At 43.2% G+C, this 231,783-nt stretch overlaps 9 protein-coding genes and 2 long non-coding RNA genes across 19 annotated transcripts; 5 read left to right on the plus strand and 6 right to left on the minus strand.

Annotated features, from left to right (window-relative positions):
• Positions 1–52,058: 52,058 nt before the first annotated feature.
• rapgef1b (Rap guanine nucleotide exchange factor (GEF) 1b) lies at positions 52,059–96,129 on the plus strand. The gene is made up of 27 exons (XM_088281144.1): positions 52,059–52,417; positions 68,582–68,727; positions 69,478–69,656; positions 71,274–71,430; positions 71,507–71,595; positions 71,836–71,982; positions 72,534–72,584; positions 73,332–73,446; positions 73,962–74,148; positions 74,648–75,154; positions 76,374–76,576; positions 78,836–78,997; positions 87,624–87,764; positions 88,722–88,814; positions 89,622–89,707; positions 90,294–90,399; positions 90,815–90,890; positions 90,969–91,053; positions 91,704–91,796; positions 92,320–92,505; positions 92,608–92,692; positions 92,894–92,988; positions 93,063–93,141; positions 93,227–93,328; positions 93,537–93,634; positions 93,720–93,848; positions 94,194–96,129. The coding sequence occupies exons 1-27, from the start codon at positions 52,390–52,392 to the stop codon at positions 94,342–94,344; spliced, it is 3,576 nt and encodes a 1,191-aa protein (XP_088137270.1). The 5' UTR covers positions 52,059–52,389; the 3' UTR covers positions 94,345–96,129.
• On the plus strand, positions 81,516–83,589 carry LOC148319360 (uncharacterized). 2 transcript variants are annotated; one of them, XR_015839804.1, is made up of 4 exons: positions 81,516–82,575; positions 82,879–82,941; positions 83,017–83,167; positions 83,349–83,589. It is a non-coding gene; the product is annotated as an uncharacterized LOC148319360 (long non-coding RNA). The 2 variants fall into 2 exon arrangements; XR_015839803.1 differs by having other exon boundaries at positions 83,053–83,167.
• Positions 96,130–96,149: 20 nt separating the features above from the next.
• uck1 (uridine-cytidine kinase 1) lies at positions 96,150–99,788 on the minus strand. The gene is made up of 7 exons (XM_088281143.1): positions 99,587–99,788; positions 98,872–99,031; positions 98,402–98,498; positions 97,760–97,902; positions 97,601–97,695; positions 97,477–97,525; positions 96,150–97,115 (listed from the first exon to the last, which is right to left on the minus strand). The coding sequence occupies exons 1-7, from the start codon at positions 99,677–99,679 to the stop codon at positions 96,919–96,921; spliced, it is 834 nt and encodes a 277-aa protein (XP_088137269.1). The 5' UTR covers positions 99,680–99,788; the 3' UTR covers positions 96,150–96,918.
• Positions 99,789–100,125: 337 nt separating this feature from the next.
• dnlz (DNL-type zinc finger) lies at positions 100,126–102,085 on the minus strand. The gene is made up of 3 exons (XM_088280994.1): positions 101,772–102,085; positions 101,547–101,686; positions 100,126–100,769 (listed from the first exon to the last, which is right to left on the minus strand). The coding sequence occupies exons 1-3, from the start codon at positions 102,048–102,050 to the stop codon at positions 100,619–100,621; spliced, it is 570 nt and encodes a 189-aa protein (XP_088137120.1). The 5' UTR covers positions 102,051–102,085; the 3' UTR covers positions 100,126–100,618.
• A 334-nt stretch (positions 102,086–102,419) lies between these two features.
• Positions 102,420–107,968, plus strand: lrrc8aa (leucine rich repeat containing 8 VRAC subunit Aa). Its single transcript, XM_088280991.1, has 4 exons — positions 102,420–102,450; positions 102,544–102,712; positions 103,316–105,452; positions 105,776–107,968. Exons 3-4 carry the CDS (start codon positions 103,326–103,328, stop codon positions 106,049–106,051), a joined length of 2,403 nt encoding a protein of 800 aa, XP_088137117.1. The 5' UTR covers positions 102,420–102,450; positions 102,544–102,712; positions 103,316–103,325; the 3' UTR covers positions 106,052–107,968.
• Positions 107,969–108,104: 136 nt separating this feature from the next.
• phyhd1 (phytanoyl-CoA dioxygenase domain containing 1) lies at positions 108,105–113,929 on the plus strand. The gene is made up of 10 exons (XM_088280993.1): positions 108,105–108,758; positions 109,701–109,859; positions 110,363–110,438; positions 110,515–110,618; positions 111,139–111,201; positions 111,751–111,772; positions 111,882–112,010; positions 112,153–112,269; positions 112,651–112,777; positions 113,680–113,929. Exons 1-10 carry the CDS (start codon positions 108,726–108,728, stop codon positions 113,726–113,728), a joined length of 879 nt encoding a protein of 292 aa, XP_088137119.1. The 5' UTR covers positions 108,105–108,725; the 3' UTR covers positions 113,729–113,929.
• dolk (dolichol kinase) lies at positions 113,782–118,227 on the minus strand. Its single transcript, XM_088280992.1, has 3 exons — positions 118,115–118,227; positions 117,972–118,043; positions 113,782–117,319 (listed from the first exon to the last, which is right to left on the minus strand). Exon 3 carries the CDS (start codon positions 117,240–117,242, stop codon positions 115,662–115,664), a length of 1,581 nt encoding a protein of 526 aa, XP_088137118.1. The 5' UTR covers positions 117,243–117,319; positions 117,972–118,043; positions 118,115–118,227; the 3' UTR covers positions 113,782–115,661.
• A 311-nt stretch (positions 118,228–118,538) lies between these two features.
• On the plus strand, positions 118,539–132,614 carry nup188 (nucleoporin 188). The gene is made up of 43 exons (XM_088280520.1): positions 118,539–118,638; positions 119,447–119,501; positions 120,090–120,163; positions 120,250–120,334; positions 120,415–120,495; positions 120,579–120,623; positions 120,697–120,789; positions 120,879–120,998; positions 121,083–121,294; positions 121,459–121,573; positions 121,652–121,852; positions 121,931–122,011; positions 122,374–122,466; positions 122,540–122,659; positions 123,175–123,301; positions 123,390–123,548; positions 123,619–123,745; positions 124,226–124,313; positions 124,387–124,463; positions 124,538–124,652; positions 124,723–124,843; positions 124,938–125,004; positions 125,653–125,778; positions 125,866–126,106; positions 126,679–126,885; positions 127,130–127,299; positions 127,375–127,444; positions 127,522–127,589; positions 127,871–128,069; positions 128,180–128,257; positions 128,332–128,417; positions 128,524–128,660; positions 128,948–129,126; positions 129,199–129,399; positions 129,592–129,684; positions 129,748–129,900; positions 129,968–130,105; positions 131,056–131,130; positions 131,237–131,473; positions 131,676–131,807; positions 131,872–131,945; positions 132,033–132,162; positions 132,248–132,614. Exons 1-43 carry the CDS (start codon positions 118,613–118,615, stop codon positions 132,440–132,442), a joined length of 5,271 nt encoding a protein of 1,756 aa, XP_088136646.1. The 5' UTR covers positions 118,539–118,612; the 3' UTR covers positions 132,443–132,614.
• On the minus strand, positions 125,402–163,131 carry cdk5rap2 (CDK5 regulatory subunit associated protein 2). Of its 8 annotated transcripts, XM_088280519.1 has the most exons (51): positions 162,922–163,127; positions 161,822–161,853; positions 160,170–160,228; positions 159,110–159,171; positions 157,896–158,006; positions 157,302–157,378; positions 157,096–157,219; positions 156,832–156,983; positions 156,639–156,762; positions 156,523–156,576; positions 154,100–154,216; positions 153,369–153,488; positions 153,180–153,272; positions 152,875–153,093; positions 152,389–152,559; positions 152,187–152,297; positions 151,643–151,780; positions 151,158–151,337; positions 150,875–151,069; positions 150,354–150,545; positions 150,043–150,151; positions 149,804–149,943; positions 149,613–149,729; positions 149,062–149,202; positions 148,844–148,956; positions 148,325–148,464; positions 146,865–147,005; positions 146,687–146,784; positions 146,453–146,596; positions 145,399–145,497; positions 144,797–144,927; positions 144,443–144,707; positions 142,833–144,168; positions 142,108–142,209; positions 141,198–141,346; positions 140,759–141,120; positions 140,306–140,538; positions 140,021–140,072; positions 138,292–138,425; positions 137,496–137,750; positions 136,801–136,926; positions 136,594–136,710; positions 136,337–136,526; positions 135,598–135,716; positions 135,118–135,330; positions 134,511–134,782; positions 134,015–134,161; positions 133,797–133,932; positions 133,487–133,533; positions 133,327–133,375; positions 132,214–132,886 (listed from the first exon to the last, which is right to left on the minus strand). In XM_088280519.1, the coding sequence occupies exons 3-51, from the start codon at positions 160,174–160,176 to the stop codon at positions 132,828–132,830; spliced, it is 7,983 nt and encodes a 2,660-aa protein (XP_088136645.1). In that variant the 5' UTR covers positions 160,177–160,228; positions 161,822–161,853; positions 162,922–163,127; the 3' UTR covers positions 132,214–132,827. The 8 variants fall into 8 exon arrangements, 5 of the variants coding, with proteins under 5 accessions (XP_088136645.1, XP_088136644.1, XP_088136641.1 ...); XM_088280518.1 differs by lacking the exon at positions 161,822–161,853 and having other exon boundaries at positions 162,922–163,131; XR_015839670.1 differs by lacking the exons at positions 156,523–156,576; positions 156,639–156,762; positions 156,832–156,983; ... (5 more) ...; positions 161,822–161,853; positions 162,922–163,127 and adding exons at positions 125,402–127,458; positions 131,092–131,154; positions 131,232–131,428; positions 154,333–155,913 and having other exon boundaries at positions 132,753–132,886.
• A 2,238-nt stretch (positions 163,132–165,369) lies between these two features.
• LOC148319368 (uncharacterized) lies at positions 165,370–220,885 on the minus strand. The gene is made up of 61 exons (XM_088281717.1): positions 220,442–220,885; positions 217,299–217,369; positions 213,156–214,651; positions 211,658–211,711; positions 206,739–206,792; positions 204,957–205,010; positions 204,808–204,861; positions 198,053–198,097; positions 195,463–195,516; positions 195,161–195,205; positions 193,321–193,374; positions 191,833–191,877; positions 187,769–187,822; positions 186,812–186,856; positions 185,534–185,587; positions 185,339–185,383; positions 184,126–184,179; positions 183,926–183,979; positions 183,357–183,410; positions 183,221–183,274; positions 183,001–183,054; positions 182,881–182,925; positions 180,868–180,921; positions 180,736–180,780; positions 180,094–180,147; positions 179,943–179,996; positions 178,628–178,681; positions 177,862–177,915; positions 175,269–175,322; positions 175,130–175,174; positions 174,506–174,550; positions 174,374–174,427; positions 173,257–173,310; positions 172,815–172,868; positions 172,659–172,712; positions 172,268–172,321; positions 172,085–172,192; positions 171,951–172,004; positions 171,605–171,712; positions 171,456–171,509; positions 171,082–171,135; positions 170,934–170,990; positions 170,785–170,838; positions 170,619–170,672; positions 170,497–170,550; positions 169,893–169,946; positions 169,695–169,802; positions 169,337–169,444; positions 169,161–169,268; positions 169,016–169,069; positions 168,869–168,931; positions 168,739–168,792; positions 168,076–168,111; positions 167,957–167,974; positions 167,834–167,869; positions 167,728–167,754; positions 167,597–167,647; positions 167,141–167,309; positions 166,738–166,847; positions 166,432–166,653; positions 165,370–166,054 (listed from the first exon to the last, which is right to left on the minus strand). Exons 1-61 carry the CDS (start codon positions 220,492–220,494, stop codon positions 165,908–165,910), a joined length of 5,283 nt encoding a protein of 1,760 aa, XP_088137843.1. The 5' UTR covers positions 220,495–220,885; the 3' UTR covers positions 165,370–165,907.
• A 5,353-nt stretch (positions 220,886–226,238) lies between these two features.
• LOC148319369 (uncharacterized) lies at positions 226,239–228,518 on the minus strand. Its single transcript, XR_015839783.1, has 3 exons — positions 228,459–228,518; positions 228,269–228,340; positions 226,239–226,333 (listed from the first exon to the last, which is right to left on the minus strand). It is a non-coding gene; the product is annotated as an uncharacterized LOC148319369 (long non-coding RNA).
• Between the last annotated feature and the right edge of the window lie 3,265 nt (positions 228,519–231,783).

The raw sequence follows: 231,783 nt of genomic DNA on the forward strand, positions 1-231,783 counted from the left end.
CAACCCTCGCACACACACATTTGATAATCCGTTAGTTGTCAATCACTTCATCGTTGCACCTGCCATTGCAATTATAAGAAATATTCTTGAAGTTTTTAAATGTGTTTATTCAATTGAGAGCGTCCAAGGTTCACATTTTGAAGTGAACTCTTGAACTCAACAGTTTTCCACCTTCTTTTCAATGTCTGTTTTCCTTTGCTGTTGTTGTGCGTACTCGCCAGGTCGTCTTGTTTGTTGATTTTGGCTTGTTTCAGACTGCTGTGAACAACAACAAAAAAACTTCTTGATCGCGGTCTTCTGTGTTTAGACGCTATGACACCTCGCCTCCCCTTAAAGTTGATATTAACTTTCTGGTTCTTTGGTTCGCCTGTGATTGGCCGGCGACCAGTCCGTGCAGTGGCGGTGTACCTAATCAAGTGTCCCTCCCTGTATATTTCAATCGAGTCATATTCCATGCCTTTTGTTCCCCATATTGGCCAGATATGAATCAGACTGCGCGCCACCTGTCGTAACGTGTGCTTCAAACAGGAAACAACCAGCACAAACGCGTCGCACATACTCACACACACACACACACAGACAGCAAACGCATTTTGTGGTTTCCTAGCAACTCCTAGTTAGAAGTTTCACCTTGGAAGCCGTGCTCTTTTCACCTTCATCAGGTGCAGTCGCCGCCCAGGGAAGCCAAAAATAACCCCCAGTGACCCTAAAACGCACACACACACCTCATCCCCACGAGCCAGATCTGTTGAGGAGGTCGGCAGTGACGCTACCCATCTTGTTTTTCCTTCCCACGAGTTTCATTCTTGTGTTTGATATCTATGATATAGTATTGATATTTGATATATATATATATATATAGAGAGAGAGAAAGACAGAGACAGAGACAGAGATTTCTTATCTAAAAGAAATCTGTGAATGGGTGGTAAATGAGTCCATGTGTGCCAAACAGCAAATATGCAGATCCACTGCGTATATGATATACTGCCCCCTAGTGCCTAAGACGCTGACGAAGCATGAAGTCACAATGCAAGTAAAATACTCCAGTGTGCCATTTTTCGTACTAAAAAACACATTACAAGATTTTTTTGCTGCAAATTTATGGCGCTGGAATAAGGATGTTACTGTACCCTTCGGAGGTGGTGTGCGCGCGCATGTGCGTGTGAAAGGCGCCTTCACAAGGTTTGCATCGATCACCGATCGTGCGAGGACACCGACGTGGAGGCGCAGTCACCGGCCAACTGCTCCACACAGGAGACTTGACACATACACACACGCACACACATACAGAGAGGAGTTCAGCGTGTTGAAGTTGCAGGCATCGGGTGTGGCGGGGTACCGAGCAGTCTTCTTTTTTCTTTTTTCATTCTCCTGTACAAGCAAAGATTTGGATCTGACGAAATTTATGTCAAAGTCAATTAATGAGTGATGTCGTTCATTTTTTCAGCACTGTACAGCGGTCGCCAACGCTTCTAGTGGCTTTTGCAACACCAATGCCATAGCCTGCCAGAAAATGAACTGAAAATCAATGAATTCATTGTTCAAATATTTCTGCTGGCTTGTAGCATCCATTTATTGCTTTTTCCCCTCATGGTTGTCTTTCATGTGACATCGACACAGAATGAGGGGGTTCACAGTGCTCACTTTCGTCTGTCTATTTTCATCAATCGGTGCATGTGTGCTTGGCGTAAAAACAGCCGCATCTTCATTTTTGTGCCAAGGCAAGTGTAATTCATCGTGCTTGGGAATTTGACAGATTGCGGTGCACATTTCTGTCCTTTCCAGTAGATTTTCTACAACGCACCCCGCACACCTACACCTGACAATTTGGTGACAGAAATAGGCTCGACTTCAGACCAGGTAAAGCTGGTCTTAGTTGTGGCGCAGCTGGTGTATCGCAATTTTGGTGGATTTTCAAGGCGCAGGTTGACAGATTCTGCTCTGCTCTGACACCTGTGGTGGATGTCATCGTATTTCATTCATAAATACGACAACAGCGTGCATCAAACCCTCTGAATCCTTTTAGATCGGACAAATTTATCCGTCCATCCATTACGCGAGCTGCGTATACTCACGAGGGTCGTGGGCGTGCTGGAGTGTATCCCAGCCGTCTTTGTGCAGTAGGCGTGGTACACACGGAATTGAACAACATTGAATACAACAATAAAAGGAATGAGAGAACCTGCTTTGATTGGCGTGGAATCAAGTTGGCTGTGTTCTCTCCCACAACGGCGCAAACTCCCCTTTCTTACTCGACCTTCCTACAAAATCCTACTAAATAGGATAAAATACTAAAATACTCTTAGCACTAGACTTTAGGGGCGTCCTGCCTTCATTGGAAGAGTGCTTGTCTCCCAACTCAGAGGTTGGGGGTTTGATCCCTGGTCAGTGTGACCATGTCGAACTTGCTTCTGTTGCTGCGTCATCAGTAGGTAGATGAAGTAACAGTATAAAGCGCATTGAATCCCAAAGGTAGAAAAGCCCGAGCCATAACAAACGACGTGGTATTCATCTGTCTTTAGCCCCTTTCACACAACCTATTAAAAGCTCTTTTCCATCTCCAGCTGTAGTACGACTTTAAATCACTTCAAATGTGATTGAGTAAATTGGTTCAGTGAACTGGTGAACGTGTGACTCCATTGACGGTGACGCCGGTGTCAGATTTACAGCCTGCCGTCCAGCTGCAAAGTGTCATGCGACCCCCTCCATCCCGCGCCCAAGGAGGACGGGAGATTTACCGTCCTCGCGGCCGCCATGCTAACAGCGCTTCAGCCATTATGTCCTTCATTAAACGAGCTGCCGAGGAGAGAGAGTGAGATTTATTCCGCTGCTCTCGTGTCAACCGGGATACACTTTCTCCCGTCGACCACGCCGGCTTTGTGTTGACTTTGAGGGCTTGCGAGGTGGGGGTGGATTGAGATTGCGGGGGCAGGATAAATCCAGCTGGATCGATAGCAGCGTTTGGTTGCATTGATCTGCTCACCCAGCCCCAAAAAGTTCTGACCCTGCTGCCGCGTCACCTGTGGATGTTACGCATTCATAAAACGCCCATCCAGTTGACTGGAACTGACTGTGTGCGTCTCCAAGAAAGGTCAGGTGATGTCATCGTTTAGGACAGGAAGTGACTCTTTTTCCTCTTTCATCCTGCCTGTAAAAAACACTGCATGTCACTGTTCTGATTAAATAGTACATTTTCCAAAGTAGTAACAAGAGTCGTAAGACAGAGTTCTTCCACTTTTTTTCCTGTTATCACTGTTCTTTGTAAATGCACCGAAATTCAATTGGAAAATGAAGTCAAGCCCCATTTTTGCGCTTTTGGATGTAAGATTAGAGCTGTAACAGAGAACCCAGGACTTCACCACCTTGAATCCTTTTCACACATTTGTATAATGCGCCAACACAGAATGGGGCGACGTTGGCAATGTGTCAATTTTCCACCTGTGGCGGTAGTATCTGAGCTGGAATCGAAGAATTAACTTAATTTAACGGCTTTTAGCGCTTTTACACTGCCGGCGTTTCCTTTTTTAATCGCTGTTTTGTATGCGTCATCACAGAACGGGGGGATAAATACCAACCCATCAATATTCCGTCTTTGAAGGTATTATCAGAACCATATTGAAAAAACTTAAATCTATCTACCTTTTACCCCTTTCAAGCAACCTGTAAAATCCATTTTATTAAATTCTTTTAAAACATTTTTTTCTTGTTTTGTATAAATTTTCCATCTCAGAGCGGGGGAATCAGTTTTCTGCCTTTGGTGATATAATAGAAGGCGTACCATTTACCTGCTTTTAGCCCCTTTCATGCTGCCTGTACAAGCTAGCCTTCAATGCACCTCTCCTTTTGCTGCGGTTTATTTAAAAAAAAAAAAGAAAGAAAAAAAAAGAAAAAAACATGCATTTGCATTTGTCTGCCTTAAATCCCCTTTCACACAGCGTGTAAAATCAAAATGCTTTGCTGATTTATTGGATTAGCATAATGGCGTCACCATTTTTTTTTAACTGTAGTGGTTTTGTGTTTCACGGTGGCCTTGTGTTTATTTCCATCCGTCCTGGTGGAGTGTGGGGTAAATGTGAGAGAGCAGAGGATTGTAGCTAATGAGGCTTCTGTCTTTGGGATCCCATGCAGCAGAGTCACGGGTCAAGCTCAGCGATATGTTGGGGAAATGGATATGACGGGTAGCGATGGTATCACGTGATATTTTTAGGCGGTTATATTGGTTTACAAACACATTGACACCAGGGAGCAGTGCCATTTGAAAGTGGACCCCAAGCAAATCAATTCAATGAGAGCTGTAAGAGAAGAGCCAACATTTATCTGCTTTGCGCCCCCTTTCACACTGACGCTATTCCACCTTTTCCTTTTCCCAAGTTATCATTATTGCCTTATTACTGTTCAGTTGTGTGCTGTCTGCCCGATGTTGACGTTTTTGTAGTTGCTCACTGGCCTTTGGGCCGCACGCGGCTAAATACAAACGCGCTAAATCGTAATTGGCCACCAGTTAACATGTTCACTTTCTGCAGCGAATCCAGCCTAAACGCTTCAATCGCCCACTGCATCCCATCGAGCACTAACAAGCCACAGACGAACGAACAACACAACTGCAGAGTGTTTGAACCAACATTTTTTTTTTGGATATACACATGAACATCTGCTGATTATCCGCAGCAGTGCTGTTCCACGGGGCCTTCATGTATGAAAATATTTCTGTTGGAAACCTGGTGTGGTTTAATAATTGCTTAACTACTCTACATTCAAAAGCAGATCTCTGTACTTTCTACTTTCTTCAATTGGCTTGACAATAGCCATTCGTTTTTACTTTTGCACTTAATTATATTGACCGCGCAAGGTGGGAACTAAAGCAGGCAGCGTGGGCGGAGGTGCGTCCGGAGATTAGCCCCTGAGCTGCAAGATGATCGTCAGACTGCAGCACAGGCAGGGAGGCAGGCGGGCGGGCAGGCAGGGTCAGCCTCTCCTCTGCTACGCCGCCCGTGTAGCCGTTAATGTAAACACGATCGATACGTTTGTTGGGAGCGCCGCGCAGCTAAAAGGAAAGACGTGAAACTGCTGGGCCGTGAGCTTGAAATCTTGCACACTCATCCTTGCATGTCGGCACTATTAAACTGAAGCATTACAACTCAAAGGATGTGCGCAAATGCCATGTGATGGAAAGTCAAAGCTAACGAGCAACGTGCCGACGACTTTTCACACTTCTCTTTCTCATCGTGTTAAATTAGCCGTTTACAGCCTTTGACGTGCTCGATTTGCATACTCTTTTGCAAGTGTATAAAAAAAAATCTGTGCACCCTGTTTGACTTCGGAACTTGACATTTGTCTATCGTGAGTAGACCCACCATTAAAGTCTCTAGAACAGATGTCTGAAAAGGGACAGGAAGTCAGCCATTTTGATGACTCACTATAACATGAAACTCTTATGATAATCCATTTTAAACAATTAAACCAATGACATTTTGTACACATTCCTGTCAAAAGCGACAAAAAAAAAAGTCTCTAGAAGCCGTGTCCCAAACGACACAGTAAACCTCTCCTTTTGGTTTGTATCCACGGGTCCTTCAAAGACAAACCTGTCCCACAGACCTTTGACAACCAGAAGTATACAAGTTGCACTGAACTGCATCAAATTTGAGTTTTTGTCATTGGCGACAAAGTAACACTGAGGCAGGATGGCTTTACAGTGAAGCGACAGTACTTCTAATATGTTTGTAATTTTAGCACAAGACACAAAAACCTGACCCTGCAACAAAGCTGGCATGGAAGTCAAACACACCCACATTTGTTTGCTCTTCCTGCTGTCTGCCACTGCCCCTTTGTGCACTTTGTTAGCAACGAGTGACTGGAGGAACAAACCAATAAGAGCTAATAAACAAGGCGGATGTGTTGAAATTGTGGTTTGCACACCTGCTCATTGAATAGATATCGGAGCAATTATAAACCTTCAAAAAATGCTCCTTCAACACGCATGGAGCAGCAACACATACAAACAGAACGTAAAACAATACTCACAGGCATGTGCATTCTTTGACATCGTCTGCATTCAAGTATAACGCGGCGTTAACCACTCGCTGTTCACATGCTAGCACAGGGGTGGGCAAACTTATTGATTGGCGGGCCATAATGGGTCCTAAAATTTGACAGAGGGGCCGGACTAGGAGCAGATGGATGGAGTGTTTGGGTAACCTCACCTCATCGGAGAAAAAAAATACATTTAATTTTAAATGAAAGTGAACAAAAGCATTACAACAATGAATACGTCTTTGAAAAAACACAGTATTTAGAAAATAAAACACTAACAAGGTTTATTCATTTAATTTTTTTTCAAGTTCGGCCGGCCGGATTAAAACATTTAATGGGCCGCATGTGGCCCCCGGGCCGTAGTTTGCCCACGCCTGTGCTAGCATGCGTCTCTCAAGTAGCAAAGTGAAATCCTTTCCTCTTTCCTTTTGCTTAGCTTCTCGATTTGAAGATGTTAATTGACACGAGGCCGGGGTGTCGAGTCAGCGTTGTGGTTTGAAGCGATCCGAGGCATTAGCGCACCACTCAGCGGCTGCGATAAAAGCCGTAAAAGAATTATGGGAAGGGAGAGTGGCCCAAAACGGCGGTGACAGCCGGCATACAGCGCCGCGTATCAGCTAGTGACTTGCCGATAGCGTTAAGTAATTTGAACTTCATTTATCTCCCTGATATCGCAGGCCGCACGCACACACACAATCACACACACACAGTGTTCCTCTCCAGAGTCACTAGATCACTGTCGTATTAGCCCCCAATTTCCCTGCAGGCACTTGTGGTGCCCCTTGTGAGTGCGCGTGTGGGCAAGTGGTGACTTGCGCCGCTAATGTAGTCACAGGAAAGTACCGGGAAGTGACACACAGGGAAGGTGTCAAGATATCTCGCACAATTTGCTTTATTGAATTCAGTGAGTCCGCTTGTGTGCCGTATTCTGACAAATGTTGCGACATTTGCGACAGTGCCATCCATGATGAGTAGCACATGTTTGTTGTCCGCATATTATTGGACATAAAAATCTGGATGCAAGGTTCACTATGCATCGCTTCCCTTGCCCGTCTGCGGTACCGTCGCCTCTTTTGCTTATGACCTTTTCGGGCGCATTTGTTTCTTGCATCATTGTCATTCCACCACGTCGTTCCCTGATAAAAAGTCTTTTGGTCCAAATTCAAAAATGCTTTCTTGGGCTATTTTCTGCCGCCAAGAATGTTTGTTGACTTAACGCCTGATGGTGGGTAGTGGCCCACAACAGGGGACTGGTCTCGGGCCACGTGAATGTCAAACTCTGGCCAACAGTATGTTGGGTTTAGTAGACTTAAATGCAAAGTTGTTGCTCTTCTTCTCCTTTTCCTCTTCTTGTTCTTCTTCTTGGAAGCAATCGACAAGTGTTAGATTGTGAGGCTTCTTCAATCTTTGGCTGAATCTTTCCAGCCTGGCATGTGTGTTTGTGTCAAAACAAATCAAGCTGAGACAATCTCGCAGATATCCGGCAAAGCATGTCTCTTTCCAAGGAGAAAACGATGGGAGTTGTTTTCGCTATTTGCGGGGGATGACAAATGTATCGTGCTTTGTACTCGCAGCTTGTGATAATGCCCCTTTCACACTGCATGGAAAATCTTTTTTTTCTTTTACACCTTTTTATTAACATCTTGCTCTTCTGTTTGCACGGCACAGAATGGGGAAAAAGTGACACATCAATTTCCAGCCAGCTAATTATCTGATGCTGTGTTTTTCTGTGAAAGTGCACAGCGAGCCCAGGGCGGTTAGGGGGGGCATTCCAGACCCCAAAAGTTGAAAATCTGCGATATCGAGAGCATACGGGGAAAACGAGGGTATTTTTCATAATCGTTTTACCCCTCCAACTGGTATTAAATGTACATATAAAGGAATTCCTCAGCAGCTATTCTCACTCTGTCGCTGTCATGAAATAAAAAAAGAAAATAAAAAATCAAATATAATGAAAAGAAGACTCACAGTTCTAAAAACTTGTTTGTCACTCCCAGTTTAAGTTTACTATAAAATTAACCCTTTTAATCATTGGGCATTTCTTTAAGCAAATTTGCAGTGAACAAAAGTATGCTAGATCACTGCTAACATATGATGCGAAATACCATAGAATAATATAAATATATATATATATAAAAAGAATTTTAAAAAGTGATAAAAAAAAAAAATATATATATATATATATAGATAGATAGATAGATATATGCTGTGTTCATTTTAAACTGAAAAACAACTGCTACTTTAACTTACATCTAAGAGCATCACACAACACAATAATTTATGTGTTCAGCTGAAATAGACTTGTGTGTCGTGTTTGTCTTCACCAAAAAAGTGAAACTGAGCCGTCTTGCACTTGTGACTACTAAAGATCGGAAAAACTTTGAAACAAACTTTTAATGGTGAAAGAAGAGAGTGCGAACGGAGAGTTTATGAAAAAGTTAAATGTTGACATTTCTGCTTGAATGTGAGAGTTTTCAATTTGATTACCCTCAACCCCGCGCCATTATGCTCAGGGGAAATGAAATATTAACAAAATGCACCTGAAATGATCCACCCTTTGCAAGCTCTTTGATCAACTGGCGTCTCGGGAAGGCTTCCCATCCGTTGATCAGTTGTTGTACGATCAGCAGTAACATGACGCTCAAAAACACAGCTTAAAATTCACCTCGCCTCGCCCCCCTCGTCAATCAACGCTCACGACATCAGAGGCGAGTTTTGTGTGCGCTCCGACTGAGGCTGCCGGAGATCAGTGGTGCCAGAAAATTCCCCAGGCCCGCCTCCACACCCGGAAGGTCACTTTGCCGCCGGCGCTCTTTTCCTTTATGTCGGCTGGGAGGGGAAGAAAGGTTGCGTGGGAGCGGCCGGCCGGCGCTCCTGACTAATGAATGGCGGGAAAACGAGGTGAAAAAGCGGCAGCTGGATTAGCCTCGCTGTTTTTCAAAGCTTGATTTTACGGGCGCTACATCATTAGCCAGCTTTCTTGCCGCCGAATATCTTTGCCCGCTTTCTTGCCGCCCTGCATTTTTCTGATTAAAAGCCACATTTGTGTGCCATGTTTGCACGGTTGGAGGAAAAAACGTTACCGGTGACCCACCCACGTTGGCTGTCATGTCCTTTTCCACAGCCATTGTGCGCCTCTTTTCTGCTCCTCAACTAATGACCCCGCGAGGCAACGCAGAGAAACTCTGACATGAACAGAGTTGTTAATAAGCAGCTGGCTCATGCGGAGGAACTAGTGTGTATCGCTTGAAGAAATCAATGGGAACATATCCAAGCGTGAGCTGCAACAAGCCGATGAAGATCACTTAGCTCGGCTGGGGTCTTTTTATTTATTTATTTATTTTTATTTTTTTAAACAACAACAAATACAAGCTAAGATAAGAAAAGTGTGGGGATAAAACAAGATACAGTTTACAGAAACGTACTGTGGCCACAAAAGAGAAAACAAAAGTTCAGGACCACGTAACATAGATTTGCTCTGCAGAATTACATGATGAACTTCAAGTTTTCAGATCTCGTTAAAACAAATTTCGAGTTCTGCATTCAGCAAAACTAAATGAAGCAATTCATTCCGGTTCAGAGCACCATTTAGGTGTGCGTGTTTTCTTTTCAAATCCTACACCTGGCCTTATTCTTTTTTTTTTCACTATTATAGAAGAGCAGCATAGTTACTTAGCTTATTCACTTCAATTTATGAGACAAAAACGGACTGAAAAGTGAAGACTAATCACCTTTAAAGTGGAAATTGTCACATTAAAACGAGAAATTCATCACATTATAACGAAATATTTCTTTTTTTCTGGTGTGCCAGCAGGCAACACACTTCCGCAACAGTTATAAGAAATATTACGATAAAAAGTGTCAACATAAACAACAGAAAAGAAACAGTGCTAGAACCTGATCAGGATGGTACAACAAAAAAGGGGAAAAATCGGAATACATTGGTAGCAATTAGGGATGTATCAATTTTTTGTCCAAGAATAAAAAAAATAAAAAATTCTGTACTCCACGCCAATACCACAGACTGCAAATGATGCTACCTCCGCTTTCCGTCACAGTTTCATTTCCTATGTAAGCGGGCTACATTTGAAGTCCCTGTAAAGTAGAAATAAATGTTTTATAAATCTGACAATTCCAAGCACAACTGTTTTGAGATTCAGAACTGTTTCCTTGTGTCCTGAAACTCCACTTTCCTTCCGCTCACAGACAACTAGTTTCTGCCTGGGACTTCTTCGCCCAACTTTGTGACATTGCCTTGAAAGAGGTTTACTAAAAGTGTGACACAGAGATATTGAATCCTGGAAGACAGAGTGAGGGGGATAATGGACAATGGGGTGACGGGGGACGTGTCAAAGACGTGAAAGTCATAATTACGCTTGAAATCTAGCACAAGACGGTGGGGGTCTTTTGATGCCGCTCTTCCTGGCGTTGGCTCGGCTTCTCTTAAATGGCGACGCAGGCCCGCAGAGAGCGTGGGCTGCCACGCCACGCTGCCCTCCCGTGGATGTGGACCCTTACGCAGAGGCTTTCATCAGTGTGACTTGTAGCCGTGCCACAAGTTTAACTTTCAATTCGGCAGGGGGGGCACTAACTCAGGGGTTCCCAAATGGTGGTGTGCGCACCCCTGGGTGTGGTGAGTGATCATGTTTCGCCTTTGTAGTAAACGTTCGTTTACTACTTGGGATACAAGTGGACTCATTTGCAAAAAGAGAACATTTGTGATGAAGTGGAACCATTTTAAAAAATATTTATAGTTAATAGATAAACTGACTAAACCCCAATTTTTTTCAAGCCTGTTATTACACACATGAGGTCTAGTTACTGTGATTTGTGGAGTTAGCATGCTTAGCTAGCTAAGCTAATGAGTCTATCAATTTAGCCTGTCACCTAAAATCCTACGTCACTTAGTATATACTTTTTACTGAGCGAGCAAGATTGGTCAGAATTTGTTACGTTACGCTGCTAACATGACGTTTGGTAGCTAGCAATCAGTGGCACTAGCAACTAAGCTAACAAAGGTAGCTATTTTGCTTGTTACCCAATATGCTATGCAACACACTAAATACTTTTTACGGAGTTAGCGAGCTTGGCAGAGAATTGTAACGTCGCGCTACAACGTGAGGCTAAGTAACTATCTGTGGCACTAGCAAGTTTAACTAGGTCAGCTAATGACAGTACATAATGCAGTGGAACGCCATTTATCGTGGGGATACTTTCCAGACTCACCCACAACAGTTGAAAATCCAAGTTTTCCAATGTTTGAAAATGTTTTCGAATAGTATAAAAATAGCGGTGGCACAAATGACAAACCGCGAGGAACCCATAAGGTTCAAAGACGAGGCTGCACTCTCGCGCTCTTGTTGCTGCGGCAAACACGACCAGCGCGCTGTTACTCAGCCCAGATTGACTTGAGCTCATTTGTCAACTCTGCGCAGTCTGGCTTTCAATAAAGTCACAGGGTGGAGGGTGCGCGAGAATTAGGAGGTTGTTGGCCGCAGGCGGCCGTTGCGCTTGTGGAGTTACTAATACCAGCTCGGCCAGTCGCCGCTTTGCTGTCACACGCGCGCGTCAACTTGCTCAATCACGTCGGTGACACAAAGACGGCGGCGTTTAAATCCCAAATGAGTTTCTGGCCGTGGACTCACTCACTCACGTCCAAATGTCTGATGAAAGTCTGATTTATGGCCAAGCGGGAAAATACCACGTGAGTGTTTCTCATTGCCGTATTAGACCGGACCTGTTCTTTCTCCCTTATACACCACGCACGTCATACATCATAGTGTATGGATCTATTGCTGGATTTACACTGCAGGTCCAAGTGCCCAATTCCGATTTAATGCTTATATCCGTTTTTTTTCCCATACTTCGATGCACACTACTGTTGAAAACTTTGGGCTCACTTAGAAAAGTCTTGATTAAAAGAAACACACCCAAGTATATACAGAAAAGTATTCACAAAAAAGTTGAAAAAAGAATATATATATATATATATATATATATATATATATAATGTATATGTATATATATAATCTATATGTATATGTGTGTGTGTGTGTGTTTTACTCAAAGCCCATCACGTCATGCGTCATTGGTCATGTGACACTGAGACGGGAAGGCTGGCTTTCCGGCAGTAGTGCAAATTTAGACTCAACTTTTTGAGATGTTTCAGGAAATCCAAACTCAGTGCAGATATCCTTCCGTAAAGATTCTCTTTGGGCCCGCGCTGCTCTCTCCCATTACAGTTCTCTCATTTCCCCCCCGCGCACCATCTCATTAAGGGTCCTGACTTTTCTGTAAATCCGCCAAGGTTTGATCATTAGGACGCGCGGGAGGAATCAATCCTGTCAGTGGATTCACATCACATGCACGCACGCACCTGCAGCGCTCATCAAATGACCTTGATGACTGCCGCTCGCTTATAGATGAGAGGTCGCCAAGATGTGCCACCAACAGATGAAGAAAACTTTGACACATTAGCGTGTGGGGTCAGCGTGGCGCATCTTAACGAACGCCTCGCAGAAGCTCCTCGTTTAAGGTCGGACGACTAACGAGTAGCGGCCAAGGCGGCGCCAAATTAGTTCGATTGTTGGCACGACGCAATCGAGTGGGAAGTGTACACTCGTGGTTTCCAGTTCATATAGTTTGCTAAAATGCTCAAATACAAATTTATATAATACAACAGTCACCCCCACTAATCTGACATCTGACCAAAGTGAGCAAAACTGTGGCTACGGCTAATGCCAATGCTAATGCTGGTTCCACTACAAGAGGACATAGCTAGTTCAACTAAGAACGCTAAAGATGCAGACCCCATCAAGGTCATTTAGGTCATTAGCAGTCTGAAAGCATTTTGCCTACCCGGTTGAGGGCTGAAATGGGAATTGCGTCATCAATAAAACAGAATATTTTATGGAACTGCTGCATAAAATATCCTCAATTTTTAAGCAATTTTGAAATTTATTTTAGCGGTGGTGGCCGTTTTTTTGCCTGCTTGTTTTTAAGAACAATTTGGAAGTCAACCAGCGTTCCACTTTGGATTTTCTGCAGTCAATTTTGATTTGAAAGTAAGATTTCTTCGTCCCAAGTTTTTGTTAATTTCTCGCGTACGCTTATTCCTTTTTGTGTCTAGTGTACAACGCGCGGATGGTGAGTTTGTCGTGGCCGATCGACAGCAACATGTCAGCTCCATTCCAAGCAGCCTAATTAAGCTCCAGAAGGCGGTACGAGTTAATTAAAAATAATTCCCGACTACGGCTACGGCGGCTCGGGCAGGCCAAGTGACACCAGGGGACTTCTACGCAGCAGCGTTCCCCGGGCCGCGGCTCACACCTAATTAGTGGCGGAGTCCGAATATTTCAGGACCAATTAACATGCCGCTTGTTCGGTACGGCCGCTAATTGACGAGCCTCGTCCGAGGGCGCGGCGGCGCAACGGCTGCGTGCGTGGAATGTTTAACTCTTCAGTAATTAGCTGGAATCAAAAACATAAAAACAGCTTGTTTTATGCCAGACTTAAGTGGATATCCATAGGCCACTCCGCCATGTCATCCCGTGACCTGTTGTTGCACGTAAGCAGGTGGGAACGTTGAAAGGTGCATGGAGGGCGAGCGCGGTAAATATCCCATAATCCATCATGACTCAAAGAACCCGCTTAATGAAAGCGTCCAGACCAGACGTAATAATCCAGATGAATATTGAGGAGGGATCGGCCAAAGTCAGTGTTAAGTAATATCAAAGCCCCCAGAGAGGAAAATAAAATACGCATTTAAGTTATGAAACCCTGAAGTATTCCTCAGCGTGTGTGGGAAATACATCTATAAGAATATTCATATTTGATTGGTTGTTGTTGACAACTTGTGTGGTAAAGGATGTGAATGTGAGCTGCCATTTATGCATTTATCAAATCAAATATCCACATTTCCACAGAAGCCGGCAAAAGTGGGCGTTTGCTACAACAGTACAATTTCACACAGCAATACAGTCCAGGGGATAGAATACGTTCGATAACCTGCGGAAATAATAAATCTCACTGGCTCTTCGATAATGGGCTTTTTCTGCTTCTATTCTTGCTGTTAAAAAAATATGTAAAGCAAAAAACTTTGAAAACATTGAAAAGTATTGTTAGCAAGCCTGCCGAATTTGAATGAATAAAAAATGGGCAAGTATATAAAATAAGGCCCCAAAGTCATGAAAAATAGAGCCTGACTTCCAACTGTAGAAAAGTGCGGAGAGGGCATTCAAAACAAACCCTGTTCAACCTTCACCTGTAAATCAAGTTGGTTTGTTCATACATTATACCCCCGAGTGTCTGAAAATGTGTAGGCTCGTGCTGTGTTTAATAAACAGTTGACATTCCCGAAATTGAATACCGGCAATTGCCGTGAAAAGCATTTTCGTAGTTAGGGTGTTGCTATGGGTCTAACTATGAATGGAGGAGTTTGCGTAAAAAAACAAACAAACAAAAAAACTAACGTGAGTATTCTGAAAATAGATTTATTACTCAAAATACGGTGGGTCAAGCTTACCTCAATCTTGCACTTTAAATTCGCTGGGCTTCTTACATCAGACCTCAGTGCTGCCCTCGGTATGTTGTGGTCAAACACGGTACTACGCTGAATGCTCGCAACTCTAAAGTTGGACTCGCCTGCACAAAAGAGAACAAAGCCGTCTTTTTCTTAGTTTTACAACTGGGCTTGTATGTGTCACCCAGATGATCTGACACATACGAGTGAAAGAAATGCCATTGTGTCCCTGTTGTGATAATAAAAGCACAAGTGTGAAAGCACACACACATTCACAGACGATAAGGGAGCCCCCCTTTCCTGACACATGAAAGCCGACACAGAGTGGAGCAGCCTCTGTGGACCTCGGGGAGCTCTAATGGCCTTGTAGAGTGCAGTCAGGGAGAGTGAGGGTGAAGAGCAGAGCAAGGTGAACACGCACACACGCATGCACTTTGTACACAGCGCTGTGAAAGCCCATAGAAAATGCCACAACTAACAGAAAAAAAAACAAAGAATTGACACACCCATCGCGCTGCAGTGCAACAACGAAGCACGGAGTCCTGATGAAGCTGCTCTTTCTAAAAGGAGCTCCGCATGAATTATGCAGGTTCCTCCTCCTTACATGAGGGGGCTTCTTCCTCTTCCTCTTCCTCAGCAGCATTCCTGCTGCACCAAAGCAGCTGTTTTCTCCTCATCCTCACAGCGCCTCGCAACTTTAAATGTAGCGGCGGGCCGTGCGTTTGGAAGTTGGGCCTTCAGTGGGGACTCACCCGCCTTAATGCCTACCATCACACTGCAGAGAGAGAAAGCATCTGCACAATGAAAGAGCTAAGGTAGAGTACACCCCAGGGGGGCCCGCCCCATTATTTGAGAAGCACTGGCCTAAAGTATTGAGGCCGGTATTGACAGCCTCCACAGGTACCCTATACCTTAACTCATTCACTGCCATTGACGGCTGAAGACGTCAAAGATCCTTTTTTTTTTTTTTTTTTACTTGGCTGGTAGTGAATGAGTTAAAATAAGACTGTTATCTTGGAAGTGAGATTTCTTAATGAAACTGTCCCACGTTGTTGAATTTCACGTAGGTTAGCACTACTGATTCTGCGGGCCCCAGGAAGATTACATTGACTTGGCAACACATAGAGGCCAAAATCTGATTGGACAAAAAAAAAGTCAAGGGAAAGGCTAATAAATGAAGAGAATGGACTGTTGGGAATAATTGCAGTCAATTTCGAGGAGCAACTTTTAGAATTTATGTTCTAAATGTCAGTTAGCGATTAGGCCTGCAGAGAAGATCCCGACCGCCCTCTACAATTGAAATCACCTCTGCCCAAAAGACATACGCATCACCAGCATCCCCGACCCACCTGACCGACACCTGATCTCCATCACTTGAGTTTCATGTTGCTCACACACATACACATACACACACGCACACACCCCCACGCACGCCCCCCCCCCCCCCCCCACACACACACACACTCACACGCGCACACACAGTTTGGCCCCCACCGCTCGGGTGCTATCGGATTCTCATAAGCGGGTGAAAGAAGAGAAGCGGAAGTTTTATGTTATGTCGTCCACGGCCTCTGAAGCTCGGCTTTCAGCGGCAAAAACGTCCGCAGGGACGGGCAACCTTCAAATTGTTTTTGTTGGTGTGTCAAAGTCCAAGAAGAAGAAATTTTCCTTGTTAAGGGATTGCAGTGTGTAATGTGTGTTTTTGTTTTTTGATTTGGACAGTGGTGAGCAGTAACAAAGCGTGCTTTTTGTGAAGTCGACTTTTCAGGTATCTGTACTTGAGAATTATTTTATTCCCTCAAAATGTTTTGCTTTAACTTAAACACTTGAAAACGGATATAGTGGTGCCCTAACCCATTTTTTTTAATTGAACGTATATAAAATATGGAGATGTTCGGCTTTTGCATTAGTCTTTCAAGCGTCGCAATGCAAAACACACCAAAGGGTTTGATATTAAAAAAAAATAAATAAATCCTACTTATTTTTCCTCTCTACTTTTCACGCAAGTACCTATTCTGTATGTTCGCTGCAACGTGTGAGCACTGTTGCCAGCTTCTTTCCCTATTCGAGGCTCAGCCGACATGACGTCCACTTCCATTTCCAAGAGCGTGTCTGTCAGCTTGCCTGGTCGACTCCCGAGATACCCGCAAGGTCACGTCCCTCCTGACTGGTTGGGTGGGAAGTCATGGGCGGGCCATTATCATGTCGCCTCTCGAAGTGGCGAAGGAAAAGCTCGGCCCCGGCGGGATGGATGCGAAGTGGCGCTGACGCGTCCGTGTCAGTCGGGAGTTCAGCACTACTTAACGGCAGCCAATTACACGTTCCCCCGACCTTCTCTCACTACCCTCCCTCCTCCTCACGAATACCTGTGGATGTGACGAGCTATTTGACGGCTTTGTGTGAAGCGCAATCGCAGCCTCCCTCTTGAAGCTTAAATCAGTTGGAGTTAACTTTAAAACTGGAACAAATTACAAGGGAATGAACCATTGTGTCTGAACAGCAAAATTTCATCTAACGAAAGCTGAATGCTAACATATAATGGGAAACGCTTTGGACAGACTCCATGAAGTCCTTCCACGGCGTTACTTCCCTTATCGTATGGAGAAAAAAAAATTAAATATCAATTCAAAATGTTTTTATTATTATTATTATTGCTTTGCAGGGATGACACTGACTGTTGTTTTTTTGTCAAAAATTCCACATACGCAAAAAAAAAAAAAATTCATCCTGACCAAAAAATGAATTTATCGTTGTAATTAATAAATTGCGATTATCAATCTATTGCCCTGCCGAAGTTGCAACCATTTTTTTTCGTGTACCCTTTTTCAACAGACATCTTTTTTTTGCGTAAATCATGGCGATTGGTGGGATTAAACAGGAGATTACATACGCTGTGATTACGCTGACCCCGATTTTAGGAGGCCTCAGAGACAGGGATGGGGGCAAGAGATGAAAATGTTTGCCGGGTAAAGACGGGAGGAAGGCTGATGATGTAATGATGATGGGAACACAATGGTTAGCAGAAGCATCTGTTGCCTTGCGAAAAAGAAAAAAAACATGCAGCTGTTTAGAATGAAAGTCACCAAATTTGAATGGGGAGCAGATTGATCAGGAAATATAGCTTCAAAGGTTGAATCGGATCTGTGAGTAAAAAGACAAAGAGTTGTCCGGCATGTTGTGGAATCCTCGTGCCTCCAAAATCAGCACTTTTTTTAGTTTGCATGGTGTCTCCAAATAGAACAAGCCATTTTCAATATTTTAGACTGGTCAGTATAAATATTTTGAAAAAAACCATTACATTTACTAAAGTAACGTGACACAAATTAAAATTGTGCAATATAAATGATGTAAACAATTAACCTCAATTTCGCCATCTCAACTTTTTTTTTCGTACGCCCCACTTGCTCGTTTTCCACTGTTACCAGGAATGCTGAGACAGAGTTTTCCTCCAGCGCTTAGCGTTAAGTGCAACGAACCAGGCGGGACGTCTTTTATCGTGAAACGACCACAGGAAATGCACGGCTCTCGTCAGCAGGATTAGCGCTGACCGTCATCATTCATGACAAACATGCTTCCACCCAACTAAACAGACACATTATTTATTTATTTTTATTTTTTTTTAAACGTACCACCATCAGCGGATTAGTTGTGAATATTGAAGCGGGACATATGGGAGCCTGGGCCAATAATGAGCAGAGATGAGAAGAAGTGCAAGCCCACAGCCAGCTAACAGTTGTGTGCGGCTGCATTGAAAGTAGGATGGTAATTATCGTCTCTGGGAAGATGGACATCAAGCAGAAAAATAAAGACAACGTATGTCGGTGGGAGCCCAACAGAAAAAGGAAGCGTATTTGCTAACTTTGATATGTAAATATCCAGTTTTCTTACATACACACCATTATCCAACATCAATGGTGACATGCACGGTTGCCGTTTCAGTGACGAGGAACCTTCACGGAAAACCATGCTTGGTGGTAATTGGGATTTAAATTTTAGTTAGACATATCTCGGGCTGGGCGGTTTGTTTTATAACTTGCTAACTCTAGCTTTTTTTTTTTTTTCCCCGTACAACAAGTATTGTGGCATCTGCCTGGAACAATGTTACCTCTGATTTGATTCTGAAAAAAATGTTCAAACAAGTTTTTTGTTAAAGAGCAACTCAGCCCTTCTGTTCCAGACGCTCCCCCCAATCCACTCGTCCCACGCTCTGATTGGCTCATCCAGTCACAAATCACACTCAGACACCTTCACAGGCTCACAGTCTGTCAGAACTTTGAGAACTCTAAACAGCAATCCTATTAAAACAACTGTAGAGTTATGACTGTTGGACTTTATTAGTTAATTTAATTAAAGTTAAGTCAAAAAGGTTCTTGGCACAAATATGTTCTATCCTCCACTACTAGTCTAAACACGGAAATGTGATCGATATTGTTTTGGTGGAGTAAGAATTAAGCAGATTAAGCCACTTGTTCTCATCCATCCACAGAAATTCACGTCAAAATGCCCTCAGGCTCGCGTTGTGAACGTCAAGGCTCGCCGGTTTTTTGCGTTTGGCCATTTGATGTTTGCAAAGATTTCTGCTGTTTGAACAAGTTTGACATTTGTCAAGAACAAATCCTGTTTCAAGAAACTTGCCTACTGGTTGGTGTACTACAATAAAATACAATGCAACTTTTTTTATATAGTTACTTCTGGGACACCTTGTATTAAAAATGTGCCTTTGAAATACATGTCACTTCCTGTGAAATGGATTAGGCTACTGTAATTTATTCTTCAGATTGTTGCTCAACCGTATTGTTCGTGGCCTCAATCTGCTGGAAACAGATTGACTTGTTATAATGATGCACGTGAAGGCCTTGAGCGTGCGGCGTCATTCAATCACAGCTAGCGTGTCACACTTAGCGCGTGCTGATGCGGTGTCTTCTCCGTAAAAACTTCGGCTGGGTCAACTTGAAATGTGCTAGCTCACGCCGGGAGCATCTCTCAGCAAACTCACGGCCTCATGCATATTCAAGCGAGCAGCAGCCAGCACGGTCCGGATCCAGCGGATCACCTTATTGACGCCGCCGCCGCAATGCACACCGATGGACATTTTTTTCCCCCCTCCCCCTCCGCCCTCGTTTGCATTGGCCACAATATCTCGGTGTCACCCATCCATTGTCAGCAGTTAGTGCGCTTTGTCCTGATTAGCATACAATTAGGATTGACCCGCCACCCCTGGGATGGCATGGAGGGTGGTGTGTGTGCGTGTGTTTTGATGGAGGGGTTTTTACAGCCTGACACGGTGGCATGCGTTTCTGCTGACGCGGGCAGCGAGACGTCGGCAATGTCTTTGCGGGGCGCGGCGGGCCAAAGTGCGCCAAACCAATATTGACACTGCCGGGAGAGAGTTGTCTCTTGAGCCAGGATGACTTAATGAAGGAAAAGTTGGAGAAATGAGATGGAAAACAATTACGCTGGCTGGTACCTTGACTTTGACGAGTTTTATTCAATTGCTGACCAAGATTGTAACTCCGTTTACTCTTTTATTATTTTCACCATTGGAATGAAGTGAAATGCCATTCATCCATCCCGGCTTCCCGCTCCATTTTTTTTTTAAATACATATTTTTAGTCGAGAAACTGTATTGCATAAAAACAAAAATAAACTAATCAGAATTTGTAAAGAATTTGTGGGCCTCGATTGAGAACCCCTTGTAAAAAAACAGGGTCACAATGAATCACAATCATAGAAAGATTGAAGGTTTCTTGAAACGGAGCCGCGCATAAGCCACACGCTGCTTCACTACAATATTGTTCTCTCTATTATTATGATGACCCATTCCAATGCTTTTCCATTGATACTGACACTTTTCAAAGAGCGCGTATTGCGCTTCATTGAAGCCTCCTAATGCATGTACTTTAATCGAGATTTATCAATTCAAAGATGTGACCTTTCCATTACCTCTGACATAATCCACCCCCCCCCCCCCCCGCACCCCTCTATTTCTTCTTCATCCTCATTCTCTCCTCGCCGTGTCCAAGACCCCGGCGCCCGGCCGAGGCGTGCTTAATCAGAGGTGCGTATCGATAGTATCGAAGTCAGAAATCCCCTCGCGTCCCACCCTCCGACGCCGTTGCTTTTGATGCATTGATGCGCTATTGACGGAAGCAGGATGGCCCAGCCGGTGACAAATTAAAATGTCAGGCGTGGCAAAGGTGAGGCTGCGATCCCCGGCGGCATTCTTAAGGCGCGTTGACAGGCCATCGGGCTCAACGATCGCTGAAAAAAAATAAATAAATAAATAAAAAAACGCTGACGCCTCACGCAAACAAGGACGCTGGGACGCCAGCCGAGAGGAAAAGTTGGGGAATTGACTGTGACAAAGGAAATAAAAGCGTTCCAATCAAGGGATTTGTCATGATGCCGATGCCTGATTTGCATTTTAAACTTAAAGTGCACTCGGCTATTTGCTGTTTCATGCGCTGATGTCTAAATCACGGCCTTCGGGTCAGATCCAACCCACGACATCTTCTTATGTGGCCCACTGCAACAAATAATGTACATCTTCTCGTTGATTGTTTTTCTCTTAACTGATTTGTTCTTTTCATTTTGGTTGACAATATGTAACCATTTGTAATCGAATAATAAGGCACTGTAATTTTATGTAGTTTGCAAAGCTGGGCACTTGACCCTTTTTTGCTGGTCAGTCCCCCACCCTCGAGCCGCTATCTCGGTACGGTTCTGCCCTCGACCCTCGACCGAACCTTATTTTGACCATTAGTCATCTGAAAGCCTTTTCTCTATTCATGTCTGCACTTAACAATGGACAAATTGGATTTAGCCCACTCTAGTTCTCATTCTCAATTCGGAGGGGAAGGTGTGGATGCTTAATGTTCATCCTTTAAGATGAAGCGCCATTGTGTGATTTACAGTACGTGCCGCTCATCGTGATGTGTAACCGAGAAGTCCGAGCTGCTGCTTGGCTCTTTTGAGTAATGGGACGCGTTATCTTTCTTTTATTCATGCTCTCTGTTGCAGTATTAAGCTCCTATCGAGTTGTCCTACACTGACCCGTCTTTGCGGCCTCATTTATGCACCGCCTTGCATTGTACACACATTGACCATTACCTTAGCATCCGTCAGCGCGATGAATGGGCCCGCCCGCAATTTGGGTGTCCAAAAATGGAGCAATGTGACAATTTCTGCAAATGCCAATGAGATTGCGCGAGAGGGGGTGCTGGGACGGGCTAAGCAACGATGGCGGTAATGACTTGGTCTCCCATCAGTCACATAAATCAGTCACACGAATTGCTTGTAAACAAATGTGATTGCATATTACTGTAAGTAAACCTGAAAATGGATTTCTGCATACACACACACATGAAAAAAAAAAATCATCATCACTTTGTTGTGGTTGGAAGTAAAAAAGTACAATATGTTGTCACTGTACTCGAGTATATTTATCAGTTATCTCTACTTCACTTGATTATTTGTTGGACATTTCTTTTTTTTTGCTTTTACTCCATACATTGCAAAACCGCTTTTTGTTCTTTTCAACCGCTGTCGATGATGTACTCGATGAAAAAAGATAAACAAAAAAACAAACACAAATAAAAACATGACCAAGTATTTTTTGTTCAGCGTCTGGTCTCTACTGGGTCTCCAACCTGCGGCTTTATCCTGCAGTTACTGTAGTGAAAAGAAGACCACCTTAGAATAACAACGCTGTAATGTCAGTGAATCATACAAAAGAGCCGTGTGTGTGTGGGGGGGGGGGGGTGTGTGTGTGTGTGTGTGTGTGTGTGTGTTAATGTGGTTACTGTTTGATACATGTCCACACCTCGGGGTGTTATGCTATAGAGGCACTTGGCGAGGATTAGTGCTAAATAATGGAGGCGTAAATGGCAAGCTACAGACTTAAACTCGCAAACAGTGACGCTAAATTATTTGCACACAACCTCACTAATACTAATCCTAACCGGAAAGCCTACCAACTCTCATAAACTCCACCCAACTAACATTAACTCTAAATTAACTCGAAAACATTAACTTTATATCAAATTCGACTTAACCCCTAACTATATACAGCTAAGCTTTACCCTTCAAATTCCAATCATAAATCTTATAATTACTAATCCGATCCATCCCTTACCCTTAGTCAAAATCCTACATGCAATAAATTATCTGTTCACTCATAAATTGTGTGTGCTGTAGGCGACAGCTGTCAAAGTATGGACGCTAAAACGGCCGCGATGTTGATTAAAGTAGTTTAATCACATGGCATGACTCCTTCTTGTGACTACTAAAGATGTCATTGCATAGTCCAAAAATTGCATTGCAGAATAGACCACACGTCAAAATCATTTTTGTTTCGACATTTCCCACGTGTTTACTTGAATTCTCAACATTTCCTCTCATTTTGTCTGCGGCTTTGTTTGCTGCACCTGCATTTCGATGCCCTGTTAAAACACGCAGAATCAGCTTGTGCAATCAGTGTCATCTGTGATAAATCACATAGCCAAAATAATCTATTTGCGTAAACTGTATTCCTCCCACAACACGCAAAATGAATGAACTGTGTGGCAATTTAGCACAGTTGGTGGCCTCAATCCTCCTTGTGCCTGTTAGCTTCCACATCTGTTTGCTTGTCCAATCATGTAAATAGACCCAATGTGATAAAAAAAAAAAATATACATATATCACCGTGGTTTCTCTTGAATCATCGTCTCACTTTTCTCCCTACCTCTTGAAAGAGTCCCTTAACTTCCTTGCTATGTTTCTGCCAGGGGCCCAGACCTTGTGCTTTGGCTGAGAATACGCCACCCCAACCCCTCAACCCCCCCCTCAATCCAACTTCTGGAGCAACTAACGCGGTCCTGCCTCAAACCTCAGGGGCTCCGGGCGGGAACACGATGAGAGGCAAAGGACAGGCGAGGGAGCGGGAGATTTGCTTAACAGCCCAACCTGTCACTTCCCGCATCTTTGTCCTCAAACAGTCTGAGGCTTGTTTTTCTACCACATCCCCACCCGAAAATGGCCCTCTCAGAATGAGGCTTTGGTGTCACTCACACTGATGAAACCAAAGTTGAGATGCAAGCAGGGAAAAGGTAGCAACTTGTACCGCACAGCGTCTGATTGGTCCTCTAAAGCCGCCTACATTTCAGTTTGGCTCACTTACATAAAGGATGGCTTGCAGTGCGGGGATTGCGTCTAATTCCGTTCTTAAAAAAAAACCAACAAATTTCTCAGCACCTGTAAACAAGGAGGAGAATTTTCATTCCAATACGACTTTAGGGTCAAATAATTCATCGAAACACTGAACAATTACTGGACTCAAGATTGTAAATGTAGGTTAACGTTTAGGCCTGCAAAGAACACAATGACGACCCAAACGGGCCACCTCAGGTCTCCCTCCCGTCCCGCAGCCTGAACTTGTGGTATTTGCCGGCTGCGTTAAGACAGCAGCTAGTGCAGGCTTGGCACAAGCATGCCGGGAAGGAGGAGCAGCGAGTCGGGCAGTGTTAATTGGGACAGAAGATCGGGGTCGGGAAGAATAGACGGGGATGCCTCCGGGCCCTCCAGTGGCTCGCTCGACTTAATGATGCGTCTCCCTTGTAATTAGCAGACGGTAATTAATGCTGGCATCACCTGGGTCTCTGCGGGTCACGTTCTTTCTCTGCTTTTTGGACCACGCTTGGCTGCGAGGGGAGTTACGTTCCCGTGGCCTCGCTCTGATGACCCCCAGCCACCACACCACGCCTCCAACCCGGCAACCCCCCAGTCCCGCGCCATCGATTCGGGTAATAAAAGCCGTGCCACCATAGGGGGTGGGTGGGCACACATTGTTCGCATTTATGTATTGCTGTCTGGGAAGCACACGACATGCCTTTTGTTGCGTTCTAATTCGTTTGATTGTGGGTAACTGGTTTTTAATTAACCCTCCTGGGCAGCATTCTGATGCGCGACGGGACACTGGCTGAAAGAGGAGATTAGAGCAAAAAGACCAAGAATTTTGCATCACACATTTATTTTGATCATTGTGTATAATTTGTCAGAGTTTAAATGTGCCAGCTATTTGAAAACGGATGGAAGCTAGATAGATGGATGGATAGATCATTTGTATGTGTTGCTGCTCTATGTGTGCTAAAGTTTTAGTTTGAAGGTTTTTACTTCATGTAACGTCTCTGCTAATTTCCATTAGCCTGTCTATGGCATTTTGCATTTATGTTAGCATTAAGCTGGCAGACTTTGGTACAATGAAATGACGTGTTTAAATAGTAGAATTAAATATACAATGTTTAATTGCCTTATGTTTTGTGTCCGTTTTACAGGAGACGTCAACCAGGAGGGACAAATAAAAGGCTTGAGGCAAGTGCACGTTTTCGTTGTCTGTCTATATGATAGATTTTCTCCTATTACGGGTGGATCTGTAAAGACCTGCCCCGCAATAAGAGGGGATTCACTGCATAACCATATTCCTTTGATGCAGGGCTGATCAGGTGACGCTGCGGGTGCATCGCTTTATTATTAATCCAATTCCAGTGCGACCTTGCGGCGGCCGTATCGATCCACATGCCATGGAACAACGTCGCCTACTCAAGGTGAGAGAGAGAGCGAGAGAGGGAGAGGGAGGAGGGTGGGGTGTGGGGAGAGAGAATGGCCAGGTGTGCTGAGTTGCGCATTAAAGACGACGAATATGAGCAAGGTAGTGGAAGTGAGGAGGATTGTCAGGTGAGAGCCGGCAGAAAAAGGCAGAGGCGCAAACTCATCCTCCGACCTCGTTTTTGTCCCCTTACTTGCGCCCCTCCCTTCTAGTAGCTCCCTCTTGTGGTGAAAAGTGGTGTGGTGCAACACACGTCCAGAGAGAGAGATGGAATTATTTTATCATTCAAATCCATCCATCGATAATCGGTCCAAACGGATTGCTCGATGGAAGTTGCTGGCGGGACATCTGCCGTGTGACGTCTGGTGCATCTCCCGTCATCCGTCACCCCCGTGGTCACTGACGGCACGACTAATGTGTACGCGCAAGGGTTAATAGCCATCGATCGGCCGCCGTTAATCACCGCGCATTGCGATTACCTGGCGGGCTGGTATCGACGCGCTATCGATCGTCGCTGCCGCCGCTTGTGAGCTCACTGTCGTTTAGCGCTTAGCCGCCGCAATCTTGTCACCACGACACCCCCGAGGTGTCAGCGCGGCCCCCGGGTGGCAAATAAGCGGCGAGTTACAGCAGCCAGCTTTTGATAGAGGCGCAATTAAGGGAAATAAATAGATAGCACGGATGAAACATTGTGTACATAATTGAGGGGGGCATGTTGAATATTAATATCCTCTGTTTCTCACTCGCTCATCCACAATGGCAAAGAGGTAATAACGCGGTCCATTACAGGACGCTGGTCCAACCGATAACTTGTTTCCACCACAAAACCGGTTCTGGTCTGTTCTATCGAATTTTTGTAAGTAAAATTTTTCACAATTTAGCGTCCCACTTCAATCTGTTTAAAGTCATTCAAATTTGGTAGCTATTGGACACAATCTCAATTTTTTTTTTTTTTTATGATTCTTGTCATACAAGTGTCCAGGCTTATTTTTTTATGCTATGATCTCTCAAAGCCATTTTTTAAATCAAGAATTCCATCCGTATTTTCCAAACTGAGGTGGGAGTGCACCAGTGTCGCTTTGATGCAAAATCTCTAAATCAGGAACTTCTTTTTCCTCTTGTGTGACTACCATGTTGAAAAGTGCCACACAATTGACGTTCAAGCAACGTGTGTCGTTCAATGAATGAATGCTGTCCCTGTGACACCAACTCATGAATATTCAACGCGCGCCGCTCGATTGTGCAGTCCGTGGTGCAGCTCTGCTCTCCACTTATTTGATGTCCGTGCGCTTGCGCCAGTCAGATCTATAGTGGTTCTAGTGAATTTTCTTTCTGAAGTCGTCGCTTGACGTTTGACTGCTCTCGTCTGAAAGCGCCGACAAGTTCTGCAAAGGCGGCCGGAGACTCGCCATCGACTTGGGGGCTGTGAGGAACATCGGCGTCAAACTTGCTTTGGTAGCAATACTTGCCTTCAGGGGCCTGTCGGAATGGGGAAACCAAATAAATGTCATGATCTGCGTTTTTCTGGACAAGCCAAGGTCCCTGTTCCTGTTCCGACGCCGCTCCGGGTCAAGGCCTTCTGTACCAGCTCGGCCGTAACATTTGACAACCCACACAGGGCAACGAGCAGTCCATAAAAACACAGATTATGACAATAAATCTGTCATCGCTACCGGTGTAACCGTAGACATTAAACCTAGTCCCGACCATGATTTTAAATTGGGTCCAGCAAGTGAACATAATGACAAGTTTAAGCGCTAAAGCCGACAAGTGCCATTTCGAGAGCCACGCCTACTCGCAGACGGCCAATCACAGCATCATTCCATGTTGCTTTTTCTAACTGAGCTGAACTGCCCTCCGTTTGTTTCTCGATTTGTCGTTAGCTCGAGCGCTAACTTCACAGCCTCAACTGAATCCAAAAATCACTTTGGTGAGCCAGAAGTGAGTTTGACATGTGTTGCTAGGACTATTGCACACTCTTCTGAGATGAAGTACAATTTGACGAGATCGCAGGACTGTGTATCGTGTACGTGTGTGTGTGTGTGTGTGTGTGTGTGCACGGCAGATATCAAGAAGATGCACGACAAGTCATTCATATTTCATACGCCCGAGCTCAACACGCGAAACACACACGCACCTCCTTTAATGTCGACTGATTAAAATGCCAAGTGCCCTGTTCACACACGCACGGACGCACACACACTCACTCACTCTCCTCTCATTTAAGCTTCAGACTGTGAGTGCATCGATGCCCCTCCACGTTCGTGCATTTGTTACAGTTTGGCAATTCCTAACTTAATCCTTTGTTGATGAATGTCAAGGACATTACATGAATGTTGATGATGTAAAAATAAAAAAAAAATCCCGGTGATTCCTTGGAGTGCACCAGAATTTGTGAATCCCTCAATTAATCCTTGATATCTACAGTTGGTCCTGAGAGAACAAAAATGCAATAAAAGCCGCAAAACTGCTCCTGAACCCCCAACCATCTTCTCTGAGTGGCTGCTTGCAAATGCTAATCGCTAAGCTAACGGGGGGGCGGTGTAAGCAAGCGATGTTCTGCTTTGTGCACGCAGCACAATTTAGGAATCCCCAAACTAATCGTTGATATAGAAAACTTCGTCTTTGATGGCGCATGTTTAAGTTTAGAATTGCAGCAGAAAGATCACCCGCGCATCCCTCCAAGGTGCGCACACTCCAATCACAAAAGTCTCTCACCTAAGCCTTCAATGTGTGGACATATTTGCACACTAAAATTGTGAACATTATGTTGGCCCAGCTCCAGTATCCGATTAACGTCTCAGACCACAACAAAAGACGAAGGCGCACCATTAAGCACTTTTCTCCGCCAGGGTGAAGAAAAAGGCAAACAAGGTCAGCGCACCATTAACTCGCCTTTTGTTTCGCCGCCTTCATCGCGCCACTTGTAACGTGTATTAATAATTCCACCCCCTCAACCGTAAGATGAGAGAGAGCCTTGCGGTCCCAGAAGAGAGCTCCTCCAACCCCCCCCCCCCACCGCCCTTTATATGGCGAAGGGTGATGAAACACTCAAGAAAGTTGGATCACAAGAGTGGATCCCGTTTCTCTCGCCGCACATCATTGCCCCCACTCCTACTAACCCCCTAACCCTCCGGAGGCTGCCGTTCGCCGCAGTGTTCGGTTTAACCCGTCCACCCGTCTTCTTCAACCCTCATTATTCACACACACACGCGCACACGCACGCCCTTTCTACCATCGGCTGCATGCTCAATACCCTTAAAACGCGGGAAAAAAACATAATGGCTCTCATTAGCAGTCTCACGCTGATAATGTGGAGATTAAAAAGACACCGCGCCCTTTTGTGTGTGTGCGTGCACACAAACTTTGGCAAATACTTGAGGGCATTGTTAAAACCTTCCTTGTGGCAACGACGTCTCACTTTCTCACGTCAACGTGTGACTTTACCTCAAAAAGGGACCGAGTTACTTTACTGATTACTTGACTTCAAAAGTTACTTCATCAGTTACATTCAAAAGATGCCGACAACACCGCTTAACATCAAATTGACAACCGGTTTGGAAGTGCATTTTTTATTTCAAAACAAAAAATAAAAAAGACCAAAGCTGGGCACTTGACCCTTTTTTGCCAGTCAGTCAGTGATTTATGTTTGGGCGGCACTGTGGACGACTGGTTAGCACGTCTCCCTCCCAGTTTAGAGGTGCAGGGTGTGATTCCGGCAACGGCCTTCCTGTGTGGAGTTTCGTGTTCTCCCCGTGCCTGCATTGTCTTTATCCAGGTATGTATGTGTGTGTGTGCGTGTGTGTATATTACAGTCTATAATTTTTTTTCTAAATTATTTAAAAAAAACAGCTAGATTCATGCAACAATTATATATATATATTTTTTGCCGTCTGTATATTTCTAGTATGTTTTGCCAATGCCCCGGTCACCTTGGCATGAGCGGTCGCCGCACGTCTCATTCATGACGAGGCTTCAAAATAGAAGCAACTGTCAAGCTGTCAAAGCGCTTAAATGAATATAAAAATCCGTCTTTAATGAAGCGCTAGCTATTTAAGATGCGTGCAAGCGTCGTAAGCAGCCACTGACAGTCACGCTTGTGTGTGCGCGCGCGTGTCATTACGCCCAAATTCAAATGACTTGCATCATCTCAGAGGAAAATGATCCCAACTCTCGGGTGGTTTGGACAAGAGGAGTCCGTTGACGATCATTAGCTGGCCCTCAGATCTCGCCCATGACAGGAGAAAAGAAAAGAAAAGAAAACTCAAGGGGAATTTGACACTTTCCAAAAAGTCCAAATATTCAAATTTACCTGAAGGGATTCCATCTTTTGTGCCTTTAAAAATAAATAAATAAATAAATAAAAACCATACACATAGCTAGCCTTGCTGGCTACAGATAGTAACTAGTAGCAGCATACTGTTAGCATTTTTGCTCACAATTGTTAGGTTAGCTGGTTAAGCTTGCAAGCAACGCAAAGACTAAATGGGCATCATAATAGGAGCCTAATGTTGACATTTAATATGCTAAGTTACTAGCTTCAAAAGCTTTGCTAGCTATTAGTTTGCATTGTAAAAATGCTTCACACAAGTAGCATAATATTAACATTTCATTAAGAGCCTCAAGCTAGAAGCATAATTTTATCATATTGCCTTACTAAGCTTACTAGCGACTCTGATAGTAACCGGGCCACTTTACATTTTTGGAAAACAAACTCAATAGCTAGCCCCTTGAACTCGACTGCCTGGAGGCCCATGGATTCTAACTTGTCGTCAAAGTAGTAGCTTCGTGTTAGCATTTATGTTAGCATGTTGGACAACAAATTTAGTTGACCTGTAGTAACTCGGCTTTAGCATTTTGGTTAAAGAGCTAAGTTTACGCTTGGTAGCTGTTTTGCCATCAAGCTGAGAAGCTATTCTTATTAGTCATGATCTTTGCTCCCTGACAAAACATAAAATAACTGGGCGAGATGTTAGTAGGATAGCATTAGCATTTTGGTCAACAAACTAAATTACCCTAAATACAATAGTGACTGGGAATCAGGTTAGAAGCATAGCGGTAACATTTTGGGTTAGTGTGCCAAGCCTAATTAGCATAGCTCGGTAAGCTAACAAGCACCACAAGCGAAACTTTGTGTAATCAGTGTGGTATTAGCATTTGGCTATCTGTGCTCCTGATTGTAACTGGGCATCAGGTTATTCGGTTGCATAGTATGAGCATTTGGCAGCTCCGGCAGTGGTAGCATCATGCTAACATTTGTGGTTAACAATCTACATTGTATTATGTTAGCATTTTCCCTGGTTAGCTCTGTTGCTAGCCGCTAACTGGCCTGGCTTCTGCGACGGATTGTAACTGGTCCTCAAGTTAGCAGCAAATGGTATTCAGAATGGTTCCTTCTACGCTTGTCGCCGCTCAGCTGAGAAATGCTAGCGCATGCGAGTAGTCCTGCCGTTGCATAGGTAAAGTGCTACACGGCAAAAAAAAAAAAAGTATCGAATGCGAAGAGATGGCGGTGCTAGGCGCGCTTGCAAACAACGTTATCAAAGGAGCGCTTCAAAGCCGCGCATCCTCGTCTCCCGGGTAATTTGCCATCCCGCATTCTTCCCACTTCAAAGCGCCGCTGTGTGTTGGAATGCTGCAAGTGGGAGTAGTGTTGGAAAGGGGGGGGAGGAGGGGGAGGAAAGTGGAGTAGCGTTGGTGAGGGGTTCGAATGTGATTTCTGTAATAAATGCTGACACCAGGCCTGTTTGATATGAGATTCAGGGAAGAGTTTGATTTGTTATCACTTTTGAGCGTCTTTGCCGTGTCCTTCAGAGAGGCCAGTCTACCTATTGAACTAGCTAACCGCCGCTCCTGGCGGGAGTGCGATTTCACTACTATGCTTTAAGATGACGATTCACAATCTTTGGCTGTTACATAATTTAAAAAAAAAACAAAAAAAAACCTGTTGAACACAGAGCATTCCCAAAACACATACAACAACACGCCTTTAAATTTGTTACAGGACAATAAATGTGTATACAGTAGTACAGTGACTTGACATGCTAGCATCAATAGTTGTAAATTTAGACCCCTTAAAGCAACGCATATTTAAAAAAAAAAAAACAGTGCAGCAACACATGGCAACAGGTAATCTAACAATACACACAGAGATATATTCTTTATCCTCTGCATGACAGCATTTTAGTCACAGTAGCTGTAAAAGTAGAATTCTTCGTTTTTGTCTGCATGACTGTGCAGTGTTATACTGCCTCCCGGTGGCCAAGAAGGAGCAGGACACTGAAATAAATTGCAGCAATAAATCATGATGTACAATACGTTTCTTCATTTACATTCTAGTTAATTATTTTTATTCATTTTTATCATGTGTAATATTACAGAGATGTATTTATCCTTAATTAAAACAGCAAAAAAAAATCTTTTTTTTTTTTGCATGGGGTAAAGTTTGGAATGGATTAATGACATTGCCATTAATTTCATCATTTCAATGGCACCAATGTATACATAGACTCACACTTACACACTTGTGCACACGCACACATACGCACATCCCTCCCATTACAAACTTCTCCCTGCTGCCCCAGTGCAACTCAGCAAATGTGGTGGACGAGGTTTAATGTTCTGCCCCCCAGCACCCACAATCCCCCCCACCCTCCAACACTCTTTGCACCACCACCAACCGCGCCACCGCCCCTGCTCATGCATTTTTCATCAGCGCCACGGCATTCCCGCCCGGGCCGCCACCGCGCACTGCCGCGGACCGCTATTGATTGGCGATTAAGCCATCAGAGCGCCATAAAAAGGTTAATATTTTAAACCTGCTGCAGTTTATAAGAGTTTTTCTCGCTAGGTATTATGAATGTTTGATGTCATACCTTTTTTTTTCTCCAAGTGTCGTTGCGTTCGCTGACTACGCCAAAGGTCGAGAGTCGGATGGGGCGGGGAGGGAGGTTGCGCATGGCTTTAGTGGGGGCTCAGCCTTAATTGTGGACCAACAATGTGCAAGCTCATCTCATTCTGGCTGACTGATGGTCGTCTTGACACAACAGAGAGCACCTGTGATTTCACAGCTTCACTTTTGGTTCACAATCACAGTCTGGCATAGAAAATGGCTTCAATATGGTTGTCGTTATTCCCACAAAGCAGAGAGGAAAATATGCCTGTGAGTATTGTTTATGCTCGTATTTGTATGTGTTGCTGCTCCGTGCGTGTTAAAGGAGTAGTTGGAAGAATTTTACGTATGTCTAGATGTGTTCTAAAACTACTATGTAGAGATTTTCTTTTATTGATATGGCCTCTGTGTATGGTGTATTTTTACCTATTGCAGGTGGGCCTGTCCCCCGTTATAAACGGGGGTACACTATAAATGGTATGTGAGTCGAGTGTTTTGCCAATTAATTGCACAAGGGGTGCATGTGTGAAGATCAATGGTAGGAGCGCATGCTTTTCAGATTTTCATATTCACACACACACACACGCACATCAGTCGAAGACAAAACACTCACACATCCTGCTTTAATGCTTATCTCATAACCGGGTAAAAGGGGTGTGCGTGTGTGTGTGTGTGGCATCGGTTTCAGGAACAAACACTCAGCAGAACTGGCAAACGTGGGCGATGATGGCGGAGAATACCTTTGTTTTTGTTTTTTTTAAATCAAAGATCAAAGTTCAGATTTAGCAATGTTATGCGCTATTGATCATCTCGCCAGTATGCTATGCTCCATACGTAGCGACTATCGCACATGGTTGTAACATCCTTAATTGCTGAACAAGTTAACTATTGTAAAACCAAATCAAAGTGGAACACTTGCCAGATCGCAATAAGTCCAATTAAGTCCAAAATGATAATCATGAAATTTCCATCATTAATCACAATTTTTTGTCATGATAGGCTAAACATCTGCATTTTTATTGCACTGCACAGTATTTAATTTTTTAAAATGAACTCATAAATATATAATATAAATAATAAATCTACTTTTTAATAAATGGATTATAATTTTAGAAAAAAAGGATTTAAAACTAATTCCAACGATTTAATAATTTACCAAGAGCTAGCTGGGAGTAAAAGCTATTATCTTAGCTCCCACATTTTAAATGCAAATACCGCCAACGATCAGGTTAATTTAATCGTGGCAACTGAAATCGTGATCACAATTAAAATTCTATTGATTGGGCAGCCCAAAGTAAAAAAAAAAAAATCTCTCTCTCACTCTCTTTCTCTCTCTCTCACTCTCTCTCTCTCTCTCTCTTTACCTCTTGCTATATATGTATATATGTACAATTTATTTTCTATATGCTCCCTCGATATTGTGGACTTTCACCCATTGCAGATGCAACTAAATCACATCCCCTGCAATAAACGGGGCTTACGGAATGTTTGCTACTATTCTAAACACAAGTCCACATCACCATTAGTGTTTATGTTGACACCCCCCCACCCCCCCGCCCCCCCCCCCCCTGCTGCCTGTCAATAAGACAACAGCAACACACCACGCGCATGCGCACCATCATGATTTTGTCACTTTAATTGGTACTGACGGCGCCTTTAATCTTTCATGACCCGCGGGGGAGGCGAAGGCCTTCCAGTCCCAGTAAGAGAAGGCCACTAAAAATAGAAGGGTCACCGCTACCGTTTGCCAGCAAGAGTCTGGCTTGTGTTGTTATAGTTAGTTTGTAGAAAAAAAACGGAACATCAGGAGCAGAATTATTGCATGTCTACACTTCTGACCTTGTGGACTTGAGTCTTGTGTTTTATGGCAAGTCATCACACAAAACAAAAATTTGACTTAGTTTTCTTTCCTCCTATCTGTCTAATAGAATTTTCTTAATTTGATTGGGCGAATATGGAATTGGTCCAAATTAGTTTTGAGCCTCTCGTTCACAAATAAACCATTTTGGAAATTTTTTTAGTTATGTTTTACGGCAAGTTCTTATTAATTTTTTTTAACATCGTACATTTAAAAACAAAATAAAGCAGTCATTTAGTTTATATAGTATATAATTTTTCATTTTTTCACTCAGCTAGCTAGTTAGTTTGCGTGTTTGTGCATCCAAAATGATAACGATGAAATGATACTTCCTTGACAAACTGATAGAATTTGGTGACATTTTAGAGGGTTTCAGAAAGTGCCTCAGAGGGGAAAAAATGAAACTTGGCAAATTCATGAATAGTGACCCTCGATTGTGTGTGGGTTGTTGTACCGTTTAAGAATTTTGAGCTTGACTCGCTGTTCTGAACACACTGCTGTTATTTCAAACACAACATAGAAGGCACTAACGAGCCTGCGATGGCTCCCGCTCATTAAGCGCGACAACCCGCTGTGGTTTGCGCTCGTGTCATAAATGGACGTCGTTATCTTTTTATTGAAACAATATGATGGCCTTTTAAAGATGGACTCAACGGGACCATCTGGTGTTGTTTCCGTGCAACGCTGAAGCCTTCCTGATCTTGTCCGCGCCCCCTCTGATCACCAGTCAGCGCGATAAAGGTGTCAGAAGTACCCATACTCTCAGTACTTAGGCAGATGTACAGATACTTGTCTTTTTATCTTTACATTTCCTCATTTAAATTCACGGAAATGCCACTAATGCACTCCAGCCTTCATAAAAAAATTTTTTTAAAAATTAGCATTGTTTTTGAATGAATAATGATCATTTTAATATTAAACACTCAAGTACAGATACCTGAAAGAGTACAGTAACACGTATTTGGTACTTCCCACCACTGCCTGTCGGATTGTATTTGGGAGCATGTGAGCTGAGGCGGCATCTACCTGCCGTGGCGGCCGCTGCCTCCTGCTTTCACGCTCCAGTTGGCGGCCTCCTGCAGGGACACCATTCCCGGGAAAAAGAAAACAGACACACAGCAAACTAGCGAGCCTTTGCCGTCAGACATCAAGCAAGAAGCAATGCTATCCTGACAGTGATGTAATACTTGTCGCCAGTGATATGTTGCCGAATTGCCGGCAGATAAACGATAGTCGATCATTGCCAGACGGAGTGGCCTTGAATGCACCGCCGTTCTGTTCCATCTTCCTGCCTGAAGTTAAGATAATAAAAATAAATAAATAAATACTCGTCATTGATTGAGATGCATGCTGGCAAAGCGGCGTTCATAACCAAAATAGCGTCGACATTGATCTAACAAAGGACCACGAATCAATCTTTATTACCTCCGGGCGAAGGACAACGGCACCTGACGTGAGAGAACAGAATTGCACCCTAGCTCCAGTTCCTGTTTCGTATTTACTTTGTGTAGAGTGAAGAATAAAATCTTCAAAGTAAAATGTTCCCATTCTATTGGCAGATCATTTTTCTTTAAATTAAATACTATATTCCCTATTCCATTCTTTTGTAAAGCCCAATTTTTGCCGTGCATTTTGCGTGGGCTGTAAAATTGAGCTTGACTTGGGGTAGCAAAAAAAATTTGGGTAAACAAAAACAGTGGGAAAAATGGAAAGGCTCTGGGGGGAAGCGGTAGTAAAACAGGCCAAAATTCTGAAGTCATTTTTTAATGTTTTCCTACTAAAATCATATTTGCGTTGGCTGGAAACAAACAATCTCCTTGAAGATCAATGAGACCAAGAAGAATTTAAAGATGTAAAAAAAAACAAAAAACAATAAAATATGCAGAGGACGCAATTCCTGTGAGACCAATTTATGAATATAGTAATGCAAGGGAGCGGCTAGTTTAGCATGCTAATAGGGTCTTCAATCGAGGAGCCCAAAGGGAGCCGATGTCATTGTTTGCCTGTCACTTAATGAATGGCGAGTAAACCGCATCACTAAATAGCGACTCGTTAGCCTTCACGTTCTGCAGTTTTCTTCAGTTTCGTGTAAACCGAATCTCTCGTTTGAGGTCTGAAGCTTTGTTCCCTCGTCTTCCTTCTCTTCCTCCGCTTCATATCAACTCCCCCCCTGCTGCGCTCGCCTCCAAACCGTCTCCCGCCCACCTCTGCCAACACTAACCCCTCCCTACCCCCACCACCACCAACCCCCGCCACATGCCCGCACCAGTTTGTCCCTCATTATCGGTCCTTACGACACCCAAAGCGACCTTCCCACCCAGCATGGTGTCATGGCGGCAGCCTCATTATCTCCGCATACGAGGCAAGGCATTGTGGGACTTCAGACGTTCCCCCTCAGTTAGGCGACTGGGGGCTGGAGTTAAATCAGCCAAAGATGGAATCGTAATTATTGTGTTGTGTGAGGTGTGGAAAAGTACATATACAGTAACACCCCGTTTATTGCAGGGGGCGACATTCCAGAAACATTTAAACTTGTTTAAAGACACTTAAACGTATTCCTCACTCTCTCCTTATTGGTTAGCACATGTGCCTCACAGTGCAGAGGTGCAGGGTTCGATTCTGACTCCAGCCTTCCTGTGTGTTCTCCCCCGCCGTGTGGGATTCCTCCGGGTACACCGGTTTCCTCCCACATTCCAAAAACATCATTTGTAGGTTAATGGGACACCCTAAATTGGCCCGAGGTGTGAGTGTGATTTTGAGTGTTTGTTGGTCTTTGCGTGCCCTGCGATTGTCTGGCAACTAGTTCACGGTGACGGGCATCATCTATTTATAACGTCACTTTTCAGGCTCGCTGGCGATGGCTCACACACTTGTCCAAATAAGTCCCTCCCAGTTGAAGCTAACTGTTCAACTGACAAAAAACTAAATGGGAATAATCAGACTGAACCACCAAGATGTTCATTAAATCATTTTATTGCCAAAGTCTGTTAGCTTAATGCTAACGTACGTAGCTGTGAACACGGATGTAGACAGTGGCCCCCGTTATTCGTGGGGGATAAGCACCTGGCCTGCCGGCTGAAAGTGGAGCGAAAGTCCTTGGATAATTGACGGCCATTAGAAATGTACTGAAAAAAAAAGCCCTATGAGGCCCTTTTTGTTAAAATTTTTGTTTGGTGTTGTGCCGACACGGTTATCTCAAATCAAATCTAACACAGATATAGCTTATTCACTCCAACTGGTGCCACATATCGCAAACTAAGAAAACATTTTCCCATCAGTTTCTCAGTGTACCAGGATTGCAAAACAAATCGACTGCCCACCAATCCAAGATATCTCGCTCGCATCGCCTCCATCTTGGCAGGTCCCGCGTTGTGCTCCCCTCCCCCATCACCCACGTGAATCATCCCGCCAATATTCCCGCTGTCCTCCTCCTCTTTTGTGCCACCGTAGGGCCACATTTCTTTTCGTCGAGGAGGCGGAGTAGCGGGTGAAATCGTCAGTCCCGGGAGACAGATGGCGCGGGGGGCTGGTCCACCATGGGCTGCCGGGGCTGGACGGGCTCCATGTGCTGTAGCGGGTAACCGGCGGCCCAGGGTGGGACGTGGGCGGCGCTCGGATCCTAAACGCCGCAGTTATTCCTCAGGCACAGGAGTCCGCGTCCCCCGCCCATCTGTTCCCTCAGTCTCTGCCACACACACGCACACACACACGTATACGTCACGTAACATACACTTTCGGGTTGGCTCGCAATTGCGCCAGCGCCTCCTGAACAAAATTAGCCCGCTCGCCAGGTTGGCCGGCACCAGATGACGTGTTTTTTTTTTGTTTTTTTTTCGGTTGCTCAACAGTTTGTCTCATTTCCACGCAATGTCGCGCGCACACATGCTGTACCCGCTAATGGCCGCCACATACAAGTCATCGCCGCATCTGACGCCGCCACCTGTTGAGGTCGAGCAGGTAGACAGCATGCGGCATAAGGTCTGAGAGGCGTGTTTTTTGCCACACGCGGCCAACGACAACACCTCTCCTGTAAATTGTCACTGGTTTCGTCATGCGTGCCCCCATATGGCCGATTTTTAATGGATCGATTGGTTTTACATACATCTGTTTGTATGTGTTGCTGCGCCGTGTGTGTTTCGTAGCAGCTGTCAGGGGGGTTTACAATTAATCATAACTGAGCCCCTGTACAGTGTTCTAAATACCGCCGTGGAAAAAAATGTAGAAGCCACTGCCAAATGATCAGTTTCTCAACATCAGTAGGTGGCGCTAATTTGCCGCTAAGATGATTTGCTAATGAGAGCTCTTGGCAGAAGAAAAAAAAAAATCATGAAAGGCAAACCATTCGTTTTGTATTTTGTCACTGCATTTTCTGATTTTGCAGGTAATGTGGAGCACGTTATTACTTCCTTTTTATACGCGACTATGTTATTGAGTGAAATTTTTCAAGTGTTTTTTTTTTCCCCCGGAGTAATTCAGTTGAATATTTTGGTCTTCATATTTTACGGCTCAGCTTTGCAGTAAACTTGAACTGAAATTGACAAATTAATTACTTATAAGCATTGGAACTGTGCGCATCTTCTTTTCCTCTCCTCAAAGTGATGTCATTTGAAATTCTCCTATTTGTTGACAGGAAGAGAGTGTCAAGAGACATTGAGGATTACTTAAAAAAATGGTCTTGTAATTGTGTTAAATTGTTTTTTTAATGTTTAAATGTGCTGAAAGCGTGTGGGAGAGGTAAACAACTGAGCAAAATTTTTATTTTATTTATTTTTTTATACCGTCCATTCGATGTTTTTAAAACATTAAACACATACTGTTAGCGTAGGGTGAGATGTAAAATATTGATGTCCTAATATGCCGTTGTTGGCGTCCTGGAACGCCGGGTTATTTGTCACACTCCACAAGGCTTGCGATAACATGCGCGTTAAGAAGGGAAAAAAAAAAAAAACAAGAAAAGAAGACCACTATGAGTAGGATCATTTTCTTGCTTTTTTTTTTTCCTTCTGGTAGCACGTCGGCCTATGTCTGTCTCACAATGTGAGAAGTGCTCAGAAATCAAAATCATGAAATATGTTTATATGCTATTACATGCTTATGTGTGTATCTTTATGTATTGTGTGTATGCTCGTATGTCTGTGTGCAGGGGTGTGTGTGTGTTTGTGTGTGTGTCATTGTGCTCTAAAGTGTATCAAAACCAGTGCGTTATTACATTGTTGTATCGTGGTCTGTTTTTTTTTTTTTTTTTTAAACACTTGTCATCTTTTTGCAAGCACTAAATCCACCGAATCTCTGGCGAAATGCGGCTCCAGTTTCTGTCCCAAACAAAGCGTGTAGAGAGTTGCACAAAAAAAAAGAAAATCTTACAAAATGTGTTTTACTGGCCGCTCTTTCGTTTTTTTTCTCTCTCTCTGTGTGAATCTTCCAGCAACAGATGGCTGATGGCGAAATCAGCAACACGTTTATTTTCTTCTGCCGCTTATTTTAACAAAAATGTGTCGCAATTGGACATCCACGCACGCACACGCATTTGAGTGTCTTCCAGATGGTTTTTTTGTCATCTTACATCATCCCTTGAGCAACAACTAGTCAAAGCGGCCTCTGTGTGAGGTCACCTCCAATGAGGCCCATTGAATGCTCGGGTTGTGCGTGTGTGTGCGCGTTTGTGTGTGTGTGCGTGCGCGCGTTGGTGTGTGTGTGTGTGGGTGTGTGGGTGTGTTTGTATATGCGATGTACACAAGCCGGCCGTCATCATGCTTATGCCTTAGTCAGCACAACAATACAGGTCGGGTCGTTTTTTTTTTTTTTTTTTTTTTGATTATACAAGCATTTCGATTTTAGCTCAGGTGCAGCATAATTAAACAAAGGTCGGTAGAATAGCCACACATTTTACGCAAATTGAAAGTGCTGTTATTTTACAAGAATACAACTTAAATGAAAGTGAAAGCTAAGTCCTCCAAAAAATGACCCCTGAAGATGAACTAGTCAATGAAAGGAAATACTCAAATACTGAGGAACGGCATAGCAGAGGTAGGTGGAGTAGACTAAAATTGTACTCAGGTGAAAGTATTGTTAATGTCCACTGTCACTCAAGTAGAAGTAATATATTCCTCCAAAAAGTATATTTGTTTTCTTCACGAAGCACCTCAACTCACTTCAACGTAGTTTCCTCACGACAAGATAGTCCCAAAAGCAATTTTTTTTTTACCAACAAGATCAACACACGCTATTTAGCTGTAGCACCCAAACAACGTTACACACGGACCGTGTTAATTGCTTTATTTTCACACATTGTTTAAACCTACACTTGCTCTATATTTATTGTCAGAAACGCTACTTCTCCCATTCGTATTTGGGGAAATTTTCAATGGTCAACGAGCGTTTAGGAAGGGGAAAGAGTGCGTGCTGGTCAATGATGTGGAGCCTATTGATTTCCAGTTTCCTGACAAGTGTTCAGTGATTTTCTGTCCTGGGCAGAAATATTGTGCTTGTTAATCCATCGGCGCTTCACTGCCTGCAGTCTGTGTGTGTGCGTGGGGGGGGGATGTGCGTGCGTGTGCGTGTGCGGGGGTGGGGGTGTGTGTGTGTGTGTGTATACATGCATGGTCAACGCAAGCAGGATGCTAATGAGCCTGCGCTAATCAATGCGTGCTTAATCAGCTATTCAACTCCGAGTGGACAGGAGAGCAAGCGAGAGAGAGAGAAAGAGAGGGAGAGAGAGAGAGAGTGAGAAAGTGAATGAGCGAGCGAGTTCATGAGAAAGTGCAGCTCTTTGTGGACATCTCGCTCCTCCTTCCTCCTCCTCTTCCTCGCTGAATGCACATTCACGTTTCCTCCATGAGGCCAAAAAGGAAGAAGAATCCTTTAATTGACCCTCAAGGGAGAATTTCTGTTTTATTAATTTGATTAAATTTGCATACATGTAAACACTCACACACACACACACTTACACACACAGGGATATACAGTACAGCGCATGCACCAAGAAGCAGTTTTTGGTCATGTAAACTTATCTCGCTGTTTTGGCGCCGGGGTGGACTCTTCCTCTGTCACACTGTCACTATTGTTAATACTTTTATTATTTATTATTATAAATTTAGCTAAAATGAAAATGTTTTTCCTCCTCGTGTATGCTATTTTTTGGGCATGCAACAAAAACATTTGGAATCCGCAAAAAAATAAGTACACTGGGCTGCATGGGGCAACTCCTGTTCGCGTGACCCTAGCTACAAAATCTGCAAATTACATTCGTCAAGTGGTGTTAAAATGGCCTAATTAAAAGTGAGGCTTGATCTCCAAATTGTAAATGAACATTTTGATGCATTGCTTCACTTTGCCACATTCACTATGGCTGCGATGGCACCGTATGAGTCAGCAAAGAAGGGTCTATGTAGATGTACGGTACATTTTGGCAGGGTACGAACTTGCCGCAAATTAAACGTTTTTTTTTATCAACGGTCCTCCATAATCTTCAAATTGGCGCGGTGGGTGCGGGCGAGTCATGGTCAGAGTTCAGCACATGGGCTTCGGTTACGGGGTTGGGGTTGGGTCAGGGTAGGATCAGTGTTAACATTCGGTAAGCTTTCTTTATTTGCCCTGTTAGACAAGCTCATTTTTTTTTCAGCCTTTCGTCAGCCTTCTTTTCTGCTCTTAAGCCACTCGGTAACAGGCTGCGACTCAATCAGTCTTTTGCAGCCTTTAAAGAATGACTCCGTACCCTGAGTTGACAGGCCAACGAGGGGAAGAGAGGAAGTAATCCTGCCCACAAATGTAGCATGATTAAAAAAAAAAATAAAATAAAATACATTTTAAAAAGCGGGCTTCAGGGGTTGAGCTCTGTGGGGAATTGCTTATAAGCAAGTTGCTTTTTACAAAAATAAAAAAAATTCTAGATGTCAAAAAGTAGGATAAATGTTTTGTTTCTTTACAGAGGGTTTCCAAAATGTTAAGAATTGCCAAAAATATGGACTTGAAAGCATTTTGTCATAATGTTCAAATAGCGCACTGATTAAATTTCCATTGAAATTGGAAGGAAGGAAAGTTCTGAGGTTTTCATCTCAATTGTCAAAAGTTGATTTCCTCTTTTCATCCAGATGGCGATAAAGCAGGCTCATGCTACGTTCACAAAAAATCCATTTGCCCGTTCTGTTTTGCTTAATTCGCAGGCGTTTCGCCGTGGAGGTGTTCACAACGCTGCCGCTCATTCCCGCAGCGTTCCCAGAAGCAAACAAAGCTAGCGTCACAGGTTTGTTTTCCTAACAAAATCATTTATACTTTATCTGTGAAAATTGTGATAAAGGTGACATATGATATTTTCCTCAATATTGTTAAGTATTCCATCGTTTCAACTTAATTGACTTACAAGGTGAAAGTGAACTTAAGTGTCTTCCTCGAAACAATCCACATGGACTTGCAAGGTTTTCATCACATTTGTCCTTAAATGAACGTACGCAGTTTTCATTCAAAGTTTTTCTTGAAAAAAAAAAAAAAATGAAGTGGACTTATGTGTCAAAGCAGGTTTAATAAACCTCCCCCCCCCCAAGTTATTTGAGTGACCTTTGCAGATTTTTCTTTCTTTTTTTTCTCAACAAGTTTGCCTGGAGGCGTGTGCCTGGGTTTGGCTAGATGAGCGGCGGCGCTCATTTGAGGCACGAAAGCCGAGCTGCTGTCGTTAGAAAATGTGCAGTTCTAATGATGGGGGAAAAAAAATAGTGCCGTTTGAAGAATTTGATTTCCAAGTATGTCTTCAGGTGGAGATTCTGATGCCAAGTGGATGAAAAAGATGACGATGATGATGATCATGGTGGTGGGATATCTTTGGTGTGCGCGAGTTTTATTTAGATTTTCATGAGAAATGGGCTTTTAACATGCAAGTCAGCCCATGCGGGTACGTCTGTCAGGCGCGCTTTGATGTCGCACCGCCGCTCGCCTATCATTAAGCACTCACACGTCCAAAGATGACTGACACTTCTGTTTTTTTTTTTTCATCATCAGGAGAAGCCAGGGGAACTTCACTTGTCTTTTATTTGTCCATAAATAGCCAGGGAGTAATAGCTATATATTCAGATAATTTTTTTTTTTTGCTTTTGGAACACCACCGCTCGAGTGACGTGAACATAAAATGGACAGTGAACGCCTCAAAAGTCGCACTTAACACTACTTTTGTCTAAAAGAAGCTCATCAACTTACTTTAACATGGTTTATGGCTGATACTGGAGTAACAAATTGTGAAATTTGTCAATGGTGAACCACAAATCGGCAGCGGTTTGTGCGTAGAGTAATTTTACTTTGTAAATCAATTTACGTTATTACATTCTTTTATCGTGTTTTATTTTGCATTTTTACAATGCTCTGCTTTTTCTTTAAAAGGAAAACTCATTCACTGGGAGCCATTTTAGAGCCTTTTGTCATATTTCAGACAAACGTTATATTGTGTTTGATGATTCAACGTAGACCAAATCTACTAAATGTATGATTAGACTCTCGTTTCGTCGGGGGAAAAAAATATTCTGCTTTTTTAAATTTTTTTATAATCAGCAGTAGAACAAAGGAAGGTTCCACAAAATGCAGCCCCTTTTCTCCCAGTGGACTCACAAACTGCTGATCTCAAATGGGGCATCCATGTCATCTACTGGTGTTTGAGAATCAGTAAAGAATTTCTTCTTTTGCTGTTTTTGAGAGCAACCTGGGCAAAATGGCGCAATCATGTTTTTATTTATTTATTTATTTATTTTTATGTACCCCTCTCGGTGGAAGTCATGATTATATGGTTGTAACATGTGGTAGACTTATCGCTTGCTCACTGGATGTATGGGATGCGACCTGACTTGACTGTGATTGGTTATCTGCAGAATCCAATCATGAACCAGAAGTGCTGAAATCATGTGCGTGTCATTCTGTGTTTCGTTTTTTTTTTTTTTTTTTTTTTTTTTTTTGGGGGGGTTTAGACACACAACTATGTCATGTGCACTGCCATAGTCTATGTGTCCGAAGGGGCTCATGTTGAAATTGACTCCATCCATCCCCGTTGAAAAAAGTAGTTGATGAGTAAACTTGTCACTGGCAGTGACAAGTTTTTTTTGTGGGCTGTAACAGATTATTGTTGATTCATTTTAGTGGTGCAAAACAAAAAAAATCCTTGTGGGTTGGTTTTCATTGCATTTTGTTGACAAGAAGTGGACTTTGGAAGTTTTTCTCCAAATTGTGTTTTTTTAAGCAAAAACTTCCCATGAAGTAGACAGAAGCTTCTGATTAAAACAAAATGTTGTGATTTTCATCATATTTGTCATGAAATGATCTGCAGGATTTTTAATTCACATGGTCATTCTGTGGACTCACAAGTTATTCATCAAAATTGCCATGAAATAGACATTAGCAATTTTTGGCAAATTTCTCTTAAAGTGGACCCAGAAGATAAATAGATTTGATAAATTGTTCATTCAGTGGACTTTTGATTAAAATTGACTTCAAGTGGATTTAAAAGGTTTTTCTTCAAAATACACTAATAGAGTGGATGCGTTTGTGGTGAAAAACATCTTTAAATGGATTTACGGTGTTTCTTTTCGTTATGTTGCTGAAAAATGACAGCCCGTGTGCGCCTTTAATGAAGCCTGCGTGTCGACTAATGTATGGAATGTAGCTAACGTAATGTAGTCCTGTCACCAAGCAGCAAAAGGAAGCCCGCTGAATGCGAACGAGACATTAAATATTCTTTTTGATTCCATGCTGCAGATTCGTATTCTCGCCTGGGGGATTTTTCTTTTTCGCTTTTAAGCCAATATGCTGTACACAAGTGCACAGTTTAACAAATAGTCCTCCCCTGGAACGGCGGTGGCCCCACCGGTGCTTTTTTTGCCGCTTATAGTCCTTCTCGTCAAATCCCAAGCAGCGCATCCACCCGTAGGCTGGGCGGGGCTACAAAGGGAATTATTGGCATTATTAATCTGTTTACAGTGTAGCATGCGATTGGGGGGGGGTTCCTTCTGTGTCGCATTAGAAACTGTCGACGGGCTCGTCATGATGAAAGTGACCTTGCGGATGGTGGGCCGGCCGGCCGGCCAGCTTTCACTAATGCAGATGGGAAGACTTTAGGGAATACTAATGTTGGTCAGGGCAACATCTTAGGCCTGCTTCCAGCTCTTCTTCTTCTATTTTTATTTTTTTTTATTGCCCCAGAATGAAGGTTGCGTTTGAAAGCGTCCGTCCTCTCATCTCGGGTTCTCGTCTGAAAAGCTCATTAGGAGGCTGCAGATCAAAGAGCGGGCCGCTTGGCCTGTGAACTGGACTGGACTGACAGGCGAGCTACTTCTGTAGCTCTTTGGTGCCAGAAACGCTATTTCGGCCCTCGCAGCGCAACGTTCGTCTGTGAGCAACTGGTGGGAAAATTTCACGAAGCCTCACATTGTGCTTACGCAGACAAAGTTTTCATCAAAAGTGTCTTGAAGTGGTCTTCGAAATTTTTCTTTCAAATCACCAAAAGTTATTTGTCAGACTTGTCATGAGGTGCATTCGAATTGCACTATGAGAATGAATGGATTTTTCTGAATCTGAAGACTGATTAAAAAAAAGAATTGTAAAAAAAAAAGGAAAAAAAGTTGAATAAAACAAGTTACTTGTCAAACTAGTCATTAAGTGGACCTATCTGGGTTTGGGTCTTGACATGGGGTCTGAGAAAAGAATTTACAAAAAATCAAATATTAGAGGAGCAACACAGATTTCTGACGAGGCCATCGCACGCCCTGTAGCGCCATCCCTTGTTCTGAGGATTTGCCCGTCATTTGTGATAATGATCTTAAAGTGTCTTGAGAAGGTTTTTCTTAAAATCCCTCTTCTTTTTACATTTAACCTAACTTCCTTTTCAAAAGTCACACTGATGCTCTTTTCACAGGCGACTGTGTGTGAAAGTAAGAAATTAACACGAATCTGCCTGATTCTCTCCCGTTCCTTTGCGTGCGTGTGTCCGCGTGTGTGTGTGAATGTATGCGCGCATGTGTTTCATTGCCCGATTTGTCTGGTGGCCAATTAAGCAAAGCTATACACGACTGCGCCTGGCAAGCGTGGCTGCTCTCTTTGCAACGAATGGCGCTAACTAGGTTACTGTGTCTACATGAAAACGTCCATCAGTGTGCAGCACAGGCGGCTCAACACGTTGCGTCCTAGTGCAGCTGCCGCCGCCGCCGCTGCTGCCTTTTTCCTCTTCTTTTATCTTCTCTTCTTTTGCGGGTTTGCCGGATGACTGTGGTGAGATAATGAGCGGAGTTTTTTTTTTTGTTTTTTTTTCCCCCCACCACGCCACCGTCCATGTCCTCCTTTTGCACCAGAGCGCAAATTCATCTTTGGGATGCTTTACAAGGGAATCAGCATAATTCCTTGTCATTTCGTGTCTAATTTTGGTGCTTTTCACCTGCGCGCAGTACATCAGTCGTACTCGGTGCTGTGAAAATATACCTTTATAGTCAGCCATCTGCTCGAAACAGTCATTATCTAAGCTTGTTTGGCCGTCTTCAGCATCATAAAGTGGATTTGCTGTTTTTTTTTGGTCCAAATTCTGATGAAATGGATTTGCGAGTTTTCATCAAAATGGCAACGAAGTCAGTCGACTTACAAGTTTTTGTTTTTTTTGTAACTTTCTATTCCTTTTATGAAATTTTGGGAAACAAAACTGAGTTTCAACGTCTTGGTCAAAATGGTCACAAAGTGAACAGAGAACCAAAGTGCAACCAAAGAGTTTTATTAAAATTTTTACTTGGTGGATTTACAAGATTTACATCAAAATCAACTTGTAATTTATGAGTTTTTGATGTTTTTTATGAAATTGTAAAAAAGTGGACAGAGTTGCAATATTTTGGTAAATATTGTCACAAAGTGGACATCGAAGGTTTTCATCCAGAGTCTCATGAAGTGATTTAAGTCAGTTTTGTCAAAATTGTTACAAGGGAGACCTTCCGAGGTTTTTGCCAAAATCACCATAAAATTATTATTATTATTATTATTATTATTATTATTAAATTCAGAAAGTAGTAGTTTCAATGTTTTGAAATCCAAATTGTCACAAAATTGTCTCTGGAAGGGTTTCATCAAAATTGTTGTCAAGGTTTTTGTTGAGATTGTTGCAAAGTGAATTTAGGAGACTTTACGCCTTACCAGTTCTTCATCGACATCACAATGCAGTCAACTTGAAAGGTTTTTCTAATAACATTATGCGAAAGGAGAATGAGATAAAAAGTTGTGGTCGTCACCGTTTTCATTGCAGGTGTCATCAAGCGACGTTTTTGCAGCCAATTGCAGTAACTTGTGACCATCCTTAGGTGAGTAAAAGAAACGCCCGCGGAAAGTAGTGATGGAGGCTGCAGGTTAAAGGCCAGCTCCCATGACCCGTTGACCTTACCTCCAGGGGGGATTGATGCTGCTGAGCTGGTTCCTCCTCCTCCACGCTTCCGGGCCGCTCATCGAACACAATCAGGCGGATTAGAGATGCTAAATTTCCCAGAGGAGTGCCTCTTTAGATTATGTTTCTCTGTCAAACTGTCTTCACTCACAGGCTTTTCCTGCCTTCTGCAGCACTTTGCGTTATTGTGATATAAGACTTATGAGTGAGCTTCATACACTCTGTCGCTAAACCGCTAGTTCACGTTGGTTTCTACATATTTGTGCTATTTTACCTAATGATTTGATTTTACCATGCTTTGTAAGAATGTTGCCTTTCAAGATTTTAGAAAAATAATAACGTTGAAAAAACGGGCTAGACTTCCCCAAAATTAAATAAATAAATACATGAATAAGTAAATGAATAAATAAATAAATAAAAATCAGCAGAACTATATCTTTAAAAATGTGCACTGCTGGGGTTCACTATATTAGCTTTTTTTTTTTTTTTAAACTTTGACAACAGTTAAAAATCCAGAGGAGTGCAAAGGTAGTTAAAGATTTTTACAACAGCAACAGTTTGACCCTGTAACAAATCCTTTCTGTGCGCATCATTTCCTGAGGTCAAAGTGATTTGCCCAAACAGTAATGACGTTCATTTAATCGATGAAAATAAAAGAAAAACGTGAGCTCATCATGACCCCGCCCGCAAACTACTGTCACAGCCTTGCGCGTGAACCCCAATTCCATGACTCACAGCCGTCCTGTTCGGTGTTCCTTGTCGGCTGAATAGCGGGCAGGAAAACCTTGCCGCGCCATTGCTCCGCGCGGGCTGGTCAGTGTGTCGCTCCCACGGACCAGATGGTCTCCAGTTGCCTCGTTGAAAATAACCAATGCACTCCCGGTGTGACGAGACGGGGATGGATGGCTTACCGGGACCAGTGACCAATATTGCTGGAGGAGAGCGCGCTCTCCTCACCAATTAAAGTTGGCTGATGGGATTTAAAATGTTGGGCAAAGATCTGAAATAAAAGAAATATGAACTTCTAAGAACCTGTGTTGCAAAGTTGTACGTCCTTGATTTTATTTCCTTTTACAGTTCATACAAGCGAGCCACCGTCTTCAGTGGACCGCGATTGTGCCACAACATGGCGAGCAGCACTGCGTCTACTTGGAAACAATCAGGACGCCCATTTTTTTAGGGCGGGAGGGTGCGTGGGAGTGACAATTAAAAAAAAAAAAGGGGCTCCATTAATCAAAGCCGCTCATCAAACGTGGATTTTAGTCCATCGCTCGTGCGTGTGGATGTGCTTGCAAGGCGGCCAAAAGTTTGTCTCAACCTATACTCAGTAAAATGGGGAAATGACAAAAATTGTCTCCGAACGCGTCAAAAGCGCCACGACCAACTGTGCGTTCTTACTTGCATTTACTGGGACCAAATATAGTCTTTTTAGAGTAAAAAAAAAAATTCTGTGCAGACACTCAGCCATGAGGCAAAAGGCCACCTCAGATGTGCCCCCCCCCAAACCCTTATTCTCCCCCAGAGATGCAAAGGACCAATGTAGGCTGAGGTGTGAAAAAGTAGGAGTGTTTTGCGCCTGGAGGTCGGTCTGCTTTGCAGCTCTTTGGCCCGCTTCAGTTAAATGTCACTCAGGGGCGCGTCTTGGCTGAAAGGAGACGGCGGCCCGTTAAAAGGCGGCGTTTCCAAAGAGCAGCCCAACAATGCTTGCTTCAGCACATAAATAATTCCTGTGAAGCCCAGCACGTGTGCACGTCCGTCGTCAAGCCTCTTCCTCCGACCTACTGGTGAAAACATTTCAAGTTGGCTTGGCTTGGTTTGGTTTCTGTGTGTGCGCGCGTGTGCATGTTTCTTTCCCCTTTTGCGCACCTCCTTGTCTTCCGCGCGACCTTGTCAACACGCAGCGCGTTAGCTTTTGGCAGTGACAGAGTGTTCCATTCTCATGCAGTATTGAGCAGGTTATGACCCAGACATCTTGTCCTGTTCATCCAGCAGCTCTCCATCTTCACTCACACACATACAGCGAGAGCCATTCATCTTAATTCCACGATGGAAAAGGCCAAAAATACACCACCCCGGTGTGTGTGTTTTTTTCTCGGTTAAGTGTATCCAGTTTAAGTCTGGTTGATCCCCCCACTACACTCTGGCCGCCGGGTCGAGAGGGCGTAACCCCAGTCCAAGGTTAAGGGAGCTTTAAATTGCGGCTCGTCTTGCCCGTGGAAAAAAAAATGCCCGCCACAGAAATCAAACGCCATCCTCACTGTCTCCTGTCTTCGAGTGTTCAGGCAAGCCCCGCCTTTTTTTAGTTGGATATTCACAAATTGTTAAAAAGTACAGTGAACCTGTTTTTAGAAAGCTACTTTTTCCCCTCAGTGGATCACGATTTTAAAAGAAATTACAAAAGTTCCCCACACAGATGGAGCAGGGTAAACTTGCACAACAGTGCTGAATATATTCAGTGCTCTCTTCCTCGCAACACATTTGTATCAATTAATCATCATCATACGAACAAACAGCGAAGTCAACATTTACAGCGCCCTTACGTTGGGAGACCCCCACCTTATTTCACATCTCATTAGCAGCATCTCTGTTCTAGCTACTACAGAGCGCCAGCAAGTCACTCTTATAATTAGGATTTGGGCACCACCTTGTGGCCAAACGCATGATGGCAGAATTGTGCATTTACAGTTAAGTGACTTGTTACATGAGTTAAATGACTATTACAGGCCACAATATTATATTGGGTACAACTTTGACACTTTCAGAAACGTAGTAATGTAATTACAGTATAATGGATCCTATTGAAAGCTGTACATGTGGACCTAAAGTGTTTAGCCTGGAAATCCACATTCATCGTGTACCAGCGCTTGGTTTCTTAGTGGGTGTGGTTTGCCAGACGATAAAGTTGTAGCCATGAGTGCAGATGGCCACCAGGTGGCAGCAGAGTCACGTTGCATCGCCTAGAATGGTCGACTGTGGTCAAAATGAGGAGGCAAAGGCAGAAACGTAAAAACTGAGGGAGTCGGTTTTGTCATACCCTCACGATGTCTTAAACGTCATCTTTGGCGTCTCATACTTTTTGTTGCACCGGCGGGGTCGGAGCGTTGGTTTGGGGTTTTGCTGACTTTCCTGTTTATTAACGTTATTCGATTTTTTAAAAATTAGAATTAGAAATCCCTTTATTGTCATTGTACTCAAGTGTGCAACGAGATTATTGCCCTCAATTTCGTTTCAATTGGTTTTAAACATACGCGGAATTTTGCTATTTGCAGGCCCGTTGCGTATCCCCACTCCACTGTTAATTGCAAACATAATTTTGCCCCACAAATTAGCCTGTGGAGAAAATTCAGGAAAGCAAGCGAGCGTTGAGATCGCAACACGCTCCTGCCCAGACAAGTCAAAGGAGACTATTGTCTTGCCTGTGTGCGACTTTATCGTAGCCTCCGGCAAGGTATTCCGCTTTGCTCGGGCGCGGCCTCCTGCCGTGTGAGGGGCGGGGTAAAGGCGGCAGGCGGTGTATTGATCGAATATGGGCCAAATAGCAACTGGGTTGACGCTAATTCAACTCACGTGACGTAAATGCGTGCGTGTCAGCGCTTGAACGCACGCTCGCAGCTTTCACGATCTGACCTAGATCACTTCAAGCAATAATAAGAGTTGCGTTAATAATTTACAAAAGAGAAAGAAAGATAAAAACAAGACGGATAACACTCGGGACATCTCCAGGGGCCTTTTTCACAGCAGCTGGTTTGACGGGAAACTCGTGGATATTTTCGGATTATGTTCGTTGCATCTTCATGCATTTAATGAACAATATTAAGGCAAATGGGGTTACGTCAATAGGCTGGGTTATTTTACATACTGATCGTACACCCACCCAATGCATCGAGCAAGGGGACTTTACTCCCAAAACGTCTTCCAATTACCCGCCCCAACCTTCACCCCCCACCACCAGATCTTCGCACCTGGATGTGTGTGTGTTTCAAAACCGATACCTCCCAGTGTAAATTTGGAGAAAAAAAGGGTTTTAAACATCCCCATTTTTCCGGTCAAATGTTTCAATGCCCACGTTTTTTCAGGTGAAAGGTTTCCACCCCCAAATTGTTCCTTGTGAAAGGTTTCAACATTTGTTGTTGCACCTGCAGGGGAATGTGGGTGTTTCAACATTCGACACCCACACTTTTCAGGGTAAAAGTTTTATAAACTGCTCATTTGAAAAGCCACACTTTCCCCTGTGAAACGTTTCAACACTCACACTTTTTTAGTGAAATATTTCAACATTGACTGTTTATCAGTGGAATGTTTCAGCTCCCATGTTTTTCCAGGCAATGACTAGAAACACATCAAAAGTTTTAATCCCCCCACTGGTTTTCAGGTGAAAGCTATAAACATCCACACTTTTTGTGGCACCTGCAGGGGAATTTTGAAGATTCAACGTTCGACACCCACATTGTTCCCGGTGAAACACCCACTTTAGCCCACTGCTACTTATTACGCCGGCAGCAAGAGTGGAACAGTCCATCAGTGGTCCGGGTCCTACTTGTTTCCCGGTTGCGGACAACTCCATCACCACCCTCGCAAACCGCCATACCCGCCCGGTGTAAACTTGCCTTCCTCCCGCGGGCCCGGCGATCCTCACACACTCACACACACACACACACACACACCCACACGCACCCCCACGCACCCACGCGCACACACACACGCCCACCCTTGTTGACAGATTGCCGTTGCGCATTCCTGCCACGGCGGGTCGCTGACGCGCCGTCTGGGCTCCCGCTCGACAGTCACTGGCTGGCTTGCTTGTTTCCCACTAGCGAGTTCACGGGCTCCGCCACCAGACGTCAACGCGTGCGCGTGTAGCGTAGACCCAGCGGAAGCTCACCAGCGACGGACCGACTTGACCAAGGAGCGGCCTCTTCCCCCCTAACCGCTTGGACCCGCACCATGTGTGTGGAAGACGGATACATCATTTTGAGCCTACTGGACCCGTCTGACGGACACTACGGTGTGCGGAAAAGGAGGGAATAGTCGTCGGTGGCGACCACGACGAAGCAGCTGCGAGGCGCCAGCGTTTTTTTGTCGGAAACGCCGAGTGCGGGCCACCGAGAGGAAGAAAATGTCGGGAAAAATCGAGAGTAAGCAAGGTGAGAGTCCGCCGTGTAACGGTTTCCGAGGCTGGAGACGCTCGCTATGCTATCGTGGTAACATTTCATTGTGTTCGCTTCTCCAATCGGGCCTCGTACGTTGTGGTTGTAGCTTAGCGCTTTAGCTGCATTTTTTCCCCTTTTTTTTTTTTTTTTAAAAGTGGGGTTAAGGGGTACTTCACCGGCATCCTTCCTTGCATGTAAACCCATAGCGAAAATGCGAGATTTGGAGGCGTCTTCACAGCTGGACTTCATACTTTCGCTTTTCGCCCAACACGAAGCAAGCGGTCGGGGTCGCTTTCACCCGGCCAGCCGAACGCGGGGCGTCAGGCGGCGTTTGTTACGGGCGCTAGCCGCACGGCTAACGGTTTAGCTTTGGGCTTGGCTGGCTGCTTCGGGTCGTTGACGTGTATGCTCCCAAACTTGAGCACGCCGCTCCACTTTTGTTCGTTAGTCAGGCCGCACGTGCTTAAAATGTCTAATTTTGCAGTCTTCAGTCTCAAGAATGATTAGAATCAAGTCAGGTTATGACCAGTCAAATGCTGCTTTAAGTCAAGTCATCTTGTTAATGTGGTCCTACTTGAAATATCTGGTCTGGGAAAAAAGTCATAAAGTCAATAAATTATTTTAGATAGAAGTTAATTTATCCAGCTCAGTGGTCAGCAACACTGGTCCTGGGTTCACCGGGTTGCCTCGGTTTGATGTGATTTTGTGGTTTCACAGGAATGTTGGAGAAATGATAATTTGAAAATATAAACATTTACACAGATTCATAGAACTCACATGTTGCATATTTATATTAATCAAAGAGGATGGATGCTTTCAACTTTGCTACATTGTAACTTATTTTTTCAAGTAAGCGATGCAACAACAAAAAAATGAAATCATATAATAGCCACGTCATTAACCTAGTAGCATAATTCCTTTTCGGAAAATAATTCAACAAGCAAGTCGAGGCCAGTTGCCTGGAGTCAACCTTTACTCAGATTACATGGCTGGGATGATTGACAATCTACACAGACGTTAAGGACGAAGCAACATCTTTAGAAAAAGCATTATGATATTCACTCGTTTAAAAATGATGCAGGCACTTGTGTTGTTAGGCTAACAATATGCATAATGGCCACATAAAAAATATTTATTTTAAAATGAAAAACAATCAAGTCTGGTAAGTTATCTGATCTCAAGTCAGTCTTGGACTCCTAAACCCAAGTTGTGTCTCAAATTTTTACATATTTGCCAAGTATCAAGGCATTGAAACAGTGACTCCAGTCAATTGCAGTCCAATTTGTAGTGACAAGTCGACTCTTATGAACTTTACAGTGACTTCAGTCCAAGTCGCAGCGTCTCAAATCGACTCAAGTCTGAGTCACAGTGACGAGAGTCGACTGGAGTTTAAGTCGCCGTGGCTATTTCATTTGAGTTGCTTCCTCTGTTTTAGTATGAAGCGCAATTATGTGAAGTACAACTCAGAAAAATACGTACGCTAGTCCCGTGAGTTTGCTTTGGATGATGAAACGTTAGACCCAGCGGCTACTTTTGCATCCCCACTTGAAGCAGCTGTCTTCACACACGCACACAAACACACGCACGCACGCACCCCTGCACGCGCACACACACGCACGCACGCACGCACGCACATACTCAAAGCAAAGTGATGCATGGTGGACAGGCATAGACAAGGGAGGAGAGTGTCACATCCTAACCACAGGGCGTCAAAATGTGCCAATGCCTCGCACACAGATGACTTGCGTATCATAAAAAATACAAAACAAAAAGCCCCAAGAGTCAAGTCATCAGCACTTATCTGCTCCCCAGGCATCCTACCGTTGCCCCATCGGCATCTCCAACATGTTAGCAACCAGCCATCACAGAAGAGGATTAGGTCACTCCTTCCCTCTGAGGGAGGAGGGTGATTGAAGGAAGTACAAATTTAGTTCTTACCAGTGTAGTTCCACAACATTATATTAATTTATTCTGTTGCACTTCTCTTGGCTGCACTGCTTCCATTATATGTACGTGGATGTATTAATTTTTTTTTGGTCCATGTCAATCTTACCTGCCCGGGACCTTCACAATCAGGATCGATGGTTGACTTAAACCTGGAGTGCTCTTTGGCGATCAATAGATTTCGTTTTGCGTGGGAGTCAAGTTGTACTTGGTATTCGTTATGCATTTCATTGTGTCGGCACACCAGCATTGGGATAACTAAAAGTGTTTTTCGGGGTTCCATTGTCATGAAGCGCTGCCAAAAATGCACCGTACCAAATGGTTGCCATAGTGTGCAGACTAAGAAGGCCAATCAATGTGTAGCCAAATTAAGACGTACAGCCCATTGTCCCATGACACTCGTTTGTCCTATTTTGGACAATCGGCACACAGTGATGTATGTGGAGAGGGGGGAAGCGAAGGATGTTTCCCTTAGTGCCTCTTTTCACTCTCATTGCTGTTAATAATTGTTATATACCATCACTTTGAGGAAAAGAAGACTCCCTTGCACAGTTCGTCTAATTAGCTGCAAAGTGTGCTCGCTACACGCTGTTGAAACCTGCAACAGGAAAACCATTCAGTTTTCCAATGTCACATTGTTGAATGTTTTAAATGTGAATTTATTAAGGATTTTGTGTTTGCATGTTTGGTCAAACTGGGCAGAATGCTGTAGTCTGTGACAATGCAAGATAATAGAAAGTCTTCTTTTAAAAGAAAAAAAAAAGTTTATTACATAGTTAAGTTCTTTATTCATTAGCAGTAGAACATGGGTTGATTTCATCCCTCAAAAAAACTGTGGTTTCTGACAAAAAAAGCGGAAAATCAGTCAAGCAGAACAGTGAGTTTTATGGCAAAAATCTCGGCTGTTTTAACACCTTCAAGTTTGCAACACTGCAGGGACCACACTGGGAATTGTCTTCTTGTATCTTGGAATCAACAGACTCAAACGAATTTTTTTATTTTTTTTTTGCATGACTGACCTAATGTTATTTTGCTGTCACCGTGTCGGAAAAAGTGATGCCCCCCTACAAAGTTGGACAGTGTGACACAGCAGCTTTGGCATGTGAGCGTTGCGAGAAGTTATGTTTTATAATTAGCCTCTGTGTCTTTTTGTCAGCAGTCAATGGAAGTAGACATCCATGTCCTATTTTTGGTCTCGCCAGCCTCCTCACCTACGTGGCACGTGTTTGCCGTTTCAAGCTGTGACGTTTACTCAGAGTTAGCGCAGATGTGTCAGTCATTTCCGAGCACACTGCAATGAACTCTTTATTGCGGCGCTCTTGTGTAATTCTGTGGTACAGAGAGGCCAAATCTTAAAAAAATAAAATAATTATAATGATTATTATTATTGTATTGATTTACCCATTTAACATGCGTTGAATACACTTAAACTTATAAAAAAACATACTTACAAAAGTATTTGTTACACATGGCAGTGATTTTTCAGTAACATAAAAGCAGGTTGGCTGCAGACCCAATTATTGTTCGTGCATGTTGAGGGTTACTTTAGATATGAAATTACATATATTTAAAGGCTCTGTAAAGTGAATGTCGAATTTCTAAATGACTGGAAATTCGTTGGGGCCGGTCTCTGCCTCTTGTCTTCTTTACGCTGCATCTCTTCTTGTAGACCTCACTTGGAGGAGTATTTAAAAAAATCCAACACAGATATCTTTGAATGGGCGAAAGTGAATTTTAGTCGTATGAAAAAATTGGTGCTATAGTGGGGGGTGTAAAGGAAGAACCTCAGTCAGGCGGGCAAACACTTTTCCGAAATCGCAAACAATCCAGGGGGTGCACCCATAACATGGCCCCCCTGCATTTCTGGGCTGCTTTGTGATACGTTGCAATTTTGAGGTTTGACGGCTGCAGTGCACTTCACCCACTCAATGAGAGACTATATAACCCCCCCCCACCCCCCGCGTAGATTTAGCTGCGCCGTAATTATTGTGATTAGTATGTGAAAACTAGCAGAAGGAGGCAGTAGATCCGTCAGGAAGTGGTGCGAATCTTTCCACGCCAGAAGGAGAATCGTTCAGAGCAGCGAACTGGTCGCTCGTTGGCTTCTGCTTAGACACCGCTATCGATCAGCCCCGCAAGGCGCGGCGACGAGAGCCAGAGATGTCAAGGTTGTTTTGGGAAAACGCCGACTATAACGCAACACTGGTACTTTTTGCCGTTTGTCTATGAAGATGAGTCATTTGTTGCTCTCACTGTGTGCTGCTCAGCAAGCCACCGGCGGGCGGGTGTCCTTTTCCCTTCTCCGCCACACTTCAGTGCGTCCCCACGCCAAGCTAACTGGGTGGCACCTGTGGTGGCACCGCCAGCCTTCTGCGCTGTTAAACCACTACTTTTAAGTACTTCATGACCTCCGAAAGCCCCCACGCCTCCCCCCCTTCCGCCTCTGCTGCTATTTGTGGATCTTCCCTAGAAGAGTGGGTCAAGTGAGCATGATCACGATGAGCTAGTTTGTGACTAATTCTCAGCTGGGCCGTGAAAAAATGCCAGTCCCAACAGCAGACAGCCGTTAGTTAAGACTGGAGACAAAAAAACTGGTCAGTGTTGCGCTCAGTCGGGTTCTCCCACGGGGCCTCTCGCATGGGCAACTCCAGCTGGAGGAGCCAAGCCTCCTCCGAGGACACGGACTCCTCAATATCTGGGGACATCGATGATGACTACTCAGGTAAAATCTGTCCTGATGAACTGCACTGTAGTAGTGACTGTAAAATCTGTAGGAGACGAATATTGTTAATTTCAGCACACATCCTTCAGTTTTTTTTCAGATGACACCACTAGTAGACGAACCGTTTGCTGTCATTTTCCTAAGGCAGCACGATTGACAGTAAACATTTGAATGATGCAGACCATTTTGTTTTGTAAAATTACCGAACACCATTAATCCTCCTCACCCACAATTTCTGATGGATTAATTTTGATTCTTTTTTTTTTCTGAAGAAATAGAGGTTTTTGTTAGTGCAGTTCAGGTTTGTGATCAAGTCGGTCGCCATACCCTTGCACCTATTCTTTACACACATGAAATGATATCCTATAGTGACCATTTTGTCTGGAGTATCTTAATTTATTTTTTGTTGATACTCGCAGTCTCCCAACTTTGAATACAAAATGGCCTCTGTGGCACAATGAAATGCAGCAGGGGACATTCCTCTCTGGGCTTTCTGTGTCATGTGGCTTTACACAAAGTGCTCATTTGCTGCGCTAAAATCCTGGGCGGACCCAGCGCGGGGAGCCCGCTTTGCCGGGCCACATCCTTCCGTTGCGGGGCCATGGGGGGCATTGCCGCTCCAATATGAATGCATTTGCATGTGCAGGTTTAGTGTTTCAAATGACTCATTGCTGCTCCTCAAGCCCGTTGCGCATCCGAACAGACCAATTGAACAACGATGAACAGAATGAAACAAACAGGCAACGGAATTCGATATGATCCCACATTTTAGAGCCGTCTCCACAGAAACAAATGCATTTCTTATTTTAATTGACCTTGAACCACAAATAATAATGAAAAAAATGGAGGCTTGGTATTTGAACTCTTCTTATCCGTGTATGGTTTTCCACTCCTAATTTCTTAACTTTACTTCTGACAATGGAAATTAGCTACAAAGCTGTCATCTGTTACGCTCTACTCTCAAATGTAACATTTTCTATCACCAATGCCCGACAACCAACCAAACAAACAAACATACGCGATCCTGCCTCAAGGCTGTGTTCGCGCTGTGGTCTTAATCCAGGTCAGCAGTACCAAATTGTTGTGTTGTGTGCCGTGGCGTTGGGCTGTAATCTCGCCATTCTGGTGCCAAGCCATCCTGGCGTGCACATGCTGATGTTGTTGTTCTGCAAAGGTTTATTGTGGAGGAACACATCCACCCCGGCGTGCCCGCCGGCAACACATCATCGCGTCCCCGTAATTAGGCTAGTTGAGCGTATCATCGTGTAATCACAGCATTCCGTGGTGCCGTAATGCCTTGTTTGGAAAACACGACGTTGGCGCTGGCTAAATCGGCGCGTTGAGCCCCCAGCGGGGATGTTGTCACTTAGCCCTGACCTTGCCGCTTTGAATGAGGTGTGGACGTGTACAGCATTGATGCAGCATTTTACTGGAGCGAATGTGACACTGTGGTCGCGTAGAGGAGAGCAGGGGTGTCCAACTTGTTTTCCTCACGAGTGACATCATCATTGCTGTTTGTCCTCAATGCACTCTTGTGAGATTGTAAATGGACACACCCCAGACTCTAATTTCGTATAAGAACTTATCGGTTCCTATAAGGGATGCTTACCTTTGCTCAGAGTCTTCTATTATCGAACTCTGTATATATTAGGACTGCTCAATTTATGTGAGCACAGGAAAATGAAGCGAATGCGAAGGCAACAATTAGTACAATGTTACTTAATACATTATATTGCATTAGAACACATGCTAAATAAAATATTTAAAAAAACGGCTAAAGATAGTAGCAGCAATCAAGATTCTTATACCTCACTAACTTTTATATAATAATGTTCGGTGAGTTTTATTTGTTGCAAACAGTTACCGTCACAATTTGGGACAAATTGAAGCACATCTGGGGGGGGGGTGCCCCACAGTCACTGCCCCACAGTCATTGCCCCACAGTCACTGCCAGTTTCTGATGGCTTGGTCTAAATCAGGAAGAAGTGGGCGTGCCGACTCGCTTGAAAATAAGTCATCCTATCCCGCTTGTATATGAATGAGTGCATCCACAGTTTTGATTTACTTATTTATTTTTAACATTATATTTTGGGCCACTGTCAATACTGGCGTCATGGGATGATGGGTCATCTCATCCAATAAATGGCTGCAACTGCTACCCTGTGGTGCACTCACCGTCGTTCTTCATGCAACCAGTAGTAAATCCTGCATATTCACGCTTTGGCATTCAAATTTGTATTCTGAACCCACAGCTTCTGTTTTGTTTTGTTTTTCGCTGAAAAACCTGGCTAGCCACTGTTTTTGTCCTCAGGCCAAAGCAATAAATGTTTTACTTTAGTACCGTCTGCCTGAATCTTGGTGTTATTAGGGTTGATTCAGCGATAGCCATTTTGCCTTTGCATTTGTGTTGAGATATCCTCTTTCGAAAGCCGTCCTTGAATGCCTCTCATAAGCTTTTAAAAGTAAAAATATGTTTCCGTTTCTCACTTGATGCAGCTCCTAATAGCCCTTGTGGTCCACTTTGCAGTTACAGATTGCCTGTGCAGTATGTCCTTGCGTTTATTATTGTGTAGATACCAAAATGTGAGTTTGTTTTATGTGCCAGCGCTCATCTTTGCCCATGTGTGATGTCGTCGTGTCTGTATTGGCGTGTTAGTTAGCTTAGCGTGCTAGCTAAGACTGCTGATGAGCCTCCTGTGAAGGTGGTTTGTTGCATTCATGTAACATGGGCTCATGATTGTGTACATGGTAGGTGTTGGGTTTATGACACTCTTCATTTGAAGTGAGTTTCTTCCATCTATGTTATGAAATTGTAAACGTTTGGGGGGGGAGTTGTCTCTAGGTAATAATATAATGAGGTTATTATGCATTTATATCATTCTTACGGTAGTCACGACCCACTGACGGAAAACTTAACTATCATGTGACATACCAAATGAATTTTGAAGTTTTTAATGGAGTGGGGTGTGAATTATCCTGGACTTTTGCAATTTGTGGTGACTGGGCCGTGGGCCGGAACCCCCTTTTGGGTTCACTGTAGTTGCAAATCTTCAATGGCATACTGCATGCATATGTTGATTATGGAAGGGCATTGAAAAAGACAATAAGTACGTGTCTCTTTACAAAGTTACGACGCCAGCTAAGGGCCTGGCGTGCTTATGACGTAATTTGATTCTCTGAAAGCGAAGCGACTGCTGGTCATAAATGTGAATTGGTGTCTGCAACTTGCAGCGTAAACATAGGCGGCTTAGCTCCCCACAATAGTGCAGTGCTGTGGTGACCTCCGACGAACCTTTTGCGTGCCTTTTGCCGCGGACACGTTCGCATCTGGAGTACAGTGCCTCAATAACACATCGTCATTGGAATTCCATTTGGGCCCGAAGATATTTATTTGTTCTACTCCAATTGTTATCTATAATGCAGTGGCAAAATATCAATGAATACCTATGATGAGAATTATATTAATTCCTGTGGAAATAAATGTAAAAATATTCGGCATAGTCATAAATTGTTTTTATTTATTTATTTTTCCTTCTTATTTATCGTTGATAATATATGAGCGGCCCGACTAATCGGTTGGACTCTTGTATTGTAACTAATTGACAATAAAAATTATTTTTTTTTACTTTTCTTGAAATGAAAAATAAAGGACTTGTAACATGTCCTTTTACTTTTTTAATTATCTGTACTTCTGCTTAAGTACAGCGCGTGAGTACTTATGCCACCACTTGCTGCTTAATGCTTCTCTCACACTCAACACCGAATCTGTTGTTTTATTGGGCCTCTCACACCGAGCAGCTGCTGTCTGTCGAAGCCTCTGAACTCAGAACGGCAGATCGCTTTGTTTTCAGACTTGACGCTAGCGCGGCTGACATGCTGGGTATTTATAGCACCTGGCGGTTCTCTTTTGTCTGTTGGTTTTCACCCAAGGTGAACGCACTGTCTGCCTGTCAGTTTGTTGAGACGCGCGCTTCAGATCTTAAAATGGAACGCGCCAGAAAATACCCGAAGTAGCCACGACGTCGCTGGAATGTTCAGACTGCTTTGAACCGAGCCTTACATACACACGCCACAAAATAACCTCATCAGAGACTGAACGTAATAAAGGCTACGTTTACATATACGTCTTTACCCCCGACACACACACACAGATCATTAGATTTGTGGGGGATGTCCACAGCAGCTTCCGCTTTGACATCTACAATATTTGTCGGACAGCAAAAGTTGCTTTCATAAACACACTGGTGCTCTTCTCTGTGAGTCAGGTTTTTACACGGTCCGGCCTGCTGTGGACTGTGTCGTCATGTCCACAAAAGAGGGAGCGGTTCTCGCTGTGGGACAGGAACTGCAGCCAGCGGGCTCGGCGTCACGGGGAAGAAACAAGGAGGGGTAAATAGGCATACAGCCAATTGACCTGCGCATGCATCTGTATGTTGCCATTCGTACAACAGAATAATTACTTGGTTTTAACATGCCCACATTTATAATTAAATGTAAATTGGGGAGTGAATTGATACAAAATTTTGGTATTTCTTTTGTAACATCTTCATTTGGTTTTGTGCTGTGACTATTTTTTGGGTGATGTCAAATATGTGCCTTGGCGAAATAAAGCTCGGGAAGCACTGTCAAAGTTAATTTTGATAAATTTTCCATCATCCCAGCAACACGGAAGCATGCGTGTAATCTATGTTAAACCCAACGACTGACTTGTTGCCCAGTTGGGGATAATCTCACACCGTGGCTCGTTTTTGCCATGTTTTGGCAAATTTGTTAATACTTTCACGATCACTTCCTATACTGATTTCGGTCTGTTCCACTCTAGGTCTTCTGCTTGGAAATACGCCCTTTGACATCCCCTTATTGTGCGAAATGCATAAAAGGATCGCTTAGTGGATGCTTGTGCTTTGTGTTTGTGCGTGTAGCGTTTTGGCCAATTGAATGACCTTCACTTTGTGGCTCAAGCCTTCATATAATCGGTTCAACTCCACTGAAGTCAACCTATATTGCAAATATGCACAAAGTGTAGCCGCTTCTAATGAATCCTGATTTATTCCAGTTTATTTTTAATTTAGGTTTTTGAAGGATGAGCTTTTCCAAATTAAGCCGTCCGGCCTCAGTTTCTCCCCACTTCTTTAAATGGCTGATTGCGTAATCTAATTCTTTGTACTTTCGTATTTTCAGTAGTTCTATGATGGCGCTTTTAGAGATGGAAAGCTTTAACTTTTTAAAGAATTGAAAGCGCTTATACCCAATCTGTGTTGGGCCGCCCATTATGTTAAGGAGGTTCTCCCGAGTATTAGTGAATCGGTTTTGCCTCCATTCTAAACATGCTCTTAAGAAACCAGGCCTTGATCAAGGCCCGCGGTTGAGACCCATTTCCAGGCTGCCTTTTATTTCTAAAATTCTGGAAAATTCCGCAGTTAAAATATTTCTTCAATGGACATTATGTCATGGAGGTTTTCCAGTCGGATTTCCACGTGACCACGTGTCAGCAAACAAGCCATGAATGACTACATAGATGGAAGAAAGTATGTCACAGGGCTTTTGAAGGAGCTTTGTTGACGTTGAGCTGAAACAGAGGAACTATTGAAGGCAAGGGCCTATAAAAGCTTTATGCCGTCTATATACTTCGACACACACACACACGCACACACACACCCCCACACAGGTACGACGAACCTTCTTCACACAACATGGTCGGCCCACATCTGACCTCGTGACTAGACCGTTTTGTCAAAGTCTTGGGTGAATTTGCACCGATCGAATCAGTAATGAAGTGCTCCTTTCTCAAAGTCGCTTATTGAGGGAATCTCCTGTGGTCCGTGATGCGATATGATTTCACGTAAACCACTGAAAAGACACTTTTGTATGACTTATGAATGCAGCTGCGGCACTGCGTCAGGCTCCCGCGTGTGTTCCGCTATTGAATAACTCATTTATGGGCCACTCAGAGACCTGCAGCTCAACGTGACTCGCCCCATTGACACTTTTAAAAAAAAAAAAAAACCTTTAACACAGTAAAATCATCATTGCGTGTGTTGTCTTTCTGCCTCAATGGGATTCTTCTTTTATAGATACTGTATCTTTATTAATACGAATGGTCCAAGCTGGTCTAGATATTGGACCAATCACATCGCCCCCTAAAAAAACAAAACGGTATCGTATTTTCACAAATAGTAGATTAACACTTTAGCTGTTCACAATGGGTATTCTTGCACGCATCTGGAACATATTTTTCAGACTAGAATCGATTGGCTTAGAATTTCCCACGCTCTTTCTGCGGATGTGACGTTCTCATCGTCGTCTCACTGAGTCGCGATCCGAAGCTATTATTTCACCATAATGGATTGTACATCTGCTCGGCTCTAGCACGCCCCAGACACCCAGTCTCACAGAGGAAGGCAAAAAAAGGAAAACCATGACATGTGCACACGACGAAAGGACGGTGCAATCTCATTATTCGGCCGTAGGTGGCGATAGTGATTAAAAACTCGAAATCCTGTGAAGTGCATCTTTAAATCAATAATTCTGTGAGTGATTTATTAATTGAAGCATTAATATTAAATACAGTAATCCCTTCATTCTCACGCAAAATGTGAAAAACTGTAACGGTGGACTTTTTTTATTTTAAATAATTTTTTTAATTTACTTGTCTTCCACTTACTAACACCCGTCTCTTTTGATCATGCACAAGCGATGAAGAATCTTGTAGCTCATTTCGCCAACGACCCAGGCTAAACTTAGCTCCTCCCTTACACAAAGTTTGTCGCTCAGTCGCAATGTATTGTATCACTTCAACTTACTTCCTTTACACCAGTATACCACTTTTTTTATTTGGGATTTTGGCACCATTTTGTGGATTGAGAGCACAAAAGTATGTTAAATAGGTGAACTGGCAATTGTCACAACAAATCTTTGAACATAAGCTAAGTCCACAGCGGCCGCACAGCTGCTTGGGGGTCCGCAAGCTGATGAGGCCAAGACAGCTGATTGGTGCCCCGGTGGATTCGCAGCGGCGTGATTGGGTGTGCCTCTGAGCGGTCGCCAGAGTTCATGTGTCGCAGCTGTGCTTGCCTGGATGGCGTGGAAAGAGTGAGAACTGGTGCCGGTTGAGAAAATGCACCGGAGCAACATCGGATGCTCGAAAGGCGTCGTCGTTACATCATCCAGCCATAACAACACTTTAAAGATAAAGATAAAGATGTCCTTTATTAGTCCCACAATGGGGAAATTTGTGAACAGTGACACAACAGCAAAAAAATAGATGACGACACTCTGGTTGTCCTTTTATGCTTTTGTGCAATCTCATAACTGGTGTTGATTGTGAGTTATCAAGACCCTAAGCACATGCTTTCACAACCACTCAAGTGACTCAGTAACTGCAGTAATATTGTTTTTCGTAGAGGAAGAACAATCTACTGTATACTGTACCTGTAACTGTTATATTTATTGCCTGGTTTTAAAAAGCTTGAAGCCTCTTTTTTGAAAGAATTCCTCACTAGCCGCAAGTTGTCAAGTGAGTCACGAAATCAGGAAATTTCATGTTGGCTTTTCCAATAATGGCGTCATAGCAGCCAGTTACGGATCGAACTTTTTGGTCGGATACTATGGATCGTTCTAATGGATCGCCATGCTTTGCCAGGCACTCTTCCTTCCACGCCACAGTGCAGCAACCTCATTGATATTTGCTCCTGGCCACTGATGTGGAGCCGTTGTGCTTTTCACGGACTACCAAGGGGTGCTTTATGTAAATTGTCCAGCAAGTGTTTCTCCTTTTTTTGTCATTTCCTCTCTTTGTCTCGTCAACTCTATTCTTCTATTACTGCATTTCAATGAACCACTAACAAGGACGACATTCCAAACAGGGGCTTGCTCACCCGGCCATCTCGCAACTAGCGCTGCAGTGGCCCTTTAATTAAAGATAAACCAAGAACATAATTGAGGCAGGAAGTTCACTGCTGCTACTACAATGGGGCGAATAAATAATTCACTTTGCACTCGACTGTTTCCTGTCGAATTTTCCTCCCTCTGTTTGCATTTTCCCTCCTTTTGATCATATTCTCTCACATTCCGGTCTTGCTCCAAATCCCGTCCTGGCACCGCGTCCCTCCGATTAGTTCAGACATGAAGCAGGCCTTCCACCCGACATTGAAAACCTTTATCGACAAATAACATATTGTTGAACGCAGGGTTGTCGCTGACTTTGCACAAGCTGAAGATACTCCTATGATGCAAGTTATTCCGTAGTAACAGACAACGTGTGCTTGCAAGCGGATGTCTTTTTTACTTTTTTTTCTTTACATTCTTTCTTTACATTTTTTTTAATGTTTTCTGTTAATGTGTTTAAATGTCGTCAATGTACATTTGAGTCATTTTTGTAAGCTACTTAAGTTTTCTCTGCTTTGCTTTGGAATATTGTTAACAGTTGCATACTTGTAGGTGTTTTACAGAGAAGTGGCAGTAAAACAGGCCAAAACTCAAATATCAGGGCAAGAGGAAATTTGCCTGTTGAATGGCAATGATTCAAATTCACTGGCCCATCGGCATTTTGACGAGGTCCCATTCGGACAATATACGAGGAAATTTGTTTTGACATTTTGTTTGGTGAAGTGCTATTTCATTTTTTATTTGAACAAATGTTCATTGTTTCTATTGTGAAACATGTGCCTTGGGAAACACTGCTCTATATTGTCCTTAAATATATCTCCAAAGGGCACGTGTGCTTCATCTTGTGTTTATTAGCGCCATTCCTGTGGAAGACGTCTTCTTGCTGTTCTTGTGACCGAGGAGAGAAGAGGGCAATCTTGTGGTGTGTCTTGTGTGACGCAATTTGGGTCAAAGCAAGAAGGTCAGCGGACCAAGCTGTCATGATGAAGGCGTATTGGTTCTTTTTCCGATAAAAAAGTTTGATGATGCTTCTGTGTGGTATTCACCGAAGGTGTAATAGCAGAAGTGATAACTCGCCGCAGTGAGAATCAGGAACCCGGTTGAGCTCTTTATAAGTGATGAGGTGCGGAGCAATCTGTCTTATTCCGGTTGGTTGACTACTTAACTCCCTTTTGTACAAAAGAGTGTGGTTTTCAGTCTTTGTCTACTTTGTCAAAGTGGTGGGGGAAAAAAAGGTCCAAATATCACTATGACAACAGTGACTACAAAGATTCGAGCTGTGAATCTGAGACAGCTCTGTAGAATATAAATAAAATTCTGGAAGAAAAAAAAAACATGTTTTGACACTGTGGTTTCTTCTGCCTGCTGCGCTCGCTGCGCGACGCCTTAAATTCAGCGTGAGGCAAATTCTAGTGGATTACCTCACCGCCCCTGTACAGCAGCAACTAGCGAGAGAGGCAGCTTGACGTGTGGATGCTAAAGACGTACAGAGCATGTACACTCCAAGTGTGTAGTCATTTGTTGACGGTGAGATGAGGTGAGGTGTTGCATGCACCCTTGAGTGTCAAGCAGAAGAAGCGTGGAAAATGCCGATGCGCGACGGCCGGCTGTATTGATTGTGGTGGTGACTCAGCGCGCTGATGTCACTCACTGCACCTCATGCCTGGGCTGCCTTCCAGCTGCAAAACTTGGTCCTTTGGGGCCTCTTGAAACTTTGAGCGAACAAAAGAGTCCAGTGTGAAGGGAGCGAGATACCGCTAATGTCAAAAGGTTTCCACCAAGCAACAGGAATCAGTGCTGTTCACAAGTTGCCTCAAAGGGCACGTTCTATGAAAAATGGACTTTCCAAATCATTCCCTCCCTGCCAGGCGGTTTCAAAGCGCATGAGTCCCCATATTGCAAGATTTTTGACAGCCTTTTGACGAAGCATTCAAGGCCACTGAATGTGTTCTGTCTACATAAACACTTATAGTACCAAAAAATGTTTTTTTAAAAAAATTTTTTTTTTAATCATTAGTCAGTCGTAAGGCGTAGGTGGTTTACACCAAAAAGTGATAGAAAATTAGCTTTTTCTGAAAAGACATATGTCAAGCAGAGTAGCGACTTTTGATGCTAGAATTTCTTTTGCTTTGGTGACTTTTGATGGGGGAAAAAATAATTTCTTAACAGATGTACAGCCTGTTTGTCATTCACTCCATGAGCTGGAGTGTTTTTGGAGTTGTTTTCGTCTACTACAGTTACAAAAACTAGACTAAAACTTTTTTTGCCTTTTCGTTGACTAAAACTATCACGAATAGGACTGACTAAATGTGACTAAAACTAATAAGCATTTCCGTCCAGAAGACTAAGACTAAATCTAAAATAATGTGATTGTTTTTAAGACAAATCAAATTCTTTGCAACACTATAATTATGTAAGTTTCTTTTGGATTTATTGCTTATGAAATTAGTCATTTTCAAGTAAAAAAGGTGAAACTATAAATTTGAGTATCTATTCCTTGTATAAAGAAACTGTGCATTGGCATTTACTTCCTCTATACTTATATATTGCCATAAAACTGTTGTAACATTTAAAAAAAACTATTTCAATTGAACGCTCAAATTTTGAAGTTAACTATAGTATTAATCATTGTAAAATGAGTACTATTTCAATAATGATATGTCACAACCTTAGATCACCATCCGAATCTTTATCTTCTATTCCAAAGCAGTGCTGATTTTAAATCCCAAGTGATGCTATACTGCCATCTACAGGGATGTGTTAGTCATGGCACTGGGTTTATACCTGCATTTCAAAGATAAACTTGCCAAGACACACCTCCAAGCCTGATGATAAAAATGTGATATGCTGACTCTTGATCCATGCGATATTTTGATGAATTTGCGTGACAGCCATGTGTCTTGGCAACTGTTTAAAATTGTGGGAAGGATCCAATAACGATAATGATCCGGTAACCAAAGACTGTTCTGATTAGTAGGGTTGAATTAGCTCTGATGTTACTCAACTAACGCAAAACCAAGATTTGCCGTTCCAAACTGTAGCTGCAGTGCTTGTTGGAAATGTGGCTTTCACAGATTTAATTTGAAATCAAAAGCATCTGGTGCACGCTAGGCACTGCCAAAACGTGGAGGCAAGCAGACTTGCGCTCAACCAAATCCTCTCACGATACGGGCCAGACCAATGTGACTCTCTATTTAGATACGCGCGAGCGTGTGATGTATTGACCCAGACAGAAGCCCAGGGTCGTTGTTTTGCTGTGACTTTGATGTTCTCAGACTCAATCCCACCCACCAAGATGAGCTCGCTCCTTAGTTAAGCGAGGCTTCTCTGGGATGCTGGAAGGAAAGCAAACCTCTCCACTTTGTTACGTCTTCGCTTGAAAATAAAATAGAAAAACTGAGCTGTTTTGTAAATTCTGACTGCATTTTTGGGCAGTAGGCACAACTTGCTCACTAACTAACTGCACAATTATGCTTGATAAGTATTGATGCAAATTCAGGTGTTCAAGTTCTTGTCGAGGTGGATGGTGGACCTTAAGCTCAACACCAGCATGACATGAGTTTTTCTTCCCCCCCTTGTCTCCCACTTCTCCTCTCCATCCGTAGACTCGCAGCGGTCCCATCTGTCCTCATTTACCATGAAGCTGATGGACAAGTTCCATTCTCCCAAGATCAAGAGGACGCCATCCAAGAAAGGCAAGCAACTGCAGCCCGAGCCTGCGGCCAAGACCACCGAAAAGCCCGCTAACAAGGTAAGTGCACATGTATTGGGGGGGGGGGGGGGGGGTACACCCATGTAGCCTGCTCAATGTGCTTGTTTGTGACTTTTCCCCCTGCTTTCCTGTTTTATGTTTTGTCTCCCCATTTTCTATTGTGTGTGTTGTTACTTCGCTGGTTCCCACAGCGTCCCGGGCACCAGGTGCCGAACCCACTTCAGAGATGAATAGAAGCGGTTTTGCTTCTTATAATGGACTTATCCGCTCATTCTTTAGTCTTTTGGGGTTCTATTAGAGCATGATGTTTCCCTTCTATGTATTTATTCACGTCAATTACTGTTCATTTTTGTGGAAATTTCACAACTTTTCCCCAAATTTTGCTACCCATGTTTAAAAAAAAACAAAAAAAAAAACAGCTTTAAAATACTTTAAGCACATTTAAACTCATTAATAGACACTTATGATTATAAATAGTAATAATAATAATAAAAAAGGTTTGTCTTAAACTAATATTAAATCGTCAAACAACAACCCCTTTAACACACCACACAGAGCAGCAACACATACAAATAGAGCATACAATTATACGCAAAGACATATATTCTGACTACTCAGTGGCAACAACACACATTCAAATCACAAAATGTATACATTGAAGAGCGATTGCTTCCAAATCTGCCATTGAACATCGTGAAACAACCATGAAACGCGATATCGTGTAGGAACACTGCATAAAATATCATTCCGGCAATTCTCAAGGCGTCTTCTTTTGTTTTTCTTATCCAGAAGGTGAGTCGACTGGAGGAGCACGAGAAAGAGGTGGTTAGTGCACTTCGCTACTTCAAGACCATCGTGGACAAGATGGTGGTGGAGAAGAAGGTGCTGGAGATGCTCCCCGGCTCGGCCAGCAAGGTGCTCGAGGCCATCCTGCCTCTGGTTCAGGGAGAGGCCCGCATACAGCACAGGTAACTTTCAGTTTGTTTGTTTTTTTTGACTCGCCACTTGCCCTTGCAGGATGGCAAGAATGCACAGCAGACACGTTAGGACTCGTTGCATGTAGGCTAATGATGTCGATTTGAATCTCTTGGAAGTGTGTGGACTGCTGTGACACAGTCAGTCTGGCTCTGGCTTTCAAACATATAGGTGCTGTTTTTCCTAGAGTTTTATTATTATTTTTTTAAGATTGTTTTTCTTAAAAGGGATCATATCATATTTGTTTTGTCATTATTATTATTACCAGCTTTTATAACTAGAGTTGAGACAACTCACAGAGTTTAATCTATTGGGCCATCGGATGAAAATTCAGGCTGAACCTAAAATGCTCTATAATAACCTTTTCAGGAGAACCTGCGTTGACTTAGAAAGTTTGAATGCACGTGTTAGTACTTCTACCGCAACGGTCTGTTCTCTAAAAGGAGTTAAAAGGCAAAGTTCACAACAGGTGTGTGAGCCCTGACTACTTCTTGACCTTTCTGCGACTCTTCTGGTCTTTGCATGCCTTGGAGAAGCTTAAATTGAGTTCAACTATTTGGGAGCCGAATATCTCTGATTTTGGTCTTTCACAGCCAGAACGAATTGTCAATGAAACGTGCTTGTGCCTTCGGATGAGCTCACACTGCACTGCACACAGCAAGCCAATAACGTCAAGGCTGCTGCTTAATCCCACGACAAATAAGCCCAAATAGCTCCGTATATTACAGATGTATCTGCGTGATATATATCTCGACCCAAGTCTGCTGCATGTTTACACTTTATATTTGTGGTCTTTTCAAACCTGACATGACTGACTTGTGCCCGACACTTAGTGGCTGTGAACCAGCTGCAGCGTGTCGTGACAGGTCTTCGCCACACCTTATGCGAAAAGCATCAGTCATTACGTTCAAAACAGCAACAGTCATCCCGCGTTCTGCGCGGAAATTTAATTCTCGAGCCAGCTGTGATAGAGATATATAGAGAGATCGTATATATGTTTTTAACAAAATGGTTTCACCCCTTCCACATGCTTTATAAAGCTATGAAAGCACACGAAAAACTTGAACAAATAATACAAAATAATTCAATTAAACATTGTATATTCAAACACAGTGTCACAATGGCCGACTGGTTAGCGCGATGGCCTCACAGTTCAGAGGTCTTGTGATCGATTCCAGCCTTCCTGTGTGGTGTTTGCCTGTTCTCCCTGTACCCGCTTGGGTATTCTCCGGGTCATTCGGTTTCCTCCCACATTCCAAAAACATGCATGGTAGGTTGATTGGACACTTGAAATTGCCCCGAGGTGTGTTTGTGAGTGCGGATGCTTGTTTGTCTCCGTGTGCCCTGCGATTGGCTGGCAACCAGTCCAGGGTGTGCTCCGCCTACTGCTATGACGGCTGGGATAGGCTCCAGCACCCCTGCGACCCTTGTGAGGAGAGGCGGCTTGTACAATGGATGGATGGATAAACACTAAAATGTTCAACTGAGCCGTAAAATTTCATCCAACGACTGTCCATTAGCTTAATGTTAACATGTACAGTGAACTCTGCTTTTTTTTTTTCTCTCCCGATTTTAAACATGTCCAACCTTATTCTTCTCGCTGCCTACAGTTCAGCGTTGTCTTCCTGCCACAACCGCGTGTACCAGAGTCTCGCCAATCTCATTCGCTGGGCCGACCAGGTGATGCTGGATGGCATCGACCTGGACGACAAGGACAACGTGACGTTGGTCACCAACGTCATCAAAGCGGTGCTGGATGGCGTGAAGGTAGGGCGTTTCGCTCCAGATGCATTGAAAAATGTGTGACGTTGACGTTTCAAACGGATGTCGTTCTTCCAAACAGGAGCTGGTGAAGCTGACCATCGAGAAACAAGAGCAGCCTTCGCCCACCAGCCCGAACAAACCGGCGCCGCCCGTCACCACGGCGGAGAGGTGAGCACATTTTCGGGATGCTGGTATGTTTTTCTGAGCCCCAATTGAGGTGCAGGTGGTTTACTAAAATAGATCCTAACTAAATTAGCGCACTTCAACACATTTCGGTTCAACATTAGATGCAGTTATTTCAGCCTCCTATTTTTGTTCCAAAATTGATGGCTGATTTTTGCATACATTTCTGAACATTGGATACATCATTATCTCTTACACTTGTTCTTATCTTTCCCCGGTTTGTAGCAGCAGCGTTCCTTCAGAGGCGCCCTCGATAGAGCGGGAGTCGGAAGTGGTAAAGACGGCTCCTGCCGAGGCCCCCTCGGACATCCCCGACGAGGACATAGCCCCTCCGAAACCTCCGCTTCCCGAAGCCAAGATGGCAGAGCTCAGGTATACCTTTAAGTCTGTTGAATCCACGAGTGGACTCAAACGTGACTTTAACCTGTATTTCCCAACAAGGCACATCTGCTACTCACAAAACGTTGAAGATAAAACAGCTGCTTTTGCCATTCAGCTCCTTATTAGAGAACCGCAAGATGCTTGGAAAGTAGTGAAACAATGAAAAGTTTGACCGGGATGCGTCCATGCAGGTCCTTCGGTTATATGTGGAAATTCTACAATTGCTTCCTCCAAAATACGTGACCAGTTTTAAGTTCCCACTAGATGGTAGACAGCACACATTACTCGTTGAAATACGTTACGGGCCTAGCTTAGCCAATAAGCCATTATTTGCAGTCGATAAATGAGTATCCTCGGCCCAATGGATTGAAATTGGACTGTTGATCTTGAACGGCGCAGTGGTAGTGAATCACGGAAAGATCCATGTCTATCAGGGGGGTGCGGTCACTCGCTTTGTTTTTGCTGTCCTACTGTCTGTGCTCTCTCAACCTGTTTCATCCTCTCCTTTGTCTTCCTTCCTCCCTTTTGGGTTTTGGGCACAGAGCACAGTTGAGTTGTGATGCTGGCCAAAGGAAACCCACTCACAAGGAGAAGTATGTTAGCCCAATGGCTCACGTGTGACCATTTTAACATCTTACCCGAGAACCACTCCCCCAAAGCCCAACCAACCCCTCATCAAGCTTCTGGATTGGATGGACCTGCATGGTTTCATTCTCTCCGCCATTTGTTTTGTGGCGTTGGGCAGTCCTCAAAAGAAAGAAGGAATGCATGAATGTGTGCGGCTGACCCAATGCAGTGTCCTTTCATTGGCCTCCATTGCACATTGCTTTCTGCCCGTTGCCCCGTATCGACCTAACTCACGCAAGAATGTCTCTGTGAAGAACAGAACCTGCGAGCCGCTAACGCGAAGTTTCCTCTCGGGTGGGGATGATGTACAGTGGAACCTCAGTTTCCAAACTTGATTTGTTTCAAGTTTGCAAAACGTTTTCGAACAGAAGCAGCGTTTTCCATTCAATTGGGCGGGAATGGACCGAATCCATTCCAGCCCCAGAATGAAGTTGTTTACCTTGCTTTCATCATTGGTTTATTGTGGTTCATATATTCCAGACCCCCTCCCAATAGATGAAAATGTGATACACTTCTTAACCAAGGGAACATGCTGTATGATTGGAATTTTGGTTCATAAACAATTTGGTTTATTATGTGGTGCAGTGCAATGGTGAATTGAGGTTCCACCGTCTTGTATTAGTGTGTGCGTGCTCTTGATAGATATGCTTTTAGTGTTTGTTCAATGTCCCCCTTATTCATATTTTCCGCCTGCATCTGTTTCTGGACGACAGCCCTCCGCCGGCCCTCCCGCCGAAGAAGCGGCAATCTGCCCCGTCACCAACGCGTGTGGCAGTGGTGGCCCCCATGAGCCGGGGATCCAGCTTGCCCTGCAGTGTCCACAGACAGGTCAGTTAAGACAAATACATTGAGAACAAGAAAATGCAATTTATTTATAAATCAATCATATTGAAATTAGAATATTTTGAATCTGTTAATAATTGAGGAATTTGAGCTAAATGTGTTACATAATTTTTGGTTTTATTTCAGTTGTTCCAATTAGAATCATTGGAACCGGTTGAGAAAATGTGAAAATTGTCAAGTAAAAGTAGTATTTTATTTAAATTTTGATTATTTTTTTTTTCCATTTATTTATTTCCCATTATTCTTTTTTTGTGGAATTATGGGAAAAGTTGGAATTTGTGGAATGCAAATGCAATGTTCAGATTGAGCAAAACATTTTGATGCCGTTATGGTTTAAATTGTGAAATGTGGACCTTTTGGAACATCCAAGTGAATGCGGAAAATAATCATGTATAATAATTTTGCAATGCCTTATGCAGAAAAACTTGATTTTCAGCATTCACATGGTAATCCATCATGAAAGCATGTTTGTGAGATAAACGAAGCGCCTTGTGTTGCAGCAGCATGACTACGAGCAGGAGTTTCTCCAGCGGCGCTTCTCGGGGGGCAGCCAGTCGTACGGGGGCGACTCCCCGCGCCTGTCTCCTTGCAGTAGCATGGGCAAACTCAGCAAGTCGGACGAGCAGCTCTCCTCCATGGAGCAGGACAGCGGTCAGTGTTCCCGAAACACCAGCTGCGAGACGCTGGGTAAGAACCTGGACAGACTATATATATGTACGGTATGTGTTGTCGTGGGTCGTAGAAATTGTGTGTCCTGATCGGGATAAAGGTGACGCCGTGTAAGAAAACCCGTAGCGTTCAGCTCAACTTTCATTGTTTTCTATCTGTGAGTAAATTATTGTTTATAGTTTGAGGTGTCACAATGCAAAAACAAGCCTTTTGGTCAGAAACTGGTGTTTTTAACGGAAACCAACCAATGTTCTACTGTTTGTTGCTGAAGGACTGAAAAGTAGAAAAAAACTAATTTGATCAAATGAGAGGGTTTAGTCTTTTTTGTCACAGAACACAAAATGCCATGTTTATCTTCAAAGATAATAAAAATTCAACAAAAGCGGCCGGCAATGAATGAGTTATTTGACGTGGCATGGCTGAGAACCGCGTAGCGTGAAACAAAATCTGCTCATATGTAAATTTGTGGATCGGGAATGGGATCTATAACAGATGGTGTTTTTATGTCCCTTTTCAGACAACACAGAAAACTACGACCCCGACTACGACTTCCTCCACCAGGACCTTTCAGTCGGCGATAGCCTGCCCCCAATCCTGGTGGGCGGTTGCCTCAGTCCGCTGCCCGAGTCGCACAGCGAGTCGTCCTCGCCCATCCCCGGGCAGCATCCCACGCACCCCCGCTTCAGCGCGCCTCCCCACCAACAGCTGCCCGAGTACTGGACGCCGCAGCCCGGCCACCCTAACCCGTTGTCACGCATCAGCGCGCCGCCCGCACTACCCCAAAAGAAGCGGCGCAGCACGCAGACGCCCCCCTTTCCTGACGGCAGCTCCAAGTTGTACGAGCGTTACCCTTCCCAGTACGACAACCTGTCTGAGGAGGAGCCGCCACCCTTTCCGCTTTTCACGCCCATCTCGCCCATGCCGCAGACAAATGGCGGCGTCTTCGTCGCGCAGTACATTTGCAGCGAGACCGCCGACGTGCCGGCAAGCCCGCCGCCACTGCCTGAAAAGAAAAGCAAACACAGTGAGTACCACGGGGAAATGCGGATTTGGGCGGAAGTGGTGGAAATCTCAAATTGGGGGACCATCTTATACACAAGTACAGAAAAAGATTTTTTGCTTTTGTAGGGGGATTTTGGGGGACTAACCACTGGTAAGCTAAATATGTTACCATGTTGACTGCTACACCCACCCACTTAAATACGTCATCCTGTGAACCATCTTTCAGTTAGGTAGTTTTAATTAGAGCCAAAAATTTTATCTTTGAAAGTCAGCCAAGTTTTTGTTTTTGAATTGAAGAGGAAAACAATTAAGAGCATCAATGGAAGCAAAACTGTAGGAGTGGTGGATTTGGGAAGTGGCGACTGGCGGCGTTTTGTCACCGCATCACTGAAGCATAGATAAGATAAGGTAGATAAGAAAAGGAAATATCCAACAGGAAGAGAGTACCAGGATGTGCTACAATGGTTCGAGCTGCAGGGGCAACGCGGGTCAAGGGTTGGTCATTTCCTGACACGCCTTCTACGTCACTTCCTGCACATTGATGTCATTCCATGCATTCTTCTCATTGTATGGCTCAGCTTGTATAGCTCCATGTCGTTTGGAACGTTTGGCTCATCTGCCCTTTTTGTGCATTTTTGGGGGAATGACATGCTCTGAGTTAAGGGGCAGCATTTGAAATTCTGGAAATTTGAAGGGGAAAAAAGGGAAGCTGGCAAGGTGTTGGTTCAAAAAAGATGATATTTTTAAAAAGAATTATGTTAAAACGATTGAAATTGGTTGAGAAATGTTGATGATGGATTGAATTTGTTGACTTTTTCTATTTTGGTAATTTTGTGTCAAAATGCAGGATTTACTCAAAAACTAATATTTTTAGGATGTATTTAAAGTTTTAATCAGTTGATTTCTTAGGTAAATGTCCAAATTTTGTCCATAATTTGTGAATTTTCTTAAATTGTAAATTCTTTATAAGGTTGGATTTTTGGCAAATTGTTGTGCATTTTGAAGTTTAAATTATTTTAATTGGTTGAAAATGCAGACATTTTTCAAACGTTGAACATATTGAAGGTAGATTGCTTTTAATCGGTTAAGAATGGAGATTTTTTTTTCTTAAGGTGACCTGTCACTAAAATGTTGAGCCTTTTGAAATTAGAATGGTAGGAACCGGTTTTATAACAATATATAAATAATTCCGAAATGGACTTCATGGGGCGGTTGGTAACTGGTGCGTCTCCTCTGGCCAGTCCTGCAGTACATGCAGTTTGTGGAGGACTACTCGGAGCCGCAGCCGTCCGTCTTCTACCAGATGCCGCAGAGCGAGAGCATCTACGAGCAGCGCAACAAGCGCTTCCAGGAGGTCTACGGCTTCAACGACTCGTTCAGCAGCACCGACTCGGTACACGAGCCGCTCCTGCCGCCCGCCCTGCCGCCCAAGCAACGCCAACTGGTAAGCAGCCCACAGGCTTTTTCTATGTCTGTGCCTTCCGGTCAAAAACATTTTCTGCATTCTTGACTTCAATAAAAGTGGATCGCCACTCGGCAAAGGAAGGCAATTCCTGGTCTCAGGTTGACAGCAGTTGAGAAGCTCGTGTCTAAAGTACGTTTCCGGTGGAAATCCTCGTCCGCTTTTCTCTGAAGATGCTCCTCTTCTGTTTGGCTTCTCCTGTCTGGTTATCTCCTCCAACAGTTTGCGGCCTTATCGGCGCGTCACCGCTTCTGCAACTGAAAGCTGACATCTGTGGATGGTGTCATTTGGAGATAAGACTTTATCATGCACTCCAGTCCATCTATCTTTAGCAGAATTAGAAAAGAGAAAATCGGAACCTTTTTTTTCCCCCCCTCCCTTTTCTGATCCAGTAGCTCAACACACCCAGCATCGGTGGTTTCTATTTAAAGCTGTCGTGATTTTAAAAAAATTAAAGCAGTCTTCTTAGACATGATTCTGTGAAAAGGAATGTTGTTCGCTAACAAGGAGCCAACAAAATTCATAATACGACAATATTCGACTAATACAACAGATACTGAGAGACTGGAAGATGCACAGAAAGGCATCCCAGTAGTTGTCAATTTTTTGCGCTCTTGCCACCGAGCCTAATCTGGCCTCGTGTTTTGGACTCATCGTAATAATCCTGTTTGCCCCTTCCGTAAGCCTTTGCTCCAACCTTACATGCTTTAGCGACTTTGCGCAGCTTTGGCGAGAAACAAACGGGGGGGGGCGGCTGTTAACGCATAATTCCTACTGCCGTGCGTGCGTGCAAATTATAGAAGGAGAAGAGATGGAGAAAAAACAGATCCGATCATATTGGCCGCTTTTGGAAAGTGCTTAAGTTGGCCTCAATTCCGAAAGGCTCTTAAAGCCGTGAGCATTAAAGGACGGTTCAGTGGAGTGTCACCATAGACGGGAAATTGAGTGGCCCGCATTTTAGTCACGTGACTGCAAGGCATTGGTGCTTTCAAGGGAAGATGAACTCAATGACACAAGGACTGTTTGGAATTATTAACTCATTCCCTAATCACTATATATGGATTTTTATATATAGTTGACTAGGAAGTCCCCTACAAATCACTGTATAATAAGTGGGGTGTAGGGAATGATAAATGATTAACTGGGTTCGGAATCATTCATCATTCACAACTCCCTAATTACTGTATAGGCACTTTTATCTTGTGGACTATATATTTCACTCATTAGTCAATTGTATAATTGATTCGGAACATAATTCGTGTTGCCGTTAAATTCTTAAATGTTGTCATGTAATAACAACCTACCGAATCAGTGTCAATCAATGTCGTAATGAATGCCAAACACAAATACAATTTGATAAAATTTAGGGTATCAATGCCAGTATAGGTGCTGATACTACAACACACAATTCTCGATGATCCAGTATGGAGTTTATAAAAGTGTGTAATCAAAAAGAATAATGACGGAAAATGCATATCCAGCTTCAACAAAATAGCAGTGCGAACAATGCAAAGTTAGCGTTGCAAACAAGCTGCTGTTAGTCGTGGTTGGTTAGCATGACTTTATTCTTTATGAGGTGTTACTGTAACACCAAATGTGAACGGTTTCAAGTTTATTTTTTGGGGGCGTGATCTGCAATCAATTAAAATTGCCTGTAGAGCTGCAATGTTGTTAATTCCACATCCTGTCTGAATCCTCTCAGATGACAGACGTCTGTAGTAATTCCACACTTGTTTGCAAAAAAAGGCAGGGGTGGGATGTCAGATTTCCAGAAGTTCACCAAACATAATCACATTCGCATGACATGACGACTGACAAGTGTATATTTATATCAGGGTCATGCAGGATAGAGAACTGCTTTCTGCTTCTGTACCTGAAGGATCATGGGAAATCTAGTCCTATTAGCTAAACTAATGTACATCCACAATGTATGATGTCACATCTGTCTATAAATGACTACACACTAGAAAGAAATTTGCAACCCAAGCCAAATTAGAGGACGACTAACAGTCACCCACTACACATTCGAACTGCACAACAACAGAAAAACTGCTCACAACACAGCCTTTGACACTCTGCTTACTTACGATGCTCCCCCCCCCCTTACTTAATTCCTACTACTAAACGCTGATTAAGTCTGGCTTAACTCGTTTAATCAACTTTTTCCTTCCTTTTCCCGTCATCTCTTACTCCCTTGTGCTTCCCCCCTTTCCTTGGTTTTTCTCAACTTTCTTCCTCTAGGCCTCCCATTCTTCCTCCCCCTCTTCCTCCTCTTCTTCCTTGCTCTCTTGCCACCTCCAGCCGTCTGTGGCGGCCATGGAGGATGCGGGCTCAGGGCTGGGCCTCAGTATGTCCATCTCTAACTCCTACCTGATTGGCCAAGCCGCCTTGACCACGCCCACGGTGAGTGTCCATACGTGACACGGTGTGCACTTTGAATGATTGAGGCTCGCCTTTTTCCATCTGCTCCCCTACTCATTGTTGTGCTCAATTGTCAATCGTGCTTTGTTGTGGCCGAGTGGCTTGTGTTTGTCGCATACAAGCATTTGTCGTGTCAGTACAAGTGCACATGAAGCATTTTTATTCCGATCAGGCTTTTCACCCAAATAATAGTGTCTCTGTAAACGTAACCACTGTGTCTCAAGGCGACCTTAAAAATCTACTTAAATGCAGTAACTGTTTGTTTTTCCCTTGGTTACATCCCACCTCTGATTGTGACCAGTTGTAGCCCACTCTCTACTTCTTTATTGACCCCACGGCGTCCGAGTTCTCCCTTGGGTGGGGTGGTGGGCGTGTGTCTCTCCCACGGAATGCCACACCAGATGGACCTGATGGAAAACACATTCCTCTTGCTCCTGCTCATCTTTCCACGTTGACTTTTCTTCTCCTACTTCCTATTGCTTCTCTCCATCTCTGTCTCCTGTCTCCCCCTGTCACGCCCCGACCCCCTCCCTTGTGGTGTCTCCCCCTTTCTTCGTGTGTTTGTGTGGAATGTTTCGATTCCTCACGTCCCGGGGGCATGATGAGGGTCGCAGGGACACGACAACGAAAGGTGCTCCGTGTGAGTCAGTTCTTTGGTTTATTCCTGCAGTAGCTGTGTCTCATGACATCATTTAAAGTCAACCCCCACTTTATTGCAAATTAATTTTGTGAGACAGAATATATGCCCGTGACCCAGTATGTTTGTATGTGTTTGTTGAAGTAGCAGTTATTTGAGGAATTATAATTACAGTAATATATTTGTCAATTTGTGTTACTCCATCTCTGGTGTTCTGCGTAGTAGGTTAACATTAATCCAGTGGATATTGTCAGTTTTTAATTAAGCAGTGTTTAATTGACTTGTTTTATGTGTCTGTCTTATATCTAACTTTTGCTCCTCTTTTGGATATCTACCAGTCAGAGTCGTCTTTTCATTTTATTAAAGTGATGTAACATGAGAGCCTTTCAATTCTTGACATCTAGAGAGTGAGAACAGGTGCCAAGGAATAGTTGAGATGTGCTTAACGTGTGTGGAAGGGGTTAGAAGTAGATATATTTCCAATTATGCGGTCTCTAGTTTGCATGTTTTCACTTATTGTGTGTCAGTCTGGAATGTACTCCCTGCAATAAACGAAGGTTCACGATACACCTTGATATTGTCCAAAGAGCAGAGCAGCCTTCTCCTTCGAATTACTCTACACGCCTATGTGTGTGCGCGCGTGCGTCTTTGTATTTACGTGTTTGTCTGCATGCATTTGTCTGTGTGTGTGTCTGTGCTGAAACGCAGCTGGTATGTGCAACGTGTTCTCACAAGTTCATGCTTAGCTCCCTGCAGGTAGACTGACAGCATTTGATTTGGCAATGCACGCACACATACGCGCTCATTCTTAAATGAACAGCATCACCTTTTGTTAAAGAGGTAAGACACACCTTAATAAAAGCACAAAATTTCATTTAATCATTCGGATTGTCAAATTTCATTTGAAATTTTCCAACCCGCGGCACTCTTACTTTGACGAACACACAGCACCCCCTGCCGACAAGAGGGGTAAATTGCAAGTTGGAATTTCATGCTGAGCTTTTATGAAGCCAACCTAAGATGCAATGATAATAACGACCTGCGTGAAGTTGGCCCCCCATTTGTTGCAAAAATAGGTGGAAATAGTTTGTTTCGTTTGTGCTGCGTTTGTGCCCGTTTGTGCTGTTAAAATTTTCGTTTGTGCTGCTTCGGTTCGAAAGATATTACACTTTGTTTTATTTCGAGTGTGACGTCACCCAGCCCCCCATTTTCATCCGATTGACTTGGGAATGGTGCCATTCGTTTGTGCTACGTTTGTGCCCGTTTGTGCTGTTAAAATTTTCGTTTGTGCTGCTCCGGTTCGAAAGATATTACACGTTTTAATTTCGAGTGGTGACGTCACCCAGCCCCCCATTTTCATCCGATTGACTTGGGAATGGTGCCGTTCGTTTGTGCTACGTTTGTGCCCGTTTGTGCTGTTAAAATTTTCGTTTGTGCTGCTCCGGTTCGAAAGATATTACACGTTTTAATTTCGAGTGGTGACGTCACCCAGCCCCCCATTTTCATCCGATTGACTTGGGAATGGTGCCGTTCGTTTGTGCTACGTTTGTGCCCGTTTGTGCTGTTAAAATTTTCGTTTGTGCTGCTCCGGTTCGAAAGATATTACACGTTTTAATTTCGAGTGGTGACGTCACCCAGCCCCCCATTTTCATCCGATTGACTTGGGAATGGTGCCGTTCGTTTGTGCTACGTTTGTGCCCGTTTGTGCTGTTAAAATTTTCGTTTGTGCTGCTCCGGTTCGAAAGATATTACACGTTTTAATTTCGAGTGGTGACGTCACCCAGCCCCCCATTTTCATCCGATTGACTTGGGAATGGTGCCGTTCGTTTGTGCTACGTTTGTGCCCGTTTGTGCTGTTAAAATTTTCGTTTGTGCTGCTCCGGTTCGAAAGATATTACACGTTTTAATTTCGAGTGGTGACGTCACCCAGCCCCCCATTTTCATCCGATTGACTTGGGAATGGTGCCGTTCGTTTGTGCTACGTTTGTGCCCGTTTGTGCTGTTAAAATTTTCGTTTGTGCTGCTCCGGTTCGAAAGATATTACACGTTTTAATTCACGCGGTGACGTCACAAACAGGAACGCGCCAGCGTCAGTTTGTTTTGTTTTGCTGTCGAACAAGGAGCTCGGTATCGCGCTACCGCGTTCAGTCAATCACTTGAATCACTCGTATTTGTTATTAATTCCAGGTTATAAACTAGTTCCTGGAATGAACCGATGTTTTGTATGTTTTTGCGCATTTTACATTCTTCATGATCCTGGAAAGCAACTGTTGCCGGACGGACTTCAGGTAAACATGTCACACTCACTGTTGTAGCTTTTTTGCTAGCATACAGTAATCTTAAAACCTTCCTGTTTTCACTGCTGTAAATTACTTTAAATTCGGTCTTATTTCTTTTAATAGTGTTGTTCTACTGCTCATTCATTTATTTCATCAGTAGTCATTAAAGCTATGTGATTATTTCTTAAAATTATAGTAGACGTGAGGCTGAAACATATCCGTTGAACTTTTTGAAATAAAAACAACTTAAAGACACCCCTCGATGAAGCATTCCCTCATTTGAGAACAACTGAATTAATATAAAAACAGTCCGTGTGTAATTGATGAGAGCCTGCAGAGAAACCTTGGGTGAAACGATAGCTTTATGTGTAAAGAAAACAGCAACAAACAAAACCCCAAACTATTTACATTTCAACAATTAAGCAATCACTGCTTTGTGAAGCTCTTTGTCTTTTCTGATGCTGCTTTCACTCTACTTTCCAGGTCATTGTGCATCTCCCAGTCAAAAGCAGCCCTCCTGCAATATGCCACATAATGTCCTAGAGAATCCTCTTCGAGATGATATGACTGCTCTAAAAGTAAACTGTCAGCATCAGACTTCTGGGAATTTCCAGCAGGGCAACTTCTGTTCAACTCATACCTAGGTCGGTGTCAATCCACTAAGCCTCTCCATTTCTCAACTTCAGTAGTATGAATACTGTAGCAACATCAGACTCATCACAGAGGTCAACATAATTTTTTAATATATTTTTTCCTCAGTATGAGAAGTAGTAGAGGCATCGTCAGGTCTTAAGACATGACCTACATCAGCTTTTTTGTTTTGCAGCAGAAATCCACGTTTCCCTCAATGAAGGCATGATGATGAGCAACGAAACGGTCAACACGATTGAGAAGGCTTTCATGCTTGAAAAGCCCATTTTTTATGTTTTTGAACTCTGCTTCAACAGCTGCCGAACTTGCAGTGATGCTGGTACTCCGGAAGAGAGGGACCATTACTCCTGTCCAGAGTGGTAAGTAACTTCCCAGTCTGATGATGTGGGGAATAATCTCAGGGAGGAAGTGGATGTTATCCCTGTCTCCCTCAGCCATGGCAAGTGACCTGATCTCTTCGCATAATTCAGTCACCCACTGTCGAGCATTAGTGTGGATCTGTTGATGCTCCTCAACGGGTTCCTGTGCCTGAACCTCTTCATCGAGCATGCTGATACAGTCTTCTTGTGCTATTTGTGTTTTCAGGTATTTCTTGCACTTTTCTGATGGGAGAGGGGTTCCAGAACTGTCATTACCTTCAGATTCATTAAGTGCCACAATAGTGATGGCACATAGAAGTTATTTTGCATGTTCCACACATTGTGACTTAAGTAGTTGTGCTAAATCTCAGAAAAAATCTTTTTACACAATGTCTTTTATTTTTCAGGCAATCCCACTGGCAGATCATTTTGATGCAGTGTGCAACATCTACCCTGACAAAGCATGGCGGCAGGTTTGCATGCTGACTCCCAAGCAAGACTTTAAAGCACTCATTAATGTAGCTCTTCAAATCGGGATGTTTTCCTGCTGACAGGTGCAGAAGTCCAGTGAAAGTTACCAAAATTTGTCCTGATTGCCAGCATGTTTTGCAACAAAATATAGTATTAAAATAAGGAAGGGCACCATCATCTTTGTCGACGCCTGTTTCATGAGTTGGTTTTCTTCTTTCTGTTGAACCGCATACAATTAAAAAGCAAAGCCTGATTTTTTTTTTTTTTCAATTAAAATTACTTCGACAGACATGACCACTAGTGATGAGTCTATAAAGACAGGAATGCGAATAACAATTCAGTTTTATTGATAATGCCTGTTTCAATTTCCAGTGGCATAAGCCAGCAAGTCCCCACAACTTTTCTAACTTTAATTTTTGCTGTAAAAACATCCGCTTTTTGGTTGAACTAGTCTGTCGATTGTGCTGTTTTGGGCCTTAAGAACTTGTATTGTGTTGCTACTGTTTTTCAATAAGAAATTATTTTAGGTCATTTAGAATTCATCCAGCCGCTTGTCCAAATGGACACAATCGTCGACCTTGCGCGTGTAAGGTTGCTGAAATGTGCATCACTGCAGAGAAAGATGTAAGTTTGCGTCACAAATGAGGACATCTATGTATTTATGTACAGTGCACCTCGCAGTGGTAGCATTAAAGACATTGGACTGGACACATTTTTCTGTCACTACTGGAGTCAAACAACTATGTGTACAAGACATTGGTACAGATGTCAGAAAAGCATGGCGTATGTGCTATCACACAGTGGCTGAAAAAAATTGATTCATGCAGGTGCCCCGTCCGTCCCCAATAGAAGCAGTGAGTGCTTTTTCTCTTGCCATTCTTGGATCTCTGGCCAAAGCTTTTACCGCTCACCCCGATTTGAAGACCTACATCAATGAGTGCTTTAAGCATGAAAACCTGCCATGTTTTGTCAGGGTAGACGTTGCACACTGCAACAATATGATCTCCCAGTGGGACCGCCTGAAAAATAAAAGACATTGTGTAAAAAGATTTTTTCTGAGATTTAGCACAACTACTTAAGTCACAATGTGTGGAACATGCAAAATAACTTCTATGTGCCATCACTATTGTGGCACTTAATGAATCTGAAGGTAATGACAGTTCTGGAACCCCTCTCCCATCAGAAAAGTGCAAGAAATACCTGAAAACACAAATAGCACAAGAAGACTGTATCAGCATGCTCGATGAAGAGGTTCAGGCACAGGAACCCGTTGAGGAGCATCAACAGATCCACACTAATGCTCGACAGTGGGTGACTGAATTATGCGAAGAGATCAGGTCACTTGCCATGGCTGAGGGAGACAGGGATAACATCCACTTCCTCCCTGAGATTATTCCCCACATCATCAGACTGGGAAGTTACTTACCACTCTGGACAGGAGTAATGGTCCCTCTCTTCCGGAGTACCAGCATCACTGCAAGTTCGGCAGCTGTTGAAGCAGAGTTCAAAAACATAAAAAATGGGCTTTTCAAGCATGAAAGCCTTCTCAATCGTGTTGACCGTTTCGTTGCTCATCATCATGCCTTCATTGAGGGAAACGTGGATTTCTGCTGCAAAACAAAAAAGCTGATGTAGGTCATGTCTTAAGACCTGACGATGCCTCTACTACTTCTCATACTGAGGAAAAAATATATTAAAAAATTATGTTGACCTCTGTGATGAGTCTGATGTTGCTACAGTATTCATACTACTGAAGTTGAGAAATGGAGAGGCTTAGTGGATTGACACCGACCTAGGTATGAGTTGAACAGAAGTTGCCCTGCTGGAAATTCCCAGAAGTCTGATGCTGACAGTTTACTTTTAGAGCAGTCATATCATCTCGAAGAGGATTCTCTAGGACATTATGTGGCATATTGCAGGAGGGCTGCTTTTGACTGGGAGATGCACAATGACCTGGAAAGTAGAGTGAAAGCAGCATCAGAAAAGACAAAGAGCTTCACAAAGCAGTGATTGCTTAATTGTTGAAATGTAAATAGTTTGGGGTTTTGTTTGTTGCTGTTTTCTTTACACATAAAGCTATCGTTTCACCCAAGGTTTCTCTGCAGGCTCTCATCAATTACACACGGACTGTTTTTATATTAATTCAGTTGTTCTCAAATGAGGGAATGCTTCATCGAGGGGTGTCTTTAAGTTGTTTTTATTTCAAAAAGTTCAACGGATATGTTTCAGCCTCACGTCTACTATAATTTTAAGAAATAATCACATAGCTTTAATGACTACTGATGAAATAAATGAATGAGCAGTAGAACAACACTATTAAAAGAAATAAGACCGAATTTAAAGTAATTTACAGCAGTGAAAACAGGAAGGTTTTAAGATTACTGTATGCTAGCAAAAAAGCTACAACAGTGAGTGTGACATGTTTACCTGAAGTCCGTCCGGCAACAGTTGCTTTCCAGGATCATGAAGAATGTAAAATGCGCAAAAACATACAAAACATCGGTTCATTCCAGGAACTAGTTTATAACCTGGAATTAATAACAAATACGAGTGATTCAAGTGATTGACTGAACGCGGTAGCGCGATACCGAGCTCCTTGTTCGACAGCAAAACAAAACAAACTGACGCTGGCGCGTTCCTGTTTGTGACGTCACCGCGTGAATTAAAACGTGTAATATCTTTCGAACCGGAGCAGCACAAACGAAAATTTTAACAGCACAAACGGGCACAAACGTAGCACAAACGAACGGCACCATTCCCAAGTCAATCGGATGAAAATGGGGGGCTGGGTGACGTCACCACTCGAAATTAAAACGTGTAATATCTTTCGAACCGGAGCAGCACAAACGAAAATTTTAACAGCACAAACGGGCACAAACGTAGCACAAACGAACGGCACCATTCCCAAGTCAATCGGATGAAAATGGGGGGCTGGGTGACGTCACCACTCGAAATTAAAACGTGTAATATCTTTCGAACCGGAGCAGCACAAACGAAAATTTTAACAGCACAAACGGGCACAAACGTAGCACAAACGAACGGCACCATTCCCAAGTCAATCGGATGAAAATGGGGGGCTGGGTGACGTCACCACTCGAAATTAAAACGTGTAATATCTTTCGAACCGGAGCAGCACAAACGAAAATTTTAACAGCACAAACGGGCACAAACGTAGCACAAACGAACGGCACCATTCCCAAGTCAATCGGATGAAAATGGGGGGCTGGGTGACGTCACCACTCGAAATTAAAACGTGTAATATCTTTCGAACCGGAGCAGCACAAACGAAAATTTTAACAGCACAAACGGGCACAAACGTAGCACAAACGAACGGCACCATTCCCAAGTCAATCGGATGAAAATGGGGGGCTGGGTGACGTCACCACTCGAAATTAAAACGTGTAATATCTTTCGAACCGGAGCAGCACAAACGAAAATTTTAACAGCACAAACGGGCACAAACGTAGCACAAACGAATGGCACCATTCCCAAGTCAATCGGATGAAAATGGGGGGCTGGGTGACGTCACACTCGAAATAAAACAAAGTGTAATATCTTTCGAACCGAAGCAGCACAAACGAAAATTTTAACAGCACAAACGGGCACAAACGCAGCACAAACGAAACAAACTATTTCCACCTATTTTTGCAACAAATGGGGGGCCAACTTCACGCAGGTATAATAACGTTATATATATAATTTAAAAAAAAATATATATACAGATTTTACTAGCATTTTTTTCTCAACATAATTCTTCACAAAAAATGAGTGGTCCTTGTTTCTATATTTGGTTGTCATTATTTTCCATGACCTCTGATTTCAAATTCAATTTGTTGATTCGAATATATGTAAAAGCAATGAAATGCAAGGGCGATGTGTTTACGTAGTATGACAATGTAATAAAAGATTCATAGGAGGAAAACGTAACGATAACGTGGCCCGCCGTGAAAATTAGTTTGAGACCTCTGATGGAATTGCTGCCATCATGTCTGCTTTGTACTTCCTCATTGCTGTGCGATGTGTTAACACCCACTCCTTGTCCTCATCTGGGCAGCCGAAGCATCACCTCCGCCTCTCACTCTCGCCTGTTTCCGCTATCTTGTTTCCTAAAGCCATCTGATCTTTTGGCTCTTTGTTTTCTTCTTCCTTCTTCTCCTCCTTCTCTTTTCTTGCTTCCGCGCTCCCCGGCAAACACCCCGCCCTCAACGCAGAGCACGGACCAAGCCGCCTTGACCGCCGTTCCCGACGGCAGCGGGGGAGGACCCGGTCCCGGGGGCTCCCCATACGGCTCGGCTGCCTCCGTGGCGGCCTGTCCTCCCTCCGAGTCGTCTCATGGTGACTCTCTCCACGTGGTGAGGACGGATGTCAAACGCGTTGTGGACATCGAGCGGGCGTTCCATTCCTATGTAGAAGAAGAAGAAATGAAAAGCGATTGGCGATGATGATTTGACCTCCTGAACCTTGCTTGTGATCATTTTGACTGTGTTCGGAATCATTCTCAACTCCCCAATCACGGGATCAACATGAAGGCACCGCGATGTGTGACAATCTAGACTTTAGAGGCCATGTAAAAATTATTTTTCATGTAGTTTTCCCTATCCTACACACTTTAAACACGTTTTAACCATTTGTTTTTGTTTCCTTCTAGAGGTCAAGAAATTAAATGCAAGCATTAGATTTGACTGTTTTACTGTACTTTATCATTTACACTTTACAACAAAGAGCAAAATTGGCAAAAATCGCTCGATTTATCGTTATGTGTTAATGTGGGGGTCTTATAATTTATTTATTTCTGATTTGAAAAAAAATATAAAGATATATTATGGTTCTCCTTCCATAATAAGTAGACACAAATAAATCTATTCCAGTAACATCATACTGTTTGTAAATTAATTTGTCAAATTACAAATATGCAGGGGTCATCTGTATTATGTTTATATTACAAAATTAATACAAACTCATTTATCTTGTGCTGCAAATCAATGTCCCCGGAGACCAAAAATCATTTCCCCGTATCGGCACAATGCAGTAATTGGTTATACTATTTTCCCTCATGACATCGGTTGTTCAATACTTTTCAAGATACATTGTTAGGAAACAGAATCGTGACTGGGGAGTGATTCCAAACACAGCCTCTCACTCATTGTCCATTAAGAATCCCAGTGGAGCATGTCTTCCGCCTCTGCATGCACTCTAGTGACACCTGGTGGTTGTGATGATGCTGAGCAAGGACCCAAAAAATAACCCCACTTGACTTCACACCCCTTTCACGCTGCCTCACGTCTCGGTTTTTTTCCCCCCTCCCGTAGAGCGAGAGTGCAAATGACGAGGCTGGGGAGGGCGAGTACGTCAACTTGTACTCGTCCAGCCAGGCCAATGGCGAGCTGCCTCTCTCCCTCAGAGTAAGTAGTAGCAAGGTCGGAAGAAGATGTGCGGTCACTTCAGGGCGCAAAGCGAAAGGGCTTTCCATTCAACTCTGGAAGTGGCGGCGTAGCGATGTCATTGTGGCGAGCATGGCTTTCTCACGTCGGGGCTGGCTTGTGCGCTTTCCTCCGATGCTGCTCGTCTTTGCGTTGATGCTACCCACCGAGCTAACACCTCACTTGTTGCTGCTTTATAAACAAACGAGATATTTACTCGCAGTTTGCGGTTTTTCTGTGAAATCCCCCGCCCCATTTTTGTGAAATAGTTGTGCATGTGCGACAGTGAGTGTACTGTAAGTGGTTGTTGCTTTTCCCTTTGGTGTTTGGGCACAATCTGCGTATCATTTGTTCTTTGCAGCTTTTTTTTTAGCCAGTAAAATCTGTAATTTTCTCATTTTTGTGTCTGCACAAATAACAAAATTAATCACTTTTTTTGTTTGGTTTTCAATTTTTACATTTGAATATGCAAAGAGAGATTGGTCCACAGATTGTGAGTATACATACTGCTTGTGATGGTCGAGGATTGCTTTGGTGTTTGGGTGAGGGTGTGTCGTGTAGCATGTAGTGCTGCATTGTGCGTGAGCTAGACGCACACATGGGTGTTTGTAATCTTTAAAAAGTCGGGCGTACCGTGGTGGTGTTATTCATCGTTGGTGTGTGTTTGTTATGGTTGCATCAACTCAGCCCAAACCAAATTGTGGCGTAAGTGCTGTTTCCCAAAAGATGGGCCTTTTTTCGAGGGTCCATGACACTGGTGTTTTGATGTCTTGTTTGCTTTTCAATCAGGAAACCATCACAGCCGACGACGTACTCCAAGACTCCGCCGTTGCGACACCATCTACCAATAGCAAAGATGCTATGGAAGTGGAACGGTAAGGAGATGTTTCGGCTTCGAAAATACCTTTTCAGTTGAATTGCAGTGTTAGTAAGTCATTGAAATTCATTTAGTCAAAATTAAGAAACAAAATTTATTTAAAAGAAGCCCACATAGAAAATGAAAAATAAATAAAATGTTTGGAAAATATGTTGGTGTTCCATTCATTCCATTATTGTGAATACTTGTGCAACAAAATACTTGAATGGGAATTAAGTTGAAATGTTTTAAAAGAAGGAAATCTCAACGGTGCGAGAAGAATGACGAGTTTTAATGTGGGGGGGAAGGGTTAAAATAAAATGAAATGAAAGTCATTAAGTCACAAGAAGGAAAAAAAAATTTTTATATTTTTTTAAATGTATCAGTAATTTCACGGGGAGAAAAAAAAAGTGTGAATTTTACCTGAAGAATAAGTATATTCGTTCTGTATTCCCAAAAAATAAAAGTAAGCTTTTTTCCCCCTCATAAAAATGTCATTATTCTCTTAACTATATGATACTTCTTTAAAATGTTGGGGCATTTTTGTTATTTTTTTCCCCCTTTGCCTCCCCTACGATGCTAACTGTTAAATTTGTGTTTTTCAGGAGGCAAAAGTCAGCAGAGTTGGCGGAGGAGAGCGAGGAGAATGTGGACGAGCTGTCTCTCATCGATCACAAGGAGATCATGAGCAGGATAACACTAAAACAGGAAGTAAGACAAACGAGACTTTTTTTCTTCCTTTTTCTGTTTTTAGCAACAGCGGAAGCACCACACACAGTGAGTTACTGGTAAACAAACAAAAGAAGGAAAACTATAATTGCAAAAAAATATATTCAACTTGTATAAAAATAAGAATGAAAGCTTTAGATGGTGGCAAATCACTACTTTTTGTACAAATAAAACTCACTTCACTTCATAGTACCTTGTGACTAAGATGCCACTAGGTGGCGGCATAGCCCTAATTTTGTGAAAGCGCATCTTTACCGCCACATAGTTCCTTACCACCAAGATCATGTTAAAGCGCTGCTTTTGTCTTAATGTAGCTCCTCTCCATTGACTTCAACATACTGTACAGTGCACTGCCACTATTGCAAATAATTGAAAAAAAATTGACATTCCTCCCCAGAATGATGATGGGCCGGATGTGCGCGCCGGCTCGGGAGACATTTTATTAGTCCACGCCACAGAGACGGACCGTAAAGGTAAAGATGAATTGTCCTGTGTCTCTGTCTGTCTCTTTCTGTGCGTCTCACTCTCTCTGCTTGATCTCCGCCCCGCAGATCTCGTTTTGTACTGTGAAGCCTTCTTGACTACATATAGGACGTTTATAACCCCTGAGGACCTCATTAAGAAGCTACACTACAGATATCCTCTGTTTGCTACCTTTTGACATCTGTGCCGCGATTTAATTTTTTAAATTTTTTTTGCAAATGGTTTATGACTCTTGCCACTACAAAGAACCACTGTTTCTGTGCTATACATTTCAAGCACAGCCACACTTGAGCAATATCGAGATCCCATAGAAAAACGTTTAGTTTTACACTTTTTAAACTATTTTTGGTGCCTATTCAGACTCTCAGAATGTCAGAAAAATGGGAGGCTTGCATATAACATAATTTCCAGGTCACTGCCAGTTGTAGTCCACTGTAAAACTGACACAAAACAAAAGAATTGTACTTTTTATTAATTGATGTCTGCTAGCTTCATGCTAAAATGTAATGCAAAACATCTTACGGAAATTAGCATGAGCAGCAACACATGCAAATAGAACATACAATACTCATAGGTGTATATTTTCGTCACCTCTTCTTACTTGAATATGTTCCATCTCTTTCTGTAGAGCTTAGTGCTGCCCTGCATTTTGTAGGACAACACAATACTACAGATGTTAAAAATGTGGATACAATATAATGCAACTTTATTTGTGTAACGCATTTTATAACAGCCACAATATAACGGCGATTCAATATACCGTAGTTGTTTGAAAGTTTTTCTGTTCCTTGACCACAAAGTACATACACAAGCTTTTGCCACAGTCCAGACACGTTCAAGAAGCGAGTCAGCAAGAACACCTTCTTTGTGTTGGTGCGCGTAGTGGACGAGCTCTGGTGAGTAATTGCACCCATTGCTGCAAAAATGCTGATAATAATGTATGCTACTCAAAAGAAGTTTTGCATATTGTGCTTTATGGTGAGAGACGAAGCACGGTTAAAAAAAAATCCCCTTATGACGAGTTCAATATGACAAGCCCCCGGTGGCCAGGCCTGGACCTATGCGGCCTTGCCGGGCTCAGTTCAAAAAGGGCCATGGGTTCACCATCTGTGGTCGGGACAAAGGGATTGGGTGCTCTGTGAGCTCGGCGGCGAAAAAAGGCACGCAGGGCCCTTGGCGGTCCGATCCTCGGCTTCAGAAACTCTCAGAAAATCTTTTAGGACATGAACTGTCACCTCTCTGGCAGGGAAGCACCTTGAGCTGGTGTGCGAGCAGTGAAGTTCGGACTAGATATAGTCGGGCTCACCTCCATACACAGCTTGGGCTCTGGCGCCACTGAGCTTCTTGTGTCACCGAGCTTTGTGACAAAGAGTTGGAGGTCTCGTTTCAATATGTCTGACAATGGCTCTGTTCTCCCAGCCTGGTGGAGCTGACGGAGGACATCCTGAAGCAGCTGATGGACTTGGTCTTCACGCTGGTCTGCAACGGGGAGCTCAGCCTAGCCCGCGTCCTCCGCAAGAACATCTTGGACAAGGTGGAGCAAAAGAAGCTGCTGCGTTACACCAACTCACTCAAGCCGCTTGCGGCTCGCGGCGTCTCGGCCAGGTACGCCCGTGACCGACACCCACAAAGACCCCAGCCCTCCTTGCCCACCAGTGGACATTGAAAACGCTGATATAAATGAGTGTGTTGGTGTCGTCCCGCCAGGCCCGGAACGCTGCACGATTTCCGAAGTCACGAGATTGCAGACCAGCTGACGCTTCTTGACGCCGAGCTCTTCTACAAAATTGAGGTAGGGCAGCAACCCGTACTCTCTGCAGTCAAATGTACTCCCTTAAGTTAACTAAAATATTTGATACTTTAAATACAATACAATACAATACAACTTTATAAATAAGGGTGCCTGGTCCTCAGTAGTTAATATAAGCGCCTGCTACGCTGCAGCTGGCGAAATGAATTAATGATGCTTGTGTGTTAATTTTGTCTGTGTCAGATTCCTGAGGTGTTGCTTTGGGCCAAAGAGCAAAACGAAGAAAAGAGTCCCAACCTGACGCAGTTCACAGAGCACTTTAACAACATGAGCTACTGGTGAGGAGCAAAAAAAAAAGGCGACAGGAAGCTCCCTTCGCCCATTTTCTGTTTTAACCGTCTGCGTCCTCCAGGGTGCGCTCATTAATCATTCAGCAAGAAAAAGCCCAGGACCGAGAGAAGCTGCTGCTCAAGTTCATCAAGATCATGAAGGTGTGTTTTCACACACCCACAGAAAATGTCAGTTGTGAGAATTTCTGATGATTATTTTTTTAAGTCACTCCACTTCTTTCGACAGCACTTACGAAAGTTGAACAACTTCAACTCGTACCTGGCCATCCTGTCTGCCCTGGACTCCGCGCCCATCCGAAGATTGGAGTGGCAGAAACAGACATCGGAGGTGAGTACATAAAGTCGGGTGGCTCGTCGCATCTCAAGGCAACAGCGTAGTAGCAAACGATCACTGAAAATCTCGGTGGCATGGCAGTGACGCCAATGATGCAAATAGCAATGCCATCCAAAAAACAGTTGTCATATCTCCACCTCCAGATTTGCTGTGCAGGGACAAAACCCTGTTGTGATTTTTTCTTATTTTTTAAACCCATCAGGGATTGGAGGAATATTGCACGTTGATTGACAGCTCATCATCCTTCCGGGCGTACCGGGCCGCTCTGGCCGAAGTGGAGCCTCCTTGCATCCCGTACTTGTTAGTGCAATGCTTGGCTTTTATCACACATACGTATGTACATAAAAAATAATTTGCCCGCCCACTTCTCGTTTTTCCCCCACAGGGGTCTCATCTTACAGGACCTGACCTTCGTCCACCTGGGCAACCCCGACCTCATCGACGGCAAAGTCAACTTCTCCAAGCGATGGCAGCAGTTCAACATCTTGGACAGCATGCGTCGCTTCCAGCAAGTGTGCGTAACCACATGTCCCATCTGTATACAGAAACTCATTTGCTACCCAAAACAGCAACACGTATCCAAGCACAGTCTCCCAGATAAGAAACTGATGAAAAGACCACAACCAAAAGTCGCCATATTGAGACCATGTGAAAAGTTCGATCCACACACTTGAAACACATACACATGAAAACACTCCTTTTTAAGTATTTCTTAGCTCCTCTTACGAGATTAAATATTTTGGAAACGAAATTTGAACTTCACGAGGAAACAAAGCAAATTTTAAGAGCAAATGTAATGAACCCTAACCTGGTAAAAACACAAATGCGGAGAAAAACGTTTTGTTGTTTTTGTTTCCAGGCACTATGAGCTGAAACGCAATGACGACATTGTCTCCTTCTTCAACGACTTCAGCGACCACTTGGCCGAGGAGGCGCTGTGGGAGCTGTCGCTCAAGATCAAGCCACGAAACATCGCCCGCCGCAAGACGGAGCGGGATGAGAAGACTTAAAGGGCCGCTGCCCCCCAACACCGCAAAAAAACAAAAGACATGACCTCCAACTGTGCTTCAATGACACTAACTCCACTTTAACAGACCCGCTGAATGGACGCTCTTGAGTTTTTGGCGGGAGCTAACGGGAGATTCGTTGCAGGAGAACGATTATTGGAAGCTCGAGTGAGGTTTACAAGGGGCCGTACCAGGCCGGGGGACTTCTTATTACAGGGAGGGAGCAGACTCACAAAGACGGAAATAACCAAAGTCTGCTCTCTTGTAAAGTGGAGCCGGTCGGCTGAGTGTGTGACAATGAGGTGAGAAGGTCCATTACACTTTCAAGTTTTTAAACATTTTTGTATTATTATATTATTGCTGTTGGGCGGAATCCTGGCATTTCTAAAATCACTACTTTAAAACATCTTGCTTGAGTTACTTGGAGGGGAACTCTTTTCAGCAGAGATGGAAGTCTCCTGAGATGGGTAAAAATAGATGCGTTAATCGTCTTCATTCTTACTCATTCCATGGACGCAATGTTAATCACAGTACCATTTATAGGCCAGTGGAGGCACTCAGAACATACTGCAAAGAAGTTTTGTTTTGTTTTTTAACCTTGAGTAACCCTTTAAACGCTGCATTTTTCAAGTTCTATCCTACATTGCTATCATATACTGTTGCGCCCCAACATCAACACACCACCACCCCAAAATCATGTACGACCGCTAATTTATTGTGTGTGATGTATGTATGTATATATACACACACACACACAGTACGCTCCGTCCATCACCAAGTCTGGACTTATGCCAACATTTTCTTTTTACTTCACAAAAGCAAACGACGATAACAATATTAATCGTGCCAAACTCTTTTTTCAGAGATTCAGAGACATGAAATGATGAGCAGCGTAATAGGCAGACATGATTCTGTACACATGCATAACCTTTGTGGATAACTCGCTTCCTTCTGGACTTCAGCAAGCCTTTTGTTTTTTTTTTTTTTTATGAGAACACGCTTAGTCAGATGTCTAACTTGACTATTTTCATTCTTGAGGCAACATAATGCTGCACATCTCCTGCGGAGTGACAATTTAAGTGTCAAGAGATTTCTACGCGAGCTTTATTGGGTAACAATGTCTAAAATAACAGTCGTGGTGAAAGACCAATAGTGTCAAGGAGTGAAAAAGTGAAATTGACCATATTTGGAGATAAATAGGGTTTCCGCCCCACAGCGATGATATACATGCACTACTTGCAAAAAGTTTGAAATATTGCATTCAAAGCCTAGTATCCCTTACTTTATGTGAGTAGTGTGTGTGTATATATATATTTATATAGGTATACAGTATATATCACGTGCCATTGAATTGGTCACCTCAACTCAAGCGTGCCACTCCCCTCAAAACAGCAGCGCCAGCTACTGTGAAGTCCTGCGTTGAAGGGGAAGGTTTGTTTGTTAGCTTGTGTAAGAATCATGTGTGGTTACGAAATGTATCATATACACACGCCGCTCCTTTTGTTCTTGGAAAGGACGTTTGTGTTTACCAGAAGAACTTGACCGTCTCTCCTGCAAGTGCTGTACGCAAGCAAAAACAAGGAGAAAGGCAAAAAAGACGGTAAGAGAAATGACTCAAGACGCTGTGGTCGTGTGTAAAAAAAATACAAACACAAAAAAAGGAGAAAAAAAACAATCATGTCGTGTTTGGGAGAGGAGGGGGGGTGAAGTCGTTTGTCATTCCAAAATGTAAATGATTTCCTTTTGTCTTTGGGAGACCAGTCGGAAGCAACGCGTCACACTGTGCCCTCAATAAAAACAAACAGCTGTTTCTATATATGAACTCACTTTAATAGTTTTTCATCATCATTATATATTATTCACAAACAAAACAATGCTTTTACATAGGAAGTGATTAAGGCATTCAATAATCTTCAGTGCGGGGAAAAACACGCATCTCCCTGTGGGTTACAACTTGAAATATATTCACACTCGGAACAAAATCCAAAAAAAAAATGTAGTGATAAATAGACAACAGTACCATGCGTGTATGCGTGCCGAATTTTCAAAGTTGGAAACTTTCCATGGGTAATTTATGGGATAAAGTAGAATTGGAAACTTATCAAGCATTTTAGCAATTTTGATGAAAAAATGGCACATTTCATGCAAGTACAGAGGTACCTTGAACTGTGTTGCCATTTGTCTTGTGTTATACTGCTGCCAATTGGCCGAGACGCGCACAACAAGGTGGAAAACGTCCATTGAATTGAAGCAAAAAAAGTTTCATTTCTTTACACTCTTTGTCATACGTGTATATTTTTAAAAAGTACAGTACAATAGAGTGCCATTTTTCGTATTAAAAAAAAAAGCATAATACAAAAACGAAAAAATTATTGGCATTGACCTTTCTATTAAATTCCCTACAAATTCTCATTGAAAGTCTCCAATTTGGACCATTTTCCAAAGTTCCCGGATGATGGTTACCCGATACTTCCCAGCCCTAGCAACTTTATATGTGTAACAGCAAGTTCCAAAACCAAATAAAGGTCTTTGGGAATAGAGGCGGAAGCTCCCGAATGGTGCCGGCCAGTTTGGCCGCTAGTGTGGCCGAGTGCTGGGCTCCAGCAGGGCCCGCTTTCCGGCTGGGTTGGCGCTGGCAGCGTTCTGCAGGTGGCACTCACCCGCCATGGCCCGCTTCAAACTGCGGCCCTGCCCGTTGACGGCCCCCCGCTGCCACTTGCAGATGTCGCCGTTGAGGATGTCCTGAATGTGCTGCACGATCAGGTTGATAGCCACTGGCGGCACACAAACATGTTAGGAAAATCAGCGGTAATAGATGCCACGCCTTAATCATTAGGTGTGTACCGAGGTTGTTACAGTTAACAACATATAAACGAGAATGCTTTGGGAAAAAAAATTGAAAGCTATAATTAGAACCAAAATGTCATATTTTCATCTTTGTTAAATAATGCCTTCCATTCTAGTAGATGGCATGCCTCACTCTAAGGTGTGTTTTTCAATTTAGCAACCACAAACTCATTTTGTGTGGAAATCATACTGTAGTAGACTTGACAGGGTTCTGTTTTAACAGCTTAGGGGGGAAAAAAATCACATTTTGTTCAGATCATTTCTCTTGTCATGAGAAATAAGCCTCACCCATGTTGTCAACGCCCCTGGGAATGATGACATCCACGTACTTCTTGGTCTAAAACCAGGAGGGAAAAAAAGTGAGGGCGGCGCACTTGCTCAATAAAAGTGGGGTGCAGGAGCTCACGCTTACGGGCAAACAGAACTCTTCAAAGGCGGGCTTGACGAAGGTGGTGTACTGTGACAGGATTTGCTCCAGGTCCCGACCTCGGGTCATGTCCCGCAGCACTGACGAACCAAAACGTTCAGCTCAGCAACAATCCGGGAAAGAAATCCGAACCGTACCCCGTACCTCTCCGAGACAGCCGCACATCGGAGTCAGTGTCCACGAAGAGCTTCATGTGGAACATGTCTCGCACTGTCTGCGGGTAGAAGACCAGGATGCCCTCCAAGAGGACCACGTCGGCCGGGTAAACGGTGATCCTCTCGTCCAACCTGAAGGCAAAGACGGCACACGGTGGGGGAAAAAAAACACCGCATTACCGCCTCCTTTCCGCACCAGTCGGCTAGGAATCTCAAAGTGAATTTCCTCGAGGCCATGCTGTGACTGATCATTTACCAATTTATTTTACTGTAATGATTAGAATGCCGTGTTTAGAATAGTGGGAGCACATAGAACATATTGTCAAGAAAATGTTTGGGTTGACTTCACCTTTAAACAGTCCAGTGACCAAAGAAAGTAATTTGACCTAGAATTCACAGTACTGAATTTCCTCAAATAATGGCCTCCACCACCCTAGCTCTTTTTTTCAGCCAGCATCAAAGTAGAAGAACATGTGACCAGAAGACACAACAGAAGTCTTGGGACACTTTTGGTAGGTTCCTACTTCCGTTTTTTGTTCCCATGTGTATAAATGTCTTAAATATGTTTTAATGTTGATTCATTTTGCTGACTTTTTTTCATGTGAAAGAAGGCCGACATTTCACATCTCACCTGGAATGGGTGACAAAATCGTACGTGGGGACTTGAACCACTTTGCCCTCTACGATGTCCTTTAGCGTTTTGTACATCAGCTCGTTGTCGAAGGCTTCTGCAAGATCAAAAAAAGCAAGTTCATCACTGTTAAAAAAGTGCTGCATCTCCTGAGATAATAGCCTCCATTTTTAAGGGGTTGTGCACATCAGACGATAAATGCTTCCTTTGGACCAGCGAATTATCTTGTGTGGAAGTTACAGAGAGCCACATTTCCTCAATGAAGGTATGTGCCTCAATTGATCATTAGTTGTGTCATCCACTTAAATGAGTCAATACCAAAGGAAGTCATGTGACGTGGAAATCACAAAGAGTCCCATTTCCTCAAATAATGACCTCCACTCGAGGAGATACTGCACCTCAATTAATATCCTATCCCTCCTCTGCCCCCCCACGTTTAATGATTCCCCAAGCACGCGTGTTTGGGCTACCTGGGTGATCAAAGTTGTACTGGCCCTTGATAGCTTTGGCCTTCTGCTCAGCGGTGAGCACGCGGTAGAAGCAGTCCTGGCTGATGATGGCCACCTTCCTCTGGTGGTGGTCCACCTTGTTCTGGCCCAGCAGCTCCATGATCTTGGCGCACACCGTCGACTGGAATAACGCAACCAGAAATAAACATTTCAACAGAAACGCACCATTACACAGCGAGGAGAGACACTTAAGGACATACATTGCATTCACAACCTCACTCACATCTGTGGACAATTCAGTTTTAGATGATGCTAATGCATGCAAACTCCAGAAAGGCCACTGCCAGAATTCAAACTCTGATTCAGAAAACAGTGATTCAACATAATACATAAATGTTATGTATAAGAAACGCGACCCTTGTGAGGAGAACCAGACCGGATAATGGATGGATGCTTTTGCACTTGAGGCGGTTCAGAGACGGTGCGCAGGTGTACCTAATGCTCTGTCCAGCGGGTCATCTGATCGCATAAAATTTAATTACAGAGGGAAGTGAGCGACATTTTTAAAACACCATCACGTTTACGTAAGCTATGAAAATAACGCACGCGTGTATGATAAATGACAAACACGTATTTTAATCGTTGTAATAAATAAGTGGGCGGGCCAACCGTCAGGACAGGCGGCGACGCTATCCTGGCTAATGCTAACGTCCACCGGAGCTTGGTTCGGACAAACCTTTCCGCTGGCGGTCCCCCCGCTGACGCCAATAAGGAACGGCCGGTGGTGCGGCCTCTCCCCGGCCTCCTGTCCGGCTGCGAGGGCCTCCATCGCAGTCCTAACACGAGAAGGGGGCAAAACGAAAGAGGCGATATGCTAACCTGCAGCGAAAAGAGGCTACACTTTAGCAAACAAGCAGGTTGCGTTCTCGCGAGAAGTGATCGGATCATGTGATTGATGTCGTCACACATTGCAGAAAACACCAGAAGTTGCACTCTACCATGAATTCATATCTATTTTGTGCTTCGTCGTACATTACGACGGACGTTTCAATGGAACATATGTTCGTTTAATATAAAATCATGTAAAATGATAATATAAATATTCCAAAGTAGAAATACTGGGCTCACCAGGAAAGGAAGGCTCACGCAACTAGCGTTAGCAAGCGTCACGTTTTGTATTAGTTTTGTAGTTCTACCCTACTTTTTTTTTGGCGCATTAAATAACTGGTTAAATGTACTGTAAAATACAATGCAAAATATTTGTAAAATAAAACATACATTAAACATTGATTTTATTCACAATTAAAAGTTTCCCAAACCCTGCTTCCACCAAGACAATAATGCTCCTTTTTGTTTTACACTGCTGATATAACTTTAGGTTCAAGTTTGAATTGGTAACTGTATTTATTTCTACATTATTTATATTTGGGAACATGAGTGTTTAAAAGAAAAATTGACACATCAAAACTTAAACTATCCATCAGGGTAAAATCTAAGACATGCACTTAAGTATTTTATTCCTGAGCAGCATGGTGAATTAGTGTTGAGCCCATCTGCCTCAATGTTTTGGCGTTCTGGATCCAAATCTTGAGTTGACATGTTTTACCATGTGCTTGTGCGGGTTTTCCCTGACTTCCTTCTTCACAAAAACATCCATGTTGGCTTCAAATAAGACGCTAAATGTCCATGAGTGTGAATGGACTAGAATAGACTCCAGGCCATCCGCCATCCAAATGATGAAAACCACTGGAGAAAATAAACATCAGACTCAAGTATCTTTATCCAAGTCCTTCTTTTTTGGTGTTTCCTGGGGAGGATGTTTCTCCTCGCTGGACTTGGTCAGGACAACTTGAAGGGCGTCACTTCCTCCTAGCCTCTTCACTGTTTCTCCTTTGGCCGCTAGGATCTCCTCGATATTCCTGTAACGTTCAGAGAGTATGTAAAGCGAAACTCACTCAATATGGAAAATTATCACCGTGTCACTTTTTGCAGTTGACTCACTAAACGGTGCACCCATTTTGTGAGGAACTTTTTAAATTCAGCTTTTAGGACGGTACATCGGGAAGTGATAACAACTAAAATTTCACAACTAAAGCAAGCCGCTGTGTGTCTGTTCTCACATAAATCAAAACATAATTTCAACTAATGAAAATCTATCTTAATGCAAATATAATAAATGCCATAGATGAGCTATCACAGTTAAACGTGTTATGGTAATTCTAAACCTTCGGAAAAATGTTACTTTAGCTGCAGCACCACATACAAACAAAGCATATAATGTTTTGGTCAACAAATATGACTGGAATTTAGTAGCTCTGCCTCTTCTTATTGCTGTTAATTACACTGCATGTCCTCTAGTTGATACAAAGGTAGATGCTGGGATGATGCACAACGGATCAGTTCACGGGATAAATCCACTTGTGCTCTCATTGGTCAATCTCCCGCCTTGTATAAATGCCCATGGGTGTGTAAAAAGCCTCTAAAGTCAACTGATATGTCAGAAACAACGCGTCTTTCCGCAATATTGCTGCTGATATTGCTGTATTTTATTCATTTTTATGAAGATTTTGGAAAAATCCAGGAAACACTGAAGCTGCAAAAATTAAGTGCGAAGAGGCGGGGGATTATTGTACTGTGATTTCATAACTATTTATTACTACATTATTTTATTTATTATTTTTAAGAGAGCCACCAACCTCTTCCCTTTCAGATCGGAGAACCAGCCCAGGTTGTCAGCGATAATGTGGTGATTCTTGCATCCCGGACACGTCACGATCACGACACCGTTCTGATACGCTTGCTTGGAGATCTTCTGCGTGGATCTGGTGGTACACACCTGGAAAGAGGTTCGATTTGCAGTAAGTCTATCATTTAGCTTGCCTAACGCTTTGTATTGCACGAACGCGGAGAAACAAAAGCACCTTGCATGTGTACACCAGTTGGTAATGGGTTGACTGGATTTTTCCAACAGCCTCACTCGAGAAGCTTCTCCAAGTGGTTTGGACTCTTTCCGAGTGTGCCCGAAGACGAATATTACACCGATCCAAATTAGAAAGACCAGTTATCGATACTACCTCTGGGTGACAGCGGGGATTAAGTCCACAAACTGACGAATGCCACCACGAACACGGAGCGAAAGTCATCATCGTTCTCGACATTTGTGGCGTGCGTAAGCGAGCGACACAGCCGGTGAGCGCCATGACAGGTGTTGTTTACGTTTGGAGCTGCAGGGTCGTCGCGTGTTTATGACGTCACGTTCATGTTACCGTTCACTTGGGCCACACATTGTGCTTTGTTTTTTTTTTTACTGTAAAGAATTGGATTAATTCGTATTATTCGTTTTATGGACGGCAGAAAATATCATTGTTTGTAGGTTGTGGTCGGTTAGTGTTCATTTGTTTAAACTATTGTGCGTGAGACAAGGAAATGTACTACTTCCTTAAAATCCATCTCAACTGGATGACTGGTAGCGAACGCAAAAGTGTTCGAGCCAAAGTAACCAACGTTGTCAAATTAGAACGTTAGAGCTTACTAGTTTACAACTCTGTGTGTCTTAGAGGGGGTGTTTGCGTTTTCGAGACGGCACGGTGTCTTTTTTAAGTAAGGCCAAGTTCTGGTCGACCTACACACATATAACACGTTGCTTTTACTTTGGAAAAGAACATCGACAAGGAAATGTACGACTTCCGGCAGGCTCGCACTGGCGGACCAACTCTTCCGGAATCCGCAGCCTTCCGTCTTCGGAGCTACTGTCCAACTGGGTCCCCACCCACCGAACCCGTGTTGTACGGGCGGTCTCGGGGTTGAGAAATGTATCCCTGGCGTGTGGAGGAGCTGAGAGACATCAACGTCCATAAAAGCGGTGAGTTTTTCCCCTTCCCGGAAGTAAAGTGTTCGGGAGGCGTGGGCAGTTTACACGAGATCTTTAATATCTCCTATGAACGTTTTTTGTCCGAGTATAAGTTCTACTTTTGGTGTACTAGTACGCTGACAAATTGTTAGATGTAATGCACTGACACCACTTGCTTCATAAATGTATATTTGCAATTATGTAATACATTAATTATGTGATAGTATTTCCATTTTAAGAAGGAACCCCTAGCTTTGAATGGCATCACATGGGATTGTGACATCACCAGCTTGTAAAGAACCAGTTTGACCTAGTTAAAAAAAAACTGAGCATTGCATTAGGCATTTACTTTAAGCTTAAGATATGAAGAATGCAAAAATGTATGAGGTTCTTCATAAAAGGGAAGTAGCCGAGTGCGGTTTGTCACCAATGAACTAGACAGAAATTTTTACAGAGGTCTTTTCCACCATAACAGTGGGACAAAGTTCAGCCAGCAATTGTCTGCCTCGGGAGGTAGTATCACAGCCACATGAGCGTCAGGATGACACTGTTTCGGTGTAAAAGGCAAATCTGGTTCTTCTGTGGCTAACCCGCTGCTTTTCTGCCTTCCTGTAGGAAAGCCATCATGATTCCCATCACGGAGCTCCGGTACTTTGCCGACACCCAACCGGCGTACCGTATCCTGAAGCCGTGGTGGGACGTCTTCAACGACTACATCTTGGTGGTTATGTTGATGATTGCTGTGTTTGGCGGCACGCTGCAGATCACGCAGGACAAGATGATCTGCCTGCCCTGTAAGTGGGTCGCCAATGACTCGTGTGAGGCGGCGCCCCCGCGCAGCCACTCAGCCCCACGACCGGGAGAGCCCCGGGGCATTCAGAATGACCTGGACCGCCACCAGTACAGCTACATCGATGCCGTGTGCTATGAGAGCAAGCTGCACTGGTTCGCCAAGTACTTCCCGTATTTGGTGCTGCTCCACACGCTAATTTTCCTGGCCTGCAGCAATTTCTGGTTCAAGTTCCCACGCACCAGCTCTAAACTGGAGCACTTTGTCTCCATCCTGCGAAAGTGCTTTGACTCGCCGTGGACCACCAGGGCGCTATCGGAGACCGTGGTGGAGGAGAGGGACTCCAAGCCTTTAGGGAAGACGAATGGCTCGACTGACAAAAAGACCCTGTACCAGCCCTTGCCTGCCAGCAAGGACGTGGAGGCCAGCATGCCCATGCTCCAGAGAACAAAGACCAAAATTGAGCAAGGGATCGTGGATCGATCGGAAACGGGGGTTCTGGACAAGAAGGAAGGAGAGCAGGCCAAGGCTCTTTTCGAAAAGGTGAAGAAGTTCAGGATCCATGTGGAAGAAGGTGATGTCATCCACCGTCTTTACGTCCGTCAGACCATCATCAAGGTCATCATGTTCTTGGTGATCATTAGCTACGCCAGCTACTACGTTTGCTACATTCGCTTCAGCGTCATGTGCACGGTGGAGACGGAAAAGCTGACTGGCTTCAGCACCTTCTACTGCGCCCACCCGCTAGCGACACTCTTCAAAATCTTGGCGTCGTTCTACATCAGCCTGGTGTTGGTGTACGGCCTAATCGCCATGTACACACTGTGTTGGATGCTGCGGCGCACCCTCAAGCGCTATTCCTTTGAGGCCATCCGTGAGGAGAGCAGCTACAGCGACATCCCCGACCTGAAAAATGACTTTGCCTTCATGCTGCACATGCTTGACCAGTACGACCCGCTCTACTCCAAGCGCTTCGCCGTCTTCTTGTCGGAGGTGAGTGAGAACAAGCTGCGGCAGCTCAACCTCAACAATGAGTGGACATTGGAGAAGCTCCGGCAGCACATCTCCAAGAACTCCCAGGAGAAGTTGGAGCTGCACCTATGCATGCTGAGCGGCATCCCCGAGACGGTTTTTGACCTGTTGGAGCTGGAGGGCCTAAAACTGGAGTTCATCCCCGATGTCACCATTCCGCCCATTGTAGCCAAGCTGTCCAACTTGCGCGAGCTGCGGCTCTACCACACGCCAGCAAAAATCGAGTCGGCCGCCCTGACGTTCCTCCGGGAGAAGCTCAAATCCCTGCACATTAAGTTCACCGACATCAAGGAGATTCCACTGTGGATCTACAGCCTCAAGAACCTCAGCGAGCTGCACCTGACTGGCAACCTGAGCGCAGACAACAACCGCTACATCGTCCTAGACGGGCTGCGCGAGCTCAAGAAGCTCAAGGTTCTCCGTCTGAAGAGCAACCTTTACAAGCTGCCGCAGGTGGTGACCGACCTGAGCGCACACCTCCAGAAGCTTTCCATCAACAATGAGGGCACCAAACTCATGGTGCTCAACAACATGAACAAGATGGTCAACCTCAGCGAACTGGAGCTGGTGCACTGCGACTTGGAGCGCATTCCACACTCCATCTTCAGCCTGCATAACTTGCAGGAGATCAACCTGAAGGACAACAACCTGAAAACCATCGAGGAGATCATCAGCTTCCAGCACCTGCGCCGCTTGGTCTGCCTGAAGCTCTGGTACAACCAGATCGCCTACATACCCATTCAGATCGGTACTCTCAACAACCTGGAGAAGCTGTATCTCAATAGGAACAAGATCGTGAAGCTGCCCAGCCAGCTCTTCTTCTGCCACAAGTTGCGCTTCTTGGACTTGAGTCACAACAACTTGACCATCATCCCGCCCGACGTGGGCTTGCTCCAGAACCTGCAGCACTTTGCTGTCACAGAAAACCGAGTAAGACGCGCTCATTAGATCTTTTTAGAGTCAATCATCCCAGTCAGAGTTTTCCGCAAAGGTTGAATGGAGGCAACTGGACTGTTATTGTGGAAGTCATTTCACTTTGGGCTCTTCCTGTGCATGATTGAGGTTTCATTAGACAAACCGAAAATAAATATCTTTAATAAACAAGAAATGAGTCCAGTTGTCTTGATACAACCTAGGGTTAGGGACCAAGACTCTTGACAAAAAATAAATTGGACCAAAATCAAAGCAATTTTCCCATTAAAAAAAATAATGCAGATCCTATTAATCCGTTCCGTACGCCTTCTTCCCTCCAGATTGAGACGCTGCCGACAGAATTGTTCCGGTGCAAGAAGTTGCGTGTTCTGCAGCTGGGCAACAACTGCCTGGAGACACTGCCGGCATCCGTGGGCGAGCTGGCTGGCCTGACCCAGCTGGAGCTGCGAGGCAACAACCTGGAGGGCCTGCCGCCCGAGCTGGGCGAGTGTCGGCTGCTGCTGCGCAGTGGCCTGATGGTGGAGGAGAAGCTGTTCAACACACTGCCACCTGAGGTCAAGCAGCAGCTGCTGGGCGTAGAAAAGGACAAAGTGTGACGGATTTTCTATTTTTTAATTGCCTTGGGAAGGTAAGTGGAGGCCGTGCACCTTTTCCTTGTGACATGAGAGTCACAAGTGTACCTTAAGAAGCCTTGAATGTTCATCACACATGCTCCAGTGCATCTTCTGTGTGGTCTTAACACTTTTGGCCTTAAAGAATCGCTTAGCGTACGCCACCCGGGGTCTGTGCCAAATTGTTCCCCTTTTTTAATGAGCATGTTTGAGTCTTTTTCTTCCTTTTTGCATGTACTATTGAGTTCTTATGTGCCAATGGACCAGAATATGCATCGTTAAGGAACTGTTGACTTGGGATGAGTCACGGGCTGTGTTCGTAATCATTCACTCCTTCCCAACTCTTTAAGCACTGTATGGGGCATTTTATGTAGTGAACTACTACTACATAGTTTTGTCAAAGAAAAAGTAGTTTTCGAAAGCTGCTCATTCCTTGCTGTGGACGTTTATATTTGTCAACTGGAATCTACCTATTTACTACTAAATGCGTATATACGTTTTTCAACCGGTACGTACTGAAGGTCTTGCTCAGCAAATTAATATAAAGTGCGGAACAGCTTTTTCTGTACTGGCGCAAAGCTATATGGCTGTTCTTGTGACCACTATGTCAAGGTATAATCTATACTCACTAAAACAGTCCAATGGCACTACAAAATGGCCATCTCACTATTTTAGGCACGAGTGATATCCAACACAGCCACGGTTAGTCATGTTTACACTACAGGCTACTTGTTTTTAGCTTTCGTAAGACTACTGGACATTTTTAGCTGCCTTACAGGAATAAACAGTGTTAATGATTCACTACGTCCACCGCGGCCTTGAAATGAATTGCTCCACGTGGCTTTGCATGTTGCTAACACGGCCTTAGCTTACATGTTTTGGAATGTATTTATTTTTGTAATTTACGCTGTACCAGTTTTCTCCACTCAACATTTCTCCAGCCACATTATGCTATCTTACTGTCACTGTATTTTGATTTCACTTTTAAATAATTGACAAGTTATGGTTTAACACGGAGTTTTGTGCAATAGTTGACAGCAGAAAAGAACAAAAAAACAACTTAATAAAACAGTAGATGTACTCTGGTATCTGTTAACATCCCTGCAGCATTCCATATTTGGGAAAATGCATTTTTGGGATGGCATAATTCGCTAACTACATAATAACTGGCCCCAGCCTGAGTTTGTCCGCTCATGACATGATCAGCTAAGCTTGGGGAAGATCCAAAGCCACTTTCAAGATACCAACCTGTGCTGCGTGGAAACACATAAAATGCAAGGTTACTATTATACAGAAACACCCACATCCACTACTCCCGCCTATCATGTCAAAACCAATAGGTAAGCAGAACTACATTGAGTTTTGTTGGATACATTGATTAAGAATTAGGTTCAGCTTCCGATGAGCGTGTACTTGATAAAGCTGTCACCATAAGTGAAAGTATTTTATTTTTTTCATTTTTGTAATTATGGAAGCGCTCATTTTCCCCCTGACACTCAGTTTCAAAAAGTTGGTGCCATGGTAATGACAGTCAGACTTGGTCATTGGCACAGCAGAGTTTGGGGTGTTACATAAAGTCGCTCACTTGTATGAGACAGGACTGCCTCACCCAAACATGCTGACAATAGATCAACCACCAGGACAGTAAATCGGATGTAAAACGTGCTGTTATTCCAGATTCTTGGAGTATTTTGACAGCACTATTAAAACATGTGGGAACAGTTTCAAATGATGGGAAGCAAATATTGTCTAAATTTTGCAAGTTCAGCAAAGCCATACTCCAAGTGCGAAGTGAATGTTTTTGCAACACAAAATTAAATGTAATTGAGAACAAAAATCACACCATGTTTGATTGTTGCACTTTTTGTACTATGGTAACACAATAAACTGTCTCGACATTTACTGCTCTTATAGAGTTATTTGTTAAAGAAGGGTTTGAACGCCAGTTGACATGCCTTTGTTTATAATCATTGCCGATTTAAACACGAAAACGTTCAAACAAACTGTCACAAATCTGCTATCTTAATGCTAAGATATAATAGGAAACATCATAGACGAGCGAACGCATATTCGCATTTATGTTATCACAATTCTAAACCCAAACTGCTACGTAACACACATGGAGCATGGTATTTATTCTCTGCTGGAGGCATAAATTCCATTACTGTACTATTGGGTACCTTCTCTGTCGCTTCATGCTGCCAATTACGTTGTATTGCTCTGTCTTTTTTGTGTGTGCAAAATATGGACATGAAATTATTACTGAAAATGTGTCCCTCTAATGTTTTACTTTTATCAGACCACTGTGTTTTAATGTGGGCTATGTTAGTGGTACTTGGAGAGGTTAATATATTTTTTCAGGTGGTACTTGGTATAAAAAGGATTCGTAACCTACTGTATGGAAGTGAATTGGAAACTCAACGAAATAGCCACTAGAGGGCGCAGGAAACTGAAAGATACTTGCTTTCAATGTTGCTGTGGGACAAATCCGACTTGGATGAGTCGGGATCAAGGGGGCGTGATGACGTAACATGTGGCACGTTCCCGGAAGTCAACCACTCGCTCATCCCGCCAGCCAATCGGTAAACCGCTTGTTGGCTCTTCCTCTTACTCCAAGGCTGCAAAACCTTTTGGGGTTTTCTGAGCCGTGAAGACAAACATGGACTTCATAAGCGACCAACATGTGCAAAAGGTGAGCAATGCAATCAGCAGCAACATTCGGAAAAGGTTTGCCGGGTTTTTCGTTTGTTGAATTTGGTTATATAAACTGTTGGCAGGCGCAGCCAATCAGAGCGTCGCAAATGCAAGCGGCGACTGGTGCGAACACTTGAATGCTGGAAATAATTGATGCCGCGTTGTGAACTTTAATACAAAGGAGCAAAAGTCTGAGCTGCTGATCTGCGTGCAATGAACAGAAGCAAGCCCACAAATACAAGAGGAAAATGTACTTGCACAACTGTATTTTATAAAATCATAATTTAAAAAAAGCATGACTTAAAAAAGATAAGTAAAAATTATAATCTATTGTATATTGATGAACGACTCAGTTAATTAGGAAATAAAATATATAATTAACACATTTTTAGAAATGAAACAGTGTATTATACACCAAAAAGGATATTAAATTGTTTTTTAGGTAAAGTATACCGAAAAATTAAAAGCACTCTAAAAGCCTAACATACCCCAACATGAAATTGATTTTGATTTTAAAAATAATATAAATACTCAGGAAAAAATGATGGGAAAATTGTCATTTGTATATTGTAAATTGAAGTAATTTATAATACGCTAAAAGTCACATAAATCAATAAAATGAATAAACGGTCTGTTGCACAAAATAAACAAACAGATAATTAACGTATAAATATTTAAGTACTACTAAAATGCATTACCATAAAGAAACTTAAATGGAAAACTTAAGTAAAATAAAAACACGATTTCTTGGTTTTGTTTTCCTTTTGCGCCAGTTCAGTGTGATGATAACCATAAAACAGGAAATTAATCAATTAATCCTTTTGAGCATTTCTCTTGAAAACTAGGATGAGAACTTCAAAGCGACTCAAATTTAGAACGTGAACAACGAAATGAAATGTAAGTAAAACTTGGTGCGGTGTCCTGTGTGTGTGTTTGGTAGTACTTAGAGGACGGCTACGTGGTGCTGGATGAGCTTCTGACACCTGGTGAGTGTGATGAGCTGCGTCAGCGGATGTCGGAAATTGTGGAAGTGATGGACGTGCCGGCGCACTGCCGCACCACTTTCTCTACGTACCAGCACGAGCAGCTCAAAAAGCAGGTCAGTAGTGGTTTCAGTGGTCGCAAGTAATCAAGTACAAATACTTGTGTTTAAGTAGATTTCTTAAGTTATTGTGTGTAAGTAGATTTCTTAGCTGTACTATTTCTTTTTAATCTTACGCACCGGGTTTTTATTGTATGCCTTCCTCGACACCTCACTTTGCAAATGCAGAGCGCTTATTTTAGGTCTGTCACTTGTTGCTAGGCAGAATTAGTAAAGACAGAGAAAGTTGGCAATATTTTTTTTTTTATTAGCACGCCTTCTAACTGGATGTGTTTGGCACTCTCCTTATTTTCCCGTTGGGAAATAAATACGCTTTTTGTAAAATGTATGACACCAGTATGTAGAAGAATTTCTTTGCGCCATCTACTGGATGTAGTAAAAAAAAATCATCTTGTCTTTGTTATATAAACAACTGATTCATTGATCCTAGTGGGTTGATAGATGAGTTTTTTTTACTATATTCTTGGAAGTACGTCTATTGTTGTGCTTTTGACTGGCAGGGAAACGCCGACTATTTCATCACCAGTGGAGATAAGATCCGCTTTTTCTTCGAGAAGGGAGTTTTTGACGACAAAGGTCAGTCGACATATTCAATGTATTCTTTGGCTCCTCAACCACTTTGGTGAAGTTTTTTTTTTTTTTGCACCCGCAGGAGAATTTGCGGTACCTAAGCATCTATCTCTCAATAAAGTGGGACACGCGCTTCATGCCTATGAACCTTTGTACACTAAAGTGACACATTCAGCCAAAGTTCAGGTGAGAAAGTAACCAGGCCAGAGTGTTCACGATTAGCTTATGATACACAACTGAAATGCTCTCATACTCACAAGTAAAGTTTATTTCACTCGTCTACATAAATGAAATAATGAAAGAACTAGAACACCTTTTTTTTCTGACCTTTTTTGGGGGGGATGGCCTCAACTAAAATTCCATATATTTAAGAATAAAACTAATCCTAAAACGAATAAAAACTCAACTAAAATGAAGGATTAAAAATATCTAATCTAACTTCCTCTAAAAATTAATAAAGAAAAAAAAAACATTGAAAAAAATTAATCCCAAACTACTATTATAATCCCAATACACAGAAGTGATTTTTTATATTCTCAAGTGAAAATATTTCAGTAGGTTGTTTGAGAGCAAAAAAAAATTGCTTACATTTTTGAGAGTATTTCACAAGCGGTTTTAAAAGTGTTCGTTCCACGTGTAAATGTCATGAGAGCATTTGAGTAGTGTGTGTGAGAGGTTACTCACGGGGTTGTCGTTGTCCTCTCAGGGTATCGCCAGGAAGCTTGGGCTAGTTCATCCAGTTGTCCTGCAGAGCATGTACATCTTCAAGGTCAACTAACACAACAGGCACTTTACATTCAAGACAACAAAACTTGATTTTCATGGAAACCGTATTTTGGAATAGATTTGTCATATTTTGCACCCAAAAAAATCTGTGATTTATTATTTGTATTTTTGGGTGTAAATATTTTATAATGTTTTTTTATGTACAGTATCTTATGCTTCTCTTTTCACATTTCAATATTTACGCGGTTGTCCCCAACCACCCCCCGCCCCAAAAATGGGCGTCCGGCTGGACCGTTCCCCCCCCAGACGAACTGCTCTGCCCCCGATTTAGATTTGGATACTAAAATCTAACGATTTTATGTGCAATACTAAATTTTTACCATGTTTGTTACATTATTTTAATTTCCATGCTTTATTTAAAAAAAAAACATTTCCATACAATGTATTCACATTTTTTAAATATTACAGTATTTTTCATCATATACATTTTTGTTCATCATTAAATAGATTTTCTTTTGTGTTGTTACCGAATGTTAGCAGTATTTTTTTTCTCATTTTGATTCTTAGATTATTTATTTTCCTCCCCTTGCAGCAACCTGGGATTGGCGGAGAAGGTCAGAACAAAGTCAAATTGTTTAATGAATATACAAGGCAAAATACCATCTTTGAATATATACTTGAGCTAACATTTGTTGCTTGATTCCCCCACCCCACCCTCCTTAGTGACACCACACCAGGATGCCACCTTCTTGTACACGGAGCCCCTGGGGAGGGTGATCGGCCTGTGGGTAGCCCTGGAGGATGCCACCGTCAACAACGGCTGCCTGTGGTTCCTGCCGGGCTCGCATAACAGTAGGTGGTCACTTTATTAGGCACACACAGGCAATCTTAACTCATTCACTGCCAATGACGGCTATAGATGTCAAAAATCTTTTATTTTTTTTAATTTGGCTGGCAGTGAATGAGTTAATTCCTTTTCCTCCCCCCCGTGCAGGCGGCGTGACTAGACGGATGGTGAGGACGCCGCCGGGCACCTTCCCCCTGACGGACTTCATTGGCACAGAGCAGGACTACAACAGCGACAAGTTTGTCCCAGTAGAAGTTAAAAAAGGTACGTTCAAATTTATTTTAAGGAGCTACATTATGCGGAATGTCCTAGCCTACACGTTTCAAGCAAAAAACAATGGCAAAAGTCAAATGAAATAGTTCCCAACAAAATGGAGGGAATTATGAACATTCAATTATGGTGGTTATCATGTGTGTGAATCTGATCACTTAAATCTGAACACAGCCACACCCTCAGATAAGAGGGTGTGCAGTCTTGTGCAAACGCATCATCTGAGTTGTTCAGTTTTTACTTCCTGTCTCATAAAGCTATAAAAATGATTGAGTAGTATACAAATCATTTATCTTGGTCTAATTTCTCTTTATCACCAAACCTGGCATTTGAACAGGGGTACGTGTGTCAACACTGTATCAATCTAATGTGTAGGTGGTGTGGTGCTGATCCACGGGCAGGTGGTGCACCGTAGCGCTGAGAACGTGTCGGAGGACTCGCGCCATGTGTATACTTTCCATCTCATGGAGGCCCACCACACCCGCTGGAGTCCAGATAACTGGTCAGACATTCAAACACAAAGACTTTGATTTCCTATAAAGCAGGGACGGGCAACTTCAACTATGGAGGGTCCTCCACAATTTTTTAATCAGTGCTACTGGGAGGGCCACATGAGACCTCGCACCTCCTAAACAGATTGGGACAAAAATGTCATGTGGCTAAAATACTATAAAAGGTCCAGCCTTTAACAACAAAGGGTTTGTACAATTGAAAAAAAATAGGCAAGCAAGGCTGGAAGCTTTATTTATTTAGAGCATTTTCTACACAAGATAACTCAATCTGCTTCACGTAGTTATAAAATAACAACAAATTATTTGAAGACATTTAAAAAAAAAAACTGAAGAATTTATCACATTTGAAAGCAAAGTACAGAAATAAAAAGTAGTTTGCTAAAATTACTAAAAGAACAGGAGCCAGAAATGACCACATATTGAGATTTTTTTCCCATGGGAAAGGGTTCTTGTGTATAAAAAAAAATTACCATTCAAGGATGGCACTGAACTGTTGAGCAACAAACCAACATTCCGTGCAAGATTTTTTAGTTTTTGTAAACCCCTCAAATTCTTCAGAAATCACTGATGAGCCTAATGTCTGATTTTTTTCTACTGAAAACAATTGTTGGCTAACCGAACCACCCTCATCAATATAAATAAAATAAAATGTAAATAATATAAAGTGTAAAAAAATAAAAGGTTTATCATCTTAATTGGTGAATCTGTGTGAATACATGGGCTCCTGTAGTGGAGGAAACATGTTCAGAATTGTCATTACTCAAGGGGCCACTCAGCGTGTAGGTGAGGGTCACGTGGAGTAGCCCATCCCTGATGTCCATCATTACCAACCAACGGAAAAAAAGTGATTACTATACGATTGGTTCAGATTCTTCACATTTATTCCTTTCAGGCTGCAGCCCACAGAAGAACTTCCTTTCCCGGCTCTTTACACCAAATGAGGAACTGGATGATGGTGTGTTCCCAGCTAGGAATTAATGATGAACACAACTGATTTTGTGCATGTACTTTAATTGTCAAGATTATTGTCAAAACAGGACATTCGTACGAATGATAATTTATTTTCCAATGTACACAAATCACACATTGTGACACGCTCCTCATGCAACGTGACATGAATAAAAAAAAAAAAATAAAAAGCAGGGACATGCTCATACAGTATGTTCGAAGAAAACATTCAATCAGAATTGTTGGGAGAAGAAAAAAGGCCCAAAAAAGAATTGAAGTAGAAAATGAATCATCACAAATATTTGAAAAGGTCCCATCAAATATGCCAAAAACAAAAAATTCTATTTTGCTTTCGCATGACATGATTAATGATGTGAAAATTGAGGAGTTCAGGAAACATGATTGTTAGAGAGGGAAAACAACTGAAAACGGCACAAGAAAATAAATCGTTGAAAAGGAACCATGAAACCTGCAAAAAAAAGTGACATGATTAGAAATGCTGGGACATGTTCATGTTACAATTGAGGATTAGAAGGAAATATTAAATTATGAGAAAAAAACATTTTTCTCGAATAAATAATTGACAAGGTTGTATGAAACCTGCAAAAAATAAAGTCTGCTTTTCATTCATAGGCAAGATTAAAAGAAGGCAGCACTCGATCATCATGATCGATTGGAATAGAAGCTTTTTAAATAAATACTGAAAGTGGTCCCACCATAGCTGCAAAAAAAATAAATAAATAAATAAATGTTCCCGTCTAAGACTGGGAGCGGCCTTTTGCCGTCATGCTCTCTCATCTACAACCAACTCTGGCTGCCTGATGTCAAGGCATGAACACGACTTAAGGCTTCAATGATGAATGCGAACGAGATGCAGAATCAGAATCACACTGAACACTACTCACACGGTTTGGGAAATTGGCTCAAGTTTCACAATGAGGCGAAAATGCGCCGTGACTTTCACAGGTGACCTGAATTGGACCTTCTGTCGACTTTGAAACTTCCAAGCTGTTCAATGTCTTCACTATTGAACTATTTTAATTATTTTTTTTTATCTAACACCTGTTTCCGACCGTTTATTTGCCTCGTGCTATGACGCCATGTATCTAGTACCGTAATGACACGTCACACTGGTTAAGTTTGTTGTCTTGTATTTGTTTTGTTTTAGTCTGCTTGCTTTGTCGGCGTTGCACATGAAAACCTGTTGTCAGTTGGTAAATAATTGGCCAATTTGCTTTAATGTACATTTTTGTGTGGGGGGGAACCTATCCCACGTAATTTGCTGATTGAACCTTATTCACCTACTTAGTGCATAAGCCAGCGCATCGTCAAAAGTAGTGCTTTGCCGCCAGCTTGTCTCTTGGGCGGCCGTGGATTATTCACAGATTTTTGCTATCGCTACATAAGTGTACGACGTACACTGTACGTATTCATCTATTTTTGGGGTTTTTAATTTCATGTGCTAGGATAAAGGAGTGTATGAAAGAGGTTGGTACTTAAAACCAAAAAAATGTATCAAGTCATCTGGAACACATTAATGGGATTTCAATTTGATTGTCACAAAATTTTCAGAAAAAAAGAGGATAGCTTCTGCCCCGCCCCCCCCCCCAAAAAATCCACAAATTACGAATACGCGCGGAACGCTGTCGTGCACTGATGATCAGTGTGTTGCTATGAGGGTGCCCTCTTGTGGTACAAAAAAGAATCGCTGCCAAAGTGAAGTGCATTTTAGTTTCATTCTGAAATTTCAACCCAATGTATCATATCCCTAACTTTGAGTGGTTCATGTCAAATGTTCTAAAATGTGATTTGTAGCCATGACAACTTCCGCCTCACTTGCGCTTTTTCCATACGTTGCCACGACTGAGTTTTGCCAAGTTTTGTCGTCTTTTGTGCCGTTCACTGTCAGCTACTCTCGTCACCCTGTCAGAGCGTGAAGAGGATAAGCAGGTAGAGCGGCAGCAGCAGGTTGTCAATCTGCGACGTGTACGCCTCCAGCATGGCCACCAGCGCCACCGAGCCCAGTATCCATGAGTAGGCGCCGTTGACGTTGACGCCCATGTCGAAAATGAGCAGCACGGCCACGCCGATGATCTGAGCCAGGACCGACGTGGCCGTGCCCTCCATGGTCTTCTTGGTGCCGGGCCATCGGATCTCGCCCAGCGTGCTTCCGAACACTGATGCCGCCGTGTCGCCGATGCCCACCGCCAGCACTCCAGCATAGGGCACCAATCCGCCCGCCCCGGGGAGTGTCCCCTTGGGCGCACACGCCCCCGGGAAGAGCCAGATGGGCAGCGCCATGCCCAGCAGGAGGTAGACATGGGTGAGGATGAGCGGTCCCGAGTCACGTTCATCCAAGAACAAGGTGAGCAGCTGGCGAAGAGGCTGGCCGAGAGGTTTGATCCGGAAGTAACGCACGTACTCCAGGAAGAGGAAGACGGCCAGGCAGCCCGCCGATGCCACGTGCAGCAGCTGGCGGTCGTACAGGAGCCCCGGGACGAAGGTGGCCACCACGATCACGTGGAAGTACTTGCGCACCACCGTGGAGGCCTGGTGCTTCTTGCAGCCGGCGCGGCGCTGGTAGTTCTGATGCAGTACCACGCAGGTGGCAGCCAAGCACAGCGCCACCCAGTACGCCACGAGTTCCATGCGGCGCCGGTTAAAGGTGACAAAGTCCCACAGCCACATGATGGGATGGCGCCCGATAAAGAGCGCGAGCCACGGCATGAGGATGCCGAGGCCCAGCACGGCCGTCATGGTGTGGAAGAAGAGCGACGACACCCACGTCTCTGACTCCATGAAGCAGAAGAGCAGCGCAAAGACCACGCCCAGCAGGAGCGAGCCCACCACCAGCACAGGCAGCAGGTAGTGGACCGGGTCGCCCCCCTTGGCCTCGCCCCAGCTCAGCGAGCGCTTGATGAGTTGGTTGACCACCAGGCTGATGCCGCCTACAACCAGGAGCGCCTCGCCCGGAGTGAAGCAGCGCGGCAGCAGGTAGAGCACGATGAGGCTGAGGTACACAAAGATCAGCAACACCTCCAGGACCTCGATCACCTCCGACACCGTCAGAGTCTGCTTGGCGGTGTACAAAATGGCGCTGGCCGAGAGGCCGGCCACAATGCAGGTGTTGGTGGGCACAGGTCTCGTAATGCCCAGCGCAATCAGCGACAGGAAGAGCGCCAGGACCATGCCGCTAACCGTCACCACCATTGTGAAGCGCTCCAGATGGACGCTGCCTGCCGAGGCGCACTTGGCCCGCAGCACCAGACCCAGCAACGGCATCACCATGGAGGCCGGGACGATGCCGCTGTTGGCACCAGGGCGGAATTGGAAGACGGCGCCGCCCGACTTGAGCAGGCGGTCCCACTTGTGCTGCACGTAGAAGGCTTGGATGAGCAACGCCACGGCGCACCATGAGTGCTGGTTCCACAGCGCCGTGTGGACGCACACAACCACCGCCGACACCACGGCGGACTCCACCAAGACCGGGTTGACGTGTGCAGTCATCGCTGAGGACGGGCAAGCGGGCTTGCGATCAACAAACGCTGCCGTCTGTCACTTCTTCATTTGGGCCACACTTCACTCTGAAACAATTCAGTTGAAAGTGGAAACACAGGTGTCAAACTCAAGGCGAGGGTGCCAGATCTGACCCGGCGCATCACTACATGTGGCCCATAAAAGAAAGTAAAACGTGCCTAATCGGCTGCAGCTATTGAATAGTTTTACAACTGAATAGTCTTCCAATAAATTGAGTGATGAGATAATGAGATGAGAGATGAGATTTTGAGTGTGCAAGGATTCAAAAGGCAGGCCTTGACAAATTTGAAATTACTGTGGAAAAAACTGTCCCATTTTATAGTTTAAATTACATCGCAACAACACAAATGGAATCTGATGAGACAAAAACAAATCAGCATCCCATACACATTCTGGAGTGACTTAAATTACTCTGATTTCATTGAACAACTGTTAGAATATAGGATGTAAATGTAGGCCAGCAGAGAAGGCCTTGTGACTGCTCACCACTGTATAAATCACTGATATCTGGGTGAACCTGACACGCTCACATTTACACACACACACACACACCCACCCCCGCACACGTTCGTTGCACAATAACCTTTAGTTTCAGTGGGGGGTTGCAAATTGTGTTTTACCCCCAATGGCTGAGGAGGTATTAGTTATGTAATATTTATGGCAAAAAAAAGCTTAATGTTCTAAATATTTATTACGTACCTGTCAGATTTGCAGAGACGCTGCAGGCTACCAACAGAACACTGCAGACTCTGCGCTATCCTCAAAGCTCCACTGCGAAGAATAAACATCGAAACAATCATCATAAACAGCGAGGCTGCACAGACCGTCAGAATAATACGTACCCCGTTGTCATATGGACAAAGCAAGTGAAGGGCGTCTTATTTTCTCCGCTTTGTCAGCGATCGGTCGTCTCCCAGCCAGTAGGAGGCCGCCATGTTTTGCCAGCCGGGTCACGTGTTACACGGCTTTCCATTGCTTCATTTCATTTATTTATTAAATTAATGATTACTAAATGATAGTAACCCAGTAATACACCTAAAAGTAAATCTAGTAAGAAAATTATGATGAAAATAATTTTATTCTATCATACACAAGATAGCGGCAGTACAACTCCCCGAGGACGACATTGTTTGACAGCCCCGAACTTCAAGCTCTAAATGATGATATATATTTTTAGAGATAATCTATGTCTACCGGGTAATATTACAATATAAGTCCCGGTGTGACGTTATTGCAATGCGTCCACAAGATGGCGGTCAAGTAGTACGAAATTATGGCGAAGAAGTCTAGCGTCTACGTGACGACAAAGCGCACCAGCCAATCATAGCGTAGCGTCGAAGATGGCGGAATCAGCGATGAGTTTCAGGTATGCAATGAGACGCAAACTTAAGCTAACTTTCCTCGTTTGGTTAATATGGTTTTTGAAAATTGTATAAAAAATAAAAATAACAAAGTGAAATTTTTGCATCAGTTCTTAGTTCACCAGGCCGCTTTTTCTTGGCTTATTTCCCCGTTCAGTCGCGGCTTTGCCAGCTTTTTACCGCTCTTAGCGTCACGCTAACATAGCTTAGCAACAGTGCTAACAGTTGAAACGTTTGAAATGGCTTGGCGGCGTGGAGTCAAACAAGCAGTTCTGAGTGTCGGTACTTCCACTACATTGTGTCAGCACCGAGTGGAAAATTCGAGATTGAGGGACTTAATTCTCGTTCAAAAGCGCTCGCTAAAATACCCCCCCTCGGAGATTTTATTGGGTTTTTTTGTTCCACGTGTCAGATAAATTGGACGTTAAAGCCCGTCGGAATAATTTCTCAGGAAACCGAAGGGCTGTTCAAAATCATTCACTCATTTAATATTTTATGGTAACGTTATAAAAATTTTATATTGTGGACTTTAAAGTTTCACGCATCCGTTAAATAAAACAAAATATTGGAGCATTACCTGGGCGCACTCTTAATTACGTCACATATTGCTGTCGCATTATTCAGGCTGTTGAACTCCTTACTATTGAAGCATAGATGCATTAGACTATTTCTTAAGATTGCGTGTATTTTACGAACCCCCGTTTGTGCGAAAGTCAAAGATAAGTTAATTTGTTTTGTGTTTTTTCCCCCTTAACCCAATGTGTAATGGAATGGGGTGGTTTTATGGTCACATTGTCCCTGTTCTTCCCGTAGGAGTTGTCGAGAGTTATGGACCATTCTGCTGGGGCGTTCTGCGCTGAGAGAGCCAGTATGATTTTTATTTTGTTTTTCATAAGCCCTAGCCTAGGTGGCAATTTCCAATTGAATTTGGCTGTATATTGATATAGCTGATATGACTGTTGTGTACACATAAAATGTACTGCATGAATCAAACGTACTGTATATTTAAACACTAAAATGTTCAACCATGCTGTGTAATTTCGCGAGCTGAAAGTTTGCATGTCTAATGTGAAACACTTTTAATGGGCTAAGTGAACTTAACTTAGATTTTATGCTAATTTTAAACCCTCAAATTGTCGTTCAGCAAATGGAGCTGAACTCTGTTTGCTTTCATGCATACTGAGCATATCGCAACACTCACAGGCATATATTCCTCTTATGTTTATCAGTTTTTAATCAACATTTGGATGGGACCTAATTACGATCTGAATTTATCAGATTGTTTATCCATTTTTCCTTTATACACTTCCATGACATATATCCCAATTGTGGCACTTAAGAGCAAAAAAAGAAGAGAGAATTGTGTCATTTGAGCCATGAAGTGTAAACCCAGTTGGATTCTTGACATAATGGATATGCATCACAAAAAGATGTAAAAACCTGATGTTTTCCAAAGACCCAGATAGAATTGGAGCTGGAAACACACTGGGAGCGACTGCATCAAGGCCTAAGTTACTACAAGCCACCCAGGTATGCTTGGTCAAATTTTTTTTTTTTTTTTTAATGATCTCAGACAGGGAAGGAAAGGAAATAACTTTGCCATTGTACCCAACTAGCTCCTCCTCGGCCAATAAAGTGAAGGAAAAGAAAGATGTTGCGCAGCCACTCAAGGACTTTGGTCTTAGGCTCAGTAAGCTCCTGGTAAGATTTGTTAAAAAGCACTTGATGCGCTTTTTGTTTGTCAGTTTTTGGGGAATTATGACGACAAGTTGTGATCACAGGGCTTGGATGAGCTTCAGAGTGTGCAGCTGCTGCAGTGCTACCTACAGGAGGACTACAGAGGAACCCGGGATTCTTTAAAGGTAAGGTCCTTGCTGTAGGTCGTTCTTAAATGGAAAAGCACGGAGATTCAAGTAATGCTTACATTATTTGTGTGTGTGCGCAGATTGTGCTAAAGGATGAGCGGCAAAGTCAAGCATTGCTGCTCAAGGTTGGTAAATATCTGCTATTCCTTTGATTAAAACAAAACAAACTTCATATCAAGGGTGTGTGTGCATCCACAGGTAGCAGACTATTACTATGAAGAGCGCATGTGTCTTCTCCGTTGCGTGCTCCTGTTGCTCACATACTTCCAAGATGAGCGACACCCGTACAGGGTTAGAAACCCAACGATCACCACCCCAAAGCATGCGGCGCTCTAGTCCTTGTTTGGTTTTGTAACATTGCTTTTGTCCTCCTTGGCAAGGCTGAGTATTCCAATTGCGTCAACAAGCTGGAGAAGGACCTGGTGAACGGCTACCAGGCTCAGTTCCAAAGCCTCTTCAAAGCCGAGGCGCCCACGTGGGAAACCCATGGCAACCTCATGGTGACGCTCCGCCGCACGGTTAACGGGGATCGGGACGCGGTGTTGAAAAGACGCCGCGCTAAACCTTTTTTCACTGACCCTCAGACGGAGCGGCAGGTGTCCCGCTGGTTCCTGCAGTGCCTGCGCGAGCAGTCGCTGCTGCTGGAGATCATCTTCCTGTACTACGCCTACTTCGAGATGAGCCCGACCGACTTACTGGCCTTCACCAAAATGTTCAAGGTGCAGGGGTTCGGTATACGGCAGACCAACAGGCACCTGGTGGACAAGAGCATGGACGCACTGGTCGATCGCATCGGGTCAGAACACTTAGATTTGTTTATTTCAAATTTGATTTGATAGAGAAATAAAATATTTAAGAGAAAATGCCACACTACTGACAATGTGATGGTTAACTGTGTTATTACCTGTGTACAAAGTGAGCTCATGTTGATGTCCTGATTTCTTCCCTGGTGCAATGCAGCTACTTAGGCGCTCTTATCCTGGTGGAGGGCATGGATGTAGACTTTCTTCACAAGTGTGCACTGGAGGATTGCACGGAGCAACACCAGTTCTCCAGTGTTCCCGACATTGTCAAGGTTTGACTAAGTACTTGTACATCTCGTTTATTGGATTTCATTAAATGTCTGTTTCTGTCTCATTGCCCTCCCTCTCAGGAGATGGACCAGCTTTTGTTGACCTTCGGGGATATTCCACACCACGGGCCGGTGCTGCTGGCCTGGGTCCTGCTGCGGCATACGCTCAGACCAGACGAATCCAACCCTGTGGTCCGGAGGATTGGCAGCACCGCCTTGCAGCTGGAGGTCTTCAAGTACCTTGCCGCCATGCTGAAAGGCCTGGGAGTTTCCGGGAACAATGTAAAGCAATATGAACTTGGGAGTCATCTGAGTGCTATTTGGATAAAATCATTATTATTTTTTTAATCTCCGTCACAGTGCACGGCAAGCACTGCCAAAATGTGCGTCTACGGCCTCTTGTCGTTTGTCATCACATCTTTTGAAGAAGAAAGCCTTCAGGTATGCCAGCTAGCGGGACACAGCATTACCGCCCATATTGCTTCTCACATTTTTCATGCCATAAATTAGCATACTCTCAGAGATAGGCTGAGCGATTGGGGAGTAATCTATCTTCTCCCCCTCCCAAATGATGATGTTTCAACTGGAAATACCTGATGTTTATTCATTTCAGGACGGATTTGGACACAATCACTGGTCCACTGTGACGTGTTGGGTTATTTCATTGACACAAATGGATAAAATCTAGTGGCTTCTGTAAAAATCTATGAATAAATTGCATCACATTAAAAGTCACGGAGAAAAAAAGTAGCGCTTGTAGTCCTGAAATATGGTACTTGCCTATATTTTTGGACCCCTTGCAGACTGACAGTGCTGGCTCGCAGAGCCCCCATCTGATTGATGCGGCTTGCGAGGTCCTCTCTGCGCCCAGCCTGGCCGAAGTTTTCTGGGAAATGGTGAGTGCCGCCACCGCCGCAGACCTGTCTCGCGGGAATAATTGCCTAATTCTTGTTTGTACTCCTGTCACAGAAGCCCAACATGGGTTTGGGAATGATACTGGACAGCGCTGTCGGGATGTTCCCTCACAAGATCGCACCGCTTTTGCAGCTCCTCACTGCGCTGCTGTCTAACAAGTTCACTGTTAAGAAGGTAAAATGCGCACTCCAGAATTTTGTCATTGAATGGTGATAATTGTAGAGTTTCACAAAAAAATAAAATTGAATATAGAAATAAAGTGAATACTATGCACCTGATATTTGTATTTTTAGAATAGAATAAAGAGTTTCATACATTTTAAAAATAATGTGATAATTTGGCATAAAAAAATCAAAGATTCAGTTTGCAGTTTACAGACCATATAATTTTTAGGACTTTTTAAAAATTTAACTCTTCTTTGAATACAGCTCATATGTAAAAAAAAAAAAAATGCAGAAAAAGTACAAGGTATTTACTATTGCACATGCAACATTTCCATTTTGTTTTTAATACATCGGCAAAAATACTGAAATGTTTTACTTTGTCAATATGAGAAATGAAGTATTCAATTAAGGATGGAATAATTTCATCCATTCTGGAATATTTCTGGACAAAGCAAAATGGTAAAGGTGAATACTTCTGCAACAAGCTTGCACCAATATGCTGTGTTGTCACTTCCCGTGTGGCAGGTGTACAACTTTTTGGATAAGATGTCCTTCTACACGCTAGCGTACAAACATAAACCAAATGACATCATCGCTAAAGAGGACGAGACTCTGTGGAGGAGACAGACTCCCAAACTTCTCTACCCGCTCGGTTCGTTCATTTGAATTCTCTCTGAAGCATATTTTTTTCCCCCCCCGGAAAGTGCAACACTATAACATGATTTGGTCTTCACATCCAGGCACAGGCCAGACTAACCTGTGGATGCCACAAGGCATCCTGGGCCAGGTGATGATCGGCGGCGAGCAGGGTTATGTGGTGCGCTGGGACTACTCGTACAGCTCCTGGACGTTGTTCACGTGCGAGGTGGAGATGCTGCTCCATGTTGTCTCCACTGCAGGTACACTGCCTCTCTTCAGTGTTGCATCATTTTTATACCCTCGTTCACGGGTTCCACCAATGATCTGTAGACGTAATGGCGCACTGCGCCCGCGTCAAGCCCATCTTGGACCTGGTGCACAAGATCATCAGCACCGACTGGACCGTGTCGGACTGTCTGCTGCCCCTTACCTCACGCATCTACATGCTGCTGCAGAGGTAAAACTCGCACGCGCAGTTGCATTCTATTGATTTTATTTTATTTATTTAAATATATTTTTTTTTATCTTAAAACCCTATTTCACTTGACATAAACTGCAAAATACTGCTAATGTTTAACATTAATCCCTTAAGGCATTGGCATGAATTAAAACAAAAAAGTCACAGTTACTTAAGAAATGATGCAATAAAGTTGTAATTTTACAACTAGCAGAGTCATAATGTTACACAGAGGCCTTAATTTTCTTGAGGGAACGTTGCAATAAGCCTTTGTTTTTTTTTTTAAACTTTACTAAAATGGGTTTTTAAAAGCTACTATTGTACCAAAAAATAAATACGTACATATAAAGACCTCTCCCATAATAAATGCCCTTGGCGACTCGTTGTAGATTTATTCTATTCTTCTTTTTTTTTTTTTTTAATCTTTTGTCATAAACACCCTTGGAAGAAATAAACATAATGTGTTTTCTCATCTGTCAGGTTAACGTCGGTCATTAATCCTCCGGTGGACGTGATCGCCTCGTGTGTCAACTGCCTGTCCGTGCTGGCCGCCAGGATGCCCGGCAAGGTGCGGATGCTTCGCTCCGGCACTGAGTTCAGCGTGTCCCGGCGCGCTCTTCACTTGTTCTTTGTCTTTTCAGGTGTGGTCCAGCCTGCAGCGCACCGGTTTCCTCCCATTCTCCTCCAACCCTGTGAGCAGCATGGCCCAGTGTGTCAGGTGACGTCTCGTCTCATATTCAGGGCCCAAGCACCAGGCAGGACTGCTCTTGAAATTTTTGTTGTTCCCTACAGTGCGGAGGGCATGAAAGCGGGTAACTATGGCAACCTGCTGGTCCAGATTGAGCAGCCCAGAGGGGAGTACGCCGTGACCATGGCCTTCCTCAAATTGGTCACCACTCTGGTCAAGGTGAGTCAAGCTTGTTGTTGCAAGATGCAAACAAATGAGTCCCACCGTGAATGAGTCGTGTTGCCTTCAGGGTCAACTGGGCAGCACTCAGAACAAAGGACTCATCCCCTGCGTGCTGCTGGTGTTGAAGGAGATGCTGCCCACCTACCACAAGTGGCGCTACAACGCCTACGGCGTCCGAGAGAGGATCGGTGAGCTGCCCGTGTTTCAGCGCATGGTGAATTTTTTTCCCCCTTTTATCTGTGCAATGTCAGCTCTAAGCGTTTCCAATCTGTGCTGCTACAGGCTGCCTCATTTTGGAGCTCATCCACGCCATTCTCAACATGAGTCCGGAAGGGGAGGACCAGGGCAGGTATGACATCACGTCATGAGGTTGTTGGGAGGCATTTTTAGGCTTGTTTTTTTTTTTTTTTTAATTAACCAAGACTTGTCCTTTAAGTGCTATATCCACATATAGGACATTTTTATTTTGATATCAGGTTCCATGAAATAAAGTGCATTATAAAATGGAAATGAATATACAACAAAACACAAATCTAGTGGAAAAATACCATTCAAACCCATTGTGCAATGAGATTAGAGAGCTCCCCTCTCCAGTGCAATACAACAATAATAAAATATATAAATTAGATAAATAAGAGAATAGTTAGTGCAATGGAAAATAATCCTCCATGAAAGCAAACTGCTCGTCTTTATGTTAAGTCAAAATAAGTAATAATTTGCAAATGTCTGCTTTTACTTGGGGAAACAATTAAAATCTTTTTTAGTTGCACCTCCATAATTTGATGTACCATGTCTACATTCATACTACTCAAGCATTGCCAAAAAAACAGTTTGTCTGCGGTGTCAACATGATAGAGCAAAGTCGTACCGTTGCTCCATTTGAGTTCTTGGCAGGATACGTTATTCTGCAATATGATTGGCTGCTGCAATTGATTAATTGCCCATCCATAATAGATGATGAAGATGAGGATGATAATTCAAAAATGTTTATTTGCAGCATGCCCACCCTGCAGTCGCTATGCATCTACAGCCTGGCCAACACAGAGGCCGGGCAGGCCGTGGTCAACATCATGGGAGTGGGTGTGGATAAGATTGACGTGGTTCTGGCTGCTCAGCCCAGCAGGTTCGACTTCTACCACTCCTCTTCGCTGCTTCTGTCACGTCAAACAATAATCAACAACTCATGGAGTCTTATGTCTCCTTCGCGCAGCTGCGGCTGCGAGGGTCCGGGCCAGGTGCTGATCCAAACGGTCAAGCTGGCCTTCTCTGTCACTAACAACGCCATCCGCCTCAAGCCGCCCTCTGACATGGCGTCACCTCTGGAGCAGGCCCTGACGCAGCACGGCGGCCACGGCAACAACCTGGTGGTGGTGCTCGCCAAGTACATCTACCACAAGCACGACCCGGCTCTGCCCAGGCTTGCCATCCAGCTCCTCAAGCGCCTCGCCACGGTAAAATGTCATCCTTTTGTTTGTATTTTTATTAGTATTATTATTATTATTCATATTTTTGGACTACCTCAGTGCACTCCATCCTGGACTTGAAAATACATCCCCTTTCATTGCGTGGTTTACATTCAGACAACCCCTGAAAATTTTGAAATACGTGATGTAAAAGAAAAATATGTATATATTTCGTTAGTTCCTCAGAATTTTTTATAGGATTTACATCACTTTTCCTTTTCAAGGCCTTTGAAACAAACATATTGAGACACCAAGAGTAATGGATAACACAAAAATCTTGTTCAGTTTAATGATCCTGTGGTTAAATTAAGCAAATTATGTTTTTTTCCCCAAACTAACTGGATTTATCATCTCACAAAATATCCAGTATAAAATGAAGCTACAACTGTCACCTTGCGTTGGCACAAAAAGCAGGATTGCAGAGGTTTGAAGTTTCATAATTGTCAACAAAAACTAGACTGCTGAAATACTTCCTATTCTCATCCACTTTTCGTGTGTCATGACAGTAAAGTTAAACGTGATCTAATTAACTCATGCGTGAATGCCTCGCACCCCGCCAGGTGGCCCCCATGTCCGTCTATGCCTGCTTGGGCAGCGACGCTGCCGCCATCCGCGACGCTTTCCTCACGCGCTTGCAGAGCAAGACGGAGGACATGAGGATCAAGGTGATGATCCTGGAATTCCTGACGGTTGCCGTGGAAACGCAGCCCGGACTCATCGAGCTTTTCCTCAACCTGGAGGTGAAAGACGGCAACGAGGGCTCCAAGGTTCGTTGTAGTGATGCTGGCACCTTGCTCACTCAAGATGTTTTGGTCAAGCACTGACCTTTTATGGGTGACTTAATTATTTTTTTTTTATTTACTTGGATTTTAGGTAATTGTAACCCTTCAAACAGAACTGTACTCGCTTGGGATATTTTCTCTCTCGAGGCAAAAACAAGTTCATTACGTGTCACTTGTAAGGCCGAACGTTGATCTGGTTGGCGCTTTGTCCACCTTTGTGTCCCCGCAGGAGTTCCTGCTCGGCGAGTGGAGTTGCCTGCATGTGGTGCTGGACCTGATCGACTCAAAGCAGCAGGGCAAGTACTGGTGCCCCCCGCTGCTCCACCGCGCCGCCCTGGCCTTCCTGCTGGCGCTGTGGCAGGACCGCCGGGACAGCGCCATCTCTGTCCTGCGCACCAAGTAAAAACACGGTGCACCTCATACAATTCATGAGGTTGATAAATTGTCACTTGACTTTTTTTTTTTTGATTGCAGAGACAGGTTTTGGGAGAATGTAACCACTCCCCTTTTTGGAACGCTGGCGCCACCTTCAGATACCACTGAGGTATGACCTGTTGACTTCAAAACAATCAATCAGTAAATGCAATATGCAACCTAAAGAAGTGGATTTATTCCCTGCAGCCTTGCATTCTGGAAACGTGCGCCTTTGTCATGAAAATTGTTGGCCTGGAGATCTTTTACATTCACAGGTATGTTTAAGGAAAACAAAAACACGTTACAGCCCATCTACTTTATATTACATTCTAAAAGACCTGATTTATTATTTTTTGAAGGTGTCTCTCTCCCTAACCAGCAAATATACAGTTTGAAACATAATGCCCTGTCCTATAATGTAATGTGATTTTTGTCATAATCCTGGTTGAAAAAGCAATGCTTTAAGTCTCATTTTAACGTTCTTACTGAAGTGTGAATAATGAATGTGGCTGAGAATCCCCAGTTGCAATTTAGCCTGTCTGAATGTGTGCGCCAGCGGCTCGCTGGAGCAGTCTCTGAAGGACGGCCTCCAGAGGTTTGCCAACGCGCGGCGTTACGAATACTGGTCTCAGTACGTCAAGTCGCTGGCGTGCCACGTGGCGGACATGGAGGATGAGGGCGTGTGCTACTTCCCCGAGCAGACGCACATGCTGATCCTGGCCTGGCGGATGCTGCTCATCCTCGCCACCAGCCATGTGCGTACGCTGAATTAATTCTGGGAAGTAGTTGGGAACAAACTAGGAATGTGCTCAGTGCTTGTCTCCATCTCCATGTTACCGATCCCAGTTGTCCTTTCTTTTCATAGTCTGACGTGATGCAGCTGACTGACGACCAGACTAAGATGAAGCTTTTTATGGACGTGCTGGATGCCACCAAAGCCGCTGTGAGCCTCAAGCGTTGCGCCCTTCCTCGTCGCTCTGACTGCTTAGTCTTAACTTTGCCTTCTTTGTCCCTCAGCTAACCAGACCCACATCTGTGGCATGTCTCCGCCTCGGCTCCATGACGGCCACGCTGCTCATCATCCTCCTCAAGCAGTGGAGAAGGTACAAAAGAAATTGTGGTTTGTCATTTGAGACCAGGATGGATAGGAGGTTTTTCATTGTAGGTAGCTTTGGAATCGGCTCATTTCTCATCATTCCTCCTCTCCAGCGTGGTGGCAACCGCTCCCGACATCTTGTCACCGCTCTCACTCATGCTGGAGTGCGTCCTGCAAGCTGACCAGCAGATGATGGACAGGACCAAAGCCAAAATCCTGTCAGCACTCATCGCTGTGCTGCAGATCCAAGGTGGGAAAGACTCAACTTTCTTGTGTTTTTTTTTTTTTCCACAAAATTCTTTACCCTTGGAGACATGTTGGGGAAAAATGTTCATGCGCAAGCACACTATATCCCAGCCCGCATTTCTATTTCATTTTGAGAGGGTGCCAAATGTGTCACCAGTGTAAAATACACTGCATTTGAATCAAATAACTCAAAACAATATATCGTGCAAATGCTCATGCCACAAGCTATAAAACGGCAAATATAAAAAATTCCTGTGAAAGCAATATATATGATGTCAAAATGTGGCCCAGGCGGCGAGGTCTCACAGCTGCCCCAGCTGCTGTTTTGTGTGTGCGAGACGGTGAAAGATGAAGCGTTGTTGCTGAGGGACAGCACTCGTCACACACAACACTCAGCTGAACCTCCGGAGGACGACGACAGCATGGAGACTGACTTCCCCCGCGGAGCCCACAAAGACCAGAAGGACGGGGTGAGTCCACTTCATCCAGCCAGACATCCAGTGGGCCTGTTTTTCCACCCGTGCTCTCTTCTGGTACCTCAGGTGTGCGTGCTGGCGCTGCACCTGGCCAAGGAGCTGTGCCGCACCGATGAGGACGGCGAGCACTGGGTGGCCGTGATGAGGAAGGTCCCGGTGCTGCCGTCTGTGCTCAGCGCCATGGAGCTCAGTCTGCGGTCCAAACAGAACCTCTACTTCACAGAGGCCGCCTTGCACCTGCTGCTCACGCTGGCGCGCACGCCACAGGTCCGCACCCGCCGGCACCAAATATAACAAGCTCCTAATGTTTCATGCTCTGTATACTACTGGCCCTTGTCTAATTATTATTTTTTTTTATTTTTAATTTTGCTCACCCCTGCTTTAGTTACATATATTTACATCTGTCCAAATGTGATTTTCTGAAATCTCTGACAAGCATTTGTTCCTCGCCCCCTCCAGGGGGCAGCAGCGGTGGCTGGAGCAGGAGTCATCCAAACAATATGTCTTCCTCTCCTCAGTGTCTATGAAGTCTCCAACAACGGAGCGTCACAGGTAAGTCGTTTCTGTTTTCTCTCTCTTGGCCTGTCATGTGAAATGGCATCCTCTCCTGAGCAGAGTTTCAGCCGCAAATCTCAAGACTGCGCGTGCTGGCCCGGAGTCTACCGCCTGTGCATGTCCTTGATGGAGAGTCTGCTCAAGACGTTGCGCTACAACTTTATCAACGAGGCGCTCGACTTTGTGGGCGTGCACCAGGAGCGCATCCTGCAGGTACGGCGGCTCCCGATAACCTTTTCAATGCGACGCCTGTGCTAACTTGCCACCTCCTCTCACTCAGTGTCTGAACGCCGTGCGCACCGTGCAGAGTCTAGCGTGTCTGGATGAGGCCGACCACACCGTCGGCTTCTTGCTACAGCTCTCCAGCTTCTCTGACGAGTGGCAGTTCCACCTGCCCAAGCTGCTCCAAGACGTGCAGGCAAGTCTCGGAGGATTCCGGTCCAGCAGACCCAGTAAAGGGGAACATGAGGCAAAAATGTGCCCAGACTAGTCTAAACATTAGTGTACAAATCAATATTGCGTTCCTGGAATGAGAATGAAGCCACCATTATGTGATGTATCACCCTCTGCTGTCCACTGAAATTGATGTCGGGTTATGTTGCAAAAGTCCCAAGACCAAACGCTTTCTGCGTGTCTGCAAGTGAGTCGAAGGGTATGATAGTTTTGGATTTTTTCATTATAGTTACACCTTACTTTGTATTCTGTTCTGATTTTTGCTTTTTTTTTTTTAAATTCAGTTAGTTTTAATTAAAGCAGGTTTGTGAGTTTTAGTTTTTCTAAATTTAAAATATTTGTCCAGTGCAAGATTTAAGAAAAAAAAATAGTCACACCGCAATTCTCAAATGACTGACCTTCCTTTTTTGTACGTATAAATCGCAATATCAAATTAGTTACATCTAAAATTAACAAAGATGGAAACAAAGGACATTTTCACTGTAATTATACTTAGTTCTAATTTTGTTAATGTTAGACATTTTTACGTTAGTTGCCGTTTTATGTTTTTTCATTTTTCACAAATATTTTTCTGATTTTTAGTTTTTTGTTGTTGACCTTGGTTAACTGTGACCTTTGCTCTGTGAACCTGATGACAAAATGGGGATGGATTAATATGTTTAGTTCTTTTTATATAAATCAGAATACCATATTTATTGGACTAGTTTGGGTCCAAAGAACAAATAACCTTGACTTCCCATTTAAAGTACTACCATCATAACTAAATAAGGAGTGTATTGTAAAAAAATGTTAACATGAAATTAAACACTAGCTTCATATTAAAAATAAATTTAAAAAAACACACACACAAAACACTGACGCTTATGATCACACGTGCCAAGCAAATGTAACTGACGCATGTGAATGTGCTTTCAGGTGAATCTGTGCTACCTGTGTCAGACGTGCACATACCTGCTGCACAGCAAGAAGATGCTGCACCACTACCTCCAGGTAACCACCACACGCCACCTTCATCTGGCACATTTTATACGATAAGTTTGCCATGCATATTTAACTCATCCTACAATCAAACCAAGTGCAAATTTTCCTACTTTAGGCTAAAAACGGCGAGTCATTGCCCTCCGGGCCCCTCCCCAGGACGCAGCGCCCCCCACAGACGCCTTCCAAGGAGGCGCCGGCGTCGGCATCTGGGGCATCAGGTCGATGCGAGCGCGACGAAGTGGAGCAGAAGGCGATGTTGGCTGTGCAGTGTGCTCTGCTCAAAATCCTCAGCAAGACGCTCGCCAGCCTGCAACATTTCACGCCCGATTGCTGCCAAATAATACTGGACCAGGTACGGCTCCAATACTAAACATGCACACATCTGTATGAAATTTATAATTAGAATTTTTTTCGTTTTTGCTTTAAAACAATTTTAAATAAAAAAAGTCCAATCTAGCTTTATTATTAGTTTATTTTTATTTTTCAAATGCTTTGTTTTATTTTAGATTTTATAAATTTATTTATCTATTTATTTTTTAAATATGTGTGCGTAGTGCATGGACCTTTCATCATACCGGACGCTGTTCGCTCTGAGCTTCACGGCCCCGGCCTTCGATCCCGACGTCTCTCCGTCCTTTGGGACCCTGCTGGCCACCGTCAACGTGGCGCTCAGCATGCTCACTGAGGTACAGCCAACAACACGCTAGGGAACGTATGCGTGACGTGACAAGTTTGTTTGCTTTGCGTCAGATGGAAAAGAAGAAGGAGGCGGCTTCCCTCAGCATTGTCTCTCTTGCCTCCTCCGAGGAGATCCAGGCTCTCAAGTGAGAACTTGTCACCCACGCCAGCGAGTTGGCCTATTTGGCTGGATGCTATTAACATGTGTGTTCTGTTCTTGTTGTTCTTCTGAGGTCCCTGTTGATGTTCACCATGGAGAACTGCTTCTACGTGTTGGTGTCGCAGGCGTTGCGCTGTCTCAAAGATGCGGCCGTGTCGCCACGAGACAAGCAGCGGCTCAAGCAGGAACTTAGCTCTGAACTGGTAAGGCTATTTTCAACTGAATTTTTAGTTTATAAAGTTGAAAAGTTATTTTTAAACATTTTCTGCTTGTTTTTTTTGTTGACAGAGCACTCTTCTGTCCAGCCTGTCGCGTCACTTTCGGCGCGGCTCGCCATCATCCCCAGCAGGCGGCAGCGGTGTGGCGGTATTACCATGTCCGCCACAGGCAAAGCCGCCCACGCCAGGGTCGAAGGGCACCCATGAGGTCCAGGAGCCAATCATCCAGCTGGTGCAGGCCTTTGTGCGGCTGGTACAGAGATGAACAGAGTGCCGCCGTCCCAAATTTAAAAGCTGCTAAAAAAACAGCAACTTTTTTCCTGAGGCCTAGTTTTATAGGTCACTCCATTGGACAACCTTCAAGTGCCATTTAGGATGCTCTTTGAAAAAAAAAATGTTTTTGTACTAAAATGCTAATAAAGATGGTTCTGGACACATTTCAATTGTATTATTTTTACCGCATTCAACCTAACCAGATAAAGTTAATCATACAAATATACATGGTCCGTCTTCTGACACATGCGTCATACAAAGAAGATAAAATGTACAAATGTAAAAGAAAACAACAGCAGTACCGTTTCAAGGCCAACTTTTGTGCAATGGAGACGAAAACCAAAAGGCTTAGGTAAATGTGACAGCTTGACAGGGAGTCAATGCTCGTCAGAGGAGTACACTTCGACGCCCCCTACTGGCCATTTACAGGCACCTCCTGAAAGACAGAAAATATAAACGATTACGTGTAAACAAGGAAGAAAAACATGCAGTGCAACACCACGCTTCAAAGCTCAATAAAGCATGCTTTTAAATGTCAGCAGCCTCGTTCGAAACCCTACCCATAAACCCTAACGCTAGTACATTTGGCATATCTTTGGATTACCGTATTTTGAACCATGCGGCTAATACAACTTTCACCAGTAGGGGGCGCTCTGTAGCACAGAAAACAAGCTAAATAAATCTCAGTTTTTTTTTCTTGTTTTGACTACAGCTGTTGGCAATTGGCTCATTTTAGCCTCAAGCAAGCTAAGAGAATGAGCATGACTGCAGCAGCCGATTATTGACGCATGTTGTTGCCAATAACGATGCATGTCATGATCCATGCAAAAAAAAACAAACAAAAAAAAACCTCCATGCGTCACATAAACATTTTACCTTGTCCTCCAGTAGGGCCTTGTGGGCCAAAGAGGTAACAGTGATTTCTCTAATGTTACGGGCGGATGGGATAAAACAAAAAAAAAAAAAAACAAGCGATTGAATGAATGAAGTCGTCACATTGGGGTGTGTCTGATTTGTGTGTTTTTGTGGAACTCACCTCTAAATTTCCACGGGCTTTCTTTAACACGCCGTGGGTGAGAGACACTGCAGGGACAAAAAAATCTTTATCACACACAAAATACATGTTCCTACACTCTGTGTGTTATGCACATTACATGTGTCAGATTTTTTTTTATTTAGCTATAATTTTTTTTCCACAAAGGAATATTATAAGAGTAGTGTTTTTTTTTTCTTGAATAACATGAAAACTTAATTCTCATCAATCACAGATTGTTTCACGAGAAAATAAGTTTTCTTATAAAAATAATACTTTTTTAATTTTTCAAGAGTGGTGTAAGAAAGCTTACACTGGTCGATGATAACCCTCTCCATGCCCTCCTTGAGCTGGTTGGTGGTGCGCAGGCGTTTGACGGCTCCACTCAGCATTCTGTCCTGTTGAGACAATCTGCTCTTCAGACGCAAGATCTCCTTCTTTAGGTCCTCCTGCCGGGGCGGGATCGCATGACAGACGGTTAATGACATGAGAAAAGATGAAGTGGTATGGTGCGAGTGCGCGACAGCGTACCTGCTGATTGTTGGCAGCTGCCGCAGCGCCACCTCCCGGCAGAGAGACGCGCCACACCAACTTGAGCAAGCGGGCGGCCTCGTCCTGAACATGCTGCATTGTGCTCATGTCGCCCGATAGCTGCTTCACGCTCTCCTCGTCCAGCACCTCAACACAAACCAATGCATTTGGATTTTTACAACAAAAATATTTTTTTTTCAGGAAAGTTTTGTTTGTCACATTTTGTTTGTCAAACATTATAAAAATTTCTGATATTTTTATATTCTTAGGAAAAAAGTGTGACAATTTTCAAGAAAAAAGTATTTTATGAAAAACATTTTTTTTTCGGAATAAAAGTTGTAATCATGTCATGACTTTTTATGATGAAAAATAAATTCAAGGTTTAATAAGTGTTATTATTTCCAGGAAAACAAATGGCAATATTGTCATCTTATAGCGGAAATAAATAAATAAACATTATATAATAATATATTATATAATAACTATGTGACACTACCTTATTGAGACAGCAACGCAGCTCGGTGTCCATGCCGCGTGCCAGCTTGCGTCCTTCCGAGATTAGCCTGCGGAGGGCGCTGTAGTCCTCCACCAGCGCCATGATGTGGCGCCCATTGCGATTGGCCCACAGGCGGTGGCCGGGCACCAGGCGGGACGGAGCGCCCGTCACGCTCTCGCCAGAGCTACTGCTCCCGCCGCCGCCGTCCACCTCGCAGCGCACTTCAGTGTTTATGTTGTCGCCTTCACGGCTGGGCAACGCGCTTCCTTCATCTACAAGCAAGAGGTGGAACCATCAATTGACTTACTCACACTTATTCACTTTTTTTCTGTTAGAATGTGTTTCTGCTCCGTATGTAAAAAAAAATTGCAGTTGTTTGAGGGTTTCAAACCACCATAACATGAATTCTAATTTCAATCAACTCATGAATACAGTTCCGCATTATATGTTAGCATCAAGCTAGTGGACTTTAAGAAAAAGAAAACATTGCCAAACAATAACAAACACGTTAAAGTGTTTGATGATGAGGAGGATAATAATGAATCCCTTCTGTCTGAATTTGAAGCAGGAAAACCGACATGCTGACATGACATGGGCGAGCGCTTACCTGCAGAGGAGAGCAGGTAGTTAATGTTGATCGTTTCGGAGTGGCCGGCTCCTCGCCAGAGCTGCTCCTCCAGCCTCTGTCGCAGGGTTGTGTTGATGTGGATGCTCCTTTCCAGCTCCTCACGCAGGTGGCGGATCTCCGACAGCAGTTCGGACAGGTCTACCGCACCAGCAGCCGGGAGGTCACAGCCGGGTTCAGGCGTTGCGCTGACACCTTCAGAAAAGACAGAAGCGGTGTTACATTCTAAGACTGGGGGGTGCAATAAAGAGGGACTTATTCAAATATATTTTGTAGGGGTGTTCCCCTCCGATACTGCTGTCAGCCCGATATCATTATATCGGTCGACATCGAAAATCTTCAAAACTTGCACTCATACAAGTAGTCCCTTCCAAGACTCCGTTTCTGCTCTTATATCTAGCCCGCAGAGCCAAAGACAAAATCTTAATTGATATTGTGATGGAGTGCAGATAAGAAACTAACTTGAAATGTGTGCCACCGTCTCCATCTTCTCGCGAACTTGCAGCTCCACGCGCAGCGAATGCAGGAGGCGCTCTGTGTCGGTCACGTGCTGTCGCTGGAGCTTCACTTCGCACTGCAGACTAAAGTAAAACGAAAAAAAAAAACAAAAAAAAACACGTCAACGGGCTCAGAAGACAAGGAGGGAAAATGAAATATCTTTTGCTAAAAACAAACAAGCAGACTTGTATGTTGGATTTTGGGCACAATGACGAGAGAACAATGAGCAAGGGAAAGTGAGGAGTGAAATGCTAAACTGGACTTTGGGTTTCAGATTTCAGCATCAGTCTGCAAATGGGATGACCGCTTAAGCTGCGTGCAGTCATGGTGACACCACAACATTGTGCGGTTTCACATTGCATGGATGCCGTGTTTGTACAGACGAGACTTTGCTACTCCACAATATAGTTTAGAGAGCAACATTGGCATGTTTTTTTACTTGAGAAGAGGTGCGGCAACAGGTCAGGCAATTATTTCCTAGGGCCGCGTGCTCAAGGAGGTGCCAAAAGATGGCTGCTATTGGTCCTGATCGATGCCAAGACAATGGAGCAGCTTTCACATAGGCCCCCTTGCTAGTTGGGGTTCCTGATCGCCAGCTGATACTGCTCTATACCACCGACACAACCGTAAAGCAGCGACATGTCGGGATCCTAATGAGCAAGCTTGTTATCAAAGCAAGCATTTCCAGTGTGCTCGCTCACACCTGTGCAGCTGGTTATCGCTGTCGCGCAGTGACTGGAGCAGGCTGGCGTTCTCTCGGCCACTGAGCTCCAACTTCTCCTGCAGCCTGTCGTTCTCCTGTCTCAGGACGGCGCTCTCCTTGCTGCTCTGCTCCAGCTTGGCCGTGCGCCTCGCCACGTTCTCCCGCAGCCTCTCGCACTCCCGCTGTTTGTCTGAGAGGAGGACAACAACGTGGCGTGAAGCGCCTTTGTATGACAAAATGGAGCGCTTTGTGTGTACCTTTGGACTCCAGGTTGAGCTGCTCCTTCAGGGCTTGGTTCTGACCCCACAGGATGCGAACCTCATTGACCAGCTGAGCTTGATCCTCGTTGCCATGGATGAAGATGTTGGTGGCCGCTGCAAGAAAGTGCGCCAACAAAACCACAGCCAACTGAGTGTGTCAGCTCAATAAATGCATCGTATAAGACGCAAAGACCGAGTGGTCACCTTTGTCTTTCTCCACCTCGACGAGCCTCCGCTCGAGCTGCTCCCTCAGACGGTCGTTGGTGGAGATGCTCTCCTCCAGGCGCCGCCTCAAAGCTCGGATCTCCTCGAGATGCTCAGCCAGCACGTCTAAGTAGATGAGAACCACACGGAGATGTGTAATAACATTGAAAAAGAAAGTAAAGCAGTAAAACGATTCTGAATGTTTCCATACTTTAATTCACTCCTGGTGTATGCACCTCAGCAAGGAAACGGTCACAAGTGCACATTAAGAAAGTAGCAGAATTTTTTTTCTTTTGCCCACAGAAGATAAAGAATAGAAACTAGTGAATAATGTTTTATTGTCTAACTACACAAGAATGCTGCAATGCTGAAGTGCTGGAACACTGCTAGTTTCATTAGCCCATCTATGGCGTTTTGCACCGTGTGTCAGCATTAAGCTAGCAGACATTGGGTTGACAAAGTTACGCGATTTGGTTAAATACTCAACGTGAAATTCTCGTTTAGGTTTAAATGAAAGTGGCAATGAACAGCTGAGAAGAGCATTTAACTGTCACTACACAATTCTGGCTTAGACAGATGTTGTAAGTAACTTATTTTGTACCAAATAATTGAAATTGGATCAAAAGTAATGACCTCTCACGGCACAGCAAGTAGTAGACAACAAGAGCGGGCCCATCCCAATCAAGCTCAACTACCTGAATTGACAGCGCGTGCTTCTGCAGAAGCGTTTGTCGCCGATCCGACCTCCTCGTTGCGCTTGGGTGCTTGTTTCAAAGAGTCGCGCTCCTCCATGACGGACAGGTGAAGGTCCAGCTCGCTACGTAAGCTGGCGTTGAGCTGCTCACTGCCTCTCAGACGCTCGTGAAGCAGCGCATTCTCCCTCTTCAAGACCAAAAGTCTGCCGCCCACCTGCTGGTCACCGGCCACATTCGCCGCTTCGCCTCTTTCCCCTGCACGTGAACACAGAGATAACTTTTTTTTCCCGACCAGAACCCGATAGGGGTCACTTAATTATGCAACTTTGAAATGGACGGCAGAGTGGCTTGGTCGAGTCGAAAGCGGACACCTGCGGCGTCCTTGTCTGCATGGGACACCTCAGTGCACCACAATGGTCACGAGTGGAAAAGAAGTGTGTGACATACAACCACATGCCCTCAACCGTAGCGAAGCCCCTCCCTCAACCCAGCATTTTCATGCTATATTACGAAAATTGTTATCAGTCTTTGTGCATATTTTCAGCATTCATCTATATGTTTCACATGTACAGTACCAGTCAAAAGTTTAGAATCACCCCTAATTCAGTGGTTTTTCATGATTTTAAAATTTTCTGAATTGTAGATCAATACTTAAGCCATCGGCATTATGAAGAAATGTTAATGGGATTATTTGGTAAACAAAAATTATTTAGAAACAAATCACTTCACTGGGACATTAATGTGGTCTGCACGTAAATGAAAGAACAATAACAAGCTTGCTAATGTGGACCGCTACCTTGCATGGGCGGGCTGCCGTAACAGGAGGCTCTATTGGAGTGACAGCTGTGGGAGCTGCTGGGACTCTGGCCTCGGACCTGACTCTGCAGGTTCTGGATGAGGCGGTCCTTCTCCTGCAGTTCTTCGGCCAACCTAAGCGGAAGAGGAGGAGGACGACGATGACCAGGCATGTTAACACAAGGATCTGTCACCCAATATTTGAAATCTAAAAGGGGTAGAAAATTTCTGCAAAGTTTCTGGTAAATTTCAGAGGAAAATTAAGCTGGAGCGTATTGGACTTTTTCCAATTGATTAGTCCCAGAAATGTATAGCATGCTGTCTTGGGTTTCTGACCACCATTACTAGTTTTAGGCACACAATAAAAAAAACACATGAATTAAAAAAAAAAAAAAAGAAAACAAGAAACAAAAACAAAAAACACAATTCCACAGCAAACATCATGCCTTCGGGGTCCCCACTCACTCATCCAAGCGCTCGCCGGCGCGCTCGGCCACTGAGATATTTTGCCGGACCAGGCAACCGACATGATGCCGCAGCCGGTTTCTCTCGGCCTCCAGCTCCATACGCAGCTGTCCAAGCTCCAGCTGGATTGGGCCAGTAGGGCTGCCCGTCAGCCCGCATTCACTATAAATGAATCCTACCGTTTAGGTGTGAGCGACAAGATAAAATGTCATGTGCGTTTAAATATCCTGGAATATGGTGTGATGTTTTCCAGGAGGAATACGTTGAAACCCCACTAAATCATGGATCATTGTTCGCGCCCAAGCTATAGCACAGATTTTCTAATGAGTTTGTTAAGGAATTTAACACAGGCAACTCGGAATTTTGAGTTGTGTCTCCAGTATTTTCGAATTACGTTGAAACGAATGCAACCATTCGTTGACAGCAAGAGAGTAAAATCAAGCACTAAGAAATACGCTTAAGAGTGTAAACATTTAAATGTTAAAATGTGTGGTAAGACTTTCATTTATAAGACATTCGATGAAGGAGTCACTAAAATTGCTAAACATAGTTGCTAAGAGGGTTCGCTTTGTCGCATGCCCTAGCTCCACCCCTGGTTGTCGGGGCAACGAAACCTGTACTCTGCATTTGCATAAGATACAAGTGCCCCCCAAATATTGCATGAGTTTAACCGGTTGGACAAAGGGATATTAAGTGTCATTAATTATTTGACATTTTGCTGTGGAAAGATACAAAAGGGTAGAGAGAAAAAAAAAAGCACAATATGCCTCCTTTAACGCCTCACTGTGAATTGTGTGTTACATCCTCTAATATTCTGATGCGTATAATACCGCTGACCCAGTTGTATGAATTGTTTTGTTGACACACAGATGAAAATAGGTCAGCAGCGTGGCAGACGCCATTCAAGATCAGCAAGACCAGACGAGGTCACAAGGCAATTAGGGGAAAGGCTAGGGGGGACGTTTGCTTTTAAAGAGGTCATGAGGCAAACAATAGAAAATAGAAAGAGCCGCAAACCCGAAAAATCCTCATGCAGTCGCATGTAGTGGTTTTTGTACCTTTTGTGAAATTGTTCACGTAAAAACTATAAATCCAAATTTACATCACGCTAATAGATGCATCTTGGTGCTGACAAGTAATAAAGAAGGAAGGCTCATCCTATGTGTGAATTGTAGATCACAAAAAAAAGTGCTGAACAAATGCAGCTCATTCAGCACTGATTGGGGGCTAAATATCGAGCAGCAGTGTGGAAAGTTGATGGGTACCTGCGAGAAAGCTCCAGAGCCGCAACATCTTCATTATCCTGATGAATCTCTCCTAGCAGTCACAGGAAAAAACAAAAAAACAAAACAAAACATGAAGGACCTGTCAGTAAACGGCAATGCTGGAGGACCCTTAAGATAAAACCTGGTTTTATAAAGCGTAATTGAGTTGAAATCAGGGTTGAGCAATACAGCTGCATAGTACATCATGATATATTTCATAATTGTCAATATTGTATATTTATGTTGCGTCAGTGGTAGGTTTTACACAACAAGCATGGTCGCTACCTTTGTCGAGGCGTCCCTCCAGACGATCCAGAATACTCAGGCTCTCGTCCAGCTGCTCCTTGAGCTCTTTGCTCATGAAGCAGTCCGCCGGGCTGGCGTGGAGCATCTCCTGGAAGGCCCTCTTCAGCTCCACCATCTGTCGACGCTGCAGGCCTGCCAGCCGCTGGCTCTCCTTGAGCTGCTGCCTGAGCTGCGACAGTTCCCTGGCCTGCGACTGCACCAGGGAGTCCAGGCTGCGGAAGCGACAGGCCGACATCAGGTTGCGTAAATTGGCAAAGACTTTGCTTGTGTTGATGCTCCGTATTAAAGCAGCAGTTCTTTTAAGGTTTGCAATGACCATAACATTTATGCTACTTCCGTTGGCATTTGTTTCCAGTAAATGTCACATTATAAACTGAAAACAATTAAGGATTATATCCTAATTTCGGACGAATGACTGCAATGCATTTCAACCTGGCAGGAGATGTAGAGCGGCTGCGAGCATGTTGTAGCTGCTCCTTAACGCTCTTCTTTCTTTCCACTTGAATGGCTTCACTTCTCATGGCACGGGCCTCTCCATCACCCTCTTTACCCCGCATCTGCTCCTCACTGCGCCTCGAGTGATGTCCCCTTGTTCCATCCTGATCGGTCAACTGGTCAGAGCGGTGGCCAGCCACCGCATCAACGGAGTTCCTCCACGCAAGACTTTGCATCTGGCGGATGAGTTTGGTTTGGCTTTCCAACTGGACCTTCAACTCTCGCACCTGCACCTGGAGTAGTAGTGGGTCCTCTGAGCGGCCGTATTCCTCATAATTCTGAAGACTTTTCAGACTGACCTAAAAATACAAGAACAGCCGCTTTAGCTCTTGTCATGTTTGAAAACATAAACCGGGCAGCAGTCGCGACAAAATACCTTGGCCGAGCTCAAAGTCGGGGAACTCGGGTATGGCGTGCTGGAGGTGGAGTCCAGATGTTCAGTGGAGGAAATGCACACCTGCTCTTGAGTCAGCAGCGAAGGAAGACTCAAAGTGCTTCCGCTTGCTTTCACGCCCACCTCTAGGTCTGGACCCACGGACGGACAAGGACAATAAAATGAGTAAATTTGAAACACGGTTGATCACGACAGAACTGCACTTAATTCTAATAATTACAATAATAGAAATTAAAAGCCATGTCTCCAAGCTGGGTCAGAAAAGGCGCAGAACTGATTTGATAAAAGGTACACTTCAAATCTAAACAAGTTTGCCTCCTTGGAAGTAATCCTGGGCCTGTCCTTGACGACGCCCTTGAATTTAGGAAAGGGCAAAAAATTGCACTCTGCCATTCGGGAAACGTTCTTCTTGGCCAGGAATTGTTGTATGCTCAGGACATTATGAGCAACCAGAAGTTGTGGTTTGGGGTGGGAAATATTTATTTTGTGAGAACAGTTCTGGAACTTTTCTGACAGACCTCATATGAGTGTAAATATTGTTGTAACCCTTTCCGATGAAATCACTGGAAAAACGTGCATCAAACTGCAGAACTAACTTGGTAGAAACAAGACTTTAATAACAAGCCAAAGAAGGAAGAGTGAAGATTATTAGGTGCTGAAAAGACATGCAAAGGACCCATCCATGCAAAACATTGCATGGCAGTGAAAGTGTCGGACAATATAACCATACTGAAAATCAGAAGAGAGACGTTGAGGTTAGGAGAGTCAAACAGTGTGTTATGCCCCTCTGTTCACTCCTCATGCAGCCATTGCGAGACTTCAGCCCAAGCTGAGTGAGATTAGTGTCCACTCAGAAGACAGACATGCAGCATCCGTCTCAAAGGCATCTGACCTGCGCTACTGCTCTCTTCCCTATCGTTCTCACTCTTGCCCGTGGTTTCGTAACCCAGGTCCTGCAAATCCACCTGCACACCTTTGTCGTCCTGCTCCAGAGCTGGCATTGGAGGCAACGATGATGTTAAAGTCAGCAACGAGAAAGCTTGGATGGCTCCACATAAGAAGTGGGACTCACCCCAGTACAGTGATAACTTGATTTACAAGTTAGATTTGCATGTTAGCTCGATATTGCCTATTAACATGAATTGAAATTGCATTTATGAATTCCATCTTTTTATTCTGGATCTGTTTTTAATTCAACAAAAAAAAACGCAGTAGATTAAAACATATCATAATTCAGAGTTGGTGTTTTGCAAATTCACCGATTCCCTGTTTTTGAGCTCAGGCAAAAGCACAGTTGTGCTTTGCAGCCATCTTGGTGCAAAGAACCTATGTTGAAGTGAGTTGAGGAGCTTTACTGAGACTACAGGTGTGCTTGTTGCATTCATTGGCAATTGTAATCCTTTATAGGTGAGTTACTTCTGGATTTTCGCAATTTATGTCACGGCTTGGTCTTCAAAGCAACAGCTCACTAAATGGGAAACAAATCTCAACTTGGTGTCACCTGTAAATCAAGGTACAACTGTACAGCTTTCCACAACAAGTCAAACATGTACACAGAATGGAAGGAGCCGAAAAAAATATTATTATCTCAAGGGGCTATCCAATAAATGTTCTCACCTTTTTGTGCTCTGTTATTCAGGGACGGTGCTGTTTGCGCCGTGGCAAGTTTCTCCTCCAGGTTTTTACAGGCTTTTTTCTTTTCCCTCAATGCCTTGTGCAGAGCCTCCAGCTGGGCCTGAACGCACGGCGCCAAGACCTTTGTGTCCGGCAGCACCGCATTGGCCTCGCTCTCTTCTCTTCGGGCCCTCTCCTCCTGCAGGGAGGCCTGGAGCTCACTAATCGTCTGACAGCGATCGGTGAGGACCTTGCAGAGCATTTGCAGATTGCGAAGGAGGTCCGAGTTGAGAAGCTCCTCTGAGTGACTGCTTGGCAGAGTGGCATGAGTCAGGCGCCCTATTTCTTGTCTGTTTTTTAGAGCTCTCTGGAGGTTGTCAAAGTGTTCCTGTAGGTCAGGGTTGGTGAATGAGTTGGGATTTGGACAGGCAGCTGCCAGAGAAGCTATGACAGATTCCACGGAGCTAAGGCATTCTCCAAGAACTTTGGTCATCTCTTGACTTGAAGTTTGATCAGAATCTCCGCCTTCTTCTTGATGAGCCTGCAACTCATTTTCTGCAAGAGATTTGGATTCCGTCTGTGTGGAAGTACTTAGGCTCAGCTTTTCCTGACAAGAGACCTTTAGTGACAAACACTCAGCTCCTACTAAGACCCCTCTGGAGCTTTGCTCATTTAATGAGGCATTTACTGCTTCTATCGTCAAACGGAGATCTCTGATTTCTGCCTGCTTTTCCTGGCCATCTGGTAACGAAATGTGCTTCTCTACCAAGTTCAAAAGTTGGGTAAGTTGTTTGCTGAGGTCCTCCTTTTCCTGGAGCACTTTCTGTAAATCCAGGCATGTCCTGCTGCAGCCCACACAAGCGGACCCTGCAACCCGTCCCGACCCACCTTGGTTCTCTAGACTGCAGGCCGTCAGGTAGGCGATGGTAGACTCGGCAGCTTGCAAAGCCTCCACGTATTGGCTATTGAGACGTTCCTTGTCCTGGAGCTGCGCATGGAGCGCCTCCCAATCAGACAGCTGATTGCCCAGTTGGTTGATCAAAGCCTCTTTCTCCTGGCACTCCTGGTGTAAGAGTTCCAGCTGGGTAAAAAGAGCAGCGTGGTCTTGGGTGTCGTCCGGCATGTTTGAGGCTGGATAGCCACTCTCTTGAGCACGGCCGCAGGAAGAAGAGGGGCCGGCGCTCGGTTGGGATGACGCGGTGGCGTCTGTAGTGGATTGCTGGTCAACATCTGCATGAAGCTGCTGCGTTGCGTCCACTTTACATAGCTCTGAATGTGTGCCGCTGCAAGATTCTGCTCTTGGTCTCACTGGGAGAGGCAGGCGAGATCTGACACAGGCCTACAAAAAATAAATAAATAAATTGTCAGTCATGAATCCATCTGTTCATTTCTATGGTGCTTGTCCTCACTAGGGTAACAGGTGACTAGAATAAGAGGTTCACCAACAGTGAACTGATAGTTGGACATTTTTGGACAAGTTCACAAAAAGTCACCTCTTGAGGTTATAGAGCATTCTTGTTTCGTCCTGAAATGTCACCCAAAAGTCCAATATTCCTAACGTTTTGTTTGTCCTCTATTATATAAACATTAAAACAATCTTATATAAAACACACCCTCTGCTTTGAAATCTTTTTGCCAGCTTGCAAAGATCCTTCTTCCTCTGTTGTGACCAGTGTCCTCCCATCCTTAACACCCTCCTCATCTTTGTCCTTCTCTTGACCCTGCAAAATTTCTTGACTGCGTCTTAATTCAGCCTGCCCATCGCTGCTGTTGTCCGATGTGTCTGTGCTCTCCTTCTCTTTGAACTGGCCGGACTTTTGTTCTTTCAGCAGACCTTGAAGATGCACATTTTCCGCCATCAGCCTGTGGACTTCCTCTCTGTAACAAGGGAAGTGACAGCAATTAAGGGTGAACTTTCTAATGGGTGTGGAAACTAATAATAAATCGTGACAAAAAAAAAGTCCAACCTAAGGTGCAGGAGTGATGCAGCACCACTCTCGGTCAGAAGACATTTTTCTGAATCGCCCCCTGCAGCGGCACACTGAGCATTCTCTCTGCTCTGGCCCAGGCCGCTGTCCACAATCTCATCCCCAAGCAGCTAAAAGGCAAGCCAAGTATATTTCTTTATTTTTAGCCAATCCAAAGAAATTATAAGACAGCCTCAATTATTGGCAGATTTTGGCTGTTCGCAGTTGGGCTCAGTCCCTAATCAGAGTGAATAGTGGCGGTCCACTGCACTTAAAAAACAAAAATAAGCCAACGTAATTCACATCACATTTGTCAAATAACATTGCGCGTGCTAAATTATTTACAAAATCGCCCATTTTGCAAACATTATCCTGGTGGTGCCCAGTTAGTAGAACAGCTTCCACATCTGTTTGCATGCGCCATCAAGTTTGAGTCAGTTTAATTGACCCCAAACCGTTAATGAGGCCCATGGTCAGAAATTTTAAAAGTCAGGCTCAAGTAAATAATTGAGTCAAGTGAAGACATTTGATTTGATGCATATTTAAGAAAAATGACCAGCCCTTTTTAAAATAGGGAACGTCATGATTTCTTAAGACCATACCTGCCCCAGTGGGATGTCCGTCTGACTCGCTTGGTCTTGACAGCGGCACGTCTGGTCAGCTGCAGGTGGCACCTCCGTAATTGTTGTGGTGTCTGACTGCTACAGTAATGGGATGTGAGGCGAGTATGACATATATGGCTCGATTAAAAAAAAAAAAAGATAAATAAAACAAAAACAAGAAAACTGAATGAGGCAACAGAATCCAAAAAACTGTGTAAAGCGACAGCGGGATGGCATGACGTGTCTAATGTGATATGGCGAAGAGAGACCGTTTCATGGGAAACAGATAGACATAGAGAGACAGGCTTGGTTAGGAACAACAGAGGAAAGAGTCAGGAGGAGATAATTTACAACAGGAAAGAGACTGACACTTGTAAAAGAAATAGGGGATACTGCATTTGAGACTAAGAGGTAGGATACAGCCAATAAGAGTTTACAAAGTACAAAAAAAAAATGTTTTGCGTTTTTAATGAAGACAAAACAGTACCATATTGTATACAAACAATGAACCAAGCAAAACAGAAGAATGTAAAGAAATAAACTGTTGCTAGTTTTACAGATGATTGCGGTACGTACTGTAACATTTGCACGTTGCAAAGGTGCACGAGTGACATCAGCAGCTGAAGTCATGCGGTTCATTTGTCTTAGCGTCTGCTTCATGCTCTTTGTGATTGTTTGCGTTTTGTGTGTGTTTTATAACTTGTACCAGCTGAATGGCTGAAGGCGCATCAGCGATTGAGCATGTGGTAGCTTTTAAGTTGTAACTCAAGGCAAATGTAAATTGTGGTATTCCTATGTCAAGGCACGACTGCAGTCATTCCACTAGTCCCAGTTTTCTCAAATGCAGCATAGTAAGTCAGACAGAGCAGAGGTTAAGTCAGGTTCAAAGGTTAGACGGGAGTTATTAAAAGGTCTCCGTTGCAATGGCACCAAGTAGTTTCAATTAACGTGGACACCTTTATGCTGATTAGTTAATTAAAAAAACAAAAACAAAAAAAAAACTCCATGAGGAGTTGAGAGAAAGCACTTGCACACTGCTTTTGCAGCCTCCAACCTGTTTCCATGGACGACTGCTGGCCCGGTTGTGGTCCTCTTTGTTGAAAGCATCTTGGTCAGCCATCTCATGTGCTTCCAGCCTGCTTTGGAGCTCCACATTTAGAGCCTGAAGCCTGCTGACACAGTCCTGCAGCTCTAGCACCTAATGGATGGAGACACACTTAAGTTTAGATTATCATAACACCTATTCTAATTTTCATCAGGCTGTAGTATTTGCATAAAATGAATTCACCTTCTGTTTGAGCTCCTGCGGCGAACTGTTGTCATGCCCCTCACCCACACAGATGCTCATGTAAGAGGTCTGGTCACCAACAAAACTCAGCGAGTCTCCTGGAGCAAAAACAACGCAACACTAGACGTAAATATTTCTCAAAAAACACACAACTAAAAGTGTAATTTCCAGGTCCTACGGCTGTCGTTGGCGCCGCCCACTCCACCGCCGCGGTTCTGGATCGCTCCCAAGCGGGCCTGTAGAGAGGCATTCCAGCGCTGGGCATCTTCCAACTGGTGCTGCACGCTCTCCAGTTCTTTGGGATCAACTACATTGATGCCTGAAAACCAAAATTCAAAGTGTTAAGGAAACCACTGTCTTGATTTTGATTTTTTTATGTATTCCTCGTTAAAGTGCTGACATGCTGTACTGTACTGTGCTTTTTCACAACACCAACTCAAGCCATGACATCACAAATATATATTGGTATGTCCGAATCCATCAAGGATCCAATCTTGGCCGATTGCAATTCAACATTATTGTTGATGTTGGGACGGTGCTGTAGGAGGGTGTTTATGCCATGGTGGATTTTCTATGCAGACGAAATTTTATTTATTTTTAGACAAGTAATGCAAATGGAAGTACAGGAGACTTGAATAGAAAGATCATCATATTTATTAATATTATATTAAATCAGATGTCACAAAGGAAGAAAAAGTAACATTTGGAGTCGGATCTTAAAGCTGCAATGTTTATATTTTCCCCCACGTGATTTAAGGGGCATCATCATGGGAAAATTCAGAAATGTCATCAGTTTTAATTGGCTAGATCCATCTTGCATAGAGAGCTGCTTGTTACATCCAGCTGACCTATTTCTACACCTTCCACTCAGGGCAATGATGACTGATGCGCTGACATGCACACTCACGCACACGAACACAACCCAGGCGTGTGTGGGCCAACTCTTAAATAACAGGGCTTACAGGCCTACCTGAGTGCACAGAGACACTTTCAATCAGCCTCAAAGTCATGGCCTGATTGGACTTGAGATTAGGAGAGGGGAAATTTGTTGTGCTTAAATAAACAAACCAATTTGCTTTGTTAGATAAAAACACGTTTATCCGATTTTAGATTTAACTATTCTAATGTGGCAGATGGCCGAGCCGGCCGGCTTAATACCCGCAGAGATGCGGCGTTAACAGCAGACAGACAAACAGTTTAATGGGGAAGTTGAACAAGCACACAGGCATGTGAGAAACTCAAAGATGGACAAACGGAAGACTTTATTCACATTCTTTTTTTCTAAACAAGAACAGAGACAAATCAGGGGGGTGAAAGTGTTACATGTGAGGAGTGATGCAGAGAGAGAAAACAGCAAGTCAGCATACAAATAAGCAGGTGATGATGATGAAGAGTGGACAGAAGGGAGACACATGCTGAAATGAAGAGGGGTTGGGATCTTGTTAGCAAAAGCAAGCAGTTCAGAGTGACAGAGGACAAAGAAGATGGATGGGTGTGTCTGTGTATTTGTATTTCCCACATGGTCACTAAACTCATTTGTTCGCAGAACCTCAGATTTGTCGGTTTCCTAGCAGCCTAATTGATACAAATGCCCCCCAATTGGGGCTCATGAAGGACTCTTGTTCGTTTGCACTGCACCTTCTCTGACTTTGGCTCTGTCTAGCTCTTTCTCCAAGTCGTCCCTGAGTTCCTCATTGGCTTTGACACCATCCTCCAGCTGCTGCCTGAGGAGCTGCACCGCCGTCAGCTCCAGTTGCAGGGCGTGAAGACGTTGAGCACTGCAAAACAAAACATAACTTTCGTCGTTATTTCGGATACTGATTTAAATACATTTTAAACTGTTCCTACTCCTTTTCGGACTGGCAGTGCAATGTGTTTCAGCATGAGATAATCATTCACTATTTATGTATTCCTGTGTTTTCTTCGTATTTGTTCATTAGACAGTGCACTACATTGTGGATAGCAAGTTATTTCGAGCACAGCCCAAATCAGCTGTCGAAATACAGCTGTATCGCTATAGGTGATTATTCCACACTAATTGCATTCTGAGTCAAATGTGGCGTCAGGCTCGTAAAGGAGGCAAAACACAAAAAGGTTGGAACCACTGAATCAAATCGATAAATCCAAATGGTATTTTCCTGCTATGGCCTGTCTCACCTGTCCTGCTCCTTGACAGTCCTGACCAGGCTGGAGTAGAGCTGCTGCTCGGCCCTCAGTGCTTTGTTAAGCGCCTCATGTTCCTGCTGCAACGCTAGTAGGCTCGGAAGCACCTAAAACCCCCCCCAAAAAAATAATAAATGCCCCAAACAAACTTTAAGCTGTTTCTTTCCCATTTTCATCAACCAAAAAAGTATTTTGTGATTTTTAAGTTTTACTTCTTGCTGACTGTCTCCACCAATCATGGTTCTCTCTCTTTGTGGCAGCCCCAAAGGCGATCGATCCATGCTGCCGCCAATGAGCCGATCCGGGGCGAGATCACATTGCGTGTCCCCCTGGCCAAGGCGCTGTTGGAGAACCTGCTCAAAGAGCAGGAATCAAACACTAAGGTGTTGGCAATTGAAAAAAATATTCAAAGTTGGAAATTTTCTATGGGATAAAACAGGCATTACGCAATCAAACCAGGAATTCAAATAATTGGTAAATGGGCTGTCACTTGTAATAGCGCTTTTCTACCTTAGGTACTCAAAGCGCTTCACACTGTTTCCTCACATACCGCCAGCATCAAAGCAACTGGGGGTTCAGTATCTTGCTCATGGACACTTCGACATGGTCACACTGGCAAGAGATTGAACCACTAACTTCTTTAACTAATGTCATCCAAGTACAGCTGAATATGAAGACTTTTTTTTTCCAATATGGAACCTTTTCTAAATAGCCCTAGAATGAGCTGTCTGAATTCAATGCTCTTCCATGACAGACTTCTTACATGGATGATTTCATCCTTGGTCTGAAGGGTGGCAGTCAGGGACTCGAAATTGGCGGCCTGCCCTTCATTGCGGCCCTCCAGCTCTGACATCAATGCCTGGAGCTCTGCCAAAGACATCTAAATGGACATAGCAGGACCAGTGAGTAGTAGGAAAATAAATATCTTGACCACGTGATGGAGGTAAATAAAACCTTCAGTTCATTCTCCCTCTTCAGGGCTTTGTTGAGAGCCTCTGTTTTTTGTGCCAGCTCTTTCTTCAGAACTACAACAGTCTTCTTGGAGAGTGGAATGTTCTCCATGCTGTCGTCGCTGTTCCTCCTGGAGAGCTCGGCTACGGTGCCGGAGAAAAATAATATATTAATGAAAAGCTGCAAAAAGGTTGTGACAGCGTTATTAACGCTCACACACTCACACCCTGAATTAGCCTCACCTTCACGCTCATCTAATTTCTCTTGCATTATCTGAATGGTTTGTCTGAGCTCCACCACGTAATCTGGCTCCTTGTCATGCTCTGTCTCCGGACCACGGTGGAGGAGCCTCTGCAAAAAAACAAACAAAAAAAAACAAAAAACAACCATTTCAGAGATGTCACGGCCAACATCTCCAGTAATTAAAAAGAGTCAAAATGAAGGACAGGATTACTGGCTCTGTGGGTGTTCTAATTTCAATCCCCGCTTCTTAGGGTTTCAAATTAAGCACATTTTACAGCGGAGAGTTTGCTTTAACCGAAGTGGAGCTTACGTCAATGACGCTGTCTTTTTCATTGAGGAGGAATCGGAGCTCTGCAGTTTCCAAAGAGTCCTTCTGAGCCGCCGTGGAGCTTTGCCTCTCAGCAGCGGCGAGCTGATGCTGCTGGTCGGAGAGCTGCCTCCTCAGCTCCTGAATCTCCTGGGAACGCTCGGCTAGCATTCGGTTGTAGTGCTCAGCAGATTCCTGACGAGAAAAAAAAAACGGAAACATTTTTTTTTTTTTAATTGAAAAAGATTGAGGTGGAAAATGTGTGATTTGGTTGAGGAAAAAAAGAATATTCATTTCCAATGGGCTAATAAGTCATATTTATTTTGCAGAAAACTGTGAGATAAGCTGTAGAAATGAGTTTTTCAGAAAGCATCACTTTTAAAGGAAAAAGGAGCATTTTCAATGGAAAAGGTATGCATCCGCCACTCACAAAAAAAAAAATAAAGGAATTCCAACTAACACAGCAGTCTGATTGTATATCTGAAAGCGTTTAAGTAGGGTAAGCTTCTGCTCTTTCCGTTAACCTTAATGAGTTGGTCCTTGCTATTTATTGTTGCCAGCAGTCCTTCCACAGCGCCCTGGTTGTCGACCACAAGCCTTTCCCTGGCTTTTACAGCCTCAGCCAGCATTGCCTCGTTCACCTTTAACCTCTGACCCATTTGCTCGGCCAAGTCACGCGCGTGACTTTGCGTCTGGCTCAGCACCGATTCGGACAATTCCTGGAAAAAGACGTGATGTCAAAGTTGAGCGATGACAAGCTTAGGCGTTAGCCATTAGAGTGTCACCCGGTTGAGTCCCCAGACTCACCTCCAAATCTCTGGTCTTGCCGTTGAGGGAGAGCTGCAGCTGGCTGATGATGGAGTCTTTCTCTCTCAGCGACCTGTTCAAATTGTCCTCCATGTCTTGCTTGGCCCTATTTAGGTTCTTCAGTGTGTTTGCGAGATGCTGCAGTTCCACATCCTTCTCCTTGATCAGGCTATCAAAACTCTGTGCAGGAAAAATTCACCCAATAATACTATATTTTTGCTTAACACAGAAATAGCACCCGTAACTGAGACTGCGCCTTTTAATACAGTGTGCCTTATGGTTGCGCAAATAATGCCGTAAATAATACCTACTTATAACTGTTAACCGATTTGCATCAAGAAATAAATTCAGATGTATAATTCAAGTCTTGCTAGAAATGATATGATGAGATATATTCTTTAATTAGCATTTTAGCTTGGTCACATCTTTTGTCAGCGATTTATCTTAAAGAAGTCCAGCACTAAATTGAATTTGCATCTCCTCACGTTTATAGTTTCTTCGTTGTGTGACAGAAAGTTCTTGAGCCTTTCTAGGTCCCTCTCCTTCTCCCTGAGCGGTAACTGAAGCTGGTGGATTGTGTTGTCTTTTTCTTCGATGGCTGCAAATCTCTCATCCAGCGCTTGCTGTGAGTTGGCAGTGGGGAAAATCATACAAAAATAAAATGAATGCGGCAGTACCTTGAGATACCAGTATATTTCATTGCACGACCACTCTTGTAATTCAAAACACTCAGATCTCAAAATATGGACATTCTGTTTCGTGTGCCTTCGCCACATGAAAGCAGTAAAATACAGGATAGCAACATGGATATAGATGGAGATGGTCTCAGCACAGCAGTAATGCTAGTCGTAATTCATAGAGTAAAGAGAATATATGCCTTTAAGTATTGTTATATTTTATATATATATATATATATATATATATATATATATATATATATATATATATATATGCACTACCTCTAAGCTAGCGGACTTAAAATCATAAACGTAAACCATATAAAAAAATTTAATTTGTAACAAAGCTCACCTCCAGTGCCTTTTCTTTTTCTTTGAGCCTTCGGCGCAGCTTAGTGAGCATGGTATCGTTTCCTGACGGACTCTTGTTTTGCTCAAAATCTCTGACAATGTTTATGTACTCCTAAAAGAACAAAAGCTCAACCAGTAAAAAAGGAATACATGTAGTTTTTTTGTATGTTTTTTTTTACTTTAGATGAACGCTGTTGTGTCACCTGTAATTGTTGCTCTTTATCGGCCAAGGTGAATGTTAGCCGCTGGATGGTGACATCATGGGCGTGCACTTTTTTTTTGGTTTGGTCCAACAGCTCCTGGTACATCTGCTCCAGAGAACTTTCCCTCTCCCCGATTTCACCGCTTATCTTTTTCAGTTGGTTGTTGAGGTCCTGGGAGGGGGAGGGACAATATTTGCACAATAAACCCCTGCTATGTCACAAATTATCTTCTGCACCCCATGTTATACTGTAGATTTTTCAGCAATATATATATTTTTGTAGGGCTGCACGATATTGGAAAAATATGCAAAATGGGTGTTGAATATAGGAATATTGATATTGTGATATTCAACTTGTACCTAAAGAAAGGACATTTGCATGCATTTTTTCATGCAGCAAGGGGGGGGGGCATGTCAATTTGTTGTAAATATCAGATTTCCACCTTTCGCAAATGTGATAAAGCTTTTTTTTTCCTTCAAGTCTCACATTCAAGGCTTTGTCACCCTTCTTCTTCTGCTGCTGCAGGTCTTCTAGCTCCACCTCAAGCTGCTCCTTCGCCTGCTGCAAGTCAGCCAGCTCTTGCTCCCTCCTGTCCAGGGCCCGCTGCAGCTTTTGGGCTTCAAGCACCTTGGCATGGTGCTCGCCCTGGAGTTGGATCAGTTCTGTTTGCTTGGCCATTAAAAGACTTTGGTGCTCTTCCGCTCCCTAGAAGAGAAAATGAGAGAATGTTATTGAACTCAAAGATTTTTATGGTCACAAAAAGACCTCCCTGGCTAGAAAAGACAACTTACGTGGTATTTTTGCATCTGAGCCTTGTGCGCTGTCTCCCTGGCTTTGGCGAGAGCATCATCCCGGTCCTCGATCTCATGGCACAACTCTGCAATCTGTGCAAAGCCAAGAAGGACAGTGTGACGGGTTCGCAAAATAAAAGTTGGGCTTCCAAAGAAGGTTCAAATAAGTTTGTCTTAATAAGGTCTCACCTCTTTTTCCTTTTCTCTGATGACCTGTGTGAGCCCTTGGATGGTTTTGTCTCGCTTAAGCCCATTTTTTTTCTCTGTTTGGAGTTCATTCTCGCTCTTGTCCAGCCTTCCTGACAGCATCTGTGGACAAACAGTATTTAATGGAGAAACACAAAACTAAAAAAAGTAGCTTGACATGCCATCTCAGCATACACTGTTCCTCCACAATACATTGTTTGTGTCCCCATGTAAACCCTAATTTTTAAACTATTGCTTTTTATTTTACAGTAAAAGAGTGTTCGCCTTCATGTTGTGCTGCAACCGAGGTCCACTGTACATAATCAACAGCAAGAAGAAGAGTAAAAAGGTTGCCGACGGACATCCAAAAATACAGTAATTGTCTTTTTGCCACAGAGCAACGAGGTAAATATAACATAGCATCAATGTTAATTTTTGTTGTCCTGTCTATGGCGTTTCACCACTTTATGGCATCATAAAGATAGCGGATTTGCACTAGAAGAAATTATATGGTTATTTAAATAAACAACGTTGAGTTGGCTTTTGTTTTCTGGATCAGATCAACAGAAAGCCACCACTGTGAAAGACAGCTTGAAGCCTCTTGTTTGGAGAACTGAGCAAGCAAACTTTTTTTTAAGTGCATTTTAATAAGTTCAAGTCTGTTAATAAATAGTGTTCTATTAAAAAATGGACTATGTATTGCAGGTTTTCACCTATTTTGCACTACACTGTACCTTGGTTTCACTCTGGGTTTCTTCCAGTGTCTTTGTCAGGTTTTCATGAGCACTTTTTGCCTGGGTGAGCTCTTCAGTCAGCAGCTTATTGACGGACTCCAGTCGATGAACCTCACTCTACATGGCAGATTTGGAAAACAAAAGAAGACATAGGATAAGTAAGTTACACTTCATTAACACTAATACTGACCACCAGTGACAGTCTGCGCAGCTGAATTGCAGCATAAAACTACCTCCGCTGTCGCGGGCATGTATTGATCATCAAATTCTTCTGTTAGGTCATGAAGAGATTTCCACTGAGCCTCTCGTCGCACTCGCTTGTTACAAGCGTGGAGATGGCCGACACTGAACCTTTTCAGGACAGGGATGCGGCTCCCGGCAGGGACTGAAACTCCTTCCTTGCTGAGGCAGCGCAGGAGCTGGATCAAGTCAGAGATGACTGAGGGCTGCCGTGAGGATCTGCGGAGGAGCATTTTAGCTTGAGCCTTTCCCGCTGGAACGTCAGAGGCAGCGTTTCGGTTGACAAAAGTCTTCGGTTCTCTGACCTTTGCCTTACGCGGCGTGGATTCTGGAGTGTCAAAGTCTCGATTGAGGGACTGCAAGGATGCAGAACGGCCTTTGAATCCGGACCTAGGAAACGTGCCCTTGTAGTGGACCAGGTCCAGGTACATGCTCTGAGAGCAGCCACGTGAGCCACGCAAACCCAAGCTCTTCATAGGGCTGTCCAGCCCCAAAGTTGATCCCATCCTCCATTTCTTGAGACCCGAACGTCCCGGCAATACTCCTTTGCCCACGAGTCTATCCAGACTCACACATCTCCTCATGCGGTGACTACTGCCGCTCTCCCTAGGCGATTGTGCGTCATCAGGGAGCAGACTCACAGCCTCGTCGTCAAAACTGGCCGCCCCGGATGATCTGAGGAGCGTTTTGGAGCGGATGTTCTCCTCATTGCACTTAGCCTGGTCGGGGTTGTGTTTGTTGTACACATGGATAATGCACTGGATCAGGTGCGCTTTCTCCGCTTGTATTTTCTGCACCTGGCTGTTGTGCTGTTCCTGCAGCTGGCTGAGGTTCACGTCGCATTGTATCACCTTCTCCAGCTGGAATACACATTTCCCACAGAGGAATTCGCCGCGGCCGTCGCGGGTCACCTCCCGGCTGAGCACGTGTGACAAAATGATCTGCAGCTTCCTCTTTGCCGACGAGCTGAAGATCCATCGACACTGATTGCCAACCAGACGGCCACTGCATATGCGACACGAGTCCTTCATGTCGCCTTTCAGACTTGTCCACGTTAAAGAGGTCCAAAATGCTCAATCCTAAAGATCCTCTGCCTGACAGCCACAGAAGAGCGACCCATCATTGTGTGAGGCACGTAACGGAATGAATGATTACAAAGCACTGTAAGCCCTAAGCCTTGAATAATCCCCGCTCCTGCCACCGTTCCACTCGCATCCAACGCAATCGGTCAGGTCAAATCCTCTGAGTTTACTGTAGTAATCTTTGCTATGGCCAAAGTCTGCCCAACTCTCAAAAAGCGCCCTCCGGATGCTGCATTGCAAATAAATATGATCAGATCTGAAGAGGGTGGGGGACTGCTCCGCATCCTGGGAGTTTATTCACTCTGGCAGCGCATAAAAAAAAATCCACTTGAGCAAGGTGTCCTTTAGCGATCAGTGCTGGCACATTAGATCCTATTACGCCTCAATCCAGAGAAGACCACTGGGAGAGCCTCTGGTGATCTCCCATCTCTGTTTGACATCGACCATGCCGGACCGGAGTCATTCCGCACGCAAACTCGCGGATGCCTCGTGGTGAGCTCGGCTTCTTTTAAGTAAATATGGACGGCCATAAATAACCGACTCCAGACAGCCTGGTAATCCGGTTTTAATTTTGTGCCCGGGGACCTGCAGCCAAGACCTGATGAAGGGCCGTGAACTTGGCTCAATGAGCGAGTTCACCATGTTCTACGTGCAAAGTGGTGAGAGCCTGTAAGATGTTACAGAGTGGCGAGATGCATTGCTGCTCCTTGTCTGGTCCAAATTAGCCATAGCACTAATTCAGAGGCAGAAAAGGTCCCCAACTCTGCTCTAGTAATCGTCTTGGCATAGGGGAGAGAAGATAGACTGTTTGCCTGTGAGTACTAATATATGCTGTTTGATTGCATTCAAGTTGCAGTTGTTTGTCAGTTTATATGTACAAATGACATCAATGCCGCTTTCTATTAGACCATCCATGACATTTTTTTACATGTTGAACTTTCACTGACTTAACTGACGCTGAGCTTTTGATTCAAAGTCGAATAGAGAAGAATTATGTAACAGGCTGACACAAAGACGCAAAGAGATTTCACTAGCCTGAAGAGGCGAGGTGAAAAATAAATTTAAAAAATGGATGTAGTAGTATATTCAGAAAGCACTAACCTGGTGGTTAGGTTTTATTTCGTCCTTTTTTCTGAGTAGTTCGTCCCTCAGGGCCTGGGTGTCAAAACAAACAATTTACATGACAGCAAAATCAGGCCGTCATAAGAAAGTCATACCTGAAGTTCATCCATCATCTGTTTTCGATCAGATGACAGCGTATCCATCTCAGTGGGCCTGTCGTTGCTCTGACGGATTTCCGCTTCCTGGTTTGTTAACGTGATCTTCAGCTGCTCGATGATGCTGAGGGGCAAACAACAATGAAACCTTTCCAAATCCGAACGTTTGCTTTAGCCTTGCGCTTTAGCTTACCTGTCCTTCTCCTGCAGGGCCAGCTGCAGGTCTTGCACAGGGCCAGGCAGTCCCACAAATTGGAGCTGCTTCTCCATGTTAATGTTTTTGAGCTTCTCTTGCTCAGCGATGGCTGCCATCTTCTCCATCTCATCTTCAGCTGTGCGCAGGAACTGATGCAACAAAGAAACAAAACTTATATTTGTGGAATAATTACTAATTTCTCATTCTTGTCCTGGAGGTGGCGGTAATGTGCTTGGCAAATGCCTGGGTAGTTGGACTCACTTCCTCCAGTTCGGCGATCCTCTTGTTGAACGATTCGCAGAGCGCATCCATTTCTCGCTGCGCTTGCTCCCTGACACGCTGCGGCTCACCCGTCTCTCGACCAGCTAGACTCTCCAGAGCTTTCCTGACAAAGCATTCGCAGACGAGGCCAAGCTCATTAATATGTATCGGATTTTTACAAACCTGGATGGCGGAGAAGCTCTTACGACGCAGACACGAGCAGCTCCTGCTTCTCTGCTAAGTCTCTCTTCATGGACTCCAGTTCCACTTTCAACTCAATGTTCTGTGAAGAGACGTCATTTATTCTATTGTGGGAATGCTAAAACTTAATTTTTTATTTGAATGTGCCCTTAATGGCACTGTTAAGATGGGACTACAGTGGAGGGCTGTTAATAACACAGATTTTTAACAAAGTTATTTTATTGGGTGGTTACAGTTTAGACAAGATCAAATTTAGAGCAGTGCGCCTCGAGTGTAGTGCCACGCTGAGCTCTACCATGAGGGATAATTAAGGAAGAAGCAGCAGGGAAGGTCTCTAACAAAGCATAGTAATCAAATGTATATGAGTATTGTGGTACTGTATGGTTCGGTTGAAACGTTTGGTGTTAAATATACAGTATGTAGTTGCAGTTTAATTACAACATCGATGCTTATTCCCATTAGCTCATCTATGGCTTTTTGCATCAGATGTTAGCGTTAGGCTAGTGGGCTTTTGTCATTATGAGGTTTGGTTGAACATTTTGGGGTTTAAATAATATTTCATTGTATGTAGCAGGCGGTATGGAGATCCCCCCCCCCACCGTTTTGAATATATCCTCCGTTGAGTTGTTGCATTTCTGCTGCATGCGCTCTTCCATGAAGTAAATGCGCAGTTTCAGGTTGAAATTCTCCTTCTTTAATGCTGTGATTTGCTGTTGACAAAAGCAAACAAAACACATGAGCACGTTATTACCACAAGACTCGCCTGTTGTTGTTGTCTCTAATCCAATTGTTTTGAGTTGAATACTATTTGACTGCTGTGAATCCATGAATCACATGCACCGAACAAATGTACGCTGTGTGTTGAAATGAATGAAGGCCTGCCTCATGCTTGCAAGTGAGAGCCAACTGTGCATCATTGTGTCGCGGGGGCTGTGAGCACCATGCATCTGGAAATGTGAGGTGGACTGTGGGGGTTGGGGATGCAGTCTGCTCACTTCCAGTTCGTAAAACATCTCATCATGGAGCCAGCAGACAGGGAGTTCAGGCCAACATGTCTGAGGGTCAGCATGCAAACCACATCCTCCTCCTCCTCTTCTTCAACAAATGTCCATAAATGGTTTAGCGTGGTTTAGGTGGAGCGTAACACAATGCAACTTGGACGCAACAGTCAATGGAATCAGATGTATAAGGAGACTGACTAACTAAATAACTACCAAACACTTATCAAACAACAAATTGCAATTTCGGTGTTATCGAACTAATTAGTTTACATTTGCACAAGCTAGAGTAGCGTAGAGTCAATTCTTTTGTATTGTAAAGTGCATCTGTTTTGTGTAACGTAACTAACTAAATTCAGTCATGTATTTTTGTATAATCTGATTTACTAACTCAACAACAAACCAGTGAATTGCAGTTTTTTTTGTAATCTAACTAATGGACTTAACGAGTTGATGAAGTGTCGTAATTGTTGAGTTATTAACTAGCTGGCCAATTAATTATCTTAGTGTAGTTTTGCATAATCTAACTAACCAACTAACAAGCTAGCCAACAAGCTAACCAACTATCTAACTAACCAGCTAACACTATCAAACCATAAAATTGATCAGAAATCATGAATGTAAAGCGCTGCTGTACCGGTGTTGTTTTGTGTGACCCAACTACCCACAAATATGTTGTGCTATGTAGTTTTTGTATATTCAAATTTACTGACTCACCAACTAACAAGTGAATCTTAGTTTTTGTGTAATCTAACTAACTGGATTAACTAGCCAGCTCGGGAGCCAACTACGGGAACCCGATCCAAAGCACTTACATTTTCATAGTCCTTCATGGTGAGGGCTTTGATGGGGGACATCTTGCTAGGACAGGACGGCGCTGTTGAGACAACAAGAACGGATTAGTCACACGGCCCGGGGCTTCTAGAAAGTTCTTTTGCCAAATCTAGTCGGCCCACCATCACGCTTGTCTCCAGGCTGTTGTGATCAGACAAATATAGAGGCAGAGGAGGCAATTCTTTTGGAAACTCCCAACTCCTTATCTGCACATTGAAAGGCTAACAGTAACAGCTCCATCATTTTCACCTTTACTAACGACTAGGGAAGTTTGATACCCTTTTTTTCCAGAACAATACCAGTATGAGTATTCACCCTTGGGTACTCAACGATACAGAATAATACAACTAGTACTTTTCACCCATAAAATTTCAGTTAAGGCAATGAGTTTCTTTCTGACACTGATGTGTCAAAACTGCCATATTGTAGCGCCAACTACTCGCAAGGAGGACTTACACATTTTTTAAGTGGCTGCTGTCAGCAGAATTAACAAGTACCTTAAAACCAATACAGTACTTGCCCAGCCTGAGCAACGACCATTGCTCTCCATTTCTCACAAACTCAAGCGTTTCTGAAGCTCGTCTGTAAGAATGATTTTGACTCACTTGGCGATCGACCAGTAAATCGACCTAATGGGCACCTTTGCTATACAAGTTTTGCTTTAATTTATGACTTAAATATTTTGGCTTTTGCAAAAGACCTGGACGTCATATTGATTGTTTTAGATTAATTAACATTTTGTGATATAAAAAAAGAGACCAAGAAGAATCATTTTACAATTTTTTGTCACCCTTTTATATCCACTGAACTTCTCTTCAGCATCAATCAAAATGATTGCCTTTGTAAAGGCAGTCTGTGTACTCTGCACCCTTGTCACATTTGCAAGTTGCTCGGCAAGAGAAACATCACGGGGATCACCTAATTAGACTCTTGCGGCCGATTGCTTTACTCATGTTTGGAAACGGATGACAACAGTGGCACGTTAATGAACACACAAGGGGAACACAACAGCAATTAAACAAAAGGGAAGCTTTGTCCTACCTGTCATGACGGCTGTGGTGGACTGGTCTCCAGCATTTATCGAGCCCGGCAGGCTGCAGCTGCGGATAAAATCATTTGGTGAGCTGAATTAATAGGAGGCCCGGTGGCCAATCACTATGTTACTGCATCAAGTCACAGCTGCATACAGGCTGAAGGGAGCAGTGCTTCTTTTTTTTTTTTTTTTAAAGACAGAGTTGTGTTTATGCGTTACTCACGCTGGCCGCTTGCACACAGCCCTACGGACACTCCAGAAATAGCTCTGTGCTTCATCTACATGGCCCAGCTTTCACTCGCTCGCTCTCTCCCTTGCTCTCTCTCTCTCGCTTTCTCACTCGCTCTCACTGTGTGTGACAGACTCGGCATGTGCCAGTGGCAGCCAAGCTCTCAAATTCAAAACAACAAGACATTTTGCTTTGGTGCGAAGACAAAAAGAGCACTGTGATGTTGTCACTTCACCCAGCCCTAAAACAAACAAACATCAACTCTGGCGAAACACATCTGCACAACCTCAACGCACTTAAGGACTCCACTGGGAATTTAAAAAAAAGTGACTTAATTCATGGTTAGACTGGTTTTGGCTTGAATGTTTGCTTTCGTGACCCTTGACATCTGACCCTTGGTGAACTAATATTATGACGCGAGGCTGCCTCCAGCACCTGTCACAACAAATACGTTGGAAACAATTCAGATTTTTTCATATTAGTCACTATTAGATTATATTACTCCGTTTGTGATATGAGTACTTCTGATCACTGCAATACTACTACTACAACAACTAATAATCATAATAATAATAATACTGATGAGGCAAGGGCAGAGGCCCCTAAACCCAATAAAGTGCATCTTCTTTTTACATCTTTATATCCTAAACAATCATTGAGCATAAGACCTTATATTTTTAGTAATGGTACTTCTCCGCCTTTCAGCAATATACCTACGAGCTGCTAAGTCTGCTTATTTTACCGCCACATGTACTTTATTCAGCTTCCAATCAACGGAATTATTTGACATGGATGACTGCTGATAACAACACAAAAGGTAGACATTCATGCCTGGATATGATGTTTCCATAAAATGTAGATACCCATGGAAACGTTCCAGAAAGTTTGACAAAAAACACACAGTAAGACTTCATACATCACACACTTCCTGTGCAGATGAAGAGGAAGCATGCCAGCGCATGTGACAGATTTCAGCAAACAATGAAACAAAATGCAAAAAAAACACTGATCACAACGCATGCTGCCATATTAAAGAGCACCAGTATAAAATAGGCGGGAAAGAATCAGTTACTGACAATTTAGCAGACAAATCCGTATTAACCAGCCCCAAACAAGAAACAGCACAACAATGACTTCCTCGTTTTCGCGTTTCTGCTAACCACTCGTCCATGTTCCGACCAGTTTGCCCGAGTCACTGCGAGTCTCTCGTGAGGCAGCACGATTTGTCGTAATTCACACCGCTCATATCAGCTAACATCTTGGATTACTCTGGCGTCTCGCTTGCCACCTGGATGTCCTCCTAAAGTCTCGGTTAGAGATGCTTCTGCTAGACACAGGCACCAGGACAGTCTAAGGGGCTACAAACACAACAGTACACTAACACAGCAGCAGCATCAGTAAGTCAGGGTTAAATGAGTCTGTTTCACCTACCGGGACGGCTCACTCAGCTCTCCCCAATGTCGCTGCAAGTAAGCAGGAGGGCAACAAGCAACATGACAAGTAAATGTACCGCTGTGGATGTTACTGTGCGAGGAGGCGGAGAACTATACGCAGAGACGCCTCAGTGAATGGGTTGGACCTTTGCTGCAAAAATGGCAGCATGTCCAGTCCGCCACATTGGATGTGACAGATGTAACCTCATAAATTAATGTAAGCATGGTACCTTATAATTTGTTCCCTAAGCAAGATAATGCCTCAATTTACTCAATTTTTTCCATTGATATTGATTGAAATCACATGAATCCACTCAAACAATATATCTATTCATTCATTACCTGTACCGCATCTTCAAACAATATAAAAATAAAATAAAAATGTTGATTTTTGTTTTGCATTTCTTATCAAAAAATAAAAAATAAAAATACTACAAAGATGGTGGCTAACTAAGAGATGGCATTTTTTTTAATTTGCTTTTAGTTTTGCCTTGCCTAACTCTACCGTGTGTGAGAGTGTGTGCGCGCGTGCATTAAGGTTTACAGCTTTTTTTTTTACATTTTAAAGTATGGCAATTACTCGAGCCACATAACCACATCCAATATGGAGGCGACGTAAACGTACGATTCGGCAATCAATGAGTACATAATTCACTCTGGCCTCACATTATTTCCGCAGTCGTGCGCAAAGCCTGCCAGCCAATCAGCACCCGGACCCTGTATGATTGACGTTACTCGTAGCTCGTACTTTAGGAATAACGTCAGTACTATTACTCACATAATAACGGGCTTACTGTCACGTGGTATTATTATCGATAACTCGCACTAACTGTTATAAAGCTAAAAAGTGTAAGTTTATAAGAAGAAAAAAAGTCCTTTGACAAGTACGCAAGAGGCTCCCCGTAGCTATCAATACGTGGCACACAAAAAACGGCTCAGTGTACACTGAAATACACGATATGGTCCAAAATGTATCCATTTGATAGTCCATGATGAATTACTCTAGGTTATCTTTTGCTTGTAGAGCCTCTTTTCCCAAGTGGAAACGCACACAAATGCTAATCGTTAGCAGGCAAGCTCCAGACTTTTTTTTTTTACCTTCCGTTCAAGTCAACGGGGAGCGTCTGGTCGTCTCCCACCACGGAGTCCATTGTAGTATTTGTATCTTAGTTGGTGCTCTCCAACGCGCGTCTTAGCATTTTCAGTGTGCAAATGTGTCCGTTTAATGCTGTAAAAGCGGGACATGATTCAAAATTGTCCAGGCTACCGCCATCGTGATACAACTGACGTCACGGTAGTGCGCGTTGGAGGCAGGCGTTGCTTTCGATAGTTTTGGTGTTTCTCACACGACAGTGGGATTCACAACAGCACGGCCGATTTTAAATGCGACAAAGCAAAATTACAGTAACTGCATTATATTATATGCTTTTATAAATAAAACCAATGAATATTGGTGGAATTTGTCATGATTCAATTGCTAACAAAGGAACTGCGTTTCGAAAATTTCGAATTTGCGAGTGTTCATAAATGCGGCGTGTGACTGGGTGGATACTCTCAACAAACTATTGGCCAAAACAAACATTTCTGGGCGGTTCGTGGCAGCTTGAAAAATAAATTGGCGATCAAAGCAAACAATTTCTCCCTTTGCATCATCTAATGTTTGTTGGACTTAGACGTTGGCTCGTCAACATTAGCGATTTCGAGTGTTTTATTTAATCATTATTTTTTTTACAGTTTACAGATTACGATTATAGTAAGGCTAACGTGTTACCGATTCATGCGTGCGCGCGTGTGCGTGTGCGCGCGCGCGTGCCAATCGCAGGGTACACGTAGACAAAAAAACATCCGGGCCCACATACCTAGGGGCGAGTGTCCAATCATCCCAACCAACCTGCTACGCGTGTTTTTTTTAGGAGGGGGGGGGGGGGGGGGGGGGCAGAGTACCCGGAGAAAACCCACGCAAGAACGGGGAGAACATGCAAATTCCACACAGAAAGGCCTGAGCCGGAATCAAACCCACGACCTCTGCACTGTTATGCCATCGTGCTAACCAGTCGTCCATCGTGCCGCCCGTAGGTAACATAATAAAGGAAATATTTGGGAGAGGATTTTACATGTTCTCTTAGAATTTAAAAGGCGGTGTAGACTTTTCACAGCAGACCTGGACGAGATCAGGTTTTAGTGATTATAAATAAGTAAGAACTACAAATAAAGATCCACACAAAATTGAAAGTTTTTATTGAACAAATGGGACGCCAAGTAGAGAGCAGAGACTGATAACGTTTGTAGCGTGAGATAGTTTCACTTAATATAAATATAATAACAGGATAATGTTATCATATTACCAAAACAGGCAGGTTGTATTCAAGAAGGCAAACGGAAACCTTATTCACTTTTTGCTTGGGTGTCATACACAAAATGTCAGGTTTTCTCAACTTGATTTCATGTCTACAACACAATTATAAAACATACACAAAAACAAACCAAACAAAAGAAGAAACAGTTCACATATTTTGCATTTTGTTTTTCCTTAAAAACACAAGTAATAGAATAGCACCTGATACAGTACATGGTGGATTATCATAGGGAAACAAACAAAGACATATATATATTGCAATAAATTTGTTCTCTGGAGCCCCAAAATTTACACATAAGAAAAATATATAAACTCCAAGACCAGTTGGGTCAACTGATTTAATTAATTAATATATATATATATATATATATATATATATATATATATATATATATATATATATATATATATATATATATATATATATATATATATATATATATATATATATATATATATATATATCTTCCGTGAAGAGAGTAGACAGAGATTTTGCTGCTCCACAAATTAAATAAAATTAAATTAGCAAGGACGGGCATCCACGGTATACAAACATACATGTTTTTTTTTCCTATTACATATACAGCTGTTGCATAGGGTGCTTTGTATAAAGAAATGTATACATATTTGGGAAAGAACCCTTGCTCAATACTGAATAACTACAATCATGGAATCTAGACACTGCATGTATATATATATATATATATATATATATGTTATATGTACACTTTCTTTATTGTTTTAAATTAATCCAAGCGATCCTGCACTATGAACAACAGAGTGTGTCAGCAGAGTGGTGTAATTACAGTATAATTATTAGCAACTTTCATTCATTTACTATTGAAGAAAAATGTGAATAGATGCAAGGATCCCAAACTGACCCAAAAAATAAAAAGAAATTACTAAGAGATCAAAACCTCCATATTATATATATATATATATATATATAGTTTTTTTTTTAATATTTTATATATACTTTTTTCCCTCAATGACTAAAGCTGCAGAAGTTCACATCAGTGGTATCTATAACAAGTCTTTTCTCACACCACTGAGTTTTACAAATCTCCCTTTTGGAGTGCACACTAATTAATAAATACTCATGTGATTTCTGCCAGAACAAAAAAGAAAAACAACCCCCCCCACCTCCACAAAAAAAACAACAACCTCCCCACCCCAAAAAAACACGACAGTAATATTGGAAGGAGATGAACACCAAAATAAAATATAGTAAAATGCACTGCCCCTCTCATTTCAATTCAAACTGTAACATTATCTTCTCCTTTTCTATTGCACTTGAAGATGAGATAAACATGTATGAAAGGAAATCATAAGAATACATTTATGTACATTATTTTATTATATTTTTCTCTCATAGGATATTAGAATGGATTTCTTTTGTTGTTGTTGCCAAAAATAAAACCAGGTGGTACACGGAATGTATAGAAAAATAAGTTATGATTATAATCCGGATCAATTGACTGGCCCACCAGGCGTCCCTCCACTTGGAAATGTTCCAGAGAGATGATGTAGGCCTGTTTTTTGCTTTTATATTTCACGGAGGAGCTGGAAGAAGCTTTTGAGAAGATATTAGTGCAAGAACTCCCCCGGCTCCTTCTCGTCTGCTCTCCCTCAATGAGAGGTTGGCAGAAGCTGGGTGGCGAGGGAAGGCTGGGCTGTTGTCGGGATGAGGTGACCACTGAGAATTCCACCACCATGACACTTCCCGGCTCACACGAAGCAGACGGGACCAATCTCCAGGTGGTAGTGCGATGCGGGGCTGGTCTCGGGGAGACGGACCACATCAGTAATGGGGAGCAGGGACGGGTCCAAGGAGCGGAACACGAACCGGGCCTGGTGCCAGCGGCCGTCTTTCATCTGCAAGCAATATATTATATATATATTAATATATTATTTGCAACAGTCAACACACACACACGCACATACATACATATACATATATTTACTTATCTATTTATTTTCAATTGCTGCCTTGTTTGTCACTGTGCGCTGGTGCGATGTTGCAGCTACCCACAAACGCAATACATATTGATGTTTAGCGCAAACGTGTAAATGTTTGGTATATTTTAAATTGAACCAATTGTAAATTGTGTATTTTACCAAACACATAGACAAAAGTCTACTAGTTTACTGCTAACACACAATGCAAAACACCAGAGACGAGCTAACAAAGCTAGCGTCTATGTCACAGTACGCATTTAAGCGAAATGAAGACCAGGAGATCAAAGACGTACCCAGCAAGAGTCCTCCACAACATCAGGCTCGAGTTCTCCTCCGGCCTCAAATATCTCGCCGGTCCACGCCTTGAAGTGCACTGAGGATTCCAGAGAAGCCGGCAAATCCTGGCCGCCACTCCAGACAGCGACGTTCAAGCAGTGGATGGTGACGTGCTGGACCGCCTCGCCGCTCAGCAAGTGGAGGAAGTTCATCTGGACGCGGCCAACGCTGACTCCTGGCTGCAAAGAAACAGACGTGTGTACAATAGCGCCATATAATTCCTTTCACTTGATTGGTGTATGTGTCAGTATGTTTTTGGATACCTTGGATACGGTTATTGGCTTAAGACAAGTCTGTCCGCCACCCGTAAAGTTGCAGGAGACTTCAATTGTGTCGGACGTGCAGCCAAGGTTAGGGTCAATCCAATAAGTGCCTGCAACACAAGAGTTGGGTTAGCGTTAGCGTGGCAGCCTTGCAACAAGAAGGTTCTTTGTTTTAATGTGTGCTGAAAGTTTATAATAACCGTCACAGGTATGCATATTCTGATAGCTAGTTATGACATTTTGCATTATATGTTCGCATGAAGCTAGCAGACTTTTGTTGGACAAAAATGAATGGTTTGCTTGAACATTTTGATGTTTAAAAAAATAATTCTCTTTTCTTTTATGAGTCGGTTTTACAGACTTCAATTGTGTGTGATTTAATAAACGCAACGATATTGCATACCGTCATTTAACTTTTGTTCACAGCTGTGCAGGTCCTTGCAGATGCGGGCAGGATTGTCCCTGGTGCCCAGTGGGTTCTTCAGGCTCTGGATCAGGTTAGTGAGGTAGTGGAGGGTCTTGAAGATCTCTGCACCCTGGTCCAGCATGGGCAGGTCCATCACTAGCTTATTCTATCAACAAGATGCAACAAGTGGGTGAATCTTTGCTACTGATCAGAAGACCGACCAACCCCGTAATTCACTACTCCAAAAAAGTTTGGGATAATGAGGCTGTAAATGAGGCACATCCAGAGGTTAAAAACAAAATTAAAAAAAAAAAACAACAGCTCCTAAACGAGATGACATATTAGGGCTTTGGAGTGTGGGCACCTGTTCTCGGTTCATCCTGAAATTTCACCCCCATACCTGATATCTTTAATTTAATGTGAGCAGTGTAATAGTTGACGTTACTCACGAACCTCATTCCTGAGCTGGCTGTGTGAATCCATATACAAAAGACCATCCTCTTTCTGAAGGGGGAAAACAAGTTGTTAGAGTTTGATTTCTTGTCTGTGGCCCTTAATGTTATTATCGGGCATAAGAATCTTACAAATGATGGCGGGACACGCATGGGACCCTAGGAAGAAGCAAAAGAAAACAAAGAATGATCACAAGAACTTCACATGATTCAATTGAATTCAAGTAGAAAATCTTACTGGTGGGCCACGGCGTCCACGAGGTCCAGGAGCTCCCTAACCAAGACAAAATCACACTTGCTGAGTGAGTCTTTATGCTTCAAGTCAGACAAAAATAAAAGATAAAAAACATGCACAACATACCCTTGGTCCTTGCACTCCCTGTTTGGACAAAAAGGGACAAAAAAAAAAAAAAAGAAAGGTTAAGTAATGTTTTACATTTCAACGTGCCAGCATGATCGTTTCATTACGATAATAATTACCATGGCACCACGGTTGCCTTTCTCGCCTCTGGGACCCTGGAGAAAAAAAAAACACGATGACCGTTAATGTTTGGTATAAATTGTCTTTAATGTTTAGGCAAACACACATGTGGGGTTCACTGAAGAAAAGTAAGTACGTTATATTTCTCTGGAGACTCAAAATTGTGATAGATGTTTACAAAAAAAGGCTGTTATAAATCTATGTATGTATAAACAATGTATTTTTTGAAGACTATGCTGTACATATTTTAATGATTACAAAAACATGTTCTAGTGGAGGACTAAATTGTGTTATTTACGACAACAGAAATGTCACTTTTTTGATAGCTATGCGAAAACGAGATGCTTGGAGATTTCAAACCAGTTTTTGGTATTTGGTTCTTTGAAGACTATAAATAATCTTTACAACGTTTTGAAAATTACAACTGTTAGATTTGATGAAGATTCTAAATTGTCTTTTGTTTTTAAAAATCACTCAAAACTGTGGTTGATATTTCCGAAAACATGTACATTAGTTTTTTTTGGAGACTAAATCACATGCCACTTGTACGAAAACACTTCCGTTTGGTATAGACTTGAAACTGTCACTGAGGGTGAGAAAAAAAAAATTGTGTGGATTTGTGTCATTAAAAACTGTCAATATGTACACTGTGTAGTACGTACTGCGCTTCCACTGGGGCCAATAATTCCAACAGGGCCCATGACACCGCTGCGGCCCTGATTGAGAGAATGAGTTAGAGCAACAAAAGAGAAAAAAAGACAGGAATGGCCTTTTATATCTCTATCTTCCCACCATGTTGCCTTGTGGCCCTTTTGGACCTCGTATGCCTTTTGGGCCAAAGTCTCCTGAAGGCCCCTGAAAAATGCAATGAGACACACTATTAAGATTTTTGCATGTCACTAATGTACTACATGTACCATAACATTTTTTTTCCCATACCTTTGGACCAAAAACTCCAAGAATTCCAGGAAAGCCAGATTCACCAACATCACCCTGAATGACAAGTCAGCATTATTCTTCTTATTAGTACCCAGAGAGCTGTCTGCTCGTCTACTATGTCTGTGAGGATTTGCAAGACACTCACAGGTTGTCCTTTCGGTCCGGCATCTCCCCGTGTCCCTGGAAGTCCCATTCCACCTCGAAAGCCTCTTTTCCCCGGAGGTCCGCTTTGTCCGCGAAGACCTCGCTCCCCCTGGTCAGATAGGACAATAGTCATGAGGGTATACTGTACATGACGCTAGTAGACCACCCAGGTCTTACCTTTGGTCCGAAGGCTCCCTGATCTCCTGGAAGTCCCGTCACACCGGTCTTGCCACGAGAGCCAGCCTTGCCTGGGAGACCAGTCTCTCCATCATTCCCATGCTCTCCCTGGAAAATAATTCCAGTTATTGACCTTGAGAAAACTCAATCGTTTGGGAAACAATACAGCATGTTGGTTTCACCGCAGATTTTAAATGGTCTTTAATTTAGTGAAAACACAAACGCTACGTTGGTTGAAGACGGTAAAATGACTTTGATGTTGATGACAAATGTTTAATGGCTGAAATTGAAGAAAAGATCTACATTTGGTGCGTTGAAGGCGCTTTTGTATATTTAAGAAACATTGTCTGGCTCTTACCGGCATGCCTTTGCTTCCGTCCTTTCCTGGTGTTCCGTCCATCCCAGGTACTCCCTCCTGTCCCTCTCTGCCCACCACACCTCTGGGCCCAATAGGACCGGCTGCCCCCTGTGGAGACAAACAGGTGAGATGTTAGTATGACTGGCTTTGACACCTTCACCAAATTCTTTGGAAATGACATGCGTAAATCTGACTTACCTCAGTTCCTCTGGCTCCTTTTGCGCCGGCTTGACCCCTCTTTCCTTTTTGACCCTTAAAAGCGGAAGCATTGATTAAATCAGTGATATTTTAAAAAAGAATACATAGGCACCTGGACTTAATATTTAAGAGTTACGAGACGTCGCTTGGTCGACTCATAAAATCCTGTCAAGTCAGGTCTTCAAAAATAAAATTATAGCTTTCTTTTACTGCATGCTTTTATTTTGAAGGTCTTACTTTTTGCAGGATGTGTTACACAGAAAACTATCCATCGACCCATTATCCAAACTGCTTATCCTGACACATTGATTCCAGGAAATGAATGACCGAGTCTCGTATATTTCTGTCCGCTAATCAGGACAATATTTAGATGAAAAAAAAATAAAAATTGAATCACTTGAAAACTAGGACATTTGAGAACAGAGGTTCCAGTGTATGCTGAAATATCTTTCTAATATAAAAAAAAGTGGTGCTTTGCTGCTATCTTGTCGCCTCCATAGGCATTTTGTAATCCTTTTTAGGTGGGCGTATCAATTGTGGCTTTTCAGATAAATTAAGTTAGGTTCCACTGTAATACTAATGACAAGCATGACTCTCAACTTACTTGATCTCCTTTGGCCCCTTTGGTTCCTTGAATGCCTCGCGGTCCAGGATGCCCCTGCATGTAATGGTGGACTTGTTATGATCGGGCGACATACTAAGTCAAATATGTGGCGACACACTCACAGGAAGTCCGGAAGCACCGGCTCGGCCTCGTTCTCCATCCACACCAACTTGACCCTGGCAAAACAATGCCCACCTGATGAGCTCTCACGAAATGGAATTGCCGTGATAGCATCAGGCCACTTTTCATTTGAATATGTGTTGAATGTGTAAATAATTGAAATTTCACTTTGTAGCCAGGGTGGCCCGGTTCCCCCCTCTCTCCCCTGTCGCCCGGAGGACCCTGTGAGAACGATGCAGGGTAGTGAGTAAAAGACGCCTACATTTGGCAGATGGATTCAACATCACACGCGATGAGTAAGTCAGGGTGTGGCTTACTATGTCACCTAGAGGACCAGGAGGACCCTCGGTTTTGCCGTCATCGCCCTGCTCGCCCTGTGTGTGCACAAAAAGGACAAAAGGTTAGCGACACAATGCTGCATACCGAAGACGAACAAAAAGTGTTCCACAGAGAGTTTAGGCGTACCTTTTCACCTTTTGGTCCTGGACGCCCCATTGGGCCAGACAGTCCCTGATGGCCCTTGGTGGAAAAGCAGAAAAACGGCAAAATACATTACATGACAATGGATAGTGTTTAACGAACGTCTAAATTCATTTTTACAACATTTAGCCATAGAATCGACTGTTTGCGAGCCAATGTCAGGGCACATATAGACATCCGGTCAAGAGTCTACTCTTACATGGACTTTAAAGATCAAGTGTGAAATAATTTCCGAAAATGTTTATCCAAGTGTACCTCACACTTGATCTTTAATGTGGATACCAAAAGGATATGGAATAAATGCCCAAATCGCTTCCCAAGTTAAGCAATGGTGATCTTTATGAAGACTCTTATTGTACCTCATAACCCGAAAGACCCGTTTCCCCCTGTTGACCCATTCGACCTGGCGCTCCCTAAAAGAGACACAACAATCCATAGTAACGTTCAAAGAAGGTATTGTCTTGTCCAAATGTAGTAATGAAACAATGGGACAAGAGATCTACTTTACCACGTGTCCGATGGTCCCTCTGGAGCCTTTGGGCCCAACGCTGCCCTGTGGGCCCGTCTTGCCCACTGTTCCGGACTCTCCAAGGTGACCATGGTGACCTTTGGCACCCTAAAATACGCACGTTTTTTAAGGTTGAGTGTTTTCGAATTACGATCGGTGTGTTTTAAAAATATTTCATGTGTTTAAAGCTCGTGGAAATTTAAACTATTACACATTTTATTGCTATGCTCTCTAAATTGCAGTTTTTCATCAGTTGCACATTATGATCTGGAATGTATGTAGTAGCCCAAAATCTTAGAAAGACTGAGCCATTTCCTTGTAATTGGGCGACAAGATGATGACTAACCTTTGGACCAAGTTTGCCTCTTTCTCCAATTTTACCACATTTGCCTTCTTGGCCCTAAAAAATCAAAATCAAACCATGATGTGAATTTTTTTTAAGGATGTTGAGCATATTCAGACAATCAGAAACTCTCTTACTCTGACACCAGGGATTCCAGGACTACCAGGTGGGCCTTCCTTTCCCTTTAAACCAGTTTCGCCCTTTTCACCATTGTCACCCTCCTGGCCCATGTCCCCTTTTTCACCCTGGCATGAACACAGGACACTATTTAGGAGTCCGTACCAAAATGGTCAGTTGCTGCGCTTTTCCATTCCAGTCACCTTAGTTCCATCAGGACCAGCGGGACCAGCCTCCCCCTCTAGACCTGGCTCGCCCTGTTCACACACGACACATAACAATACTTTCAAGCAGACCTTCTCATATTGTGCAAAATAATTTGCAACAAATTATTATCTTGTATAATTTCTCGAATAGTGCATAACAACGTGTGAGGACCAGTAAGCCAATAATAATAAAAACAAATACTAAAATACATCAAGAATGCCATTTTTGTTAAAACTTCATGTGACTCGGAATTAAATGCTATAGAAACAACTGAGTTGTAAAAAAAAAGGTGTAACATGATACCCGAGCCTGGGAAAAAAAAAAGATCGGTTTGAATTGAATATTCAACTCAGTAGAGAAGATATTCCTTGCTGCTGACAAGCATACCCGAGGGCCTAGGAGTCCCTGCTCGCCGATGTTCCCGTCTGCACCGATGGCTCCCTGTCACACGTGCAACAAACACACACACACGCATCAATATTTTTCTCTTGTACAATTCAGAATATCAATGACTAAGTGTCACTACAAGTGTGGCAGTGTTACCTTGTCCCCTGGCTCGCCTGGCAGTCCTGGTTCTCCCGCGCTACCCGGAGGTCCCTGATGAGAAAAAATGGGATAACGACTCTTACACACAGTGGTGAAAACTAAGTATAAATACTCACTATATGTTCCAGGTAACTGTACTTCACATGAGTATTAATTTTTCTGACACCTTTTGACTTTTATCCCCTACATTTGAACAGAGATATCTGTACTTTGTACTCCACCTACCTTTGTAAAAATAGGTTTGTTACTTACTACAAATTTCAAGTCACTGTGTTTGAACATTTTCCTACTTTTCACAGTGCATCTTTTATGAAACTTAAGTGATGCAGGGGTGTACCCGCCTACTGCCCCAAAGAAAGTTGGAATGGGCCCCAGCACCCCTGCGGCCCTCGTGAGGAGAAGCGTTTCAAATAATCGATGGATGGGTGACTACGCTCACCTTTTGGCCAATTTCTCCCAACAGCCCCAGAGTCCCCGGCGGCCCAGGCGTCCCCTGTGGACGACAAGGACACCCTTTTAACGACCAATATAGTAACAGCAAAATATACCATTTGCATGGCTAATACAATACAATACAATGCAAAACATTTTTATTTATTTAGTGCTTTCACTTGTTGCAACAGGATTTTAATTTTGCATTTAAAAGCATTTGAATAGCTAAGAAGTTGTAGACTTCTAAAATGTTGTCATGAAATGAAATAAAAAATATAACCTTTATTGCTAACCACACATATGTCTTAAATGAATCATATAACTAATAAACTAAATAAAATTAAAACGATAAAACTATGATAGATTTGTTTTACGCGTGATTTTGACAAGCTCATTTATTTCGCGTTGCACTGCGTGTTCCTTTAATTTTATTTCTGCATCATATTTTACAGTAAATATTTACGCAAGTAAATTACCTTAAATATAAACTCAAAAAGCCCAACAATGAATTTTTATCACTATAAATGTCATTAAACATAAACACACAAACACAATAAAAAACATCTACTAATTGGAAAATGTATTAAAATAAATTACATTACACAACATGGCCATAAAATATTAAACACTGTTTCGGAAATATTTTAAGTATATAATTATCGTATAGGTTCTATTGAACGTATCTCACAATAAAAAGAAAAAAAAAGACAATTTATTGAATGATATACTTAACCCTCACATATTTAATTGGCTTCATTCATTTAATTCTGGCACAAATTTAAGCCCATGTTTTAACACCAAGTATGTTGTATAATTTCATTTTTTTTATGGATAGTCTACAGGAAGCCTTGAATGCAGCAGACGTTATTTTGCTCGCACTAAAATCCTTCCTAGTTGTAAAGCCAGTTTTGGAGCAAAAGTGCGCAACGGAAGGCAAAGAAAGCTGTTTGCTGCCAAGGAAAATCCAATAAAGCGAGTAAATATGGTCCTAAAAAGGACAGGAAATGTACAATGATTTAAGAGCGGCTTTAATATGACATTTTAGAGCCTGGGGAAAAAAGGAAAAAAAAGAAAAAGCGCAAAAATAAGAGCTTGAAGCTTGACGAGGATAACAAGACTCGTACCTGATCGCCTGCGATCCCCTTGTCCCCCGGTGACCCTGATGGCCCTTGGACACCCTTGTGATGGAAGAGTAAAAATAATATGAGTTTTTTTCAACCCAGAAAATTATTTTCTGTAGTGTTGTGGAAACTCACAGGAAAACCTTTAGGCCCTGTTTCCCCAGACTCCCCGATTTTGCCCTGGAGGATCACAACAAAAAGTTGCATACATTTAGACAAGTTCCAGGTAACAAACTTCAATCAATTATTCTTTTTTTCATCAAAGTCGTCTAAAAGTCACATCACTTTTTAGTTGTGTTTAAAGCGTGTGGGAGGTGCAAAATTGACCCCAAATTCTTTCTCTTAATTTTTTAATGATTGGCGGCGGGTTGAAGTGTTACGTGTATGTGTGAAATTGTTCATTTCATTAACATGTTTTATTTCATTACTCAAAATAAATCTACTGCCTAAATATTTACAGAATTAATGACTAAATTAGTGATAAAAAAAATCTATTTTAATGAACCACTTTTAGGGAAAAATGGCTAAATTAGTGCTTCAAATATTACAGGTCAGGCTGTACATCTACAAGTTTCCTGCACTGAAGTGCACTTTGTATTCATGCTTGTGAATCTGATGCGACCCATCCCCAATCTAACACTCGTCTGTTGGCTTTTAAGTGCATTCTAAATCACTTTTACTCGTTACACTCCCCTAAGGAACATCATTCTGGCAGCAAAATTAAATGAAATGTGGACACGCCCCAGTGTGCCTTCTCACCTGGGGTCCGGGGAAGCCATTTTTTCCTGGAGGACCGTCTGGACCCTGCAAGCAAGGAGAGGGAACATTATATACGACTCCCCCCGTTTAGCAGTTCATTTCCTCAATGGCGAATAGCGTTGAGGCTCTCTTTTTTTACCTTCTTGCCCTCTGACCCCGTCTCTCCCGTTGGACCGTCAGGCCCCGTTGCACCCTGAAAGCATCACAGGAGACATGTATCACATCACCAATAGATGTCACTGTAACACAGCCAGAGGTTGCACTTGCAACCTGTGCCCTCAGTGTGGACTTCATTCATCACTGCTATCAGGTCACAATTAGAGAAACCATCAACACGACTTAAAAACATTAACTGCTATGTAGTTCATTTTCAACATTTTTACAATCATACTTTTCTCTCTTTTTTTAAAAAAAAATACAGTGTCAGAGTGCTGCAGATGTGTTCTTTTGTCAAAGTTTGGAACAAATTTTGCACTGACTCATCAATTAGAGGGCAGAAAAATGCTGATGAAATCTAACTTTCAAAAAACAAAACAAAAACAAACAAAAAAAGAAACGATACAAGGAGCTAACAGCTATTCCCATCTCCCACTATTTGAAGACTTTGTCTCCCTTTAGCATTTTAGCCCGGTGACGGCCAAAGATGGACGAGCCAAAAGTCTCCGATATAAAGCAGGATACCAAAAACAAATACATGGCATTAGTGGTTCGTCAATTTCAACCTTTAAAGGTCAACGCGGTTGACTCGTTGACTAATTGGTTCAAACCAGAGTGGCAAAGCTATGAGACTGGCAATTCAGAATCAGAGAATCAGAATAAGAATCAGAAATCCCTTTATTGTCATTGCACTCAAGTGTGCAACGAGATTGGCCTGTCTAAATGAAGTTCCTCCCCTCACACGAACAGAGTTCCTTGGCACCAAGACGTCACAAGAGGGCGCCAAAGCAATACTCTCATATTCTGCTTTAGCCGGAACCCTAAAACACCACGACTGTTTGCTTGCATCGTAGCAAACGTCGTCAAAATGTAATCAAAGTAATTACATCCATACAGACCAACCCGTACCATGCCCATTCACGAACCACTATTTACATTTTTGTTGTGACAGCAAAAACAGATGGCAAAGACTTGATGACGACTAGGTGTAGTTGGGTGATCGCCCCGCAAGCCTCCGGAAAGCTCCAAATACTGTAAGCCTATTATTAGATTCTAGGTAGAACGTCGGTTCATTAACATTCCTGTCTGGGGTACCTGCTGCATGCTGCTATTGTTTACATAGCCTGGTCAGCCTGTATCACAGGGGAAAGTACATAAATATATTTCCCATAAAGAGGTTTGGGATATTGGGCTTTGGGGAGCAATTTCCGCATGCCTCTGACCTTGACAAGTGAATTTAATTTGACCTTTAAACTTCTGAATGCACATCCATATGTGTCTTGCTCTGTTGCAACCTGGTGGTGGCACTCGAAACTCGGTTGCTAGTTCCTCTTTAAACTCTGTTGTTAGGTGGGTCAAAATGCAAAGAGTACAATGAAAAAGGCTGTTTAAGTCCCAATTCGAATTGAAGCAAGAAATTAGTTGGGCCATTCGTGGAATAAACACGTTGTGAATTTTGCCATTCAGCTCCTTCTTATGATTTGGATCCGATTCAGATTCGATGTTGGTATGCAACCATATCTGTCAAATCCAATTTAGTTTGAATGAGTTGTAATTAATATGTAAATGCTATTGTCAATCCCCTTTAATTTGTTTGGAGGGTCAATCTAGTTATCATTTATTATACGATCCTATTCAGCAAAAAAGGTTTTTAATTCACACGAGTTTTGTATCTGAAACCATTTTGAAGATGACGAATGTTGAGGGCTTGTCACGAGTCTCGTTTTACACGTTCCCTGGTTCCAATTCACACAAGACTGCAAAATTTGGGTTCCCCCCTTCCAAGTTCGGTACAGTAGCTTGCGTGTGTGCGCGGTTGGCCGTGTGCCGAGCGGCGTATGAGGGAATCCATCACTCATCGAAGATTTACACGCTGCACCGTGTAGTAGTAGTTTTTGGCATGTGACGCTCTTGTGAGAATTGCAAGCCTGTCTCGAAACTCTCCCGAGCAGTCATAACGAGCAGTGACTTTTAAAGAAATAAAAAGATGTCTCTGTCGCTCTCTCTAACTCCTTTCTTTTTTTTTTAAAGCCAATTGGTCATTAAACGCAAAATTTGTGACAGAAGAGACAGAAGTTGAGACGGTCCAAAACGAAGCTCCAGTAATGGACATTGTTCCCACAGAGTAGAGAGAATAAATACAAGTTTTGCTACATGCTCTGAATGTATGCGTTGCTGCTCCATGCGTGTTCAAGTAGCAGTTGTTTAAAGGTTTCTGATTACGGTAACGTCAATGTTAATTTTCGTTAGCCCCTCTGAGGCATTTTGCATGAGATGAAATCATTGATTGAAATTGTTTTACAGTCAACATCAACTGGAGAACAGTGCGAGCGAGTCTTCTTTGAATTTCATCAAAGTGATGTTATACTTGAAAAAAGTGTATTTCAAATCGTTTTTATAGCAAGTGCAATGTGTAAAATTACCGTATATAAAAAAAAGTATTTATATGTTTGGGAGGAGAAAAACAAACATTTTGCAGGAATGAGGAATTTAGAACTCAGTTCACCCTTTTTATAGATAAATTCTAGATGGGACGATCCAAGCTAAGCAATAAAAAAAGCATAAATGGAACGAACCCGCAGGCCTTTGGTTCCTCTGCTACCTGCAGGACCTGCCGCCCCGGCGGGTCCCTGAAAAACAAAAGAAAACACAGAATAAGCGGAAGAAAGACAAAACAAAGGTTCACATTGACACAGCACAAAGACCCCCGGCATGTTAACCCCGAGGCACAAAGGAAGGCGGGAGGGAGGGGGCGCACCAGCGTGACCTCGAGGTTTGTTGTTGGATGTGTCACTCTTGCCAATTAAACGGCCATGTGGTGGAATCCCGCCCTGCTGCGCGCCCCCTGCTCTGTGTTTATATTTGCTTTGGTGGCTCGGTGACCTTCTGCCGCAACCGACGCTCGCTTGGTCCGAGTTGGCTCGATCCAAGGCCACGGTGATGATGTCTTGGGGGGGGTTCTAATTGGTTGTAAGTCTTTTCAATTTGGAGTGGCGTGAGGGTAATGTGGGTTCAGCGGGAGGCCGCCTGATCAAGTTTGGCCGCAGAGCATCACTAAAGACATTTTTGGGAGTGAATGGACAAATGGAAACGGCAATTTCCTGTGTAGCTTTACAGCTATTAGCAGGTCTTGAATTCTGATCCAATTGTGACTAGAGATCAAACTGCGATGGAACGTCACTATGGAAAGTCTTGTGGATTTTCTACATCCAGATTTAGGTCTATGTACTAGTTTGTTCTTTGTCCCAACTACTATGACAATTCAGCAGACTAGTAGAGGACGTACTAGGGTGCACGAAGGCTTTCCATAGCAACACAATTAGCAAACAGGTGACGACTTACTGGTCTTCCTGGTGGTCCTGTCGGCCCAGTCTCCCCTGGTGTCCCTGGGTGACCCTGTGAGCAAAAAAATTGATGCCATCAATTTGTTACACTTAACCACATTACAAATCGTAGATGACTGTAATGTCATTGCACAAATCAGGAGACAGTGTCACATCTGGTATGGCGTGTCCTAGCATTGCAGTATTGCCTTCTACACGGCCACCATTCCACCTGTGTGACATCTTTCCTCCGCCAAAATATTGGTGCCAAAACTCCCCCAGTGCCGCATTTTGTGTCACTCGCATTCAATACAGAACAGCGACCCAGAAAAATGAGGTGAAAAAGTGACATTCCTTTAGCAGGGGGGTGAAGGGTCTAAGTGGTTTCATTGACCCTTCAACCCCAACTTTGTCAAGAATGGAGAGCACAATTTCATTTTTTTGCAACATGCTGAGCTCTCAAGTGGAAGATTCAAACAGAAACAGAGAAGCGCTTTGAAGTTGAAATAAGATGAGGAGAGCCTGTGGAGGTCATTGTGGATCGGCAACCCTATCTTCCTTTTTACGTGCTGCTGCTTTGTGTGTTGAAGTAGCAGTGGTTTGAAGGTTAATAATGACATCTACTGTAATTTCCTTGAGCCTGTCTATAGCGTTTTACGTTATATTAATATATCTTTTTGTTCAAGAAATGATGTGGTTTAGGTGAACAGTTTGGTGTTTAAATACAAAATATTTCATGTTGATAATATTTAATGAGGCAGTTTAAAACATTTTAAACATTAACTAGCAGTGACAAATAAACAGCTTCAAGCAAGCATGCTAAATCGTTTTTGGAGAGCTGAGCCAGCAAGCGTGAAAGGAGGCAGTAAGGTATACTTTACAAAAGTGTGTTTTAAAATGTGTTTAAAGCGTGTGGGAGGTGTAAAACTATATTTTTAAAAAAAGTACGATATATTGTGGATTTTCAACTTTCATGTACAGATTTGTAACTTAGTGTATCACATGTCAAAGTGTCCGCTAGTCAGACGAGTGCACAAGTGGCACATGAGGTTTTTTTTCTCGAGTGAATCTTTGTTGGACTGTTCCAATGAATACTTCCTGCTTGCATGAATAGAATCCATGAGGGAAAGTCATTGGACGTGATCAGTCACGGTTGTTGGAGAGTTTTCCAACAACCGGATCTTTGGGCTTTTGAGAGGACATGGTCCAATGTCTTCCTACTTCCTCATCAAAAACATCAAGGTATTCCCAGGGGAATAGCCCACAAATTTTAACTGAGGGTCCCCATCGAGCACAACACCGCCCTAAACAAAATTCATCATCATGTGACTTACATCTGAACCTTTCTCTCCAGGTGGTCCGGGAAGACCCATGGTGCCTCGGTCCCCCTAAGAACACAAAAGCGCAGCGTTCAGGTCGAGAGGAAAAAAAGCTGCCTCTGTGATGAGCGGTGTTGTTTTTTTAGGAATCCACACGGAAAGTTACCTTCTCTCCGGCCATTCCAACCTCGCCCACAGGTCCGATGAAACCCACCAAGCCCTGAAACAAACACACATTTAAACAGTTGCTTTGGTCAAGAATTACAAGGAAGCTATTTGGCCCTGTTGGAATCAGTCGGCTTTGAGGGGACTGTCCTGGCCTTGCAAATGATGTGACAAATGTTTTGTCACAAAACATTTCCCTGGCTATGTTGATTTGAAATAGCATTTTACCTGTATTTTACTTTGCAAAAACACACAATGATGAAATTGGATGGAATGTAAAGGAATCAAACTGTTTTTGCCAAATCATCATGCTGCTTCATCTGGTTTTGCATGTCATGGCCACGTGGGGGCAGTATAACACAGACTCATAAGATTGGTTTAGCTTCACAGAGGATAAATAATATATGCCAGTGAGTATCGTTCGAGTCTGTCCACATTTCAAAAGGTGAATCATCAATGCTATTTTATTTTGGCCAGCCTGTGGCGTTTTGTATCATTTGTTAGCGTCGTGCGACTTGTGCTAGGTTTAAATATACAAAGCACAAGATGTAATTGTCTTTGTTTTATCTTAAGTTTCAGGTCACATTAAGTGAATGGCCAATGAGGTTAAAAATGAAACGTGCAGTCGTGCAAAGTTTCTTACTCTTTCTCCCATGGCGCCAACTTTTCCTGTGATGCCAGTCTCGCCCTGTACAATACAAACACACTCCGTTAAACTCGTGTAAAGACGGGCTGAAAACATTTTGCTTGCAAACAAAAACGCAAGCGTTCACACCTTCACTCCCTCAGGCCCGACCTTCCCGGGGAATCCTTTTCTGCCCAGTCGACCCTAAACGGGGCACAACATTAATCGTCTCAGAATATTCGGGGTAGAAATAAACAGAAAAGGGCGCTGAATCACTGCCTTTGACAGCTTGCGGTAAGTCGGCAGATGTTGTCGTCTGTGCAGGTAACGCAGCCCTGTCTCACTCTTGGCACCATGTGAAGGTGTTTTTGCCGACTGGCATGTTCTTGACAATCTTTCCTGAGGTTAAGAGGGGAACTAAGTGCTTTTTTACCAGCCGTAAATCCTCTGAATGAAATGACTCAGGGATTCCAGGATTGGACTCCAGAGCGGTGAGCTCCTCTCATGTCATGAAACATTTAATTCAACCCCGCTGGAGCACAGAATCAAAAAAAAAAAAAAAGGTTCAGTGTCATAACTCGACTGTAGTGATCCTAATAAAAACAAAACAAACAAAAAAAATTGTTGTCTGATGACGAGGTGTATGAGAAGTCATTAAATGTTTATTTGATATTCGTGATGCCCAGTTTGAGGTCCAAGTACGCTCTTTGTCCTCACCTGTAAAACAATTCAGTGCACTAGTAGAACAACTGTCTTCTTAGTTATTTTCCAGAACGAGTGCCACATTTGGGTTACTAGTACAACCGCGAAATGGGTATCAGCGATATCAATTAATTAAGAACACTAGTGGAACAACTATGACAGTTGATAGCTGTACATTTCTACACACTAGTGGGAAAACTAGAATTTAATCTAAGTGAATTTAATTTACAATTTAATTGAAATTAAATTTTGTATAATGTCACAGGTAGTACTAGCAATGCGCTGATGTTAACTAGTGCACAATTTTGCTTTAGTACTAACATGCAGTTGGCGCACTGCTATGATGCCAAATTACCCAAGTGGTGAGGATGAGTGTCCAGTACTTATACATAGACTTTAAAAAGGATACGAAGGAATTAGGAGCCTATTTTGATATGCTGGCGATCCAGTTTAAGGTCATACTGGTACGCTAAAAGTACCACTAGTAGCAGAATAAAAAAAATACTTGTATGGTTATAGTTGTGTTTTTTTAAAGAACAGTTGAGCTCATTTCAAGTTCAATACATTTTAAGCAACTCACTGTTGAAGAACTGGATATCAAGGATATAGGATTAGGAGTATTTTTTTGATATTCAGCATGAATACATGAATCTTGCGCGGGATATCAAGGATATCGAATAAATGCTTAAACGTCCTCCCTTTGAGGTGGAGAAGTGGGATTTGTGCCACCTGGACAGAGATCACTCGAGCCATCCACCGCTTCCCCCATCACAAAGAAGAACGAAGGGGGTCCGACCCGGATGAATCAGCGGGGGTTGCGGGTGTTGGTAGCTTGAGTGAAAAATGCAGGATGTATAAAAAAAAAAAAAAAAAAAAAAACCCACGCAAGCCCATCTGGGATCATCAAAGCAACTGACTCGGGGAAAATCCAAGAAAAGGCATGTTTCCAACAACTAAGTCCACTTTGGCACTCGGTCGTCTTCTCTCTCTCATCCATTAACATCCTACAGCCTTTTTACGCTTGCGATAAATCTCCACAGTCAACAACGAAGTGAAGGTTATCACCAACTTGTGTCCAAAACAGGGGATCATAAGTTCTTGAAATTCAAAATGACTGCGCTATGCAATATACAAGAGTGAATGGGGGAAAAGAAATGTGTTTTTGCAACTGTTTGTACGATGATGTGATGTCATCAAACCAAAGAGTAGGGCTACTAAATTCGATTCAGTCTCGATTTCTGAGACCGATGGTCCAAAACGATCCTTGTGCCGGAAAAAAACAACAACAAGGTGTGACTGGTAGCAGGCTGTCAAAAAGAACAAAAAGGTTTCCAATGCTAACTGGACAGTGGAAATAAATTCCAATGTAACGTTTCGGCACAACTGGAGGATTCAAGTACTCATTATCGGCAATACTTCAAATTGTCGTCCAAAGAGTGACATGATGAGATCACAACTCACCTCAAATCCTGTCAGTCCCGGAGGCCCAATCGGGCCCTCATCTCCCTGGAAAAAGATCATTTTTGTCTTAGGCTGTTAATCTGTTTAATTTTGAAAAATGTTGTTGCTGACATGACTTACCTCCAGGCCAGGTAACCCTTGCGGCCCCGGTAAACCTCTGGTGCCTAGCTTTCCCTTAGTGTGAGAAAATACGCACGTTTAAGTAAAAAAAAACACACTGCTCACAACATGTTAGGGATATTGGGCTTTTGTGTGAAATTTCAGGATGAACCAAAAATGCATGACAACCTTCACAGGTGCATTTCTTTCGCCACAATCTACACACAATGGTCTTTCTCACCTTTGGTCCTTCAAGGCCATTCTCTCCAGGTGGTCCCATGTCGCCAGGGAAACCCTGTCAAGATCAATTCTACTTGGTCAGAATTCTGCTTGAGTAACGGTCACAAATGAGCAATGCAACGTGGGTAAACACGCACCTCGGGGCCTAATGGTCCTAGTGAGCCATCGGGACCTTTGTCGCCCAGACTGCCCTGCAACACATCGAGAGAATTTGTCATCTCCAATACGCTTTCCCTGATTCAAATCAGGTGATGATGGTCCGATTCACTTTGGTTTGGTATGCATTCACACAGTGAAAAATTAAAGACATGCAAAATGTTGTTTCGAGACAAACTGGTCCTGTTCATTTTTTCAGTTGGATGGGATCACATCTCACAACCGGAGCAAGTCAGAACTGTGCTACCATGGGCTCGGATTGGCTGAGTAGGTCATCTTAAATTCATGTGAAATGGAGAAAAACGAGCAAAGCAGAAGACTTCTTGGAAGTCTACCAAGAAGGTCTTGAATTGGTTGGTTCCGTCCAATGATTTTGTCACACCAGACGTAATGAACAAACAAACTCAAATTCCCTTTAAAAAGAAGAATGCTAAGTCATGTTTAACATTGATGATGATGCCGAACTTTGACCAGAATCAACCACCAACTCTCTCTGAGTCTTTGGAGAAGAAGACACGGTAGGAATATTAATCCGAAGTCCAAAACTAACCGGGGGTCCTGGTTTCCCACGAGGGCCTGGCGGTCCTGAAACTCCCTGGATGCCCTGTACAACCCCCCCAAAAAATGACAAGACAAACTCATGAAAACAAGGAGAGTTTTTGCCTGCCTGGAGACCAGAGGTTGTGACTAAATGATTTTACTGATTTGCAGTCAACAATAAAGCACAAATAAATAACTTGAAAGGCTTGCCTTATCTCCTTTGAACCCAATCTCGCCTTGCTCGCCGGGAAGCCCGATGTCACCCTGATGAGATCAAGAGAAACATGATGACCCAAAGTGACATGAGGAACATTTGGTGTACAAGTGACTGGTTTTGTAGCAAAACAGTCACACAGTGCGTACAGTCTTTCTGCGTCATAAGCTTGTCTGCCATCTGAACCTCAATCTCATACGTGGTCCAATAACACTTAAGTACACCGGTTATTTCGGTCTTGTACGAAGACATGGATTAAATGGAATTGCATGCTCCTGGATGCATGCTGCCACCAAGCTTTGCTGTTTGTTTAGGGCAGGGGTGTCAAACCCATTCTGGTCGCGGGCCACATGGTAGTTATGGTTTGGTTTCCCTAGGAGGGCCGTTATGACTGAAAACCATATAATTGCATAATCACCTCATCATATTATTACATATACACAACTGCATTTAATTATTGAAAACACAGTGTATTTTTAACAACAAATTGAATTTGAAATTAGCAGTCATGGAAAATAGTGGTAAATATTGTACAATTTATGTTAAGAGGGGATTTTGATGAAAGAGCTCTTCAAATGACGAGGGTCGGGATCGGACACCTTTTAGTCATAGTTTAAGCCATCCAATCAAGATCCTGCCAATGTTTATAAGCAACCGTTTTTTTGTTGTTGTTTTTGTTTTTTCTGCAGTACCGCATTGTGCCACAACATATAGCAGTGCATATTGCCGTAAGATGTACAGTGTGAAATTAAGCAAGGAGAAGAGGCAGAAAAGGTCCGAAACGAAGCTCCAGTGATAAACATTGTTCGCACAGAGCATAGAATATATCACTGTAAGTATTGTTATTTGCTTTGTATGTGTTAAACGAGAATCTGTTTGAAGGTTTTTGATAACCATAACATCTGCTAATCTCCGTTAGCCTGTCTGAGACTAACATTAAAATGTTTTTAAATGACCATTTTATTTAACTTCTTCTGGGAGTGACACATAGTGATGCTATAATATGTAGTAAAAGGTAGAAAATCGGCTTTAATTATTAAAATCAGTGACATGACTTGAAACATTTGGATATTTTCTGCTTATTAGAGGTTGACATGTAAATGAAGGGGAGAGAGTTGGATCTAGCGAAAGAATGCTCTAAAGGGCTAAAGCCGGGAAACCAAAGAAGTACACATCCATCACATGCAATAACAGGAATATTCAGATCACCTTATCACCTTTCAGTCCTGGTTCTCCTGGATTGCCGGGCACCCCCTGAAAGAAACACCAAAGCCAAGAGTTATTTGTTTTTGTTTAATTACACACGTGCATACATACAGACATCTAGTATAAGAAATAGTCCAGAGAAGTAGACTGAAAGCAAAGGTTGCCCAGATTTCCTAATCAGGATCTAGTTTGGAATACCTTCAGTCCATTGGGCCCAGGAAGGCCCATCTCGCCAACAGGTCCCATGTCACCCTGTCATCAACAGGCAGGAAAAAAAATAGAATCATGGCTACATCATTTCAAGGGAATAACACAATTTGTTGATGGCTAATTAGCTGGAGAGATCGCTTGCTAGCGAGCTAGATTTGCTTTAAGTTTGTTGAATTAAATCATTCACTGCGGTTGATGTTTATACTGCTCAAGTCAGACATGTTTAGGGTCTTCAGTGTCGAACAGAATAGCTCATGTACAGTAGATGTATGGCATAAACAGAGTACATGTCGTCGCAATTATGAAAAAGATGAAGCAGTTCATGAAGTAAAAGAGGAACGCCACACAAAGAAACTGCTGATATTTAACTCGAGCCACGTGGCGACTCAGCGTCGTTCATGGTTTCGTTGTTGTACTTGTTTATCTGTAAATAACGTATTTGCAATCAAAAGCCCTTTCCCTCTTTTGATGTGACACAAAAGCGGAATTCGTTTCACAAACGGATCCCTTTTTCCACTTTTTGTTCAGAAACTGATGTTCTACTACAGAGTACTAAAGAATTGAAAAAGCTAAAAAAACGTTTTTTTTCTGGTGAAAGAAGCGAAGGTTCACTGTATCTTGTCATAAACCAATATTCTGTGGGCAATGAAAGATCAGTCAAAATGCTTTTACACACCTGCCGCTCCATTACAGTGGTGAACCGCGCTTGTATGGCTGGAAGGCATGTTAAAATGTTGCTGTTAAGTTAATGAAGGTATTATTTAATTTTTTTGGGGCATATAAGTCATTTTTTTACATTTGTTTCGCATACATTTAAATGCTCAACCCATGTCTGGCTACACGAATGCCGCAATGGACAAAAAGTGCGGGAAACAGAGCTATAATCACGCTCCTCCAATTACAGGCCTGCTGCCACCGCCGGGGGCCCAGAATAAACCGGGAGGAGCGACTGGTCGCGGGTGAAGACGGGACGCGACGAAAGATGATCACACACTATTATGTGGCTATATATGTGTGTATGTGTGTGTGTGTGTGGGCGGGCGGGCGCCTTAAAAAATGTTTTGCAATTTGCTAAAATGTGTTTGATTGACGATTAATTCAAAGTATTTTCACATCTAATTACAAGTACGCCCGCCTCCACTATTTTCGGCAAGTTTACAGCCGTAAAACTACAGAATAAAACGGTCAACTTATATTCACGCAGGCATTTACGATTTCACTTAAATCCAGCGTTTTGGGGACAGACACGCAATCAGGACAACTCACAATTAATCCGAGAACTCCATTTGGACCGGGGGCTCCCATCTGGCCCTGGACACATAGAAGGAGCAAGTGAGGTGAAGAGTGAAGGAGCGCTTTTCTGGGGTGTTTTTTTAAACAAACATGCTGAGAATAGTGGCTCAGTGTTCAGGGATGCTTATGAGAGGTGGCTGTGTGTTGGTGAGCAAAGCCAGAGAGGTGAACTCCCTAAACGGCGCTTCCTCAAAACTCTGCAGGTATCTTTTGTCTTTTTTTTATCCCCTGGAGCTTTATATTTATTTTATTATTTTTATTAACAAATCTTCTCTATTCACTTGTCACTTTTTGTTGTTGAAAAGAAACTATCTAATTTAAAATAGTAATAGAAAATGTTGTTTTTTTTTTTTTTGTTTTTTTTTTTAAACTCAATTTGTTTTTTAATTGGTAGAAGAATGTTAGTTGACTGGACCCACAATTCTTTCCAAAGTCAGCACACACCGTTCCTTGAAGAAATTTAATTGTTACACATTAAAGAAAAAAAAATATATATATAAATGTGAAAATATCTAATTACAATAAATTACACATTATAAAAAGTATTAAAGTTGATGAAACAAGGAGTCACTATTTAATCACCCTCTAACGGATCAACTGTGGTTTAAGCGTGTTAGCATTGTTAGCATGAGCTAACAAAAAAATGTTTGAAAAGACTGATGTAAAGTGAGTTGTTTTTTTTTTTAAGAGGAATTAACATATACAGCACTGGTAAGAATTAAGAGACTTAAAAACAAACTTTGAATCATTTTTCTTATTCATTTTCTGTTTACCTAATTTACAGAAGTTGTATTCAGGGGTCATGTTGACAGTAGTTACGATAGACATTTGGAAAGAAAGTGTTCCCCACTGATTACATTTGCGCGCCACGGATGAGGTGCAAGTGAAATCGAAGTGTTTGCATTCCACAGGTGTGAGCGTGTGACCTACTGGTTCTCCGTCTGCTCCAGGTGGTCCTCGCTCTCCAAAGTCACCCGGAAAGCCCTAAACCACACACAGAGATGATGAATGCACACAAACAGCGCGACTCAATTTCATTTGGCTCCATGTTCTGCTTTAGCAAAGCATTTTAGAGGCTACAAAAACGCATGCCGAACTGTAAATAGCAACTCAAACTCATTCATAGTTGGCAGCCCAGCATGCCAATCAAGGTGACAACTGTTCCCAACTCGTCAAAGAGTGAGATGCTCGCAGTGATTCCCAACCACAATGGCCGCAACCTACACAAATAACCAGAACAATTAAACGCTCGTCCACTAGAAGAGCCTTTCCCTCTCTTTGCAGGAGTCGTGCGGCGGAAAATCGGAGGGATCTAACACCTACTACTTGGTCAAGAACAAGTTGTGCAAAAATACTGATATGGTCACATTAAGTTCACCTGGACAGGTGATGGTGCACATGTTGCAAGTATTTTAGTTAGGCACAGACATTGTTGTTTGGTGGAGTGTTGTTATGCGATTTTTCTAATGTAAACTATGTGTTTTGGCTAAATAAAGGTTAGGAAACACAGCTCTAGAGCACCAGTATGTTTAAAAAGACCCTCTGGTGCTTCCAGTAGGTATGACATCAGGTGATGAGACAATTTGCAGATTTAAACCGGTACAGTATCCTAGATGCTTACTTAGGTTTAGCGAGCAATTGTCTGCATTTGACGAGATGGGAACCACAACGTCCAACAAAGACAGAATAACAGTTGTCATTCATGGAGAGTTGGCCTTCTGGTCACAGGCTCAATCACAACATTCACTATTGTCTGCAAAGTAAACGAGACTCTCCCATATGTTGAGCAATGAATGAATATTAAAGCAGGGTGAGGGAAAAAAAAAAACTGAACAAAGCGCTGTTACGTGATCATGAGCGCTGCCAAGCTCACATTAGAAGTTGAGTCATCTGAAATATGCAACGTAAGAGTATAACGGCCCCATTTAAATTGATTATACTTTTTCGACAAGCCAGGCCAGCTGCCACGGCATTACTTTATGAATTTAGCACTAAATGCAGGCTAATCTCGGCCACGCTCGATGCAAAGAGAAACCGCGCAGGCACAAGAGCACAATGCCTTCTAAGACAAAAGGCTCATTATGGCCGAGCGAGGCTATTCTGAGCCTCGCACACCGTCCAAAAAATGGTAATTACCATCAATAGTCGCTGAAAGTGGACGGTCTTCATAACAAACTAAATAAATCATCACGTATCCATCTAACCCGCTAGGATGAGGTTGTCCAGAATGCGCAATAGCGGATGTCAATATAACATCCAAACTCAGAGTGCTTTCACTTTGTATAGCGCTTCTCGTCATGAATGACTCGGGTGAGCTGTCGTATCTTGAGAACAACATGCATTGATTGTGTTGACGACAAGAGCTACAAGGAGGAGAGGAGCGGTACACCCTGGACTGGTTGCCAGCCAATCACAGGACATATACTGAAGACGAACAACATTTATCCACCCATTAGTATTTGTGGACAATTTGAATCTTAAATAAAACTATCATGCATTTTTGGGGGGATTAAAGAGGGAGTAAGATGCAGTATCCAGAGAAAAGCTGAAGCATGTATTCATCCTGCTTGTGAGGCAGAAACTGGCCTCTTACTTTCTAACATTTTTAATTGTCGCCGATGTTTCCACAGAACCGCAAAAAATGCAGATAGAACTTTTCGAGTAAGCGTCGCATCAAAGCCAAAGAAAAAGCAAAACAGGCATTTGATATTCTTGAGCTGAGATCTTGTATCACGTCCTATTGAAATCCGAAGATTTATTTTGTCCGATGGAAACATTTTCAACCTTTTTCAACTTTGTTGCTTGTTATATTGAGTTCCCGAACCGTACGGCTGTCACACATAATGGCAAGTTATACTCCAGTTTTGTGCAGCATATTTTAACACTATACGAATTCTCTTGTATTTTACGTCTTTCTCATCTTTTGGGCATGACCTACTGCATGTATTTTTCCCAATAATATAGCTCAAATTCCGAATATTCACATGGCATTGAATTCCCAGTTGCGCCAACTACAGAAGTTCCACTGTACAGTGAACCCTCACATATTTTCTCTTTGCATTTGCCATAGAAGCCTCTTCATTGTGGGAGTTTATTGTATTTGAATGGAAAAATATTATGCAACCATGCCTAAATAATCTCTTGTAGTCATTCATTCTATTTGAGAGCATTCCAGCAATGTATCAATGCCATGTCAGCATTAATAGCGGTCGGACAGACTAAAGAGCTGGACGCATTTGGACCAGAGCACAGCCAACGTGGATGACGCATGGAGCTCACCCACAAAAAAGATGACTCACGTCACTGTCACCAGTGCTGTAAAAGACAAATGTGAGCCGGGAAAAAAAAAGATCATTCCAAGTACAACACTTGAAACTATTAGTTGAACACGGTCCAGCGGGGATTAAGTGCATCTCTGCTTTTACATCCAGTCAGCAGACAAGCGAGTCAAAAGTGGGTCAGCGATTGACTTGGATGTGCTGATGTTTTGGAAACATGGTTTTGAAGCGCTGGGGGTAGACGACCACAATTCATCCCACTGTACTGTATATGTCCCAGTGGGGTAACGGACACTTTACAACTGCAGTGAAGTCGATTTTGCAGGTATCGTTATTTTACATGTTTGAAAAATAGAAGCCTTAATGCAGGAATAAGAAAGCCGTCTGTGTTCCTCTCTCTTTCTAATGTTGCTGTCAGACATGGTGAGATGTCAGTGGTTGGTGGGGAAGTACCATGAGGCATGAGATAACTGCCTGTTCATGTGTGCTTATATGACCTCGCCTCAGGAGGAATAGGAGACGCTTCTGAGAGTCGTCGTCAGCTTCTATTGGGACAGTCTGCTTGCATGACGGTTTTTACGAGGCTCATGATTGTCCAAGTGATTTTTATGTCTTTTGTCACATAAGGGTTCAACATCACAGGTATGTTTTTAAGTTATCATTAGCTAATTTAGCAATACTTTTTGTTTGTCAAACGGCAATGTTAGCAAACTTATGGGAACACGTCTTGATGGCATAGAAATTATCTCAAAATGGCTATTATATATTTATATATAATATGTACAGTCAATTTTGTACAGTACATTTTACTCTAAAAAGACCATATTTGGTCTCAGGGTAAATATTCAGCATAAAATTCACCCTAAAATTAACTTAGTTAGAATTTTAAGCGGAATATTTTTCTCTGTCTTTTTACAGTAAAATATACTCCATGAATCTCATGAAAAAATGAAAACAAAAAGACAGTGAACAAGTGGGGTATTGGGTCAAAATAACAAATATGTACCATGCAACAAACCAATCACGCTCCACTTATGAGATCAACTCCAATTGAGCAAACATTGAACATTGGAGGGAAACGCCATCAAAATAGAAGCAAGAGGCACCATTTTTGGCAAATGTTGAGATCTCAGTTACTATTCCAGTTGCACCAAATTTCAATAAGAGCCATATAAAAATGTGACCTGTGTTCTACTAACAAAAACAAATCTGCACACTGAAGGATGGGGCAATTGAGTCAAAAAAGATGCTCACAAGTGGCTACATTTTGCCCCGTTTAACAAAAACATCTGCCGAATGGTCTGACGGCGCGTGTTTAAGGGTTCGAAAACTTTTGAAAGCCGCTGTCAAAGTGATCTATCTGGCACACATACACACACACAGCGAAAGCAACGGCTTCCTCCAGACGGCCTGGAGCCCCTTTACTCTCAACAAAAGCCTTTTTCTTGTTGCAAGCCCGACCCTGACGTGCGGCTGCTGGGACTCGACCCCAGTTAACCCCCCTGACAGGCCTGGAAACACTGAGCCGGCTGGAACAATGACGTAACATGCAGACTTTGTACCTTTCGACGCACAACCACAGCTCTCAACACCGCAGAAATCCCAAGAAGATTAGAAGTGAATGCTGCTTGACACGTGTGACCGTCTGCCAACTCGCCCAAGCACATTTGCACATACGACACATTGTCTGTAAAGTATGTTGAGACAAAACTTTACCGGCCTACCCATCTTGCCCCTCTTGCCTGGTTCGCCTGGAATGCCCTGGAAAAAAAAGAGACAAATGACGGCGGGTGAAAGAAGAAGAGACAAACAGACAATAAAAAAGAAAGGCGAGACAAACAGTACTTCCAGCACTTCCTTACCGTACTGAAGTAGATTTTTCAGGTATTTTTAATTTAGTTGAGCATTTATCTTTCGGAAATTGTTTTTACTTCAACTCCATACATTAGAAGGGATAGCCGTACTTTTGTACACATTTACACTATATTCCCTACACTATATTGTGGGCGGCATAGCTTATTGGTTGCCCAACCGAGAGGATGCGGGATTGAACCCCAGCAGTTGTAACCATGTAAAAGTATCCTTGAGCAAGATACTGAACCACCAGTTGCTGCTGGCGGTATGTCATCAGCAAGTCGATATAAAAGCAGTGTGAAGCGCTTTGAGGGCCTTAATCGGAGGAAATGCACGATACAAGCGAAAGACCATTTACCATATATTTCCGGCGGCACGGGCAAACGTAACAGGTCAGTCATTGGCGTGGATGCTTGGCTCAAAAAAAAAATTCAACTGTCTAATAATTTTCCACAGTGGTCAGTGTGCAGATACGAAACCCAGTATATAGTGGGGAGAATGTAACTAAACCTGACGTAATAGAGTGCAGCAAAACTTAGAGACTGGTCTCTCACACTTGCCAGCTACAACTCTTCTAAAGCTAAGCTTGTATATCTGCCATGACCGTTTGTATTGCAGACTCTGAGTTGGCATTTTTTCCCCTTCAATTCAGTAAAAAAGTTCAATCTCTACTTTTTTTGTTTTACGTGAGTAGGTCTTTGCGTACTGCCACACACAGAGCGTAAGTACTTCTGTCTCCTCTGCTAAGCTAAGACACTGTCCAATTCTGGCATTTGAAGTCGAGGACAGAGTTGATTACAGCTTTCCTTTCCTGTGCTGAAGCAACCCGCTGGAGCATGTCATAAGTTATGCTAATCGTCCCGTCTTTTGGAAGCCTTGACAACTTTAGCCAGATCAAAAGGGAGGCTGAGACGGGTTAAGGCAGGGGTGTCAAAATTGTTTTCAACGCTGGCCACATCGTAGTTACTGTTACCTTCAAGGGGTTGTAATTACTTGGGGTGTCGATTTGGTAACCGTAGGCCCGAAAAAAAAATCTTGATTTGGTACATATCTTGGTTTTAATTTTCTGGTTCGGTTCACATTGGCTACAGTGACGTAAGGTAGGTTTGTGTTAACCAAGACAGATTCAAGTGCAACTGCCACATTTTTTTAGGAATGGACTCTAGATAATGCACCACTTCCACATTTCTTTCAATAAGTTTAAAATGTGGTCTCAGCATGTGGAAGGGGCAAAAATGAACTTCACGTCGCAGATTTCCACCTATCGTCTGCTATAAAGTGGGGGTTCAGTATATATTTTGTGGGTTAAACTACAAACGCCTTAAAAAAAAAACAATGGCAGGCACTCACTCTTTCTCCGTCAGGCCCAGGGAGGCCAAAAAGCCCGGGTATTCCAATGAAACCCTGCAGCAAAGGAGAGAAAGCGAAAGCGAGAGAGAGAGAGAGAGAGAGAGCGGGGATAATGAGTGAGTTATCTCAACACAATAAATGCAACGGGAGCTTTGAACCGACTGGCTCCAGAGGGTTGGTATTCGGGGGTCCTGCATGGTTAGGGGAGGGCCTCCGTGAAGAACCAAGCCATGAGGCAAGTGTATATGCCCATGGACTGCATGGTGCTGGCTTCCACGATGTAGTCCAAGGGCACATACCCTCACGCCAGGGATCTCTGAAGACGGCCCGGATGTCGCACTGTGCAAGGGGAAAGAGAAACAAACACCACAACACAAATACAACGGAGGACGTCGAGTGGTTAATTGGCATGGGCCGCGTGTCGGTTTCAACGTATCCTGGGGTTCAGTTTGGACATAATTTCAAAATATCAAAAAGTTCACACCATGAGCTGTTTTTTTTAATTATTCTTTGGTCGACAGTGTTGGCAACGTTAACCTAGAGTGAGGTAGGCAGGAAGTAATACATCCAATACGATATCACATTTAGGAGGGGGCCACCCATCACCCATTTTTCAATCGGAAAATTGCTCAAATATTGGTTTCTTTAGCACTGGCGTACTTGGAGGACCTGATCCCCTGCTTGCATTTCTTTAAGGCCCCAAAAAATTGCGAAAAAGTGTTTTTTTTTTAATTTTTTTAATATTATTGTTTTTTTCAATGGCAAAAACAATAAGAGCCTAATATATGCAGATTCTCACTATTTACCGTCGGGCCCGGTCATTATTCAAAGAGTGGGGGTCCACTGTGTTCTGCCATTGGACAAACAAAGTGGTTCGTCCTGTTTTGCCGGATCCGGATATTGGTTGTGCATAACATGATAATGTTGATGTATGACCAGAGTACTCATTCTTGAAATGAATGTTTGCAATGTTGGTATTATTTTTCACAATTAGAGAAATAAATTCTCATTAACTAGCTAACTAACTAGCATGGTTAACATCTATCAGCTAACAGTTTGTTTCTACTCCATCAATTTCCCAGTAATACTGTAAGCACTTTTACTGTTCTACAATGTTGAGTTTTTCCCTAATAAATGTTAATTCTCTCTTTACTCATGTAAAGACAGTGCATGTTCAACGAAAAAAAAAGTTTCAGTTATTGAAACATTAAAAAATAAAACATTTTAGAGTCGTTTTGCATGAGCGTGATATTTTGCTCAAGGATATCATCCTGTCAAAATCTGAAACCATTCTAAACCCAGTGGAGAGGTGACAAAAAAAAAAAAAGAGAGCGAGAGGACTCGAACGGCTCCTTAAGACAGCAGGGCCTCATACTGAGCTCAAACAGGAAATTCCAGCCAGTGGGGGCAGGGATAGACTTTTGGAGCCTTCAAGAGGATCTGATAAAGACGCTTTATTTGCACATTAGCATCACTTTGTGTGCATGTTTGTCCTATTTGCTGCAGCGGAAGCTGACTTGTTTGAACGAGGTACATTATTTACAGTGGGCCGACTCTGCAGGGTCCTGAAAATAGCAATACAATGTTGACATGACTATTAATAGTGCTACACTAGGCCTGTGTCAATGTGCTTTTGTGTGCAGAGAGATGCATTACATAACCCCGTGGATGAATTTGGCACTCGTGTGCACACTCTGTATATGCACTAGTGCAGGAAACATACCGATGGCTGGTAACCTCTAATTAGACTTTCTTTTTAAAACTTCCATTTACAGTCAAAGTCTCAGTGCACTGCCATGGGGACATGGATTTATTGATCCGACGTAGTCATTTGACTTACCCGCACGCCTTTAGGCCCCACTGGTCCTACTGGCCCAGGTAAACCCTGAAAATAAGAGATTTTTTTATTTGAGTCATTCAGCACTTGTTGTTTGCTTGTTCCAAACAAACAGAGAATAAATGCCAGGAATAAACTAGCTTGTGTTGTTTATTCGGAAATACATCACTAAGAAGTATTCACAAACACGCACACGCAGACACGCGCACACACGCGCGCACACACAGGGTCAGCTGTTCAACACAGGCTAATTGCACTTTGGTTTGACTACAACTGTACCAGTCACAGCAGAGGATTTACTGCACCTGCCTGCCAGGATAACCTTTGGCACCTGGGCTTCCGACTGGACCTTGCTCTCCCTGCAAGGGGGAGAGAGAGAGAGAGACATAGTTAGAGGACCTTGGTGTGATAGAACACACCCAGAACCTTGACTTCAAATCTCTTTGACGCATACACATTAACCTTACAAAAGTACATGACTTCCGTTGGTCATTTTTTCACTGTCCTGTGAAAAGCACGGATGCTAATTTTTTTTTTTCCCCATTTTTTACAATTTTTACTTTAATATTGTTTATGTGTTACAGATATACCATGAATGTGAAAATAAAATAAAATGATCTTGGAGATACACGTCTTTCATAAGACAGTGCCGATTTGCTAAAATTGCACAGTATGCATTTAGAAAAGTGCTTGGGAAAGATTAAAATGAGTGACTGTCAATCACAATAATGCCTCAACTGCTTCAACATTAAGTTGGGTTACAGAAATCCAACGTTTAACCTATGTTTCCAAACTTGTGCCCTTGGAAAAAGGGATGTGGTCTCCTTTGGGGAAACCAACAGGGCGTAGGACGCTTACAAACACGCACAGAGGCAGCTTGTGTCGGAGCGCAAGCATGGTCATGTGTAACTTCCTTTGACGCGCTCGGGATGTGCGGCCGTGCGTAGTGATTTCCTTCCCGCAATCGAGAAATAGAAAGTGCTTACAGTTAGGACCCGGCTGACTGAGGTCTATGAGTCTTTTGTAGGTTAGTTTGACTGTATAGACTGTATACAGAGTGGTGTCTTGAGATTTTTTTTTATTTATTTTTTTTTTAGAATAGGAGCTGTCTGGGGCTTTTTTTTTTTTTTTTTTGCTTTAACTTGTGAGTCATAATTGATACGTAGATACTGTAAGCACAGCTCGTGTGTTTCAACCAAGTCATGCACACCAGCTGGCCACGGCGCAATAACCTGACTGATCGGCAGTTTCCATTCAGGTTCAACGGTGACTCAGAGTTCCGCCAGCGGTGGGAAAGTGGGGGGCGTTTGAAGATGGAACGCGAAGCCGCTACAAAGCTATACGTATGATGACAAGTTTGGGAACTCACTGAGCCACTGATGTTTGGACAGGCTAGTACTTGACAATGTTCCACTCTGCTACCACTGACTAAGGCCTTTCTTTAATACCAACATTGGCATGAACCACACGGCCCGGATACGGTCGACTTTGGACGTTCCTCACTTGAAATAGTCGTTTCTGGCTTGGCCAAAAAAACCACCAGATCTACTCCCATTTGCAAAATGAAGGACTTCTTTGAATTGAGTTTTTTCCGTGAGTTGAACGCGGACGAATGCGGAGATAAATCACGCAAACGAGACTGGAAGTAAAAGACGTGACAAAGCAGCTGTGGATGGGACACGCTTGGCCCAGTTGGCTTCTTTCTGTTCCTGTTTCTCTTTTTTTGGCACTGTTTTCCTGATATCCTGGAGAGTATCACAACAAACCAGATGTCACTCTCTCGACCATCATGAGCTAATCTCATCTGCCTGCGCATGGTAGTACACAATCCCCTGTTATACTGTAGTTTATCTTTTATGCCCTCATGATATAACGGCTGTTTAAGTGATTGTTTTAAATATTTTTCATATTAATTGCACGCCTTTGGTGTATTAACACATTGTGCTGCAACATGCTAAGCAGCACTGAGGTCTACTGGAAGAGATGCAGCATAATTAAGAGCAAGAAAAAGGCAGAGAAGGCCCCCAACTAACCTCCAGGAACCACACAGCAGAAGCAATCTATGTTTGTCAGTGCCGTTTGTATGTGTAAAATAGCAGTTGTTTGAAGGTTGGAATTTCTGTGACATCTACGCTATTTTTCACGTTAGCCCGTCGATGTCGTTTCACTGTACATGATAGCATTAAGATAGCAGATTTTCGTTAGATGAAACCTGGATTGTCTCTAGGTGCGATTGCCTGGCAACAGTTCAATGTATATTGCGCCTGCCCAAAGACGGCTGGCAGCGACTGCATCACCCACGCGACCCTCATGAAGCTAAGCGGCTTGGATAATGGTCCTCCCATTGAATGTTCTTTATCTATCGGCTCAACATAAGACTGTCACTGTTCTGCTGTTCTTCTGGGATCTACTGCATATGTGTTTAAGTTTGTGTCCTAATTTCCTGCTATACATTACACCATATGAAAAGCGCTTTGTTACAGCTCCAGCTGTTGTAAAATGCGCTATATAAATAAAGTTGTAATATATTGAATTGTTACTTCAGAATAATATGAGTATTATTGAAAATAAGTACAAGTCAAAAGTAGTCCTAATAATAAATTGACAAAAAGTAAATAATTACTGCAGAAAAAAAATTAAAGTATTGAGTAAGTGGTGAGTAATGTCTCATGTTGTTTTGTATTTTTGTTTTTAAATCTAATGTGAATATCAAATAGACAAAAATAAAGTTGGATTATGTGAATTAAAACATCAAATGTCACTAGTAGTGTTGGATTGGTGGAATAGAGTCATGTGATGGCGCGGTTTTCATCTATTGCGGGTGGGTTCATCTGACTTGCTGGGTATGTTCCACTGAGTAAATTATTACTATTTGAAATGGTGAAATATACTCACAGATTCCCCAGGGAGTCCAGGTGGACCGGGGTAACCTTTCTGTCCCTGAAGACAAAAAAAGAGATGACTGAGATGTAGACACAGAGCACGTGAAGCATAATCACAGGAGTAGAAATAGGCAGGTGAAAGAAAACACACACACACCCCAACACACCCCAACGCACTGAGTGTAAAAACCACTGTGGAAAAAAACGTGACAGTGCTAAGGTTATGTGTCCTTGGTGGGAGAGATGATGAGTGAAAAGTTTGTGCATGTTCACCAACAGGCCTGTCAAAGCAGTTTGGGGCCACATGTAAGGAGTCAAAATTTCACGATGCTGTCAAGGAATAAGACTTTCCAATGACGGCCCAGACCACAAATTCCACCTTAAGACAGCTTTGTCACAATGACAGAGCATTTGCTCCGTTAACCAAACAATCGTAACATAAATAAATAACTTGTTAAAGTGACATTCATCAAAACATGGCAGGAAGGGCGAGGGAAGCTCAAAAGCAGCTTCTGCGAAGTTTCTGCATTTGCTCTTTTTTTTTTTTGCTTACTTAGTGGAGGTAGGAAATGAGAAATTGGAATTTGCTTATGTTGCCGAGCAATCCCAATAGTCAACTAACTAGCAAGCCAACCAATCAACTGCAGACATAACGCAGCATCTTGCACTGAGAGATTTTCACTCGAAAAAAGAATGAGTAAAAAAATTTTTTTACGTTTTTTCCAAAATTGGTTATGCATAACCAACTTACCAACTAAAAAAACTACAAGTAATCGTTAACAAAATCATTTTGCTTTATTCTGAAAGCGGTGAGGGTGTATGGGGAAACTAAAAATGAAGCTTCCTTGTGTAACGTCATGAGTTATAATACTTTTTATTTTATTATTTATTTATTTTTTTTTTTAAGCATTTTTGTTTTTATTGTATTTCATTAACGAAAAGGTTGTTTCACTTTTGGTTGCAGTTCTTTTGTTAGTTGTCGTTAACTATAATAAGCTATTTTCTGTTTCATGTCCTCGCCTTGTCATGACCCTGACATGGCAGCCCGGCTTTGCATGATGGCTCACGCCTCCATACAAGCCAGAGCCATCCATCAGTCAACTCCACGCCGACACGCAGTCGTTAGTCGAGGCTGCGTGCGTGTCAAATTCTTGTAGCGCAGACTTTTAACTGTTCTGGTCGTCTCTCACATCTGGCGTGCATCATCCCACTTGGAGGCGGGATGGCAACAAATGAACACGCCGTCTGTCAAACTCGCCGGCGTAACACAGTGAGTTAAGACGTGTCTTAAAGTGTGTGCATGCGTATGCGTGTGTGTTTTCAAAATTTTGCGTGAAAGCTCTTATTGCTGACCACACATGGCCTTGTTGTGAATGGCTCGCACATGCCGAATATTATGCTTCCCATTTATGGGTCACACAAATCTTTCATCTTTTTACAACTAAGTACACATAACTGTAAAATCCCATTTATTGCAGATGATACATTCCAGTCTCATTTGCGGTGAAAATATGTGACCATGAAATCTAAAAATATGTATTTTCTATAGTTTTACCTCTCACACACGATTCAAGCAAACTCACTGTCAACAAATGGGAGACTATCGAATAACATCACTTTTACAAACTGAAAAGAAGACACACAGCTCTCCCGATAAGGAGACACAGTGTGCTTGCTTCAAGCTATTTGTTCGTCATCATTTATTCTAACCAAATAATGCTGCCTTGATGCTAAAATAAAGAGTGAAATGCCAAAGACGAACTCCGAAAGGAAAAAAAGCATCATTGTGACTAATTCTAAACTTTCATACAAATGCTATTTTGACTGACATGGCAAATTAAAACATACAAACTTAGCATACAACCATACTCAAATGATTTATTTTATTTACTTATTATTATTTTTAATACCTCCAAGTGCAATTTTTATCTTGTCATTCAGTGGATGGTCGACTATTTTGAATCGTGGGTGTGGGGTCGTCAGGTCAATGCAAACATGTACCACCTACATTAACAGGATGTTCTAAATATGATTATTATTTTTTTTTTTTGTTGCTGAATTTAGGATTAGTCATCCAACGGATCATTTTGGTGCGGCATTTTGTGGCATCAATTTGTCGGAAGCTCCAGTTACACGCCTGACGCTTTCAGTTGAAGCCCAGTGTTTACCTTACGCAGCTATCGCTCTTTGTCACTCTAATTATGGGAAAACTCAACACAAGTAGTGACACAAAATATTTGTGTGTTCAGCACAATGCGAGCAAGTGTGGTTCCGCCGTTAGGTTTGGATAAAATGATGATGCAACATGTTCAACTCCACACGTGCATGTATGTGGCCAGACGGCCGCTCTGGGCGACCACCTGACCACATCCTGAGGAGCGATATGTGCTCATTTGTGCGACCAACAAAGTTAAATGAGCCTGTCTTTGAGTGACGGCGAGACGGCGGGGGTCGCTTCTGTCTGCGGTGCTACCGGCGACTTCTGGCTATTCTATCTGATTGAATGCACATGCTTGTGAAGTATGCAGTGTTGTAAATACGTGCAGACTGGTGAAAAATGGCGGCCTCATTAGTGAACTCTTTATGAAGGAGATAAGGATCTGTAACCGTCTAGCCGCGGTTGGAGGTTAATGCTTAGCACCCGCAACACATGTACGGTACAGCTGTAAAATTAAGCCATAACATCAGAAGTTCATCATTTGTGGCTCCGCTATATACCAGATTTTGAAGATTAGCAAGTCTGAATTTAGAGTTGCAAGCCTTTTTTCTCAGGCTATGTGCTGCAACATGTCAGGCTGCCCTCAGGGTTACTGGAAGAGATGTAGCATGATTGAGAGCAAGAAAAAGGCAGAGAAGGTCCTCACCAAAGAAATCCCACAGAGCAGAGAGAATGTATGCTCGTGTGTATCGTTGTCTGCTCAATGTCGCAGGCTTAAAATGACTGTGTATTATCGATGATAATTTTCCATTAGCAAGTGTCTCAGGTTTTGGATTGCACGTTAGTATTAAGATAGCAGACTTCTGTTAGATGCATTTTGGTTCAGTTAAATATTGTAGCTTTTTTCTTAATTGAGATGTTTAATTGACTTTTGTTTTAAATGTCGGTTTTACTGTGAAGTTTAACTGAGAATGGCAAATTAACAGCTTAAAGCAAGTTGGCTTTGTATCAGTGTGAGAACATGAGTTAGGGAATACTTTATTTAAAAAAATGATTTTGTTTTAATGAGTTTAATATATTTGTGGGGGGGAAACTATGTACATAAAACATCTTTTTTCTTTGGTTTCGGTATTGCAAGTGAGACTGGAACATATCCCCGGCGATTCACTGAACTTTGGAAGCAATAAATTACATACCCATTGGAAACCGATTTGTTACAGACATAGGTGTACGTCAGAAAGCCACGGAATGCCTCAAGACGAATCCAATCCGAACAGACATAAAACGGAAACACTGACGGTGGGAACAGATGCAGCGGAAAGAACGGCGGCGTAGGAAAGGTGAGACGCGCGGCTCGTAATGCCTCGGTGAGGTTTGGCCCCGCATACGTCGCCTCTCCGTGACCTGGCCCGACATCTTGAAAAGCCATTCGGCGGCCATTCGCGAGAACAAATATTGCACAGAGAACTCGAACATGCTTGGCTTGCCTTTGTGTCGGCGGCCGTAGAAAGGCATCCCATCGAATTTCCACTTCCCAGATCGAAGTGTCAGGCTGGGGTTGAGTTAGAGTGTGCATGTTGTGCGTTTGTGTGTGCTTAGGTGTGTATGACAAGAAAGGGGGAGAGCAGTTCTCTAGTTTTCCTAAACCGAGACGGAGCGCTTGTTTCACGGTCACCTAGTGCCATTAACACTATCGTCAGCTATCATCAGCGCAGCCATGGCTCAGGAGGCAGAGCGAGTCGTCCAGTGACCGACAGGTTAGCTGTTCGAATCCCGCTCTGTCCGAGTCATATAGCGTTGGGCTAGACACCTCACTCATCTTGCCTCCAATGTCAATCACGCTGCTGTATGGCTGGGTGTGAATGTTTGACGCTTCCGTCATCTTGCCCCAGGGCAGCTGTGGCTACACAACAGCGTTTACCACCACCAGAGCGTGAATACGTGAGAGCATGAATAATGTATCCATTGTGAAGTGTCTTTAAGCATCCAGAAAAGCGCTATATAAAACTGAGGCATTATTATCGCTGTGGAAGCCATCCTTGCCAGACAAGATTGCGCTAAATCAGAAAATTGAGAAAATTCTACTTGACCACGTGGGGCCACACTAGTAGTACTCGTAGCACATAGACCATTAGTTACAGAGTATCAAGTTTTTCCTATCTTGTGACATATAATTGTCCATCTAGTATGCTGAGATTGTCCTTTTAGTAGAACAATGATGGTACTAGTATCAAACCTACTTAACTATTTGTTCAGAATCACTCATGCCCAGTACAATTGATTGAATCAATCAACTTCAGTAAAAAAAAAATAAATTAATAGTGTACCTCTAAATTGAAACTAAATAGTCTTGCGAGATTGGCACACCACAAAATAGCCTCAAAAATATCAAATGTGGCCTCAAAAAAAAAGAAGAAAAAAAAAAAAAGAAAATCAAGCTTTGTTTCAGCTCTCAAATGCTGCGACTGTTTCAGCCTGAAACCCTGTATCGAGCATCATTTTTATGCCTACACATTTCAACGTGTTTGAACTGCAAAAAAAATTGTGAATATAGCCCATATGAGCAGGCACTAGCAACCAGCTAGCTTCTAAGCTAGCTAGTTCCAATAACGAAATAACTCACAATTTCTCCAGATAACCACCTCCGTGCACGCAGATGCTAACGTTAACATAAAGTTGGGGATGACTGACTCATGACTGATACTTTGTGCATCGCTGGAAGTCGTTTTACTTTACCTTACTAGTACGGACAAAGAGCACTTCTGTACGCCTGGCCAAAAGATGAGGCACGTCGACGCTTCTGCGGGGATTGAAGCAAGGTGGTGACTGATTAAAGCTAACAGGTCGACGTCCAGCTGAGAAGTAGAGGAGGTTGTATGCTGTACATCATTTAGAGCAGGATGCAGAGGGGTTAATAAGCACTTGGGGTACAGAAAGGAAACCCTTGTGGTTCATTTAACAAGCTTCCTTCGCAGGCATCTTGTCTGATAATTGAGTCACCATGGCAATGGCGTTCATGACGACCATGATGTCAGTCAGACTCCCAAAAAGCTATGACACAATAATAGTAGCAGTAGTAGCGGACGTGCATGCGAGTGAGGTGATCCGACGCTTAAGCATCATTAGCGCTCATCACAGATGAAGATCAATGAGAAGAACCTGGCAATCTCGCAACCTCCTCATCTGGGCTCATTTAGTCGAGCCCTTTGTAAATGTTTCCCAGCAGATTTACAATTTCCATTGTGATTGAGAGCGCGAGCGACGGTGTCAAGTTTGTTACGAGACGTACTGTGCTTCTCTCGAACACACACACGAAGGGCTAAGGCCTAACAAATGCCACATGTCAAGCCGCAGGCCGTCATCCAAGTGGAGTCCGATGCGCAGATGCGCTTCGTGATTGTGCAGCGATGAGCGAGACTTGGGCCCACCGCACACCGAGCGATGCTGCGCACCCTTGCGGGGGTCTTCAACTAGTTTTCATGAGGGGCCAACTAGTCCATGAGCTGCATGGCACTGACGCAGCATTAATGACCAAACAAAAATGTTATGTGGTATCGCACGAACTTGGACAAAAATGTTTCCCTGTAACGAAGAGCCAGCTGACCACGACCATGCCGTACTACAGCGTTATATAAGTACTGTATCATAATAATTTTCCCTAGTTATGGTGGGTATAACAAAAAGAAAAGATTTAAAATCGTAAAATCCATTTAGATTTAAAAGAACCGAGTTGAATTATTCCACTTTATGATTGAAAAAATTAGAAAGACATATCTTCCACATTTAAAGTACTGACAAGTTCATTCATATGTATGGCCAATGACAGCAAGAAACTCATTACATCAAAACCTTGCTAACTGAGTTAACTTGCGAACCGTATCGAATCAAATCAGAAAGCCACTGAATCAAAACGAATTTAATAGTATGCCACCCCATGTATGAGGGATGCACAGCCCAAATATTACAAATTTTCACATCTCTGTTGTCACTGTTGGCTGGAAACCAAATATGGCCATACTCATATTTTGTCTACAAATATATACCAATAGTTTGTTCCCATGTCATTTACACATTATCAACAAATTCATAGTGTTGTAAATAGTTACAGAACAAATCCATTAACTCTATTGGTTAAAACTCTCTTATAATTGTCGAGCTTATCCGCCTCTTCACTCTGTGGGAGCCATGCTGCATTAGATTGCCTCAAGATTGAAATTATGGATGTTTTTTGGACAATGATGACTGAAAATAGTCTACATGCATTTGAGTAAGCCTGTTTTATTAAAAATAACTAGCTATAATTCTGCATCGCGGAAGGAAATCACAAAACTCCGTTTGTATACAGATTAATTTCTGGCCATGACACGCTTAATTTCGAGCATCACTCAGAGCTCTAAGACATTAGAAAAGGAATTTTGGATGACAAAACCTCAGACAACCTTCAACAGTAACATGGGAGAGTGCATGATATGCTGCTGCAGCTCTTAGAGGCAAAGACAAAAAAGTGACTCGTGTAAAGCTTAGTAAGGTTGAAACAAAGAGGCACTTGTGTGTTTCTGAGTGGCCATTTGAGACACTTGGGTGAGGTAGGAGTGATCAGCGCGGGTTACCTTTCGACCTTCTTGACCGGTCATTCCAGCCGGGCCGATGATTCCCAAGTCCCCCTTGAAGAAAAAAAAATGTGACAAAAGGCAAGAATGCTCAAAATGTAGCCTTGCACAAGTGGCGCGTGAGCACGAATCTGTGAAAAGGAAGATACCTTTTCTCCTTTAGGTGCCGGTCCAGGTGAGTTGCCAGGGTCTCCTTTTCGACCCTAAAAGGAAAATAAAAACCATCAAGCATGATAATCAAATGAGCTAGGTATGTACTTTTTTATTTTTTTTATTTTACAACATTCACTTGGAAGAGCTTGACCAAGATGAGAAGAGCAAGAAAGTTACAAACTATAATGAAGCAACGCTTCAAAGCTTTAAAGCAACTAACACACGAGAGTAACCCCCCTGCGGTTTACAACTTGATTTAATTCATGAACTGAGAAAAAGAAGAAAAATCTGCAGTGCATAGGATGAAACACTCCTGCTCGTTTGCACTACACACCCAAAAAGAAATCGACTTGAAAATGTGATTTAAAAAAACTACAGTATTCATGCAAGTTTATAATTGTATGGGGATAATAATAATAATAATAATAAAAAAACATGCAACTGCAACTTAATTTTCTTCAATTTAGATCTTTTTGTGTAATTTTATAATTTAGTTTGCACAAATTCAAAGTGCTTTATTTTTCATTAGGGCTTGCAATCACCAATTCATGTTCCAATTGACTTTTTGTCTCAGTAGAATATAACTCATTTGTTGGAATAGTACAGCGTTACTTTCACCAATTTATTACATTTTTCTCATTACAATTTTGTTTGTTTGATTTTAAAAAATTAAATTAAATAAAAAAACACAACAAAAAAAACAACCTTGGTGACAAATATTACCAGCAAAACCAAAACATAAGCACTTGTCCTTGCTACAATCTGGCATTGTGATTAAGATGACCATTAGCTAGCAGGTAGAGCAAATTAAAAATTGACAAGAAAAGACCCTAAAATACAAGGAAAGGTTTTGTCAACACACACGTATAGCATTTTCTTCTTTGTAATGCACATAAAATATGGTTTGTCAAAGAGCACAAAGCCAACAGTTGCTCTCCTGTTTTCACATGTTAAAATTGGACTCCGTTCACTTTCTGCCTTAAAATATCTCCTTCCCGGACCAGAATTTCCGTTCACCACTGCCGTCTGTCCATGGAAGAACACTGACTCTCTTGTTGGACACAAGAACAAACACCTCTGACCACATTTTGTCAGGAAAGAGCTCTTCAAAATATTATACAAACACAGCGACGGAAGACTGCTGCACATGCATCAGTCTGAACCTCAAATGTACTGGCTGATGATAACTGCCTGTTTATGTGTTTAACTAGACCTTGTCTCAGGTGAAGAAGTCAGACCAGCCAGATTTTCATTGAAATGTATCTGTCGATATTTTCCAAGTGCATGGCTTTAATCAAGGATATCCATTTCTGTGCCTTTTCTGTGACACTTCCAGTCTCTCTCTCTCTCTCTCTCTTTCTCTCGCTCTCTCTGTCTCTCTCAACATTCTGATGACACTGGAATCATAGAAAGTGGAAATTCCTTAACTGTTTATGAGTAGTACATAAATAAATGTACTGCACTATGAAGACTTTCCGTAAGGACGTGAAAATCCAAGACAACATAGGTTTGTGGGCCAGCGAGCGATTTCAAAACTGCAGAAGCGATCACGAAACCCATTCAGGCAAAGTGACATGATGCCCTCCCGTCATAACTGCAAGCAGTCAGAGACAGTACCGTGGCTTGGCATAGGAAGGCTATCGTAACAACGAGCGCAGCTACGGTAGCTAATGAGCATGGGTGACATCAGTTCATTTCGGCTCTGACGTGAATTCACAAAGCGGAGAAGAACAAAGACGTAGCAACTTATTTTCTCACAAAAAGGTCACAAAAGTTACCTTGAGGCCGGGCGGACCAGTTCGGCCAGGGTTTCCATGGGGACCCGGAGGACCCTGCAGAAGACAAAACAGCAAAGTGACTAAAACACTCCACGCCACAACATTCTGGATATTGCACTTTTGCTACTAGTGCAACCAGACTGACACGATGTCAGCGGGAGATCGCTGTCTGGAGGAAACGTGCTATTTCAACCTAATTTGCGAGTTACTTGGGATTGGTGTGCTTGTGGGGGTTATGGAAAATGGGGCTCTGTGGAGGAGCTCCGCCATATGGATGTGGTTTTCCTGCACCGTGTTGTCTCTAACACACACACACATTTGTCAAGCCTCATAACGACGAATCCAGATCACTTCATTGCAAAACATTTTGGAATCCCCTGCCAAGTTTGTGCCGGAGACGGGATCAGCTGTTGTTGTTGTTGTCGTAGTAGTAGTAGAATTTGGTGAAACGGAAGCATGTTTCCATATCCAGGTGAGTGAAGAGGTGAGACAAAATCCAGTTGTCTCAAATTCAAAGACTTTGACACGGCCACTTAGTTGTCTTGGAGGCTTTTTCTTGCTGATCTCTGACCTGGGGCCTTGTTCTCTACCTGGTGGGGCATCTCTCGCCTTGCCTTCGCCCCCCTGTGTGAGGTTAAGGGTCGGCCGAAGAGGCGGACCGTGTGGGGTTCATTGAGGTGAATCGGAACAAGTTGGCCTTCTTCAAGTCTTCGGGAATGAGCATCTGCAGACGTGTCATTCGAAACTTCCCCGTCAGAGCACACCGCCACGCGTTCATGACGTTTTGAAGAGAAGCAAATACTCACGGGATGAAAGCCCATCGTTGCTTCTTTGTTGTAATAAACTGAGTCCAGACAGCCTTGGATGATTGACGATATAGGAACAATTTTGCTTTTCTAAAAAATTTGTGAGCCAATTATGCTTTTAGAATAATGCTATTTCATTAGTATAATCGTATAACTTCAAACTTCCTGATGATCATTGATGATCACCCAATGTGCACAATCAACGGGACATCTAATTAGTTTGTGTATTTTTTGTTTTTTTTTAAGATATTTGCCTACTTGTGCTTGACACGCCAGCTATTTTCATTCCAGGGATTCTCAAGTTTTAATGATCTCGCCTCACCCTCATGGCCCTTTCATTGCTGTTTCGCATGCAGCTGGCCGTGACTCTCCAGACTTTTGGGGTGTTTGTGTGCGTCCAGACAGTGTTCGCTGAATGCTGTTCTTCCCAAAATACACCAACACACACAGGAGGCATGTTTGAATTACATGTTTCGCAATGTGGTTTGGGGAGTACACTTGTAGACATGGGCTGGCACAGGATTTTTTTTTTTTTTTTTAATATTGGTTTTGTTTTTGGGTACAGCGACCTTGCCTCCATGTCTTGCCCGGAAAACAGGTGTCTAATTAGAGAAGGCAAAGGCGGGGTGCACGCGAGGGCCCCTGACCGGCGGCGGCCTCGGCGGCTTTGCAGGGCGTCACTGCGGTCCACTGCAGTCCTACCTCAGCTCGGGGCAAAATAATACTGATTTAAGAAGTACGGCGCTTTATGTTTGGTGTCATGGCAACGGCACGTCACTCTCAGGTATATAAATATCACGCAAATTGCATCTTGGTGCCATATGTGCAGCTAAAACGTAGTTGCCGGACATTACAGTTGGACCCATGACATCAGGTTCCCACATAGAATATTTTTGACAAGCTCTGAAATGGGCGTAAACTAGCGTCCGACTTTGAAGCACATGCTCGTAAAAGCCACTTAATATACAGTCTCCCTCGAAAGACATTTAGTTCATCATTTAGAGCCAGATGGGAGCCGGAGGGGATGATTTTAAAGACTATTTTCCAACAGGAGGAACAGAAAGGTTGAAGTTGAAGGGGGACCCCGAATATCAGCTGACGTTGGCCCTTATCAATGACAAAATGTTTGAAATCCCCTTTCTAGATACTGCTGCTGGGTGGCAGGTAGTGTAAAGCAGGTGTGCTCAAGTCCGGTCCTCGAGATCTCAGCCTGTTTTAGATGCATCCCTACTGCAAAATATCTGATTCAAAGATCAGGATCGTTTTCAGGATTTTGCATACGTTGCTAATGAGCTGATCACTTGAATCAGCCGTGTTGGAACAGGGATACACCTAAAAGCCCTCTAATCTCGTTGCACACTTGAGTACAATGACAATAAAGGGATTTCTAATTCTAATTCTAATTCTAAAAACAGATATGAGCTCTTGAAGACCGCACTTGAGCACCCCCGGTGTGAAGGACTCCAAGACACCCACATTATTAACACAACTGGTGTCAGACTTTGCAGTGACAACTGGATTCAGGACCTGACTAGCAGGCTTGTCGTGAAAGATGACAACAAAATGGAGGTAAATTTATCAGTCAGGGGAAAAAGGCATTGATTTTAAAGGCTTGCCAAACGTTTTTAATTCATTCAAATTTAGGAAGGTTGTTGGCAAGACTCTTCTGTCTTGTGTCACATTTAGAAGATTTCAAAAGGAATTTAACTCCAAATTTGAACGAGGTATGCATTGTGTCAGGCTTAATTGTATAAGACACCCCCTCTAAAATGAAAACTTTGAACTGAACCCCCCCCAAAAAATTGAGACCTTTTTTCAGTTTCTGCCATTAAAACCTCACAATGACAATATTTGCGTTTTGGGATTTTTTTCTATTTTTAGAATATTTTTATTTTTATTTTACACAAACTTGTAAGTATAAGTAGTAAACTTATAATTTTGCACTGGTGTAATTTTTCAGTTTTTTTTAAGCTCTGTGTGTGAGCTGTAAAAATACTGAACAAAAGTAATCCGGTTAGGTTTAGTGTTACGCTGAGGAGAATAGTGTGCGCGCCGAACAGACGGGTTCAGTCTTCGCACGCGTCCACTCGCACCTCCCTGCCACCGCCGCCGTCGTCGTCACACGCCCTCAAAACGGACGCGTCTGTGCGGAGAGCGGTTGCCGCGGTAATGGCGTCTCACACGCACGTGTGGGGATCAGAGGTCAAGGTTCGCGGCAGTTGCCTGGCAGGGCTCAATAGTGCTCTGTGTGTCATCACGTCGGCTTCCCGTAATCCAAGGCTGCAGAAGGTTATGCGGGGGGAAAAAAGGGCATGTCTGCAGGATTTCAGCGGGAAACCCAAAAGAAATCAGACTGAACAGTGTTGTCAGTCTGTACAAGTGCCCAGTCAATGTGAATCAACTACAGTGTTTCCCCAATTTATCACGTTGATTTTGAAGCAAACATTTATTGTGGGTTTTATAAAATAATTAACTTGTGGCTTTGATCCATTGACATTTTTGGTGCTTATCTGAATAAACTTAAAACATTTTCCCCATTTTGCTTCATTTCTGCCAGTGAATAATTTTACTTTAGGTAAATACAGGAAGTGGATATACATAAATTATTTTCAAAGATTAGGTTTGTTAGGCCTTGGCAGTGGTCCGTATTCTACAGAGGGCCAATCATGGCAATGGAGAAAAAAAAAGGCTCCCCGGCTCTCTGCAGATGTTGAACAGTACAGCTTTGGCTGATGCAAATAAATAAACAGGCTGATTATCACACGTCTGCAAAAAATTATATGCCAATCAATTGTCCGTCTTTGACTTTTGAAGTCAAACTTGGTTTGTTTCAGCGGTTCGTCGGAGGCAAACTTTTTCTCAACAAGATTTGCATTACAGTGCTCCCATCGGACATCATCAACTCTCTCAAGACCCAACCTATCAATTCCTGGAGTTTTTCTTTCTTTTATTCCCATAAATTCACGTGAATTCTCATGGAACCCTTTTTCAACTTTAAAAAGTCCTGAAATTTTGAAACACAGGCCCAGAATGGGATTCCCCCAAAAACGCAAAGAAGGCTGCTTGCCACAGGGGCTGAGGTCGCAGAGAAAACTCCAGCGCAGCCATGTGTTCTCTGTCTGTTTACAGTGCTTTTATTAGGCATCCTGTGGCACAGGCAGCTTTTGAAAGGCCGTCTTTATAGGAGCTTTCCTGTTTATGCTTAGGGGTGGGAGGTCACCATATTCAGCACGGGGCTGAATATGGTCAATCTGCTTGCATAGGAAATCCTTGTGTGAGTGTGTATGTGTGTGTGTGTGTGAGAGTGACACAGGCGAGAGTGCGAGTGTGTCGGCTGTGCGGGATTGATGGAGATTTGGACTTTGGGAGTTATTATTACAACCATTATAACTCCAAGGAACAATCTGGGTCTTTAACTTGTCGGATGGAAGCGCTGGACAGAGGCTCTCTGTCACCTCTCTGTTACTGAGGCGTTAGTAAACATGTACACACGGACAGCACACAGACACATTCAGACGCAAGGATCGCTCCAATAGCACTGGCGCGAATATTATGGAAAATTGACTTTTAAATGGATGGTATACACATAGCTGGAGTTGGGCTACGTGAGTTTACTCTCTACGAGTTTACTCATTCTGTATTTGTGTGCTTGACTGCTTTTCCCATTCTGTCGCTGTCCTTGAAGACACAAGCGAGGGCATTACAGTACTTTAACTACAGGTTTCTCCCTGCCCAAAATTTAGCAGCGAGATTCTCTGAAGATCTGGCGCTGTCAAACACTATCTAGTCAAAGCCATTAGGTAAGCTGAACTGCAACGTGTGCACAGATTCCTGTGAATCCAATAGTGAGTGAATTGGTCAACTCTCTAACAAACACCTGACGCTACATTGGCATCGGACAGACCTGACCTGCCACCAAACCAGATTGGTTCCAACAAGAGTCTGACGAATGGACTTCCAGCATGCTGTAATTCTTGACATTTTGAAAGAAGAATGTGAGAGATGTCTTAAGACGCAATGCACATTCTGTCCCCTTAAACACTGAGAACCAAACCTTTTAGTGTGATTATTGCAGCTGCAATAGTGTGTGAAGAAAGAAGGAACAGGACTCACCCGAGCACCCCTCTTTCCTGACAGGCCTGGCTTCCCTGGTGGTCCTTGAAGTCCCTGCAGAACAAGAAAAAAAAAATCAACTCAGTGATGCCTTTTGACTGACACCATATACATATATACACATGCACTCAATCAACCATCAGGTCATCGAGGACTGAGGTAATTCCATTAGCAGGTGATGAGAGCTGAGGCATGTCCGTCGGGTAGTTCTGAGCCAGTGTGGCAGGAAACGGGAGAAATAACAAGTCATTTCCTGTGCCACCGAATGCCCCTGTGTGGCTTTATCACACCCAATCATTTTCTTTAATCAAAAGAGGAGGGGGAGGGTGAAGTCAAGAAAAGCAACAACAGGCTCTGAATGCCAGCTTCTGTGGAATTGTTTTTGAAAGCTTAGTGTAAACTGGCAGGAAATCTCTTCCAGATTAAAAAGAAGAATTTAAAGACTTTGAAACAATATGGAGCCTCTCCCGTCGCAATCATTGCTCCTTCCCATGTCTCGAATGTCTCTTTTCCGCTTCCTGTCACTCTGATGGTTCTAATTGCCGCCCAATTCTGACGCCTTGACCCCCAAGCTTGAGACCACCCCTATTAGTGCAGGTAGCGCATTCTTTTTGTGGCCCCAGGACCTGTCATCAGATTGATCGGCACCCTGACAGGCCTCAGTTAGATGCATTCATCTCTTATATTTGTCACAAGTTCTGCTACGTTATGCCAAATGATCAGGTAGAATTTTAAAAAAAGTGTCTTTTGGCTGATGACAGCAGTGGAGGTATCACTTCCCCCCCTCCCCAAAAAAATAATTACAACTAAATATACAAGAAAATGAAAGCTCACAGAAAACAAATAAGCTCCGTTAGAGGTGAGTTTGTCACAAAGGAAAGCTTGAAGTACGAATGCAACAAATCCGACCAATCAAACAACTTCTTGGTCTCAAACAAATTGAAATACGATTGTACACTCAACGCTAAAACAGGATCAGCTCTGACTGAGGCGGACAGTCGAGTTGTAACTGAAACACACTGAAATCTACAGAAAAGGCGCAAACTCATTTGTCTGCCTTGGTATTTCCTAGTCTTATGAGCATTTTGCTACCTTTTCGTTTGCATTGAGAAGCTAAATGATGGTGTTTACCAACTGTCTTGACCCTCGACCCAGCTTTGAAGGTGGGCCGTGTGACCTCCACTACCACCCTATGACAGAGGAATCTGGTGCAAAGACGGCAAGGCGTCAGACCTGACACGTCACGCCCAGCAGTGAGGGATTGGTGCGCAGAGATGAAAACGGCGAGAGAGGATTTCGAACCTGTGTGGGATTTGGGGCAGGACGAAATTAACCTCCGTAAGCTATAGCTATGCATCAATGATTTCAAGGCACATGGCACAAGAACCAGAATGACCCGAATGAATGACAAAGTGAATAGCCGCAACTGAAGCAAACCATTAAACTTTATCATCAACACACTGCACTTATTGTTGAAACTGAGGCAAAAACCTCTTACCGCGGGGCCAGGTTCTCCTTTTAGTCCAACAGGTCCATTTAGCAGGGAGAACTGAGTAGGTGCCACCTCCCAGTTCTGGAAGCCATCAGTGGCAGGTGATGTGACAAGATTGTACGAAGGTGTGGTCGGTCGTGGAGTGACCGGAGCCTTGGTGCTTCTGGCTTGCTTGGTTGGCTTAATGACCTGTTTCGGGTTTGGCTTGGTGGTTTTAGCAAAAGTTTTGGATAGGGTTCCTTTAAAAGGGTTGACTTTTGATACTACTGGTTTAGAGGGAAACACTTTGACAGAATTTAGCTTAGGCTTAGAGAGAGTGGCTTTGGATGGTATGACTTTGGGCTTAGTGGGAGTTTTCTTAGCTGTGGTCGGCTGCGGTTTCTTTAGAGCTGGAGCTTGATCTGATAAAGTAGAGTCAAGTTTTTTCTTGGAAGGATTTGGGCTTGTAGTAGTTGTGGGAGTGGGGTTCTTCTTTTCTGTTACTGCAATTACCTTCTTATTTTGCAAAGTGGGCTTTGGAGAAGTTTGTCTGGTGGTTGTCTGACTTGTGGTTGTCGAGGCGGATGGTCTCGTGGCAGGTGGTTTGGTTGGGGCTGCTGTGGTCCTGAGTGGAGCCGTGACAGTTTCAGTCCTGGCCTTGGTCGGCGGAGATGCTAAGCCAAGATGAGCCGTGACTGGCATAACAGTTCTCGGCAAAATCATCGGAGTTGTCCCGGGGGAGGGCTTTATTGTTTGGGTGGTACCTAAATATCTGACAGCAGAAGCAGCAGCCGCAACACTCCGGGCGAGGCTTCGCCCAGTGGCCTTCTTGGTAATCAGGCTACCATGTCTGGGGGCAGCTGTGGATGATGCATTGATTTGTCGTGGTAAGATGGGCAGCAAAGGTGCAAGATTCTGCCTGTACGTGTCAGCTTCCCTGCACTGTTTCTTGATGTACTTGCAGTAGTTGTGAGCTGCCTTGGCAGAAGGGATCAGGTCAAACTGGCAGATGGCTCCTTCAAAGTGAGCCCAAGCTTGTTGGCTTGAGCGGCCCAGCAGGAAGGAGTCCTCGTACTCCGGTGACAGTCCCTCTTCACTGTCCCACCCAAAGTCCACATGAACACTCTGCTCTCCGCAGGAGGCATATAGAGTCACTTTCTGTCCTTTAATTCCCACTGCCAGCTGGTGCCACTGGCCATCGTGGGGTTCATAAGGCAGGGCAACAGAGGAGTTTGGTCCCGTGTGGAGTACGAGACTGCCCGGGACAAGCTGCAAGCCGAGGAGAAGCTTCTTTTTCTCCGAGAGAAGGGTGAAGAGGAAAGCGCTGTTTACTCGGTGCGAGCGCACACTCAGGATCAGTGTCGCGTCGGTCCAGACGGCCGTCGGCCAGATGGAGCGCAGTGGACCCTCAATGTGTGCCAGTTGGTTGAGGATGATTCCAGATTTGAAGGGAATGACCCCAGCTGGTATGGAGCGTGATGGCTTGTCTCCCTTAAGCCCCAGCTTTTGGAGGATGTCCACATCTGCAGGGATGGAAAAGTAGCGTTAGAAGCACATACAATTGAAATTGGGAAAAAGTCAAATCAAAGGGGATTACAGTGAAGAATTGCTTGAGTACTTCTTTCCTCCTGATGCCTGAGTTTTCGTGGTGTATTTGTCTCATATTTTTATGGCATCAAGGTGGAGAAATTACAAAACAACAGGCAAGATATCAGGTCTTACAACCAACCTTATATGGTGTGTCAGACAGCAGTTGAGGAAAGTGAAACTAAATTTTAAGACAAATATAATGTTCGGATGACAGAAATAAACTTGTTGGTCAGCAGCAAACTGCTTCGGCACGTTGTCTACTGTAAATTCGAGCCAAACCAAATGACTAAGAGAAAAACATCGACACCGGTCCTGGTGGATGGGTGGCCTTGGTCATTTTTTTTGTTCATGCTTCTCCTGCAGTGATCCTGCACTAATGGACATTTTTGGTGGAGCAGCTGTCCACAGCTTCCAATTTAAGCAGTTAAGCAAACAAGAAGTATACAACCGTGCAACATTGATCCCTTTGGTTATAGTTTGTGGACTATGACAAATCTTTGTGAACCCACCGTAGCGCATATTTTTCAAACGATCATTTTTGATGGCGTTTTACAGTATATGGGCAAGTCCCAATTTAGAGTTCCGAGCCGTGAGCGTATTGTCAGGATGTGCCATAGCAGGCCGGGCTGCACTGGGATCTTCTGTAAGGGATTCTGAATAATTGTGGTCATCGTTTGATATCTCGGCACCTTCATATTGGTCATTGGAGACTTCAATCTGGCTTTGGCTTCTCTTCACGAGGGCCGCGGGGGTGCTGGGGCCTATCCCAGCTGTCTTCGGGTAGTAGGCAAGGTACACCCTGAACAGGTCGCCAGACAATTGCAAAGCAGGATGTGTTTTAAGAAGTTTAAATGTTTTCAACGCATGTGGCAGGAGTTGCTCTATTTCTTGGATTTTTCATGTGATCATGTGTAGGTCCAGAAACATTCCCTCACGATAAATGGTGGTTCACCAAATACAAGGTGGTCCTGGACCAATTAATAGTCCGGTTATTGCTTGGTGCCAACTACATTGAATATCATGGCGTTGTGGTGTCCAGCATGTTGTGCTCTGATCTTTGTTTTAAGGCTTGAGAAGGTTAACAATCAAAATCAACGCCCTCTCTTTTCTCTCGGACCCTCTCCTCAATTAAGTGTTCAGAACCTCAATCATCACGAGGAAGTACAGCGTCAATGCCATTTACAGAATTGCACTCAGCCATGACCGTGTACAATGCTTGGTCGCCGAGGGTCACAGCGCTCATTCAGCGTCCACTGTGATGTCACAGACTGGCCCCTCCACAGCCTTTTTTTCCTAGGTTGCTCCCTCTCTATGACCCGACCTGTGACCATCAGGCCCTGTCTGATTGGGACATGCGCATGAGAAAAAAAAAAAAAAGAGTGTGAGAAGCTGTCACGCATTGTTGACGAGCTGCCAGAAAATAGGAAAGTTCAGAGAACAAAGAAAGGGGCTCGAACGTTGGGAATGTTTTAATTGCATGGAAAGTTTAAAACAATCTAATTAGGCTCGATCACTCATAGCATTGCGGCATTGGAGGGTTATTACGCAATTATAGCAGATCCCAGGGAGTCAAATAAAACTGTTACGATAGATGTGGAACTATTGAGTGCAATTGATGAAATTCCAACTTCTTGGTCTCATAGACCACTGAAAACATTTTTTTTTTTTGCACTGTAAACGGGGAGCAAGATTGCGCCTCTCCGTAGGCAGCTATTTATGTTTTTTCAACTTTCTATGGACAGCCAAAATGCTTACCAAAAGCAGTATGCCTTTATAAAACAGACTGAGTGCGATTTAGTCAAAACTTAACATATACCAATCCACATTCTCCTGTCTGTGTGGTCTCCCCTGCGGTGTAAGACATCTTGGCAGCGAGACAGCGGTCGCATTACACGTAGTGTATCTGCGCTGCGCATAGACTTCTGTTGTCTTTATTTGACTACCGCTTTTATTATGACTGGGGCGCGCATTAGCCATATGGATTCAGATGTAGTGTGTTGCGCAGATGTGATGGCACACACCCACACAGAGGGAGTCGAAGAAAAAGTCAGAAAGAAAGAAACATATTCCACACTGTAGTAGAGGGGGGACAATGCAACTGGATCACATGCACTCCACGGTTATATTGTTATATTGAAACATTATACTAGGAGTAATTGGTAAAAAATTTGAAACCACTCTACTGTGTTACTCATCTAGCCTGTTTCTGTTTAAGTTCAAGGAAGGTGTACTTGAACAATCTCTTGGATAGTAATATAAATGGCACTTGGTGGTATCTGTTTTTGTCAATGGGAAAAAAATCTTCAATTTGTCTTGTCAGTCCTAAATAATGTGAAAGCCACATAAATCGAGGCCCAAGACGAAGTCACCTATTTCCCCTTGGGGAAATACCACAGTCACATTTTCGGTCCCGATAATCGCAACTGATTTTATTTTGTGAATCGATCGCCCCTTCACCATCTAAACGCACTTGGCAACCTCTGCCCTAATTCCCGCTGCAATTTGTATTGTGCAACTACTTGAGCCGCTTTCGTGTTGATAAAAGCGCAGCATGCTGAGAGGAGGCCGACTGCGTCTTACCTTCAGCGTGTACTTGTGTAATTCCCAGGTAACAAGTACAGTATAAAACGGTACAGAGCAGTAGGGCTCTCCTATGGACGAGACAAAAGAAGATGTTAGAGGGTTCACATCGGGTTTAGTAGTTGGCTGGTGGATTCGACGACACCAGGATCGCCTCCAAGAAAATAATGATAATTATACGGAGAATTTATTATCCCCACGGTTTCCAATAACACCAAAACCCAGTGACTGATTAGTATGGAAAGCCGAGCATTTATTCTGTATTTATCTTAAGCTTCATGTACTACTATGCTCTTTGTCCTCACAAGTACGATAATTCAGTTCACCAGTAGAATGACTAGGGCACAATGATTTTTTTTCCCCACAACTCGTGCCATGTTTGGCCTACTGTGACACAATTAAACCTTACTAGTTATCTACTGTCATGCACTTGTAACACTACCAGGCCCAACTAATAATCTCCTCTGACCAAAATAGTGACATTAGTGAGAAAAGAATATAATTAGTAAGGCAGATTTATTTATTGGTGCACTTGTTGCCAATCTTATGTTACTAGTTTTACCAATGACATAAAAATTGTACGACGTAGCATACAGAGCTCCACTAGTGGTACTGTTATCCTATGGATATCTACTAGTGTACAGATTTGCCTCACAATTAACATGTAGCTTTTATACAAGCAAGACAATGTTGTTCTACTAGTGCACTGAATTGCTTTACTATTTAGGACAATGAATGCAGTAGCGCCTTGACTTTTAGCTGAATATCAAGGATATCGAGTAAAAGTTCTAATGTGTGCTTGAATGTGATACCTTACCATGATGTTAAGCCTCATATATTTTCCAATTTGGAATAATTCCAAATTTCCCCATCTTTACGTTTCATGGAAATTTACCGGAAAATTTCCACTCCTTGCAACCCTATCAGCCGTCATCCCAAAAATAACAGCACATGCACAGAAGCTAAAAAAACGGAAAAGGTAGTCCCTTGGTGGATCCCTTGACAACCTCATCACAGAGGGCGATCCAAATCGAGTGCTTCGGCAGAAGAACCACTGTTTACTAATAGGTCACACAGACTGACAGACATACACACACACACACACACACACACACGCACGCACACGGACGTTGGAGGAGGAAATGTGTATTGCAGCCGTGGGAAAGATGATGCTGACAAAGGAAACAAAAAAAAATTCCAGAAGGGTTAGTATATGCAGTACATGAAAGTGTACATCCAGTACTGTATGTGCTTCCTGTGGCTTAATCATGAGGCTCCCTGGGATGCTTTGGATTGCCAGCTGCTTGCACTCTCACGCTTATCAGCTGAGGAGCTTCCTCAAAAATGTTTCATCCATCACAACAAACATGTGTATTTTCTTTCGCTCCTCAAAAGAAAAAAAAAAAGAGACGAGAAAGTGGTCTAGAGCAGTCGTCCCCAAGCATCCTACTGGTCCGTACGTCATTTGGTTCTGGGTTACATAGATTGGTAAAAATATTATTTCAAAATATATATATAATATATAAACATTTACAGACCTGGGCACTTGACCCTTTTTTGCCGGTCAGTCCCCCGCCCTCAGGCCACGATCTCTGTACCGTGCCAGCCTCGATCCCTTATTCATAAAAATTGTCAAACCACCCCCCCACTCATCAAAAAGGGGCGTCCAGCCGGGCCGGAGAGCTGGAACGTTCCGCCCCCGGGACGAACTGCCCAGCTCCAGTCAGCTATTTATAAAAAGGCTGACCGGTGACTCAAATCAATAATTTATGGACAATCATTTGAGGATAATAATGATGATAACATCCTCATTGTGTAATCAGCATCTCTGATTGTCACTTCCTCTCTTCCTGCTTCATTCTCCTCCTCTGTGGACGGCGTGTGGTTTTGCCATTACTGTCCCATTCCGGATCATCCGAAAAAAATAAAATAAAATAAAACCTGTCAGCGTGGGATCTGTTTTTTCTCATTGTTCATCCCTCAGACGATTTCTCTCTCTCTCTCTCTCTGTCTCGCTCTCTCACTCACACACTCACACAGAATGGAAAATTCCCAAACTTGCATTTTATCCCACAACTACCTTCTGCCCAATTGTGGATGCAAAATGTCCAACTGCAAGAGTTTCACTGAAACACCAGGACATCAGGTCATATTCAGCTCTCACAGTGAGTTTGACGCTACGGATAAAAGTGATAGATGACAGCCGGCCCTGCACGTGGCACTCACAGTGGAATTGTGCAGACACAACAGAGCTCATATTTGTACTTGCTGTGGTTGATTGTTTTCAATTAATCTTGGTAAGAGGAGTGCAGATAACGAATTGGACGCACGTTTGTTTGCCAGAAGACTTTTAAATTGTACTTTCTACATTTAAAAAACAGATATCTGTACTCTATGTCTTCCGTACACATCCTGCTTTGATTTAGATCTTGAGGAGGCGGACATTTGCTTATTTAATGCCCGCTCCAAAATGGATTCATAGCAAACGCACTTTGTCTTGCGCCATCTGTTAAACCATCATCTTCTGGCATTCAAAATAATTACAGTGTTTTTTCAGTAATTGATTAGCTAATTTAGCAGCTCCAACACTTGCCCATGCAGAATCTGATGTTAGTCCAGTGCGGATTATCTCAGAATTCATCTCACAGCAAGGTTGCGTGCAGACAGTTATTTTTTCTTCTCAGTATGAGAAGGAGAAGCTATTATTTTTCACTGTGCAAAGTCTTCAAATAGAATGTCGGACAGGTGCGACTCATTTCGGTCTGCACTTTTTACATAGTCAGAAAAGGAGATCAATCAGTCCTTCTACTGTTTCTATTTTGTTGGCTCAAGTACTTGTTTGTTTGTTTTCATCTTACAACCTTTGAAATGTATTTCTGTTATTTATCAGCCTCCTCCTCAGAATTGTTTCTGCTTTAAAACATGAAACTTGGAGTCGTACCATATCCTTACACAATGACAATATAGTCTTTCTATCCTACAGGTAGTGAGGAACTAAGTGCCAGTACTTTGCCACCTCTCTGGTGGTCCCATCTCCATGCTGAACCACCGCAAGGTGTGCACCACATGGAACACATCACATCCCCATCACCCCCACCCCGCCCCCAGGAGAAAGCCATGCAAACAATAACAAACCAACTTACTTTGTGTCTAGATGAGAGGTTTTGCAATCTCTCCTTTGGGTGCCTAAATTCATTTGTATTCATTTGTCCTGGCAGTCAAAAACCTGATACGTCAATCACAGCGTGACTCCTTGGCAAGGGCGGGCATGAAGAAGACACACCGGCGGCCGGTCAGTCAGTCAGTCACGCGTCAGTACAGCTCGGGTTGAAGCTCCGGGGGGGGAACGCATGTTGACTAGAGCCTGTCAAGGCCGACGTACAATCCGTGTGGACAGAGAGGCTCCCCGCTGGCGTACGTGTGGATATTCCCCAGTGTTTCATTCATTGAGGCTGCTCCGGAAAGAAGGCGTGAGTAGGTGACGGTCTGCCTGCTTGCCTGCTTGCCGGGGGTGGTGACGGAGTAAGGAGCCTTCTTCCCATGGCTTTCCCTTTTAAAAGGGGGCTCCGTCCGCGCGGCTGCGGCCACCGTCGAGGTGTCGAGTTTCACGGCCAAGCGGCGGCAAGATGGAACTGCTCAGCCCCCCCACCTCCACCTCCTCCAACATGGTTGGAAGGTGGGGGCCAAACCGCGGGAGGCAAAAAAAGTCGAAAATGGCTGCCTACAATGGTCCGTTTTCGTGTTTTTTTTTAGCGTCTTTTGTGTGTCAACCATCGTTTTTCCACAAGTGACAAATTATTTGGTTAAACGAGTACAAGGCAGAACTTTTTAGGGGGACTCATGAAAATACATTTTACTGCCCCCAATTCAAAACGTAAATACTAAATAAACTAACCCATTAAAATGAAATGCACTCCGATGTGAACGCAACATTGACTGCCTTCAAAAACACTCGCAGAACTTGTTCACCGTTCAGTGGGATAGAAGGTTAAGACAATTCAGCGCACAATAATTACCAATATGTGTATGTGTCTAAACCAGGGGCCACCAACCTTTTTGAAACTACGAGCTGCTTCTTTGCACTGATTAAGAAAGGCAACCAGTTTGATACACGCTTATTAGGAAACACAAATATGAGTATGCAACACGTGCCATCTAAAAATACATGCCAGTATTAACACTCAGTTTCTCCAACATTGCTAGAAAGTCACAATTTCCCCTCACTGTTGATTAGTCTCGGGGGCTTGTTGGTGCCCGTGGGTGGTGACCCCTGGGTTAAAGTCTCTCAACACACACAATATACATGTGTGTGTATAAAGTCTCCCTAGTATAGGAGATTATTGTCACATGTACTTAACAGCTATTACTTGCCAGAAATTCCTGCAGCTCCTTCAGTGTTGCGGTCAGCTGATAGAAGGCTCCCTGACCAGTTTTCTTCTCGACTTGTCATCAATTATGGAGGGATGTCCAGTTTTTGGTCATGTCAGTGCTGTACTATACTTTTGGTTCTGGGCCACCGGACCTTAAATTAGGCATCTATGAGTTTGACCACTGCTGTCTTAAAACACACAAGGACTTGGGTCTCCTAAATTGTGCCATACACAAGGCCAAATCATCTTAAAAATTAAATTAGAATGTAATTCAATCAAAATGAGGTGGAAAACTGGGCCATTTTAATTGTGGTGATGTTATCTTGTTCAGCAAAACACTCTCTGAATTAGTGGTCATGCATTCAACAAAGTCAACACGAGAGAGCCTCGAAATGGTCCAAGGAAAGGTGACTCATTTTGGACAACTTGTGTCCACTCTGCACTTGAAGCCCAAGGCCACGGTGGGACACAAGCCATTAACGTCCCCTTGACGACCCCCGCCCCAATCAACACACGCTTAACCTTGTGTTTTGTACGACCAATGAGCCCGGGTGGTTCGGCCCCACTTTGGTCCAAATTACAAAGTCGGCGCTTGCCAGCGCGCTCGCTGCCACCCCTTAAAGCTGCTTAATTACGGTGGTTGGCACCAAGTCTGAAAGCTGCCTTTATCCCACCTTCCCGCCCCCCTTATGCTCCCGAAATAGGCACACAGGCAGGCCAGATCAAACGCTCCCCAAAGGGAAGGGGTCATTACTGGAGCGCAGGGCGGACACAGCCCAATGGCTAGCAGGCCACGCCTCCACACCAAATTGCAGACTGGGCCCATGTGAGGACGGGACAAGTGCGCTCTTTTATGAGGGGCCGGCAGGGACTTCATTCATGATGACCTCTTACATGCACCTTTGAAACGCTCTCACACACAACTGCTGAAATGCTCTCACACACTTTACTTCAAAACTATCACACTCACTACAGAAAGATGCTCATACTCTACTGAAACGCTCTCATACACACTGCATTTTTTTTTTTGCTCTCATACAGAATCACCCTCATACTGACTGTAAAAAAAAATTGGGGTAACATAATTTACTAAAACACTCACACTCTACTGTCACACAATCACTCACACTACTGAAAGTTTTCATGCACATTGTTGAAGTTCTACCCACTACAAAATAACTCTCACACAAACTTCTAACATTTATTTGGTCACATATATAACAAACACTGTACCCACACACTCTCATTAACATGCAATTTTTTTGGTATTAATCAAACACTACTGAAATGCTTACTGTCTACTAATTTCTTTAGTGCTCACACACACTACTGGAATGCTCTCACACAACATTAAAACATTCTCACTCACCAAACTAAAGCACTCACACTACTGACACGCGTAACACAACATGATGGATGAGATGATTTCATTGTGAATGAGAACATTTCAATAGTGTGTATTAACACGTTTCAGTTGTGTGTGTGTGTGTAACCCTGATTTACGTCGTTGATTGCTCGCCAAATTCATTTATTGGACTCTGTTTGGATAACAACGGCGACCATTTCTCAGTGCCGTGCATGCGCACAAATAGCCAACAAAGTGTTAACAAGACTGTCTTTTTGGCTTTGGGTGCACCCATGTTTCTTACGGGTTTTATTTATCTGGGTGTCACTGCCATTACGTAAATAGAATGTTTCAAATTGCTCCCAGAAGCCTAAGCCCTTAATAAGCAGGAGAAATTGGGGCAGATTTGGAGTTAAAAACAGTCAATTTAATCAACTTTTATACACACTTCAAAGGGGCGGCACCAGATTCTGGGTTGGGCCCTCGTAAAGAATCCTGACTTTTTTTTTTGCATGCTTCTGTGCCTTTTCTCAGAATTCCTATCACAGTGCAAAACCATAAGTGAAGACCTGATATCGCCTTTATTACTTTGAAAAAAAAATTACCCCAAATTCTAAATCAGGGGGTTTTCAAACTTTTTGGGTCCAGGGAGCCCTTCTAAAGGAGAGATTTTTCTGAGGTTTCCCTTACAATCCAAACACTAATTAAACCTTTCACAATATCTCTCCTCCATGGATGTACTTGGTGTCAAATATTTTTCATTTTAGTACATTATAAAAACCAGTGTAGTATATCTTCAAAATTAAAAGCCATTTTAAGTACAGAATTTTGTGCATCTCAAGAGATTTGATAGATACTGTCTCGCCGTAACTCGAGCGGTTGGCATCCCTGTTTAGTTTAAAAAACAAAAGGTCCCATTCTTCCTCAGAACTCATACGCTTATATTGATATAGAGAGAGTGACCAGGACAGTCAACGTGGAGTGAAACCAGCTCCCCCCTGGCCTGAAAAACAGCATCTAGAGAGTCCAGCAAAAAAAAATATAGACTAGAAAAATCCCAAATACCCTGCAAAGTGTATTTAGAATTGTTTTTCCTAAATACAGGTTTGAAGATGGAAGTACTAGATTGTGGAGAAATAGCGTAAAACCTTTTGTCATTTCAGTTTTCCTGTTGACACAGTCGCTCCTCCCTTACTATATAAGAAAGTTTTGCGCCTTGAGCCCTTATCCGGGACACTGCAACATCCAGAAGATTTTTTTCAAGGATACTGCTTAGTGAATACTGGTTCTAATATCAGCGACTGACTTAGTATTGCATTGCTACTAAATCTTGCAGCATCACACCCAACTACAGTCGAGTATACCTCGGCTATTCTCCAGCTTCCTTGTGAGCTGGAAATATGGAAGAGTGGATGGAACTTTCATACTCAGGTCCAAGCCAAATTTCTCCGCATGAGACGCTGGCTGCATTTGCTCTGGAGTGTGGATGTAAAACAAGCGGCCGTCACAGAACAAATAAACAGACGGTAAAAGACAGTCACACTCAGTGTGTATCGGTGTGTTTTCATGCTGAGCCAGAGGCAGAGGTTACAGGGGTGGTGGCGGTCAAGCAGACACTGGCGTCTCAGGGCACACAAGAAGAGCGTTCATAGCAGGAATGCGCCGAAGCTCCGTGATGAAGACGACAACACGTGCCCTGCAACTTGCGACCTGCCTCATTCTTTCGCTTGGACTCTCTGCGTCGTTTGTATGCTAAATCCTTTGCGTCCCCTCCCTCCACCCCTGTGCTTCTTTGGAGCCCTGTCATTCCTTCACCACAAGCATTTCCAGTGCTGACACACCAGAGGCCAAAGCCACCCATCGGCAGTGCCACAACCATAATGAGTATGTTCACTTCTCATAATAATACCGAGAAAAAAAAAGAGATGAGCACTTTTCGGGCTGGGGCTCTCAAACCTGACAAGGCTGAGGCGAAACTAGTTGGGCTTGTGTAGTTAAGTTGATGTTTTTTGGGGGGGTTTTTTTGACTGGTGCAGCGTTCACTATTGCCTTGACTTCGTTGTTTGTAAAGCTTTGTCGGACGTCTGTAGGTTCGCCGTGAGTCGGTGTAGGGACGAACATGTTTTTTGGGACTTTCAATTTGTCCCATCAGGGTTCACTTGTATGATTTGTTTGGCAACAGTTTTACAGCTTCCCGATGTAACCCACCCATTTTTTTTTTCATTCAGGCTTGGAGCGGGTCATGGTTGCTTTTGGGGTACTGGCTGGGAAAGCAGTAGCATGTAACACAACACCAACAGCAACATCGAAGCTCGGTCATGTGCTTCACTGATGAATCATTTGAACGGGTCGTGATGGTCCGGATTAAAAAGCTAAACTTAAAGTGTGCCTTTCAAATTTGAAAATCAGTCCAGTCAATTCAAGTTAGTCTTGTAGCCTGTGCTTTTATTTATTTATTTTTTTTTTAGCATTTTTAATGGAGGCAGATTTTTGTGTGTTGGATTTAAAACCAAATAACATAAAGAGTCACATTTTCGTTTTTTTTATTGCTAACTGTGTGTCAACTGTGCTATAGAAATAAAACTGCCCTGCTTTTGAGCTAGCTACTGATCAAAAAGTTATTAGAGACCGTTTGCTCAGCGTCTAGCTTGCCGCTCATAATTTTTGGCGAGTTTTCTGCTTCGCGAGGCCTCTAGGCGAATATCTAACATGTTTGATATTTTTCGCCTTGCGAGATGAAAAACTTATGTTAACTGCGTGATGAAGGGCCGAAATTCTAGTGGCCAATCAAAACACTTCATGCGTTCACATGATTAAACATGGCGGTCCCCAGCAAATTTGTCCGTGGTAAAGCTTCGGGTAAATTCGTTAATATTTAGCTAGATTACACCTGCTTATGTCATGTAACGTTGTCAGATTTTGATTATGAAAAAAATTCATGAACGAGGAGTCCCCTTGCTGTCTTGCATTTTCATTCATGAAATCGAAAGACAGATAAGTCAAATATGTAGCTGCTGACAACTTGGTTGGAGGCCGCCCTCTTGAAATCGCGTGAACAGAGGAAGCATTATGTTAGGCTATAGCGGACCAAAAAAAAAAAAATCAATTGTTGCTCTGATATGCTATGCTCTCCAAACCAGCGTTAGCGCTGCAAGTTCATTGCATTTCTCAGCCTGCACGTGACATTTCTGATGGGAATCGCCATTTCCACTTGAATATGTTAGAACACCGCATTGAGGGCGGGGGGTGCCGAGTGGCGAAAGCGGACACATATTTGGCTGGCGTTGAAGAGCACTGACAAATGACCAAGTTGGCAGCATCTAAAAGGGGCAAACACACGCGGAAGTTAGCCCGCACCTGTACACGTGCATGTACAGGAGATGTACTGTGTCGACATAGCCGGGGTGTGTGCGCATGTAGGTATGCCTTGTCGGACGTGTACAAGTACGGATGTGTGTTTCTCTGTGTTAAAGCGCAAAAGGAGGCTCCTTCCAAAACCATAGATCAGTGCAACGGTATGAGAACGTCTAATTTCATAAAATTGCACTTAAAACATGTAATTCAATTTCTGACTAAATATGACTTATCGGTCAAACGTCACCAAGCAAGTCCCATTCGTCTTCTTGATCAGGAGGTGGCAAAATACTTGCACGCTGTATTTAAGTATTATAGAAATACCGATACTGCTGGTAAACGTAGAAGCACTGGTTCGACTCTTTTACTTTTGGAAAAGTAAAAAAAGTACACCCTGAAATGTATAGTACTTAAAAGAAACAAAAATTCAAGATACACCAATACTGGTACACGGCACATCTGTTTTCTGAGTCACAATCGAACCAAGGATCCGATACTACAGCAAGGATACCATTTTACCAGCCGGACAAATATTCTGTTAGCTGTGTGGAGATATTTTAAGGTAAACACGGGTGGCAAACGTTCGCTGACTAAATGTTGCTCTATAAAATGGATGATATACTCCAGACCATAACACCGCATAAGTGACACGCCTCGTCTTACAGGCTACATTTAAGTGAAATGTGTGGCAAGACGGGCAGAAAAAAATGCAGCTTGATGTTAAAATATCATTAATGACAAGTTGGTACTCTAAAAAGTTATGCTGTATTTCATTGGAACCCATGACATGTTTAGTTTATTCACAATTTGTCAAGCGGAATACATCAGTTTTTTTTTTTTAAACTGATGTTTATGTATTCATCATGTATGTATTGTAATAATAAGAAAATTTGAAACAAACTTTTTTTCTGATTTGTTTTGGTACGTTCAGCCATTCGATTGTTCATTTGCTTTGAAAGCGGCTGGCAGCGAAGCAGTTAAGTCCAGTAACAAAGTAGTCGTACTTTGTAACATTACTTCCCAGCACTGCTTTTAACTCCTGCAGCTTTATTGAAACATAGAGCGAGCGAGACTGCCGACAAGGAAACAGCGAGGCCGAGTGAAACCTGCTCCTCCCTGCGCCTGAAAATCAGTGTCCAGATTCCAACCATGCCTTGTGTAAAAGGACTTCATTATGCTCTCAGAATATAGACTAGACAAATATTTGGCTTGGTCATTATGATGCCGTATCCACTCCCCCCGTGGACCCGGGCGCTACACCGGGCTCAGTGTTCTGCTTTCACTCGCCGCCTCCCAGCGGAAAGAGAGGACGCCGGAGCCCTCGGAGAGATACAAGCGAAAGCATCCACTTCATCGCAGTGTTCAAAAATGGTGATTTATGACAATACCAGCAGGGTGTTGCGATAGGATGATTTGCCCTGCGGGGACGCGGGGTCGCTTGTGTGCAGCCGTGGTTCTGACATAATTCAGAAGTGGTCAGGAAGTGTGACTCCCGCAGACCCCCACATCTCTCCAAACAGATGGTCTTTCATTCGGATGTCTCATATACTGCCCTCACTCCCACCTTCCTCTCCGCACACCACGATCCCGCATTCCGCCAATTGCGAGTGAGACACTTTTTTCCCCCCGTCATGAGGAGGGCTTTGTATACGTCTTGAAGGTACCCCCGGCCCCCACGCCCCTCTCTGGTAAAGGTATACTTCCAGAATTTGTCAGTGTTAGAAAGTAAGTATTTTGTTACTCTACTGAAGTCTTGTTAACAGCTACTGTAGTGACGTTTCAAAACACAGGCTGTCGAGGTGATTTATTTATTTATATATATATATTATTTTTTTTGCTTTGATTTGCAAGCAGAAATTTGACATTTGCACCGTCAGCTCCACTCAACTCGCTTTACAAACCTCAGTTTGACAGTGAAGAATTCTTTAAGCGGGACTCCAAGCTGTTTATTGGCATTTCCAAGTTGAAGTTTACTGTCAAACCAAACATAAAACCAAGAGAATCACAATCACTTAACTTTGCCTTGCAAAAGTCCGCTAACAAACAATGCAAAGACAATCAAAAATTTGATTTGCTATTTTCAGAACTTACTTCACATGAGGTCTTTAAGCCAGTGGTCCTCAACCACCAGGCCACACGCCGGTACTGGGCAGCACAGATGGAAAAAAAAAAAAAAGCACGAAAATAAATAAATAAATAATTGTCTTGATCTCGTATTGGGCGAATATTAAACACACAAGCTAACGAGCAACGACAGCACGTACGAAGCTCGCTCGTCACATAGAGCGGCGAGTGCCACACCTTGACCCCCCTCCCCCAGTTTGACCACCCCGTTTCGCGGCGTCAGAAAGTTTGGAAACCATCAGATATTTGAACTGAAGAGCAGAACAATATATGCAGACTGTTACAATGTTTCTGACCTCTTCATGTTTTTCCAGTCACCTCTCCACTGTTCCACTCTGGCAGTCAACCACTCCCGCCTCCTTGACCACTTGCTCACCTGGGCTCACAGGTGTGTCAAATCAGCAATCAGCCAATCGTTTAGGCCTCTCCAGATCGCTCACTCCTTGTCGAATGGTTCTTTTACCCTCATGCAAGACTGTCCAGCACTGTTCTTTAGATTGATGCAACTCTGACATCCCTCATCTGAGCCTCCTGTCCCTGACTACGGGTTATACCTTGGCCCTTCCGGCTTTTTGTTTGCCTGTCCCTGTGGCTGTTTGTTGTTATGCTGCAACGACTTCGCTGTATGACTTTCCTTGTTGTGAATTGCGTAACATTACGTGTCAAGGCCCTAGTGTAGTGTACTGTGTTTGGGTTCGACTCATACTCTCGACATGGATGGATAATACAGGCAAACTCACTCTTTATCCTTTTTGAAGATTAAACAAATAACATTGCATTTTGCAGTGGATTTGTTGCAGCTCGATGTCCATTAAGTTGAAGCAAATATAAAAATCTGATAAATCCTGCTTAATTTCTTGACATTCTATTAAAGTATATCATGATGATATGCACGGTAAATAGAATATTATAAAGCGCTATTTTTTACTAATAAAAAGGCATGACAAACAAGTTTCGTCATGAAGCAAATTCAACTCACATCTCAAGGAACCAATTTCATTCTTTTTAGTTCACAACATTCAGAAAGCTATGGGAAGATGTTTTGAGAGTCTCGCCAATGATTCTTTTTCTTCTCCATGCCAGGTAATAAAAGAGCAAAACTATTTTGTGCGGGGAGAAGTTTTCTTACACAAATAGCTGTTCTTCTGCTCAAGTATTTTCCGAGTACTGTTGATGCCTTTTGTCCGAGTGTTACTTAGTTGCTGAGCATATTGTCATCCACAAACAGCAGCATGTCGCATCTGCTCATTAAATAAATATTATGGGATGTGTTGTCTGGAGGTTTGGATGGATAGAGCAGCGCCTTCAAGTGTGGAAAGATCATTAACCACATTGAGAATGAAACCTAAGTGATGTTAGTCTTGGGGCCTAATTGAGTCCCTTTGACTATCTTACAAGTGTAATAAGAATACGAGAGCAGAATGTCACAAGACAAAAAGTCCGCAAAGTAGACCACGGTGATTTGTTAAAAGGAGACAGTTAGTTTGCAATATCACAGTCTATCAAATCTCAATGTTGCGGACTTGCACCTTTTTTTGGTTCTATTGTACATATACTTGGATGTCTCGTGCCAACTGTCCATTGTTGCAGGTCACATCTCCTGGGAAGGACTTTCAGATGGTCCCGATAGTGGGGACATCCCTCTGCAGGAAATTGGAAGAATTTCCCGTTTAATGGCAGTCGTCGGGCAAAATGACATCCAGCCACACAGCTGATCCTCGTCTGGACTGTGACACCAGTGCGGACTAATATGCACTTGACAGGCAGGTAAACCCTCTGCAGCGTTTTCAAGACCTGATCTTCATCCCTCCAACCTCCTCCATCCTACCAGAAAGAAAAGCACATTTGGAGTCGTCCAGCGAGAAAAAGCAGATCCTCGCCATCAAGACTAAGAACACACCAGTCCTCTGCAAAAGCCCTCAGGACTGCACAATAAACATTTCATTTCCTCTGGCCAGCGATAGGAAGGCCCCTGTGATGTTAAAAAGGAGCAGAAGTAGCGACGGAAGAATGCCCGTCATTCAGTACTCTTTCTTCAAAAGAGCCCAGAGCTTCACAAAAAAAAAAAAAAAAAAAGCCTTTTCAGTCCTGGGTGTGTTTGATTATCTTATGGCAGAGTTGGAAATAAAACTGGAACAAATTGTGATGGCGTTAATGAGGGGGAACTTTGAGAGCTGATGATAAGAATCAGCTGTTTGTTAAAAATAAGAGGGGGTCAACTTTGGTTCAATTTAGCGAATGTAAAATCAGTGGACACTTCACTTAATCAGCCCCTCAACAGTCGATGCAATACAAAAGCACAATTAATATTCTTTTAAAAAGCAAAAAAAAAAAAAAAAAAATCCATACTCACTAGAATTGCATGCAGAGTGTTACATCTGAGTTTGGCTTGTTAGAATTTTTTCTCAGCCCAACCAATCAGAGAAAGGGAAAATGCTGACGTCTAGAAACGGCTGTGAGGATGAACTTGAAATCTGATCAATTCAGGAAACAGTCCTTTGTTGATATAGTTAAACTTACTTAAAGTTATAGTGGGGGTGGTGACTGGGATCTTTGTTTTGGAATTATGAACAGTTTCAAATACATGTCAGTGTTGGAAAAATAAAAGTCAAGAAAAGCCTACAAGAATATTTGAAATTTAGTTGGGGTTAAAATCAGATTGTGTTTAGGTCAGCCTACCATCATATGTGTTTATTTGTAAGCTGTGCTTATTATCAGAGATAAGAAAAAGAAAATCCAACTAACGGCTACTCTGACGGTGTCCAAGTCCCAATTTGGTAGCCACATTCCCAAACAGATCCCAAAATGTCTGGAATAGAAGTGTGTTTCGCGTTATGTCACAACGTAGACAAAAGCTACTTGTACAATACATCCTTGACTGAAATCAGCATAATTGGCTCGCTGTAAAAATCTTACCGAGTGTTTTTACGACTCGATAAGTGCCGGAATCTGGAAAGCATCATTTGTTTAACTCATTAAAAGTCACACAAATTAAAGTTACACATTATCAGGTTCCATCACATCATTTTTAAATGCAAACTGCTTTTATTGCACATTATTTGTACAATTCTACTTTTTAACGACTATAATCCCGAATGAGACCATTTAGTCTTTTATCAATTAGATCACTCACTCATCATTATTTTTCTCATTTTTTCCTAATTGCTCATGTCTGTATCCATTTAGAGATTTTCCATGAATGCTCGTTTGTGTAAATCGTTGGCTGCTTGTTGTGCACATTCAGATAAAGGTGTGCAAATCCTTGGAGTCATTTTCCACATTTCTCAGGTGA

This window comes from Idiotropiscis lumnitzeri, chromosome 18, assembly GCF_059441095.1.
Source record: "Idiotropiscis lumnitzeri isolate Australia: NSW breed Sydney's pygmy pipehorse chromosome 18, RoL_Ilum_1.0, whole genome shotgun sequence".
NCBI lineage: Eukaryota > Metazoa > Chordata > Actinopteri > Syngnathiformes > Syngnathidae > Idiotropiscis > Idiotropiscis lumnitzeri.

What these genes read in the sequence shown, in the direction of transcription:
- rapgef1b (XM_088281144.1), top strand. Translation starts at nt 52,390, where the DNA reads ATGTCGGGAAAAATCGAGAGTAAGCAAG. An exon ending in CGGTGCTGGATGGCGTGAAG is followed by an intron (nt 71,431 to 71,506) that starts GTAGGGCGTTTC and finishes TCTTCCAAACAG; the next exon opens with GAGCTGGTGAAGCTGACCAT. An exon ending in CGCCCAAGCAACGCCAACTG is followed by an intron (nt 76,577 to 78,835) that starts GTAAGCAGCCCA and finishes TTCTTCCTCTAG; the next exon opens with GCCTCCCATTCTTCCTCCCC.
- uck1 (XM_088281143.1), bottom strand. Translation starts at nt 99,679, where the DNA reads ATGGAGGCCCTCGCAGCCGGACAGGAGGCCGGGGAGAGGCCGCACCAC. An exon ending in GGGGGACCGCCAGCGGAAAG is followed by an intron (nt 99,032 to 99,586) that starts GTTTGTCCGAAC and finishes GCGTTATTCCAG; the next exon opens with TCGACGGTGTGCGCCAAGAT. An exon ending in TTGAAGAGTTCTGTTTGCCC is followed by an intron (nt 97,526 to 97,600) that starts GTAAGCGTGAGC and finishes TCCTGGTTTTAG; the next exon opens with ACCAAGAAGTACGTGGATGT.
- dnlz (XM_088280994.1), bottom strand. Translation starts at nt 102,050, where the DNA reads ATGGCGCTCACCGGCTGTGTCGCTCGCTTACGCACGCCACAAATGTCG. An exon ending in AACTGGTGTACACATGCAAG is followed by an intron (nt 101,687 to 101,771) that starts GTGCTTTTGTTT and finishes ACCTCTTTCCAG; the next exon opens with GTGTGTACCACCAGATCCAC. An exon ending in TCCGATCTGAAAGGGAAGAG is followed by an intron (nt 100,770 to 101,546) that starts GTTGGTGGCTCT and finishes TGAACGTTACAG; the next exon opens with GAATATCGAGGAGATCCTAG.
- lrrc8aa (XM_088280991.1), top strand. Translation starts at nt 103,326, where the DNA reads ATGATTCCCATCACGGAGCTCCGGTACTTTGCCGACACCCAACCGGCG. An exon ending in TTGCTGTCACAGAAAACCGA is followed by an intron (nt 105,453 to 105,775) that starts GTAAGACGCGCT and finishes TCTTCCCTCCAG; the next exon opens with ATTGAGACGCTGCCGACAGA.
- phyhd1 (XM_088280993.1), top strand. Translation starts at nt 108,726, where the DNA reads ATGGACTTCATAAGCGACCAACATGTGCAAAAG. An exon ending in CACATTCAGCCAAAGTTCAG is followed by an intron (nt 110,619 to 111,138) that starts GTGAGAAAGTAA and finishes TTGTCCTCTCAG; the next exon opens with GGTATCGCCAGGAAGCTTGG. An exon ending in AGAGCATGTACATCTTCAAG is followed by an intron (nt 111,202 to 111,750) that starts GTCAACTAACAC and finishes CTCCCCTTGCAG; the next exon opens with CAACCTGGGATTGGCGGAGA.
- dolk (XM_088280992.1), bottom strand. Translation starts at nt 117,242, where the DNA reads ATGACTGCACACGTCAACCCGGTCTTGGTGGAGTCCGCCGTGGTGTCG.
- nup188 (XM_088280520.1), top strand. Translation starts at nt 118,613, where the DNA reads ATGGCGGAATCAGCGATGAGTTTCAG. An exon ending in CCGAAGTTTTCTGGGAAATG is followed by an intron (nt 122,467 to 122,539) that starts GTGAGTGCCGCC and finishes CTCCTGTCACAG; the next exon opens with AAGCCCAACATGGGTTTGGG. An exon ending in ACAAAGACCAGAAGGACGGG is followed by an intron (nt 129,127 to 129,198) that starts GTGAGTCCACTT and finishes CTGGTACCTCAG; the next exon opens with GTGTGCGTGCTGGCGCTGCA.
- cdk5rap2 (XM_088280515.1), bottom strand. Translation starts at nt 155,370, where the DNA reads ATGAAGGACTCGTGTCGCATATGCAGTGGCCGTCTGGTTGGCAATCAG. An exon ending in AGAGGGAGAATGAACTGAAG is followed by an intron (nt 149,730 to 149,803) that starts GTTTTATTTACC and finishes ATGTCCATTTAG; the next exon opens with ATGTCTTTGGCAGAGCTCCA. An exon ending in CGACTTTGAGCTCGGCCAAG is followed by an intron (nt 141,121 to 141,197) that starts GTATTTTGTCGC and finishes TTGTATTTTTAG; the next exon opens with GTCAGTCTGAAAAGTCTTCA.
- LOC148319368 (XM_088281717.1), bottom strand. Translation starts at nt 220,494, where the DNA reads ATGAATTTAGGCACCCAAAGGAGAGATTGCAAAACCTCTCATCTAGAC. An exon ending in ACGGAAGCAAAGGCATGCCG is followed by an intron (nt 169,445 to 169,694) that starts GTAAGAGCCAGA and finishes ATTATTTTCCAG; the next exon opens with GGAGAGCATGGGAATGATGG. An exon ending in TTGTGGAGGACTCTTGCTGG is followed by an intron (nt 166,055 to 166,431) that starts GTACGTCTTTGA and finishes TATTGCTTGCAG; the next exon opens with ATGAAAGACGGCCGCTGGCA.